Here is a 288,358-nt window from a genome sequence, read left to right on the forward strand (position 1 = left end):
TTGCCTCTCCTGCCCTAGTGTCCACTCCAGGGTCACTGGGTTAGTACATGCACTGCAGGGAGCCTTCTGTAGGCTTTATCCTGGAGCACACGCTGAAGTAAGTTTCCCCGAGAATGGAATGCTGGCTCAATTGTTTTGCCCTTTATTTAATTGATCACCTAGTCTATCGCTTCTATCATATTGCACTGTCTTTATTTTGTTGTCTCCCTTATTCTGGATATGTTTATTGTCACCTATATCAGTTTAACATTTCTTAAAACTCCTTTAAGTTTCGCAGTTAATCTCTTCCTCTCTATTGTCTATATTCCAGTAAATCTTCACTGTTTGTATCCTGTTGGTAGAATCCCTCTTTATTTTTTGATGATGCAATGGAATTATTTTTATATTTATTTTCACTGAAATTCTGAGGGAAGAGATAGAAACTATATAGAATGTCAGGCATTGTGACCCATCCATTACACTTTCTTTTTGTTAAGTACTGACAAATAGGAAAGTCATTTCCTTATATTGATTTTGTATCCAATCACTTTAATAAACTTTGACATTAGGGCTAGTGGTTTTTCAGTTATCCAAGTAGACAGTCATTTCACCTGCAAATAATGGCAGTTTTGTCTCTTCTACTTCAATATTTATAAATGTTTCATGTTTATTGCTTCCAATAATAACAACAGTATTGAAATATGGCATCCTTGGTTTTATTCCAGACTCCAGTAGGTTTGGCTCTAGTGTTTCAGCGTTGTATGTGGTGTTTACTATTGGTTTCTACCCTTTATCAGGTTAATGATATTTGTTCTTTCCTTAGATTGTTCATTTTTTAAGAATTAGGAATTGGCATTCAGCTCATATCAAATGCCTTTTCCATATCTTATGGTATAGTTATACAGATTCTCTTATTTAATCTATTATTTTAAATAATTAAAGATTTTAATATACTGAATTACATTAATAGATATCCTAATGTTGAACACCCCCGTATTTCTGAAATGGTCCCCACTTAATCATGATATGTTATTCTTTTACTATATTGTAGTTTATGACATATGGTTTGCTAATATTTTATTTAGGGTCATTGCATGTATATTAATAATCAGATTAATTAATAATTATTATTAAGATTAGCTTATATATTTCTTTCAGAGGCTCACTCAGTTTTAGATAAGTGTATCAGATTATTGCTAATAAGTTGGAGAGCTTTTTATCTTTTTCTGTATTCTGGAAAAGTTTAAATAACTGAGGAATGATCTTTCTTAAAACAGTAAAACTTAGTATCTTTGGAAGTTTAAAATCTAACTTTTCTATTTCTTCTTAGCTATTAATTTATTTGAACTTTCTCTTTCTCTCTGAGTCCTGATAATTCTGTTTTCCTTGAAATTTTCTTCTAGCTCTTCAGATTATTTGATAAATTGCACATGATACTATCATTTAAGGTTCTAAGTGACAAGCCATGAAACCTACTCTAGCTAACTTTAGTAAAAGAAAATTAATTTGGAAATTATTAGATGTTCACAGTACAGAAGGAGGCTAAGCATCTAGGCTTAAGAATTAACGGCACTTAACAAAGCCAAAAGGAATCAAAGGAAGCTTATCTTATAGCTGAAAATGTCTGACTGATAAATTGCTACTGCTGCAATAAATAATTCACAACTGTTTCTTTTGACTGAAACACCAGAGAGGGAGACTCTTTGATCAGTCCCTGGGCTATAAAAGGGAATGGAAAGAGGCTAGATATAGATTTCTCAACTGCCACTTGGAAAGCAGATGGTTCTCCCACCAAAACAACTCACAGAAGAAAGATAATTCCACACAGAAAATTGGGAACCTATTATAAAGATCATGGATGTTGGCAGCCCCTAAGAATGTCCGTTTCAATAGCTTTCCTCTAAAATTGTTTTACTCTCTCTTTTTAAAATTATTTCTCAAAATGACTCATTTTTTTAATCAAATCTACTATTTGACTTTCTGATTTATTTACTATTGCTTATGTCTTTACTATTTTCTTTATATCATTTTGATTTTTAATTGTTTTTAATAGTATCCTGAGTTACATGTATGTTCATTTTTTTCAGTGCTTTTTTTGTTATAAAAATTTTAATATAATTTGGATATATAAATTCTTTTCTTTTTGTTTTTTTCTATTTTTTCTAAGCTTAGAAATTCCACCACCTACCTAAAGTTTAATATTTGTTTCAATTAAATTCCTTTTAGAGATAAGAACCTTGATTCTAGTTTTAGCAGTACTATAAAGTATATCAATAATAATTTGATCAGAAAAACCAAAACCACTAAGTATTTTAAGCAGAAAAGAATATCAGAAACAGTTTCCATTCACATGGGATGAACAACAGTATACATTTATAGTTTTTTCACAGGTCTTTTCTCCCAACTTCTGTCGTAATAAAGTCTGAAGAGATCTGGCTATCATCTGGACTTCCTGTAAAACTACACTGTTTTATTACACTGATAGCATTACCTCAATCAGAGCAGATAAGCAAGTGGCAGCTAGTATGCTGAATAAGACACAGAGAGCAGGAAAGAAATCCTAGCACATAGTAAAATTGTAGGAAACCAGTTCTCAAACCTTCCAGAACACCTTCTGTGAAGTAAAAACCAAATTATTTTGTATTGTATTTCATTTCACAAGGAAGCATGAAACTTAGTGAGCCTTTTGGGGATACTCCCTTGGGGGAATAGTTGATTTGGGAGCAAATATTTCATACAGAAGAATACTGCTCTGGCTACCAGAGCAGGAAAGAGTTCTGCAGTAATCCAGCAAACCCTACGGTATTAGGGGTATTGGTGGTGGGAAATAACATTGCAGAGTATTTGAGGAAGACCCAGTGGGAGAACTACAATTCAGGACACTGGGGTTCTGGAACAAGGCCATGCCATCTGCAGCAGAGAATTATTTTCTTTTTGAGAAACAACCTATGCACTCCTGGACCCTGGTAAACGTAGACTAACTGAACATGATACTGTGTTACCATGTGGCAGAAATGGCCATTATGAGCTGGGTCCTATTAGCACAAGTTTGAGTAGGTCTAGCAAAAACATAAGATCAAAGTGTTACATCTGAAACCAAATACAAACAGGACCAAAGGACACAAGCAAAGTACATGATCAGGTGGCCCAAATTCCCCCTTTCCCCCGAATCCAAACTGTTGCACCTCTGTCCCTCCATTAGCTCACACCTATGGCTCTATGGGAAATCTGGTATGACCAGATGAAGGAGAAGGGAAAAGTTTGTGTTTGGTTTACAGTTGGGTTGGCTCAGTGTGTAGTTGCAACCCCAAAATAGCAGCTGCATTACAACCACACTTAGTAATGGTTTTTGAAAGACAGTGGTGAAGGAAAGTCCTCCCAATGGGCATAGCTTCAGGTAGTACACCTGGCCATCCGCTTTTTTGTGTGAAAAAATAAGTGGCCCGAGGTTAGACTATCTATGGAATCACAGCAATAGTGATTGCCTGATCATCTTTTTTCCTAGAATGAAAAATATTCAAACATTATGATCAGGAAGGTCTGGTGTAGGGATATGTGGATGTACATATAGAAGGGGGTGAAGTGTAAAAATCTTTGTATCCCCTGTTAACACCCACCAGCAAATAGCCACCAGAGAAAAGTCACTAAGTAACCAACAAAATGACTCAGCCAGTTAATATCAGCCAACCTCAGTCATCAGCCACCACAGTACTAGCATGATGGCCACCAGCATAAAGTGGCCGTGGTAGCAGGGATGGAAGCTACCCATGAAGCCAACAACACAGACCCCAAAGGTTTATTTAGCTACTAACATCAACAAATATCCAGTCTAACAGCAACAGAGACCAATGCAGAGCCCCCAAGATGGTACAACTCGTCAAGGATACCAACTAGCCACTTGGTAAATTATCACAGTCGGTTTTTTCAATCTTAAAAGACCCAGTGGTACATTCTCACAGGAATAGACATATATTACAGGTGAGGGTGTCCCTTTCCAGCCTGCAGGGCCTCAGGATCATAAGCCAAAGGATTACAGAGTATTTAATCCTCCAACAAAGGATTCCATATAACATCTTGCCAGACAAGGGGACCCACTTTATAGCAGAGGAGATGGGAGAGTGGGCCTATGACCATGCAGTCCACTGGTCATATCACATACTGCACCACTCAGAAGCTGGCAGCCTCATAAAGCATTGGAGCAACTTGCTGATTACTGAGCTGGGGTGCTACTTAAGGCAATACTCTGTGAAGACAGTGCTGTCCTCCAGGAAGCAGTATATGCACTGACTCAAAGGACCTTCATAAAGCACTGTATCCCCAGTGGAGAGAAGACACAGCTCTGGGAGCAAAGGAACAGAAGCAGGAATGACCACACTTACCATCACTTCCAATGACCAACTGGAGGCCTTGTGCTCCCTGTCCCCACAACTGCATACTCTGCAAGGCTAGAGGTCTGTTCTCCAAAGGAAGCACCCTTTTGTCCTGGGGCACAGCAGGAATCCCACTGAATTGTAAGCTCAGCCTTCTGCCTCCTGCATTGTCGTGCTGAGCTGCTTGTGTCTAGGGACCAGTAGGGAAGAAGAGGAGTGCCCCCTACCTTGATAGGAATAACTGACTCGGATCATTCAGAGGAAGTAGGGCTGCTATTATACAATGAGGGCAGGGAGGAATGTGTGTGGAGCCATGTGAGCTAGTCTGGTGCCTCTTGTGATGGTAAAGGGATAGAAATAGCAACTGTGGTAACCTGGGGCTCAGACCACTCCTGGAAGAGTCATGCCACCAGGTCAGCCACCAAGGCCAGCAGAGGTGGAAGCTCAGGATGAAGGGAATCTAGAACGGACAGGAAGGAGGCAGAGGATGAATATCAACTGCAGCCCCAAGCTCCATAGCAAGGGCGAGGCCACAGTCCCCCACCCACCCACCGCCTGCAACCACTCTCTCCTAAATTACCTCTCAGGAAGAGAGGCCTACTGCGGTTGTGAAGGAGCCACCTTGAAGCCTATACGGAAAGTCGATCTAAAAGGTACTGAAAGACATGGAGATGAATTTCCCAGAGCCCCCTCCAAGGAAGGTCTGGCAGCCTGGCTGTGACGAATATGGTCAGCAGACGCTTCCTTCTGTCAGATCCTTCGGGGTCTGCCTCAGCTACAGAGACCCACCTCACCTAAGGGCATGCCTTTCCTGGGCCACCCTCACCAGGTGACTAAGCAAGGTGGGCAGAATCCAGCCATTTCTGCCTGCCCAGGGATACTGTGACAGGCCACACTCACTGCAGAGCACCCCACGAGCTGGCCAAGGCTTCGGACCTGCACTGCAGTCTGATTTCTCTTTCTGCTCATTCCTGCTGCTTCTCCCCTCCTTTCCCAGGAGTTGATTCCTGATAAAACTATCTCCCACCCCAAGCTCTGTCTTACATGTGCTTCAGGAGAATCCAAACTGACACTGTTTCTGGGTTTTTTGGGGGTTTGGGGTTTTTTTTCTTTTTTTTTTAAATTGAAGTACAGTCAGTTACAATGTGGTCAATTTCTGCTGTAAAGCACAATGTCCCAGTCATGCATATATATACATATATTCATTTTCATATTCTTAGTGTTTCTGTTTAAAGAAAATAATTTGATCACAGCAAAATCTATGAATGATAAAGCAACCGATTTGTTGAAGATTGTTAATGGATTTAGCTCAACCTTCAATTTGATAGACTTTTCTTACCATCTCCTAGTCTTCATCATTAAAGAAAAATGAAATTCTTTTTTACCAAAACATAAGAAACTTCCAGTGGGCTCTGTCTTCTCCAGAAAACAAATGAGGCATTGTTCAGTACAACGTAGGGCATCAGCTTCCTCTTCAGGAAACGCAGTCTCTGTTGCTTGCCTCCCTCAGCTATTTACTGAGGCCGTTTTTGGTTTCAGTTACGGTAAAACTCTGGATTTCAGCCAAATTCTCCATGAGTTCAAAAGTACAAAGCTCTTGAGGAAGCTTGCTGTTTTTAAATATTTTTTCAGAGGTTAAAAATTAAATTTCAAAAGAATATCTGGATTGCAGAAGAGTTCACAGTAGAGACACAGACCCTGACTGTCTCCAACATGAAGCTGGCTCATATTACTCTGTTACTTGTGTGCTTCTCCTTAAGTTTTGGCAAGGTAAGTAATTCAATACTTGTGCAAACTATTTTAAGGTATTTTAAATAAATAAAAATACAGAAAAAAATCTTAAGGATATCATTTTGACTTAAAGATTACATAGTTCAGTTGCCGACAATGGCAGTATCTAGTGTAACAAAGATTTTATGTTAATATCTTGATGAAAGAGCTTTAAGGAACTGCTTTTTTCATATGCTCTTATCTGTGCATAGCAATCGAGCTGAATGAGAATTTTATTAATATAGATCCATAATTTACAGTAAATGTTAAATCAATAAACATTTATCAAGCTCTGTCAATGTGCAAGGTACAGTGCTGGGCAAATAGCAAGACTGATCCCTTCCCTCAGTAGCCTTTTGGTACAGTTGTAGAAGGATGATAGAAATATGCCAATGAGGAACTACTAAGCAAGATTTAAATAACATTTGAAAACACAAGAGAAAGAACTGTTACCAGACAGTATATATTTAATTACCCCAGAAATGGTACAAATATCATCTGCCAAGAGACTTTAATGAGAGGAAAAATCCCTTCCTGCTAGGAGGTCAGGAGAGTTTATGGACCGGGTGAGATCTGAGCTAGACCTACGGTTCTGGATTAAATTTGATCAGTGGAGAGAGAGAGGAAGTGATTTTCAGCCTGGAAAAGCAACAAGTGCTATGGCAGAAAGATCCCAAAGCACTAGGCTCCTCCAGATGAATGAATCCATTTGATCAGAGTGGAGACTGTAGGCAACTCAAGGAGTTAAAACCTTGACAGACTGACAGATTGTAGCCAGTCTGGAAGGTGGTCTGTGAAGTTTAGCAATGTTTAAGACATTTTAGATACTTATTGATTGCCTACTTTTGTGGTCATAACATTTTGAAACAATTCCAAAAATTGTTTTGTTTTAGTGCCTGTTTATGGCAACAAATATTTAAAGAAAACTATCTAAGAAATCAGAATTACATACTTTGTTTCTTATAACTTATAAAATATATATGCAATGTTGATAGTATAGAACAAATAGAAATAAAGTAAGTGCTCATTGATAGAAAACTGATTGAATTATTGTATGTCCATAAATGAAATATCATGTAGCTATTAAAATGGTACTTTTATATTTATTGAAATAAAGAAGCCCTCACTAAAATCTTATTTTTGTTAAAGAGAAAAATACACACACACACACACACACACACTCACACATACGACTCCTTACGTAAATGGCAGTTTAAAAGTTCTTAAAGAGTATATATCAAATAGATAATAGTTGGTATCTCTGAGTAATGGGATTACTGGTTATTTTTATTTTGTTTTATGTATTAATGAATTTTCAGATTTCAGAAATTTTGCTTTATTCATTCTTCATTTTTCTTCTATAAATACCAAATAAATGTGTGTTACATTATAATAAGAAACATTTGGTTTTTCGGGAAAAAAGGTATTTCGGTCACATTTTGGATTCCTGGAAAAAATAAAAAACAAAATTGAAAATAGTAGTTTCTACTTACACTAAAGAAAAGAGCTTTCTTTTACTGACCAATCATCTAACAATAAGTTGTCTTCATTCCTTTAAGAAAGAGCATTTTGAGAAGAGTTAATATCATATTTGTGAAAATTTCAGAACTTCCTAAAATATTAGTTTATAAAAGATAATGGAGTGGTTTTTTATCCCACCTGCTGAGAAGTAATCATTTTTAAATGGAGGTACCATAGAGAAAACATAAATGTGTTCAAAGAAGTTTTATAATGTATCTACATTTTCAATATGAAATAAAACATGTACAGCTGGGAGAAATTTTTGTTCTTTTGAAATAAGGGAGCAGATTTTCTTGTAGAGAATAAAAAGCCCAGCTCCTTTTTTATATCAAAACATTCTGATGGACTAATCTGGAGATGGATTATGTCAATCATGGGGTGGGCTGCAGGGGATAGACCTTAAAGTTGTTCTCAATATTGAAATGAGAATTTTGGTTTTACTGAACCTGCCTGGAGAAAGAGGTAAGGAGACTCAGGAAAGGATGGGAGAGAAACTCAGACCACAGAGGGGCTGGCTGCTGTATCAATAACCAAGGGACATTAAAGAACAGGAAAGCCAAGTATTTCAGTCAATATGGTTACCTACTGTGATAGTACTGTGCTGTGACATAATCACTGAAACCTTAAATTTTTATTTTACCCTAAAAGCATATTACAAACCTTGGTTTATATGGGTAGTATTTTGGAGAGAAAGAACGGGGGTGATGTTCAGCGCAGTGATCAGATGCTGGAAAGAGAAGATGCACAGGAGGCAATACACAATGCAGACACAGCAAACACGGCAAACACAGCAAATACGGCAGAGCAGGCAAATCCAAATACTCGTCCCTCCCACACAAAAAAAGAAAAATCAAGCAAACTATCAGAACGACTTTGTCGCAACTCCAGTTATCTGTCAAAGGCCTACAGCACCCAAGTGGATGCTAAATGAAGGAAAAGGCAACTTAAACCTGGTAGGAAACTGGCATTTCTACTTGCCCTTGTCCCGCCCTGTTCCCAAATTAGTGGCAGTCTTGAAGATGGCAGTCCACGTCCTAGTGTGGAGTCCCTAGCTCAAGAAAGAGTGGAGCAGACTTCATAAAACAACAATTGTGTTTGTTCTAACCTGCCTGGGGACTACTTCAAAGACTGGCGCAATGTACTTATCTTTGTTTCATCTAACTGGGAACTCACTCAGAGTGGAAAGCCAGCAGGTGTTCCTCAAAAACACTGTAAGGCAAGCAAACAACCCACAGCCACCTGGGACAAAAGATTACAGTTGAGACATGAAACAGAGTGCCAAACCTTGGGAGGAAAAGTTAGGGAGAGAGTTTCAGTGGGAAATTAGGACATTCAAAACCCCTATATATACTGGGGAATTTAAAAAGTAACAAACTTGCCCTGGGAGGATACTCAGAAAAGACTTAAGGAGACACTAGGCCTACACCTCCAGGCTTAGTACAAGCATGAAGTAAAGGCTAAGAAGGCAGAATTGTAAATGGCCTAGTTAAACATTGAAGGAGTACCCCAGAACAGAGCCAATTTGCAAAGCTGTGAAAGGTTTTTCTGTTGTTTTCAATTTGAGGGGTTTCTTCTTTTCTTTTTTCTTTTTTTTTCTCTTCTTTCTTTCTTTCTTTTTCTTCCCTCCTTCTTCCCGCCCTCCCTCCTTTCTTTCTTTCTTTTTTTGGTTCATTCTTTCTTTTTCACCTCTCTTTCCCTTCCCCTTTCTCTTTCTCTCACTCTCTCTCTCTCTCTGGTTCCTTATGTTTAAGGAAATCTTTGTCTAAACACTAGCTGAATACAAGGTAAAGAAACAAGACTTCAGAGTCCACACATGACAAAAAAAAAACAAATTTTACAAAAAGCAGTTTAGAAAAGTTATAAACAAACAGCTACAGTCTATAGAAAGTATGAAAAGCAAACTGAGAAGGAAGAATTTGATTTCAAGAGTTACTACATTATAATATTCAAAATGTCCAGTCTTCAACAAAAAGGTGTGAAGCATGCAATGAAACAAGAAAATGTGGCCCATTCACAGGAGAAATTAACAGAATTGATCCCTGAGGAAGAACAGACTTCGAACTTAACCGAAGACTTTAAGTCAACCATCTTAAATATGTTCAAAGAACTAAATGAAACCAGGAGGATGATGTACGAAAACATAGTATCATTAAAGATATAGAAATTATAAAAGGAATTAGACTGAAAAGTATAACGACCTCACTAGAGGGTTTTAACAGCAGATTTGAGTGGGCAGAAGAGTAAGTGAACTTGAAGATTGGTCAATTAAATTATCCAATCCGAGGAGCAGGAAGAGAATAAACATTTACAGAGCCTAAGAGACCTATATGACACCATCAAGCATACCAATATACAGAAAATGGAAATCTCAGAAGGAGAAGAGAGAGAGGATCAGAGAGAATGTTTAAAGGAATAATAGCCAAAAACTTCTTTAATTTGATAAAAGATAATAAATCTACAGACTAAGGAAGCTTACTGGTCCCCAAGAAGATAATGCAAAGAAATCCACACCAAGGCACATTACAATGAAATTGTTAAAAGCCGAGGAACAAAACAGAATATCTTGAAAGCAGCAACAGAAAACCAACTTATCATGGATAAGAGATCCTCAATAAAATTATTAGCATTTTTCTCATCTGTAACTGTGGAGGTCAGAAGAGAATGGAATGACATTTTTTACGTGCTGAAAGAAAAGAACTGTCAGCAAAGAATTTTATATCCAGCAAAGCCACCTTTTAAAAATGAGAGAAATTAAGACATTCTCAGATAAATAAAAGCATATAGAGTTAGTTGCTGGTATATCTGGTATATAAGAAATATACTACAAGAAAGGGAGTTCTTTCCAGACTGAACAAAAGGATGCTGGACAGTAACTTGAAGCCATATGAAGAAATAAAGAACTCCAGTAAAGATAACTACATAGATAAATACAAAAGCCAATGTTATTTTATTATTTAGTTTGTAACTCCTCTTTTCATTTCCTACATGATTTAAAAGATAAATATATAAAAATAATTATAAATTAACAGGCACACAATGTATAGAGATGTAATGTGTGACAATAACAACATAAAAGGCAATGGAACTGTACAGGAGCAGAGTTTTTATATGCTCTTGAAGCTAGGTTGGTATCAATTCAAACTAGATTGCTATAAATTTAAGATGTTAAGTATAATCCGCATTGTACCCACAAAGAAAATATTTTTTAAATATTCAAAAAACAAAGCTGTATATTTTTTTGTATTCCTATGAATACTCTTGAGCTTTGTTCTGAGATGTAGTTAAGTTACTTGAAACAGTTTTATCCTTTCAGGTCTTACTTTTAAGCATTCTTAGGTAGGACCAGAACAGTGCTAGGTCTAAGACTAATTATTCCACACTTCTGAGGCAAGATTCTTCTTTGTACTCCACCCAGTGCCCCATAAATCATACAATTTTCCAGTCTGAATGTCCATCAAAAAATGGGCAAAATATAGAAAACAATGAACAGTGACAACAAGCACTATTCATGGCCCCATTTGATCCTGGGCTTTGTTACCTTAAATTCTTTTGAATTGTTCTTTCCCCATCCTCTGGTAGTTTCATCACACTAAGGTGCTGATAAATACTCAGACGAACACTTACTAAGGGATCTTCTGCAGAGCTCCGAAGTTCTCTCTCTATGCCACTCACTTGTTTCCATCACTTTATTCTGTGAACTATAGCTGCCTTGGTCTTCCTAGACTCTCAGCTCTGTCTCCTCAATTCAGGGAGTCCCTTGAGCTCAGCTCAAGTTCCCTGTCTCTGCACCACAGTCTGGAAACTCTCCAAAGGAAATCAAATGGAACAATTGGAGGGCTCACTACCTCATTTGTTTCTCTAGTATCAGGGATCACTACCCTTCATTGCCTGATAACCAGTGTCTTGAAAATCATTGTTTTCTATATTTTGTCCATTTCTTGATTGTTTTAGGCTGAACAGTAGATCTGGTCCCTATTACTCTATCTTGACTGGAAACAAGAATTCCCATTTGATTTTAATTAATTTAATTTAAATAGCCACATTTGGTTCTTGGCTATTTATAACACAGTTAACCATTGCTAAGGTTGCTGAGGTTGAGTTTTTAAAATACAAATGTAAACTTCAAATGGGTACTTTTATTTTTTACTTATCCATTATAGACTTTGTCTTAAAAATGGAAGTTAATTCAGCCAGGTCTCAGTTTTACCCTGACAGTCTGCCTAGTAGTCTCATGCATTATGCATTAAAATTGTTCAAGTTCACTTCAAGTACAGTTCCTGTCTTCAGATTCTGTGTTCTTACATTTTCCCAAATGTAAATAGATTCAAAATAAACAATCTTGTCACAGTGATTATAAGGATGAGGAAACAAAAACAGCTGGGTTTTCAGTTTTGTCATTCTAATGGCCATTTGGAATTTTTGTTTTTAAAATATAAAATAGTAAAATAGTGCAGACTGAAAGGTGTAATATCTTTGTTTGCTAAGTACAAATAGTAGTTCATACAGGAAACATTTTACCAAATTTGAATAGTATCTTTAAAGTGAAATTTATCTTTTTCTTAAGCTGTAATATTATTATTCATTACTACAACAGACCTCTATACAGATTTAATTTTTTCCTTTTTCATTAAATACAGTAATATAATTTAAAATATTTATCTAGTACTTTTTCCCTTATTTATATTGTAGTATGAATTTTAGTTTTTTATTCTTATAAGCATGATTTTGTATATATTTCTATATGAAATGTCAATATAAGAAAATATTTGCTGTTTATAGTTTTCTCCATAATTTAGTAATTTATTTCATAATTTTTACTGAAAATAATTTTATTGTGTTGGGAATTGTTTAAAAAGTATCTGCTCTGTGTGAAAAATATACAAGGCTTGCCATTTGTCAATAGGCAATTTTTGCAGCTCATATTCCAGACAAAGTGCTGGTTTCCTTAATATGTAGAGTTCCTACCCAAAACAAGAAAAAAAATCCAGTCTACAGCAAAAGATATGGTTAGTATGAGGAGAAAGAAATACAAATCTCTCAAAGTTTAAGCAAATTGAATGATATTCAACCTCACTGATCAGGGAAAAAATGCAAATAAAACTTCTCTGATAACACTTGTATATATCAAATTGATGAAGATAAAAAAGTTTAATAAGAAATATGTTCTGTGGTCAAGAGTTTGGAAAATAGGCCCTGTCATATATTGATAATGGAATTCAAATTAAAACAGCCTCTATTGAGAGAAATTAGCCAATATCTTTCAAAATGAAAGCTGTTCATTCCTTTGATTCAGCAGTTTCACTCCCAGGAAAGTACTGACAAAAATACTTAGCTTATGGGGGAAATGATGTTTTCTATAAGGAGATTCATTACAACACTGTTTATAATAACAAAATTTTGGAAACAATCTAAATGCCCTTTGAGGGGGCTAGTTACAGGGCCATTGGTTGCAAATTGTCTTGGTGTTGTGGGGCAGAGTTAGAAAGTAAAATATGGGCTCACATATACAATGATGGTCTCTGGCAAGACTCACTAAGAACTATCAAGTGGTTGACTCTGAGGTAGGGCTTGGCTGGGTTAAATGTATAACAGAAAGAAGGAAATGTAATTTTTATAGCCACCCATCTGAACCTGTTTGTAATATTTCTATGTGTTTTCTATTTTTTTAATCAATTAAAAATGAAAAAAAAACAACATTTCATCCATCTTACATTCATTATAAAAAAACAAGACCAAGAAACTAGGCCGATGATTTTCTTAAAATCTCTGAGACAAAAATAATGGAATTGACCCTAAAACAATATTTCCAATTTTTAAAAGGGAACAAGATACAAGAGTCCATTCTACCTACACATACCATGCAACCACTTTCCCACCATTTCCAACAAAAACATACTAGTCCTAGAAAAAATACAATATTTATTTTAAAAATAAAAACAAATAACAAACACAGCAAAAGGCCTTACCAAGTTTTGTATGTGAATTGGAACAATTCATCATTCAGTATTAATAGGGAAACATTCTCTTTTTTTCATCTGAATAGAATGGCTGCTGGTTAAGGAGTTGATTGTTGGGATGCTGAGGCATGGCTTTATGTCAGAAACAGGAATAATACAGGATGGTTGGATCCAAGGAGAAGAAAAAATTGGAGAAAAAAATTGCTAGTGAAGACCATGATGAGAAGGAACTGAGGGCATAAAGGACCTAAAACTCTTTCAATGGAAAAGTTTCTGATACAATTGTTAACCATCAGGATATGAGTTGTTTATTCACTTCTGAAAGAAAGGCAAATTTTTATATTGTTTACTCTTATTGAAACTTCCACTTTTTTCCTCAATGTTTTCTGGGGAAATCATGATTGTACCAGTTGGATAATGCCATAATAATACAATCACCACAAAATTTCAGTGGCATACAACTTAATTTAGTATACTAGTCTACAGGTGAGCTGGGAATAATCTGATCTAAACTGGGCTCAGCTGGAGTGGTCTTTCTTTGCTAGCCTGGCCACATTCTTCTCACAGCTATGGCAGAGAAGCAAAAGGACAAATCCAGTTGCACGAGTACTTTCCAAGCATCTCTATGTCACATCTGCTGACTTCCTATTGACCAAAGAAAGTCACTGGCCAGTCCAGGGAAGATACACCCTACCCCAAGTAAGAGGCACAGAAAAGAATGTGTTGAAGGGTAGAAGAATGGGGCCAGATGCAAACTACCACAGGCAGCATCATATTAGCATTTGTATAGGATCTTAAGTTTTTATTTGTGCTTTCCTGTGTATTTTGCATTTGATGCTCTGTGAAGATATTATTTTGATTCTCCACAATTCGTAGAAGAAACAGAATCAAAAAGGTAGAGTCATTTACCCAAGATCACACAGCTAGTTAGCAGTAGAAGGGAAACTGTACTTTTTTACAAAAAGTAGTAGAAGGAGAAAGTGGTTGACTTTTGCTCTCTATAGTGATAGTTGATCATTCTTTTGTTGTTGTTGTTTATAGGTTAATTATAGAAGAGTAAAAAAAATGAAGATAGCAAAGAATCCAGAGGTAAAACTATATGCTGTATACTGGGATGGAATAGGAAATTGTTATATTTCTTATTGATTTTGTATAGTCAGTCCATCTAAAATGTCTTCATTGTAGTCCTGTCTAGAATAAAAAAACAAAGTTTACATCAAAATAATTGCTACAACATCACAAATACCAAGGAAAGGATTTCTTTTTTTTAAAAAAGCCTGTCTACACAAAGAAACAGCAACTAAAGGAGTTGAATTATGTTTTGTAGATGACTAGGCTATAGTAGTAATTGTTAAAAATTTTTGCCCATGTGCCCCAGTATATGTGAATATATTTATTTATAAATAACATATACACTGCTGTACAAATAAATATACCTTAAAAAACAAAATTTTAAGCAAATAATATTTTAATAATTTTCACCATTAATCTTTAATGAAATAATGTTACTACTTTTCAAATTTTTCATTTGATTTGAATGTCATATTAGCTGGAAAAGACACTTCACAAAGAGCAACATACACAATAAACATATGGGGAGAGGTTCAATTCAATAACGAAATGAGATGGAAATCTATATTTCAATTAGTCTTTTTAATATTACTGATTGGAGACAGGGCTGACTTCTTGTCATACTGATTAGCTTTCCATTGTTTTTAACCCCATGATGTGGCCTATGAACAGCTTCTACTGTGGCTAGAAGTGTGGACTCTGCCATTTTTTTGGTCATTGGTGTTACATTTTGGCATTATTTTCAATCCAGCATCATTTCAGTATATGTATATCTAAACCATTTGTCCATTTGCAAAGATTATTTCCACTAAAACTGGATCATATAATCCATAATATCCCTTAGTCAAGCACACGTACATGATTGTCTATCTTAAAACAAAAACCTTCTCTTGACCACATATTTCCCTCCCATTTTTGTATCCCTTTACATCTAAATTCTTTTTTTTTTTAAACTGCTTTGCTCTATTTCTCTTTTTCCATTCTTTCTTGAGCCCAGTCAGGCTTGAGTTCCCACCATTCTACCAAAATAACATTTGTCAAGATCACCATTTTACTGGAGAAGTATCACACAGCTGCTAATCACTCCTTCCTTCTCTCTGCCTCTGTGCCACCAGTTTCTATTTGTCTTTTACTGACCCCATCTCATCTCCTTGACTAGTTCTTCATCATCTGCCCCACCTCTAAATGTTGGAGGGCTCACACCCTCTAGTGGCTTTATACTGCATTCAGAGAATAAGCTGAAGTCTTTCCAGTAGCCTACAAGGTCCTACCTGCTGATCACACATCCCTCCAATTCTCTGGCCTCATCTCCTCCTGTTCTCCCTTCAGCCATTAACTCCCCTCCAACCACACCAACCCCCTGGACCAAGAGCATACCACATGTGCTTCTACCCCACAGCTTTTGCCCTGGCTGTTACCTCTGACCATGACACTTCTCCTCTAGAGACCTACATGGCTTTCTCACTCCCCTTCAGTTCCCCGCTCCAAGGGAACCTTTCCCCAGAGTCTTTCCTGACAACCCTATGCAAAATAGCAATCATCCCCCTCACTCTCCACAACCTCCACCTCTCTTACCCTGTAGAGCACTAGTCATTTTATGTCATACTATGTATTTATTCATTTTTGTCTGTCTTTCCTCTACTAAAAATGTAAGCTCTATGACTTCATGCTGTTCACTAGTGTATCCCAGGACCTAGAACAGTGCCTGGCACATTGTAGGCTCTCAATAAATATTGAATGAATATTCTGTGAGTGTAGGCACAACTGCCAATCCATATTTAAATATTAGTAAGATTAATTTCTTCTTACTTTTTCAATAAAACATACAAATGAACATAATTTCTATTATTTTACCCATTGGATTATCTTCACACCCCTGGGGTTTATGTAATCCACTTTGAAAATTACTGGTCAATAGGAGTGGTTCTCAGTCTTTGGGGAGCATAAGAATCTTTGTGGTGCTTATTTAAAGTACAGATGCCAGGGTTTTCCCTCAGAGATTCTGATTCAGAGGTTCTGTTGCGTGGGTCCAAGAGTCTGCATTTGTAACATGCTGCACCTCAGATGGGTCATGCAGATGGTCTAGGGCACAGTTGGAAATACTTATCCAGGTATTTGATAGTCTTCTTTTCCAGCTTGTAATTACAAGCTCAATAAAAATGAAAAAAAAAAAAAAGAAAAACTTAAGCATGCCTCCATCAGCTGATGCATAGCTTACACACGGAATGATTCAGGTTCCATTCCTCCTAGACAAGTGGTTCTCAAGGCTTTGGGTTTTAAAGACTGTATCTAGACAACTACTTGTATCAGTCAGTATTGGCTATGCAGCAGTAAGAACCAATCCCAAAATCTCAGTGGCTTGACACAAGAAAAGTTAATTTTTGCTTATGCAAAGTCCACTGTGGATCTGGGTGACTCTCCAGTGAACACATCCTCCCTGTGTTGGCCCAGCATGCTAGGCTGCTTTGATTCTATGATCTCTCTGCAACGCTTGCTCCCATGATCATCATGGCAGGGCAAGAGCAAGTTGCATTGTTGAGCACTGGCAATTAAATGTTTCTACCTGAAACCAATATATGTTACTTCAGCTCACATTTCATTGGTCAAATTAATTCATCACCATGTCCAACCACAAGAAGGAAAGCAGTCTTCCCATTTGCTTGGAAGTAGAGTTAAATAAGACTTTAGTAAATGGTATTAACATTTACCACAAAGATAAACATTAAAAAAAAATGCTTAGATCCACCACCCCACCTTATACCATCAACAACACACATAATAGTAGTTATGTCTACTGTTAGTAGACTCTGTAATTGTAGGAAGGAAGGACGGAACAAAGTCAATATAATTTCAGTGATGATTTAAATAATTTTGCTTCTGATTAATCTTAACAGCCTCCCTATAGGTTTACGTAAATGTATGAGGCAGAGTTCATATTCTCTCCATGGTGAAGACTGGTGTACAGATGCATTTACCAACCCATTTAATAACTTCCTGAAGGATCATCAGCCGAGGGCTCTAGATGTTGAGAATCCATGGACAAATGTGACTTACCCAGTCCTTTACAGTTAAAGCCTATTGCCATCATGTTTCACACAGTGGATAAACCTTACTTTGACTGTTTCTAGCTTTTGCCCCTTGGTAATTTTCTAACTTCCCTTTGGCTATTGTCATCAGCAGCAGCCACTGTGTTGGTATTAGCCAGTACCATCAACCTGAAACTTTAAATGGTAGTAGTATCATAAAGTTGATTCCAACTTACAGTAAGAAATTATAGAAATAGAAAACTGCTGAATTTCTAAGAGAATTGTTTCCACCATGCTCTGATTACACCTTCTCCTAGCCCCTCCTCAACCTTGTTTCAACAATTTGCTCCTTCTTTCTTAAAGTTTCAGTCTTTCCCATTCTGTTAGATTCCTGGCCTTAGCCTCCAATCATGATGAAATCTCTCCTATCCTAACAGCAAAAATCTCTCTTTACTATGTCCCTTTATGATACTATCCTATCCACTTTTTCTCCTTCAAAGCCTAACACAATCTTTTCTGTACTGAAAGTATGATGACATTCTTTTCCATTTAATTTTTTTTTATTAAATTAATTCACGTGTAGCTCAGTGGTAGAGCATGTGCTTTGCATGCACAAGACCCTGGGTTCAATCCCCTGTATATCCATTAAAATAAATAAGTAAATAAACCTAATTACCTCCCTTCCTCAAAAAAAAATAAAATAAAAATAAAATATTTTAAAATTAATTCTTGTATATATTTTACAAAGGCAAATAATACCATAAGGCTTAAAACCATGGTGGTATTAAAAATATTTAACAATTGGTTGGGCATAGATATTGGTCACAGTTAGATAAGATCACTAGCCAATTATCCTTGCCTGTAATGTAAAATACACCATCTCACTCTTGCTTCTATCTATTTTTTTAGCCACTCCATCTTCTTCAGAAGTAGTAGATGCCCCAATTCCTAAGCTTTTATGGGGTTCTCTGGGGGTGAATTTGCTTTATTCTTCTGGACTTCCCTCATTTGGCTTGGGTTACCATTCTCTCTAGTCTGCTAAATCTATTACCATCAGAATGTCTGCTTTCCAGCTTCCAACATTTTGATAACATCTCTAGTCTGTAATCCTTTCCACATTCTCTTTGGCCTTATTGGCCATGCCTTTTTAAAAAATTCTTTTATTCTTATCTTAATGGGGCTTGGAGAGGAAGCAGAAATTTTTTTAAAGCCTGTGTTTAGTCTCCATGTCTAAGCACAAGACCAGTCAAAAGAGTTAACTATACTTCTGTTTCCATTTTTTCACTTCCATTCTGGCCTCAACTCACCAAAGTCTGGTTTCTGCCTCTGACATTCATCTAAAACTACTTCTTCAAAGGATCCCAGTGACCTTTGTTCATCAAATTCAGTGACCTTTTTTTTAGCCTTCATCCTCTGAAGCTCTTTGCAGCATTAGACACATGAGCAACACCACTCTGGCTGAAAAGCTAAGTCTCTCTTGCTTGTTCCACATCTTCAGCTCCTAAAATGTAAAATTCTCCTCTGTTCTGCCTTGTTGGGTTTTTTTTTGGGGGGGGGGGGTTCACCATTCATTCAATGAATAACACCAGGCCCACCAGACCCCTGAAGTGAGTCCGAGCTGGGAGGAAGCTGTCACCTGGAGTGAAGGTCAGAATCTAAGTGATTGAACAGGACTGGACACTGTAATTGCTGTTACATGACTGTTCCTGGGACCAAAAGTCTTAATTTTTTGTTTTTGCTTTAATCTAAGTGTGCCTGAAAAGTTAATGACATTTCCCCAGTTTTTATCTAAAGATCAAGGAAAAATGACACCTCAGAAAGGGATCAAGGTGGGAAAGAATCAAGTTGTTTTCTGCTTGCACCCAATTAGAATATCACTCTTTCAAGAGAAAGGTGGTATGTAAAAGGGTGACAATCCAAGATGTCAGGGCACTTTAACTTTGTCAGTGGAAGATACAGGAGCTAAGAAGTTACAAAATTTTCGGCTCTAATAAGTGCTACAAAAGAGGCACATGAAACTATGAAAAGTATGTAACTGGTGTATTTCATTCTAGATTAGTGTGTAGCTAGTGTAGTTAATGACGAATGTGTCAAATTTCCTTGTTTCTATGGCTATTTAATAAAGTTTACTGAAAAGCATGTTGGATAGAATGAATTTCACAGCTTTCACAGATTTGTATGTGGTTTTTTATTGACTGATTTTTATTTGTCTTCATCACAGCACTTAGAGATTGTTCAATTCATTTCTGCCCTAGCTTACTGTTACTACAGCTAGAGGTCCCTGAGAAGAGATAGGGGTTCTTATTGCTGGGGGGGGTCTAGGGAAACTGGAAGAAAGGACGCCCATCCTCCAAAGGGAGTGTCTAGGGGATAGAGAGAGAGCATTGGCTTTCCACAACTGGCTTTTCACCCAACTGGCCTGTTCCCAGCCCTCATTGTATTTCCTCTGGATTCCTGCAGGTCTAATTGGCCTCCTGCCTGCCTAACGGTCTGATCTGATCTCTAGAAAGATCTTCCTTAAATGCAAATTTGCTTCCCTGCTTACAGTCTCTCAGTGGCTCCCTTCAGACCTTCTCCCTTACCCCCACCACCACCTTCTTACTCTGTTCTCCAGCCTCAAACGTACTCTTCTTGCTGTTCTCCTTCCCGCGGTCCTACCTGGAGTGCCCACCCCCCAACCCCTGCCAGCTGACGACTCCTCAGTGGTCTCAGAAAAGCCATCAGCTCTACCCAGACTCCTCTTCATGGAGATGTTCCCAAGCATCCTAGGCAGGCCAGGGACCCAGAACACTGTCCTAAAGGCATCCCTGGCCCATTTGTACCAGTGAAGTCATCAGGCTTGGCTGTCTCTCTTCTGGTCGTTGTGCTCCTTAGGCAGGGACTTTTCTTCCTCTGATCCTAGCCTTAGGCTATTCCCTGGCACACAATGGTGCTTACTAACTCATTCACTGAATTAACTGATAACTGGGCTAATGATCTGTCTTCCAAGCTTCAGTCACACGTTTCCTTCTACAGAATATCTCCAGAGGCACATCCTTCAGTTGCCTCAGAATCAACGGGTCCGAAACCAAACTCCTAATGCTCTACCTTACCTTAATATCTGTATTGATTAATGGCATTGTGCACCCTTACAGTCATGCAGCCTCAAAACCTAAAACCACTGTCAACTCCTACGTGTGTTAAATTGTCCAATCCTAATTGCTTTTTCTCCTAACTACTTTTTCTTGGTCCTTCCAAATCGTTCTCTTGCTCCACTCCTGCTGCCTTTCTCCCGTTTCCTGATCAGTGACCACCCCATTGGAAGCACACACAAGCCTGTATGACCATCGGTTGGGACTGCTCACGTTCCTCTGCTAGCACCTTCCTTGACTTGCTCAAATGCTCCATCCTCCATGAAGCCTTTTAAAATGCCCCTGGAAAGACTTACTGTCTCACACTCTGGTTCCCCAAGGGCACTGTGTCTTATTTGTATGATTGTTTTATCACTTGCCACCGTCTGCCTTGTGCTCCAGTTATTATGTGTGTTTCTGTCTTATTGTCTAGATATCAGGCCCTTGGAAGGTAGAGCCCATGTCATGTTCATCTTAGCAGGATTTTTCACAGAGTAGGAATTTAGCAAATAGTTTTGCATTTTAATAGAATTAATCAATTTCATGCATCAGTTCATTCCATGAGACTGTAATTACCACCAAATTTGCAACCCCCTAACATGATTGATGAGATTCTTTGATTTCCTCAAAGGCAGAATTTTATGTTGGCTTTAGGATAACAGCTGCCACTGATTTCATCCCTAGTACCTGCCAACCATTATACACGTTTTATTTCTGATCTTGCAATAACCTTGCAAAACAGAAGATAATATCCCCATTTACAGATGAGGAAACTCAGGTTTCGTGAAGGTAAGTAACTTGCTCAAGGCCATATAACTGTAAGTGCCCAAGTTGGGACTAGAAGCCAGGTTTGTTTGATTCTAAAAATCACCAGACCACATCACCCTCATCTATGCAGATTAGGTGAGTCTGTTTTGTTCCTTTTCTTCACGTATTCGTCTTCAAAAAGAAGATTTTATTTTTTTGCTAAGTTAATGTTTATCTTGTGCTTTATAGCCCTCTTCGACATCAGGCACATCTCAAGAGGATCTTGTGGACAAAAAGTGCTTAACTGAAAAATACACGCATCTCTCCTGTGATAAAGTCTTCTGCCAACCATGGCAGAAATGCATCGAGGGGACCTGTACCTGTAAAATTCCTTATCAGTGCCCAAAGAATGGTACTAGGGTGTGTTCAACCAACGGGAAAAGCTACCCAACTTACTGTCACCAAAAGAGTTTAGAATGTCTTCGTCCAGAGGCAAAGTTTTTAAAAAGTGGACCATGCACAGGTGAAGGTAGGAAAAGCCTAGTTTACTCTATGACAGAAAGTAATTGTGTGTGATATTTCCTATTAGAAGATACTTTTCCTGTGAAATGTTATGATAACTCAAAATTCTTCCCTAGACCCTCAGGAGTAATTGGGTGATAACTAGAGGAATTTGGGATCACCAGAATTTAGCCAGCCCTTGAGTCCAGAGCATGAGGCCCTGAGGCTGGTCTTTCCCTCAATGCCAGTGTCACTCTCTGCTGCCCAGTCCTGCAGAATTATACCCATTCTCACTTCTGCTTGGCTAAAGGGATTATTCACAAGCTATTGAGCTGGTTCAGAATCCAGCGAAAAAGGCTTTATATGAGATTGGTACTGATGTGGAATCCCTTTGGACCCCCGGTCTCCATGATTTCTTCCAGCATCCATCCCACCAGCTGCTACCCCTCTCCCGAGCCCCAGCCCCACTGGCCCTGATCCAAGGTTTGGCTCAGGCCACTGCTGACCTAGGACATATCCTAACCTAGCAAACTCAGCACATCAGATCAGAGCTTCTCAACACTCCATCCAGGTACCTAACATAGGGAGGAGGCTGGGACCCTCATATGTGGGTTAGTGGAGTGGTTAAGATTAAGGGTCTCACTGTCAGTCAGATTCGCTTACAAGCCCCTCCAAGCCCCACCTGGATTATTGACTAGCTATGTGACCTCTCTGGAACACAGTTTCCACATCTGTAAAACGTGAGTAATAATAGTTCCTAGCTCATAAGACTTTTGTGAAAATTAACTAAAATGATGTATATAAAGTGCTGTAAACAGGATACAGAAAGTGCTCATGAAATTTTAGCTATGACAGCACACCTCAAGCTCATCATCTTCCACTACCAGTGGTCACAGATACTTTGTGAATTTACAGAAGAATGCTTAAAACATTCTTTGTAAGTGTACCATGACATACACCAGCACACAGTAGCCTAAATATTTTTGTGTTGCTGAGTTAAGATGTTCAGGTACTATGAACAGCAGGAAGAAAGACATCTGAGCCCATCTCTCTTACCTGTTGGAGAAGAGGAAAGCAATAGTGAAGATTATTTTGTCAACGTCAGGCTTTTGTTCTCTTGAGGCATTAAACGCCTTAAATCTATGAGAATACATAAGCCTTTCTTACATTTTCATTATTTGTTTTGCTGACTTATCCAGACTTTGGGTAAGTTCCAAATATAATAGGTTCAGATTCCTGGCTTCACCACTTGAGTGAGTGAGTAACTTCTCATGTGTAACAAATGGACAAATTTAGATTCCTCGTGTGTAAAAATGGGGATAAATACTAGCCTAATCTTCAGAGGGTTGACTTGAGGGTTTATGTTATCTTACACAGCTGAGTAGCACAGCTATTGACACATAATAAGCCCTCATAAAATGATTGCTTACCATTATTTTTCAAAATCTTCATGGTGTTCAAAGTTAATTTGAAATTATGTATTCTATTCTTTAAACGCTTTTAATCAAGAGGAGAAAATGCCTGAACATTGCTCATTCTTTGTTTTTTTATTTTAGGACAATTTAGTGTTTCCTTGAAGTATGGAAAAAGAGATTCAGAGGGAGCCATTGAAGTAAAACTTGCAGACCAAGATGAGAAAATGTTTGTATGTGGAACAAGCTGGAGCATTACGGAGGCCAACGTGGCCTGCTTCTATCTTGGATTTCAACAGTGAGTGCTTGTGTCACTGACTTTTCCCAGGGTTGATTTTATTGTTACAACTATTTGTTTTTTTGATGACCCCATCTTTCGGTGCTTCAACTTCCTCAACTGTAAGGTGAGAATGTTAACAACCTGCCTTGTGTCGTTGTCATGAGGGTGAAATGTGTTCATGACTAGCACTTAGAGCTCTGCTGAGCACAGAGCACCTGGAGGTTTGCTCAGATATCTGGATGCCAGTGCTTTGCTGATCCGGACAGTTGCAAATATGTTCATTACTCTCTAGTTCTACTCATCTATGATTAGGTCCATTTCTTCATACCTAATATTGTTTATATATGCCTTCTCCCTTTTTTTTTGATTGATCTTGCAGAGATTTGTCTATTTGATTAGTGTTTTTGATTTTTATATTTATAAATTGTCTCTTGTTTCTTTATTTTCAACTTTTGCTCTTATCTTTGGCCCTTTCTCTTTTCTCTATTGTTTTTTTCTAATTCCTTGAGTTAAATGCCTAACTTATCAATTTTCCATTTTCCTTATTTTCAAATATAAGCATTTAAGGTACAGATTTTCCTCTAGGTAATGCTTCATCTGCATGCCATAACCCTCCATAAGTGGGTATTTTATTTGTTTCTCAGTTCAAAATATTTTATAATTTTCAGTGTAATTTCTTCTTTGACCGATGGATAATGTAGAAGTTTTTTTTTTTTTTTTTTTTTCCTAATGAACTTGTTAGTTTGCATTTGGTTAGCTCCTTGTTATAATTTCCTATTTAATTGCATTGTGGTGAGAGAATGTGTCCAAATGATGATAACTGTTTAAATGTTTGTTAAGATTTGCTTTGTGCTGAATATATTTTAAATGTTTCATGTGCAGGGTTCTGTATAATAAATATGTTATCCATTAGAATAAGCAAGCTTGTTAACTTCTTTGTTCAAATATTTTCCCATTTATTTACTTACAAGCTTTCTGTGTCTATCTTTTAAGTGTGTCCTTTATTAACAGCATATATCTATTTTTTTTAAATCCAATATGACAATAACTCTCTGAAGAGTTTAGTCCATTTATATTGTTGTGATTATTTACACTGTTGAATTTATTTTTCCTATCTTATTTTGGGCTTATGATTTACCCTGCTTTTTCTGTGCTCCTGTTTCTTCCTTGTCCAATTTCTATTAGGTTAATAAAGCTGCTGTTGTTTTTTTAAATTATCTCCCTTTTCTTCTTCCACTTGTTTGAAAATCATATACATTCTATTTCTATTCTTTTAATGGCTATCTTCACATTTATACCATGAATTCTTGACTTAGGCAGTCCTTGCCCTCTTCAGGAATAATTCAAAGAAAGTCATTACACTATCAAGTTTTCAGTATTTTGTTCCACCTTATATTATCCCTGAAGTTAAGTGATATCATTATGTAATAAGCCATTACCATTACTGCTGTTCGGTCAGTGCTTACCCAGATGTACCTCATTTTTACCAACTTCTTGGTTTGTTGTTTCTTCTTACGTCTCACTCCTTCATTCTGGATTCAATTTTCTTCTTCCTAAACCACATCTGCTAGTAGTTCATCAGTGAGTCTTTTATCATTAAGTTGAGCCATAGGATATTTCTGATTTTCCACCATTTCTGACCTACCTACCATGATTCAACCTAATGGCAAACTCTCTCACTCTTTGATTTTGCTCTGATGATATTTTCTATAAACTCATGGACAGAATTCTCTGATTTTAGCCAGTGGGTATTTCCCTTAATTCCATAAAAGCTCACTGAGGGCATTTATCTAGTACTTTTAGATAGTTGTAGGTTAAGAAGTCTTTCAGATTATTCACCTCTCAGATTTCCCCAAATAGCTCTCATTTGTTCTCATATTTTGATGCGGTCTGGCAGTTTCATGACTACTGTATCCGCATTATGGATCTGAAACTCTTTGTTCCCTTTAATTGCTCTCTTGTTTCCTTTCATTGTAATTTATCTGATATTTATATTGCCATTACTGCTTTATTTTTGCTTACTTTTGCCTGATGCATCTTTGCTCAACTTTTTATTTTTAAGCCATTTTCCTCATTAACTTCTAGAGAAAAACAAGAAAGAATTGAATGTTCTGGAAGAATAGCTCAGTGTAACTCACTGTCTCTAGGATATTGGGTCATTGCGGTAGCTAGCCTCTTACCTACACAAATTCTGAACAAACTAAGAAGTCCAAGCAATGACATATAGATGTCAAAATAGCACCTTTGTACTGTCAAGACTGAATTGAGGATGTAGCTTAGTGTAAAAGCAGAATGGACGTGCTAAAATTAAACCAACTTAATCTCCCAGATCCCAGGTAATGATGGGGCCAACCAGATAAGACTTATAGCGTGGGGCAGGTGGAAAAGACCCCAAAAGGAAAAAATGGAAGTGCTGGGCTGACCTTGACTGATTTATATTTCCAAAATTCCCTGATCAAATTAATCCACCCCCTTTCCTAGAGAAGAGAAGTTGAGGCCAAGAATGACACATCTCTGGTTGGAAAGGAATCAGGAGTCTGGAAGAAGCATTCCTCCTTAACGGGAAACAGAGGAGAGGAAACCAATATTTGTGGGTGCTTGCCATGCCTTGAACTTTGGCCAGTCCATTTAAATGGATTGTTTTAGTTAGTCGTTACAAAACGCGGTGAGATTGTTACATTCCCTTTGTAGATATTGAAGATATTGAAGCTCAGATAATTTAATCATCTTGCCCAATCTATCACTCAAATATAGAAAATGAGAGGAAATTACTCTAGTCCCTTACTTCCCACAGTAAGGTTATAAATGCAAAGTACTAATTTTTCTACCCTAATGTTTCATATATTTGATTGCAGAGGTGCTCTTTATACTCAAAGAAGAGATCTTGCTATAAATTCCACTGAATGTCTACACGTGCGCTGTCGGGGATTAGAGACCAGTTTGGCTGAATGTACTTTTACTAAGAGAGAAACCAGCAGTTCTGAGGGTTTGGCTGGTGTGGTGTGTTACACAGAGGATGCTGGTTAGTGGAGTACTTGCCTGATATTTTCCCTTCCTTCAAGGTTGTTTATTTCACCCCAAACCTATAGTAAACAAACAAATGACAGATATCCTGTTGCCAGTTGCACATGAAGGCAAAATCCTATTTTGGGTTTTAGAGCCAAAATTGGTGCTTTCCCCCTACTGTACCCTTTTGCCATTCAAATATTACTTCTATGCAGGTTCCTATTTGGGTAGTAAAGTTGCTTGACTCCCCATTGCTTCCTTGAACATCTGAATCAAAGTTGATACAGCAAACACAAATTAAACATTAGAAGAAACTCTGCATCTCCTTTGAGAGGTCCAGTCAACACACCTTCCTTTAACAAGTTGAAGTGACCACACCTGTGCCTCAGTTGCCAGGTGGTCACTGTCACTTTTCTCCTCCATCCTGACATTGGAGTATTTTAGCCATACACATAGTGTTAAAGGCCAAAGCCTATTTTGGTGCTAAAAATAAGTACTATCAATATGTAAATGGCACTGCCCAAGTAAGTCATGGGTGGGGGGTGAGACTAGTGCAGTAGCATGAAAGGAATGGGTGAACACCAAGGGCTCCTGATTCCTGAATCCCCTCCCCCAATCTCAGCCAGTCCTCCACAATAAGTGCTGGTCTTCAGAGATTATAAAAAGGCCTGCATAAGTCAGCTTTGGCATTTCTTTTCCTTATTAACCATATATACTATGTTAATGTTACCACCAATGCATTTTATGTCATCTTTCATTTCTGCCTGACTTTTTTTTAATGTCCCCTTTATTCCAAACATGATAAAGATGTCACCCACAATTCCACAAATAAATTTCACCAAGATAATTCCTCCTTTACAGTTTCTCCAACAGACTCCTTTCAATGTGTGAATGGGAAATACATTCCTCAGAAGAAGGCCTGTAATGGTGTCAATGACTGTGGAGACCAGAGTGATGAGCTGTGCTGTAAAGGTAGAGATGAATCCAGCCTTTAAACCCACAAATGCATTCTTCTGACTAAGAAAGTAGAAACAACTTTACCATTGAAATAAGATGCCATCTCATTCAATTTTTTTTAACTTTTTAAAATTTTATTTAAAAATTTGGGGGGCAGGGATAATTAGGTTTATCTATTTATTTATTACTTTTGGTGGAGGTACTGGGGATTGAACCCATGACCTCATGCATCCTAGGCACACACTCTACCACTGAACTATACCCTCCCCCCTCATTCAATTTTAAGGATGAAAAAAGAGGGAGGATAAAGTTTAATGGTAGCGTGTGTTCCTAGCATGCACAAGGCCCTGAGTTCAATCCCCAGGACCTCCATTAAAAAAAATAGTAATAAAAACTTAATTACTTCCACCCCAAAGTAAATTAATGAATTTTTTTTAAGTACTGGAAAAAAAAAAAACAAACCTCTCTTCTGTTTATGTTTTCATAGGGTGCCGAGGTGAAGGTTTTTTCTGTAAATCAGGTGTTTGTATTCCAAAGCAGTATAAGTGCAATGGTGAGGTGGACTGCATTACAGGAGAAGACGAAATTGGTTGTGAAGGTAATTTAAAGTTTTGTGGTTACTTTTTTCCATTATTTGATCCAGGGGTTTTAGGAGGCTTTGTAATTGTTGCCTGGATCCAGTTTGTCAATAGAGACTGTAAAATGGCAATTTTTAATTCAACATTTCTTCTGCATTTATTAACTGAATTCTATAGAGAAGAAGTATTTTGTTTCCATGAAACGCAGCTCATCATAGAAAGGCAGAATGATATTTAATTATTTCCTAAGTGAGTTGGTGCTTTTTGCTTTTTGGTGCTCATTGGAAAACCTCCAAAGGTGAAAAATATTTACTAAGTACCTACTGTGTTCCACACAGACTGACTTCCTATCAATGCTTTCTGAAGGAAAAAAATCTCCCTAATTTATTACATTCATTCATCTACTCAATAAGTATTTATTAAGTTCTTACTATTTGTGCCAGGTCCTGCTCTAGGTGCTGGGGTTACAATAGTGAATAACATTTCAAACCCTGCCCCTTCATAGATCTTACATTCTAGTAGGGGAAGAGAGAGAATAAATAAGAGAAATAAGTAAAATATCCAGTAAAATAATAAGTACTAAGAAAAAAAAAAAAAAAACAAGAAAGGAAGGTATAAATTACCCCTCTGGAGGAGGGTAAGTTCTGAAATTTGAGATGAGGTGGCCTGGGAAGGCTCACTGGCTGAGGTTACTTTTGGGTAAAGAGCTGAAGGGAATGGTGGAACCTGCCACATGAATGTCTGCGCAAGAGTGTTCTAGGCAGAGGCAACAACCAGGGTACTGTTCCTCAGGCAGGAGCATCCCAGTGTGTTTGCAGAATAAGCAGCCAGGAGGCTAGTGTGGCTGGGGTTAGAGGTGGGGGTAGTGAAAGATAAACGACAAGCAGTAGGAGAGGCTGGAGAGGAGGTTGGGTGGGGGAGATGAGGGCAGATCAAACGAGGCCTGTTAGTGAGTGAAATGAGGACTTTGAGCAGAGGATTGACTGATCTGACTTTCATTTTAAATCAAGATAACTCTGGCTGCTGGGGAGGGAACAAGCTGTACGTGGGCGAGGGGAGAAGTAGGCGACCAGCCAGGAAGCTACTGCAATAAGATATCCAGGGAAGAGATGATAGTGACTAGGATAAGCTGGGAGGAATGGAAATGACAAGAAGCAGTCAGATCCTGGCTGTATTTGGAAACTAGAGCCAAAAAAATTTGCTGATAGACTGGATGCGCGTATGAGAACAAACGAGCAGTCAAAGATGACTCTGGGGGTTTTGGCCTGAGAATTGAAAGGATGTTGCTGCTTTCTTCAGAGATGGGGAAGGCTGCCAGAGGAGTGGGTGTATTCATACCCACCTCACTGGTGCACCCTATCCAGTGCTGGGCTGATAAGTGTTTAACAATTGGCTTTGAAGAGGGACAAGGAATCCCTGATTTGTATGTAGCTTTGGATAATTTCTGTGGTGTGAATTACTCCCACCATGGGTGATTTTAAGCATTGACACAGAGCACAGGTTGGTAGTGACACCACAGCCTCTTGTGTAGTGCTAAAGTCCCATGTCAGGACACTACTGAATGACTGATAACAGTTTACGGTGAATTTTTGTGCTTGTCTCACCTTCCATTCTCAAAAGTAAACATCTTGAAAACAGAATCTATTTTTATATTCCAAATGTCCTTGGTAAAGTGCCTTCCACACAGGTGTTAAATAAATGTTGAAGATATGTATAGATAAGTTCACTGATATTAATTATACACGTATAATTGCTTAGTATACCAAGTATTTGACTTTAAAGAAATTTTGTTTAATTTTCCATTGATACCACTTCTTAAAAAACACACTTTTTAGGATTTCAAATTACATCATTTCTTTTGAAGAGTATAAAGAAGTTGAGCAAAATCCTTTTATGTTCGTTAAATGTAGTGAACAGAGGAGAGAAAGAAATTTCGATAAATATTTCAGGGAGGAGGACAGTAAACCATGACTTTTGCCTATGAAACTTGACAGCTTCCTTCACTCCCACTTTCATTGAGATGTAATTGACATACAACACTGTACAGGTTTAAGATGTAAGCATGGACTTGACACATATACCTCAAGGTTATTACCACAATAAGTTTAGTTAATATTTGTCACCTCATATAGTTACAAAATATTTTTTCTCTGTGATGAGAACCTTCAGGATTTGCTCTCTAAGCAACTTTCAGATATACCTCAGAGCAGCGTTAACCATAGTCCCCATGCTGTGCATTCCATCCTCGGTACTTGTTTATCTTACAACTGCAAGTTTGTGCCTTTTGACTGCCATCACCCAATTCCCCACCCAATTCCCCACTCCCCGGTCCCTGTCTCTGGTAACCACAAATCTGACCTTTTTTTTCCTATGAGTTTGGGTTTTTTAGATTCCATATATAAGTGAGATCATACAGTATTTGTCTTTCTCAGAAGCTCTACAGTTTGATGTCACTTCTTCAGTATAATAATACTTGGGGTTTCTTCTCTTCTTTCTCCTCCTCTTCCTTCCTCTCTCCCTCCTTCTCCTCCTCGTGATTTAAAACTCTGAAGTTTAAGATCAAAGAAGTTGTTAGTTTATCAGAAAAAAAAATCCTACTGCAAGGGAGTAACTGTAACATAAAGATTACTTTTATTATTAATTTCTCAAATGCATATCAAAAATGCGTTTAGTCAACTGTCATTGTTACTTCACTTTATCTATCTTTAGATTGAGCTCTGCCTTGTATTTTAGTAATGATTCTAATATTCCCCTCTCTAAGAAACAGCAAGTGAGAGCAGAGATGTAAAATAAATATATTAATATATTCATTGATCTCTCCTTTTCGGTGGACAGATCAGAATCACTAAACCAAGGGAAGTTTGGAGTATATCTTAATTTCATTTATTCCTTATTAGCTCACTTTTTATTATTATAAGTTAAAAGAGTAAATAAATTTTGTGTTATGGTATAGTAATAGTAAATTTGCCGTTGGGTATATGTTCAAATATATCTAAAATGTGAATCTCTTTTTAAAACCCAAGTTAAAATGAGTTCCTTGCTGTGGTGAAATTGTTGTGTGTTTAAATATAAGATGAAACATTTGTTAATCAGTATTAAAAATCAAAGTAAGATGGCATGCTATGGCTCCCTTTTATCTTTTTGTAAGTACTAATTTAAGTCATTATACTATCCAAAATATTATTGATTGATTTATATTTTATTTGAGTGAAAATGATCTCTTTGCTACAGTGAGTTTTTCATTTTCTTTTTAGGAACTGAACATCCTGAAATTAAAGGTAAATCTATTTTTATAACATAAAATTTATATTATAGAATTGAAAACAAGAATAAGGCATTACAGCTTTTATGATAAATGTATAATATGTTGCTATGATAGGTATTTTTCTCAAATAAAAATTATCCTTTGCTGTGGTAAATATTTTGTTTTGGGTTTTGTTTTTTCAGGCCTTCTATATGCAGATCAAGGTAAACATTTTGTTAAGTTCTTGGGATATTGCAGAGTTGAAACAAAACACAGGTACTGCTGTCACCTTATAGTCTGAGGTAACTAATAACTGAGGATGATGTGGCCAGTTTTCACATTCATTTAGGCGCAGAGGCCTCTCTGCCTGGTGTGGTAAACTTTCATTCTCACTCTCGCAACCCACAGCCGGCTAACCAAAAAGCCACGAAAGGTACATTCCCTGCACCTCTGCCATACACCCTTCTCTCCCTTTACTTTGTCCTCAAAACCTAGGCGACTCCTGAAGAAACTGCCACCAGAGGAAAGATGACATCTTTTCATGATAGCTGCCTTCTTATTTACTTTTGTAAGCCAAATGTCCCCAAACCTTCCAGCTCTTTGGGGTCATCCTTTTCTTCGTTATTCATATAAAATGACCACCAGAAGTTCATGGTCTCCCTCAGGATGTCTTAGGATTCTGAGGGAGATTTTTATATGTTCAAGCTCACCCACGTTCCAAGTGGCTAATTTCAACTGTATCTTTGTATTCCTGCCCTTCATTTTGCCTTCCGAGGCTGCTGGGGATTTTTGTTTCTTTGTTTTCTCTTGTTTGTTTCCTCTTCTTTATTCCTTTTCCCCTTCCCTCCCTTTTGCCCTTACTTCCTTCCTAGCTTGGGACATCAGGTGCAAAGAGTTGAGGTAATGATATGCCTGATTATCTCTGGTCCAGGCAAGGGCCCTCTCTTGCTTTATTCATGTTCCTTTAGCCCTATACCTTACTCCCATTTCCCACAGGCAACCATTTTAATGTGAGTTGATGTGTATGTCTTTTTGTTTCTATGCATTCTTATTCAGTGTGTATTGTCTTGTGAGAGTACACTTTTAATTCACTTAGTATTGTATTGGAGATCTTATATTTCCTTTTGATCTTTTAAAAAAGCATTATGTTTTGAAGATCTGCCCATGTTGCTCTGTGTCCATCTAATCTGCTGCTTCTCACTGCAGCATAATAAAACACACTGTGGTGTTCATCTTTCACAGTTTACTCTCTACCTTCTCAGTAATGGACCCTCACCCCACAGTCACGCTGTAATGAATATCCTCTTCTTAAGGCTGTGTGGAAGGATTTCTTTGAGATATCCATCTGGGCAAGGAATTGTTGGGTCTTGGGGTGTGCATCTCCTTAATTTGACAAGCTAGTGCCTGTCTGTCCTTCTGCTGAGCTGTACCATCCTCACCTCCACCAACACTACCTGAGGGCTCTCCTCAATCCTACCAACATTTAGTACTCGCCAGCCTTCTAATTTTGCTAGTCTCTTACTTTCAAGTGATATGGTACTGTTTATTTATTTGAATTGTTGGTATAAACAGTGATTTTGAATTTCTCTTCATATGCATACTAGCTTTCTTAGTTTCCTCTTCCTTTCCTTTCTTCTGTTTTTTGCCAGTTCACAGCTTTTGCCTCATTTCATATGGAGGCTGCAGTCTTCTTGATGCATTCTAGATATCAATCCATTTTCAGTTTTAAACATACAAATACCTTCTTCCATTCTGTCACCCATCTATTAACTTTAGCCATAGTGAGCTTTGTTGAATATAAATCTTTCATCTTTATTTAATCAAAGACATTGATTGTTTTTCTTATGGTCTGGGCTTTTGGAGCTTTGTGCTGCTCTTCTAATAGTCGGTACCTCTCAGCTACACTGGACTTTCCCTGTCTTCCTTTGTTAATATGAAGTCTTCTCTTTGGTTCCTGTGGGTGCTTTTGTGAAAGCTCTGAGTAGAGCCTCTCTCCGCCCCAGAAAATAACCTAGACATGTGGCATAACAGACATATGTATGTCTCTCCCAAAAAGAACTTGGGAAATCGAGGGATAAGACACAGGATTGCTGCAGCAAAGTAACATTGCCCCTCTGGGCTGTATGCTCCTCCAGACAGAAAAACATGTGGGAATTCACGTTTGGATCCCCAGGTCAAAGTAATTATGATCCTGTCCGTGACTGAAATGTTCCAGGACAGCAGAGTGAAGATGGAATTGTCCCATATAAATTCAAACAGAAGTCTAAGGAAGAAAAGAAAAGGAACCTTTTTGTTTTTGTTTAACTTTTGACTTCTGCATCCCAAATGCCTAAAACTAACCTTGCCTAATACTGAAATCAATGAAATATCTTTGTTTGCATGACCCCTGTTAAGAGGTGCCTTATTATGCACAAAATGAAAGGATTCTTTTCAATGTCAGCTCAGGACTCTTTTGGTCAGTGTCGATGACAGCTTCCAACCTTATGTGAAGTTGTAAGTGCTTTTCTTCTCTGACCCGGGCGTTTTGCCTGCTCTAAATGCAGAAAGCTGCAGCACCATGAGTCTCACCATTCACTTCTACCAACAGACACCTCTAGTTTGTGCCTGAAAAATTTCTCCCTAGTTCCTCTTGAGCCTTCATGGTTACCTAGCTATGGAAAAGAAATAAGATGATGTGCTTTGGGATTTTGTACTGACCTTTTTAGAGGTAGAGCAAGTTCTTTATTTATTTTTTTGTTTTAGTTTTTTTTTGTTTTTTTTAATCAAAACATAGTTGATTTATAATACTGTGTTAGTTTCAGGTGTACAGCAAAGTGATTCAGTTATATATTATTTTCCATTATAGGTTTTTACAAGATATTGAATATTGTTCCCTATTATACAGTAAATCCTTGTTGTTTATCTATTTTATATATAGTAGTTTGTATCTGTTAATCCCAAACTCCTAATTTATCCCTCCCCTCCTTTCCTCTTTTGAAACCATAAGTTTGTTTTCTATGTCTGTAGGTGGTAGGACAAGTTTTGAGACAGAAAATTATTATCAAAATTTAAATGATTTTAGTGATTTAATTTTTACTATAAACATAACTTTAAACGTTTGACTGTTTTTTCCTAGAAGAAACAGAAATTTTGACTGCTGATATGGATGCAGGTAAGTTAACACTATTCTTTTTAACTGGTGCTTCACTGGTTAAATTTGCATTTTAATGTCATGTGCACATGTGTGAACATGTATGCATATGGGTGATATAATTGATTCAGGTAACAATTACCTTCCATATCAATTTTTTTTCTCTTAAGTAAATTGTTATTTTTCTTGGCTTTCTTTTTTTTATTATTGAGTTATAGTCAGGTTACAATGTTGTGTCAATTTCTGGTGTACAGCACAATTTTTCAGTCATACATGAATGTACATGTATTCAACCTTCCATATTAATTTAAATTTTAAAAAATTTCTTCTTTCCTTACCACTTGTAAGAAAAATAAACATGAATGCTTCTTGAGAACTGCTTTTAAAATGGGTTCATACATATGGCTAATTTTGAAATGAAAACAATACTCTAGTCCCACATATGGTTCTTCAACTTGTTATGAACTTTGTCAGGTCGGTTTTGTCAAAAAACAATCAGATTTCACATGGGATCCAGGACATACGTTTTGAAATAGATACATATAATTGAATTAACCTGTTTTTTTTGCAACGTTTTAAACCATGATAACAGAAAGTCTCTGAAGACCTGTATCCAGGCCAGTTGGGTACTTACAGCCAAATTTAATTAAAGTACCCTGTTCCTGGGTAGACAGGGATCAGTAAGAGCTTTGAGTCAGACTGGATTGTCTCAGTTGTTTGTTAGCAGTGTGACCTTAGGTGAGTAACAAGCTCAAATGCAAACTGGGAATGAAATATCTCCCTATTTTAGGGGGATTTAAAACTGAAATTCATGTAAGACTCCCTTCTAATTGTCAGGCCCCAAAATCAATCAACGGTTTAAAAAAAAATCAGGCAATGAGTGAAAGATTTAGAGCTCAAAGTTACAGATATCAGTCAGAGGGATTTCCAACAAAGGCCTTTTATTTTCTATTCAAGGTAATATTGATTTTCAGATACTACCCAAGCTGGTTTCACAGTCCTCAGTAGATAAGGTCTCTCCTCTTTCAAAAGTCCAATCAGAAATTTAAAATTTATCATCACATTCTTCACCCAACCCAGTTCTTAGGATGGGTGGGACTCCCTCCAAAAAATATTCTATCAACATTTGTTCACAACATCTCTCCCTTGAGGACCTACCTCCTTCTTATATGTTCATAGTAATTGAGAATGATATTATTTTTTTCTTTCTCATTTGAGGCTAAGAAGCAAGTTTGCAAAAATGTTCAAGCCATGATAGAATAAGGAGAGCATCTTATATGTTTACTTTCTTCCTTTGTCATGAATTCTCGTGCAAATTCATGTCTTAAGTCTTGCTCTACCATGTTTCCCAGTGACAAATGTGCCACGCCTGAGGGCTCACAGAGGAAGGAGACATCATCACATGTCAAGTGGCTAAAAACACAGCCCCCCTCCCCGCTGACTGATCCTGGATTGTCCAGGGGTTCATGGCACATCACCTCTCAGAGTTAATATGATCACTAAATGAGATAAACTATATACAAGGTACTTAGCCTGGAGCCTGACACATAGAGCTTACTCAGTAGTAACCTCATCAATGTTAATATTAACATTATTGAAAAGAGCCCCATATAAACAGCCTCTAGAAAGTAAAAGCCGTGAAAGTGAGAAGCTGGAGTTCTCCCTGTGACCACCATCCCGAGGTGTCACCCCCATCCTGAATTGTCACAGCAGCAATGCCTAAGCATGTGCATCTCTCACCTGCCAGAGGCTGGTACACATTTAACTCCCCAGGCAGCCTCTTTCTGCTGCTACTCCACCTTTAGGCAGAACTTCAGAGAATCAAGCCAATTTTCATATTAAGCCCGTGTTTTTGAACAAGGTGAATAGCACAGTTTAGCATCCAAAATAACTTACTAATGAATCTGGTCTGCTTCATACTAACTGTGACTTTACTGTTTTTGCAGCAGATAATCAGGAAGTTTGCCCACTTATGGTTTCAAAATCATAACGATACAATCTCTTCCTTCCTTAAAGAAAGAAAATGGATAAAGTCACTTTTCCCTAAATTATCCTGTGGAGTTAAAAAGAACATGCCCATTCGAAGAAAACGAGTCATAGGAGGAAAGCCGGCAAAACTGGTAAACCTGCATGAGAAGTTACCATGTCACTTCCCAGGAGCAGCCCAAGTTTGAAAAGGGGGAGGGGATGGATATGTAATTATAAGAGACTGAGAGTCTTGAAATGGAAATATCTTTCAGCCACCTGTTTGTATTGCTGTCTAGTAGGATGGCAGTGACCACATAAATGTCTTTTCAGGGGGAGTTCCCATGGCAGGTGGCAATTAAGGAAGGAAATAAAATCAACTGTGGAGGAATTTATATCGGTGGCTGTTGGATTCTGACTGCTGCACATTGTGTCAGGTAAAAAACCTCTCCAGTAGGTTTGGGGTCCTAAAATGAAGAAATTGGGTAATAGAGGTTGTGGCAGGTGATAAATGAAAATGTATATAGCCATTGACAAGTCCCACTCTATTATCTGCTTAATACTCTCTGATATTCATGATCGGGATCCCAGAGGCCAGTTCCCCAGAACCCAGTGGGTTCCAGCTGGCAAGGACAGATCAAGCCTGTAGGTGCCAAGTTATTTCACTTGGCTCGTTTGCATGGCGCAAGATCAGCTGGGAGGACACAGTTTAGGAATCTGGCCTCAGTTCTGACCTTTAGAATGAACAGAATATCATTTATTGAGCACCTCTTACAGACCAGATACTATGCCTAGCACATTCATATATGTTATTTTATTTTAATATTCTCAACAGTACTAAAAGGTAAATATTATTTCTCTCATTTACTTAATAAGCAGACTGAGACTGGAGGTTACATGACTTGGCTAAAGCTACCCTACCAGTCAGTATCAGAGCTGGAGTAAAATCAAGTTCAACATACTTGACAGTAACTTAGATGAAGGCCTGCTTGGAAAATCTGCAGGGGGCCCAAAATTGAGAGGGATAGGAAATCTGTTGAATGACACCCATAAAGATTCTCATAGATTGGAGCAATGCACCAAATTTCATCTCTTCCTTCTGAATGACCCTATTCTCTTGGCTGCTGTGAGACAACATTTTCTTGGTTTGCTACCTACCTCTCTGACCATGCCTCCTCATCTTTCTTTGCAGTTTCCTCCTCCTGTGACTGAGCACTGATGCTCAGGTGAAATCCTGGAGTTCCTCAGTGTGTATCCTGGCTTCCTCTTCTCTTCTTACTTCTTCTCTCTAAAATTATCTGTACTTTAAAACAGCGCTGTATGCTGACACAATGGTATCTCCAGCCTAGACCTCTTCTCCAATCACTGATCCTATAGTCAGCTGACTATCAGCACCTCTTGGCTCTATCAGAAGTACATCAAATTCAAAACATCTAAGATGGAGCTCATGATACGTCCTTTCTCCTCAAATATGGTCCTGACCCAGTGTTCATTTTCTTAGCAAATGACCAATGCTGTTCATCTAGTTTCACAAGGTAGAAATCTAAAAATCACTGCATTTATTCCATCAGTCTTACCACAGCCCAGCCAGGATATCACCAACTCCAGATGGCATTTTTAATTTCTAATTATTTAATTCTCAAAGCTTCTTTCCATCCCCACTGTTATCCTGCTTTCACCTCTCTTCTGGATTTCACTAACACCCACCACCCCCTGGTTGGCTCTCCAATGTTCACTCTGCCCAGCCCTGCCCCCACCTCTCCATTGCCTACTGTGCAGTGAGAGTAGTAGTTCTAGAGCTGGTTTTGACCACTTACCACTTAAAATTCAATGGCTTTGCATTCCTCTTGGGATAAAAAAAAAAAAAAAAAAAAACTCAACAGAATGTTTAACACGGCTCATCTGGCCCCAAGTGATCTACTTACCTTTGCCAATCTCATCTTGCCTCACAGCGTCACCTCTTGCTCCCTGCTCCATCTGTTCTGGGCTTCTTTCAGCCGCTCAAGTGTACCTTGTTCCCTGCTGCAAAGAGACCTTCATGTATGGTTTCCCATCCCTGAAATCACCTTTCCTACCATGTTTCCCTAGTTAGTGCTACTCTTGATTCAGATCTCAGCTCAACCTTCACTTCCTCAGAGAACCTTCCCTGATTCCCTGAAGTCAAAGCCTTCCTGATAAATTCTCAGAAGCCCATGTGCTATGAGCTCCTCTCACTTTTCCCAGTAGAATACATATCTTCTTTGGTGGGATTATCCATTTAATGCTGCTTCTTTCTCTAGACCCTGTGCTCCACAAAGGCAGGAACTCTTTCTGATCTTGTTCATTCCTGCATCCCAGTGGCTAGCCCAGTGCCTGATGTAACAGTGGGTGCGCACCAAATATCTATTGAGTAAATTGAATGGATAAGCAGACTTAACCTGTAAACAATATTCAGAGCCTCTGATCCTGAAAAACAACCCAAATTAATATGAAGCACAGCATTCTTGGAATACTAAGTATAAATAAAAGCATCCTGAACGCCCCATTAGCTCCTAGGACATCGCTGCTTAACTGTAAGGTGATTCCCTGAGAAAATGGTGGTAGATGCTCGATTTGCCGGAAACCACAAGGTGAAAATTGGTATGAAAATGGAGTGAGGCATGAGGACAGACAATATTTAGCTCATTCACCATTTCCACCAAGTTTTCAAGCGGCTACTGTGTTCCAGATCCACTACTAGGCACAGGCATCTACCCATAGATGAATAAGACCCTCTCTTTGACTTCAAGTAGCACAAACAGGAGGAAAAGCTTGTGTGCAAATAAACACAATGCAAAGTTAAGATGAAGTCAGTCTTAAAGGTCAAGATGATGATTGCTGTGGTCTTCGCCCTGGGAACCTCTGGGGTTAGTAGTGTAATGAGAGTCTGTGCTCTGCCCTCCCAGTTCCTCAAGCACATTTCTGGCTTGATGCCATCTGGTCTCTGCTTGAGCACCTTCAGTGCCATTGCTGTCACTCAGAGGCAGCCAACTCATTCTACTTCTGGCATCTCGGGTTGTTAGTGACATCTTTCTGTCCCTGACATTGAGCAATTAGATGAACTATTCCTCTCTTCATTTACCTATTGACTTTCTTTAATTCTGCCCTAAGAAGATTTAGTTGCACTGCATCATGACAGCAAGGATGAAAAAAAATTTTTAAAAACCTGGGAAAATAAAAAAGCTCCTTAAAAAGGAAAGTTATAAAGCTGAAGCATCAAAAGTCCAATTTTTAGTTTTTTTTTTTTCCCAGTGTATTTATTTCCTTTTTCCTTCTGTTACAGAGCCAGCAAAACTCATCATTACCAAATATGGGCATCATTTACAGACTGGTTAAAGCCCAACTCTGAGATAACCGTTCAGTCGGTAAATGAAGTTATTATCCATGAGAAGTACAATGGGAGCACTTACCAAAATGACATAGCTTTGATTGAAATGAAAAAACACCCGAGCCGAAAAGAATGTATGCTGTTTAATTCAGTCCCTGCCTGTGTCCCCTGGTCTCCATATCTATTTCAGCCTAACGATAAATGCATCATTTCCGGCTGGGGTCGAGAGAGAGGTATATGTTTTATAACTTGTTAATCAGAATTCAGAGGTTGAAAAGGAATGGGACTAGAAATGCATTGGAGCTAATTTCTGAGTGCTCAGAGATAAACATGGTGTCAAATCCAGGAAAGTGAGTGTCAGCCAGGGCTGGCTTCATGGGCTTAGGACCTGAGTAGGTGTCCAGCACCCCAGCTCTGGGCACCATAGGGCCTTGTTTACTGCTCTGCTGTCACTATCATTAACTTTTTAATCATTTTTTCAAGGGCCCAATCTCACATTTTCAATTTTCCCTGGGTTCTGCCAATTATGTAATAGATCCTGATGCAGAGTCTCAAAGGATACCTGTACTCTGTGCTACTAAAACATACATTGAGGGTTAGCCATTCATCAAGAAAAAAGTAGAGTGACAGGGGGACATCCAGCATGGACTTTTTGGGTTCACTAGAAAGGTACTGATGGAGGATTAAAAAGGTTTTCAAAGGGATAGTCCTAGTATAGGCTGAGTCACCGATCCTACAACCCTGCTGCTCTCTCCTCTCTGCTCCCTGTTCTCCATTTTTACACCCCCACATCCCACAAAGAGAAAGGGAACATAAAGAATACATTCCTTGAGCTTCTAAGAAGACTGGAAGTGAACATTCATATGAGCAAGAGATGTAGACACTTAAGGACGACTTACTTAAAAGATCTCCTAAATTAGAGATAGATTAGAATTAAATTAGCCAGTGCTTTTTCCTTCATCTTGAAGAGTTAGCCTAGAAATTTAGCTTCCTTTTGATCTCAAACTCTCTGTATAAATAACTTGAACTTATAAACTCCTATTCCAAAACATTCTTTATAAATTCCATATTGAAAAGTATAAAATATGCATATAAATTAACTTGCATTTGTGGTATGTTTGAATACTCAAGACTTACGAAATACTGAATTGTATTAGTAATTAATTCATCCAGAAAGTATTATGTCCTTATATTTGTTCTGTTTTTAAAAAACTTTCATATGCACATTAACATGTAAACACAAAAGCAGAGATAAAGTATGACAAGCCTACTTTTCATCATGCAGTTTTCACAGTTATCAACATTCTACTATTCTTGTTTTATCTCCCTGAATTGATCACAATCACAGTAGGATAATTAGGAAAGTTTACCTATAAAGGGGTTAGTAACAAAGTTGTGGGTGGCAGGTTAGGGAACCACAAGGGCTATGCATGGACCCAGGACTAACAGGACCAGAGCTGAGTCCTTTCCGAGATCTGAAGGCATAAGGCAAAGGAGAAGTTACCAGAAGGAGAAAGAGCCTCAGAGCAGGCTACCTTGAGAGAAGTAATGATCTTGGGTTGAAGGTTAGAGCCAGCCCCACTCCTGCTATCCTCACGCCTTCCCTCCTTCCCTTCTGCCAGAGTCCCCTGTTGGAAAGAAGTGAAGACATTCCTATTGAGGCAGTCCCTCCCACTCAGGCTCTCTGGGCAGCGGAGGGCACAGAAGGGTGGAGAATGGATCCAAAGGACAATCAGGAGCTTTTCAATATATTCCCCCCAACACTTATTTTTCCTGGAGCATATTAAATCAAATCCCAGATATCATGTAATTTCACCCATGAATACTCCACTATACATTTTTACTAGGTAAGGACTTAATAAAACAAAAACAAAAACTCAATACCATTCAGACCCAACAAAATGAAAATGATTCCATTCATTTTCTAATTCATTTTCTGTTATCATCTAATAACCATCTGTGTTTAATATTCGTCCATTATTTACAAAATATTTTTACAGCCAGATTATTTCCACTGGAATCCAAACAAAGTTCAAACATTGCATTTAGTGGTTGTTTTTCTTAAATCTCTTTAAATTTAGAACTGTTACCTCTTTCTTTTATTTAAAATGTATTTATTTTAAATGAGGGTGGCGGGATATAGCTCAGTGGTAAAGTGTGTGCTTAGCATGCACAAGGTCCTGGGTTCAATCCCCGGTACCTCCATTAAAAAATAATAATAATAACAAATAAATAAACCTAATTACCTGCTCTCCCCCAAAAAACTGCTGTCAAAAAAAATGTTTTTAAATTAAGTATTTTAAATGAAACTAGGTCATTCTTATTTAGAATTTCCACGCCTTGAATTTGTCTGAGTGTATCCTTATGTGGCATTTAATATGTGCTTCTATTCTATGTATTTTCTGTAAACTAGTAGATATGTTCTTATGCATTGATTTGTTTATTAATCAAATGTGGTTTTACACATTTGTTGAGCCCTTACTGTGAGTGCAAGATATTAATGCCAAAGTGTTAGTATTTCACTGATGAAAAATATGGACCCAGTCAACAAACTTAGGTGCTGAGGCTACAAAGTAGAATGACAAAAGCCAGCTCTCACGGGACTTACAGTTCAGAAGTGCCATCAGACATGAATGCCACTGTCAGCCAGCAGAATGTGACAGATGCCTCGAGAAATATACAAAACAAGAGTTCAGGGGAGGAAGTAATCTCCTGAGTCATTAAAAATTACTCACACTGTCCAAGAGCTAGTTTTTGAAGTCTTCTCCTGAGTTAGGGGAAATAATAAATTACTAATTTTTGGAACGCTCTTATCCTGAAGAAGGTAGTCATCTTAAGACTAACTTGAAGTAGGACTTGAAAGAGAAAAAAGAAAACTCTTTCCTGATTTGCCATATATGTTGGTGGATTTATTTTTCTCCCTCTGCTTCCCAGAAGAGAAGAATTTTTGTCCTACAGTTAACAACTATGTGCTCACTACAGAGCTGGGGTCTGTGGGGGTGTCCTCTCAGGATAAGCCAGAGGTCTCTGTCCCCAGGTAGTTTACAGATTAATTAAGGAGGCAAGTCATTTGGCATAAAGTGTTTAGTGTATCATTGAATTACTGAGTTTATGCATTACTTAATTACATAACTATTTATTAAGCAAGTACTTTGTGCTAGCGTGAAACTGGTGCTGGTGCAGCAGTGAATGAATCAGGCTTCGCCCCTGCCCTCCTAGAGCAGGTAGAAATTGCTGCAAGCTGGGAGAAAGATGAGGGGAGATGGGACAAAGATTCATTCCCTAAACCTGAGACAACTCATGCTGTGTTCTTAGGTTTTTCCCTGCACTGTTAGTCAATAACAGTACCTGGCCCTTCTCTTTCCTTGGACCAAAAATGTTCAAATCCCAAATCTGTAACTTAAGTGGAAAGGAAATCCTAAGTCCTCTTTCAATCACTTTCAAATCATTTAGGAGATGGAGTTCCTCACAGACACACAAAAACACATAGATACTGATAACTTCATATGTGTTTTCTTCATTTTAAATTCTTTTATTAAAAAGTTGTTTTCACTCTAACAAGCACTTTCAAGAAAATAAGAGGCTGTAAGAAGACAGGAGCTATTTATGTGAGAAGACCCTGATCCCAGATTTTGATAGATATCCCCCCGAACTCAGTGGTCAGAGCAGAAGGAGTCTATCTCGTTCACCTCAGAGCACCCAGCTCGTTATTAAATGAGCATGACTTTGGGCCCTGGGTTCAATAATGCCCCTTGACTATTTTTAGAAAGACAATTATACAAACTGGGGATATGAGCAGTGTGTGATTAAATACGTTAATGAATTATCCTCAAAGGTTTACAAATACATTAAAGAATATACATATTTTTTAATGGTCCTGATGGTCTACTAAATTATGAGAGTAAATATTTATTTCAATTTCTCATTTGTAACTTCTAAATGTCTGTTTGTTTTCTCACTTTGTTTAGATGACAAAAAAGTCTATTCACTTAAGTGGGGTGAAGTTCATCTAATAGACAACTGCTCTAAGTTTTATTCAAATCGCTACTTTGAAAAAGAAATGGTGTGTGCAGGTAAGTACTGAGGGGCTTCTCGGAGATGTCGCCATACCCACTACCAAACTCCTCTCCCTCCCCACCTTGTCACCCCCTGCTCAGGGCCTCAAACCCTTTCCTTTGGCCTTCTAGCTGTTGCATCATCAAACTCTTTCAGTCCCTTCCCCTCAGCTCAAGTTCCCACAACTTACTACCCAGAGGAAGAATCTTCGTTAAGCTATTGCATAGCAGTATAGCCAGGTGACTAAGAGCACAGACTCTGGAACCAGACTGCCTGGGTTTATATTCTGGTTTTTACCGGTTGCAATTGGTGTGACTTTGAGCAAGTTTCCTCATCTGCAAAATTGGTGATCTTCACAGATGAGGAAAGTGACACACAGAGCAGCTACATCAGCTGCCCACGCCTCACAGACAAGAAGTGGTATATCCAGGACCCAACCCAAACCTCTTGTAAATAAAAATCCAAATAACCTCATTTCAAATTCATCCATTTGGAAGTAAATTCTCCCTCCTTGGAAATCCCATTGCACTTCTTACAATACCTGCCACTCTCTCCTTTAATATCATAGAGAAGCCACTGCCCCTGGCTAACACAACTACAGCAGTCGGTACTCCGGGTGCTGACTCAAAGGCAGGGTCCCCGCCAGCATAGAGCATTTCAGATGCTCTACTGAAACCACTTATACATTGTGGATTACAGAACAAGGCAGAGTTACTGGCATCCTATAACTTCTTGGATACAGTGATTTAAAAATCTTAGGAAGTCATTAGAGTGAAAAGAAAGTTAGCAGACCATTCCCTGTGCCCCCACATCTTAAAACGGAGTTCAGGATTACAGAGGACAAAAAGGGAGAATAGCGCAAAATCTACCAGGGGGCAGAATCACAGTTAAGAGGACAAACTCTGAGGTCTGGCTGCCTGGGTTCAAGTCCAGGCTCTGCCACTTATTAGCTAGATGACCTTGGACAAGTTAGTTAACCCCTCTGTGCCTTATTTGTCTCATCTTAAAATAAGAGATGATAATGATACTTACCTCATAGGGTTGTGGTGAGGATTAAAACAATGAATACATATTAAGCACTAGGTACTCCTATTATTTTCCCACCCAGTCTTTGATGCTACTTTCAGATTGCTAACTCATCATAGTAAATACTTCCACAAAGGAGAGAAAGCATAGAGAGCACTTGCTAAATTTGGATAATGAGTAGAACAGACAGTACTTCCCACCCGGCATCTCTACGGCTCTGTGGGCCCAGCCAGGGTCTGTGAGGGACAGCGCGTCTTACTTCTTGTCAGGAGAGGGTAAAAAAGTCGAAGTTGGTACAGACGTTGGTGGAAGAGGCAGGTAGTCAGCATGGCAGCCTTGACAAGTGGAAGTAAGTGTGTGACTTTCTTTCTCCGTTGTCTTTCTCAGGTACAGATGACGGTTCCACTGATGCTTGTAAAGGGGACTCTGGAGGCCCCTTAGTCTGTCAGGATGCCAACAATGTGTCTTATGTTTGGGGTGTTGTGAGTTGGGGTGAAAACTGTGGAAAATCAGAGTTCCCAGGCATTTACACCAAAGTGGCCAATTATTTTGACTGGATTAGCGTTCACGTAGGAAGATCTCTTGTTTCTCAGTACAATGTTTGAAGCTATGATCTCTCTCTTCTTTCTGCTCTTTTCCTCTCAAGAATTCCATTTTAATTGAAATGATACTGCACAATTAGTACTTCGAGAAAAAAAAAAGACAATTTTATTGGATATTTTTTAAAAGTCTCTATGAAGTTTATGCTGTATTGGAATTTTGCTGTATAATTCTCAAATAAATATTTTAGTCAATCATACATATTTTATTTATTAGAAAATGACGTTAAATTATCTATTTATTTAGGAGTGCTATATTGACTGGACTAAAGGGTTAGGTAGTTGAAGGACAGTGGATTCACAAAAGCATGATTCAAATCCCAGCTTTACTGCCTACTCATTGCTTGGCCTTGGGCAATTTACTGTCTTTTTTTGTGTCTCATTTTCTACCTTTAAAATGGAAACTGGAATTTTGAGAAAATGAAGCTGCATCCTGAAGTAAAATGTTTAGCATAATACCTGTCATAATGACTGACCTCACAGCTCTTGAAAGTTCTTGAAAAACTGGTCTTCAGTTCCTCATTTCAGAAGTTCTCCTTGACCCTTTCTTTAGACCTCTCCACAGATACTACAGCACAATCACTGACCCTCCTTGGTGTCAAACCTCACAGTCACTTAACCATTCTCACCCTCCTCTGCCCCCAGGCAGCAGTAGTCAGCCCCTCAGGGCATCACATTCTGTGCCTGGCCTGCTGGTCTTAGCCTTCTTCTCAGCCTCTTCCTTCTGGTCATTTCTCTCACTTTGTGCTGGTGAACTCACCTAGATTCAGCTTTAAATCCCACCACGGTCAAACTGTTACCGAACCAAACTTGGGTCTGCTCCCCCAAGTGCAGTAAAGCCAATCTACTGACACCGGGTTGTGGTGAAGGAAAGTGCAGCATTTATTGTAAGGCGCCAGACAAGGAAGGAGTCCAGGGCAGCTAATGCCCAAATCACCTGAACTCCCCGATGGGTTTCAGGGAGGCATTTTTAAAGGTCAGGTGAGGGAGGGCCATCCCAGGGTCTATGATCAGCTCATGTACTACGATTCTCTGGTTGGTTGATGATGTAACAGTTGATGTCACAAGGCGTTAACATCAATCCTCAGGCTCCAGGAGGCCTGGGGGCTTCGAGCTCGTGCTCGTGGTCACCACGTAGTTAACTTCTCCCATTTGGTGGGGGTTTTAACACCTATAAAACAACTCAGGAAGTGTACTTCTGAGAGGAGCTAAAGCAGAGGATATGGGGGAGGGGTCTGTCCTGGGAAGGCCCTATAGGGTTCTGCTCAGTTATACAATGACTCACAAATTCGCATCTCCAACCCTAGCCTTTCCTGGAACTCCAGGCTGTGTATCTCACTGAGTACGTAACACCTCCTTCTGGGTATCTAATCGCATTTCCAAAGAAACAAGGCCAACCCAAAGCTCTGCCACTTCTTAAACCTGTTCCTCCCTCCTTAATCTCCTATGGCCCCAAAGTGCAGTGGACACCATCCCTCTATCTCATGAGCCTGCTTTAATCTCAGCGTAGCGCTTGTCATCACCCAACATACTCTGTTTTCATTTGCCCACCTCTCCCCCTCGATGCTCACCCAGCTAGCGCCCCCTGCCCCCACTCCACTGTAAGACACTTGAGAGATTTTGTCTTCCTTCTGTTGGCACCCATAGCACTTTGTTCATAAAAGGTGCTCAGTGAATAAACATTAGCTGCTTTTATCTTTTTTTTTAAACCACAGCTATCATCATCCTGAAGGCAAAGGTATATTTTTCACATAAATATTACCATCGAAACCTGGGGTCCAGTCCTGGATAGAGTCCTTAATAATAATATGAATGTTTTAATAATATAAATTTTAATAATATGATGCCCATTTCTACACATATTCCAAAATCAGTTACTGCCCAGATTTTTTGCTTTTAAAAATTTTGATAAAATATACATAACAAAAATTTTACCATTTTAACCATTTTGAAGTGTGCAGGTCAGTGGCATGAAGCATATTCATATTCTTATGCAACCATCCCCAGAAATTTTTTATCTTCCCAGACTGAAACTCTGTGCCCAATAAGCAGCAACTCCTTCTCCCCTCCCATACTGCCCAGATTTTTAATTCCTTTTGTTACTGAGTTCAGGAGAGTATTTGGTTCTCTATGGCTGTGCAGTGATTTACATAGCACTTGTTTATGATTTTGCTCTTGCGCCCGGGGACTGACTGGGCTGGTGGGGCAGTCCTCCACCCTCTCATCCAGCTGCCATCAGACGAGGCTAGGACAGGCATCATCTCCAAGGCTTCTCCACTCACATGTCTCTTGCCTAGGTGGGAGGACTCAACAGCTGGAGTTCTCAGTCATCTCTCTCTATGCTCTATGTGGTGTTTCCACATGGGCTGTCAACATGGTGACTCGGGGGCACCAGACTTCTTACACAGCAGCTGACAGCTGTCCCAGGGATACCTGCAGAACCTGCACTGACTATTTTACCCCAGCCTGGGAAGTCACTTAGCCTCACTTTCATCACAAAGACCTGACCAGGTTCTAGGGGAGGAACTATAATCCATCTCTTTTTGGGAAGGGTGTCAAAGAATTTGTGGCATGTTTTAAAACCATCACCTTGTCCTGACCCAGCAAACTTGAAGCATGTGGCACCTTAGCAGATATCTGTGTATGAGACAAAAAAAAAAGAGTACTAAGGGTTGCAAGCTGAGAAACCCAGCACATGGGCACATTCAGCTAATCTAGGAGGGTGTGGCATCGTGGGCTTTGGAAGGACCAGTTCGCACAGTGACCTAAGATCTGGAGGCCTCACAACAGCGTGGACCAGGATGGGGCATGAAGAATGAAGAGCCAGCTTCTCTACAGCGAACCCGTGTGGCAGAGACCTGGAACAGCAGGAGAGGATAATGTGACTCCGGGGCTCTCCCACAGGTCTGTGTGAGGGCTCCTGCTCACACACCACAGAAGCCAATGGAATTGGGTTAATGAAAAAATAGATTTATTCAAGAATATCATGCAGTTCAGAGAGTCTCCTGAAAAGCTAGAGAGTTGGAGGCTGCAGAGACCACCATAGACCTGCTCATCAGAGACTCCCACAGCTACCAGCTTGGGCCCCAGGCTCCATGTACAGCTTGTAATGCAGAGGGGGCACTGGGCACTGCTGCTTGACCCCTTGCCATTGCTGCTTCACCCTTTGCCATCGCTGCTTCACCCTTTGCCATTTATGCTTCTGAGAATTAGCATGGTCTTCCCTGAAGGTGGTCAACAAATGGAGCTCACAAGACGTCAGAGCTCTGCCATCACCGTATTTAAGCTTGGCCTCAGAACTCACCATCTTATGAGGGAGATGGAAAAATAAATTATAAATCTGTATTTTGCTAGATACAATGGTAAGGAAACCTCATGGAAGACTCATAAATCAGCCTTTAGAGTACAAGAAGTCTTCCCCAAAGGTGAGCCTAATCTGAATTAAGGAAGAACTTTCCGGGCAGATGCAAATGCAAAGCCCTGTGGCTTGAGGAACTAACTTCAGCCTCAGGAGGACAGAGAGCAGTTCCACATGACTGGAGCCCAGGGCACAGCTGAGGAGCTGGAGAGGGAGGAAAAGCCAAATTACGGAGGGCCTCATGCCAGAGTTAGCACCACTGAAGGACTTTGGAAAGTTCATGCTAGAGGCATCGAGGAAGACGTATTGGAGGGGGTGAGATGAGGTAGGGAAGAGAATTAAGAGATTACTGGAGTAATACAAATGAAAAATGATGAAGGTAGAAACCAAAGCAGGGCACTTTTAAAGGTGATAGCACTGGTTCTAGATATGCTAAGGAGTGAAATAGATGACATCTGGGGACAGAAGAGATGACAGAGCGGGATGGGGTCTAGAATAATTCCCAGGTTTTATCTTGGATAATGGGGTGATTGATGTTGCCATTGATTGCAGAAATAAAGGGAAGAGAGGAAAAGAAGTAGGTTTAGTTAGTTAAGGATGTCTTGAAGCTGTGCTGTCTCTGGGAGCCCAGGGAAGATATATAGTATGCGGTAGAAAATAAGAAGTTAAAAATCAACCAGAGATGTGAAAGTAGCCAGAAACTCTACGTAGAAAAACCACACACCTAAATTGATTCTGATGGTCTAAAAATGCAATCTTACCTAAGCAGTTTCCTTTCCATCTTCTCCAAGTGCTCATTCTGAGTGCCGAGTAATCATACATCTATCTACAAAGATCACTTGAAAATCTCTCTCCCTGATTGTTATAGTCTGAATGTTTGTGTCCACCCTGTGAAAATTAAAAAAGGGAAATCTCACTAAAGTGGGAAGTCAGAAGGGCAAGCTCTCACACACATACCACTCCATATATCAATCAATAGTACAGATCCCAACAGGAAAAGACTACTTTACATTTCCAGCAGGAAATGACACTACTTTACTACTGCCAGCAGGAGGGAAAAGATTTTTTTCTTGCGGTGCAACAGCTGAGCCAATGAGAGACTGTCACAACTCAGCCAATGAAAAGCTACTATACTTCAAACCCTTAGTTTCCTCCAATGGACTTTTTGTTTATAACAGCTCCTCCCAACCTCCCCTTCTCTCCTATAAAAGAGTTTCCTTTCCTTTGCTTGCATGTGGACTTGCATATGGTTGGCCATAGAAGCATGTCCTGAATTGAAATTCTTTGCTTTTTCTGAATAAACCTGTTTTGCTGGTCACATAACTGGCTGTTTTCTTGTTTTAGGTTAACTTCTCAAAATTTATATGTTGAAACCCTAATGCCCAGTGTGATGGTTTTAGGAATCTGGGGTCTTTGGGAGGTGTTTAGGTCACAAGGTTGGAACCTTCATGAATGGGACTTGTATTCTTATAAAAGAGACCCTAGAGATCCCACACCTCTTCCACCATATGAGAATATAGCAAAAAGTTAGCAGTCTACAACCCCGAAGAGGGCTTTCTCCATAATCCCACCATGCTGGCTTGAACTTCCAGCCTCCAGCACTGTGAGAAATAAGCTTCTATTGTTTATAAGCCACCCAGTCTATGGTATTTTGTTATAGCAGCCCAAACAGACTAAGACACTGATCAAATTTGTGTGATAATAGACCTCTCCAAGCAAAGAGTCATTACCTTCAACAAATCATGGAACCAGCCCTTGTTCATAGTTTATGCAGCCATTTCTTGTCATTCACTTCATCCCCAGCTGGAAAGCTATTCAGCCATTGATTTTTTTTTTTTAAAGGCAGAGGCTGGAACTTAGCACTTATTTCCCCTTAATATGAGCCCCTTTTAGAAACTAACTTTCCAGCCTTAGCACTAGGCAGAGATTGATCATTATGGTTGGGATTATTTCACCACGTGGCATTTATTTTCAGCACAATAACACTGCTGAGACCATTTAGTGAGACACTGGAAAAGACTGAAAATTAGAAACTGCCCTTGATCATCTGTATTTTGTTGATTCTGTGTTATTTCACACAACCCAAAGGATTGCATAATATCTTCATTTCCAAGCATTCTGAGTTAATGTGTTTCATTAAACCCAATAAATTGTTCTTCCTTACTTCATTAGTACCATTACATACCATGATGTCCATGTACAGTGAAGGAACCACTGGGGTTTTAGAAGGTGTATCTAAGTGATTATGCTTATAAGTGTACTGGGAAGCTCTCTATAGAAAACGCAGCCTGGGTTCAGCCACCCAGAAGTTCCCCTTCCAGGAGCGTTTATATCACTTAGACAAGAATCAGCACAGAAACAACATATTTTATATTTTTGTAATTTATTTTGATAATTTTGACAATAATTTCTTTCCCCAGTTCCTCTTCCTATTTTTTCTTCCTCGGAATACAATTGTGTTTTGTCCCCAGTATTCCACAGAAATGTCTCTTGTGAAGTTATTAAATACACTGATCAATATCCTGTCCTCATCTTCTCCCACCCCGCTGAATTGATGGTTCTTTCTTAGACACTCGGAAATATAACACTTGCCTGCTGCACATGGTTGCTCCTTCATAGTCTTTTACTGATTCTTAGTTACCTGACCTCCTACAACTTACACCTTGTTTCTACTTCTCTTTACACACTCACTTTTCAGAGGCCCTCCTCTAGTCCCATGGCTTTACAAGCGATTTCTGTGCTGGTGACTTCCAAATTTATTTCTAGCTCTTATCCCACTTCTGAACTACACATTCAGAATAACTTCTCAAACATGGTGTGTCTGAAATTAATCTTCTAAATTTTCCCTGAAATCTGCTCCTTTTGGAATCCTCCCCATTTTAGTTAGTAAGGACTCTTTATCCTTCCAATTGCTTAAGCCAAAACCTCTACGTCATGCTTGATTCTTTGCTTTCCCTTATACACCATAGTCAATCCACTGATAAATCCTGTTGGCTCTGGCATCAAGTTATAGCTAGAATATGACCACTTTCCACATCTCCACTGCTTCCTTCAGAGAGTTTCCTTGAAGAATTGAAAGAATCTGAAGATTTGAAAGAACCAAGCCTGGTTTAAGGGTTCCGGTGGTGGATGTAGGTGGAATCTCAGAGGTACTCTAATCCAACATCCACGCTTTAAAGATGAGAAAACCAAAGTTTCAGAAAGCTTAAAAAAATAGATATTATATTTTCTTTTCTGAATGTGTTGAAATTTGCAGCCCAAAAATTAAGAAGAAAATCTCTGGCATCTTGTGAGAGCAGAAAGAAGCCTTGATTTGACTGGATACTGTCACATGGCTTCTCTGCTGGCACCTCAACTCCTTTACTGTAAAAACGATAATACCTCCCAAGCATGTTTCTCCTCTTCCTCCACTGTGGTGTGACTTGATTACAGCCCAAGGGTGCCTGCCTGAGCACCTGAGGGCAAACTAAAGCCATTTCATTCTCCACTAACCCAGCCTGTGGTTAGGCTACATCTGTCTGGGGAGAGAGAGACACCTTTTTTCTGTTTTTAACTCATCCAAAGGCTGTATTACTGAAAAGCAGTGTTTGAATGTGAGATATCCAGTACTTGAAATGCCTGGCACAGAGTAACCTCTTAATAAAGAAGGATATAATTCTAATGAGATCTGCACTGCACATTTTGTGGGGGCAGGGATCAAATCATTTTATTGAGGGGCTTCCAGGTAGGGTCGAGAGGGGCTGGAAGGACAATTAGACCCCGTGTCCTCATTCTGGCAGGGATCTCTCCAGCTTCACAGTTGCTGGAAAAAGGGGGGGGGGGGGGTTTACTGCAAATTTTTTCTAAACCCATGAAGCTCACTGCAAACACAAAACGCCAAACTAAAATTTACCAGTAATTCTTATAGAAAAGACATATCTATTCTCAACACTTGCAATATTGCCCTGGATCATACAGTAAAATTCTTGGTGACTGCCGGGATATTATGATTACCAGATATTTATAGCGCTGGTAAAAATTACTGCAGTTATTTTTTAAGGATTCTGCTCAGCACTGGGAAAAAATACAGAGAAATGTCACTGTAGCTATCAAGTTACAAAATATCTTGAGTAGGAAAACGGATTTCCTCCCCCGCCCAAACTGCATTCAAGTGCAGAGTACTACTTCTCCCTTACCAGGGAAGAACTCATGATTTTTATTGTCAAACCATTTTCTTCTTCAAAATTTCTAAATCAGCATCTAGCTCATCCTTCTCAGCCAGGCACCGCCATGGCCTTGGGTTGACATGTTCCAGCTCCCTGATTCTCCAACCGCGGCCACCTCAGTTGAAGAGGACCAGGCGAGGAGGTGAGATGTGGATTCAGCTCACATATCAGGCAGAATCACGATTCCAAACCAGCAATTCAGGGGACCCCTCGCAGCGCTCTCTGTAAGGGGCTGCGGGAGCTCATTTCTCTCAGACATTGTCTGCATCCAGAAAAGCTTGTCCCTGTAAGTGGCTGGGCTGCACCCGACAGGTCAGATGAGGTCACGGGGTGTCGCCACCTGGCGGCACGCTGTAACTACCCAGGGAGATTTAAAAAATACCCCTGCCCACTGACACCAGGACGAACTTAATTAGCCTCCCTGGGGTATTGGGCTGGGCAAGGGTATTCAGTTAGTACAATCATCTCCTCAGGTAGTACTAACGCGGGCCAGGTGGGACAGCCTCTGCGGCACGCCGAGACTACCACGTGGGCGCGGTGGTCGCCGCGGCCGCTCCGCGTTCCCGCCTCCCGCGCGCCTCTGACGCACCACGCTCCGGCGCAGGCGCACAGGGGAGCGGCCGGCTCAGGTGAGCGCGTGCGCCGCGCGGAGCATCGCGGCGACTGCACAGTCGGCTCCCGGAGCTCACTGCAGGCGGCGAGGGCCCGCCTCCCAGCGGGGCAGGAGGCGTGGGCATGGAACCGGCCGCCGCCTCCGAGTCCCGGGCCCGCGCCGCTGCCTAGGGCGTCCCGAGGGCTCCGTGGGGGTGCGGCCGTCACGCGGCTCCGGGGACCCGTGAGGCCCGGCGCGGCCGGGCGCTGCTCGGATGGCCGCGCTCCCGCGGCCTGCGCTCACCCTCCTCCTCCTCCTCCTCCTGACCGCCGCTTTCACGTGCCAGGAGCAGGCCCAGACCACCGACTGGAGGGCCACCCTGAAGACCATCCGGAACGGCGTCCACAAGATAGACACGTACCTAAACGCCGCCTTGGACCTCCTGGGAGGCGAGGACGGGCTCTGCCAGCACAAGTGCAGTGACGGTAAGAGGGAACCCAGGCCCTGCGAGGCCCGTGCTTTCAGCGCTGTTGGGGGGACCGAGGGTCATGGAGGCGTAGGTGCCGGGCAGACCTTGGCCGTGTCCTCTGGCCGTGGGAAAACTTAACCACTGCCAGAATCTTGCTTACAGGTTCTCACCACTATTGTTAGAACGTGGCAGATCACCTGAGAGTGTACTCTCCGTTGTTGTTCATTGCTTCTGAATTACGGTTTGGTTTTTTTTTTTTTTTGCAATTGCAGGAAAGTTGCCCAAGAACTTAGTGACATACGTGTATTATGGGGATGAAGTGAAACAGATTGGTTTTAACTCTGTGTTTTAGCTCCTTTAAATTACTCAGCTGAACATGCAAAACATACCGAGAATTTTAAAGTCATGCTCTTTTAACTTAAGAATTGGTTTAAACATTCTTTTTTTCCTGCAAAGCTACAGAAAATAAATTGCGACCTTTGTATAGACTTTTGGTGTACTCTGTTGTTGAGAAAGAGTTCTGATAACTCTTCAAGAAAATGATTCTATCAATACTTGATAGGAATTGTTTTCTCCCAGATACCAGTGATGCTGCCTCCTTATGGTTAGTTGCTATTAATATTATTATTTTGATTTAGTTTTTTTTATAGTTTTTGACTTTGATTCTGTTTGAATCTGAGAACTTGTTCAGTGGCATTGTTGGTAATAATCACTCAGTATTTCAGGCAGAGATCTTTCTTTTGAAACAGTTGACTTTTTTGAATGCTTAAATGTAATAATTCAGATAAAGTACTTGGACTTCTTGAAATTCAAAATAGTACTTGGGAGGTCATGTTTCCAATAAAAGTGGACAAAGCCTGGGCCTAGTTAATTTAATACTTGGCAGCTCAAAATAATAGGGAACTTAATGACTTTAATGGTAAAACCAGATTGTATGTAGGTGAATTTAAAAGGAACCTATGTCATGTAAAACTGTGATGCAGCCTGCTGCCTGTAATTCTTATAATAATTTCTAGTTTTCTGTTATTGGAAGGAAAAAATGAGCTATATGTTGTATGCAATGAAGTGCTAAATATCATTCCTTCTTAAAATTGTGCCTAAATGTTACCACCGGTATTCAATCAGGAAGGATGTTTTTGTCCTTGTGGAACTTATTAGGAGGCATAAGTGAATAACTTGAAGATGAAATGGTTGCCTTTCCTGAGGCAGATGCCATAGTTTTACTTAGTCATCCCCATTCATTAAACAAATATTTGAGTGCCTGTTATGTGTCAGGTGTTCCTACCAACTGGAGACTTGGCAGTGAACAAAACAGACAAAATTCCTGTCCATGGAGCTTACATTCTGGTGGGGAGAGACAGCAAATTGAAGAACAAGTAAAATTAGCCACGTCTGCAGTGTGTGTGGGTCTGAAGTGTGCCAGTGGCTTCTCAGTAAAGCAGGGGAAACAGCCGTGGCAGTGTTGGGAGGCAGGTTACTCTTTTAAATAGGTTGTTCAGGGAAGGCCTCACGGATAAGATAATACCTTAGAAGAAATCTGAAATGGTGAAGGTGATACTGTGATGATCTAGGGGAAGAACAGTCCAGGCCGAGGGAACGGTGAGTGTAAAGGTCCCGAGGAGAAAGGCCAGTTGAGGATGACTCTGAAGGGTTTGGCCTGAGCCAAAAGAAGAATGTAGTTGCCATTTACCAAGACAGGAAAGACTTGGATAATAAATTCATTATGAGCTAAGGGTTCTAGAGTTTATTTAGATTTAACATATCTCTGAATTATCTCTAAATGAATGGATACTATTTTTGTTAGAAAGGCCATTTTAATCTTTCCTTTTGCTTAATCCTCTTCTCTTCCACAAGCCTTACTAAATTTACTGTTTGGAGTTTTGAGCAAGGTCTCCAGCATAAAACACAAATGAACTTGAGAATTTAGGAGATGATGTGCTTCGGTGAAAATGTTGCTGTGGCTTAGTACGTACTGTCTGCTCATAGGACTGTGGTTTAAGTCACCATGGTTGATCATTCCAACATACAGAAAATTGTTCTTTAATTACCATTGCTTGAGAAGTGTCCCTGGAACACTGTTTCAGCCTTTCCTAGATTTTGAAATGTAAGTGACCAAATCAGAACCAAACAGAAACAGACAAATCCCCAAACTAGAGGAGCATAGTGATTAAAGGGTGTTTAATAGTTGCAGTAAAGAGGTCAAAGGAGTCTTAAAAAAGAAAAAAAGACTTAATGGTAAAGAGAGGTGTTGGATTAAAGGACACAGACATGTTGCATTCAGTTATCTTTGCTCTATCGAGGGATCAGCATTATGGAGACTTGCTCTCTCTGACCATCCTCCCTAGGGCAGGAACAAGGCTTTATTGAGAGTGACATAAAGTTATTTAGGGGAACAAATTTGATGGTCACTACTTTCTTCTTAGCTTTTTTCTCCCTGACAGAGAAAGTTTGAGGAAGAAAACTTTCTGATTTCTTTTGAAAAATAGAAGACAAAATTGACTTGTAAAATGTTTTTGGAATTAAGAAGAAGTCAATTCATTCAATGATGGAAGTCTTAACAGGATCCCTTTGGCTGCTGTGCTGAGAATAAAAAGAGTCATGGGAGGTGGGGGAGCAAGAATGGAGGGAGAGTGACAGGTGCAGGAATTCACACAAAAAATGGTGGTGGTTTTGTCCAAGTTGGTAGCGATAAAAGTGGTGAGAAGTGTTTGGATTTGGGATATATTTAGGAGGAAGAGCCTAAAGGATTTGCTGATGGCTTAGAAGGAGGGTGTGCATTAGAGTAAAAAATGATTCCAAAGTTTTTAACCTAAATAATTGGAAGGATGGAGCTGCCATTAACTGAAATGAGGGAGATCATGGAAAAAACAGCTTTTGACTTGTTAGGAAAAGTAATAGCATATTTGTATGCTTTTGAAAATGATTCAGTGGCTAGTAAAAACACTGATGAGGGAGAAAGGAAGGAGAATTATTTTAGTTATATCCTTAGGTAAGTGAGAGGAGTGTCCTTAGGTAAGTTCCAGTAATAAATAGAGAGGTTGGCCAAGAGCACAGATAACATATCCCTGTTAAGAGGAACAAAGGTAGAGGATATGGGCACAGAGGCCATTAGGTGGGTAATGTTCAAGTTCTCTTCTGATTGCCGTGGTTTTCTCAGTAAAGTAGGAATCAAGGTTATCACCTGAGAGGGAAGACAGGAGTTGAAGACTGGAGGAAAATGGGAACGTGAATGTACTAAAAAAAAAAACAAAAAAAACCAAAAAAACGAAGTAGCATAAGGGCCCTTTGGCGATCAATAATCAGGAATTTAAAGCCTCATGGGAAAGCAGGTTGGAATTCTATACTGCGTCTCCTACAGAACTCAGTGCTAAGATCTTTCTGTGACTCAGCAGCCTTCCCCTTTTGCTTCTCATCTGTTTCAGTGTCTTTCAGGTGAAAGAAATTGCTGTTTGGAAGTATTTACATCAAATTAAGACAGATATGTAGAAAAGAGCTGTCATTGTCTCAGTCCAGGTGACTCTTTAGATTTTGACTGCCCATACAGATAATAACACATAAAGCATCAAGAGAAGAGCAGTTGCTTAAATCAAAAAGTGAAATCAGTAATATTTCCATGTAGTCATGCATAGTGGATTTGGTTTGTTTTTAAAATTCTTTTTCCCAATCTCATTTTTTTCTTAGCTTTCTGTATATCTGTTTACAAATTTTAGGAGACAGTGGCCCGGACACATGGATTTTGGGTTTGACTCTGATGTTGTTTCTTCTATTACTGAGTTTTTGCTTGCTTGTGTATTAGTCTGCTCAGGCTGCTATAACAAAATACCATACACTAGGTTATTTAAACAACAAGAATTTATTTCTTACAGTTCTGAAGGCTGGAAAGCCCAAGATCAAGGTTTGACCAACACTTTCCTATAGTGAGGGCTCTCTTCCTGGCCTGCAGACAGCTGTCTTCTTACATGGTGAGGGGAGGGGAATTCGGGGAGAACAAGTTCTCTGGTACCTCTTCTTATAAAGGTACTGATCCCATCATGAGGGCCCTACCCTTGTGACCTCACCTAAGCCTAATTACTGGCCTCATCACCAAATACATCGAGACTTAGGGCTTCAGTGTATGAATTTTGGGGGGACATGGTTCAATTCATAGCACTTTGTAAAAACTTGCACCAATAGAAGTGCTAATTTTTCAATGTTCTGCAGCTTATAACACCATTTACAATGACATTTAAAATGATATTAATACATTTGTAATCTTGTATCCATATCAACTTAATCTTTAACAAAAAACTTTCTATTTAACTTGTTCAGAAATAATTATTTCAAAATACAGGTGAATTTGAAACACATTATTTTATTCTTTTTATTTATTTATTTACTTTAGAGAACCTATCTTTTTTTTAACTGGAATACAGTCAGTTACAATGTGTCAACTTCTGGTGTACAGCACAATGTCCCAGTCATGCATGTACATACATATATTCTTTTTCATTAAAGGTTACTGCAAGATACTGAATATAGTTCCCTGTGCTATAGAGAAGAAACCTTTTTTAAAATCTATTTTTGTATATAGTGGTATAGTTCCCTGTGCTATAGGAAAGAAACCTTTTTTAAAATCTATTTTTATATATAGTGGCTAACATTTGCAAATCTCAAACTCCCAAATTTATCCCTTCCCACCTCTTTCCCCAGTAACCATAAGATTGTTCACTGTGTCTGTGAGTTTGTTTTGCAGATGAGTTCAGTGTCCTTTTTTTCTTTTCTTAAATTCCACATATAAGTGATATCATATGGTATTTTTCTTTCTATTTCTGGCTTACTTCACTTAGAATGACGATCTCTGAGTCTATCCATGTTGCTGCAAATGGCATTGTTTTATTCTTTTTTATGACTGAGCAGTATTCCATTGTATAAATATACCACAACTTCTTTATCCAGTCATCTGTCGATGGACATTTAGGTTGCTTCCATGTCTTGGCTAGTGTAACTAGTGCTGATGTGAACATGGGGTGCAACATCTTTTTGAATTAGAGTTCCTTCCCAGATATATGCCCAGGAGTGGGATTGTTGGATCATATGGTAAGCCTATTTTTTAGTTTTTTGAGGAATCTCCATACTGTTTTCATAATGGCTCAACTAAAACAGTTTAAAATATTTCAGGAAACTACTCCATTTTCTGTGTTCCTCCCTCAACTCCCCCATGGGTAGAGAATATTTTAATCTCAGCAAGGAATGTTTCTCATCCTGTAAGTTCCTGGAAGGTGCCTGCTTTGTGCCAGGCATCTTCTAAGTGAGCAAGACAAAATTCCTGTCTTCATAGAAACTGACTAATTATGTTAGTTTGGTTAATAAATGTTAGAAGAATAAAACCAGCCAAGGGTGTATGGACTGGATATGGAAGGGAAGGGGCACTATATTAGATGGAGTGAGCAGGGAAGGCCTCTGGGGAACTGATATTAGTAGGTTCCTTCAAAAGAAACAGAAAACAAACACGTGGCCCTTTTGCCACTTACACTAGGGAGCCAGTTTTACCAGCATTTATTTCATGGTGTTATTAACCCAGTATTTCAAGTACAGTTGATCTTGGTTTTTTGTTACTTCATTTTATCAGCTTCTGTCTTAGGACAGCTATAAGCACTGGCCCTGTTTGAGACTAGTGCTTCTTCCATCCTCGTGCCTCCATTTTCGCTTTTGCCAGCTGATTTTCTCTGTGCTATCTCTGTTCCTCCTTATTCTCCTGCAGTGGGCATGTTTTGTATTTCCTGTCTTCATTTGCTTCATATCATTCTCATTCAAAGATAATTATCTTCCACAAAATGAGAAAATATATAGATATATTAATACATGCACACACACACCACTATCATTACACACATCAAAATGTTCAAAAGTGTTTTTATAGACTCGAAATCAAAGAAACTCCGTGGATTTGTATAAAGTACAGAGGGAAGGGAAATAGAAGTGCTACTATGTATGAAATACAGCATTGAGAGAAATCGCTTTCTTATTAGAAAGAAAAAATGCAGACACTTGAGAAGAGGAGATTAGAAATCCACATACCTTTAAAACTCAATGTCTGTATGAATTGTCTGAGAGTGATAATCTTTGATCTTCTTGGAAAACGGATGGGTGGCAGCAATGGAGACTGGCAGGGGGAAGGTACAGGGTATCCAAAAAGTTCAAAACAGGGTGAACAGTTTGTTAGTTACATTTTAAATATGTGTTGCTTCAACCTCCAGACACCTTTTAAGGTGATATACTTCTAAGTTTAAAGCAAAAAGTCTGATTGTTAACCTAAAAAAAATGTACAGTAAATACACTACTTTTCCTGTGTCCAGACCTTTTGAACACTCTTTGACATATTTATTGTACTTTTTTCAGATTATAAATTTGACCTTCTTAATATCTCATGCTAGATGAGTTTCTGAACGTATTAGGCAGTTGATTGTTAAAACTCTTGACAAGAGAGAGTTTTGTGATGAAGCTTCAAGGAACTTGAATGGCTTCCCTGAGGATATAATGTTGATCCAGCCTCCCTACCTTTCAGTGAAGAGGTTTCTAGTGTGGTAGGGCAAAGAAAACTGAAGATCAAATGCCCGGTTTCTCTTTGCTACTGGGAAAAGGAAAATAAGAATTGCCGCAGTTCTTAGTCACCTGAAAAAAAGATTTTTGACGAGAGACAAAAAACATGATATAAACAAGATTTTTGTTAGTGAAGTAAAAAAAGTAGTGAAAGATTGTACACTCCTGAGAGTTGGGAGTGAGCCAATCCAAGAGAGGAAAAATGGTGCTGCTTCCTCCTTCCTCCTGTTTTTATATCCTGGTTTTGTGATTGATTGATTGATCGGTTGACAACTCAAGTTCCCTGTGTTCTGGTTGATTAACAGCTCAGGTTCCTTGTGTTCTGGATTGTTCTTTCCTCTTCTTCTCCCCCTGCCCAGTACTCACTTCTATCTAAACTACGTGACATTTTGATACTCCCATCAGAAGTGTAAGCTGGATAAAACTTGATGTAGATGGGGAGAGAGTATAGCTTGATGGTAGAGCACGTGCTTAGCGTGCACAAGGTCCTGGGTTCAATCCCCAGCACTGCCATTAAAATAAATAAATAAACCTAATTACCTTCCCCTTCACTCCCACCCCCCCAAAAAAAACAATAAATGAAACTTGATGTAGATGAAGTCACAGCTGGCTAAGTAGTCTACCCAAAGATTTGGACTAATGATGTTATGGCTGCTTGTAGAGAGGACATCCTTAGCAGGGTGTTGCCGACCTCTGTCCTGGTTAGTATCAATGTCTCAAGTTTGTGAATATCTGGGCATAACTAGTAACACTGGGTGAATACCTCTAGGTTTAAAATGTGTTGAACAATCCTGACAGATGAACTAAAACTAATGAGATAGAATTTTATAATCTAGTATTTAGACTTAAAAACTAAATGGCAGAAGTGCTGAGTAGATGTTAAAAAGTTCATTTTAGAAAGGACTGATGGTTTTTTCCTACTGTCTAATGTATCTTAGCGCTGAGACATAGCTGAAACCTATACTGACTATCTTGGGCTGTATTAGTACCAGTACTTTACCCAGACCAAAGTAGGCCCATTGTTCCTAATGGTGTTCACTTTGGGGTGCCATGTTCTGGATGTGACAGACTGGAAGTGATCAGTCTTTGGAAGCTAATAAATGCTCACCAAACTCAGAAGAGACTGAAGGGTAAACAGCAGTACCACTTTATTTATCATGAGTATTATAACTGCCATGGAGATTAGCCTTCCAATTTTCTTTTCATTCATTCAGCAGCAAATATTTATTGAAAACCTAACCATATGCCAGACACTGTCCTATGCATTGGGGGTACAAAACAGACAAAAATTACTGCCCTTAAAGAATTTATATTTTAGTATGGAGAGACAGATAAAAAAATAAGTAGGTTGGGATGTAATATGTTAGAAGGTCATGTGTGCTATAAATGATGTGGTCAGAAAAGGCATTGCTAGAAGATGAAGGAGTGAGTATGTAGATGTCAGGACGAAGAGTGTCTACCTAGAGGAAGAGCAGGTTCTGTGGCACTGAGGCAAGAGCAGACCTGTAGTGTCTGTGGAATGGCAGAGAGGTCAGATGGAATGGAGTGAGGAAGGAAGAAGAGGAGACAGAGTAGTAAGATGAGGTCAGAGAAGTCCTGGGATTGGGGGCAGATTATATAGGGCTTATAGGCACTAAACGGACTTTGACTTTTATTCTGAATAAAATGAGAAGCCATTGGAGGGGTTTTTGCAGAGGAAGGATTTGATCCAACATGTATTTTGATAGGCTTACTCAAGTTCAGTGTTGAGCTTGGACTGTAACTGGAGGTGGCGTTGGGTGGGGAAACCAAAGCAGGGAGACTGCTTAGGTTATGGCAATAATCTGTGGAGGCTTAGAGCAGGATGGCAGCACTGGAGGTGGTGAGAAGTGGTTAGAGTCTGAATATTTTGAAGGTAGAGTCAGCGGGACATGCTGTTGAGTTGGATGTGGGGTATAAGGGAATGGGAGAGCTAAAGATGGCTGAGGTTTTTTTCCCTGAGCACCTGGAAGGATGGAGTTGCTGTTGCCTAGGAAGAGGGAACTGTGGATGGAGCAGCTTTGGGGGTGAACGGAGGGACATCTTAAGTTTGAGATGCCCGTTAGATACTAAAGTATCTATATATCATATCTATATGACTATCCTCTCTCTGTAGCCCTTTGAAGTGGAAAGCCAACTCATGAAGAGTTTTCCTAAGAGTGAAGGACTGAAAGCAGGAGTTGAAGGATCACAGTGACTTATCTGTGATCTTCATCTTCCAGCGGCCCAGAAACAACCCTCCTTTTGGGCAGTGCTAGAGAAACTTGTCATTGGCACCTCTTTTCTAGATCCATCATAACCATTCCCTTTTGTACAGTCGTTCTTCAGACTGGGTAGAGCAGGTTATAGCTTTGTGTCTCCACGGGGTTGTGCTCTCTTGAGGCTGTACTGGGTCACCTCAGTTGAGCATGTGAGTCTTAGCAACTTAAATCATTTTTAGGTCATTACTTTGAGTGGGTTACTTATTTTGATGGCTGATTTCTGGAAGGGTTGCTTTTTTTCTCCTCATTTTATGGTTGGAGGGTAAACTTACCTTTATGTTTCCTAGTAATGCTAATTGAATGAAAGCTGGTAGAATACTTTGTGTCTCTCCTAAGGATCCGACTCCGGGTGATATTTGGAATAATTGGGGATATTCTATTGGTAGAAGTAAAGATAGATGGTAGTCCCAGACGTTGGAAAGGATCATCATGTAAAATAAAGAATTGGCTTGTTCTGTATTCCCCAGGGGTGCAGAGGATTACTTACAGGTAGAATTTACAAGAAAAAGAGAAGAACTTAAACGGTTAGTGCCATTCCATAATGGAACAGGCTATTTCTTAACACTGTAGGAGGATTGTGGGGAAATTCAGACTGTTTGGTATATTGAGGTGATTTCTATATTACATGAGGAGAGAGATTTCTGAGATACCTTCCAGCATTTAAGATTGCTTTAATAATGTCATCTTTCTCCTTGTTTTTGAACCATTGGTGCTGTTAAGGAGAGTATAACTGGAGTAATAAAGTTTACCAAGCTATCTTTATTCCTTGCCTTTTCCCTTGGCTGGCAGAGGAGTATGTTTGTGCAGTGGTTGGTTGGATCTGGGTAGAATGTGTGGTCCTGTAATGTCTTACAATGGTATTAAGGTAATTAAATGATCAGATGACTTTGTTTTCCTTAGCGTTAGGCTCTAGTTAATGGTTATTGAGGCTTGTGTGCAGTGGAACATTGTGAGATTAGGAAGATACAGTTCTTGCCCTATAGGTTTTAATCTAAAAATGTAAGTGTTAGAATGTACAGGAAAATAGGGTAGATTTATCTTTCATACTGTGGACCCAGTTTGGCATGTAAACTCTGAAATCAACAGAAGTCCAGAGTAAGCTTTTATATGTTTGTATGGTGTAGGCTTACGGATATAATGACATTTTATGAACCACCATAGCATTTTAGGAACTGCCATATACGTATATACATTTGTATGTTTTATTATAGAAGTAAAAATGATTTAGTAGACAAATTAGCATTCTTAATGCTTATTCTAATAAACATATATTTACTTTTGTCAGCATAGAAATAGTAAATATTTTCAAGGCTAGTCTAGCACATTGTAGACCTTTTTGTGCATGTATTTTCTATCATATTTGAAAATTAATTATACCATTTATATTTTTATAGGATCTAAGCCTTTCCCACGTTACGGATATAAACCTTCCCCGCCAAATGGATGTGGCTCCCCACTATTTGGTGTTCATGTAAATATTATTTTCTGTTTGATAAATTTTATGATTGGTACGTAATACTCTTGATAATGCAAGACATCAATGTGTTCTCAGGGTCACAAATAATTGTGCTTGTTGTAATAGTTATCAGGCTTATTATATTCTTTAATAGCTAAAACACATTTAATGAGTTCTAATGAAACTAAATGGAGTAAAAGTCATTTTTTTTAATATTGTAGTTGTTAATACCACTTAAATGACATTTCCTCACGTCACAAACATGATTGAAAAGTTTGGGGTATAGAAGTTAATACTACTTAGGATGAAAATGTATAGATAAAGTGTAATATTTTCTGTATTAAAACTGGGTTCAATTGGATAGCTGTGTGTTTGTTGTGGGGGAGGCTGAATCTGAGCCAGTAGTTTGGGGAAAAAAATATTTTATGAAAGTGATTCCTACACAATGTTGTAAAATGATTATAAATCAATAAAAAATGTTAAAAAAAGTGATTCCTAGACACAAGGGTTTTGCATATAAAGTTACTTAAAATAATTAAAGATAAGTTACAGATTCGAAGGAATAGTATCTTTATGGAATGGATGAACTTGTAAAGATTAAACCACAAAAAAAAATTGAGTTGTAGAAGTGTAAAAGTTGTCAGTGACATTTCATATATAGTACATTTTGTGGGGGGAGGAGGCATAAAATACTTAGGAATATCCCAAAATTGTACTTGCCTAGTCCCTGGAGAAATCTTTTAAAGGTCTTAGCTTTATCTTTCTGTTTTTAAAACTATGTTTTAGACACTTGGAAGCTGTGTTTCTTTACCAGCCAAAGACTGAATATTCTAACATTGCAAAATAGGGAGCTTTGAGGCATGGCTAAGAGGGAGACGATGGAGTGACATGGGTGGGTGCAGGTGAGAGTAATGGAGAGATGTTTAACCTGGAAAACATTTGTAGGCAGAAACTAACTTTGAAAATTATCTGTACAACAATCATTGTCTTTGATTTCTAAGTCTCTTTGAATTCACTACTTCAGAGAAGGTTTGAATTTCATCAACAATCATCCATCCAAATGCCTCTTTCAGCTGAACATTGGCATCCCTTCCCTGACAAAGTGCTGCAACCAACACGACAGGTGCTATGAGACCTGCGGCAAAAGCAAAAACGACTGTGATGAGGAGTTCCAGTCTTGCCTCTCCAAGATCTGCCGAGATGTGCAGAAAACACTAGGACTAGCTCAGCATGTTCAGGGTAAGGCTGATTCGGTGGGATGGGGATGAGTGCGATTTGTAAAATTTCAGTGGATGCTTTCTGTGCTAGTACAGGATTTACCAACAGAAATCTTTCTCTGTGTATTACCTTATCTCTTGTGACACAGCCCCTTCACTTTTCTGAGATGAGGAGTCGGTGATTTTGTCATATAAAATGATTTACAGTTATGGAAATAAGTGTTAGGAAACCTTGGGGGAGGGTGTGTGAGGCAGGGAAGAATTCATCTAAGATCTATGCCCTGCCTAAAGTGTGAGACTCTAGATCCAGTGAGTTCTGGAGTGTAGCACATTGGATCTGGAGGAGGAAGTTCTAGAAGATCTGAGTCTTAACTCTGTCTCTTCATATGTATCAGTGTCGGGAAGGTCCCCCAGAACTACCCCCAGGCTCAGTGATTTGCTAAGAGGACTCGCAGGACTCAGCATGTAGTCATACTCACCGTGATGATTGTGGCAGTGAAGGGGTACAGAGCCAAGTCAGCAAAGGGAAAACATGTCTCAGTGTCCTCATTTACAAAATGAGAACGATAATAACCGTCTCATAGAGCTGTCATAAGGGTAAAGTGAAGTATTTGTCGAAATATGAACTGCTGTACAAATACTAGTTGTTAACAAGATTTCTTTACTGACAAACCAAACAATGAACTGAAATTGGAAGAGGAAGGGCAATGAGAAAGGGGTAGGAAAGGAAACTACCATTTTTAAGCACTTCCAATAAGATACTGTGCTAGATGCTTGAGACTTGTTTTCATGGATCTTCACAAAATACCCTAATAGTAGTAGTTGGCATTATACCCATTTTTCAAGGAAGGAAACTGAGGTTCAGAAAGAAGTAACTTGTCCCAAATTACACTCTTTTGACTCTAAAACTTGTATTCTATCTACTTCCTCAAATAGTCTCATAGGTTTTATTCTGAAGTCCTAGTAATAACTAGGAAGTAATAACAAGAAAGAAATCTCTGCTCCAGATGAGGCTTGAACTCACAGCCTCTGAATCCCTTTGAATGCTTGGCTGAAGCATAGATAGATGGATTTCCTCTCTAAGGACATACTAGTGTTGCCAAATGGTGAAACCAGTTTCCTTCAGTCTCCTGTTTAATAATCATAACCTCTGCACTTCTGTGGTTGACTATATTCCTTAATGGCACAGTCTTTTGGAAACCTTTGAAAATGCCAAGCTTTTGTAATGAAAAGTTTCTTTTTTAACATGAATATTAGAAACTATAGTAAGTATTTGGATGTCTAAAAGCCACTCTACGCTATGTCTCTAAGTATAACATATTAAGATAATCTTACCTGGGTATTCCAGGTCTCTTAGAGTTAGAAAAATAATCTGTTATCTTTTTTATAGCCTTTCAAAAAATTTTAAAAACCCTACGAGAAGAAAAACACCTTTGATTCCTTTGTCTCCCCTCCAAAGCTAAATTTGGATATTGATCAAAGAAAGAGACCGGGGTTCATTTACTTTAAGCATCTTAAATGATGTGTTTAAAGTAAAAGCACAAATAAAAAATTGGCCTTAATATTTTGAGGTTTTTCTGTTTTTAACCGTTATTTCTTCTGCACCTAAAAATCATTCCTTAAAATGCAAACTTAAGAGTGCTGTCAGGCATCTCTATTGGTGATAATTTTCAGATAAAAGGAAAATTAACCATGATGAACTGATCAATGCTTTTGAGACTCATTTGTCTAGTACGAAAAGTTGGGTTAACCAGTTGCATGCAAACAAAAGGTAGGGACAGGTAGAGATGCTGAAGCTGAAAGGCTTTGTGTATATAGGCTACTAGTTTGTGAAGGTTTGGGAAGACTTCCACCTAAGATAGATTTAAGTGCCCACCAAGGCTGTGCTTGAGACTCTGCTGAAACATGTGGTATGTGTGAGAGAGAGTGATGCTCTGCAGTTGCCCGGCAGTGATGTCACTCTCTTACCTTGCAGCGTGTGAAACCACAGTGGAGCTCTTGTTTGACAGTGTTATACATTTGGGCTGTAAGCCGTACCTGGACAGCCAACGAGCTGCATGTAGGTGTCGCTACGAAGAAAAGACTGATCTTTAAAGAAGATGCTGACAGGTGGTGACAGCAGATGAGGACAGAAGAACATAACTTTTGACAAGAACTGTTTTTACAGCATAAAGCTGCCTTATTTTTGTGAAGGGATTATTTTAAGACCTTGACACTAAAGCTTCAAACTAAAGAAACAAATGGAGGTTGTCTTCTTGGATGTTGCTGCCTTGGTGTGCCAAATTGTCTTTACCAATCTGAGAAAAGGGTGCATGTTAAGGGGAGAATTTTTTAAAAGAAGGAGTCTGTAACTCAGTTTTCACAACTATATTTACCAAAAAATAAGGTCAAATGTAAAATTTATTATAAGGTATGTTCAACATTATCTTATCTGGAAATACGGGGAAATCTTCACTTATAAGTATGTTTGTTTACTGTAAAATTTAAAATATACGTTTGTTCCTGGAAGGATGTGACTTTATTTTTACTCTGTTTTAATTAACACATAATAGACTTTTTCCATAGCCCGTGAATAAGTCACCCTTCTGTTAATGACAGTAGTTACAAGGACAAGGTTTCCATGTCTGTTTCTCTTTTAAAGTTGGAACCATCTGCTGGGACCTCTTAGGAAGCAAAACTGGGATATCTAGGTATTAATGTAATGTGCCTAGAAGGTGACATGAGCAAAATTCAGAAGCACAGCCATTCCCATTTTATGAGCCACTCACGACAAATTGCCTAATTGGAGAAAAGATGGGTTTAATGAGACAAATGAAAAGTTGTTTAACACACACATCAGAGCATTATATGCTGTTATGCTTTGGTATTTATTCCCTAGTACTTGCTCTTTATAGGGGATTCTGGGATATTTTTAAGACTGTAGACCTTTTACTAGTAGTGGCCTTAATAAAAATTGTTCTTGATATTGTTGGGTTTTTAAAGTCTTTAACTGTGGAGTGAAAAGAGATGGAAAAGCAAGATACAAAACTCTTTTATAGAGCTCTCATTCACTTGAAAATTATTAACAGATGTTTAAGGACAAATTCTGGAACTTCCAGCTGCCTCTGAAAATGTGAGTGTTGAAAGCTTTTCAGTCCCTTGGAAAGCTCAGCTGTGTTCCTCTGTCACTCTTTGCTTGCCACTGGCTTTCCCTACCCCAGGGTCCCAAGCCTTCACATTTGCGTAACCTGCTGCCAAAGTTACTAAGATGAAACTGCTTGGAAAGTCAGAGAAAGACAGCACCAGGAGAAGTGGTTCTTTTTAAATCATTACGGGCAGAACTGGGAGAACGAGAAATATTTTCTGGGAAAAGGGCCACTTTGAAAATATGTCATTGCTGAGAACCCGATAGCTTCGTAAATGGAGATGGTGGCTGCTGTCCTGGTAATAGATGTGTCCTCTGTTAGACAAAGCAACATATCCCTCATAGCTAAGTGAGCAAACTGGGCTCCAGCTGAAATACTTGATCAGGTAACTTGAAACTTATAATAGATTCATGGATTTTCTTGGCAGCGTTGGCTTTCTCAAGAAGACAAAGTCAGAATGTCTTTATAAAATATCTAATTGACGGTCATACATTATGTACAATTATCAGTAAAAGCTGTTTTTTTTTTTAATGTTCCGATTTTAAAAAACTTATCTAGGAATAATTTTAGATTTATAGAAAAGTTGCAAAAATAGTATAGAGGCTTCTTGTATACTCCTTACCCCTAATGTTAGCATTTTACATGGCCATGAAACATTTGTTAAGGCACCAACATTAGTAATTACTATTAACGGAACTCCGGACTTTATTTGGATTGCACTGCTTTTCCCACTAATGGCATTTTTCTTTTCCAGGATCCACTCCAGGATTCCACACTGTAGTTATTGTAGGCCTCTGGTCTGTGGCAATTCCTCCGTCTTCACTTGTTTTTCATAACCTTGACAGGTCTGAGGAGTACTGGTCAGGTGTTTTCCTAGAATGACCCTCACTTTGGGTTAGTCTGATGTTTTCCTCATTTTTGGACTAGAGTTGTGGATTTTTAGGAAGAAAACCACGTAAGTAAAGAGTTCTTCTCATCAAATCATATCAGTAGTTGAATGCTGTCAACTTGATGTTGTGTTAACTCTGGACACTTGGGTAAGGTAGTGTCTTAGTTTTCTCCACTGTGAAGTTACCATTTTTCCCTTTCTGTGCTCCTGTTCCTTGGAAGCTAGTCACCAAGTCCTGTCTCTGGGAAGTGAGGGGTGGGCAAGATTATGTTGTACCTCCTGGAAGGGGGAGTATGTCTAAATGTAGTACTTGAAATTCTTGTCTCCCCCATTTATTATTCAATTATTTGTATCAGTATGGACCAATGTATATTTTATACTGTGGGTAATATTCACACATTTCAGCTTGGCTGTTGGGAGTTACGTCAGGTTTTGCTCCTTTGTCTCTTTGACCCACACCATCCTTTTGACATTTGAGCACCTCTATACTTTCTGAGAAGAAAGCAGGAAAATTGCTTCAGGCTCACCTTGTATTTTCCCAGTAGCAGCTCTAGAATCAGCCTCTTCTCAAAGGTTCCTTTTGTTGTAGAATGGTTTGTAATGGAACTTGGGAGCTAAGATCTGGACATTGCATATGCCTGTTGCTACTTTGATGTCACTGCTTCTAGACCCTCCCAGCAAACAAAGCTAGGAAATATCTGTCTATTAACACATGTACATATCTGTAATTTTTCTGTGTGTGTATATATATATTAAGCTGAATGAGTTCATACTGTCTTTACTTGAATTATATATAACAAGGCATATACTTTTCATTTAAAGATGTGTATACTATAATGTATATACTATACATTTAAGGATGGTGTTTTCCCTATCCGCAGAATACATTAATAAAAAGCAAAAACAAAACAAAACTAGCTTTTAGTAGCTCTTTGCAAGACATATATTGATATTTAAAAATAATAAAACTATATTGCCTTCAAATGGTGCTTGTCTCTTTAAAGTCTTTTGACACACTTCTTCCAGGGACAGGTGTGGCTGTATTCATTTCGTAGGTAGAGAAAGTGAGGCACAAAAAAGCTGTAATGAAGACAGAATTGAAATATGAGAGCAAAAGCAAATTAAACACATCTTGAGCAGGGTTTCCTTCAGTGACCTCCTAGACTAATCTAGACTGGCAAAACTAATTAAAAAGTTGTTTTGTTAGTTTATAACTACCTCTCCCTAAAATGAAAAGGTTGGATTTCTGTCAGTATTTACAGAAACACAAGATTATCAGAAGGTCAAAATGGTCATTATTTTATCCTGGTACAAAACTAGAATAACATCTAACAAAATGAAAACAAGGGAGTCTCTATAAAAACAACTCTTTAGAAGACTGACTTCAGTAACTTTGGGGAGTAGAGTGAAACCTACTTGGTAAGATCCTTCCACATGTACTATGTTGTACTGTTCAAAACTAACAGGTATTGCCTGCAATCTTTTCATTCAAGTCTTATATAACACCTGGCTATAATAATTGGAATAGCCCCTTTAGTTTGCTGTTTTTCCTCACTGAATTGGTACAACCAGTATATGAAAAATAGTTATCAATGAAAATAACTAAAACCGGATCAGCAGTGTCATCTTTGCATACAGGCCACAGTGATGGTACGCTTTCTTGTCTTGGACTTGTTAGATTTCCAGAACATCCTTCGAAGTCTTGCTGACAACTTTACAAACATTTCTTTGTTGGCTGTCAGGTTTTCTTAAGTGTAGGAATTAGAATTATAGAAATTTGGTATTTCTGTGATTCATATAGAAAAAAAACAAGGTTTGGTGGGATAAACACTGAAAAAAAGGCTAAAGTTTAAGTGTTAAAAGAGTTATCTCTGAATTTTATTCCATAAATTTCATTCCTTGGATAGGTAACAGTTGGCTAAGATCTTCAGTTTCAGTAAATTCCATAAAAGTGACTATTCATAATGGCAAGAATCAAGCCATCCTATCAGTTAACTTTTGGTCTTTAGTATATCTTAATTATTTTAATAATATGGATTTGCTTTGGGTTTTTTTTTTTCTTTGAAAAGGAAGAGATTGCTTGGTAGGAGTCTAAGTAGTCTGTGTCTCAGACAGAAGCATGCAGCACAGTCACTGGAGGGCTTGTTAAAATATGCTGCTGGACCCCACCCCCAGTTTCTCATTCAGTAGGTCTGACTCTGCAGGTCTCAAGAGTTTGCATTTCTAGTGTGTTCCCAGATGATGTTCAATCTGCTGCTTCAGAGACCACACTTTGAGAACTGGTCTAGGTAATCTTCAGCTAAAAATAATGTGCTGAAAACTTCCTGTTGGCAGTTACTGTCTCAAAAACGATTGAGTAAATTTGGTCCCCGTTTTACAGAGAAGAATTTGAAGCTGGGAGAGGTTAAATTGCCTTACTTACCAATGTCTCCCAGCTGATAAAATGGTGGAGTCAGGATTAGAACCTCGGCAGCCTGTTTCCCAATCCCAGGTACTTCCCCTCTTTACTGGGATCACCTCAGCTATTGCTTTAAAAGGCAAAAACTAAACATTCATAACTGAAATAAGTATCCTAATGCTTTGCATTTGTCTTAAGGTAGACAAAATCTTACTTTGAAATTACATATTTTGTTGCTATAAAAGCAATACAGTATTCTGAGATAACAAGATACTCAGGGGAAAAAAAAAATTCCTTCCATCAGCTCCTTTTAGATAAATGGTGTTCCGCTTCTATAGAGGGAGTGTTTTCAGGACTCCAGCAGAGAAGAGCCTGAAAACTAGGCGAAAGGCCAGAAAGCGCTGGTGGTCAGATAACGCATTCAAACTGGATGAAGGTCAGAGTACAAAGGCTGAGACCCTGAATCTCATTCAATGAATAAATATTTATTGAGCACCTACTATACACTAAGCAACTGCTCAGAAAGGGGAAACCAAAAGAAGGCAAAGGTCTGCTTTCAGTTAGCCTAAGATGGTGGCAATAAAATAATTTATTGAGCTCTTCATAAGCCAGATAATGTTCTGAGTACAGTAATTTAACTCAATCATCACAACCACCGTATGAGGGAGATTTTTTTTTCCAAGCTGGTGTGATTTTTTTTTTAAACATTTTTTTTATTGAGTTATAGTCATTTTACAATGTTGTGTCAAATTCCAGCGTAGAGTACAATTTTTCAGTTATACATGAACATACATACATTCATTGTCACATTCTCTTTTGCTGTGAGCCCCCATAAGATCCTGTATATATTCCCCTATGCTACACAGTACAATCTTGTTGGTGTGACTATTTTTTTTACTGAATTGTTTTTGAAGCATAGCTGATGTACAGCGTTATATTTTAACAGGTATACAGTATAGTGATTCACAATTTTTGAAGGTTATACTTCATTTATAGTTATTATAAAGTATCAGCTATATTCCCTGTGTTATACAATATATCCTTATAGCTTACTTTTTACGTAATAGTTTCTAGCTTTTAATCCTTTACCCCTATATTGCCCCTCCTCCCTTCCCTCTCCCCACTGGTAACCACTAGTTTGTTCTCTATACCTGCGTGTGAGTCTGCTTCTTTTTTTGTTTTGTTCATTAGTTTGTTGTATTTTTTAAATTCCACATATATCACATAGCATTTGTCCTTCTTTGACTTACTTCACTTAACATAATACCCTCCAAGTCCATCTATGTTGCTGCAAGTAGTAAAGTTTCATTTTTATGGCTAAGTAGTATTCCAGTGTGTGTGTGTGTGTGTGTGTGTGTGTATCACATCATCTTTATCTATTCATCTGTTGATGGATACTTAGGTTGCTTGAATACCTTGGCTATTGTAAATGATGCTGCTTATGAACATTGGGGTGCATGTATCTTTTTGAATTAGTATTTTTGTTTCTTTCAGATATATACCCAGGAGTGGAATTGCTGGGTCACGTTGTAGTTCTATTTTTAGTTTTTTGAGAAACTTCCATACTATTTTCCATAGTGGCTACACCAATTTACATTCCCACCAACAGTGTACAAGGGTCCCTTTTCTCCACATCCTTGCCAACATTTATCATTTGTGGTCTTTTAATGAAAGCCATTTTGACAGGTGTGAGGTGACATTGTGATTTTGATGTGTATTTCCCTGATAATTAGTGATATTGAGCATCTTTTCATATGCCTGTTGACCATCTCCATTTCCTCTTTGGAAAAATTGTGGGAGCCCGTGATTGGGTTAATAAATTGTAACAGACCCCAGCTGCTTGTGACCTTTAGGAAAAACAAATGTGCTTTGCTATCAGGCACTGGTGCATCTGCACTCCTGTCTCCTTGCTGTAAAAAGCAGAGACAATGCCTTGCTTGCATAGTTGAGGTTCTAGCTTAGAGCTGCTTCCAATGGCAAAGCCATTTTGTGTCCCTTGCTATAAACGCAGGACATGGCTTGTTTTAAGCATAGGTCCATAGTTTAGGGTTTACTCTTCTCATTGCAAAGACCTATGCCCTCAGCTATAAACACTGGGCATGATTTCTGCTGTTTAGATAGTCTGTAACCCCCAAGGCAAGGAACTGGCTGGTCTGGTTGTCTGTTTTGTAATCAACATCTTATGTCTGAAGAGTGTACCTTGTTCCCCTCTCCCCATGTCTGTCCTGAAGATTAGTTAAGCCTTTGTACTCATTGTGGATTCTATAATCTCTACCGGGTTCTGTCTTTCCTTAAGCTTCTACATCCCATGACACAACTATTGATGATTTTTCCTTTGATTGTGCATAATAAATGTGGGAGCATTTGAGAGGCTCGTGAAGCTGATCCCTGACTCCCTCTCGCTCTCTTGACTTTCCACAGAGTCTCAATTAATTCATTCTGTCTTAGTGGGACTTCTGCCAGACAGAACCCACAAAAAAATGAGTATTCAGTTCTCCGCATTTTTTAATTGGGTTGTTTGATTTTTGATGTTGACCTGTTTATGCATGTTGGCTATTAACCCCTTATGGGTCATATCATTTGCAAATATCTTCTCCCATTCAGTAGATTGTTTTTTCATTTTGTCAATGGTTTCCTTTGCTGTGCAAAAACTTTTCAGTTTAATTAGGTTCCATTTATTTATTTTTACTTTTGTTTCCTTAGCTTTAGGAGACGAATCAGAAAAAAATATTGGCTGTGATTTATGTCAAAGAGTGTTTGGTGTAACAAGAATGTCCTAATTTCATTCTTTTACAAGTAGCTGTCCAGTTTTCCCAGCACCACTTATTGAAGACTCTTCTCTCCATTGTATATTCTTGCCTCTTTTTTCGTAGATTAATTGACCATAAGTGTGTAGGTTTATTTCTGGACTTTCTATCCTGTTCCATTGATCTATGTGTCTGTTTTTGTGCCAGTACCACACTGTTTTGACTACCGTTGCATCGTAGTATAGTCTGAAGTCAGGACATGTGATTCAGCTCTGTTCTTTGTCAAGACTGTTTTGGCCCTTCAGGGTCTTTTGTGTTTCTGTACAAATTTTAAGATTATTTGTTCTAGTTCTGGGAAAAAAGGCATTTTTATACAGATTGTATTGAATCTGTAGATTGTCTTGGGTTGTATCGCCATTTTAACAATATTAATTCTTCCAGTCCAAGAACATGGTATATCTTTCCATCTGTTTTTGTCATCTTCAGTTTCTTTCATCAGTGTCTTATAGTTTCCCAAATGCAGGTCTTTTTACCTCCTTCGGTAGGTTTACTCCTAAGTAGCTTATTTTTGCTGCAGTGCAAAATGAGGGAGATGTTGATATTCCATGTCTTCACTGCAGAATAAATTACTAAGACAGTGATTCTTGAAATAGTTTGTGTACAGTGAGATGAACAGTAATTGCTATGGTGTGAGTAAAATTCTCCTTTGATTCCACATTTTTTTTAGGGGGGAGGTAATTAGGTTTTTTAATTTAGTCTTAAAGGAGGTGCTGGGGATTAAACCCAGGACCTAGTGTATGCTAAGCATGCGCTCCACTACTTGAGCTATATCCTCCCCGCTGATTCCACTTTCTATTCAATGAACAAGCAAGACTTTTGAACCACAAGCACACGTAGGGAAAGATATCAAGTTAGATTATATTTCCTCTCCCAAATAATAGAGCAATATTTATATTTATAGAAGACTGATCCCTTGTACTTATTGTAATGTATTAGAAACTGTGCCAAAAGAGAGAGAGGAAAGAGAGAAACAAACAAACGGTGCCTTAACACATTTTTTCCCCTAGTCCGATGTTGGTTACTTTTTAAATGCTGGCCCAGAGGAGTTACAAAAGAGGAAGACGCCTTTTCTTCCAATCTCAGACTTGTTCATTGAAGTAAATTTACACAATACCCGATCACCCAAAGAGGAACAATCCAATGGAACAAACATGCTCTGGCTCAATAAAAGCCATTATCTGTAGACCCCAAAATCCGCTGAGTTTCTGTATGATTCCTTCCCCGAATTAACTCTCCCTGTGAAAGCCAGACTTGAAAATCCCGTTGTTCTAGTTTACTTTGGCTCGAATCCGCTATACAAAGAGCGTTTTAAAATACTGTAAACTATTATAAACTATTACAAGTCCTATGAAATAACTCGCACCGGGAAAAGGACTACGCAGAAACAGGAAAGCACTCAAAAGCCCCTGTACCTTGGAGGGAGTCGGGAAGAGCAAACGTTTGGGGCGGGGCTTGAGCGGGCCCTCCCTCGCTCCCGCAGGTGATCTGAAATTGCCTACCGCCTCCTACCCCGGGGCCGTTTGTTCTTGGGATAGGAACTGGCACCTCTCCAGGCGGCAAGCGGTCGTCCGCTTCCCCTGCCTCCCCGGAGGCCCTGACCCCGCGAGCCCCGAGTGAGGGACAGCGGCCTTAACTCGGCTTCAGGCACCCGCCCGGGGCGCGGCCACACCCAAACCCCCAGCCCACTGGGCGGCGGGCAGGGAGCACGGGCGCGGGGGCGGAGTGGGAGGAGGAAGGGGCGGGGGCTGCGGCCGGGGCTGCAGGAAGCTGGGGCCGGTCCGGGAGTCCGTGCTGCGCCCTCGGCCGACATGAGTTCGGCGCTGGAGCTCCGAGGGACTGGCTGTGCAGGTAGGCGGCGGGTACTGAGGGGGCGCGCGGGCAAGAGTGGGGACGCGGGCTCCTCTGGCTTTGCTGGGCGGCCGGAAGAAGTTGAGAGTCTTGGAGGGAAGCGCCCAGCTTCCCTGGGGACAGCTTAGCTTTGGAGCTCAGAAAAACAGCTCGGGGACCTTGCCGCCGCCTCCCTGCAGTCCTGGTTGGCGGCGCCCGGCGCTGGGGCGTGCCCCGGCCGTCTTTGTCTCTGGGCGCTGATCTCTTTCCCGGCGTCGGGATATTTAAACTATAAAAGGCCGGCCTGGTGGGTCCTGGCGTCTCCTGCACCTGGTCATAGTAAAAGCTGATTTGGAGCGGTTGTATCTCGTTTCGTTTTCCCACTTCTAAGTAAAAAGTGGTTGCATGCGGTAACAGTGGAGCGTGACGGGCCTGCGGGAGTGCCGGGGCAGAGGCTTGCCGGCACCGGACCCGGAGACAGAAGCCGGGCCCTCCGCCGCTGCACAGCCCGCGTGGCTCGTGTGCATCCAGGAAACCTGCAGCTATTCGTGAATTTGAGTTAAAGCCGCAACAACTTTTCTCTACAAAATAATCAACTCCTAAACGCTTGCTTTAGCACGTTCTTCCCTCTCACTTGCTAATTATATTACTGATAAGGTTTAGAAACTCTGAGGCCGGCCATGGGGCGGGGGGAGGGAAAGCGGCGGCGGGGGAGGGGGTTTCGAAGCGCTGGGAGAATGCGTTCATTTCAGAGCTTTTTATACTTTGCTGCAGAAAACAAGCCTTGCTCCCCGGGCAAGTTGTAGAAGTCTCCATGGGTCGTTCAGGAAATGGCTTTGCCCTGGACAACAGGCAGCGTACTGTCTGTCTAGTGGCCGTTTCCCTTTCGGAACCCGTGTGAGAGGGGGAAAGCCTTGCAGGGACTACGAGTCACCGCATATCCCCCTCCGTTGTTTTCATCACAGTCCTTTTCCTGCTTGCTCCCTTCCTTTTCTTTCTCCAACCCACCCCTTTTCCAGGGTATTCCAGGCCTGATATGAGTCACTTAATACAGGATTATTAAACAAATTGTTGATAGTGTAGCTAGATTTTCATAGATACTGCAATGAGTGAAGACAATGACAGTAGATACAGAAGTTTGGAGAGATGAACACTTAGTTTAAAAAGGTTTCTGGTCTCTGGTGGGAGCGGTTTTAGCATGGTGACCCGGAGTCCAGAGACTTTGGAGTCTACGGGCAGAATCTCTTTCAGCCCCAATTCCATGACACAGACCTTGGACAAGCCTCTGGCACTTTCCCTGCCTCAGGAGTGTGGAGTAGAGTGAGATAAATTTTCTGAAGTACCACGCCATCCACAGATGGTAGCCTGGGGCATTATTATTATCATTTCCTCCATTATGTGGAGGAAAAGGGAGTGATTGATTGGTTTTGTAAAAATTAACTGGTTTAAGGAGCAAAGGTGGTGGTTGCATTATGGTGGAAAGATTGCTTAAATCCGAGGCCAGAAGTGAGAAGAAGTCAAGAGATTTAATAACGGAGTCATTTTTGATAAGTAGATTACAAATGAACAGGAGTTTATAAATCCTTATATAAGGATCAGATATTATATATGTTATATAGGGTATCTCCCTCATTAAGATTTTTTTTAATGGAGATACTAGGGAACCAGGACCTCAGGCATGCATGCGCTCCACCACTTAGCTATTAACCACCCCTACCCTGTCAATTAAATGTTGTTTTCTTCATGTCAACAAAGCTATGTAACCTCTTAGCTAGTTTCTTTGTATTCATGCAGTATAATGATACTCCTTAAAGCACACCCTTCCTGAAAGCTTATCGGCTGGGTGCATACAGTTTAAAGTGACCACGACAGAGTCACAGGTTATTTTCTCTGAAAGTTGGGGAAAATCTGTCAGCTCCAGAAAAGTATTGGAACTGCAGTTTCTGTCCGTCTCCATAGCTTTCTCTTCCGATTCAGCAAATTGCTTAGAACAGAATGGTCAGTAATTGGTATTACAGGATACAGCCTGCCTTATTTGTATTAAGTGAAGGTTAGAAGCTGCGAGGACCAGAGCCCAGTTTCTTTCTGCATCCATCATATTAACAGTAACAGCAAAAAAAAAAAAAAAAAAAAAAAAAACTTTAAAAAAAATGCCTCACTGAGATTGTCGTATCTGTTAACTTTGAAACTGAATGTCGTTTAAAACAGATTAATCTTGAGCTACTTAAAATTAGCTGTCTTTCCAAAATCTATAAGCTGGGGGCAATATTTGAGACAACCCAAATGCACTACTTAAATTCCACCCAGCTGGGAGAACTGTGAGGCTCCTTCCTCAGACTATGAGAAAGGAACTGTGAAGACCCAATTAAGTGTGCATCTCCAGTGCTTCCACCATCAAGAACTTGAGTTAGTTTGGTGAAAGGCTATTGGGCACAGCTTCTGCCGGGTACGCTTGAAGCTGCCTCAAGCTCACTAGCCAGTATGGTGCAAAGGCTGCAAAAAGTGAACTGCTGGGTCTCCTGCTACTTTGGGCATTGCAAAAGAGACGTGCTTTCCAACCCTTGCGGGTTCTTGAGAGGTGAAGGTGATTGGCTTTCAGATATGGATTTAATGTGTCTAGTTTGAGTGATTCTGTTTCTTTATTGCATAGTTGGTTTAATGATAAGGAGGAATGTTATTAAAAGGAGGTAGATCTTGGAATGCTTTTGTCAATGGAAGGAGAGAAATCCCTGCACTGCCGCAGTGGAGCAGCGTGGGGAGTTGGAAGTAACCTCTGTAGGCAAGTTCTGCGATGAGTATTCAGGGAAGAGCAGTTTGTGGAGTAGGAAGAATCCCAGTTAGAACAGCGTGTGTGTAGGAAGTAACCCCAGGAGGAACAGTGAACAGTGTGTGGAATAAGAAGTATCCTCAGTGGAGCATCGTGAGTAGGAAGTATCCTGGGAGAGCAGTGTGTGGACTAGGTTACCCTGGTGTGTCGGTGTGTGTTGTAGTGCTACCGGTGAATGTAACTGGTGTTCCAGGTTCTTGTCCCATCCCAGAAAGAATTCAGAAATGATGTGGTGGTTAAAAAAGTAAAGTGGGAATTTATTGAAGGATGGATAGTACACTCAAGGGGAGAATGGGCAGGCTCAGGTGAGTGGCTGCCCTGGGTTTCTTTGGCAAGTTGGTTAGATAGGGTGTAAAAATTAGTGGGCGGAATATTCAGTAGGGAGGGAAGGGTCTGGGGTCATATTCCCTGATTTTCATCCCAACTCCACCTTCCCAAAGGGAGAAGGGATTTTTGTCCTTATTTAGTCTGGATCAGAAGTGTCAAGGTGCATCAGTGCATGATGGGTACTTCTAATCTGCAAAGCTAATTTTATTGAAATGAGGGCATAATGAGCAAAAGGTTAACATTTGGACACTGGAGATTCCTGCCTTTTCCCACCTTTCTTTGTTGTCCTTGAGCCACTTAGCACCCCCAAAGGTGTGACCACTTATCAGCCCAGAGGTTCCTGCTTTTCTTTCTCTGCCAGGGACCCCTGGTGCTTACATAATGTCTAGTTTCCTGCATTTGGCCTGTGGCCCTCCTTTCTGCCCATTGACTGCCCTTTGGTCTGTGTCCCCTTTCTCTGCTCATATCTAGCTCTCCTCCTGCTCTAACAGTAGGAAGTGTTCCGGGTAGAGGGGTTAATGGGATAGGAGGCATCTGGGGTAGAGCAGTATGTAGAGTAGGAAGTAAACCTGGGAGAGCTGTGTGCTCAGTAGGACAGTGTCCCTGAGTAGAGGGGAGTCTTCCTAGGAAGTGTCCTCCACTGAGCGGTGTAGGAAGTGTCCCAGGGGACCGTGTGCGGAGTGGGACGGATCCCCGTGGAGCAGCATGTGGGGCGGGAAGTATCCTTGGTGAGCATCGTGTATGATAGGGAGGTGTCCCCGGGCACAGCGCTGTCTAGTAGGAGGTGTCCAGGTAAAGGGGTGTCCTTGGGTAGAGCGCTGTCTTAGTAGGACGTACTTCACATAGAGCAGTGTGGGGTAGAATTACCCACGTAGGACACTGGAGGAGGGAGGGCCCGGGGAGAGCAGAGGGTGCAGTAGGAAGCATCTCGGGTAGAGCGGTGTGTGGAGTAGGAAGGAGAGGATGTATCCGTCGGGGAGCAGTGAGGAAAGAAGAAGTGTCACTGGTAGAACAGGTGTGGAGAAGGACGTGTCCTCCGTGGAGCAGTGTGTGGAACAGAAAGAATTCCGGGGAAGGCAATGTGTAGGGTCGGGAGAGGGAGATGAACCCCTGGTAGAGCGCTGTGTGGAGTAGGAAGGAACCGTGTAGAACGGGGCGAGGAGGAGGAGGTGTTCTGGGCGTGACAGTGTGGAACAGGAAGTATCCCCAGTAGAGTGGTGTGTTCACCAGGTCAGTATCCCGAGTAGGGGTGTGTCTTACTAGGAAGCATGACCTGTGCAGCAGTGTGTGAGTAGGAAGGACCTCTGGTATCAAGTGTGGAGTAAGTGCTGTCCCTGGTAGGACAGTGTGTGCAGCAGGGAGTCTCTGGGTAGAGCAGAGCTTGGTAGGACGTACCCCCTCGTAAAGCAGGGTGTGGAGGAGGAAGCGTCTCTGGTAGAGCAGCGTGTGGAGTAGCACAGAAACCTGGGAGAGTGTGGAAGATGCATTAGAGATGCTGTCTTTGACTCTTCGTCTTGGGTGTGAGTAAAAATCACCTAGTTAAAAATGCAGATTGCCACCTCTCCCAGGATTCTGGTTCTGTAAGTCTGGGTTAGGATCGAGGAATCTGCATTTTATTGTCCAGTCCAGGAATTGATGCAAAAGGTTAAGAAAAACTGATGGGGGCCCATTGGACAGGAGGAGCGGAATGCCTTTGTGGGGTCTTGGCTGGGTCTGAATGCTGGGTGGATTTCAGGGGGAACAGGCTGAGAGTGACTGGTAAAGGGCACTTGGTTGAACTCCCCATCTCATCTCACCCTCCCTCCCTGGGTGGATTTTTGCCAGTGAGGAGACGTGAGGTTCAAACAATCAGGTGTGAGGAAGACTCCAAGAAGAGAGAACACGGCCCCTTGGCTCAGAGACGATGGGTAGGAGTCCACCCTTGGGGTCCTTCGTGCTCCCTTCAAAGACCTCAAGTGAGAGGTGCATCTTGCTGTACTCTGAATATTTCTGTTTATTCATTATCTTCTCTCCCCTCCCCTCTAAGCTGTGAAGTTTATCAGGTAAAACCATATTCAAGAGCATATGGGCCCTCATTGTAGAAGATGCTAGATTCATTGTGGTGTCCAGTACTGAAGCCAATAGCCACATGTGGTTATTTATTTATTATTTTTTTATTGAGTTATAGTCAGTTTACAATGTTGTGACACATGTGGTTATTTAAATTGAAATAGAAATAAATTAAAAATTCAGTTCCCAAGTTGTACTAGCCACATTTCAAGTGCTCAAGACCACATGTGGCCAGTGGCTCTGGTATAGGGAATTCTGTCATTCCAGAAAGTTCTGTTGCACAGTATTGTTCCAGGAAGTAGAGAGGGATTCAATTCAGTGAGAGGCTGACTTGGGGGTGAGGAAATCTGATTGCAGGTTGGGAGCAGAGGGTCCCCTTAAAGGGTCATGAGTGCACATGTCATTCATGAGATGAAAATCTGAAACTTTGCCCCTTCCCTTCCTCCATCAAATGTCCACCTCTGCCAGGCAGCTGCGTATTCCAGTAATAACTACATACTGTGTTCAGTTCTCCTCTTTAATTCCTTCTCTCAATATTTGCAAAAGCGTTTTCTACAAAATAAAGCAATTTCATATTTCATTTGCCCTCTGTGATCACACAGCTATGTTTGTTACTCTAGGTGTATTTTGTAATGAATGTATTTCAATAATTTCTCCATTTCTCTTTATAATGTACTTTGCTATTTTGCAGGTAAGAATTAGGAATGAGAAAGAATTGAGCTGTTAATTTATGGTTAATTAATTTATTAATATTCCTTCTTCCTTACCTCTTCTCACAAACTTTGACCTTTAAACTAACCAAAACAGAAAGGGTATGCGAGTCAAGGTGGCTGGGAATTCCTAACATGTTTTAAAACCATGAGTCAAAAACTAAGTTAATTAATAAACACCAACTTTTTTTTTTTTAAACAGGTGAAGAACAAAACATGACAGAAACAGATGCCTTCCCTAAGAGGTAAAAATATGCTCTTTTCCAATAAAGGTCTTTTCCTTTGGTGGTCATGATCAGCCTACAGCAGTTAAAGCAAGAAAGGGACCTGGGAGCTAGATCAGGTGTTCGGAATGGGAGAATCGCTTTGTAGATGTGCTGCCCTGGTTGTGAAGGGAACTAGACTGATAATCAGCCAGGCCTGGGCCCGGGAGCTAGGGCTGGGGCCTGGGTGGGGCTGACGTCCTTGGTTGCTGGATCCTGTAGACCTGGAGGAAAGACACCAGGCAGAGGGACTGGAGAGGAGCGCCCAGCACTGCCGCTGCTCACCAGCTGGTACCGAGGTATTTCCGGACTTTCCTTACTGGTTGGCAGTGAGGCTTTCCCGGGCCCTGCCGGTGGTGTGTCCGCCTGGCAGAGGAGGCGGAAGCAGCGGACCTCTCTCCACTCCACACCTTGACCTTGGGTTTGGAGGAGCTCATTATTTAGTGACTTAGAGTGATCGTTTTTTTTTTTAATTTTCATAAACAGAGAAATGTTTGATCCAGCAGAAAAGTACAAAATGGACCACAAGAGGAGAGGAGTTGCTTTAATCTTCAATCATGAGAGGTTCTTCTGGCACCTGACGCTGCCGGACAGGAGGGGCACTAGCGCCGACAGAGACAATCTTCAGCGCAGGTAGCGCAGCTTTCTCTGCACATCAAGCTGGGGAGATTTATTAAGTGATAACTACTTATCAAAACTTGTCCGCACCGATGAAATAACAGCAGGAGCATTTGAGGATGGACCTCACTTGGGCCTCCCTCAAGAACTTGCCTGAATTTTCTGCCTAATCTTGTTCTATTAAATGTTAAGTCTTTTCATTGTTATAAATGTGTCTATAGAGTAGATGACAGTATTCTAACTTAAATCAGTTATCATGAATAAATCCCTTCCTACTGTGGGTGATCAAGGAAAACTGTTGGCATATTTGATTTCTTTCTTTTCCCCTAAAGGTCAATTTATATATCATAAAAAAAGTGTAGGTTCCTCAAATTAAGTAGGGGTATTGTGATAGCTCTGAATAGCTCATAAGCTAATATCCAGTTTGTCACCAGGTTTTCAGATCTAGGATTTGAAGTGAAATGCTTTAACGATCTTAAAGCAGAAGAACTACTGCTCAAAATTCATGAGGGTAAGTATGTTTCCTATTTATCTTCCTATGATGGGATTGAGTAGTTTTTAATTATCCTATGTGTAAAGACAGGTCCAAATAATTAATTGTGTTGTAAGAAAGTCTTGTCAGTTAATTTAGCATGGGTTATAGGTTTTGATTGTGCTTCTCTGATTATGTTACCCACATGTTTATAGGCCAGGCTGTTTATTAAGCACTTGGAAACAAAAACCACCAAGACATGGTCCTTGACACAAAGAACACTAAGTTCCATAAGGAGGAATGAGGGGAGTTGAATGAGTATAAGAGTAGGGTCAATTAGAACAGAGTCCAAATGTGTGTGTGTGTGTGTGTGTGTGTGTGTGTGTATATATATAATGAAAATGTCTGCATTTGACATGTTAAAATTTCCAAGACAGCTGAGCCCTTCCTCTGTGCCTCTCAGAGATCCTTGCAAAGTATTATGCCTCCAAAGTTAGTCTGTATGCCACTAGTTACAGACTGCTGCTCTAGAAATGAATGAAATGATCTTTTCATGTAACAATAGTTTCAGATGTACAACATAATGATTGGTATTAGTATACATTGGGAAATGATCACCACAGTAAGTCTAGTTAACACTTATCACCATACATAATTGCAGAAACTTTTCTTGTGATGAGGACTTTGAAGATTTACTTTCTTAGCAACTTTCGAATATGCAGTATAGTACTTACTAACTGCAGTCATCGTGCTGTGTACATTATGTCCCCATGACTTATTTTATAACTGGAGGTTTATACCTTTCAACCCCCTTCTCTTGCCCCAGCAGCCACCAATCTGTTCTCTGCGTTTTTGAGCTTGCTTTTGTTTGCCGGTTTTTAGATTCCACATATAATGAGATCATATAGTGTTTGTCTTTCTCTGACTTATTTCACTTAGCTTAATGCCCTCAGGGTCTATCCATGTTGTCGTAAATGGCAAGGTTTATTTATGGCTGAATGGTAATCCATTATATATGTACACACCACATTTTCTTTATCCATTCATCTATCAATGGACATTTAGGTTGTTTCCATATCTTGCCTGTTGTAATAATGCTGTAGTGAATAGATGGGTGCCTGTATCTTTTAAAATTAGTGTTTCAAATAAATGGGCGCCTGTATCTTTTCAAATTAGTTGTCCTCAGATAAACACCCGAAGGGGAACTGCTGGATGTAGTAGCTCTATTTTTAGTTTTTTGACGAACCTCATATCAGTTTTTCTTTAATCTCTAGATCATTTCAACTGGTTGCTTAGCAGGTTTTTACTTCCCTTGCTCCTAAGCTTTGGAGGACATGTCTCCTGTCTCAACACTCTTTTGGACACTCTAAGCGCTGAGGACACACAGTGAAGGTGCTGCGCTCCTTGGAGGTGCAGCGACACATAGGGAGGCATTAGTAGTAGTTTCTGGGTCTTCCCAGACTGCTTTAAGACACTCTCTGCTGATTTAGAGGAACTTGTATTGCCAAAATGATGTGGATCTTGAAGGGGGTTCCCCATTATAATCCGTTTAGGTTTTTCATATCATTGTTCTGTGTTTTGGAAAAGCTAACAAAATCTGTTCACTCTGTTACTTTGAACTTTAATCATTTAGATTTTTAAAAAATCAGATACAGTATGGTATAGATTATTGCTTGATCAAATACTAAAATAAGTTATATTTCATTTCATTTTATATTTATAACAAAATTTCCCCCTCCTTCAGTCATATATATGCAACTTTAGTATTAGTAAACTGAATTTTTATGTGTAGATAATAAGCACCTTATTATCATTTCTAAATAACTTTTGGGCGCCTTTATAGCATCAACTACTAGCCATGTAGATGCCGATTGCTTTTTGTGTGTTTTCCTGAGTCACGGTGAAGGCAACCACATCTACGCATATGATGCCAAAATTGAAATTCAGACGTTGACTGGCTTGTTCAAAGGAGACAGGTGTCAGAGCCTGGTTGGAAAACCCAAGATATTTATCATTCAGGTAAGACTGATTATGTTATAGTCTTAACTATAAAGTTCATGGTTGTGTGTGTGATTAGAAAGAACTAAAGCCAATTTCAGAAGTAATTGTCTCCAGTAAGTGGAAAGGCCCTTTTTGAATCCAGAACAATCAGAGTTGCAATTTGAGCTGTTAGTAGTAATTCTTTCTTTACATAAAAAGGTTCCCAGTATCTTTATTACTTGGATTGACATTGGAAATGACTCACAGTTCTGAATGTGCTACTCCCTGGCCCAGCCCAGTCAGGGCAGAGCCGCGAAAGGAGGTATCTGCTGATGGAGGAGTGAATGCAAGGGCGCCTGTTGGGACCAGGTTTGGTTCTGGGGGCTGGAGAGCATGGCAGTCAGTGGGAAGAATGCAGGTGTAAAGACTTCCAGTCCTAGCTTGTTTCATCCTTTCATATTTTCCCTTAAACCAAGATGCTGCCCCCCCCCCCACCAAACTGCTGTTAAGGATAAAAATATTTGGGGGCCTGAATAACATCATCTGGTACCTCAATAAGGATTTTGAACAAAAAAGAGAATTCTCGATGCTCCAGTGCTGCAGTCCTATATTTCCATGAACAGCACGGAGGACACAACCCCATGCCACACCCTGCCAGACCTTGAGGGGGATGGGGTAGGGGGCGCTTTAAGAAAAGAGGTTAAGGGTGATTTCCAGCTTTTGTGTTTGGACAGCTGCATTGGGGTCTGTGGGACATGTCGTTGGAGATACAGGCCTAGACCTAAGAGAGGCAGCCAGGGTTGGAGAAACAAATTTGGTAGTAATGAGACAGATGGATGGTACTGGCAACCACAGGAGTAGATGAGTTTCCCCTTGTCAAGTATAGCCTGAAAAATGAGTGTAAAATGGAGCTGAGGGCCACCAGTGCAGAATGAGCAGAGGAAAGATACTGAGGAGGGTGGCCCCTCAGAGAAGTAGGAGAAAAATCACCAAGAATGACAGGTGACTGCTTCATGGAAATGGGAGTGGCCAGCACTGTCACGCAAGATAACTGGAAATAACCAGTGGGCCACAAAGGAGCGAAATGTTTTGCTGAGTTATTTTATTTCTCTGTGGCTCAGATTCTTCATCTGTGAAACGGGTAAAATAGCACTGCCTGACAGGGTGGTTGTGAGGATAAATAGACCTGCCTGACAAATGAAGAGCACTCCCAGCAGTGCCTGGCCCGTGGCACGCCCCCAGGAAAGGCTGGCTCTTACTGTCACTGCTGTTGATGTGTCAGATGACGGCATCGCAGTCCAAGCGTCCCACATGTTGCTGAAGATAGTAGAAAATAAGGTCTGAAAATGAGCCTGATAATAAGATAAAAATCTCCCTGTAAAAATAAGTTATTAGGGATCTTCTATTTATCTGATAACTGAAATCCATCAGAGCTTTCTTTTACAGCATACGATTCCTTAACCATTTCAGAATTGCTGGATGCACTTACAGTAAATACGACAGCAGAACCTCGTTAGGTCGCTATATTACGTGTACTAAGGCTGCCAGAACAAAGTACAGGCATACGTCACTTCATTGCACTTTGCAGATAATTGCATTTTTTTCCGCAAGGTTTGTGGCAACCATGCATCAAGCAAGTCTGTCAGCACCACTTTTCCAACAGCATTTGCTCACTTCGTGTCTCTCACATGTTGGTAATTTTCATGATATTTCAAACTTTCTCGTTATTATATTTGTTATGATGATCTGTGATCAGTGATTTTCACATTACTATTGCAAAAATTATATGACTAGCTTAAGGCTTAGGTGATGGTTAGCATTTTTTAGCAGTAAAGTCTTTAATTTTTTAATTAAAGTCTGTACTGTTTTTAGACATAATGATATTGCACACTTAACAGACTACACTGTAGTGGAAACATAACTTCTATAGGCACTGGGAAACCAAAAAATTCATGAGACTTGCTTTATTTCGATATTCACTTTGTTGCGGTGGTCTGGAACCATACCTGCAGTATCTCTGAGGTCTGTGTACAGACTAGGTGGCTTAAACAACAGAAATTAATTTTCTTGCAGTTTTGGAGGTTAGAAGTCTGAGATCAAGGTGTCAGCAGGGTTGAAGTCTTCTGAGGCCTCTCTCCTTGGCTGGGAGGTGGCTGGTGGCTTCTTGTCCATTGTGTCTTCATATGGTCTTTCCTCTGTGAGTGTCAGTGTCCTGGTCTCCTTTTATAAGGACACCAGTCATACTGGTTTGGGGTCCACCAATATGACCTCATTTTGCCTTAATTACCTTTTTAAAGGCCGTATCTCCAAATATAGTCACATTTGAGATACTAGGGGTTAGGACTTAAATATATAAATTGGAGCCCGGTGGGGAGGAGAAAAAATTCAGCCCATAATAGTAATTTAAGAGTCGAAATTAATGTCAGCCTTGTGTGAGTCAGAATAGTGGGTAAAGATTTGAGCCCTCACTTTAAAATAGGAACAAAAGGCAGAAGGCACATCACGTGGTATCATTTTCACCCTTAACAATTTATGGCAGCAGCCTGGCAAGCAAAACCCAGTCTGGGAATATATTACCTGATTAAATAGAAACAAACAAATACTATATATAAGCCTTTAAAAGAAAGGGCGACTCTTGGTGCTAGGGTGTGGGTAATCCGTAAGGAATTTTAAAACCACAGATGCTTTGCCCTCTACAGTGTTCCTTTCAATCAACACAGTTTGGTGTATAGTTGAGAATGCTAATTTTTTAAGCATTAACTATAAAAAAAAACATAAGTAGGAAAAAAAAACCTGTCAGCTTTGGTCTGCTCTCAGCCTGAATGGATTGCTTTAGAAGTGCCTGTGGAACAGCTTGTTGACGTAGCTCTGACGGCGCACCAGCGTGAAGCACTGGGAGGAGCAGATACGTGAAGGAGGGGATTGTGCTCCTGTCTCGCAGGCGTGTCGGGGAAACCAGCACGATGTGCCCGTCATTCCTTTGGACGTCGTGGATCATCAGACAGACGTGCCGGATGCCAACGTAACCCAGGTGGATGCGGCCTCGGTGTACACGCTGCCTGCCGGAGCTGACTTCCTCATGTGCTACTCGGTGGCAGAAGGTGTGTGGGTGTTTAATACAAACCTACAGTTGGCTTTCTTGGCTCAGTTCCTGTAAGTTTCACCTTGGCTTGATTTAGGTGAGGTCTTTCCTTTGGGACATGTGATTTTGTCGTGAAGCTCTCAGGCTTAAAATGGATTTCCTTGTACCAGGTGATCAGAGTGATATTTAAAAGTACAACACCTTGTAGAAAAATCCTTCCTGAGAACTATGTTAAATAAAGCTACAAAGCGAATTACATTGAATAGTATCCACAGAAGATATTCATGACTGATGGTGATACTGTTATTGTGGTAACAGTCATGGAAAACGCTGTTGAAAAATATTTTAACAGTTGTTCTCTGCTCTTGCATTAAATAATTTTATGTTTTTCTTTTTTCTAGTCTCAAAAATCATTGCCTAGCTAATATTATCTTGGGAATTTTTAGGAAATTACATAGCATTAGCCCCATTTTCATAGAACCATATGGAATTAATCTTTTTCCCAATTGAGAACAGTCAACAGAAAAAATTTTAAACTATGTCTTGGATACATCTTAGTCTTCTCCAAGGATTTTTGAGAACTTAGACATTTTAAAGGTGTTTTTCAGTCCCAGTAACTGAAAACCAGAAAACTTCAGTGGCCTCTCCTATCTTTTTTAGGTTATTATTCTCATCGGGAAACTGTGAACGGCTCATGGTACATTCAAGATTTGTGTGAGATGCTGGGAAAATTTGGCTCCTCCTTAGAGTTCACAGAACTCCTCACACTGGTGAATAGGAAAGTTTCTCAGCGCCGAGTAGACTTTTGTAAAGACCCAAATGCAATTGGAAAGAAGCAGGTTCCCTGCTTTGCCTCAATGCTAACTAAGAAGCTGCATTTCTTTCCAAAATCTAAATAATAGGTGCTGTTTTGTTTTATGTATCTGTATTCAAAGTAGATTTTCCCTTCTTTTTATAAAAAAGAAGTATCCCCAGGTTGAAGTTTATGGTATAGCAATTTAAAATGTTTTAAGCTTTAATGAGAGAACTTTAAAAAAAATAGTTCATATTGGACATGGTGAAGGGGTTTGATATGTAGTAATGAAATCCTCAGGGAATTTCTGTAAGTTAAAAATACATTAGCATTTCTAATACTTGACTTTTATAGTAAATTGGAAGGTTACTCATAATATCTGGCTGATTTAACTTTTATTTTGTGACTTTTTTACATGAAACTTTTTAATCTTTTTAAGGGTTTTTGAATCCTAAGTATTAGTTTTTCTTTAATATTTGAAATTCATGTTTTATTAAATTTTTCTAATTCACATTCTTATTTGCGTAATTTATAGATGACTTGTTTTACTTGGTCATGTAAATCTACATATGAGTTACCACTTTTTGTATAGGACTTGAACACTCACATTTAAAAAAAAACAACAGTTCATTTTTTTCAAAGTGAGCATTATAGTCTTGTACAAAAAGTGGTATTTCATGCATAGATACGGCATTCTGAGAAGGAAATAGAAAACATAAAACATAGTGACTTCTTAGTAGAGGCTACACTTGCAGAGTGATTCTGTCAGTACCTTCTGTGTTAAGTTACTATACACTGTCCAGCAGTCTCACATGCGGACTGTTATGTTAATGGAATAATAGATATTACTTTTAAGATTCAATTCTTACTAATATGATATATAAAATTTGAGTAGCCCGTTAATAACCTACTGGAGACTGAAGATGGTTATGTTCAGGCTCTTATAGCAAACTTGAGGGTTGCTAGCTCAGAAGCAGTTTGCCTATGTCGTTTCAGTTGCAGTTCAAAACATGTGCCAACTCTATGCTAAGGTCAGTGGGACATTTATGCCTCTTTTTGTGTCATAACAGGGACTTCACGTCAGTTGAACATTTTACCTGTCCTTTAACCCCCTACTCACAGGCGTTGCCATCTCCATGGTTCTACCTATAAGAGCAAATGACTACAAATGATTTCAAGTGACAATTTATAATAATCTTAGCTATATTTAATGATAAAAATTTTCAACTACGAATTTAAAAAGTAATGGCAAGATGATTTTAAATGAAGCCTAAGAATCAAAGTGAAGCCAGGCACACTGACCACTTCACCTCTGCATGGGAATGAACGAACACAGGACACTTACGAGGAACCTTAACTCACGTGCTGAACTGCAGCAGCAGATGCTTCAATTTTGATGGACGCGTCCAAGCTCCTTCTGGCAGCAACCTCAACGAGCCATGAAAATCCACAAACCAAAAATCTCAAATGAGAACATTAAAGAATACCTGTGTTTTGCAGGCATTTTTTTTTATTAACAAAAGAGACTGAAATAGTCAAATTCACATGAACTACAGGACTCAGAAAGTTCCAGTTTCTAAGTTGCAAATGAACACAATGCAAAAATTCACTGACATTTAAAAATGGAAGATCACTTCTTTTCATTGAGTTCCTCTACTGGCATCTGCAAATAGAGAGAGTGGCGCACCCGTCTCAGGGCTTCTGTAGCCTGTCCACAGGAAGAAAAAGAGGCAGTGATCAGAAAGGACTGCAAGCCTTTGAGCATTACTGCTCACGAGGAACTCTATACCTTCAACATCTCCTTAGGTCAATACATAGATCTAAACTATGAGTGGCAACTGCCTACTATTAATATTACAATTTATGTGGATCCTTTTGTAAAACATGAGTTCGAGGTTTCTATTATGTCCTTAGAGTTCTTGTTACGTTAGTTTTCGCCTTTACAGTGGTTTTCCCAGTTCATATTCAAAAACAAAAAACAAAAACCTACTCTGATTTATCAGTTTCCTGTTTTTCCTCAACTTTATTACTTAAAAAAAAAAAAAACTTCACAGGGTGCTCCTCTGAACCTTCAATGCCCAGGGCTATAAACTAGTTGGAAGAACATTCCTTTAGCCTTCTACTTAAATGTAGGAGTATCCACTAAATTTTTTTAAAAAGCATCTTATTTTTCCTAAGTAATTATATGGAATTTAACAATATTTTTTAAAGGCTCTTTATCTCCAATTTTTCGACTACAAAGGAAATATCTTTCCTTATTTAAATTTGAGGGATAGGTCATTTAGAAGGTACAGGTAACAAAAGACATGATGATTACTGGCTATTGAATGATCATGCATTGAGCAATGGAGGATATTTTTACCAAAACTTTTGTAATTAAAAAAAAATTGGGGGGTAATTAGGTTATTAATTAATCAATTACTTTTATTTTTTTAATGGAGGTACTAGGTTTTGAACCCAGAATCTCCTGCATGCTAAGCATATGCTCTACCCTCCCCTCCAAAAAACTTTTTTCTAATAAAATTGAGAATTCACCATCTGAACAAAGCTAATGAGACCACTGGGAGGCCAGAGATAAAATTTGCCTAAGAGACATGTTGTATGGAGGTTCTTAAGAGCACAGGCTGCAGAGTCCAACTTCTGGCTTCCTACCCTGGTTTCCCCACTCTAGCAGTGTGCACCTCTGTGTTCGCATCTGGAAGATGGAAAAGATGAATGGAGGAATAACATACTGATTCTATTTTTAAGGAGGAGAAACTTGTAAATGCCTTTAGAGAGCTTAAAATTGTTTATCAATGTGTCCACCTTCTGAAAGTTCTACTTCTATATTCTTAACAGTTACAAAATCTGCATTTGAGTTTGACACTGGACTTTTTTCTTTAAAAACCTGTATTCAGTTAGAAAAAGCTTTCTCCTAAAAACTTTAAGACAATTTCCATACACACTTAAAGCTACCCACATGTAGAATACAGAAGACAAGAACAAAGCTGGAGGAAATTAGTATCAGACATGTCAGCTGTTTCACTGAACAAACCACAGTCCAGAGAAGCTATCGAGGACAAGATTAACCAGTGAGGGATGAGCCACGGATTGTGTTTCCCCGACATTAAGTTCTGGCTCCCAAACAAGACCAGTTATAAAATGTCATATTTGCAGTAAGGTACCTTAGCAAGGTCTTCTTTTAACTGGTTGTACTGCACTACATCGAAGTGCTGTTGCTTTGATTTCTTATGGAAGAAGTGAAGAAACTGCCTACTCTTAACAGCTGAGTAAGTATAATCCTGAAAAAAAAAAAAAGCGACAGAGCATGTTTTAAATGAACATATTGCCTTAGCAACAACAACGCAAAGGCAGGCAGTAAAGGAAGGTAAAATATTTGCAGTGGCCATCAGAGCGAGCATAAGGCAACACAAGTAAAACATTTAGTCTCATTTGAGATCAGCTGCTCCTTTCAAAAGCAAGCAAGCTGGGAAGAGAAATCACACATACTGGGATAGAAAAGAGAAAAAGGAAGATGGAGATTTTTGGCAAAATAATCATGTGATAGAACTGAAGTTACTGGGTGGTTTGCAATACAGATTCAATTTTATTTACGCACAGGGTATGTAAGTTTGATGGGTTTATCTCAATGGAGGAATTTGGTAACTTGTACTATGTACTTCTCCACAGAGGTTAAGTATAGTTTCTCTGTGCTATATATAAAAATCTCCATGCTCTGGGAAACAACGAAATTTAACAGCTGATAAAACCCCAGACAGCAGTAATTCAGTAAGTAAAAAGGTTTTAATGCTCATTACTTGACTTGGATCAGGAATTATTTACAGAAGATGTTATAACTTACCATTTCCTTAACAAAACTACTCACCTGTCGAGTGACTATAAAGTATGCAAAGAAGACCATAGAATTTGCAAATGTGATGAAGTAGGTGACTGGTTCCATGATATCCCAGGAGTACACCCACCAGGTGAGCCAGGCCATTGCCCCGCCCTGGACGGACAGCACTGCTAACCCAGCCCACAGGAGTCCACTGGTTTTGGCTTCTGAACGATCTTCTATTTTGGCTTTCATCTGAGGGGGAAAAATGACTGTTCAGTTTACAGTGCACTGACTTAAGGGAAAAAAGCAAGAAAAAGAGGGGAGGGTATAGCTCAGTGGTAGAGTGTGTGTTTAGCATGCACGAAGTCCTAGGTTCAATCCCCAGTACCTCCATTTAAATAAGTAAGTAAATAAATCTAATTACTCCACCCCCCAAAAAAACTCCAAAAAAATGTAATAAAATTTTTTTTAAAAAAAGAAAAGGAACAAAAGTGCATTAAATAGGTCTGAAAAAAACAAGAATTTATAAAACATATACATTAATGAGTGATCACATTGCCAAAATAGTTCATTGATAAACCATTGTTTAAATTATAAAGGTAATAATTGCTCATGGAAAAAATTGAAATAGTATAGAAGGATATACATTTTTCCATCAAGCTATCATACAGCTATAATGGAGATCTTTCCAGGATATACTGTTAGTGAAAAAAGGTGAGAATAGTGTATAATAGCAGGTACCTTTAGGGAACAAAACAATAATTTGTTTTTGTTTGTACATAGATGAAGAAAATCTGAAGCAATTCATAGTTGTAGGGATATGGTACTGGGAGGACTGTAGGAGGAAAACTCCATTGGCCACCTTTTTAGATTTTTTAAACTTTAATGCAAGTAAATATATCACCAACTTTCTAAAAAGTAAAGAAAAAATTAAAATGTGGGCTCACAATCCAAATAGAAAGGCCCCTCTCTCTGGTGTTCCCTAAGTACCCTTAGAGGTAATCACATCAAAACTTTCTTTTCTCCAGAAACCTTCTGTTTGTACACAAAGATACATATACCTATCCATTTTGAAAAGTCACAATGGGATCAGTTTTCAAAAATGCATTTTCTCCCTTAAATCAAAACACTTTTTTTCCTTCCTCCACCACTGATTAACTTCAGAGCTTAGGAAGCCACTGCTAACTTTCCATTTGTGATTCTATTGGGCAGAGTGGGACTGTGGGTGCTCCAGCTGGTGCATCCCAGCTCACCCTCCCCTCAGGTCAGGGACACAATGGCCGATCTGTGGAGAGGAGGCAAAGGTGGCAGCCAGGACTCAGACCTCCAGGGCTCAAGTTCACGCTGAGCTACCATCCTCTGAATGAGGAAGGTAACAATACCAAGCTCCCAGGCTCACTGTGAGGACTAAAGGAGAACATGAGCATAATTAAAGCATTCAGAAAAATGCTCACGTGGCGCATGCTCAAACATTGGGTGTTATTTGCAAGCAGACTCAACTGCGACGCTTCCAAACCTGTTCGAGGGGCTGCAGCTGTCCCTTCAGGTAGTCGATTTTCTCCAGTAGATGGTGCTCTCTCTTTTTCTGAAACTCTTCTAAATGCAAGGCTGTGAACAGTCTGTGAACCAAGGATTTCATGTTTTCCATCTCAGTAGTTTGCTCACGACTCAGCTTTTCTGAGAAAAGACACAGGGGAAACATAAGGCAGTGGCCACATTTTTTTCCTCCAGGGTTTGTAAGTCCAGGGAACCACATCTGAATCTCCACGGCTGGATGCCTGGGTGTGCCCAACTCCTGGGGTGGGGCAGGGTGGGGGGGACACATTTGGTGTTGGCCTTTATTCCTGTCTCAGGTGACTATATTCATCTCTCTGGAATAACAAATAACCAGACAATAGGTTTAAAATTCATGTTTTTGTCTGTTCTCTTTTATAATATAACTAGTACTGTTTCTTTAAAAGAAAAAGTAATACAGGAAAAGGGAGTATCCATCTGCCAGAATCCAACCTTACAACCTTAGTTGGTAACACATTAGTTTACAGGTTCACTTTTATACCTGACTTAACCTAAGATCCCTCCCCCTTCACCCCAGCTATCTATCCAAAAGTCATTTTAAGGTCCACTGGGGAGGGAAGCTGGTGTCCAAACAGGTAAATGAAAGTATCACACCCGTTGGAAAAGCAATTCAAGTGTAAGTTCTTTTCAGCAAGGTGTAGATCTGGAAGGAGGTTCACATGGACCAGAGTCAGTTTCTGAGTTTTTAACACAAGAGTTGAGTTCTTTTGACTACAGGTTTCTTTCATCCTTCCACCTCCGTGGATCTATAAATCCACATAAAATTGGGCTGTACTGACACCTTTCCAGGGGTTATAACTGTCCCCCACCACTGTAAGAGAACTTGGGGTGGGGGGACAAGGTGAGAGGAAGGAAAGAGGGTCCTTCCCCCAGGCAGCAGCACACAATGGCAGACACGGGGGTTTATGATCCCAGAGTCAGTGTTAGCCCAGTGGTTTTCCAGCCTGTGTCAGCGGTCCTGAAGTTACTCTTCCTTCCGTCTCCACCCGCTTCTTCAAGACTTCATTATGACCTTCAATCCCTTCTACGTTCTAGGCTAAAACTGACACAAAGAGGTAAAAACGAGAAGTTTCCTTCCAGGCTTTTGAGATTTGCAGAACAGTTAGAGCCTTTTTGTTTTGATAAAAACTGTATTGATATTTAAAAGGTGCACACACAGAAAAAAGGTATAGATGGGGCAGGATTCTAAGGCTGTGGAGCATAAGCCAGACACTGGTCAAAGTGGTAAGGGTAGACTTTATTCAGCAACTGCTGCACAAGGGAAGAGGATTCAGCATGAACTCAACTTCTATTTGTGCAGAGGTGGCTGGGCATTTTAAGGGAGGGACAGAGGCCATCAGGGGCTTAAGCAGAGTCAGGGACGTGGAAAAATCCACAAAAAGTGAGAATGGAAGTTGCTTAATGTGACTAGGCCATTTAGATTAGTTAACTGGCGCTTATCTGGAAGAGGAAGGTCAAGTAGAACAATGAGATGCCCTGAAAATGTTTTATTTCCACTTGCTCCCTCAAAAGCTAAGCCCAGAGAACAGGAAGTGGAAGACCTTCCAGAGTGCTGGGAACTCACTGGATATGAAATTTCTATTTTAACATGGGTATTCATTTTCATATTTCTCAACTTCTTCCATCCTTCTCTCTTTGGGTTTAAATACTGTCCTGATTTTAAAAAAGAATCAAGAATAGAAGAATATTCATAATTGTTGAGATGGATTTATTTTAATTTCTCTATGTCTGTCTTTGACAATTCCATAAAATGTTCAAACATACAATTAAAATTTTTAAAAATATTTTTCTTCCAAGGATCTTCAGAGAAGTGGCTGATATCAATGCTGGAGTACAAGGTCACTCTGGCCCATCTAGTTATACCAGAAAGAAAATGCTCAAAATAAAAACGGGGGCAGGTCACAAGGACATGGGAGCTGATGGTGTTCAAACTGTACCAGATATGGTTAGTAGGAGCCCCCTTAAGCTGGCTCCTATGTCCTTGTAATTGACTCCCATTTTTCTGTTAGCATTTCCATATTTTTTTTAAATTGAATTATATTGATTTACAGTATTATATTAGTTTCAGATGTATAGCATATTGATTCAGTATTTTAACATATACTCCATTAAAAGTTATTACAAAATAATGGCTATAGTTTCCTATGCTGTATAATACAGCCTTGTTATTATTTTATAAACCGAAGTTTGTATCTCTTAACCCCCTATGCCTATCTTGCCCCTCCTACCTTCTTTCTCCCCACTGGTAACCACTGGTTTGTTTTCTATATCTGTTTTCTATTCTGCTATATACATTCATTTGTTTTATTTTTTTAGATTCCACATATAAATAATATCATACAGTATTTGTCTTTCTCTGTCTAAGCATAATCTCCAGGTCCATCCATGTTGCTGCAAATAGCAGATTCATTCTTTTTTATGGCTGAGTAGTATTCCACTGTGTATGTGTGTATCTTATATTTTCTTAAGCCAATCATCTGTTGATGGACACTTGGGTTGCCTCCATATCTTGACTACCATAAACAGTGCTATGAACATTAGGGTGCATATATCTTTTCAAATTAGTGTTTTCATTTTTTTCCAGATATATACAAGGAATGTGACCAACAAGTAGTTAATATCCAAAATATACAAACAGCTTATACAACTCAACATTAAAAAAAAAAAAAAACAATCAAAAAATTGGCAGATCTAAACAGATATTTCTCCAAAGAAGACATACAGATGGCTATCAGACACATGAAAAGATGCTCAACATCACTATTAGAGAAATGCAAATCAAAACAATGACTTATCACCTCACACCTGTCAGACTGGCTGTCATTAAAAAGTTTACAAATAACAAATGTTGGCAAGGATGTAGAGAAAAGGGAAACCTTTTACACTATTCATAGGAATGTAAATCAGTGCAGCCACTATAGAAAACAGTATGGAGGTTCCTCAAAAAACTAGAAATTGGACTACTGTATGATCCAGCAATCCCAACTCCTGGTATTGATGACTCCTGCCTGAATTTGGCTGCCAAATAATGATTTTTTTCAACTATAGCAGCCCTCCCATATGTACCAGTCAGTACTTGGCTTTCTAACTATACACATGGACCTTCCCTTATTTACTGATTTATTGATCTCATCATCTATTTATTAAGGCATAGACTCAAGTATTACTTCCTCTCACCCCCAGTAGTCTATGATCACAGCTTACTGGGAGGAGAAACCTCTGGAGCCAATCCTGGCAGGAACACTTAAACTATAATTGATGAATTGTTGAAGGCTCAGTGCTGACTAGCTTGAGAAATAAAAACTCCCACACATTCATGAGTTTTACCTCCAGGAATCCCATCTGGTTCTCACAGTGAAGGTCAGAGAATCAGAAAAATACCTCCCTGTTTCCAGCAGAGAGAGGAGGAATATAACCATTTTTAAATAGCCCTGAGCATTACTTAATCCATACCAAGGAAATGCCAGTTGACCCCTGAACAATGTGGGTGTTATGGGCACCAACCCACCACACACTTGAAAATCCACATATAACCTTCTAGTTGGCCCTCTATCCACGGTTCCAACAACTCAACCAACCGTGGATCATGTAGTGCTGCAGTGTTTATTGAAAAAAAAAATCAGCATGTTAAGTGGACCCATGCAGTTCAAACCTATGTTCAAGGGCCAACTGTACTTTACCAGAGCTTAATTTGGCCTGGAGGAAGGACAATTAGCCAACTTCAGACCCCTCTAGCCTTCCCGGCTCATATAGGGGAGGGAGAATAAGGCTAAGAAGCTTTTCTGAAGGTTAAATTATAGGAATCCTGGCCCAATAAAAGCCATGAGATTTAACCATAAGATTACAGAATGCTTTTCCTCCCTAATACCTTAACACCACATCCATAGGGCTCCAGTTCTGTGCAAGACACAGACACTATTTAAGAAAGGATTTCTAGGGAAACTCAAACACAGCAGGGAAGAGAAAAACAGGGACATTAGAAGAAACTGAAGCCTCTGATACCTACAGCTACAGCACACAGTAAACAGCCAGACTCCTGGCCAGATACACATAAAACCTCACAATGAAGATCTACTTGCTTCAGTTTCTATTTTTAATACATCATGTCCACCTTTCAACAAAAAATGACAAGGCAGGTAAAAGGCAAGAAAAAACAGTCTGACCAGACAAAGCAAGCATCAGAACCAGAATCTGACATGGCAGAGATTTTAGAATTCAGACCAAAAAATTAAGACAAATATGATTAACACGGTAAAGGCTGTGATGGAAAAAGTAGATAATATGGATGAACAGATGAGTAATGTAAACAGAGAGATGGAAATTCTAGAAAAGAATCAAGAAGAATTGCCAGAAACCAAAAACATTGTAATAGAAATGAAGAATGCCTTTGATGGGCTCATTTGATGGGCTCATCAGTAAACAACACACAGGGGAGGAAAGAATCAGTGAGTTTAAGGATACGTCTATAGAAATCTGCCAAACTGGAAGGCAAAGAGAAAGGAAAAAAGAAACTGAACATCCAAGAACTATACAACAGTTACAAAAGGTATAAAATGCCTAATGGGAATACCAGATGGAGAAGAGAGAGGAACAGAAGAGACACCTGAAGTAATGATGGCTGAGAACTTTCCAAAAGTATATTGCAACCGGTGAAATGATAGCTTGAGACGAAAAGGAAAACTCTCTCTAAAAAAGAAAAGACTTCTGGTTTCTGGTCTGACATATAAGGAGCTTGGAAGTCATCACTCCATCCTAACAACAGGTAAAAAGCTGAACAAACTGAAAATCAATACTCTTCTTAGATACGTGAGAAAACCAAGGTCACAGGGCAAATGGCTGCACACAAAACTGAAGAGACTGATGTACAGAGAATTACATCTTACCAGAGCAGGAACCCTTGAGCAGAAACCTTCACAGAACCAGTGAACTGTAACTGACAAGCTACTGGAGGTTTGGTGTGGACAACTCTGAGTTAAAAAATCCAGTGGGACACAGCTTTAGGGGCACATGCCCATTCTTTTGGGAGTTTTACCCCCAAGAGTTCTACCAGGTTCTCCTAACAAAGATGAGAGAAAAATACCCTGTCCTTCTAGTACAGGGAGGAGAAAACTACCATTTTTAAATACACCAGAGCATTTCGTTCTTAACAAGGCTGCCCTCAAGAGAAACGATTTTATAAAGATCTAATCTGTTCTTAGAAACAATAATTAGTACATATATGTAAACTTACAAATGTATACTGTATACATGTATTTACATGCAATATAATGTGTATGTGCAGTCATACTGTAGTAATTGTACATAATAAAACTGAAAAAGGAAAAAAAAGAGAGAGAGAAATGATTTTACCAGAGCCTACCTTAATAGATTCTAAAGGAATCTAATCTTGTCAGTTAGGCATATATTAAGCAATATATAATCTAACAACAAGTGTCAAAATATAAAAGGCAACTGTAGAGAGAAAGAAATGAATCCAGTAAAGCTGGAAGCTTCAAAACCTCTCTATCGGAGAGATTCAGCCAGCAAAAAAAATCAGTAAGGACATAGCTGAACTCAACAGTACCATCAATCAACTGGGTAGAACTGATGTCTATAGACAGCTCAATCCAAGAACAGCAGGACACACATTCTTCTCAAGCTCACATGGAATATTCACCAGGATAGACCTCATTTAGGCCATAAGGCCCACCCAAATAAATGCCAAAGAACAGAAATCATACAATGTATGCTCTCAGACCACAACAAAATTAAAAGTGGAAATAACAAAAGATAGCTGGAAAATCCAAAGTATTTGCAGAGATTAAACAATACACCTCTAAATAACACATGGTTCAAGGAAGAAATCAAGATTAATTAAACACTATTTTGAATTAAATGAAAATGAAAACATAACTTATCAAAATTTGTGGGATGCAACAAAGACAGCATTTGAAGAGAAATTTATAGCATTGAATGCATACATTAGAAAAGAAGAAACATCTAAAATCAAAAATCTGACTTTCCACCTTAGGAAACTGGAAAAAGAAAAGCAAATTAAATTCCAAGTAAACAGACAAAAAGAAATAATAAAAATTAGAACAGAAATCAATGGAATTGATTAATTCCTAGCCAGGCTTACTAAGAAAAAAAAGATAAATTACTAATATGAAATGAAAGACAGACCCCACGGACATTAAAGGAATACTATGAATAACTCTATGCCTGCAAATTTGATGACCTAGATTAAATGGACCAATTCTTTGAAAGGTACACTTTGTCAAAACACATGCAAGAAAAAACAATCTGAATAGGCTTATATCTATTTTAAAAATTGAATCAATAATTAATAACCTTCTAAAATGGAAACCACCAGGCCCAGATGGGTTCACTGGTGAATCCTACTCAAAATTTAAGGAAGAAATTATACCAATTCTCCACAGTCTCTTCCAGAATATTAGAAGCAGAGGAAATATTTCCTAAGTCACTCATGAGAAAAGAATTACCCGAACACCAACGCCAGAGAAAAACATTACAAGAAAAAAAAAATTACAGACCACTATCTCTCGAGTATGAATACAAAAATCCTTAACAAAATATTAGCAAACTGAACCCAATAATGTATAAAAAGAATTATACATCATGACCAAGTAGGATTTACACAGGATGGCTGGCTCAACATTTGAAAATCAGTTAATGCCATCCATCACATCAACAGGCTAGAGAAGAAGAATCATATGATCTTATCAATAGATGCATAAAAACATTTGATGAAGTCCAGTACCCACAAATGATGAAAACCATCAGCAAACCAGGAATAGAGGAACTTCCTCAACTTGGTAAAAACATCTAACATAATATTTAATAAGAAACTTGAAGCTTTCCTGCTAAGACCATGAAAAGGGAAAGGAGCATCCTCTCACCACTCTTCAAAACCATGCTGCAAGTCCTAGCTAATGCAGTAAGAAAAGGAAATAAAAGATAATATATTGTGAAGGAAGAAATAAAATTGTCTTTGCTCGCAGATGACATAATCATCTATATAGAAAATCAGAAAGAAATGACCAAAAAAAAAAAAAAAAAAAACCAACCAACTCTCGGAACTAATAAGCAATTATAGCAAGGTTGCAAGATACAAGGTTAATATATAAAAGTTAATAGCTTTATTGTATACCAGCTATGAACAAATGGAATTTGAAATTAAAAACACATTACTATTTACATTAGCACCTAAAAAATTTAAACACTTAGGCATAAATCTAACAAAATATGTACACAATCTCTATGAGGAAAACTACAAAACTCTAATAAAAGATATCAAAGAACTAAATAGAGCTTTCCTTGTTCATGGATAAAAAGACTCAATATTGTCAAGACATCTTTTCTTCCCAACTTTATCTATAGATTCAACACAATCTCAATCAAGATCCCGGCAATACTTTGTGGATGTCAACAAACTGAGTCTAAAGTTTATATGGACAATCAAAAGACTCAGAATAGCTAACTCAGTATTGAAGAGTGAAGTCAGAAGACTGACACCACTCAACTTCAATGCTTACTATAAAGCTACAGTGTCAAGACAGTGTGGTAAAGAACAGACAGATCAATGGAACAGAAGAGAGAGCCCAGAAATAGATCCATATAAATACAGTTGACAGAGCAAAGGCATATAGTGCAGCAAAGACAGTCTTTTCAACAAATGGTGTTGGAAGAACTGAACATTCAAATGCAAAAACAGGAATCTAGACTCAGACTTTACACCCTTCACAAAAATTAACTCAAAATGGATCGACTTAAATGTAAAATGCAAAACTATAAAACTGTTTATAACAGGAGTAAACACAAAACAGAAACAGACTCATAGACATAGAATACAGACTTGTGGTTGCCAAGGGGGCGGGGGGTGGGAAGGGACAGACTGGGATTTCAAAATGTAGAATAGATAAACAAGATTATACTGTATAGCACAGGGAAATATATACAAGATCTTGCGGTAGCTCACAGCAAAAGAGAATGTGACAATGAATATATGTATGTTCATGTATAACTGAAAAATTGTGCTCTACACTGGAATTTGACACAACATTGTAAAATGACTATAACTCAATAAAAAAATGGTAAAAAAAAAAAAAAAGATAGCATAGGAGAAATGACTTTAGACATGGCGATGACTTTTTAGATACAACACCAAAAGCACAATCCATGAAAGAAATAATTGATAAGCTAGACTTCATTAAAATTAAAAACCTCTGCTCTGCAAAAGATAATGCCAACCAAATAAGAAAACAAGCCACGGACTGGGAGAGGTTAGGGGTAGGTAGGAATGAGGCAGCAGAGCAGAGAGGATTTTGGGGCCGTGGAAGTACTCTTTATGAAACTACAATGGTAACAATATGTCATTATATGTTTATCAAAACCCATAAAAAGTACGACACCAAGAGCGAAACCTAATGTAAACTGTGGACTTTGAGTGATGATGATCTGTCAATGTAGGGTCATGGATTATAGCAAATGTTCCACCCCGGTGCTTGACAGTGGGGGAGGCTTTGGGAGAGCGGCAGGCGTATGGGAACTCTGTACTCTGCTCAGTCTTGCTGTGAACCTAAAACTGCCCTGAAAGCAGTCTACTTAAAAAAAAAGAAGAAAAAAGAAACAAAAGAGTTAACAGCCATACGAGAGTACACACTTGAGTTCATGATTTTCAGGTCCACTTCTTCTTAACCCAGTAATGTCAGATTAAGCATTCAAGATGCTAAAATGAAGTCTTAAAATTTGTCTAAAAAGGATACACGAGACTAAAATCCCTGATGAGGGGAGGGCATAGCTCAAGTGGGAGAGTGCATGCTTAGCATGCATGAGGTCCTGGCTTCAAGCCCCAGCACCTCCTCTGAAAATAAACAAACAAACCTAATTCCCTACCCCCTCAACAAGAAATTAAAAAAAAACCCTAAAGATTAAAAAAAAAAAAAATCCCTGATAGACAACTTCTACTGATTATTTACACCCTTGCCGGAAAAGTTTAACCTCTGGTTCTTCACAGCCCTCTTGGTCATTTGGCTAGCTAAAAAGATTCTCAAGATAAGCTGGCTGCCTGAAAAAGGCCCAGGTTTAGCTAAAGGGAGGTATTAAGATAGTTGCTGCGTCTCTTACCTTTCTTGGGGCACTGCACATCATATGTTATTTTATTAATGACAAGTTTAAAATCATTCATTAGCAAAACTTCCATCAAGGTTGAAGCTGCAATTTCACTGCCATCTGAAAATGAAAAAAATATGTCCTTGTTTTAGAACAGTAAGAACCTTTTCCCAGCGTATAGAAACGTACTTGCTAATCCAGGTCTTTACAGTACAGTAGTGGACACTGGCCTTTGGGAGGGGGTCCCCAATACTGCTCCCACTGGGAGGCATCTTTCCTTGTTGCTCCACTGCTCACGACACTAGACCAAGGAGAACAGGCATGTGCTCTCTCTCCCACTCTGTCAGCTGGGCTGGGATCCAGACTGATGCCTCTGGCGAGACCCTAACTGCAGACAGTTATGCACAAATTCCGGGGAGGTGGGAACTCTTCACAGCAAGGCCAGAGCAGTGGAGGTGGCAGCTGGTGGTGGGAGGGGGTCAGCAGCAAAGCCCATCAGGCCATCCCAGGCTAACCTCTTTACTCCACTCCTCCTTCAGCTCCTGCCCTCTTCTGAGTACCAGACCCTTCTGTCAGTTCCAACCAGAGAGCCTGCTGACATCCCCCTGCTTAGCCAGAGTCCATGTCTGATTGGTATGTGAAGGCATACAGGCAGGAGTAACATTTTTAAAAACCTACCTTTCTCTTATTTTTAATTACCAGAGGTGACTGATGTGTGTTAGCTAAAACCTGGAAGCCAAACAGCACCACAAACCACCACCACACAGGGCTCCCTCCTTTTCCAGCTCAGGAAAGATAAAAAGGCAAAACTGTGAGGGGGGTAGGTGGCTGGGATAGTAACGAACATAATTAAACCTACGGAGTGAATATGCCTTTGTGTGCTGTATTTTATGGAGGTGGAGAGAGGTAGGAGAGATTCTACTAATAATTACAAATACCTTAGGAACATTTCAGGAAAAAAAAAAACTAGGAAAATTTCAAAGTCAGTGTGCACTTTGCACAGCTTCTGATATAGCCTAGTTTTTGTTGCTGTATTTTTGAGCTTTAATATAACCCAGGTGTTAAGAAAGCAAACTCACTGAATAAGCAACAAACTGGCATTGGTAGGGGTTTCTCCATAATTGTTCTTTCAGAACAGACTACATATACACACACTATGTATACTATACAACTATGTGATATAAAGCCCAGGGTGGGTATTTTCGCCTGGCCTGGCACAAGCTTGGCTACATGTAACCAGAGCTGTTTCAGCTACATTAATATGCATGACAGCAGGCACACTGCTAGTAAAGTCAGGAAGAACCTGGTTGCCGGCCTCCTGTCTGGCGCTTGGCAGTTCTTTTGTTCCAAAAGGCAGCAAGTCAAGTCTGCACCTGGGTCTGTTCCTAGAATTTCGCTGTTTGGGTTCCCGTTCATCAGCTGGGGTGAGATCATCTTCCCAGGAACTGCCAAATAATTCAGCCCACACTATGGGCAAAACTGTGATAAGCTTAGAACACTCTTTTCAAGCCCCAATTACATGCAGGCAAATTCCACCCACAGAGCCTCTTTTTAAGACAATCAGCAAAACACCAATCGTTTTTATCTGACTTTGCAAGTGTCATTTAAAAATTTACATTTAAATGACTTCAAATCTGCTCCTTAAAATAGTACTATGAAAAGAAATCACCTGAGTATGATTTGTCAGTTGAAGTACTACATTATCCTTCACACTGTATGGGAACAGCAAGAGATTGATATGAAACACTTTTCAAGAGCTAATGATAGTGATGAATTTTTCACCTATTCTTGGGCAGATACTGATATAAACTCCAATAAAGTGTTTTCACTCAGTCTGAAGAGCCCCTTTTCTCTAAGATTTCTAGTGTTTTCCTTTGTGTTTTATGTTTCTAAGCTACTCAAATTATTTATTAGAAATAAACAGGGTACACGTCAATTTTTAACCTCTCTGATTTCATTCACTTAACCAACAGGCGGTGAGCGCATTCTCCAGGCAAGCACTGTGCTTCAGTGCCCTTCTGATTCTGGGTGTGCATCCGCCTGCTCTCAGAAGTTGAGGAAGGCAGGCCCTGCCCTGTAGGGAAGGTCCAGGGGACGTCCAGTGTTCCTGACGTCATGGATGAAGTTTTAGGACATCATGGCCATACAACTTATTGCCAAAAAATTAATCAGTCGATCTTAGAAAGAAAAGGAAAATTTTACTTGAGCCAGATTTGAGGATTATAACCCAGGAAGAGCATCTCAGGAAGCTCTGAGAACTAATTAGCCTGTTAGAAGCCAAGGCACAGTTAGCTAAGTTTGAGACAGAGGGCTGTACATTACATGACGTCTACAGAATTCAGATCTACGCCTCATTACAAGATCTTTTAGGGAGCTGTCTTGTTGATGCTCTTATGGCCGAGCAGGTTTTCCTGCCGCTGGGAGAGGTTTGTTGGGTGAATAAGGCAGATACACAATGCACAGTGGGGACAGAGGAGGCCAAAGGGCAGACAAATTTTTTAATGTTCAAATTTTCCTTGTCTTGATATAAAATGTATTTTTTATTTCATAAACTAAAACTTTATTCTCTGATCAGGGTTTTACCAGGAAGAAACATCCCTTCCAGTTAAATCCAGAATCCTTACAATAACCTACTTTACAAAACCTAGGGCTTTCCCTGATGTCCCTCCCTTCCTACTTGCTCCCACCTCAGGGCCTCTGCCTGGAGAGCTCTTCTCCCACTCACCTCTTTTCTCATCTCTCCCAGGTCTGTATTCAGATGCGACCTTAGTGAGCATCTCCCTCCAACACACACACTCCCATGCAGCCCTCCCCTACTGCTCTGCTTTATTCTTCTCTGCGACACTTATCATCTAACATAGTATATATGTCATTTCTTTCCCTTGTTTCTTTCTCCTCTTAAACATAAAAACTCCTGCTCTTATGGAGCTTGTAACTTTACTGTGCTTTGTTCTACTTCTAGTATCCAGAACAGTGCCCAGCATGTGTTAATGTAAAAGATTACACACAAACTCGATTAAACACAGTCAGGAGGCCAGAGGGGGCGCCCTCACAGCCCGGGAGGATAGCAAAGCCCAATAGAAGGAGGAGGGCTCCTCTTCCCCAGCATGCTACCTACCGTCCTCCCAACTGCCTTCCCCTATATAAAAGCGGTCTCCTTCCCTTGCCCTGCGATCTTCACACGTGCTATGGTTGCAGATCCTGAATACAATTCTCCACTGATCTGGAATAAACCCATCTTTGCTGGAGAAATACCCAGCAGTCCATTTATTTCAAGTCAACATTTGTTAGGTGTTCAATAAATATCTGTTGAGTTTTCTAACTTCTGTATCTATTCCTTAATTGGTCCTGCACTTGGACAGGGAAGAAGAATGTTTTATTTCCTTTTCAGAACTGTAATAGTAATCATTAACTTTTAAATAAGTTTATTCTAAGCATGTAATACTCCAATGAAGAGTGCAAACTTATTTATCTGTGTTTGTAGCCTCTGGATGCTGGGCTGGGGTAAAGAATTCTTTATTCTGTCTTAGGGGCAACAGGACCTGCTTTTATGTCCTCAGACCACAAGGACAAAAACAATATCCTAAATTTTATTGTACTTATTTATTTTTTTGTTTTTTAAATTTTTTAAAATTTAAGTGTAGTCAGTTTACAATGTGTCAATTTCTGGTGTACAGTATAATGTTTCAGTCATTCATATACATACGTTCCTTTTATTTTTCATTATAGGTTACTATAAGATATTGAATATAGTTCCCTGTGCTATACAGTATAAACTTGTTGTTTATCTATTTTATACGTAGTAGTTACTATCTGCAAATCTGAAACTCCCAATTTATCCCTTCCCTTTATCCTAAATATATCCTTCTCTATATCCTAAATATATCCTAAATTTTAAATGTCTATGTGATTAACCACCTCTGTTAGTATTAAAACTATATACATATTCTTCCTGAGAACTAATTCTGTCAAAAACCACACTAGACCATAATCACTTTATAACAAAGATTAATAAACTATTTGTGTATTTTATTCACTGGCTATCTAATCACTGAACTCATTTTTCATTTTCTAATTATCCAAATTTTGCTGAAAACTAGATGCTAATGACTGTGTCATTAAAATTTTCTCAGAGGAAAATTTTGGGGCTAAGTTTATGAAATAAGTAACTAAAACATGCATTAAACTTATTCCATTTATTTTTTATTCAATAGAGTTAATTCTTTTTGACAACTTTTTTGGGGAGGGGGTGGGGGAGGTAATTAGAATTATTTATCTATTTATTTTTAGAGGAGGTACTGGGGATTGAACCCAGGACCTTGTGCATGCTAAGCATTCACTTTACCACTTGAGCTATCCCCTACCCCTTATTTATTTATTTTTTTTGTTACATTACTGATGTAGAAAAATGAAGGACTCTGAAGGCCAACCATTTATCATACAGTGAATTAAAAATCAACTTTTGAGAAAAGTAAAGAATCAAAACAAAGTTTCAGAAGAAGAAAAAAGGGCAAAATTGAAAAAAAATATATATACCTGCTGTGAAGATGGCAGCAGTTTTGATACCTTTGTCTTCATTTTGTAGGTCCTGAAGAAATGAACCAACTGTTGATAACATTGGTTTCACTACAAACTGACAGCGCTCTTTTCTGGATGGCAAAGTAAGTGTTATCAAGGGAAGACCATGTCTATAATTAACTGTGATTTCTGTTAGAAAAAAAAAAAAAACGATGATAATAGAGTAATGGATAAAACTTACTTAAAAAAATTTTACAATATAGATTCTAGAAGGAATGCCTAAATATGGAATTTATAACCCTTTGAAATCCTGTAATAATTTACATTGCTCCTATTTAGTGCCTTCATTATACTAGTTCACATATTCCCCACCATACTATAACATTTTATTAACCACATACTACACTTTAATATTTTAATTATCTGCTTAGAGTCTTCCCAGGTTAAAATGGATGGATGGTAGAAACTGCTTCTAATTCATCTGTAACTCCTTTGATCTTTGGGGTAGGAGTTTGCCAAAAGACACTGGAGATCTTATGGGAGCAGAAAAGGAAGGAACTGAACTCTGAGGGCAGGGTGTGGGAAGAACAATGCAAGAAAAGTCTCTTTTGCACGAAATACCCCTCTCACTTTATTTGGAAGAACAGAAATAGCCGAGGAATCAAAGTGATAAGAAAGCTTACCATCAGGTGGCACCACTGTACTATACAGATTTGATTGATAGTATTTCAGATTTCCACACAGTTTCACACACAAAATCTGTAAGAAAAAAAAGATTATTTTTTTCTTTCAGAAAAAGTAGGGAGGCTGAATGAAATAAATGTCTTTACCGGAAGCTTCTTTTAATGTTGTATGAGGACGAAAACTTCAGCGTCCCACGCACTCCCAGGTGAGCCCTTAGAGACGCTCACTAAACCCTTCGGTGTTGCCCCGTATGGTAGCCACGAGCCACGTGTGGCCATTTAAAGTTAAATTAAAATTAAGTAACATGAAAAATTCCGTTTCTCACGGTCACCTTTGCCACATTTCAAGCGCTCAACAGCTCCGTGCCTAGTAGCTACCACACTGGACAGCACAGGAACAGAATCGTCCATCATCACAGAGAGCTCCACCCGGCAGCGCCGCTGGGTCTAGAACACGTGAATGGCTGCCTTACCATGGAACGTTATTTTTAGGGTTTGTAGTGGTGTTTGTGTTTACAATGATCTTGGTGTGTAAGGAAGACCAAATGACACCACGGTGAGATACTGTGTGAAGAGACTGTGGTGGTAGAGAGAAAGGGAACTGAAGAACCGGTTCAGAGGCATTCAGAACTCAGAAAGAACTTGTCCCAGAGGAATTCCTACCACACTCACAACACGGTAGCTGTTTCACATTGATCCATTTTTTTCACGTCTCACCTTGCAAAAAGTTTATTAACAGTAAGTTTGCCAGTAATTATGCAATGAAAAATTCTTTTATAAATTGTATTTTTCAAGCTTTCATTTATGTAAGGGTGCCCTATTAAAATAATAAATCAGTAGTTACAAATGTGTTCACTGATATGAAAAATAAAACAAAGACACTGATTCTCATATGATGTTCCAGTATGCTCAAAATCAAAACAAGCTCATCATTCAAATGTGTATTTCTGGTATTAAACACAATAGAGGCAACTGGTTTCAACAAAATATCGCCTGTGACATCAATATAAAGTTGGTCATTTGAATTTTATTTCTAAAAATATAACTCATTACTAAAATGAGAAGGAAAAAAAGCTCATTATTTCTTAAAATAGATGATGCAACTCTCAATGAGTGAAAACACGCAGGCGTTCCAGGTGCGGATGAGGGCTCTTACAGCGCTGTGTATTACTTTTAGTGAAACTGAGAAAAACGTATCCACGTGAAAATACATCAGAACTGATTCTCTACCAAAATACTTTAAAAAAATGTAATGATATAAATTGTTCTCCGTGTATAAAAGTATAATTTAAACATGTAGAGGGTAACAGTTAAAGCCCCTCCCTTTTCTTCTCCACAATCGCACAACTTTCCCAGAGATAATCACCGTAGTGGTGACTCTCCTTGACCAAACTTTAGTCGGGCTCCTCTGAGCCTGACTAAACCCCGTCCCTGTGCATGCCCTCCAGGAGCCCAGTTTTAGCAAGAATGTGGTCACATTGGTTTAGCTAGAATCCCCCATCCTCAATATCTGATCAAGTTCCTTACCCTCCGCCATTCCCCAGGTATTATCTGATCATCCCAGCCTGCCTTCAACAAGAATCCTGCTAGGTCAGCTTGGCAAAGAATCACCCCATCCTTAGTCATTTCCCATCCACTGATACCCACCCTAACTACTGCTCTTGGATATAAATCCCCACTGTTCTGTTGTCTTCAGAGGTGAGCCCAATCTCTCTCCCCTACTGCAAACTCCCACTGTAGCAGCGCCCTTGAAAAAAGCCTACCTTAAATTCCTTAATAAGTGTCAGGAGTAGTTTTTCCTGAACGGTGTGTATCCTTCCAGACTTTTCCCTATGTATTACGACCTTTACATGTGAGTTACATTTTATGCTTGAATCTGCTAAAGACAGTTTATATAAGTCAAGTTCCTAGGTACCAATGATGGTAATTCCTGATCATAAAGTACGTATTGTTTAATGTGCTGATGAAGTCTCTGCACTACTATTGAGGAAATCATTTTAGAGGCAACCACTTGACAACTAGGACATGTTGAAAGAGGGCAGAGTGGCCGGAGAGAAATACCAGAGCTCCTCACGCTCCTGCACCTAAGAGTCACCGGGAAATGACAATACTGTCCACTGGACAGACAGGGCTTGGTAAAACAGATTTCTTTTGCTGTACACCTGAAACTAACATTGTAAATCAACTACCCTTTTATGAAAATAAGAATTAAAAAAAAACCCCACAGATTCCTGGACTCCACACCCAGAGATTTTTGATCTAATAAGTCAAAGGAAGAGGTGTGAGAATCTGCATTTTTAATAAGCCCCAGGGTTACACTGAAGTTACAGGTGTAAGGACCACTTTTGAGCAGCTGGGTTCTAGCAGACCCTCATGGCCTTCAGGACACTATTTCTAAATTTCTGCATAGAATCATTTTGAATTCCGAATTTTAGACCTGGGACAAGGGTTACTGCCTTCAAATGATACTTGGTATCAGGTCAAAAGATGACCTAGGCTTTCCTTTTATCACGTATTTTTCCTAAATACAATTCTAATCACTCCACACCCTTAAAACCCTTGAGACTTCACCAGCTTACATAAAGTAGAGAGAATAGTGAGCCCCGAGTTGAAAAGACTGGGATTCTAAACTCAGTTCAGCCATTCAATAGCAGGAGGCCACAGATAAGTCACAGGACTGTGCCTTCGTTCTCTCAGGAGTTAGGTGGGGGTAACAACATCCATCTTGCGGAGCTGCTACAAGGTTAAACAAAACAAAGCACTAAGGAAGCCTAAAGATACCATCTGTGAGCCCAGCATGCGCAGTGTGAGCCGACCCATCCTACAGCTCTATCACTTACTATTCCCTTACAGCGGGAACTCGGGCCCCAGCCCAACCAGCTGAGTGCCATTGACCAACTAAAGTGCCTTCTTCACCCACTTCTGCCTAACACCAAGCCCAGCTCAAATGCCACTTCCTCTTGAGGTTTTCCTGTGGGGCCAGGATCGTCCAGTGGGAAGAGCACAGGCTTTGCTGTCAGAACCAACACGGAAGCCCAGCTTCAAGATATACCAGCTACTGTACTCTTTGACAGGCAGAGGAGGGTTCGGGAAGAAATGGGTTGTGAGAAAAAGAAGGGGACAAGTTTGACAGTTAAAAAAAAAAAAAAAGGAAGCAGGGCTATAGTTAGAAGAGGGGAAACATTAATACAGGAGAGATCTGTTTGAGCATCAAAGGAAAAGGGAGTCAAGTGTTAGTAGAAAGGAGACGTATCATAGTCACGTTTTGGGGCCAACTGACGAGATCTGATTGCTTCTAGAGCTTTGTCACATTATAGATTAAAAATATTAATAAAACAAAGATGTAATTTCCATTTAAGACGGTGTAAATGAACACCTAATGGGCACCTCTGCTCCATGTTCAAAACCAACACATGGGTCTCCCTGTACCAAAAACAAGAGAGAAACAATGTGATCAGCAAGGCTCAAGTAAGTGGAGAGTTGGCCAGGGTCCAGTTCTGGGTCTGGCAGAAAAAGCATTCAATAGAAAGTGGTGCATCGTCTACAGCACACTTTTTCAAGTTATCACTTTCTAGCCCTGTTCACTGGTTTGGAGCCATTCTGGAACTGTCTGTAAATTGAAGGTAACTGACAGGTATATAGGCTTTGTCTAATCTGGTAGTAATCTAATTGACCCCCCCGACCCCAAACACCATGTTTTATCTCTATCTGCAATTCAGTTTAAATTATTTTCTCCATATAAATTTGTGCTGTTTTGATTTTCCTTTTAACTGGGATATAGTATCTGCCTAGTTCCTTCATATCATGAGAGTAAAATAAGTTCTTTAATGCATGTTTATTCGTATAACTGTATGAGAATCATATTTTTACCATTTCCCCCAAATTACCTTTAAATAGTCCAGAGCAGAAGTAACAGAGTTTATTGTAAGAAATTTTAAACCATTTTTTTGTGTGTGTGTTAAAATGAGTGAAAAGCTAAACAAGATTTGGTATGTTATACTCAGTGAATTCTTAGAACATGTGAAGATCCTTGTCATGTTCAGAAGGAAGACAATGATAATGAGAAACTTAAGAGTTTGTCAAACACTTAAAGGAAACCATTCAATCTACAGTTTTTAAAGTGGTAGAAAAAAAATAGAACTTTTTCAAGGAGAGTAGAAGAATAAGCAAAAGCCCTATAGAAACCAGAAAACTTAAAAAAAATATATATATATATATTAAGAGCCATTGTGGAAAACTTGTTAAACAGGGAAAACAAGCATCCACAATCTCAACCTCTGACTTATTTTATGCTGGTCTTTTCGTAGATATATACACTCATATAATCATAGAGTTGAGAGCTGATCATTAATGTTTTATAAGCATTGACCTAACTCATTAAAAACTTCTCATAAACAAAATAATTTAAATAGTTCCACAGCCACTTATCCTACAGATAAAGATAAAACAGAATTTATTATTTACCTATTGCTGGACATTTCCATTATATACACTACTTTACAAAGTTTTTCCTTGCACGCTCATTTTAGAAAATCTATCACAGACTCTCAAAAAGAAGATAAGTCACCAGTAGTGCCATCACCTAGAATCATCACAGTGAACACTGACGTACACCTTCCAGTTTATTTTCTATGCATATCATATTTAGTTTTTCACCATTACAACTAAATTGATTCTACACATCTTTGCACATGAATCTTTGCATTTTCTTTTCTTTAGGGTAGACTGGATCATAAAGCAGTAATAGTTTTAGGATCCTAATAATGTATTATCAAACTTCTTTGGGGAACATTTTTTTTTCATATTGTTTAACAGAACCCCAAATTATTAGGAGTTTGAACCCAAATAAGCAAATCTTAAGGTTCAGAATCGAAGGATAACAGATACAGTTGGGCATCCTTGGAGCAACCAGGCTCACCACCCCCAGACAGGCTGACCAGATGTCTTCAGTGGGACAGCCCACAGGTACCTCCTGAGCTAAACTGTCTTGGTCTTCCAGGAACCTGATCTTCTCCTTCAGTCCTTGTCTTGATGGACTCACACCACTAATTACCAGTCATTCGAACTAGAGGCCTAAGAGTTATCCTAAACAACTAATATTCCATAAAACAACTGGTAGACCATTAGTTACAAGTGAACTGTCACTGAGGCCTACTAGTTCTAATTCTTACAGAGCCCCCAACTCCATCCTCTCCCCTCTGTCTCCACCTCTGCTGCCCTAGTTCAGATCCTTACCATCTCATCTAGATCACTGTAACTGCTTCCGAACTAGCCTCTCCCACCAATCCATTCCAGGTTAAGATCCAACTTTCTAAAATCACATAAAGTCAAACTATTTCTAGATTTAAAAACCTCCATTTGTTCTCCATTGCAATGAGAAACAATACCAAAGACAACTTTCCATGAGCTGATTCTTGCCACTTCTCCAGCCTCACCTTATCATCACTAGCACTGCCCACCACCCAACCCTCTATTTCAGATTGGCGGGGTGTAGTGCAGTGTCTTGACTGTGGCCCACTGCTGCCTGCTTCCATGTCTTTGCACTTATTCCTGTCTCTGCCTGCAAAGCCCTGCCCAGTGTACCCACCTTGCATGGCCAACTCGACTCTCTCATCTTCCCACCATAAAACCTACAGAACTCCATCTGTCCTCACCATCACCTCCTTCCATCCTACTGAAATCAAGTGACCTTCCTTTTCAAAGGCCAACCCCTCCTCAGGTGCTCGCCGTCTTATATACCTCAAAGCTTTCTCAAAATCTTAGCTTCCTCTTAATCACTGCCTCTCACACTCTACACATTCAATATATCAGCAGGCAAATATGCCCTAATCATTCTCATCTTTAAGAAGTGCAAAACTTCCATTAACCACATATCCCTTCAGTTACTGTCCTGTTCATATGTTCTCCTGAAAAGTTTGTCTACACTGGTTCAACCTCAACTCCCATTCGTGCTTTGTTTTTTAAATACTTTTTTCCTTCCAGTTTCACTGAGATACAACTGACATACAGTGCTGTGTAAGTTTAAGGTCCCGATTCACTCTTCAACACACTACCAATGAGGGGGGAGGGGCAAGACAGGGGTAACAACCTATTTTAAGAGGTACAAACTACAATGTATAAATAAGCTGTAAGGATACATTGTACAGCATAGGGAATATAGCCAGTATTTCTTAGTAACTATAAGCAGATACTATAACCTTTAAAAAATTGTGAATCACTGTGTTGTACACCTGAAACCCATGTAATATTGTACATCAACTATACCTCAATAAAAAAAAAAAAAACCAATATACTACCCAACAGGCTTCTATCGCTAGCCCCTCAATTCTGCAGCCAAACTGCTCCTGAGGTCCAGACCAGGACATCCAAATACTTGACTAACATCTCCCCTTACATAATCACACACGTCTGAAAGTGAGTTTATCCAGAACAAAACTCTTGATTTCCCCCTGAAACCTCCTCCTCTTCTTTCTCTGCAATAACTGATCCACCATCTCCTTGGCTGCTTAAGTCAAACCCAGGGGTCATCTTGAGCCTGTCAATTCCATCAAGCCATCCATTCTACCTACAGTTTATCCATTTTCCTTTTTTTTGTTTTTTTTGTTTTTTTTTGTTAACGGGGGTACTGGGGATTGAACCCAGGATCTCATGCATGCTAAGCATTTTTGTTAATGCTCTGGCTCAGGCCACCATCATCTACTGTACCAGTTTCCAAACTCAATTTGCTTCTACCTTTGGTCTGCTCCATGCTACCCTCCTCAAAGCAGCAAAGGTGATCTTAAGATGTAAACAGCATCACCACAGCCTCTGCTTAAAATTCTTCGATGGATTCCCTTCACATTTCAACAAAATAAAAGCTTATCATGACAGATGAGATGCTACATGACTTAGACACTGTTTGTCTCTTCAATCTCATCTCACTCTCCCCTTTTCCTTGCTTACCTTACTCTGGTCATCCCTCAGTTCCCAGAACATGACAAGTTTTTTTGGTCTCAGGGGCGTAACACATGTTATTCTGTCTAGAATGGTCCCTCCCACCATTTTGTATTAACTAAATGTTTTACATGCAGTATCTTATTTAATCTTCATAGCAAACATTTGAGGTACACACTATTGCTTCCTATCCTTTTTTCCATTCAAATGTATTTATCACTTAACTTATCATGAAAATTAACTCTGCACTGACAATACGAAGTCACTAGAGAGCTGGAGTTGGTAAACAAGCTGTGGGGCTAACCCAGCATGCCTCTTCCCCATTTCTTTTTTTATGTAGACTTTATTTTTTTTAATGGGTTCGAGTTGATTTACAATGTTGTGTTAATTTCTGGTGAACAGCACAGTGATTCATTTATCCATATATGTACATTCCTTTCCGTATTATATCATGTAATTTTCATTTCTTTTTTGTGGTGGGAATAATTAAGATCTAGTCTCTCAGCAAGTTCAATGATTCTAATACTATTGTCTATATTGCTCATTTCTTTTTAGTGTAAATAATATTCCTCTGCCTGGATGTACCATAATTTATCGACTAACTTACTTGGATGCTTCCAAGTTTTGGCAGTTATGAATAAAGCTGCTACAAACATCCATGTGCAGGTTATTTCTCATATTTTAATTATCAGAATACTGGAACACAGGGAGACTAAGTAGTCTGTCTACAGTCACACAGCTAATAAGTGACACAGTCAAGCTGTTAGAAGCCCCGACTCTTTAAATTGCTTTGCTGGACTGTCACCCTGGTGGCAAAAGGAATGGGGAACTGCACCTGGCTCAGGTTACCGTGTGCTGTGCCCACACCTGCAGGGAGCAGTGGGCTCTGTTTCCAAATGAAGAGTAAGGCAGGGGTCCTAGGAAGACAGAAACAGCTGTTAAAACCAGCTCCACACTATTGAAACCCAAGTAAACAAGGCTCCCAGGTACCAGTGATCTGAATCAGAGGGAAAAGATATTAGGTGCTTCTATTACAAACAAATATTAAGCAATTGCATTCATACAGTAATGCTGAAACTAATTTATTAGTTGCAAATAATTTGTTTTTGGCCAATACACTCTAATATTTCAATGTTTTGTAACAGACTAGAGCAGGGAAAGCAAATTAGCCTAACATTTTCTCTCTGGGTTGTAATCCTTTACAATTTTGCTTTCAAAAGCATTTCCTTGTTGGATGAAGAGAAGGGACAGAGGGGGAGGGAGAGAGAGATGGAGGGAGAGATGGAGGGAGGGAGGGACCGAGGGGAGGAAGGAACGAAGGAACGAAGGAACCAAGGAAGGGACACACACACACACACACAAGAATATAATTTCAGGGGTCCTGCTGAGGTCAGTCGAGAGAACTGGCTTATATGCCAAGTGCTTATCAGAAGGGATACAAATGTGGCCTGGCTGAGACAGTGCAAGTCAACAGGTGAAAGTTATTGCTGGTTACCAGCCAAGTGCTGTAGGTATTACTCCTGTTTCTTTTCTGTTTCAGTCTTGTGTATTAACTACTCTTCTTGGTCTGCCCAGATCAAAAAGAAAAATTTATTTTAACAGCGATGACTCATGCAGTACCTGAAAGAGACTGGAGTATTAATTAAGAGAACTGCCTACTGTGTGCTACAAATGCCATTTTTGCTAGGCAGATTTAAAATATAAATCTCGAGACAAGTCAGAAGAGTTCATCAAAAGAGAGCTGCTGTATAGCCATTTGATTTTTGTTTTGTCCAGGGAAGCAAAAAGAAATCATGAAAGCTGGGAGCTCAGTGTGAGGTTCTACAGAAAATCATGATGCACCACAGGGTGGAAAACTAATGAACCCAAGGAGAAGCTTCAAAGCAAAACAGTTATGTAACTAAGGAGTTTGTGTGCTTGCTTCACACATTCCACAGAACTCCACAGTAGGTGGGGTACATCAAATACGGTTTAAAATGATTGAGATTTCTTCTTTTTTGAAGCTCATATTTTACCCATTTCCTTGTTCAATATTTCTTCTGCATTCTTATTCCATCCATGTTAAATTCTGAGCAGTGCTTTCACTGAGAGCCTGTGTGTGAGTAGTAAACCCCGTCTGTTATAAATTCGATTTCTGTCCTTTTTACTGTTGAGTTTAATCTGTTTACATTTATTGTTATCTTGAATAAATTTGGATATCTGTCTTCTTATTTTGTGTTTTCTATTTATCCTGATTTTCTTTTGCTTCCTTCTTCTTTCTTGTCTTCTAATAATTTAACTCTTTCTTTATATTACTTTCTCTCTACTGGTTTGGAAGTACACATGGTGTACTTTTTTTTTTTTTTTTCCTTCTATCCTTTCAGTGTTTGCCCTTTACATTCTGAGACATTCTTACTTAGTTTCGAGAGTAAAGTTTATTTTTCTACCCTACTGCTGAACAGGAACAAGGATCTTAGACAGTATCAATCACAATCACAATACCTTACTTTTTACAACTCCCAAATTGACATCTTGACTGTTTTACATAGTAATTGTCTCTTAGATTCATCTGTAAGTTTTCCAACTATTTTGCTCTCCATTTCTTCTTACATCCTGTTTTCTTATATGTTCACTTTCCTGCTTCCTGAGAAAAACTTTCAGTAAGAATCTTTTAATCGCTCAGACTTAATTTTATTGAAAATGATAGTTTACTAGATATAAACTTCCAGGTTGTTATTTCCCCTCAGAACTTTGAAGATATTCTTTTGCCTTCTGGCCTCCATTAACACATCTTGTGTAAAATTAAGATTTTCTGAAAGTTTTTTTTCTCCCTTTCTGCTTCTGGGGTTCTACAGTTTCACTATCGTGTGTCAGGTAAAGATCTAACTTCATTTTCCTACTTGGGATGCATCACATTTCTTTAAGGATTTATTCTGAGAAGGGTATGTGTGGGAAGAGGAGTGGCCCGAGGTGGGGAGTCTGCACCCGAGAGTGGCGGGAGGGCATCCCCGCAGCGGGGCAGCCGGCACCAGGGTGTCCGAGCCTCAGCCCGGCAAAGAGGGCGTCCACGTAGTGCAAGCGGGGTTCGTGTTGGGTAGCAGAGCCTGAATGGGGTGAGGAGGGCATCCCCATGGAAGGTCGGCTCAGAACCAGGTGAGGAACGTATCCGTGCAGGGGAAGGTGTGGTGGCAGAGGTGAGAGGCTGTCACACACCAGAAAACTGACCCAACAAGCAACTAGATCAAGAATAACCATATCTATTCCGTCAAAGAAGGGAGCTACACTACGGAAAGAGAGAGCACTAGAATGAACCCTGTAGTACTGGAATGAAATTGGAAGTATTGGTATGAATTCATGGTTTTTAATATGGAAAAACATAAATAAAACTAACAACATGAACACAGAACTTCTAAAAAAGATGCAAATATTTAATGTATGTGTATATAAATATAAAAGATTTAAATTTATATATTTATATTTTCATATAAATAAACAAATAAAAAATAACTTTTGAGGGGACTATGGGGAATAACACTCTCAATAATGAGCGTACTGAGCAGCCAGGTCTGGGCTTCTAAATACCATTCTTATCCAAAAGGAACCAGAGCCCCCTGGAGACATGACTAATTCCAGGGCTGGGGCATGGAGAGGACAAGATGAGCTTAGAAAGCAAGGAAGTGCTCAATGAACAATGGGAGACATGTCAAAAGGGGGCACCAGCCAGCTTGCAGGGAGTCCCAGTGATCAAATCCAGGACCATCTGAGCATTAAAATCAATAATGATAGTAACAGATTATAATCCATTGAAGAAAACAGGAAACCATGAGTCCACTCTGATATAATTAAGTAAATAAATAAGATTAAGGTGTGATAAGGAACAAGACATTTATGTTTAATATGCCTCCACACAAGATACCAAGGGAAAGACAGCAAGTGCAAAGGGAGGAAGTCTGGCAGACACCACCTTAATCAAGTGATCAAAGTGCACACTGTCAGTCATGGGGCAAACTGCCATTGCGCAGCATGAGGGACACACGCAGCACTTTCGTGGGACTCCTGACAAGGATGTTTAGTCTGAATCAAACTCCAGGGAAACACGGGACAGGCCTAAACAGAAACAGTCTACAAAATAACTGTAATCTTCTAAGGAGTCAAAATCGTTGAAAGTCAAGGAAATAATGTGATAATATTCCAGATTGGAGACAAGACAGCTAAATTCAACTGTAATTCTGAATTTTTTGCAACAGGGAATATTACTGGGAAAATTGACAAAATGTGAACAGGGTCTAAGAATTAGATAGTGGTAATGTTAGTTTTCTGATTCTGCTGGTTGTTTATGGTTAAGCTGGAGAATGTTCTTGTGTTTGAGAGGGAATGGCACCATGTCAACAACTTACTCTCAAACAGTTCAGAAACAAAACCTTACAACTTTTCTATAAATCTGCAATTATTTCAAAATAAAACAGTGCTAAAAACAGTAAGTGCAGGCAAATCTCAAAACTATCATTTATAGAGAGAATTGACAAGTTCCCCTTAACAAGGGATCAAACATTAAATAAAACTTTTTTGCATGCCAGTGGAGAACTATGGTTACTTAGGGAATTGAAATTTTTTTTTAATTAAAAATTTTATGTACCCTTTACAAGTTCGTATTCAGAAACTCTAAGACTATTGGCATTCTTGTGACATGTCAATAAAGCTTAAAAAAGAAACTATCATATTCATCCTATGACAACCCTTTCTTAGAAGAGTATTATTAAAAGACCATTGTGAAAACGTACACAAACTACTACACATGCAGAAGTCAATTATTTCAAGATCGACTCACCCAAACTCAGCACCTTCTTTCAATTTACATCCCACCCATGACCCATCTTGAAAAGTCGATCACTTACTAATCCAGTCAGGGGGCTCACATTTCCAGGACAGCATCAGTTATCTGTTAAACAAACTTACCTATACAGTCAAATTTGAATAATACTGCTTCTCCTGAATGTTAACAAATGATCAATTACTTTCAGTATTAAAGTCTAGTAGAGAATATATCACAACAACTCCACTACACTGCCTTTTAACTAAAAACACGTCACTGAGTGTGACTGAAGGAAAAAAAATCAGTTTAAAAAAATTCACTATTTTCATCCTTTCAGAGTGGCAACAGCAGCTTTTTGTGCTCCAACCTGACATTCTACATGCATTTGGAAAATGTCAAGTATCGAGAAATAGAACGTATGACCCCAAAAGAAGCCCAGCTCATTTGAAAATAAAAAGATGCAGCAGCATGACTTCGAAAAGGAAACAACTATTTGACGTGGGGTGAAGGGAGACACTGACCTGCCAAGGACAACAGCAGGAACTAGCATAACTTACATAATGAATATAAATCAGAGAGAAGTGTTCATATTTAAATTTCTTAGCTGAAAGGCAACAGTGATACACTGATACAGAAAAATAAAATGAAAACAGAATACTGCTAAATAAAAGCCTCTTGAGGAGGACTTTAATTACTCTGCTCCAAAAGCACCCCACGTGACGCTCGTCTCAGTATGAGGCTTTCGACAATAATATGGTGCTGCGATTTGCCCTTTCCACATCCTCAAGTGAAAACTCCGTTATTACTGCTTTTTTTCAGGGATCGCTCAGTTGTATCCCACAGATATCATTAGATCATGTAATTTACTTTAAAAAGATTTAAGACACAAGCTGGAAACTGAATAAGAAAAAGCACCAGGCTTGGTTCCTAACAACATCTGGCTATTCAGAACTATCAAATTGTAAGTGCTTATCACTATTAAAGATACTCAAAATAACATGGCTCAAGGTCTAAAAACAACTCCAAGATGCAGTCATAATATTTTGCAAAGTCAATATAATTATTATCTGTTTTCCCAAACTAAAGGTATTTATTTAGCTATGTATGGTCTAATATGTATACATTTATACATATGTGTACTTACGCATTATGTATACATTTACGTATATTTGTGTATTTTCACATGTATATACATAATATGTATATATTTATATACATGTTAGAACGAATATATACACATATTTATTTAAATCAGTGTCTATGTTTATAGTCACAACTTTATATACTGCAGAAGTACCTGAAGAGCTTTGTATGACAAAGGTAGTGGTTCCATAATGGGAAACCGATGGGCACCTGATAAAGGGAACATACCCGGATTTCTTTAGCAAGCACATAATTCCAGGCTATTGCACACTCTGTTGTGGTGGACGTGGAAGTGACTGCTCCCCTGAGTGACAGAAGCTCTGCAGCAGATCCCTTTTCACGGGAGATCTGGATGTGCAGGGACCTGATCAATGCAACTGCGGTATATAACACATAAAAATACAAAGTTGTTCAGTCAACAGTTAATTTAACAAATACCTCCTGAGCAGCTGTCGTGTGCTGAGCCACCCAGCTCCTTCAAAGTTCTGCACCAATCCAGCCATCCTTCCCTGCTTTCTCATTGTTACCGGGATAAAGTCTTTCTGTGTCTCCCTCAGGCTAACACACTTCTCCTGAGCTTGGGAGCCCAACCCTTCCTGCTACACTAGAGACCTCACTTTGCTGAGTATCTTCTCCATCAGATCTCTCCCCACCAGCAGGTAAGCTTGCTCCTGCCTCTCCTACCTTCTTACCATCTTCTCTACATCCCCACCCGCTTCTCGCTTCTTAGCTAAGTGATATGAAAGGGCTGGTCACGTTTGCTGTCTTACTTAGCTTTCACTCATTCTTTACCTATTACAACCTGGCTTCTGTTCCATCATTCCCTGAAATTAATCTCAGAAGGCCTCTGCTCTCCTTGTTTCCAGAGCAACTGAAAACTTTTTAGTCACTGACTTCACAGAAGCAAATGGCCACTTTTGATCACTCTCTCCTTGAAACATTCTCTGTTTTGGCCTCCATGATACCACGTTCCCGAGATCTCTGATTGTATCTTCTCAGCCTCCTTCAGAGAGTCCTCTTCTTGTCATCCTTTAAATGTTGGTGTTTTCCAGAGTTCCAGCCTAGGCTATCTGCTCCCACCTCACTCTGTGTATTCTCTTTGGGGAATCTCACCTAGTCACATGGCTTCAACTTCGTTATTTTTGCTGATGACTCAAAGTTGTATGTATCTCCAATTCAGAGCCTCCTTTGTCCATCTAATTTGTACATATGTTGAAGCTTTTTGGGATATCTACCTAGCTCACACAATCCTCCATTTTCTAAAAACTGCCTCTAATTCCACCTAGAGTGTAGCAATGGTGGGGTCCCCCAAACCATGTCTGTATTATGTGATATCCCCAGTCCCTTCATCACAACTGACCAGACATCTGCTCCACGTTGGGCCAGATCCCCAGGCTAGGAATCTAAGACTAAATCTATGTTCAAACTGGAACTCTCATACACTGCTGGTGAGTGTGCCAGCTACCACTCTAAAAGCTGGCAGTTATCTCCAAATACACACGTTACCTAATGACCCAGAAATTCCACTCCCAGATATAAACCAGGAGAAGAAATTGCGTATGTGCTCAAAAGACAAACATAAGAACATTCCTAGAAGCACTCTCTATAATAAGCAAACATTGGAAGCTACAGAAATCTTCATCATCAATACAATAAATAAACTGAGGTATATTCATCAGATGCAAGACTTTAGCAATGCAACAGCATGGATGAATCTCACAAATACGTTAAGCGACACAGTACAAAGAGTATATGTTCTAAGATTCCATTTATGTAAGTTGCAAAAAATAGGCAAAAGTAAACCATGCTGTTAGAAGGCAGGATGGTGGTTATACTTCAGGGTTTAGGCAGCGACTAACAGGCAACATGAGGGGGCTTCTAGGGTGCTGGTAATATTGTTTCTTGAACTGGGCTCTAACAGCATAGCAATGTTCACTCTGAAAATTCATTAGACTTATGGACAATGCACTTCCTACATGACTATTATTCAAGATGCTCAGCTAAATTTGAACTGGACTCCTGAAATGACATTTAAATTCTCATTTGTGAGAATTCTTTACAACAGACTTAGTACAGGAATAATGAAAGCACAGATAACAATGGAGAGAATACAGTAAAATAGAGCCCCAGAGAGAGAAATCACTTAGGAAGGAAAACTTTACATGGGAGGTACATAACCAATTATTTGCTCCTTATCTAAACTAATTATTGTCAAGAATTATCTGAAAGGAAGAGAATCAAGAATGAAGAGTTCTGGCCAGATGGAGCTAATCAAGTCGGCTTCCTCGCTTTGATGCCTGGGTGTTGGAGAGGATAGGAGGCTGAGGCTGTGGGTCAGCACAGCGGGAACTCTACTCATGGATCTGCAAAACCAATACACAGAACGCTTTCAATCTATACCACTGCGGGCCTATTTAATGACATAGTCAGGGTTTCTTTTAAAAATTCTTTGTAAAATATTGTGCCCTATTCAAATAAATGCAAAACAAAAGAGTTTGACTGAAAGCCAACATGATTTAAACTTTAACAGATATTTCTTTGCTTCTGTCAATTCTAATGTTATGAATTTATAATTATATATATTTCATTTTGGACTCCTTCCAAAATACAATGTATGCACTTCTATCTTCCATCTGCCCCTTACATCTCTACTTTCTAACCTCACCCCTTTCTGCCTCCATCATAGTTTCATAGTCATCAGTTGGGAGTATGAGCCTCAGAGCCCGACATTCACTTGGTCACCATGCCCTGATATCTATCAAGATGGCACTGCAACAGAACCTGGCAATGACAGACAACTCCAAGGGGAGAAAAACTAAAAACCAACTAAAAATGTCATCAGTCACTCCTGAAAATAACTATAAAGCAGAACACATCTTATGGCAAGATGCTCTTTTAGGTCTACTGGCATCCAATAATTTCTTTTAGGAAAAAAAACAAAAACAAAAAGGAAACTGACAAGGATCTAAGCACAGAAAAGATTATTTTTTTAAGGTGGTCCTGTGAAACCATAATATGCAAACCAAGGACAATTTAACCCAACACAGGATGGAAGAGTGACTTTTAGTCTAGGACTGTACGGGGAGCCACAACAGAGACAGAATGCTGCCCTCAAGAAGCCAGCCCTCTGGCTGTGAAAACATAGCCTCAGAAGAAAAAAAAAGGGGGTTGCTTAGAAGCATGGGGCATATTACATGTGCAATGGTCATTTGGAGCAGAAAAACATTCTTTAAACATGCCTTGACGAAAAGGAGGAAAGGTCTAGGGGGGTGGAATCTGAGAGGAGGCTCAGCAGAGTCAAGAGAAGGGAAGGAGGCAGGCACTCACACAAGGAGGGAATGGAGAACGGAGACTTGATGGGCTTGATGCAGGAAAAGATGAAATAAAGTATTTAATAAAATATAACTGAGTTTAATTTAATCTGTCAAAACAGCAGTTTTTGACAACAGAAATTCACTATTTCAGTAATGTAAATTCCCATTAGATTTCTTTCACTTCAAATTTAGCCAAGATTCAGTTAAAGTTTATTTCAATGCAATATAAGGTTAAAGGGCTTGTAAAGGAAAGAATGTCAAAACAAAGAATGCTCTCAGAAACTACTGTATCTATCAAGGAGACTGAGCGCCACGAAGAAGCAAAGCACCGCAGGGCATCAGCTCACTGGGGCTTTTATCCTGGTGCTTCTCTCACTGACTCACTCTAGCCACGTTCGCAAGGGCAAATCCCACAACTTCTTTCAGGACTTGTTCAGGGATATAATTAATAAGTTGAATAAGGTAAGTGGCTTCAAATATTTTTTTAAATGTGAAACCCTTGAATGTCCAAATGTACTCCTACCCAGGAGGAATGTATAAAATAGATAGATGAGAAACTGCTCTGAAAGACCACAGCCCCAGTGAGCTGACCACCCTGTAACTCTCCCTACCCATCCCACCAATTTACCTCCCCCTAAGATGAATCCCAGAGAAATTTTCCAAACCCCTAGGCTCCTCTGGAACACAAGCTATAAGTCCTCAGACCACGTTTCCAAAGTCCTTTCTAGTTTAAGATGTGGGAGTTCCTCTTATCAAATGCAATTATGACCAGTAGTTAGCTGGTAATAAGAGGAAATATGCTGAATAGTGCAAACATATCTTAAACACTTTAACACCCAAAACAAATAAATTTTCATTCATTTGCCAATATTTTGTTGTACAGTTAAAGTCTTTCCTTTGAGAGGGAACCCATTGATTGATATTCTACAAAAACCATTATCCATAAGGCACCATCTGACATCTCCAGTTTCCATTTCTTTAAAGAAAGACCTTTAGGACTCCTGAGAAGCAATCTCAGTTCAGAATTTTTCTAGATTTTCATGATTTTTGTCCCTGGGATTTCACTGTTGGCTTGTCCACATCTAATTCAACAATAAATTTGAATAACTCATATTTATTAAATTGTCCAGAGTATTTCAATTAATTTTCATAAAGGTACACTTACAGTCATATTTCTTTGGTTTATACACCATTTATAAAGTACATAATTACAATAACAAATACAATATAAACATGCTTGGGAATGAACAGTTGATTCTTGGTAAGTCAACAATTCAACTGATGGGAAGAGCCTCAAGAACTCAGCATGCCTGCATGTTTTACAGATGGAAGAAGTGGAATGCGGTTAAGAGGAACTTGACTAAATGGATAGTAGAGAGCTGTGCATTATACTGTGCATAATTTTACCTAAATTGAGCACTTTAGAAGCTGCTGTTTATATGTAATTGTGTGTTAATTATACATTATTTCATTAATCGGATTTCTAAATAAAGAGCTGGGTTTCTAAGATTCTGTTCTTGTCAACACTACTAACTTAGTAAGCATCACTGCATACACTTCCAAACAAGTACATGTAAAAGTCTTGTGGTAGCCAGCTTCCAAAATGGTCCCCAATAATCCACACATCCCAGTATTCACACCCTTCCGTAATGCCCTCCTACACTGAATTAGGGCTGAATTGTGCGGCCAACGTAATACCGTAGAAGTGATGACAGGTGAATTCCGAGGCTATGTCATGAAAGGCACTGTGGCTGCTGCTTGGTCTCTTGGATCACTGTTTCTGGGCAGCACATTATGAAAATGCTCAAGAAAACCAATGGAGAGGTCAACATGACTAGGAACTGAGGCCACCAGCTGACAGCCAGCCACGTGGCGGCAGCTCCAGCAGCAGCTCCAGCAGGAGACACTGAGCTAGAACCGCCCAGCCAAGCTGCTCCCCGATCCTGCCACACCAAACTGTGAAAGTAACAAATCATTATTGCTGTTTTAAGACACTTAGCTTTGCGGTGATTTGCTATGCAAAAGTCCATGCTAAATCTAAAATTCCCACTGTTTTAGGTCTGGTTCAGGTTAAACTTCTCTAGTTTAAAAAAGTGAGAATTTATTCATACTAAAAAATTAGGGGTAAGCAAACTATGGCCCATGAACTTTTTTTTTTTTTTAATTTGAAGGGTTTTTTGTTTGTTTTTAAATGAAGAGTGAGTATGCAACAGATACCATATGTGGCTCACAAAGTCTGAACGATTTACTATATGGTACTTTACCAAAAAAGTCTGCTGCTCTCTGCTCCAAACGCCAGTGACAGAGGGAGGCCCTGCTTCAGGTCTGTGCTCTACACTCTGGGCTTTAATAACACATCTAGGCTGAGGCAGAGTGGGGTCTCGGGGGAGTTTTCTCTCCCCAAGGCTGAGGTTCAGACCCCTTCGAAGAGGGTGTAGCTACCCCGTAGTGAGAAACACGCCGCTGCTGGTGGCACAGAAACTTCCAGGAGAGCACCAGCCGGCGCTGCGCTGTGCAAGGCGCCTGCTGTTTGTCAAGACAGCTCTCTCGGAGGGAAGGCGGCCCAGGATACAGCTGGAGCGCCTTAAGAAACAGCTGGCAGGTGGGGAGAGGAAGGTTCCAGGGTGTTGCTTAAACTGGTCTGTGAGGACCCCTGAATTCTTGGCCTGAAGAACCGAGAATCAGACCCGGGAACGGAAGCGCAGCTGACTCTTGAACAACGAGTGCAGGTTGGGGCGCCGACCCCTTGCGCAGTGCAAACCCACACACAACTGACAGGCAGCTCTCCGCGGCGTCCGCGGACCGGGCAGAACTGCTTACTACTGAAGAGCATCGGCGTGTAAGCGAACCCGCACAGCTGAAGGGCCACCTGTACTTCCCGCTGCTCGCGTCCCGCGGTCTCTCTCCAGTCCCTCTACTGACGCAGCCTAACGCCGCATCGGCGGGCAAAAGGGAAAAGTTTACAGGGTCCAGTGCCAATATCACAAAGCAAAGAAGGGTAAATTTGGAGCAGAGGGATAATAAACTGATAAGTGACACTGTACCTCCTCTTTTTCCTCATCCACTTAGTCCTGCATTTTTTAAATAGAAAAACATGTAAGCATGTGTTGTGAGACTCAATATTTATCACTATATTTACTAAACAAGCCACAGGCACTCAACTTCATTCTATTAGTAACTCATTTTCAGAGTTAAAAAGACCTCTAGTGAGATGAAGGCGTTTCACATTCCTATCCAGCTATCCAATGTTGGGGGGAAAAAACAGAAAAGGGAGTGTGATAGCTTGTTACGGAAAAGACAGGCCAGCCAAGAAACAAGCACCACTCGGAGGGTTGGAGTACTCAGATGTATTACGCCGGCGGGCTCAGAGGGGCTTCTGCTCCGAAGCTCTGAGCACCTCCAAGTCGTGCGCATGAGGTTTTATAGGGTAAAGTACAAGCTTGGGGTATTCAGCCAATAGGCATGGAACAGCTTTAGCAGCATCATCATCACAAAAGTGGAGGCAGAGAGGCAGCAAAACAACATTTCAAAGCCAGATATGTATCTTTGAAAATCCAGCTGGCTAGCAAAAAAAAAAAAAACATGAACAGCAAACCAACACTAATTAACTTAGATTTACAAGTTAGTCCAGAACTCAGATCAGTATTTCGATACTTAGATTTGTGAGTTATCTTGTTAGCCCAGCCCAGCTTTTCTTTCACATTCTTAGACTTGTGAGTTATCTCGTTAGTCCAGCCCGGCTTTTCCTTCACAAGCTGAAAAACAAAATTCCTAATTCCCAAAGCATGAGACTGGGTAATACTCATAAACTAGAAATATGTTATTCATCATCAAAAGCCACAAGTCAACTGCCTAACTGTGTAGAGTGTGGTGTTAAATACTACACTAAGCAGAAGACAAGATGGGCACTGAGCAGAAATTATTTACACAACTTGCTTCCTCTGAAAGAAGGAAAATTACCTCTATGGCAAATTACCCTCGCTTGGTCTCATCTGTGCTGCCACTGATCTCTACCTGGAGGTTGAATATCCAGACAGAAAAGATGAAGAGAACAAACTCTTACATAAAGAATTAAAAGGAATTCTAAATGCTCTGAGTTCTGTGAAACAGGGAAGCTCAGTAACTCTTGAAATAACAAGTCTGCTCACATAATGGGAGAGTCCAGGGAAGGCAGTTCATACAATTCAGGGGAAAAGAGGGCAAATTTGCAGCTAAAAATAAGGCTTCAGAAGAAAAATTGTAGAGGATTCTTTTTCAGTATGATAAAAGAAAAAAAGAAAAAGAAAAAGCAGCCATGTTCCTCAAATCAAATTTTGAGTAAGCTGTCTAGCCTGGAGAAATGCTCTAGCTTTAAAACTTCTAAAGATGACAGACTAAATTTTAACTTAGGGAGATTGAGAAGGAAACTAGATCTAGGTTTCTCTGAGACCCTCCCTAACAAGGACCCAGAAATAATTCTCCAGCAGTAAGTCCCGAACTGCTGCTCCAAGGCTGCCCACTTTGTCACTCATAATTTCCTCTGCCTTGAATGCCCTCCTCCTGGACTTGATCCATAAAATTTTAGCCATGAAGCCAGACAAGGGTGCAAAGGTCAGAGTCAGACTGAATCCAAGTCCTGGTTCCATCTGCAGGACCAGGCCCAGGCCCTTCACCTCTCCAAACCTCACTTTCCTCTCCCTCAAGAAAACCCCAGTTTATCAGAAGGGTTTTCTCCCACATCAGCCCCTCCTGACTCTTCCTCATCTCAGTAAATGCTCCCACCATCCACTCAGCTGCTCAACTCAAAACCAAGGGGCCCTTCTTCATTCCTTTCTTTTCACACATACAGCCCCTCAGCAAGTGCTGTCCACTCTACTTTCAAAAGCAAACTCCAAATCAATCAAATTCCTCCTACTTCCACTGTTGCCACCCTCTCCAAGCCACCAGCACCTCTCCATGGCTCCTCGAAGTACCTCTGACCTGGTTTCCTGGCATCTATTCTCACCCTCTTCAATCTATCCTCCATACAATCGCCAAAATGATCTTCTAAGAGCATAAATCACATCTTGTTACTCCCTCGCTGAATGCTCAGTAGCCCACACTGCACTTAGGATAAAATTTCAATTCCTCCCCTGTCTGGCCTCTGCCTACCTCTCTGATTTCCTCTGTTTCTCCTTCCTTTGCTCTGTTCTTTCTGTAGTGGCCTCCTCTCTGTTCCTGAAATTCTTCAATTTCCTTCTTGCTCGAGGACTTTGCACTTGCTGGTCCTCTGCCTGGAATCCCCTTCCGTCCAGTCTTTGCACCACTGACCCGATCATCCAGGGCTGGCTCACGTGCTGCCTCCTCAGCTGGACCCCCCATCACCCCATCCCAGGCTGCTCTGCTGCAGGACTCCTTGCCCCTTACCTCTCCCTGTTTCAAATTCTTCCTAGTTCTTATCTCGAGCTGCAATTAAATCAGTTATGTGTTCACTTCCACTGGCCTCTCCCCACTAACTTCAAGTGAACAGGGAGGGATCTTGACTCTTACGTCCTGTTGTCAATGAGTCATATTTGGGGGTCGCGTGTCCTGAACTCCATCAAAAGCTATTCACTTCCTAAAGTACTTCATGGATTCCATTTGATGAGGCAAAGCCCAGACCCTTTAATTCCCCGAAATCACACAACACATTGCCTTGTCCTCAAATAATTACTGAGATGAATTTAATTCTTCCCCAATACCTTTTAGGCTTTGTTGGTTACTCTCAATATTTCAACAAAACATTAAACTTTCATCATTACTTCCAAAATGCTCCCAGATACGTGCCAGTAAGCACTAGTCATCTCCTACTGGTCATAGAAAAACTTGAAGAATTATGATTTACTTGGGGATAAACTTAGTATCTTTTGAGAAAATTTTTTTTAAATCTCAGAAAACTAAATTTAGAAACAATGATAATGGTCAGAAGATTAGAACTGAAAGCTGTGGTGCATCTTGAGCTATGTTAATTTTATTAGAAATTTAAAAAAAAACTAATCTTCCTAGCAAAAGTGCATAGTGGAATCATTATCCATTACTCTAATATGTAATGTTAGTATTGTTTTCCACATGTTAATCTCCACGATTCTTCCTTTTCTCATCTTTACCCTTTAATGTTTAATAAATATCCACAAACTTAAAAAACTGCTGTGTGAGGAGAAAAAAAGGAACCTGATGTAATCATGATATAACAAAACACAGCAAATGTGCCTCAGTTTAATCTTGCAAAGATGTTACCCAGGCTTCCTCAAAATAGAATTCTTCTTAAAAACACAATTAACAGCAAATTCTTCTAACACTTCTGCCAGCTCCCATTTATCTTTATCTTAAAACCTAGCTTTAACTTCCAAAAGCTGGAGACAATAGCATCTGCCCTTTTTAAGCTTTAGCTGTTTCTTTGAAACTCAAACTGGAGCTTACAAAATGGAAACACCCGAGGCAACGTACCCAGGCACCACCCTGAGAGCGTCAGTCAGTCTACACAGCTGAGCTGGTAACCGTGCATTTGTTTGGAAAAATAACAATGTCACTTATGTATTATGGTCATGATTTCTTAAAGAAAATAGCGGGTATTATGATGAAAGTTCATACTAGTTAAAAAAAAAAGGGGGGGGGAGACTATTTAATATTAATAGGTAGGTATGGGGGGAAGATATAGCTCAAATGGTAGAGTGCATGTCTGGCATGCATGAGGTCCTGGGTTCAATTCCCAGTACCTCCACTGAAAAAGTAAATAAATAAATAAATAAACCTAATTACCTTCCACCCTGCAAAAAAAAAAAAAAAAAAAAAAAAAGAATTGGTAGGTATGGTATAAACATTTTCCCAGAGAAATTTAGTATCTGCTATAACTTCCTGTTTCAGAGGTTTCTCATTTCTGCTCCATGTATCTTTACCCCAGATTACCTGAAAATTTTCTTATGTGAAGAAGGAAAGACCAGATTTCTGAAACAGACCGGATTGAAATAAGTAACAGCTGAAGCACCAGTCCTGATTCTGGGACAAAATGCGTGACTGACAAGCCACCTAACCACTCCAGCCTCGGTTTATTCATCTGAAAAAGGTGGAATGGGACAAGGTGATTTCTACATTACTATCATCTTTGAAATTCTGTCCTTGTGAAAAATCATAAACAATTACAAAAACTAACATTACACATAGATGTAGAAAACACAGATGTCAATAAATAAAACTATCATTTCCTAAAAAGAGATGTAGGGTTCTCACAGGAAGACTGGGATGATGGGGGGGAGTGAAGGACGGACTACGCCAGGCACCTACTGGCAATCACACTTCAGAGTTACTCTGATTTTGTCTCTGAAGTAAAACTGCAGAAAAATCAGACTGCCTTTAACTGCATGTCCTAGGCTAGTCATAAATAATATAAAACCTTACTCATTTGTGAAATCAGGCACAGGGACTGGCACATAGTAAGTGCTCAAAAAAAACCTGTTAAATGAGTAAATGAGTGACCAAAATACACACATGCTTTTGCTCCCTACCTCAAGAGGCTACGTTCTATGAATTAAAATTAAAAAATAATTCAAAAAAACTTCAAGTGTTACACAGAGGAGACAAAATTGGGCAGCTGGGTTGTCTAGAGTGACTTCCCAATGGCCAGACTCTCTGGCCTTTTGAGCTGACCAGGGCTACAGACCCGAGCCAGGCCAATCACCTTCTCCTAGGAATCTGGAAACCTGAACACACAGGAAGTGACCGAGGGTGCTGAAGCATCGTACAGGGCTGCCCTGGAGACAGGTGAATCCCCGCTGCAAAGTTCATGGACTTGCCCTGGTTCCAGTCCTCCCCGAAGACGGGCATCCAGCTATTCCTTGTAGAAGCTACTAAAATGTCCTTCCAATAGCTTTCTTGTTAAGATGGTCAGAGTTGGATTTTGTTGTTTTCAATAAAATTCATCTCATTAAATAGGAAAGATATGGGATATTACAAATATTCTATATCGCTTTAACTGTAATGTTACTGTTGAGAAAGGAGCTACCATCTATTGAAAATCAGTATAGCAGTACTTTGTGTCACATGATTTAGTTCTCAAGTAAATCCCATGAGGTAGGTGTTTTTCGTCCTGTTTCCCTAATGGGACTGCAAGGGTTAAACAGCTTGCTTGCAGGGCCCAAGTTCACATTCAGGCTGCTCTGACTTCAAAGTCACCAGGCCAAATTGCCTCTAATATTATTATTTTTATTTTCAAAAACTCCTGGCTTTCAAAGGACTTTTCATAAATCTGAGCATTCAGAATTATAATTACTTATCTGTGTAGCAATTGATATACCACTTATGTACAAGAGCCATGATTCTGAATAATAAAATTTTGAATATTAAATTTACTAAATCTCTTCTTTAAAGCCTTTGTACTCTTAAAAGTAGCTTCTTTTTCATAGTGGAAAGACTGTAGTGGAAAGGGTATAGGTAATTGTACAAAATGGTGGCACGAGAGGTGGGAGGACTGAGAAAGTAAAAATGAAACATTTCTGATTTTTTAAAAAGTAGCTTTTTTAAGGAAAAGAAAATTGTGATAAGAATTTTTTCTTGTAAATTTTCTTTGCTAGAAAAATCTTCAAATGTTGCATATTTTCTGTAAGAAATTTCTAGAAGGAATTTGGGATAGCTGAGAACTGTAGAATTAGCCAGGAAGGAGGTGACGGAGGGAGAATCCAGTGCTGAGAGCACACAGCACTGACAAGTCCGGACTGGCGCAGTCTCGGACATCTGCATTTCACGTGGGGCGCTGCCTCAGAAGGTAGGACACTGGCTAGTAGGAACCCTAATCTAGGACACTCATTTGTAACTGAAAGAACAACAAAAAAGATTAAAACTCAATCCCTCCTAAACTGTAGCACTGAGAACCAGTACATTCTGTAGAGATCATGAAGGAAATAACTAGGGCAGATAACGTAAAGCAAGATTCTTCCAACCCAATGGAAACTGTGTTCCATTCAGTCTGATGAGTCTCATCTCATCCCACATCCTCTTTCCCTTTCACCCAAGACCATTTATGGAGCACTTATTATATTTGCTATGTAATGTACCAGACCGTGGAAATATACTGGTAAACAAGATATAACCCCTACACTGTGAGACGGATGAGTAAACAGAGTTGTACTGCTGTATGGTAGGGTCTATGATGGATGGAGTTTAGGGTGCTCTGAGTCCATCCACAGAGCCATGATTTAATCTTGAAGTGATTAGAGCATATTTTAACAAAATTAAATAACTTCAAAAAATGCCTCAGATGATCCTCAAGTTTAAATCATACTGACATTTCTATTAAAAAAAAAAATCCTTGAAGTCATACAATTGCTTTTCAAAGTCCTAAAGTTCCTTTAAGATCTTTCCTAGCAGGTTTTAACTTTTTAGCTTCCATCCATTCAAAACTCTTTGCTAATAAATAATTTGGTTATTTTACATATTTCATCCCAAATTTCAGAAATATTAGCTTTTTCTTCCTTATTACATTTTTTGTTGTTGTTGAAAAGAAACAAACATGTTACCACTGGGTGTGGGAAGGGAGAGAGGATATGGAGAATGGACTCCTGTCTTCCAGTCCTGTAAGTTGTTTACAATAAGCATAGATTCCTTTCATAACTGAGAAAAGTAAGTATTTATTAATAATGCCATAAAATCCACACATTGTTTTATGTTCATGTTTTCTACAGATGAACTACAGAGATGCAAGTACACTGAAGTCATTTCATTGTGATTTAATTATTGCTCGGTAATAACTCTGGTAGTGACATTATAATTTGTGACTTGGCATTAAGCAGGAACAAGTATAAAATAATAATGTGCTGTTTTATGTACTCTGTCCCTTGTTTTATTATGGTTTTTCTGTAAAATCTTGGGGGATAAAAATTTGCTTTATTTCTTCTGTATGCAGCTACTATAGAACATTATGTTCATTTCTCTCAGGGCTTTATAATTCAGTGCTGCCAACCCAAATTCTCGCACTTTTTCTTCTAAGCATTTCAAAATGTTACACAGCCTTCATTCTATCGATCATGCAACATTTCTGCATGGTGCGTTAGAAACAACTAGGGTAATCACTATCTTCTCTCAAATGTACGTATTTGAGATAAAGATGGAGAATGAGTATATAAACTCTTGAACCACCAAGACTCTGAACCTTCAGCTGTATAATTCAGAATTAAAAACACTCTCTAGTTTCTTAATCTTTCCTCTTTAACCCATTCTTTCTTTCCAACCAATTCGGTCTATTAATAGTCATGGAAAATCAAAGAAAAAAATTCAATCAAACTGGTGACGTTTACTACAGCTCATAGCTAGACGATGTTGATGCTGTGGTTTCTTCTTTTTTTTTTTTCAATTGAAGGATAGTTTGTTATAAATGTTGCATTAGTTTTGCTGTGGCTTTTTGAGCAAATTATTTAGTCCCTCTGAGCTTCAGTCTCGTCATCTGTAAGTGGGGATCAAACTGCCCCTTTTCCACTTGGAAGTGCTTAAAGGCACAGAGGAAGAGGGTTTGTAAATTATTAAGCATCATAAAGACAAAGTGTTATTAATATAATAAATGCTCTTTATTCTTTTTGCTGGAGTAAAAATATTTACTTCATCAACATGGCTAGCGAACAATTTTAAATATGGTATCCTATACACATGAAAGCTATTCCATAGTAAGGCCAGATTTTGAAACCAACTCTAAAAATATATTTAGCACAAAATGGCCAGAAATGTTCTGATGAACATCGTTATTACAACCAAACACAAGAAATAAGCTAAACTCATTAGGCCACGCACCCTTATGAGGGCTTGGTTTTTGGTTAGCTGCTTTTTAGTCTTCTCGCAATCTCTTTATATCAATAACAAAGAGAAAAAAACATACAATTACTGCCATCAAATCACTGGTGCACAGACTCAGTTATGTTAAAAACTGAACATTAATTTACGCCTGTGTGAGATTACAACATCTGGCATTTGGGAGGCTCTCGACAAACATTTCTCGCCTTACCTCATTCTCTTGTCACGTATGTAAGTCACTTGGAGTTCATAAATAGCTCTTTAGAGCACGTGAACAATAAGTTATAGTAGTGAACGGGACCAACTAAAATCTGTGTGTGATATAACTGAATAAAAAGGATAGAAAAATAACGTCAGATCAGTCCTGTCCAGTGATGACCTGTTTCCTGCCCACAATGTGCAATAAAGAAAGAAATCAGTAGGAGGGGAGGACAGGCCTCACTCGTGACCTGTTACTGGGGTTCTGGTTGGTGAGCCGCAAAGAGTCGCTGTGAACCTCTGCTGCGGGGTTCCAAAATTTAAGCTGATCCTTGTGGTGGAGATTATCAAGGCATCTGCCTGGCGTCTGCAGGGCCGTGAGCACACAGTGAAGGAACAGAAGGCTTGGAAGTTGACCGTGAATTCACTGGCAGTGCCCCTAACACTGTCCTCAGGGCCATCAGGTCAATCCCTAAAGGCCTCAGAATGAGCTGATGAGAGAGCATGAAGTATTCAAAAGCAGAGCTAAGTTAGGCAGGCAGGGCCGGCATCCACACTGTCACTCAACAGCTATGTGACCAGGTACCTGACCTTCTCTAAGTCTCCAGGTGCTCACCTACACCATGGGGCTGTCGGCACCGCCTCGCAGGGCTGGCATAAGCATTAGAGCCGAGTGGGTGTGTAAGGCACCTCGGCACTCAGGGAGCGCAGCCTCACCACTCTCACTCTCTGATTACGGCCATTGTAATTTCTCAGACATGAGCCCAAAACACAATTACAGACTAACTCCACTGAAAACCTAAGAGCTTTGTTCATTTCAAGAGCAACAGCACAACACAGAAAAAGATTCAATATTCAGTAATGGACTTGAAACCAACTGGGACGGCTGGTATAGCAGACATCAGTTTGGGGAGGGTAGTAAGTGCATCCTCTAGGAAGCTTATTATTAAGTCGACAATTTTCTTTGCTGTATGTTAAGTCATAAGCAAGAAAGAGTGTATGGGAAAAGGCCATTACTATGAGTAATGCAACTATTTAAAGATTAATGATATTTACTAGAAAAACCATATCCTCAGTCAGGTCATATTTTATTTCTCCTACAGTTCCTACTTTGGCCCAGGGGTTATAAATCTTTGCTAATGATAATTCGCTTTTTTAAGTTTATACATATATATTTTAAAGTGTAGTCAGTTTACAATGTGTCAGTTTCTGGTGTACAGCATAATGTTTCAGTCACACGTGAACATACATATATTCATTTCCATATTCTTTTTTACCATAAGTCACTTCAAGATATTGAATATAGTTCCCTGTGCTATACAGCATAAACTTGTTGTTCATCTATTTTATACTTACTAGTATCTGCAAAAAATTTTTTTCCTTCCAGTTTTACTGAGATATACTTGATATACAGCACTGTATACTTTTGGGGGGGGAATGTAGTTAGATTTTATTTAGTTATTTATTTTTTAAATGGAGGCACTGGGGATTGAACCCAGGACCTTGTGCATGCTCAGCAAGTGCTCTACCACTGAGCTATACCCTCCCCCTCCATTACTGGGCTGTTTCTTCACCTGCCATTTAATTAGGTAAAAGTGCAATATATTAATTTAATAAGAAACACAGTAACCAAAAGAAGTTATTATATGAGTCTTAGTTTGGGTTTCTCCGAAAGTAGAGCCTGAGACAAGGATGTGGGTGAAGTAACTGATTTTAGAGGTGATCTGACGAAGTGAGAGAGAGAGAGAATGGGAGGCGTGAGACAGGGAAGGAAGAAAAGCCAATCAATCTATAAGCATTACTGAGGATGCTGCTGTAGACAATAGGCGACAAATCCCACCAGTACTCAAGAGAAGCATTCTGAATATCTCCCAGAATTGTCCATTTGGAAGACAGGAGGCTGGAGCATTTACTTAGCATGGTGGAGGGTGGTCCCCAGGTCGGGGTTGGGGGGGAGTGGGCGGAGAGGGGAAGGGGCACTAACTCCACTGCCCTTCCAGGCTGCACTTGCAGAACACAGGAAGACTGGGTGTATGTGAGTTTGAGGTGAACACAGGCAGTGGAAGATGAGTCTGGATTTGCAAGACACCACCCATCAAAGCTACAATTGAAATTAGAAGTGGGCAAAGGGGATGTGTGCAAAGACTGGGGACATCTGCTACACATAAAATACCAAGAAGTTACATGTGAAAACAAGACTGCCCAGTCTTTCCCAAGGAATATAGGAAATTGCTCTTATTTTGATCTTCCCCAAATAGTTTTGAGAGCATCTTTACCTATAGGAGATATAAAACTAGGTCAAAAGTAGGCAAATAAAATGTTTGCATATTGCTTATTGTGGGCTTAATAAATATCTAATTAGATTTTATCACTACAAAGAGGTTAACTGCAATATTATTTACAACAGCAAAAAAAAAAAAAAAAACTGGAAGCAACTCAACTATCCAATAACGACAAAAGGGTTAAATAAATTATGAATCTGTAAAATACATTATGCATCCATTAAAATTGATTTCAAGAAAGCATTGATGACACGAGGGAAGTCTCATGATAATGATAATCTGAAAGAAGTTAGATCCAAAACTACACAGTGTTAATGCACTTGTGTAAAAGTATTTACAGGTGGTCTTCAAATTTCTTGTATTTCAAAACCAGTACTTTCACAACTATACTTTTTCACTTCTGTTACACCAAATTTGGATCCCAGTGCATCAGCTAACCAAATGTGGTTTGCTGCCTCCCACCCTCTCAAGCATATGTGGAAATGCAAGGGGAGCCTTTCTTGGTTGCCATCTTGACTGGCAGGTGTTACAAACATGATGGACAGAGATGCTAAACATTCTGCAGTAAACCAAAGAGAACAGACACCTGTCCTGCCAAAACACTCACTGTAAAAGTAATGAGCTAAGGAATTAACACTCAGGATGCCCCTGTGCCAGACCATAGCTCAGTTTTGCAAGCATCGGCGCCAAAAAGGTGAGGCAAACATGGACTATAATTTGCATATATCACTATTATTTTATAAAACTGGGCAAAGATGGGTACCTCAAGAAGCTAATACTGATATTACAGAGCAGAGAGATTACAATAGGGGTGGGACAAAGAAGGAAATTAAGAGAGGTGCAAGAGTGGAGACTTTTCAATATGAAATTGTATATTTAGACTTTTGTCAACTGCATATGCATTCATGCAGTTATAATGCAAAAGAACAAAATTAAAGCCCATGTTCCAATTATGGAAATTCATAATCACAAACTGTCTAAAAGTGAGGTATCATTTGCAATTTTACAATACGTTCTTTCTTGGGGAGAGAACAAATCCACATAAAGTACACTGTACACATTTGTACCTTGGCACGTGTTTTTAAAAACATGTGCAGACATGATTGTGAACAGAGAAAAGGCTGGAAGGAAAATATCAAAATATTAGTATGGTTATTCCTTTGTGGTGAAATTATCAGAGGTTTTCATTTTCTTCTTTACTGGTATTTTAAATGAAAGACTAAGTCTGCAACGCTCTCAAGAAAATCCAAAAGTCAGCAAAACAGACTAAGTCACGTGTGTTTAAGGTGCGTGTCAGGTCCACGTGAGAGCAAAACAGAGCTGGGCTGGGTGGAAGAAAAGACGACAAGATCTGAATCTGGGCTATGTCCACAGAGTTGGTTCTCTGTTGAGTAATAAATGGCTCAGATGATGGACAATACAGCCCCTCTGTATAGAGTCTACCAGAGGTGAAAACCACTGGCAAGACTTTCAAGATCCATACAAGCCAAAGGGACATGAGTCAGGACAGCACACATAATCAAGACCTAAAAGTCTGTCCTACTACTAAGATAAAGCAGTAAGAAGTAACACGTAAAATTCTCTAGCAGGAGGTAGTTACAATTTAAGCAAAGCTGATCAGTGGGAAAGGAAGTAAGTTAACTAGAAAGGTAATTTAGAAACAGGAGAATATAAATAATATGGGGAAAAGCAGGTCTCACGACATTCATTCATTAATTCATTTCACCAATGTTTGTTGAGTGAGAACTCCGAAGCTCAATGGCCTCAACACACGTTCATTTTACACGCATTCTCTTTGAACTTAAGTCTTTGGTTTAGGCCCTCTCTGTGGTCATCAGTTTCCTAAGCTACTGCTCACCACGTTGGAGGTACTTCCTTTTCTTGTCCTAAGTGGACATGATGGTGCACAAATGCTGACACTCATCATTCACTGATCTTTGGAAATGATGTGAATGACAAGTGTCACTAGGCAAGAATGTCCTCTCCTTCAGCACTACATGTAGTGACCCTTCTCAGATGTGCCCTTGGGAGAAAGTTTTTCACAGATAAAGGATGATTCTTCTTCATTGAGGAGTATATGCATCCTAAAACCATCTTCTTTAAATTACATCTTTAACACATGGAGACCTAGCAAATAAATTCATGTCTATGAAAATTATATTACCCAGGATTTTATACACTGCCAGCACCCTCAAGTCTTTTCTTTCGGGTTGGCCAGAAGGCCAGAATCCACACAAGAGGCTCTTCTAATCTGCTTGGAGTAGGTAATCCTGGGGGCCAGCTTTCTGCAATATGGTTAAAGAAAGATGGCTGGAGTCTCAACCTCAGTCAGTGAACTTTCAATCCATCCTCCTGTTTTCCAGAGTAGGCCTGTTCTCCACTGTGCCTCATGTCCCCAGCCCAAGGAAATACAACTCTGGGATGGGTTCCTTCCACGTAGGAGAGAGGGCGCCCGCCCAGCTGTACAGAGTAGAAAGAGAGCCTGGGGTCTAATAGCTTCTTAATCAGATTTTCAATCAATCCTCAGCTTACAGCCCACCATAGTTTGGGAAGTACTTGTTCCATCAAATCCCAAAGTTAAATGGTGTGAACTGGCTGTTTCTTGGCTTTGCCCATCGCTGCCTAATGATAAGCCTTCTGGACTGCCTTATCAGTTGGGATTCAACTGAAGAAGCGAATCTCTGGTGAGTGTGTGTGTGACCAGAGAGATCTGTTCCCGAGATCTGGCCTCATGCAACTGTGGGAACTGGATAAGCGGTTTCTATGAGGCTGTCTGATTCTGAAGCTGAAGTCCACAGGGCAGGCAGGTGGGAAAGGAAGATGGATGTAAAGCAGAGGAGAGAAAAGCTTAAAAACCACAGCACAACCTGGAGCCCATGAAGACAGACTGCAATTTGTGTCAGTTTGTCAGTTCCTGCTGCTCCTGACCTTGGTGACAAGGATACTCTGCAGAAGCTGGAGCCCTCCCTCACAGACAGAAACACACACGTCTGGCCCAGGAGTCTGAGACACCGAGGAGGATGGAGGGGAAGGCGGAGCAGGTGCAGCCCAGCTGCTGCTTCACACCCACGAAGTGTCATCAGAGCAGCTGATGCGGGGGGCGGGGGACAGATAACCTGTCTCTTTAGTTTCACAGGTCTGCACAAGGAGAGGCACTGGCCTCAAAGTGCTGCTCTCAAAGGCCTGGACCTGATCCAGATGACACAGTTCTGGACTTCGAGCTCATGCTGTGACGGGATGAGGCTTCTGGGGCCTTGGGTGGAGGTGAACGTATCTCTGCGCTGGAGGGACATGAATCATCAGGCGGGCAGCTGTATGTGGTTTTCAAACACCATCCTTCAACACAAGGTGGCGGATGCACAAACCCACACATGAGACCAAACTGAACAAACTCGTACAGAACTGAACACACAAATGAGTACAGGGAAAACTGGGATATGTGACTAAGGCTGGTGGATTACATCACTGTTAATATTGACATCCTGGCTGTGCTATTACACTACTTGTGCAAAATAACACCTTTGGGGAAAATGGGTAAAGTGTACACCGTATCTCTCTGTATTATTTCTTACAATTGCCTGTGAATCTGCAATTATCTCAATAAATATTTCAATAATGAAAAACAGATGGCTCTCTGAGGTCCCATTCCTGGCACTCCACACCCCACCCCCGCATAATCCCTTCCTCTTGAGTGTTAGTGGGACCCAGTGACGTGCTTCGAGCAAATGCAATACAGCAAAAGTGATGGGATGTTACTTCCATGATTAGGTTTCGAAAGACTCTGACTTCTGTCTGCTGGACTAGCCCTGCTGCCTCTCAGCCTGCACACTGTGATGAAGCAAGCTGCTGTGTTGGAGAGGCCCGGGGGCAAGGAACTGCAGATAAGCTCTGCCCAAAAGCCAGCGAGAAGGGAAGCCTGCAGCCCATCCCTGGTGAGGAACCGAACTCTGCCAGCAACCACTGGGTGAGCCTGGAAGCCCTGAGGTGACTTCTGCCTGAGAGAGACCCTGCAGCATGCCTGGATTCCAGACCCCGGAGACAGGACCAGCAACGTGCACAGTCGTTAAGCTACTAACTTTCGACATATTTTGTTATGTAACAATACATAACTAATCCAGGCTTTTTATTTTTGTCCCTCTGCTTTCTAACGCCAATATTTTGTTGCTGCTGTTTGTTTCCCAATTCCTTTATTCTTGTGGGTTTATATCTCTTTTTTTTTTCCTGTGTTCTTTTTTCTTAGGAAACCATTATGTATTTGTTGAAGCTGCCACTTTTTCCTGGAAGTCACTCTCAAATCTTGTTATGGATGAACTGTGTCTCCCCCCCAACCTCATTCATATGTTGAAGCCTTAATTCCCAATGTGATGGCATCTGGAGGTGGGTCTTGGGAGGCAATTAGGTTTAGATGAGATCAGGAGGGTGGGGCCCCATGATGGGATCAGTGCCCTTAGAGGAAAAGGAGGAGACACGGGAGCTTTCTCTCTCCACCAGGTGAGGACAAGGAGAGAAGACAGGAACAGGGTTCTTGCCAGGAATCAAATCTACCAGCACCTTGATCTCAGACTTCCAGCCTCCAGGACTGTGATAAATGTCTCTTATTTAGACCACCCAGTCAGTGCTGCTTTGTCACAGCAGCCTGAAATGAATGATCTATCGTAAGACCAACAGAATGAATGAAACAAATTAATGAATAGTCTCTTTTAAATGACAGTCCTTTTATTCTAGAATTTTCATGTCACGGGTCTAGTCAAGATGAGGAGAAATTCTGTTACAAAATGATCCTTCTCATTTTAATCACTTGATCAATGTAGCATAATCAGAGGGCTTTATTTTCTTATAGTTTTAGCCAGCAGTGGAATTTAAAATGCCCCAGTTTGCCATCTGCTTCATTTTCACCAGCATGAGCAATACCAATAAAAAGAATGAACCTTCAAACCATCAGCTTTTTTTTTTTTTTTAAAGAGAGAGAAAAAAAATACAGGCTTAGACTATGGCTTCTATTTGGATCACAGTGAGATTTGGCCCTAATTCCCAGAAACCTTCACTCTCATGATATAGAAGCAACTGAATTACTCCTTTTACCTCTTTATTAAGTTGCTATTAATTTTTTTAAAGGAATATCAGAATTGTGTAAGCATCCTTGGTGGATGTGGGGACATAAAACTTCCCTGGATTTCTCAATACTTCTGTAAAAAGCCCTAATCTCCTGAGACATGGAAATATATACGATATAAAGATAAAGAATGTTTGCTTTCACTTCACTTAGATGCATTTTGCTTTTCACATACCCTGAGGATTAGATCTACAGCCATCTGTCTAGTGACTCTCTGACTGCTCTGAGAAAGGAATGATAAAACTTATCTCCACAAAAGGCCAAATGGTGGCAGCCCAGACTAGGCCCGGAGGCTGAGTTCCCAAAGAGCTATCTCCAGATAGCTATGGCTAGCTCTCTAGGTATTTACCGAAGCCCACACCTTGGAGACATCGCCCGGTCATAACAGCCTGAAGAGAAGAATGCTTAATCTGCCCTCACAAAGATTCATTTACATTCTAAAAGGTTAGGGTCAGAACCCAGGACCCTTTCCATCCTATCTCAAAGGAACAAAGGTTTTTTCTCCCTCCTTTTAGGAGAGAAGGGAGCTACTGCCTCTAAATGAAGAAAACACACTGTTCTGTCTCATCGGTGGGGTGAAACCTGCATAGAGAAATTCCACAGGCCCCCACGCGCTGCCTGTGGGCCCAGGGACGGGGACCAGCTCTAGCTGTTGATCTGGCTGCAGCAGCACTCCTTCCGCTCGCCCAGATGCCATCTTCCTACAGCGCTCGCTCACTCACACACGTGTAAACATCCACCACATGGCTGCACCAGTAGCTTAACATCTCAAACCCTTCATGCTTCCCGACGGACCAGTGCGGACTAGCAGACCTAAGAGCAAACAAGCAAGTCAGAAAAGGAACATCCACTAGGAAGCGAACGAGACTCCTCAATATATTTTAAATTAAGTCTTCAGAAAAAGCCTCCTTAGAACTGAGGTTCATACGGGGTCATGGAATTAAAAGATAATAAAAACATGTCTCAAAACTCCCCAAATTCCCCCATGGAGGGGCTGTGGGCCTCTCAATTCTAGTCTATCCCAACTAGATCCTGCTCTCCAAGCTAAGTTCAGGAATCGGGTTTTTCTAGCCCCCTTGCAGACCTCTGACTACCACCAGCCGGTAGGGACCCAGGGATGTCTAAGTACCTAACGCAACGTCTCGGCCCCAAAGAGCTGATCACTTTTAAGTCAGTGTGGGCTCCCCAAAGCATGAGATGGATGATTGTGTTGGAGTGATCTTTAAAATAGCTTTTAATCTATGAATTGACCATTTCACTTCAAAAGCCAAAAAAGGAGAAAGTGGAAAATGCAGGCTACTCCTGGCATCTGGAGGACAGCTGGAATTTATCACAGGCACGGAGCACAGTAAGGAAAGGAAAACGCCGTGTCCGAGCTGCCAAGGCTCAGACTCCAGGTCACCTGGTTCTATCCCTTCTTTTTCAGACAAGGGCACCAGGGCCCTGAAAGGTAAAAGGACTGCTCAGGTTGCACAGGTAGAGGCAGAACTAGAACTAGAACCCAGGTCTCCTGAGTCACCATGAAGTACTTTGCTATTTAATCACTAAGAATTTGCATTTCCTGTAGGAGAAATGGGTTGTTCATCGCAGTCTGGACAATACATCTCTTGAGTCCTTGTTCAGTGAGCAACCTTCTGATTTACTGGCGTCTCCAAAATATCTCGATACAAGGAAAACACTGTCCTGTAGCTAACATACAACATTGCTGACTGCAAATTAATAACATGGTTTTAAGAAGAGGTCTAAGTTGGGCCCGCACAGCTCTGTTCTGACTGGGGCTGGACCAGCCCACTGAACTGACAGACCCAGGATTCCGAGTCCTCTGGGCCACCCGGAGGGCCCAGCAACGAAGACCGCCCTACGGCAGAGCCGCCTCCAAGACCTTCTAGACAGCTTTCCCCCAACACGACTGCAGCACAAAAACCACAGAATATTCTAAACACACGTGCTTGGGAGCTAAAAATACCTGACTTCGGAAAAAAGAGTAAAGACTGCCAAGTCGTTTCCAGTCGTTCTGGTGTTTTCCATAGCTTCCCTAGACTTCTTCTATCATATGAGACGTGCGGCCAAAAGAGGTCCAAGAGGACCAAATAAAGCTGGGAGGGGTGGAATGGGGTTTGGATTGGAAACGATGTATAACAAGTTTCACCTGATTGGACAGTCAATCCCCAGCAAAGCTCAGCACTTAATAAATAAGGCTTCAAATTCCACTGTAAGGTGTGTTACTCAGTTCTGTTTTTGGACAACAAGGCTTACTTAAATATCCATCGTTAAGAATACCTTCTACCTTCTCCATTTTCTCCAAATGAAGTGATAGCTGGGTTTTTTTAAACATGGTAAATGTCAAGGACATCCAATGCTTTTTTCCTCTAAATATTAAATTTAAGCATTCTGCAGAGATGATAAATGTCCAGCCTGTTTATTCTGACACAACATTTGGCTGATGCTGAACAGAGAGCAGTCTGCTGAAACACTCTCACAAGGTATTCCTTTGATGCCAAATCACAGAACAAAACTAGCCACTTGACTACGGAAAGACAACTGCATGTATGTATTTTAAAAGTAAAAGGAATTCAGTGAGAGAAGTCTCAGCTTTAAGGTCTCAGACAAATCCTTTTTCATCAGGCCTCAGTGGCAATGTGAAACATCAAGGGCCCAGATCGTAAGTAAAGGATAATTTTGACTCAGTGTTCCTGAGATTTAAACTCAACTCCAGAAGACCCTCGTTCATATTTACTGTAGTACCAGTCCTCCCCACTGTCCCCATCTGTGTCCTAATTGGGGACGTATGTCATTCTGGTCACCCCTCCTTCCATCTGCATCTCAGGCTGAGCCACCCTGTCTGTGAGGCGCTCTCTCCAGGGGCTGGTCAAGAGGCTGCTTGTCCTCCTTTAGTGCCGGAGTCTGGTAACCTGCCCAAAAGGCCCACGCTGGCCCTCCTGCGCTCACAGAAAGCTGCAGAATCTCAGGCAGAGAGGCCACCAGGTAGACCGCTGAGACATTCCTGAAGAACACAGGCAAACCAGACCCGCTGGACCCCTCACAGCAGAACCACACTTCCCAACAACCTGAACAGAATCTGTGAAGTGATTTCTTTAGTCATATATTTATTGAGCATTCAAAAGCATGCCACAGTAAACACCCGGTTTTACAAAGTCTGAGATCTGAATTTTTAGAAGAGAAGTGGCAGCCTGCCAGGCGGCAGGTGTCATTAAATGTACATGGAAGAAGTAAGGCTACACCTCTCCCCTCAGGCTTTCCTCCTCTAGTGAGACCAGGAGACACTTGGCCGATCACTGTGTCTGGGAACAAGTCAAGTTGACAAGTACTTTCAGAGTGTTAACACCACCCTGGACTGACTACACCATTCAAAAGGCAGAGAGGCAGCACCAGGGAAATTTACAGACTTAAATTCTGCCTCCCTGACTGCATATTGCTGGTAAAATGCCAGGGAGCAAATGAGCAAAATGATCTAGAAAAAAATTTACTATATTATATTATAGAAGTTAACAAATTATAGAAAAATTCAAAATGGCTAAAACATCTAATGTGGCCCCATTAGCTCACTTTATGACTAGATCCAAAGTAGGAGATACAGGTGACTATTGCAGTGACAATCAGGATGATCAAGTTCTCTCAGTCATAGAGCCAGTTGACAAATAAGTCTTTTCCATCATTCTGAGTAAGACCATTCACTTTGGTGTTCTAAATAAATTCTACTAAAAACAATCATACTTTGGGTGCTTTACCTGATCAGTGTTAGATGCGGACACAGAAGGGAATGGGACACCCTTACTTTACTTCTCCAAAGGCCCGGCAGTGACCTCAATCATTCAGCCCCTCAGTCTTACACAAACCTGAGAGGCAAGAGGGCCGCAGCAAGTGGGTCTGCAAGTTCCAACAGCTGCTCTACCCAGCTTCGTGAGGAAATTAGAAATAAAGGGTGTTTGCTGTCTTTCCCCAAGTTCGCTTTTCAACCAAAGACTGGACTACAGTGTTTCTTATTACTCTAGTGATTCTCTGCACATTGGCCCCAGTCTTTAGGGAAAGTGCCCCCTTTTTCTTAATTATGTAGTTAAATGCTGACTGACGTGAAGTGAGATGTGTTTGTGTTTGCACATGCACCCAGAGCCACTTGTTCCAGCCTTGAAGTCACCATTGGCACTTCCAGCATTGAAAGAAACATTAGTCTACTGTCTAGAAATAACAAAGAAAACATTAAACCATGAGTGGAGTCTCCCAAGTCAATGCCTAAAAAAGCACTGAATTTATAACACAGAACATACTTTAAAAATGTTTTTTCTTGGCTTTCTTACCTTCAGTATCTCCACGAGTACATCACTGCTTTTAAGTTTTTCCCATGACTGATGGAGAAAAGCAAGAGGGAACTTTCTGGTGTGATGAAAATGTTCTTCATCTTTATCGGGATGTAGGTTACACAGGTCTAAGTAAACACTATCAAAACTCATAGGTGCACACACTAGAAGTGTGTATTTCATTATATGTAATTTTGACCTAAAAAAGAACTATAAACAAACACTGAACTCTAGGGAGTAGGTTTTCTAAGCAGTGGCACAGAATGCTTATTTTAAAATTTCTATTTTCTATGCATTCAAGGCTGGAACAAATTATTAAATAAATTGAGAAAATGCAGACAGGTTCCTCACTGTTAGATACTAACCCTTGATGTTAGATGGGAATCTTGGGATCACATATGAACTCATGGTATATATATATGTGTTACATAAAATATGTATAGTGTGTTACAAAATACACAGGGATAATACATATATTTATTACTTTTTTCTCACTAGCTGGGTCTTCAACTGGTAGCAAGGAGCACACGCAGCCACCATATCTTGGTTCTTAAATTACCAATAGCCACTAAAGGAAACCTAGGTTCTTTGGAGAAAAAGGTAAGTCCAAGGTTATGGCAGCAAAAATATAAAATGAGCTAGAATATCTTGTGGCACCACAAAGTGAGGAAGCACTCAGAGAACATCAGAACTCATCAATTAAAAAAAATTCCCAGTACTAAAGAACGTAAGATTCCAGATTCAAAGGTCCCACCAACAGCCAGCACAATGATGAAGGTATCTGCCCCAGGCCCATCGTTATGACGTTTCTGAGCACCACATTTCTTTGTAGGGCAGGGCAAAGAAAAGGCCCCACAAATTCCTCCCCCCAGAAAAAGCAAAAACATAAAAACAAAAAACAGGCCACACACCAAGAACCCAGAAGCAGAATGCCCTTGGATTTAACACTGGAATTTAAATATAATGGAGAAAAAACCAGGGAACTATATTCAATATCTTATAATAACCTATAATGGAAAATAATCTGAAAAAGTATATATGTGTGTGTGTATAACTGAATCACTTTGCTGTACACCTGAAACTAACATTGTAAATCAACCAAACTTCAATAAAAATAGTAATTCTAACAGTCTTACAGTAGAAAATATTTTAAGAATATTCCCTCACAAAATAGTAAAAACAAAACAGGTAACTGATACGAATTTGTCTTTTGAGGGTACTTCTCCCTATTTAAAAAAAGAAACAATGTGGGGAACCTACCACCAGATGAAATGTCAATGGTAATTTTTTTGGATCTGTATCAACTAGAGGGGAAGAAACAAAAATGTTCCTAGCATTCTTATCTAAGATATGAAAAAGCAGCTCTGAATACAGGCCATGTCTAAGAAAGAAATATGAGGTCTCCCACATGGTCAGGCAGACGGACAAAATTCAGACAGTAAGTAACATGTATGTGCCGGGTACCAGACCAGGCCCTACGGACGCAGAAGGGACATGATCCCCGCTCTCATAAAACCGACTGGTCAGCAGCAGAAAAACATCATCAGCAATGTGATTAAAGCTCACCCAGGAATTAATCTTAAGCAACACTCATGAAAAGACTCAATTCAATAAAAGAAAGTCTGTCTCTCTTAGTTTCCATATCCCAGACGAACAGGAGATGGTGACGGAGGTGAAGGTTATTTGCAGCTCTCTGCCCAAGGGCTGGACCCAAGGGCTTTCTCTACTGCTTTAAACTAAAGCAAGTGGGGTGAAAGCTGAGGTACCCAGCGTGGCATCCATGTCTGTAGAAGAGAGAAAACACTGAAGCTCTGAGCACCTCCTGGGTGAGGGGGTGACAAGTGTTCTTTTGCAGACATACTGCTTACAAAATTATTCCTACAGAAGAGATAAACGCCAGCACACAGTTAGTTACTGCCTTGAACTAGGGAGTCAGACCACGCTACCCTGCCTTCTGACCAGCGGGGTTCTCTGCAGCGTCAGCCCAACTCATTCACATAAGGCGGGACTTGTTGGGTCAGGCGTGGACCTCACCTTGAGGTAAAAGAAGCAGCTGAAGACCTTATACTTTAGGCTCCAATTCAAAGAAATTTACGAGGGCATCAGTAGTCTTAGGACTGTTAGAAGAATGACAAGACGGTGACACAAAAATACCTTCCAAAAGCACAATACGTTCACTTTCAAGAAGACTGGCACTTAAATCCTGGGAACTCACTAGTCTACTCACTGATTCACTACCCCTCTCTGCTTTATTCACCCAGGCACCGTTACTGTCAATCAATGGTTTTCAAAGCATGTTTCAAGAAATCTGCAGAGGTGCCCCTATAAACCTAAAGGGATGGCCAGATGGAAAGCACAGACAGACCAGTCTGCAACCCCAGCACCACTTGCCACAGGTGTCTATTTCATCTGTTTTACCCAAGCACAGCCCTTGAAAACAAGATTCCAGTACTTAAATTTGAAAATCTTTTAATTCTAGATTGTTTATACCTTGTTAGATTCCTGATGGTTTACCAGGTAGTCACATATAAAATAGGGGAACAAATAAATTAGTAACAATAAAATACTTACTAAAAATGAACTAACTTTAAGAGCAATATTAATATGCAATTTTACAAAGTCACTTTTTAAAAAGAACAAATGTGAAAGGGTACTTCTTAAGCTAATCAGAAAATCAAACGTGAAATGCTAAGAAAGGATCTGGATCAAGAGGGTCTTCTAGTTCATGCTTTTCCTGGATTTTCTGAACCAGTGCAGAGCATCGTCTTTCAGAAAACAAATTCATTCGAGAGTGTAAGGAATTTTATGTGAGAATCTGAAATGCAACTGAGAATTGTTATGTGAACAATGGTACAGCTGCATTATGAAATAGTATGCTGCCATTAAAAGTATGAGTTGGTTTATTAAGAGTTTTACCAATATGCTAATAATGGGACAAGTCTTTTTACAAATTTGATGACTTGGGTGTAAATAGTTTAAAATGAAATTGATCAATATTTTCACGTATAGCTCATATCTAAGATTGTAAATATTCTCCTATAATTTCTTCTAGTACTTCCAAAGTTTCTCATATTGAGTTCTTAAAATCATATGAAATCTGTTTTATGAATGTATGAAGTACAAGCATACACTTCTTTATTTCCACAAATAGATAATCAATTATCCCCAAATCATTAACCGAATAACTTACCCTTCTCTCACTGGTCTGAAATGCACCTTTAATAATACTAAATTCCCGCTAATATATAGTCTGTTTCTCTACTCAGTTTTTTAGATATTCATCCATTTAGATATTCCTGAATCAATACTACAGTCTTAGTTATGCTAATCTTAGGTGACACCTGTTAGAACAGGTCCCTCTCATTGTTCTTTTTCAAAATTTTGACTATTCTATTTTTTTCAAATGAATTTCAAAATTAGTTTATCAGGTTCTATGAAAAGCTTTCCTTTTTTTTTTTAATGGAGGTACTGGGGATTGAACTCAGGACCTCATGTGTGCTAAGCACACGCTCTACCACTGAGCTGTGCTCATCCTCCTCCATGAAAATCTTACTGCGTTGACATTACAGATTGATTTATCAATCATTATTTATGATCCCATTCAGTTCCCACAGAATATGGAGTTACCAAAAATTTAAAACAGGTGTTAAAAAATAAAAGCTAAGAACTGTTGATGTTTGGCCAAGGAAAGCTATCATAGTGAGGCATAAAGCTTGGCTCTTGCCTTCAAAAGGTCTGGCAGGAAGGTCAGGCTGTCTTACTTCCCTCTTATCACCTAACAGGAAGGAACTAGTTTGTCAAAAGAATTTTTGCTGGGTCCTAAACTAGGAAATGTAACCCTTCATAAGAGATAAAAATAGCTAACAGAATCTTCAATTTGGGGTCGGGGGTGGAAAACAAAATTTTATTTCACTTGGCTATTTCCAATATCAAGCTTTGCTAAAAGCTGATGATTTTAGCATCAGAATGTAAACATCAAAAACTCAACAGAAAACACAGAACTGTAAGTTTAGTTGACGTGGAGTAAAACAACAACCGAGTTCAGTGACTCAAACACCGTGCCACTACAGTCACACTCAACTTCTAGACTGCTGCCCAAGGAAACAGAATGAGCCACCTGACGATTTGCATCAGCACAGCCAGATGAGACACATCCACCGGCTCCAAAATTTCACTCTCCCTTTGATGTGTCATCCGTTAGCATGAATATTTTTAAAGATGAGAAATAGGTGATAACATTTTTCAAGATGTATTCTTATCAGGTCAGGCACAATTCCACACTGCCCTTCAGTTAGGACGTGAAGGTGAAGAGGCCATCACAGAGTTGGCATCTGGCTTCTATGACCAGAAGATGAAGGGGACCATTAAACGAAGTGGTTTTTAAAAAAACTAACTTCTTACATGACAAACAAATGAACCTTTTTAGACCTGTCCCTTACATACTGGATGTAGGTCTTTAAAGTTTCTGTATTTTAGATACTACAGTCATTGACTACTCAGGATTTTGCTTCTGATTTTGACAGATATGTCAACTGAAATAGTATGTTTTCAGTTCTACTGTGAGTTTTTTCAGTACAAAGGCAGCAAAGTTACTACTTATAACGTCTGAGAAAAGAAAATACTTTTGGGTTTAATTCATTTACAAAGCTTCTAGCTTAGGCTTAGATGTGTGGGTGTTGTTGTGCAGGGGAGAGGTACTTAGGTTTTTGCTTGTTTATTTATTTAATGGAAGTACTGGAGATTGAACCCAGGACCCCAAGCACGCTAGGCGTGCACTCTAGCACTGAGCTATACCCTCTCCCAACTTAGATGTGTCTTCATACGTGCCCAGGTCTTAGAAAAAGTTAAGAGTGTGAACTCAATCATGGTGTAACACTTAAAACACAGCTTTACAAATTCGTCATTTAGTCACTGTTTCTTATTGAAACCTAGAACTATCTTTCAAGAGAATACTCTTATTTCCAATAAACTTTTTTTTCAAGGTTGTTGTGAAAGTAATTTTCGAAAAGTTTTATGCTCCATTACAGGGATTTGGTTATTTCTCCTCCCATCCAATTGTCATTTTCAGTCAGACTTCAAATATTTTTGTTTTGACTCAATCTCTGGGTAAACTTAAAGTTGACTGTAATACACGTATCTCCTCTATGTGGCAGTGGTCAGGATTTTCGCACTGACCCACAGTGGTCTTTGAGTGAATATAAAAGTCAGTTCTCTTTCCACTGATACATTTACGGTCATTTAAGAGAAAAGCATCATAAACTGACCTGTCTACAATGTCCACGATACAAATGCCACCTCTTAGATGTGCGCCCCTGAGTAAGCACAAAGCCTGGAAACTTTGTGTGCTCACTCCACACAGTGGTCCTGCTTTTCTTTAAATGTGAGGTTCAGTCAGAGTTCCAACAAATAAAGTATGCTGTGGAGGAAAAACAGAAATCAATCCCCACACTTGGAGTTTCTAATCCGGAATTATGCACTTCAAAGTACAAAAGTTATCACACATGGTCCCTGACCTCAGAGAATGTCTAGTTTAACTGAATTAACAAGTACAAAACACAGCAGGAAATCTACATTCTATATCCCATAATCATTGACGATAGAAACAGTGGAATCAAGTGTTAGTGGCATTGTACCAATGAAAGCTCAGACAAGTGAGAGAGCACAGAGCTGTTAAGGAATGCTGAAGGCAGGGCTCCAATGGGCAGGGTCTGGATACGCAAATAGAAGGAAACGGACATGAAAATCCGGGTACCTTCAAACATCAAGCTGTTTCTTGCTACTTGTCTTGTTCATTTTTATCACCTGGGAATTAAGAGAATTTCCTCTGTAAGATTAATCCTGGGTTTGCCCAAGTCTAGTTTATTATTTGTGCACTCCAAAAGAGAGAGGAAAAAACTGGGGCAGTATAGTTTACTGAAAGCACATATGGGATTCATCACCAGAGGACCTGGATTTAAGTCCTGGCTCCATAAGTTACTGTGTGAATAATTTAATTAACATTTTTGGGCCTCAGTGTTCCCATTTAGAAAAGAGTAATAACCATATGACAAGGTTGTACAGAAGTTACGTGAGGTCATGTGTACAGAAAGTACCTTTTAAACATTTAGATAATAAGTTATTCTCAGTGAGTTATCAAATTTTCATCACCCATCTTGAAATTCAGATTTCAACAACTATACTACTATGTATTATTTTATGAGCACTTAAGAGAATAACTTTAAAATTTAAGACAGTGGACTACTTTCTTTGTGGGGGAGAGGGAGATTGAATGACTGATTTTAGGTGACAGGAGCCAGCTACATATTAGATTAACTATAATTTTGCTATAATCTTGCTACAAAAAAATATGATGCTGACCCCAAACTGTCTTTTGAAGTTCCTTGCCCAGTATTCTCAGGTTGCCTTAAGTCACACTTGACACTATGACTTCGCAAAGAATTAGTCAGATTAATTAAAGTTAGATTAATTGACATTAACTTAATTTTCTCTTTTGAAAGCCAACTACTTCTTTCAGAGAAGAAGTTTACTTGAAACTTTATTCAACAGTTTATTTACAGGGGAGGGTATAGCTCAAGTGGCAGAGAGTATGCTTAGCATGCATAAGGTGCTGGGTTTAATCCCCAGTACCTCCTCTAAAAATAAAGAGATAAATCAAATTACCCACCCCCTAAAAAATTAATATGTAAATCACTCTTCAAAAAAGATATATTATAAAAACAAGGGAAAAAATTTTAAAGTTTATTTACTTGCTTAGAAATCTTTTAAAAAGGCTATAGGCAACTTTATACGTTTAGATCATAAACGAGTTTCCACATGTAATTGGTACAGCTAGGTCATCTTTGTGGTACATTTTAAAATTTAATCTCATAGCTCTTATAGAACTCAAGTACACATTTCAGACTATGAAACCATCAAGTTTTAGTAGACTTGAAAGCTCTTTTTCAATTGAATCAGCACAATCGAAGCCTGAAGATATACCATTTTATAATTTTTTTTCAAAGAGAGAGAAGATTCTGTGACTATAAAACAGAAGAGATTTTGGGAGTGGAGGTCTGAGAGGGGACAGGCCGGGTTTACACCTCAGTGTTCCATGAGATGCTCAGTAAGTGGGGGATGATGTGGGCACTGCCTCCCAGGACTTCAGGGAGGGGGACTGTGCAGTATGCACGGCAGGAGCTGATGGCGGTGTCCAGACTCTGTTGCATCTTAGCCATCATCATGTGAACTATGAGTCCAGCAAAAGGAGTGCTGACATCAATTTCCACCAGTGAAAAAGAGGGAAAACAATACCTAGGGGCTTGACTGAAAAAACTAGCTTTTTCTTAAAAAATAATTTAATAAAGCACCTGAGGGTGGGTAAGTATAGCTCAGTGGTAGAGTGCATGCTTAGCATGCACGGGGTCCCAGGTTCAATCCCCAGTACCTCCATTTAAAAAAAAAAAAAAAAAAAAAGCACCTGAAGGCTTAAGCTGGACCAGGAAGACTGAGAATTCTGCAATGCCAGTTTTAATGAATGATAATACTTAAAGGAATAATCAGGAGATAATTTCTGAGTGACTGTCCGGCCGGGTCCCTCAACTCAGGGCTCCTACTCCCCTCGAAGTGGCCTTGGGTCCACCTGACTCCAATCCCCACTACCAGCCCAGGGTTACTGCACCATCCCTGGCAGCTCCCCTGCACCCACAGCTCTGTGAATAGTCCTTTGTATATAAAGGCTCCTCTAATTACCCTTATCTGACTGAGCCATCTGTTTCCTGTTGGGACTCTGAATTATACAATCACTTTACACTCTCACTAGCAGTCCAGAAGAGCTCCCGCATCATGACATGCATTATGCTTTGAGTATTATCTTTGTTTTTCTTTGCTATTTGATAGGTTAAAAAAAGGGAAATGGGGTCTACTGCACTGTTGTTTTTGCATTTCTGTGACTATCAGTGAGTGATGCTTACTATTTTTCGTATGTTTATTAGGCATTTTAAATTTACTTTTCCAAGAATCACTTATGCCTTTTGCCTGTTTCCCATTGAGATCTTAGTGGGTTTTTTTTTTTAATAAGTTTGAAAGATCTTCATATATTTGTTATTTCAGTGAAAGGAATAAACATGAACTTGACTTCACTTTAGCAAGAATCAGAGTTTACTCTAAGGACATAGGAGTGTCTTGCATGGAGCCTAAATGAAGGATTCAACTGAGCTTTGGGAATGGACTAGAACTAGGGACTGGAGGGTCATATTAAGACTGGGAAGTCCTGGGGGGTGGATGGTGGGTATAGCTCAATGGCAGACTATGTGTTTAGCATGCTCAAGGCCCTGGGTTCAATCCCTAGTACCTCCTTAAAGATAAACAAACAAACCTAATTACCTCCCCAACCAAAAGAAAAAGAAAAAAAAGAAGACTCGGAAGTCCTCTTGATCCATATTTCTTTTCTCTTTTTTTCTGTACATCAGTGTCATTCTGCTTTACTGCCACAAAATGATGTGCACTGCTTCCTGGTCCTCATGGTAGAAAATGATCATTACCCGATAGCTCCAAGCGTACAACTCCACTATTCAAAAAAGCAGCCAGCAGAGACAGCAATCCTACTCCCAGTTCCAAATTCCTCAGTCAGGTGACCAGCTGAATGACAGTCATGCCTACTAAGATGGCCAACTCTGCTGTAACCATGTATTTAAGAGTAAGGAGAAAGCGAGAGGACTAGCAGAGACCACAAAGGTGTTTTCTAAAGTTTCAAAACCAAGAGCGTTACTATGCTAAAATATAACAGTAATAGTTTAAATTGTCACTGTTCTACCCATAAAAGACTTTTTCTGAGATCTAATATCTCTAAATAAGCAGAATAATTATAACTATCAAGATATTTCATCCTAATTCAGTTTCAAAGATAATATAATTTCTCTGCAAGAGAGGTTAGGCTTGGACGTTTCCACATAATTGCAGACATCACAACGGCTGATTACAAAGCTTAGTCGCTGGCACAAACTCAGACTTCACTAATTAAATGGCGGCACAATCCCACTAAGTAGAATAAACTAATTAAACAAAACTGCCTGGATTTATTACAAAGCGAATTTTATATGCGAAGAAGGGCTACGGCCTGTCAGCAGCACATCCACGCTGAGGCTCTAACCGACAAGCTACGAGCAGCACGCCTGGGTGGCCTCCAGGCGACACCTCCCAGCAAACATTCTAAACCCAAACCTTCACAGAAAGATTAAAGATATCATGTAAACAAAAGGCCAAAACACAAACCACCCCAACTAAATGGTTAATACACTACCAACAACCCAAAGCCTTTTCTTGGTGGGACGACAGACGGTAAGGGGCGGGCAGTGAGGGATGTACAGCAAGCAGTTGATCAGTTTTTAGCTGTTTGGGTTGATCAGTCCTCAGACTGCAGCAGTCCCTGGCTTTGTGATGGGTGTCAAGACTGTGCACCTGAGGGGCCGCACAGAACACCAGAGATGAAAGGAACCTCAGAGGTCACCTCAGCCGACCTCACATTTTGACCTGGACCCAACCCAGGCTCCAACCACCCCTACTTAAGCCTACTTCTTGGCTTCTCCATCATCCTCTCTACTCAGTCTAGCTTCCTCATACACTTAAAAATCTCATACTTTTTTTTTTTTTTTTTTTTTTTTTTTTTTTTGCTGTCTCTCTGCCATATCTGTTCCCGTTTGGGTTGGATTCTCTGTTTCTAGAACAGTCAAGTTCCCCGATTTCTGGTCTAGACTATAGCACTGTATTCAAAATTACCACTCCTTTACCAGTGCCCCAGCCAGTCTGGTCTGCCTCCCATCTCACCTTGGCCTGACCCAGGAGTGCAGCTGCCACTTCCAAGCCTCACTCCTCCTGTGATGGTTATCAATTTACTGCCCGTAAGCTCCAAATCCACCCTTTTCCACTGCTTGGTGAAAATGGATCTGGGTTCTCTAAGTATTTTTCCTTTGCTGCTTGGCACTAAAATTTTGTCGGTAGGGGGCACTGAAGAGACACTGAAGAAAAGGGGTTTTGCTTCCTGTTTCTGGTGTCTTCACCAAGCAGGCTCCTGGAGCAGAGAAGGCATCTCCAGCACCAGAGGATTCTCCGGTGCTGCTCTAGCTTCTGCCTGAGTTTGTCTAGTAACCTAAGAGTCTTGCATTTAAGGAGAAGTCTCTCCAGGCTCTTCAGTAAATGTTGCTGGGAAAACTAGAACATGTTAAACAGTGAAATTAGAACACTTTCTCACAGCATAAAAAAAAAAAACTCAAAATTGGTAAAAGACCTAAATGTAAGGCTGGAAAACATAAAACTCCTAGAAGAAAACACAGGCGGTACATTCTTTGACAAAGTGTTAGCAGTATTTTTTTGGATCTGTCTCCTCAGGCAAGGAAAACAAAAGCAAAAATAAACAAATGAGACCTAATCAAACATAAAAGCTTCTGCATAGTGAAGGAAACTATCACCGAAATGAAAGACAACCTACTGACTGGGAGAAGATATTTGAAAATATGACCAGTAAGAGGTCAATATCCAAAATATACAAAGAACTCATACAACTCAATTATCAAAAAAAACCAAACAATCTGATTTTAAAGTGCGCAGAAGACCTGAATAGACATTTTTCCAAAGAAGACATACAAATGGGCAACAGGCACATGAAAAGATGCTCACCACCACGAATCATCAAAGAAATGAAAATCAAAACCAGAATGAGATATCACCTCACACACCTGTCAGAATGGCCATCATTAGAAAGACAACAAATAATAAATGTTGGCAAGGATGTGAAGAAAAGGGAGCTCTAGCCCACTGTTGGTGGGAATGTAAATTGGTGCCAGCCACTATGGAAAACAGTTTGGACATTCTTTAAAAAATTTAAAATAGACCTATCATATGATCCAGCAATTCTACTCCTGGATATATATCTGAAGAAAACAAAAACACTAATTTGAAAACATATATGCACTCTAATGTTCACAGCAGCATTATTTATAACAGCTGAGACGTGGAAGCAGCCTAAGTGTCCATCAACAGATGACCAGATAAAAGATGTGGTATGTATATACAATGGAATACTACTCAGTCATAAAGAATGAAATTTTGCCACTTGCCACAACATGGATGGACCTGGAGGGCATTATGTTTAGTGAAGTTAAGTCAGAGGAAAAACAAATACTGTATGTTTTCACTTACACGTGGAATCTAAAAAATAAAACAAATGAATACAACACAGAAACAGACTTGCAGATACAGAGAACTAGTGGTTACTACTGGAGAGAAGGGTTGTGGGGAGACACAAGACAAGGAAAGGGGATTAAGAGGTATAAACTACTAGGTATAAAATAAGATACAAAGATGTAAAGTACAGCACAGGGGATACAGCCAATATTTTATAATACCTTTAAATGGAGTATTATCTATAAAAATATCAAATCGCTATGTTGTACACTTGAAACTAATATTGTAAATCAACTATACTTCAATTTTTTAAAAAGCAGTCTATGCACTGGCAAACAGGCAGAATATACATATAGTTTCTTAAACTGAGCTGAACTCTGCCTACCAATGCTGCCCAATCTTAGGAGTGATTTCCTTGCTCTGAAGCAACACAGAATGATAACTTTCTTTCACATGGTACCTTCTCAGATGTTTGAAAATATTTTGCTTCTTTATCTTTTCACAGGATTAAAAATGTCCAGCCCCTTTAATCATCTTCAATGTAAATTATTAACATCTTAATCGCCCTCTAAATGCACCTCTGTCCCAGCAGTTTGTCAGCATCCCTTCTAAAGCACTGTCCCAATGACAAGACACAAGGCCCTGATGCAGTCTGACAAGCGTGGTGCAATGTAACAGGAGTATCACTTGCTGTGATTTTTTTTTTTTCATGGCGGTGCTGGGGATTGAACCCAGGACCTCATGCATGCTAAACAATGAACTATACCTCCCCCAATCACTTGTTGTGATTAAGATTCTGCAAACTCCCTCCAATGAGTTAGGAGCCGTACTAGCGTTCTGGAAAGTCGGTGTTCAGAGGTGGCTTGTGGGTCAACTGCAACGCCCAGATCCCTTGCACACAACTGCCTACCAGGCGGGATTTGCTCGTCTTCCACTTTTCTGTCCCCACCAGGAGAGACTGCCTTCTCGCACTGCTGAATTGTTTTTTTTTCCTACTACATTTAAAGCAATGGTTGATACATGCTTACGAAGCCCAGATTAATCTGCTGCAGTAGAGATTGAGAAAAAAGCCTCCAGAAAGACACTTCCACAGGACCTAGGCTGATCTTTTATGTTTGGACATAGCCAGGCCCAGGCCCAGGCCCAGTTCATAGTATCATAATATGTTCATACTGGTGACATTATATATTCCCAACTACACACACATTTAACATATGTTTTTTTATATGTTACCTAATATATATATATATAATAGCCCTTTGGTCATCTCTTTCACTGGAGCCTGATTTAATGTTGCATGGACAACACAGTGTACAAGTTCAAGGAATATAGAGGTATCTACGGCAATCCAGCCACTTCATTATATAAAACAACAACTATATTGAAGTGCATGAAAAACAAGAAGAAAGGAAAACACTTCTAATATTTCAAAGTCAATCAAAATTATGCACTTAAGACTGATCAACAGTGATATCCAAGCCTCATCAATTAAAATTAAAAACCTTGTGTATAAGCCAAAAAGATGTGACTAATAATGTGGTAAGGAGACATTATACAAGGTCACAAGGTCATGCTAGTAAATCTCTTTCTGAATATGCTCTGAACTATAGCAGATCAGTCTTGGTATTACGTTATATAGTAAGACACATTTTATTCAAAGACATACAGTTAGCATCTTTCAACCATCCTAAGTATCTGTTTAAGATTTCTCTGTTTTTAGACCATACTTACAATAGGCTAGCCTACAAAATGCCACTAAATTCATATGCTAGCTATGATACCTTTATAACTTTTACTACCGCTCCTTTACTATTAATCACCACAATTCCTCTAAAGGAAGTCCTTCCGCAAGACCACATCGTCAGCATCTTCTCTCAAAAATACTTTTTTTCCTCCTTATGTCATTGCATAAACTTGAATTCTGGCTTCAAATCCTAACTGAATCATTAGAATTTATTTCTCTTCCTTAGCTTGGAGTGAACAAGTGAGACCACACCCTTTCCTATTAAGTTACAGCCCCGAGGGCAGCTTATAATGAACCCAGTGAGGTGTCAGATGTTCCTGTTCTAGCCCAAATTAAAAATGCTGAATTTCCACCATTTTCTTTTTAAGTTTTCCAGGGAGAAATAAAGTTTCCCTGTCAATCTCTCCTGCTGAGGAGCACATGCAAACGAAGCACAACAGAGCCGTGGAAATTGAGTGGCCACAAAAAGCAAAACTGTTCTGTTTCCGGCCAAGGGGGCTGCAATAGAACAGCTAAATGTCCACTAAAATCCTTTCTCCCTTCTTCCACGGTTGTCAAGTTTTCACTGGAATGTGGCCCCCAGCCAGGACTACATCTCTCAGCCCCTGTTCAGCTCAACGTGGTCCCCTGACCCAGTCAATGAAATATTCACTGGAACGTGAGCACAAGTGTTGTGTGACATTGCCAAGCCTAGCCCATAACACTTTGCAAGCCTTAAAAAACCCTTCCATGCTCTTGTGAATTTGAAAGCCCTGTGTTGAAGATGATGGCGGCACCGGCCAGCTTAGGGTCCCTGGGTGACTGTGTGGAGCAGAGCTACAGCTCACCTGAAAAGCTGACCTCAGAACCATTTCCTGAGAGACGGAAAACTGACTTAAAGAATACAGATGTTTAATTACTGCTGGGTCTTTTGTTTCAGCAGCACAGTTCTAATCAACAGATATAATAGAAAATTCATTTTTAAAAAGGTTTGGGGAAGGAAAAGGGAAGAAAAACATGCACTGACTGTAAGCTATAAAGCTGGGTTCCAATGAAAGAGAAATGATGTCCGTGGTTTAATAATTCCAGAGAGAAATAACCTAGAAGAATAAACGCCTGGCCAACACACTGCCTCTTGAACATCACTCACCAAGTCCTCAACTTTTCACCCATCATGTCACCTCCCCCACAGGAATGAGGATGAACCACAGGACTCTGACTTGTCCCCTGATTTCAGGCAGCAGCTCCTTATCTCAGTCCCAGCTGTCCATGCTCCTCCTGCTCTCACCTGCCAGGCACCGTGGCCTCACAGTTAGGTACAAGTCTAAACATGGAAAACTGCTGACGTTCCTAGACGTCTTCCCATTCTTCCCCTTGTCTTTCCCTTGGACCAGTTCCTGTTATTCCAGCTCCAGGTAAGGTGACCATGACTTTGTGATCGGCCCTTATTTATGTATTCACTTCTCATCCCACTGTAAATCCAGATGCATCTTCTATCGCTATTGCCAAAATCTTCATATAGAGTCTACAGACCACAGGTTGGCAAACTATGGCCTATGGGCCAAATCTGGCCTATCGCCATTTTTGTAAATAAAATTTACTAGAACATAGCCATGCCCATTGATTAATGTATTGTCTATAACTGCTTCTGCACTACAGTGGCAGCACTGAGTAGTTGTAACAGAAACCACAGGTCACAAAGCTTAAAATGTTTACCATCTGGACCTTTACAGAAGTTTACCAACACCACTACAGACCAACACCAGTTCTTATATCTTCTTATACCTCATGATTTAGCACCACTACAAGCACCTGTACTAGCAGAATAGGGAATACCAAAGAAATATATATATACACATATATATGCCCAAAGATAAAATACATGCTCTTAAGGAGTTATAAGTGTACAGAGAAAAAATATATTCATATATTCACGCGGGAAGGCAGGCATGCTGATAATATACACAAAAAGCCCTAATAAAAGGGAGTCTACAAGTGCCAAACAAGTAGTAAAATGAGCAAAGTATAGGCAGACAGGAAGGACAGATAGGGAAAAAAATGGGGAGAGGACCTGACCATACATTTCTCCAAAGAAGACATATAGATGGCCAACAGGTATGTGAGAAGGTACTCAACATCACTAATCAGAGAAATGAAAATCAAAACCACAATGATGCATCACCTCATATTTGTTTGAGGTTTGGCTATATTCAAAAAGGCAAGAAATAACAAGTATTAGTAAGGACGGAGTGAAAAGGGAACCCTTGTGCACTGTTGGTGGGAATGTAAATTGGTTCAGCTACTATGGAAAACAGTAGGGAGATTCCTCAAGAAATTAAAAATAGAACTACCATATGGTCTAGCAATTCCATTTCTGGGAAGTAGAAATGAAAACACTATCTGTTATGACATCTGCACCCCCATGTTGACTACAGCACTACTTACAAGAGCCAAGACAGGAAAACCACATTAGTGTCCAGCAATGGATGAACGGATAAGGGCAATACGGTGTATACATACACAATGGAATATTATTCGGCCATAAAAAGAAGGAAATCCTGCCATTTGAGGGGTGGGTGAAACACATGAAGGAGGTCAAAAGGTACAAACTTCTAGTTATAAAGTAAGTGAATCTTGGGGATGTAATTTATAGCATGGTGGCTATAGCTAATAATACTGCATTGTATAGCCAAGACATGGAAGCAACCTAAGTGTCCATCAAAAAATGACTGAATAAAGAAGATGTGGTATATATATATACAAGGGAATACTACTCAGCTATAAAGAATGAAATATTGCCATTTGCAACAACATGGGTTGACCTAGAGATTATTATACTAAGTGAAGTAAGTCAAAAAGAGAAAGATGATTATATGGTATCATTTATATGTGGAATCAACTAATACAAATGAATTTATTTACAAAATAGAAACAGACTCACAGACATAGAAAACAAACCAAAGGGGAAAGGTGGAGCATAAATTAGGAGCACAGGATTAACAGACACACTATTATATATGAAATACATAAACAAGGATTTACTGTCTAGCACAGGAAACTAAATTCACTATCTTCTATTACCCTATAAAGAATCAGAAAAATATATATATAACTGAATTACTTTGCTGTATACCTGAAACTAACACAATATTGTAAATCAACTATACTTCAATAAAAAAATACTGCACTGTATTTGAGAACTGCTAAGAGTAAGTCCTAAAAGTTCTCATCACATGAAACGAAATTATAACTATGTGTGGTGATGGTTTGTGATGATCTTTTCATAACATACGAAAACCAAACAATTATGCTGTGTACCTGAAACTAATATAATGTATTATGGCAATTATATCTCAGTGTAAAGAAAAAAAGAAGATGGTTCTCATCTAGTAACCAAGACAGGTTTTATTTATGAAGCCATGAAGTCAAAGATGGACTTTTAACCAGGAATAAAACACATGCATAGCAGGTGGAGATGGCTCTATAAAACACATTCTATCCATGCATTGGTCATTTTTCAGTTTCAGGTTTCAACCATGGGTAACCATGCTTGGGGCTTCTGCAGCAGTGCTTTCTGAGAGCCTCCAATAGCATCGGTCTCATCATCTCTCTGGTTCTTCTACTTCTTTTCTGGCTCCTCTGCTTGACTCTCTCCTCTCAGACTTCTGGTTGGGCTGCTCTTTCCTTGGACAGGATAAGGCACAAGCTAAGCTGCTGTAACAAAGAGACCCCAAAACACATGGGACTGGAGAGAGATGTTTGCTTTTCTAGTAGGTAGGCAGTTGAGGGTGAGTAAGAGGACATTACTGCCATCCAGGGGTCCAGGTCCCCTCTATCTGGTTGTTCCACCATCACCGACAGGGTTGTATGCTTCCACAGGGTCCAGGCTAGCTCACCCCTTCCACGTCTATATTCTAGCCCAATGGGAGGGAGAAAATGGTAGAAGAGAGAAGTCAGTTTCTTAATTAAAGATGTGAACCCGAAGTTACACTTCTATGCCATGTGGGATTATCCAGAACTTGGTCACATACTGGCTCAGAGGAGGCTGAAGAATGCAGCATTAGGAATGGTCCAATACACTTGCCAGAGTGGCATGATTAGTTAGGCCTGAGGAAACAGGCGAGGAAGTAAGAGGATTTCATGTGTTTTTCAACATAATCCATCCCCAACCTAATTTTTTAATGCAGTGTTCTCCAAAATTGCATCCTGTGCACCACTTTTCTGGGAGAAGTTATTAGGACTGTTGTGGAATAACAGAGGTCCGTGATCAGCCTTCCCACTCTGAGACTGTGCTGATGCCCATGAGCAGAGGTGTGTAGTGAAGGAACCATTTAACGTGGTATGGCTTAGCCCAGAATTCTTCAAACTTGTAAGGACAGAGAATTTGTTTTTCTGTAACATCACAGGAATCAATGTTCTGCAGGATATCAGTCTGAGATACAGAGTTTAATAAACACAATTACTGTAAGGTTTTAAAATGAAGTCTAAAATTCTAATCCAAGTCAAATCAAGGACCACCTTTCACAGAGAATACTCCCTGCAGCCCGATCAGAGTGCCTACTGGACCTCCAACCCCCTTCAGATTCCACTCTCTGTGCTTATACCCTTTCTTCCTTCTCCAAACGTGCCTGCTAAACCCTTCCCTATCCTGCTCTCAGAGCTCAGAAATCTCACCTCTTTTCATCTTTTCAATTTCTAATGATGTTTTTTCTCTGAATTCTTTTAGTATCATCTCTGATGTTTGACTTACCAGCCAACTAGTGAATGAACACATCTCTCTTTTACACGTAGGTACCTAGTCTTCCATGTAACATATAAGGATCTTCTCTGCGAGGTTTCAGACCTAGCATAAACCACCACAACTCCTCCGCTGAGATCTCAGGACTTAGATAAGAGTGAAAACCCACTTTAGGGACAAGGGAAGAATGGGCAACAAAAATGGGACAGACCAGGACTCAGCTATGAAAGACCAAAAGTGAGAGAAGTGGCATCTACATACATCTCAGAGTAAACTAACCTAACCCCAGGATGGGGAAAACAGAGGCCAAACTTTCAGCTAAAACACTTTTAGGAATCAAGCCAGAAGCAGCTCTTGGAGCTGGGGAGGGTGATGGCAGCACAAGCAGCAACAGCAGGAACCGTGGGGCCGTTCTGTTCATCCACTCGGCCCCCGAAGTCCAGGAGTATGGGGACAATGGCATGAACCTTCTAGAGTCATAAAAAGTCTATTCAAAGACTCAGATTCTAGGCTGTATAAGTAAAACAGATGAATGGCAACCACTGTCCAGGGTTATCTATCCAGCACTTGAACATTTAACAGCACTTAACAAATTCTGCTACATATCCTGAAGGGACTCCCTAAACTGCCCCCAGGCACGAAGACCAATGGATGATAATCTTACTCACAGCAACTCCAAGCTCCAAAGGAGTATGCCCCACTTCTGAATGGTAATGGGGGCCTTGTAATAGGAAAGGGTCTGCATGTTTCTTAATGTCAAAAATTATATTCCTTTTTTTTTTTTGAGGGGGCAGGGTTTTCAAAAAGGTTAATCTTCTATTTTGCCCAGGAATTGTATTTTACAAATAAACATGTTTATAATTGATTTTTTCAAACTTTTTTTTCTTATTTAAAAAAAGTTTAATTTTATTTCTTTTTTTTCCTCCTTAATGGAGGCACTGTGGATTGAACCCAGGACATCATACACACTAATAAGCACATGCTCTACCAATGAGCTATACCGCCTACTCCTATAATTGATTTTTAAATTACTGTTCTAAATTATGTAAGTTTTAATGATTAAGCTTTTAGTATCAACACTAGTAATTTTTGGCAGTCACAAAACAGCACTTCACAAAACTAAAACCAACATGATCTAATACTTTGAGAATTCCATTTAGGAAAGTCTTGGTAGAGGGAGAAAAGTGTTCCCTTCCCCACAGTCATCCTAAATCACCACCGCACTTTCAGAATAGCCAAGAATACATTTCTATGCCAAGTGGTCCTTACAGAATTTATGTTTCATTAAATTATGTTGATCATGTCCTTTAAAGATCCTGATGTGAAAGCATATCTGAAATAAAACAAAGAACCAAAATACAATGAAGACTACTGCTTTCCTTTAATAGAAAACATGATACATATAAACATTATCTGGATTAACTTTTTAATAATCTTCAGTGATCAAGGCTCATATCATGAGAGATAGATAAGAACGCCTCAGGTGTTCCCCCGGCTAGATGGAGTGGAGAGGAGGAAACTGAGAATGTAAGACCTAAAGCGAACACATCATTAAGGCAGGCTATATAATATTTAGTTCTTTACCATCCATTCTTCCATTCTTTTACCCAACAAGCATTATTATGCACCTACTGTGGAAGGGCAGAGGCCATAAGAGATGAGGAGAAACAGTTCTGATCACAAAAAGCTGAGAAAATCCAGGTGGGAAAATCACATGAACCCAGTCAACTACAATTCACAGTAGAATGAGATGCTGCAGATACTGTGGGCGTGAAAAGGACAGTGTAATTAATCCCGCGGGTAGAGGCCAATAGGGACCTCAAACACTGGGGTGGGGTGGGTACTGGGACTCAGACTTGGAGGAAGAGTAGAATTCAGGAGGGTGAAGAAGGGAGGATGGGGGGTGGGCAATGCTGCCTGTGAAACATTATAAACACTCACAGGGACATGCAACAAGAGGAGTTAGCACATGGCGACAGGATCGTGGGACTGGTAGGGCACGGAGTAGAAAGCCGAACTGGAGGGGTGAGGCCAAAGGATTTCTGGATCAGCTGAAGGTTGTGTTTTAAAGCTTTCTTACCTTAGTTTCACTAATAACAAACCCATAAAAGCATATTTACAAGATCAAAAGAAACCGTACTTTCTCCTGAAAAATGAAAACTGCTTTATGATACACTGTCTGAGACATTCCCAAAGCAGGGTTGCAGAGATGAGTTATCAAATTACAAAATGTGACAACAAATATCCTCTAGCAAGGGCTTAGGGATCCAATGCTAGGCTGATCTGTTTGCACTTACCTTCTGAAACAAATTTTTTTTTCAAGGTTTACAGTCACATTACTGTCAGTCTAATAAAAATGCGTGCTTGTATTCCAGCTGCATTACTGGCAGAAAAAGCAGTTATTCACCAACATCTTTTAAAATCCCCTCTTCAGATATCCCACTCATCTACCAGAGAAACTCATATACCAAAACTAAACAAAATATTTAACAGAAGAGACAACCACACACGGACATACACATACACATAGAGTCAGAAAAACAACAGTGATTCGTCAAGAAGAATGATAACTCCTTCCTTCCTCCAAACAGAGTTCAGGACATTTATTATTTACTGCTATGCCTAAGAGGTTGAAAATAAGCAAATTCATCTTTAGGTCCCAGAAATGCAATTTGAGCAAGGCACTCATTATAAAGAACGCCCCTATTACAACAAAATAATTGGGAGTTCTCAGTGGAGTTAAATATATTAGGATTACCACCTGGGTCCACAGCAGTTTTATAAACCAAACCATCTATTCAATCTGGTAAGCATCCTAAGACCTTCAGGTGGAACTCATACTCACCATGTGACCCTTGCCAATCTTAGAGACTTTTTCCTCCCTTAATTTTGCCACAATAAAGCTTTGTGCAGCTGTCAGTTTTTTGTCAATGTTTTATGTCACTTCTCGTTTCTGCTCACAGGCCATGAAAATTTCAGCTCCTGCTCCATCTCTTGCCTCTCTTTTCACTGCTCCCTATTTCTTGCCCTCAGATCTACTCAGAGAAATTCTCTTCAAGGGACTTGGTTTACAGTGGAGATTTCACACATCTCTTCTCACAATATTGTGAATCCTAGATAGAGTCCCAATCATCCCCTAAAGAGCTGCCAAAAAAAAGCTGGACTCATGCTTTCTACTCTCTTTATGATGCACCTGTAAGCTAAGGGGAAAATGATGTAAAATAAAAGAACACCAATTTATGAGTTAATTTAAACAGGGAAACTCAGAATAAAGAGATTTAACGGGCCTTAGTAGTTGACCCAAACTCTACTTTTACTCAGCTGAGGACAGCGGAGGTAGCAAGGAAATAGTAACATTTAGGACAGGTGAGGGTAGGAGGAATGAAAATGTGAGAGAAGAGCAAACAACTTCAGGACCACCATCTTTAAGAGACAACCGTGTTTGTCAAGCATATCTCAGTAGTAGATTCTTACAGCAACTCAATTCAACGCAGTCAGTATATGTGGCGAACTTTCTACAGGTGAAGCCCCAAGGAGGCTGTGTCAATGTGGAGGCTGCTTTGCCCCACTTCCACCGTTAACTACTCAGATTGGATTTGTTCCAACACCAAAGAGCTGATTTTTGAAATTTAACAAACCCTTACCTATGCACCACTCTTTCCAATTGAAAGATGATTACAGAAAAATGGGTGATGATATGAATGGAGGGAGAAACAAAGGCGGAGATGAAACCACGTGCATGGTAAACACAGAAAATGCACGTCATAAGGTCTTTCACATCTGTTACCAGGTGGGTTGAAAATCTGACCCTAAGCTTTCCGGCAGCCAGTGCATAAGAGACCACCACTGGCTGTTAACCTCAGTCTGAACAGTAAACCCAGCACCTGCCGGAGAAACCCAATGATTCTAAGACTAAAGCTAGACAGCAGTTTCTCCCATGGGTCCTCATTAAGGGCACCTCTTAACTGACTACCACCTCTCATTGGCCTGTTTCTTAAAAGGTACACCAATGAACAGTTCAGTAAAACATTTGGGTGGGGGTCCCAAGCCACGCAGTCTACATACGGAGCTCAGAGAACAGAGAGCTAGTATTTGTCTTAAAAAACCAGGAAAATACTGTGTCAAATGGGATCAAAAATTAGATATTTTTAGAATACGGTTGAGATAATGCTATTTTGTTTATCTATTGGTTACAGCCTGCAGGTTAGTTTAAGTTGCCTAGTATATAATGGTTTTAGGGTTCTAATACTAGATACTCTTAAATAAGCACTATTTCACAGATGAAATCACAGGCAATGACAGAATGAAGTATTAGAGCAAGACAATTCATAACAGAATACCATTATGACATGCTCACCCCATCAAATTCCAATTTCTTTTCAAGGCGGAAAACAGTTACTACAATCACTAGTTAAAACTGCCGCTCTACTGACTGCCTAAGATCACACAAAAGAGGATTCTCCACCATTGAGATAAACATTCTGACACTGACAGTATTTTATTCAATAGTATACTTACAACCCTCAATAAAATAAATGGCAATTTTAGGATGGAAAGGGCTTTGGAGACCAATTAGACAAATCTTGTTTTGAAAAGGGAGTAAAATAGGCTCAGACTGAACGGCTTGGCTAAGCTCAGGAGCTCAGTGGGGCGGGGCCAGCTCGGCCCTCAGATGTTTTAACTGCCCATCATCAACTCAATTAGCTGCTTATTTCCACTGTACGAAGTAAACACATTTGGTTTATACAGCTATTAGATAGACCAATACTTAGCCTCTGATTGTCTCCCTTAGTTTCACAGGGACCTCATTCAGCAAATATTTATCTGCCAAGCTACAAAATGATTTCCTAGCTTAGAGTTAGCTGTAAAACAGAATATTGTTAAATTGCAATAAACAGTAAAGTTTAAAAATAAAAAAAAAACCCAAACAAAAACTCCAGCACTAATATCTAAGTGCTGGGAAAGTGGTAATGTTTAACATTTAATAGACAAAGTGGTCTACAATTAGTGAGAGCAAAGCATCTGTGTCTTTTCTACACTGTAAGTACAATCACCAATGTAAAAGCAATCACTGCCCTTGGGAGAGAGCTCTGAAATTGGTATTACAGAACGCAATGCGCCAAGTAGAAACACAAGATGTAGAATGGTAGGAAAGTGTCAAGCAAGAATAACATGTTTATTTAATTCAAAAGATAGAAGACAAATTCTAAATTAACATTTGATGGTGGAATTAAAACATGGATATGCTTTGTTTCTAGTTTTCAAAAAAGCAAACTCAATACTTAAATTTCTCTGCAAAGTACACCTGATTTTTAAAAAATTTTAAACATAGCTTATGTAGGGACTCAAATGCTGTACTGGAAGCCTGAAATCATATCAGGGAGTCTCTCCAACCAAGACCCAAATTAAGAAAGGCAAGATTAGGCAAAAGCTTTGTGTTTAGTGATAATTCACCAGGTACCATAATCACTCAAGGCTGCGCCCTCCACAACAGAACGGCCAGCAGGAGCCGTGGATTGCCGTGACAACCACTCAGCCGGAGTGCTGCTGACAAGCAGAGATGCTGACCCTGGAACGTGACCATGGACAGCCAGCCATACCTTGACCAAAGGTAATACAACATGCTCCCGCTCTCTCATGCTTCAGACGAAATGTGTTCTTTCAAAAGCAATTCTGCTATCCTAAACACATTCGTGTTGACAAACTTTTTTTTACCCACAAAACAATGGCAATTACTCACCTACCATGTGAAGCATAAATGGCTATTATTCAAAATTACTAAATGTTCCTATAAAGTACACTCAGACTTTCAGAAAAAGCCAAATATAATCGGGAATGCTTATTTGAGATACTATTAATGACAAGTCCTTTCAAGCAAGGATTTTATGAGCTGTCAGGTCACATATATCACCTTTTCTCTTTTTCCCCCCTGCTGCTTTCAGAGGCTCTGAATGTTGATAAGCAAAAATATATAGAAATAATACTTGTTTTTAGCCATAAGACTTCTCATATCAAATAGGGCAATCAAAAAACAGTGAGACCTTAGAATGAAAAATGTCCCTACAACGAGTTAGTGTGATTTGCAGAAAATGGTTCAGTAGCCCTAGCTAAATCTCCTAGGTGGCCAGGATGTTTCTGTCAGTTTCTTTACGGTACAATTTCAGAGAGCATATAAAGAAGCAAACTCAAAGGCTTCTCTTTATTCTTTGGGGGTCTTCAACCAGACAAGTGAAATGATGGAAGGCAGCTATTTCTAAAGTTCCGCAAACTGACTTAATAGCATGGACGGCCAAGACTTAAAAAACAAAAATCTGCAAATTAGAAACAGTAAGACTTCTTAAGATGATTACCTAAAGACAAAGTACTGACCACTGTTCCCCTATGATTAAGCCCTATTAAGCCCCACCGTGTCATTTTCTACCTCTTTTAAGGAGTGTCCAATTCCTGCCGGGGCATGCATTGGCACCACCCTGGACAGCATCAGGTGGGGAACATGGAGAAAGGAGCTTAGAGTTGACAATTACTTGAGAAAGGGCAGCCAGTCTTGGGAGCCATAAACATCTTACTCAAAGTGTTATATGGATTTAAGAAGAAACTGAATCAATCATTAAAGTTTAAATGGCACAGAGTGAAGGGGGTTCCTTGTGTTGGGCTGTTTTACTGTTTGGTATATCTTTAACTGTAAAGTGCAATGCTTATAATTAAAGAGCAAATTTCACAAAGTGGAAAAAGCCTCTCTCCAATTACTCTATTAGGTCTACCCTTTCACATTTTAAGAAGTTTGCCCCTTTCCTAGTTCAAAGGAACAAAATGCCCTCCCTCTTTCAGACATTCAGGGAAGGCATTTTTCAAACGCCTTTAAATGTTTCCTCCATCATTCCAAACTCTGAGGACCTGTGAGAATTGAAGGAAAAAAAAAAAACCAGGAAGTGAAAGAGACAAGATAATGGTAACCGGCATCGTTTACTTTCTGCTTTTCTTTCAAACTGCACAACTGAGAAGAAAAAATAAATCTTTTTCTCGTTAACAATCTGAAACTGATTTATGAGGGTGGGGAGGCGGTGTTCAGAACTAAAACTCAAACAACGCCCTCCCCAACCGCACACACCTGGAAGGCTTTATTTAAAAGGCTGTCTTTCCTCGTTAGGCTCAAAGTGAGGGCTCCTGGTCTCCTTCCAGGCTCCATCACAAGCCCAGTTACAATCAGTACTTTCCCCCCGTCTTCCTGTGTCTTTTAAAGTTCACATCCACTCTCCTCCCTCCCTCAAGCAACGGTTCTACAAACTGCACTACAACTGTGTCAGGCCAACTGTTACTCACCAGCACACACTCATGATTCACCCGTCTCTCGGGTCTCGGAACAAAACGCGAGTTTTTCTTCCCTCTCTGAAAGGGAAGTGCTCCCAGTTTTCAGTATGGAAATTTCACTCGCCTACGACAGTGCATGCTCAGGGCAGTCACTCCGCTCGGTTCTACCGTTTTCTTAACCCGTCTGGGCCACTTCGGCACCAACGACCCAGCCGACAGTAAAGCGGCTCTGAAAACTTACTCCAGACCGCGGTTTGGACGTGGAGAAGGCGCCTCCCGGGGTAACTGTGCTGCTCCCCGGGCCACCGCCCAGTGGTCCCCGCACCCCAACTTAACTGAGGTGATGCGCCGGCGCACGTCCCCGCAGTCTTGGTCTTTCCTCCCTTCCATCCCTGGGGGTGACACCGACTCGGCCCCGGCGCCCACCTCGTGGTTGGGAACAAGACAGCAAAACGCAGTGAACGTCCCAGCCGCTCGGCTTTGGCTCCCGCGAAGTTGCCCCACGCAAACTTTTCCAGCCGACTCCCCCGACGCCGAGCTTGGGCTTACCTGGGGCATCGGCGGCCGCGGATACGCTCGGCCTAGGGTCCTGGGGGTCGGCAGCAGCCTCACGCGCCACGGCCAGGGGCCCCTCCGGAGCATCATCCTGCGCGGCGCGGCGCGGCGCGGCGCTCCCGCCCGAGTCAGCGAGCCATGGTCGGCGCCTGGCGGCCGGCAACTGGCGTCCTCCGCGGGCGCAGCCTCGCCCGGCCCCCGCCTCCCGCCTCCCGCCTCCCGAACCGCGCAGCGCGGGGCGGGACGGGCTAAAGGGAGGGTGTGTCCCTTTCCCTTCTTAGCTCACACCCGGGCGCGAGGCTGTTTTCTTTCCTCCGACCAAAATTTAAAAAGGGAGGGGTTAGAGAAAGAGGGCACGAGGGACCCGCCCCCTGCATCTCGCGTTTCGAGGGGGCAGCGCGGATGCTTGGCCCGCCTCTCCCCGTGGAAGCGCCTTCTGAAATGAACGAGAGCCGGCAACTCGCACCTGCGAGCTGTTGGTTTCAAAACTCGCTATTAATCCTGGTGCCCTAGGGGCAGTCTTCCCCATTCCCCACCACAGGGCAAGGACGCGTGGGGGCGAGCGGAAAAGAGCGTCAGGGATCTGGAGAGAGGCACGGTCTCTCTGGAAGTTTCCCTCCCGGGCCGAGAGGAAAGGAAGGAAAGAAAGCAGGTTCGCTATGGCTCCGCCTCTCAGTTGGCTCGAGGAGTGGGCCGTGGGCTGCGATGGCTGGATCCTCTGCTCACTGGTGAGCGCGGTGACGGTCGCCCAGGCCTACCTCAGCCAGAGGTTTGCGGTTCACTAGGTGGCGTCCCTCCCAGAGCTCTTTGGGACACTCTCTCCCACAGCCAAATTGGTTTCTCCTTTGAAGCACGTTTTTAACTGAAGGAGCTAGGGAACCGAAAGAACTTAGTCTTCCCAACAATTGGAAAATCTAATGTTTTTTCTTGGAGACTTTTTGTTCGTAAAAACAAACATGAACTGTTTAAGAGCAACCTAATCCAAGCTTTCACATAGCTTACTTACAACAGAGTCGCTAGATAAAATATGGGCTGCTCAGTTAAATTTGACTTTCAGATAAACAACAAATACCTTTGTTTTTTTAGTAAAAGTATATCCCAAATATTGCATGGGTCACACTTATTTTTTTTTTTAAAAAGAAATATTTGTGATACACTGTTATTTGTTCTTAATATGTAGTTCAAATTTAGCTGGGCATTCGGTATTTTCATTTGCTCAATCTGCAAGAGGCTTGAGTGAATCAAGCTGGCCAACAATGCAACAAGTGGCAAATCTCTCCTAATAATGAGATCCTTTATTGAAAGAAGATGCCGGTTTCTATGATAGCAAACATTCTGTCACCATTAAAGACTGATTCATATCTGTTAACTAGCACCCGTGTTTCTAAACACCATTGCCCTGCACAGTTAGTGACACATTAAACGCAGAGTCCACGTGGGAAGTAATTTACTTTAACCCGAGTTCTTTCCTTCTGTTAGCTAGTGCTCCCAATAAATAAATTTATCTTGGCTATTGTGAGTAATGCTGCAATAAACACGGAAGTGCAGCTATCTTTTTGAGATACTTGTTTCATTTCCTTTGGATAAATATCCAGTAGTGGAATTACTGGATCTATGGTAGTTCTATTTTAATTTTTTTGAAGAACCTCCGTACTGCTTTCCATAATGGCTGCACCAATTTACATTCCCACCAACAGTGCACAAGGGTTCCCTTTGCTCCACTGGCCATGATATGGGAATAACTCGAGTCCATCAAGGAATGAATGTAATATATATAAAATATATAAAAATTACTCAGCCATAAAAATAGAAGGAAATCCTGCCAATGGTGACAATATAGATACACAATGATTTACTACTCAGCCATACAAAGAATGAAATTTTGCCACTTGCAACAACATGGACAGACTCGCAGCACATTATACTAAGTGAAATAAGTCTAACAGAGGAGGACAAAAACTATATGATCTCACTTATATGTGGAATCTAAAAGTCAAACTCATAGAACCAGAGAGCAGAACAGTGGTTTCCAGGGCTGGGAGGTGGGGAAGTAGGAAGATATTGGTCAAAAAGTACAAACTTTCGATTATGAGTAACTTCTGATGATCTAATGTACAGTATGGTGACTATAATTAATAATACTGTATTATATACTTCAAATTTGCTAAGAGAGTAGATCTTAACTGTACTAACCACCTCAAGAAAAGAAAGGTAACTATGAGGTGATGGATGTGTTAATTAACTTGATTGTGGTTATCATTCACAATGTATACATAAATCAAACCATCATGTTGTATAATTTAAATATATACACTTTTTATTTGTCAATTATACCTCAGTAGAGCTGAGGGAAAAAAGAAAAAAAAAGATGAGTTTCATTTGGAGAGAAATGGAGAAGAGGAGAAAGTGTCCATTTCTGAGCACAGAACCTGCCTCTATACGTCACTGTAATACTTTTTTTCCAACAGTTGCTTTTTATGGACTACATTCCCTACAATTGCCTTTTCATAGGACAACAATTTTGTAATACTATCTAAAGCGAGGATAGAAAAGATAATTGTCTTTTCTCTAGCATGTTGATTTGTTTTTACATATCATTGACAGTTTAGAAAAGTGTCTCTAAGCTTTACAACTCACTATTAGTAATGTCATGTCAGTTCTTACAATTGTTCTTAAATTTGGGCAAACTTCTATCAAGTATTTTTCATACATGAGCTGTAGTATTTGGAAGAATATTCCACAGACTAGGTTCTGTATCCATTTATTTCAAGCATCATTTCTTTTTACCAGCCACACACTCTGGTCACTTGGCACCATAGGGCACATTCACACTGCAGTGCAATCTCTGGAGCCCTGCCCTTTTGTCACAACACTGGGTAAGTTGGCCCAGTAGGTGATAGGAGTATTCTTGGAAGGCATTCCTGCATGGGCATGGCTAGCAATACTTCATAATACATGGAAATGACTGTGAGCCACATAAAATTACCCTCCTAAACCCAAACTAAGTGTATCTCCAACTCACCTTACTTTTTGTTGGATCTTGAAAACGGCCATGGCTACTCAGCCATCTGACATGAGATGTGACAGAGGGGTGGTTGAAGAAGAACCAGACAGTGATCTTAAGTGATTCCAGTTACAATATCTTACTTTTAGAAATATCGCAAAAACTTATCACCGAATGACTGCATTGCTAGGGAACCTCCTTCCAACCAGGTGCCTTTGAAAGGCTTGTGCAAGGGAAGACCCTGAAGCTTAAGCTAAATCAAGTTTGCTGACACCCAAGTCCTCAGTAAATGCTATTATTGTTACTCCAATCCTTTCCATAGCACCTAGTACCTGCCTATTTTGTAGAACTTACCACATTGTTTATTTACATTTATGTCTGGCTCTCCAGATAGATTATAGCTGCAGCGGGACAGGTGCTGTGTCAGAGTGCTCGCACAATTCCTGCTTTCAATTAGAGACTCAGTCAACAAGGAATAAATGAAATTATGCTAATAGAGAGAAAGAGCAACTTAAAACAGATGCAATAGAGGAAAAGTCCGGAAGCTGTGGATACAGATGGAAAGGGTAACAATATGCAGAGAATGAAGTGCTGTGCAAGGGCTGGAGGGCAAAGATCAGAGACCTTGGGACCAAAGAGAAATGCAAAATAGGCAAATCTATAGAGACTGAAGGTAGATCAGTAGTTGCCTGGGGCTGGAGGTGGAATTGGGAGTGATGCAAATAAGTGTGAGGAATCCTCTTGGGGTGATGGAAATGTCCTGAATTGGATTGTGGTGATTGTTGCATAAGTCTATAAATTTGCTAAAAATCATTTGTACAGTTTAAATGAGTGAAATTTATTGTACGTAAATGATACAAATAAAGCTGTTTAAGAATTTTTTTTTCTGCAAAGTGAGAACAGAGATTCAAATATGAAGAGGCTGTAATATGTAAGTAGTACTAATGAACTAGTTCACCAAGAGTAAGTGTTCTGTCTCACCAAGATTCTCACACATTGTGGTGAAGTTCGTTGTGCTACAGTGTGGACATAGCAGCCCCAGGACGCCCTTCCATCTGCAGTGTCTAGAGTTCTCTTGCTTTGTTGACTCCCCAGGTTACCTGGGTGTGTGGCTAGTAAAAAGAAGCAACACGTGAAATGAATGCCCAGAAGCTAGTCTGTGGAATAGTCTTCCAAATGTTACAGCTCATATACGAAAAACACTTTTAAGAATTGACATGACATTACCAATAGTGAGTTGTAAAGCTTAGAGACACTTTTCTAAACTACAGTGCTAGAGAATATGATCTTTTCCATTCTCTCTATAGAAAGTATTACAAGGGGAGTAGGGTCCAGCTCAGTAGTAGAGTACATACTTAGCATGCATGAGGTCCTGGGTTCAATCCCCAGTACCTCCATTAAAAAAATAAACAAATAAATCTAATTATCCACCCCCATCTTAAAAAATTTAAAAAGTATTACAAAATTGTTGTCCTATGAAAAGATAGTTAAAGGGAATGTAGCCAAAAAGCTGGCAGGGAGAAAAAAGTATGACAGTGATGTATAGGGGCAACTAATTTTAAATATGTTTTATTGGGGGGAGTTTTATGCTTTTAAAAAATTTGCTACTTATGACTTATTTCCTCACTCTAAATATTCATTACCACACCAATTTTGTATTCCTAACTTTTTATTATATTTTTCTTAAAGTCTCCCAAATTATATAATCCCAGGCTCCACAAAATTTGGATCTGCCTCTTTGGATCCAAAGCATAGGCACTTTGTGTTGCCTTGTTTAGTCATTGCAAAAGCCTCGTTAGATTAGTGTTATTGGCTCCCTATTACAGATGAAGAAACGAACTTTAGTAGGTTAAGTAACTTATCTAAGGTCACGTAGTCAGAATTCAAGTCTGGAATTAGATAACTATCAACGCAAGATTTTTTGACTCCAAGACCCCAAGGTAGATTTGACCTTACACTGCCTGTCTCTTCTGACATCACTTAACCACCTGACCAACTCATAGACACGGCTGGGATTAGGGTGAGGTGATGTGAGGTGAATCGTTAATGTGTGGGGTCAAATCCTTTCTTTATTTAAAATTTTGATATTCTGTTCATCATGGATTTTTTGCATTAATTTTGAGTTTTTAATATATTAAAATATCTCATTGACTCAGTGTTTTGGTGCCCCTTTAAATTTTGTGCCCAAGGCAAGTGCCTCGCTTGCCTCATGCTAGTTTTAGCTGTGTGTCACATCCTTGATTAGGGCATGAACATTCAGACTTGTGCTTTAGCTTCTAATAAAGCCAATTTCTTCCACTGGCTTTCAGACAACCTGCCTTTGCAGACATTATTCACTTATGTCCTCAGACTATCATTTGAGAACTCGGTTTTTCACAGGTAAGTGAACCAATGATGATACTGGATTATCTACTGTTGGTATCACTTACCTACATCTAGCAAAGGCGCTAGCTTCAGTCAAGGTGGAAGGAAAATTCATTTACAAAAAAGAAGATTTATATTTATGTCACCTGGTCTTACTTGTAAAGCCATCTGAATTGAGCAACTTCTCATATATCCTCTGCAGATGCCAGCAGCACTGATCGAATTCTAGTGGTAACTGGAGAGGCATATTCCTTTTCCCTATTCTGCCTCCAGATCCTAGGCCTTTCTTTTTTAACAATTAAGAGTCATAAAGAATTTGTACCCCAATGAGAATATGTATTATTTTAGAACTCATATGGAAGATTCACAATATAGTTACCCTATATTAGGCCTCAGAGGAGATCTCAAAAATATTTTTTAACTTGTTAACACATAAGCTTTGTTCATGAAGTTAGAAATTAACAAAAAGATAAAACATCACTAGAAACGGAATTTGAATAACACATATATTATAAATATTCATGGACTAAATAGGAAATAAGTGGAAATTGAGAACTATTTCAAAATTGCAAGGGCGAAAGGTATGGCTTAGTGGTAGAGTGTGTGCTTAGCATGCACAAGGGCCTGGGTTCAATCCCCAGTACATTCATTAAAATAAATAAATAAACCTCCCCTTAAAAAAAAAAACTGCATAGCAATGAAAGCACTTAATATTAAAACTGGAAAAATGTATAGTCTTAAATGCATTTATTAGAAAAATAGGAAAACCTGCAAGTAAACTAAGCTTACAATCTAAGAAGCTATAAAAAGAGCAGCAAGAAATAAACCTAAAGGCTGTAGTGGGAAGAAAATGATAAAAGGAAAAGCAGAAATTAAATCAAATTTCCTCTACACTTTTCCTAAAGCAACCCCTCCTCAAAATAGTGAGTCAATAAAACCAAAAGTGTTTTTTTTTTTTCTTCTCAAAGTCACCAAGACTAGAAATGAGTTACTTGATTGGAAAAAATGTGGAAGTCCTATGGTAATGAAGGCATTCTGTAAGCCCACAGAATGGTGGTGGTGGCAGAAATGCTACAGGCAGGGCAGGCAAATTCATACCCAGACTGTGTGTTTATTTCACTGAGGACAGACTGCTCCATGATGAACGGGTCCAGTGTAATTAACCTGCTATCAAGCGGTGCCTTGTTTCCCCGAGGAATAATGCCACATTGAGAAATCATAGTAGGTCCCAGCTGAGGACCGGTTAGGAATTCAGTCATGTAGCCATTTCAGCCTTGGTGAGGGCATGTCCACGGTAATTCAGCCCAAGCATCGCTTCTGTCCTCTCAGGTATAGCAACCTTGTACGTAGGCCACTGAGCAAATACTGGGGTGGCTAGGGAAGGAGGCTGACATCCACAGATGGCTCACTTTGTCCTCCTGATTAAGGTAGACATTTTTTGCTGCAGATGCCCTGTGGTGTATTCATATGGAATACAAATATCTTCACACTGTGTCCACTTCATGAAATCCATCCAAATACCTGTTTGCTAAACCTCTTTGTCACCAACTTCCTTCCAATCCTGTTCCATCCAAGTCCCTGACCATTTAACTAGGTTATAAAGCTGTATAGGTCTACATCTCTTGGCTGTCTCACAGTCTAGACAAATGTTCGGCTTGAAATTCTGCCCACAAAGATTTCCCTTCAACACAGGAGTCCAGCTGGTGCTATAATTTTGTTTTAAAATCAGTTTCTGTTTTTCCCTTCCTTCGTTAAGTTATCGTAGAGAAATACCTCATGAGTCCATAGATGTGGACTGAGGGGTAAGTGGCAGTGTAGCAGGAGGAGGTGATCTTTGGGCTGAATTCTGGACAAGTGGGGTTCAGTGAGTGAAGACAGGAAGGGGTCAAAAGGGTTTCCAGATCTGGGGAGCAACAGCTGCAAAGCCTCATGTGAAGGAAGGGCAGCTCCTATAATGATGTACAGTCAGTCTTTTGTTTCAGAGTCACCCTTCTTGTTCCTACCTGTTCTCCATCCCATTTTGGTTCCCATTCCTTCCCAAATTATCATCCAAAAGACTGCCAGAGTTTCTATGAAGACAATTTAGGTTTACTTCATTTGGGGGAAAAAACACCCTTTCAGACTCTTATTGCTTGGGGACACAGTACTCAGGGTCCCAATTAAATAACTCAGATCTAAACTTTGATCTTTCTTGCATAAACATCTTTTTCCTCCATCTCTCCATTTCTCCCTGTTATTCTTGACTCTGCAAACAATTACTTACCAGTTTCTGGTAACAGGAGACAGTCTAGAGGCACAGTATCTTTCAGACTAGTTAAATCACTCAGGTTTCAATAGGAAACACATAGTAATGGGCCTTTCCTATTGTTACTATGCAAGTCATAAGGCATAAGTTCCAATGGAGCAAGATATGAAAGAAATTGGAATACAGAAAATAAAAAATCCACAAAAATTGCATTAAAAAATGGGACAGACTTTCCAAACTGGTACAATGTTTTATAGTTTTCCCAAGGGTCATTCTGAAAGGATTGTAAGAAAGGCTAATAAGTTCTCAATTATATTATATTATATTAAATTAAATTAAATTAAATTAAATTAAATTAAATTAAATTAAATTACTGTGTTCCTGTCCTGGGACAGGAGCCTCAAGATATGTGAGGTACTAAATAAGGTAAGTACTAAAAAGACAAGATACAATCCCTGACTTAAAGCAACTTTCTATGTAATAAAGAATTGAGAGGAACATATAGAATTTGCTTATTATATAATTCTAAAGAGAATAAGCTCAAACACATGAACTTAAAGCCATAGTCTATTAACTTTAAAAGAACCTAATTATTATTTTGCACTTACATTAATTCTATTTACTTAAATTAGCAATATGTACTAGCCAAATCATCAGTAAGTGTTACAAGCAAGGTAGAAGTGTAGGTTGTACATATTTCTGTTTTAGCAATGAGTATAATCATTTTGTTCTAATAAAAAAATATATAAAATCTAATTATAGAAAATTATAGTGTAAAAATAAGCATATACATTACCACACACTAATCAAATTATCAACAAGAAATTGTCTATTGAGCTAACATAATACATACCTGAAAAGCGAAAATAGCAAAAACCGCAAATATATCCCAGCAGTGATGATGCACTTATAAGAAAACGGCTGGTCACTGACGCGGTCATCTCCGTCAGTTACCTGACAGACTACCTGAGGCAGAGTGTCTGTGTTGGAGGAGGCCATCAAACCCATGTGACCGCCAGTTGACCCAAGGGCTGGACACGGGCCTTTGGAGCCCCCACCACCTGCTCCTCTGTGCTTGGATTGTATATTCTGCGTGGCTCCCCTGCTCCCAGAAGCTGCTCCACGGATCCAGCCTCGAAACAGAAATGTGTTGTTGAGGCCACCTGGACTGGTTATGTGACTGAACCCAGTTAAGGCCTCTAAACTTTTAAGATCCCGGCAGGTGTTGCGGAGATCTACTGGTCTTGCGGCCACCACCCGAGACAAACCTGGTAAGTGAGTCCCCTTGCTTATTAAACCTGCCACCTGCCAATCTGGGGTGGCTGCCTCTTTCTTCGGCCTCTGCCTGCCCTCTGCCTATGTCGGGGCACATTTCAGATTACACCCAGGATGCTCTTGAGGAGGCTGCAACCCAACATCTGTACATATGCACGTTGGGGAGTTTTTGCAGAATTACAAACTTGCGCAGGAACAGGGTACTTAGGAGAATAGAACTGGAGTATCAAGTAATCTCTAATAAAACACAGGCTTTGTATTTGTGACTACCAATTTTAGAAATCTTTTAACAACTCATTCAATGGGTTTCTAGTAGTAAGCAAAGTTTTTTGGCCCCAAAACCGAAATGAAAATCTGTAAAACTGTGCATTGTTTACTAAAGGAACTAAAGAAGGGGCTTTCATTTTTGCATCAGCTTATGACCTATCATAAGGCAATGCGTTAACAGCTGCTGTGTCCCCTAATGACCGCTAACTTTCCCCTCAAGCCATGTACACGTACACTCCCTGCCCACCTGTTTTATGTCAAGTTTCTCACAGGTATTATAATAAGGCAGGGAGGAGGAGGACACCCAATGTTCCGGTTGATACAGGTTCTACTCTTAATTCAGTGATAAAAGATGAGTAATCCATAGAATATCTACCTATCATTTTTATTTTTCAGGAGGTTTCTGTTTCATGTGCCAAAGACTGTTGTTTTTTTTTTTAAATCTTAAACTCTGTCTTCTTTCAGTAATTAGAAATTCCATCACAGTGCAAAGACAAATGTGAAAAGCAATGGAGTAAATATCTGTTAGTGTCCAATAAAGAAAAACATATCAACTTAAAAAAAAAGAATTCCAGCTAGATAGTATCTGCAGTATTGTTTTCAGCTTTGTTAGTTTCCATCTTTTTTTTTTTTGCCTTAAAAGTATTTTTAACATCTTCAAAAGTTACTTTGAATAGAGGACTCTTGGTTTTCTTAACAACACTTTGCTAATATGTACATTTTGTAGCCTCATGAATTCACTGCAACAGATTCATATCTATAAATAGCTTTCAAATAGTTTTTAGCACACAAATATATGTTGATTTATGAATAAAAGACAGAATTCTTTTTCCATCAGTGCACCTGATTTGTGCTATGGATGTACTCCTTAAGAGTAGTATGTAAATTACACAAAAATAAACTCAAAATGGCTTAAAGACTTAAATATAAAACAATACATGATAAATCTCCTAGAAGAAAACAAAGGCAAAACATTCTCTGACATAAATCTTAGCAATGTTCTCCTAGGGCAGTCTACCCAGGCAATAGAAATAGGAGCAAAAATAAACAAATGGGACCTAATCAAACTTACAAGCTTTTGTACGGCAAAGGAAACCATAAGCCAAACAAAATGACAATTTATGGAATGGGAGAAAATATTTGCAAATGATGCGACTGACAAAAGCTTAATTTCCAGAATATATAAACAGCTCATACAACTTAATAAGAAAAAAAACAAACTTAATAAGAAAAAAACAACAACCCAATCCAAAAATGGGCAGAACTAAACAAGCAATAAAGACATACAAATGGCCAATAGGCACATGAAAAAATGCTCATTATCACTAATTATCAGAGAAATGAAAATCAAAACTACAATGAAGTATCACTTCACACCAGTCAGAATGGCCATCATTCAAAAGTCCACAAACGATAAATGCTGGAGAGGGTACAGAGAAAAAGGAACCCCCCTACACTGCTGGTGGAATGTAGTTTGGTGCAGCCATTATGGAACACAGTATGGTGATTCCTCAAAAAACTAAAAATAGACTTACCATGTGATCCAGCAATCCCACTTCTGGGCATATATCCAGAGGGAACTCTAATTCGAAAAGATACATACACCCCAATGTTCATAACAGCACTGTATACAATAGCCAAGACACGGAAGCAACCTAAATGTCCATCAACAGATGACTGGATAAAGAAGTTGTGCCACATTTATACAATGGAACACTACTCAGCCATAAAAAGAATAAAGTAATGCCATTTGCAGCATCATGGATGGACCTAGAGATTGTTATTCTAAGTGAAGCCAGGAAGAGCAAGAAAAATATCATATGATATCACTCATATGTGGAATCTTAAAAAAAAAAATGGAGAGGAAAGGACACTATGAACTCATCTACAAAGCAGAAACAGACTTGCAGACATAGTAAATAATCTTATGGTTACCATGCAAAGGGGGTGGGAAGGGATAAATTCGGGAGTTTGAGATTTGCAAATGTTAGCCACTATATATAAAAATAGATTTTAAAAAAAGTTTCTTTTGTATTGCACAGGGAACTATCTTCAATATCTTGTAATAACCTTTAATGAAAAAGAATATATGTATGTGTATGCATGATTGGGACACTGTGCTGTACACCAGAAGTTGACACACTGTAACTACCTGTACTTCAATTAAAAAAAATAGTATGTAAATGACATTTTAAAAAATTAATTAATTAAAAAAAATTGGGGGGGGTAATTAGGTTTACTTACTTTATTTTTAGAAGAGGTGCTGGGGATTGAATCCAGGACCTGGTGTATGCTAAGCATGCACTCTATCACTGGAGCTATACTCACCCCCTGTAAATGACTTTTCTATAAATCAAATTGTATGTTCCTATTAAACAATGGTTCTAATAGGGAGTTAGGGGATTTTTCACATTACCTGGGATATTCTCTTAAACTGCTGACTTAAATGATGGTTTCAAATAGTTGAAAAGGGGCTCAAAGAACTCCTAGTAAGCACACCCCCTCCTCTCATCACTCCCTGCCCCACAAAACAAATGGCCAGAGACTTGTCCCATAAGGAGGCTATGAGGATTGATTATCTATCTACCCCTCCATGAGGACCAATCTCATCATGCCTGTGTTTGGGCTGATGTCAGTCTCCACATTCTGGCTGTCTTCAGAGGACAAACCTTTCAAAAGGTGACTCTTTTTGGTCTCAAACCCCAGGTGGGCATCCCTCTGCTCCTCATTTGTAGACATCCAGGTTATTCTAAACTTCTTCCAAATCTCAATTTCAAGCATCCCATATCCTGACCACCACTTTCTGTCTTTCCAGCTCATTCCTTCTGTGAAAGTGGAGATTTTATGTTTTGGGCCTGGAACAATTATCTAGCAAGTATTTAAGTGTTTATAAATATCTATTAAATGAAGAACAAAATATCCAAAGACAAAATATTTTCTTTTCTTAAAGCAGAAACAGGAAACTCTGCATTGTAAAATTACAGTATTTAGTTGCCCTTAGAGTACTGCAGTTTTTCCTAATGTTCAGTGAGATTCTCTCTTGCTGGAGGGAGCAGGGTATGGGGACACGCACAGTCCTGGGGGTGGGCTCGGGTGGGAGTAGGTGGTGGGTGGGGAGAGCACTTGACTTTTACTATTAGCTCTGTCACTAATTAGTAATTCACTTAGGGTGAGTCATTAAACCTCTCGTTTCCACCAGGGAATGTGAGAGTACTTTTATTTTTATTCAAAGCAAAGAGATCTACCAAGCACAAAACCAGTAGAAATCACTCACCACACACATCAAGAGCCTTTTTCCTTCCAAAGTTCATCTATGGGACTTTCATACTGTATACGATAAGACTTTGTTCCAAAATCTAAGGATCATTCATAGTTTTTATAGTAAATAAGCTTTTAGTAAATGAGAAATATTTTTCATCAGTATAAAACCACTCTCAAAGTTCAAGATGATAATCTTAAAGTCAATTAAACAGAATAGTCACTTATGTTATGAAAATTTTCTTGCTATCAATGTGCAGGAGAAAATGCCTAATTGAACTGAGAAAGATAAATTAAGGTTATGATTAAGTCAGTAATCATATATATTTTGAAAGTAGCATTTATCTTCAGAATACAAATAGAGTTAAGTACTTGGTAATGTCCACAAATTAATGACAACTTATTCACATGTATTACTGACTGAAATGTAGTATCATTGCATTTCCCTGAGCAGTAAATTCAGTACATCCTATACGTAAAAGTATCACCAACTCCCCCTACCACAAACACACAAACATCAAACCATATTTTGTCAAGCAAAATATTTTTAATTAGTAGGCTGATCATAAATAAATCCACATAAAAGATTTAACAGAATTACAAAGAGTTTTGCATTTCTTTTGTGGACTCAATTCATAGTATGCCTTAGTCAACCTCTCACTCTCTAACTGGGACAAAAAGAGTTGTCATCCAACAACGCAGCACAGTTTAAGCGATTCATATTCTGTAAGTTACATTTTTACATTTCTTTACAAATGTAACATTTATGTACATTATATATATTTTTTTCTATAGTTCATGTACTGAAACTATTGTTTTTACAGGGAAAATATTGAATTCATTTAATGAATATGAATCATTCCTTGTTAAAAAGTAATTCATATAAACAAGTAACACAGTACCACTGCCTTTTGGCATCTCTTTGTCAGAGTTCAAGTCCAAAAATGTTATATTACTTATAAGAAAAAGGATTTTATCTAATTTTACATTATGACATATCATTCCACATAGCTACCTAAGTTTGCTGGCTTGCAATGAACAGAGCACTGTACTGCTGCACTACTGGAAATGTGTAGAAACCAATTCGAAATATACTTGGTGCGACAGCATCATCATTATCATTAATTTAGGGTGAAGAAAATCTGCCACATTCTTTCTTCCTCTTTACCTCTTGCCAAAGCCTCAGACAGGGTGCTGTGCTATGCTATGTATTGTCTCTCGTAACAACAGATGCCTTCATTTCAAATTTCCTATGTGCTTCTCTGACAGATTATGCTTTACCTAGGTTATAGATCCTCTTCTTGTTCAATTTTACCCCACTTCACTTACAAATCTGCTGCTGAACATGAAGCAAAAATTCATAGTAAGAGAATGCAGCTTCTGTCCGGTCTTCAATCAAATGTTGAAAAAATTCTGTTTTAGCAGGACTCTCATCTCTGAAAAAGAAGAAAGGGTATTTATCTTAAAATGCACATTATTAAAAAGAATAGTTATACATTTTAAAAATTACTAATCATGAGGACTTTATGAAAATGCATAGGGGATATTAATCAAGTAACAGCATTCTACCACTAGAATTTTGATAATATTTAAATATAAATATAAATATTTTGATAATATTTAAAATTTGCTTTGTGGGGGAGGGTGTAGCTCAAGCAGTAGAGCGCATGCTTAGTATGCATGAGGTCCTGGGTTCAACCCTCAGTACCTCCTCTAAAAATAAACAAATAAATAAACCTAATTACTTCCCCCCACCAAAAAAAAGAAAGAAAGAAAAAACAATTTTTTAAAAAAATCTGCTTTGAAGACAATTTCACATAGATTGGACAGGATAAGACAGTTTTAGTAAGTTACACAAGTACTTACTTTACCACGTGAAGAACTGGGCTTAATGGTCTGTTGTCTCTAAGCCAAGTTATAAAGGATCTGGCTCTTTCTGATGAAAGTGTGTCTAGCTCTGGAAGATGTGTCTGATAAAAAAATGTAATTAGGAAATTATTACCTTTCTCATAGACTCTGGCAGTATTAGAACTAAATCATGATTGCCACTTCCACCAACCAGCTGCCAGCACTCTATTCCCAGCCCCAACAGCACAAGCAAACACATTAAATTTACATTGTTGACAAATATGTTTATGTTTTCTTGACTAAGCCAATAAGACATGTTTAATGATATACATGTCACTGATATTTTACCTGAATATTATATTTTTTCTGGATAAGTCAATAAAACATACACATGTCACTGGTAGTGTGTTGCACTTTTATATTTCTTCTAAAGAAGTATCAAATGAAGGGGCTATCACTAAGTTCCAAATTCACTTAACAATTATACCCTATTCTAATAATAGCCATTTTTAGAGAATTTTGTTTCCTTTAGTCCTTAAAATTTAAGGGCAAGGAATTTTAAAGAATAGTGTGAGTGTGTAAATATATTTAAAAACTATATGCAAGACTATTGTAAAAAGACCTAAATAGTCTATTTACATATACATACATACATATATATGTGTGTATGTACATATACATACATAAAGTTCTTTTTTAAGACAACGTAATAGTAAACTAAATAACTCAAAGAATATGGTATGTAAAAATTTTAAATAGAAAAGTTTGGGTTAATTATATTTATAATTTATATCAATGTTTAAAAAGTAAAAGAATAGAACAATTTCTATTTGATATAAATTTTTCTAAGATTTTTGTAAGTATATACTGCTACTATTATATATACACAAACATTTTTGAAAATATAAATGGATCATTTTATGTATACTATTCTCTTCAGGCTTGTATTCTTTTTAATAAATGCATAGCTATTACTACATATAAAGACTTCCACGAATATCTATAGGGTGTATTCTTAGGAGTAAGTAATTTACTTTGTGATACATACTATGTGATTTTAATTTTAACAGATACTGCCAAATGGCCTTCCAAAAGACTGTATAAATGTACGGTCCAATCAATTGTATTTAACAGGCCTGTTGACCTATTCCCTCTGCATTATTGCCTATTATCAAATTTTAAAATCTTTACCATCTGACAAAAATCTGAAAAGAAATGACAAAAAGTGAAAAGAAATGCTATGCTGTTATTTTATTTTTATTTTCTTAATTATGAATGAGGCTCAGCGTTGTTTCATATAGCCGCTACTATGTTTTCCCCAATGAACTGTCTGTTCAAATCCTTTTCCCATTTTTCTTTTCTTATTTTTGAGGCGGGGGGGGGGTGTCTTTTCCTTAAAGATTTGTAAGAGAACTTCTTATCCTAGAGAGATAAGCTCCTTTCCAGTCATATGACTTAGATAATCTTCCAATTTTGTTGTTTATCTTTTGGCTTTACTTATTTTACCAGATAGAAATGTTTCAAATTTTTTAATCTTTTCCACCACTTACAAAGGCCTTACCCATTTTAATATAACAAAGACTTTTTTTAACATTCCATTTTTTCACAGTGATTTGAGATGATTTACCACATTCTATTTTTCGTGAATTAGATCCATTTCTGAATTCAATTCTGTTTCACTCATATGTTTATTGTGTCAGTATCACAGTGCTTAAATAACCACAGCTTTAAAATAAAGTTTCCTGCTTTATTTAGTAGGACTTATTTTTCACATGATTTCCCCTTTGCTGACATTATTGTCTCTTTTCAAACTTTTCCTTACTATCCTCATTTGTTGAGTTTTAGAAATGAACGCTAGGATTAATGTGTCCAATTTAAAAAATTCAATCAAACTGTGAATGTGGTAAGAATTACATTGACTTTGTATTAATTTTGGGAAAAAGGACATATTTACAATGGACTATCATTTTAGTCATAAAACAATGAAGTACTGATACATGCTACAACATGGATAAACCCTGAAAACACTGAGAAGTAAAAGAAGCCAAACACAAAAGGCCACGTGTTGTGTGATTCCATACATATGAATTGTCCAGAACAGGCAAATCCATAGAGATACAAAGAAGATTAGTGGTTGCCACGGGAAAGCAGGAGGGGAGAACTGGGGGATATAGGTTTCTTTCTGAGATGATAGAAATGCTCTGAAATTAGATACTGGAAATGGTTGTACAACATTGTGAAAATATACTAAAAACTAATGCATAATATACTTTAAAATGGTTAAAATGGTGACTCGTGAATTCTATCTCATAAAAATATTTAAAACAAGGAAGTAAAAGTTAAAGCTGTATAAAATGCACTGACCATTTTCTGTGGTATTGATGCAAAATTAGGATACCCAAGCACATCCTCTATAAAGTTATTGTCACAGCTTTTTCCAATCCAAATGTAAAAAGCCTAAAAATAAAAAAACAACAAAATATTAATACTCCCTTTTCTCAAAATTATCAAGCATAAAAGAGGTAAAGTATACTAATCCAAAACTCAAATCAAGTAGGAACAGACATTAAAGTAAAAAGGAAACCTGTGATTGGCACATTTGGCATCTACATCCAGGAATCTACAGTGCGTCTAGATTTTTTTTTTTTTTAACCATCTTCCTTACTTTTTCCCCAATAGGAATGTAATGCTTCGACCAGGGCAACTGATTCACTATACTTCCTGTCCACTAATTCCATTATTTCAACTACTATCTGTACTTTAACTAATGCCCCCCGCCCCTTGCCCCATCCCGTTCTGTGGCTGTCAGGATCCTTTTCCTGATCATGAGGTATCATTTATGAAGCCATCTTGACCATTCTGACACCCTTCACCCCCACCCTGTCTGATGACTTCTCCTGAACTCCTAATCATTAATGGCATTTCAGACAATGGATAAAGTTGAACTAGATAGACTTTTGAGGTTCCTTTAAATTTTATGAGTCTGTACGATAAAATCCTTGAAGACAGGAATTTATCTCTTTATCAAGTATGTATCATCCATGACACCCTCTGAGCTTCTAATCCATGTTTCACTGCCTGATCTGTGATAATAGAGCTGGACCCTGTAAGTGTTTCTTCTTTTACCAGCCAAAATGTTAAGCTTTGTCATCAGACGGTGCTTACAGAGCCACAGTCCATGAGGAAAGCACCTTCTCTCGTCAGTTTCTCGGCAGACAATTTTTGAAGAGGTGGCTGAGGCACAACTCTGTCGTTAACATGTATCGCACCCTGAAAAGAAAAAGATGGAATGTCAATGAGCTTACGCTAGTATTATCACAGTTTGGAAGTTAATGGCCACTAGCTCTTTATGAAATGACATTTGAGAATTTTGGAGGATGCAAAAAATTACAGATGACCTTTGAACAACATGGATTTGAACTACATGAGTCCACATATATGCAGCTTTTTTCAAGAAATACTACAGTACTACATGATCTGCAGCTGGTTGAATCTGTGTGTACAGGACAGAGGATATGGAAGGCTGACTATCAAGGGTCACTATATTGGTAACATATTTCCACCTTGGCTGTAGAATCAAGACACTTAAATGTATTTAAATTAAAAGACACTCAAGTATATTCAAATTTAAAAGATAAAAACATGAATATGTAAAATGATCTGGCCATTTCCTCCCCTGCTGGGATCAGGATATGTTAGAAGTATGACTAACATATCTCAGTAACAAAACACACAGAAGATTCCAAAGAGTGGAGTTTTAACACAATGAAGAAAAAGAGACTACATAATTCCATTTTAAAAATACTATTGGATACCAGATTTGGTTTATAACACTATAATCAAAGTTGTGCTCTGATCATATCAGAAACAGTCAATATCTCCAAAATTTAAGTGGACGTGCTCACTCTACAACTTAGCTTTGTAATAAGTATTGTAACCAAACCCACAAGGTGAATTGCTTTTGTATGAAACTCTTTTTGAAAACTCCATAATCATAATTGTATCCGATAGTCCTATTGTCCAACTAAACCGATGGCTAGTGTTCTTATTTAATGTATTAGTACTACAGGGGAAAAACAGAAGAAACTGTTACTCATACATCATCTTAGCTGTAGAATCAAGACACTCAAATATATTTAAATTAAAAAATTTCAAACACACTAAAAGAAACCATACCTCATCTGTCAATCTGTCTATCCTGTATAAGTTGGGGTGAATCATTTTCATTAGATGAACAAGCGGCTGACACTTTATCTGACACATGGCATATACACGGTCATCCAGGCGTGTGCTTGTACCAGTTCTAAAGGCTTTCTACATGGAAAAACGATACACATCACTCAGTAAAACACAAATATAGTGAACAAATATTCACATCAGAGAGACCTGGATTCAAATCTCAGCCCTAACATTTAATAGGTAGGTACGTGAGCAAGTTAATTAGCTTCTCAAAGTTATGTTGTCATCATATGTACGTACACCATTATTTAAGTTGCCCCCACATGTTAGAGTGAGAGTGTATGGTTCCATGAGAGTCATCTGTATTTATACACCTTCATTTTCCACTGATCTTTTCCTGTTCTTCAAAGTCTTCCAATGCTAAGCTGTATAACCATCAATTAAATATTTAAAATCCCACAGAAAACTGAGATTTCATTTCTTCACCTATGTATCGAGAATTTCAAAAGACTTTATTAAAGTTAACAGTGTATAGAAAACTACCTGTTTGAGAAGGGCCAGTACATAGAGAGGAAACAACTTGAGGGAGCTGGGTGCTATCAATGCAGAGTGCTGTAAGTTTGAGACAGTTGAGCCATATGCAGATAATGAATCCACCACAGCGTTCACTAGGGCATCTCTTGCATCTGATAGGCTTGATGAAATTGATCGATCCACAGCTATAAAGCAAACAAAATGGAAAGGTATTTAACCAACAGATGCCAATGAATACTACAACATAAAATTTACATGCATTATTTAAGAAACCAACAAAAATTTCATTTTTAGGTTAGAAAAATACATTTTACTTGCTCCCTCATTACACAATTTTTTGGAACTAAATCTGAATAAACCTGACAATCAAAACAAATCTAGATTGCTTTCGACCTTTTTGTTTTAATCTTTTTTAAATTTGAAAACATAACCACTATTGATATTAGAGAATGTGTATCATCCATCTACTTCTGAGAAAGCTCTTGGGGATATTTCCATTACGCAAACAGAAGTCACATGATTAAGTATCACTCTTTACTGCGTAAACAATATAAGTTCTGTGAAGTGAAATATCCCTTATTACCCTCTAATATGTCCTTTGTCAAAGCCTTCCTAGGTCAACAAAAATAGAGGGCAAACTAAACACAGGTTCTCATACAGACACTGAAGAGCCAGCTATCAGTGTGGAACTTATTTTCCTCTATGTATATAAGATTTGGGAGTTGGATGGACTAGAGGTCCAGCCTGAGCTCTTGGATTTACTAGCTGTGCAAGTCTAGGCAAACTGATTGACCTCTCTGAGCCTCCATTTTTTTGTCTCTGAAATAAGACCTATTAAAATAAAAATGACCTACATATATGCCCAAGTACTAAAAATAAGATTATATTGAAAAATAATTATGGTTAGCTATAATTAATTTGAAATACAGACACAAAGTGATAGTTAAAATATTGGAATCCTTTAGTAAAAATACTATTATCCTTTTTCCTAAAATGAGTAATAATGATTATTTTTCTCCAGGATTACACGGAAAATAACATGGTTCATTTTACATATACATTTATCTAAAAGGTAGATTTGTTAAAAACAAAACACTCAGTGTTATATTAATTCCCTAACAAATTGTTTTTAAACTCACATACAGTAAAATTTACTTTTTTGAATATAGTTCCATGGTGGTTATACATCAAATGCACAGCCATGTAATCACTGCCACACTCAAGATATACAACAGTTCCATCACCCCAAAGGTATTCCCTGGTGCTGCCCCTTTGTGGTAAAACTGTCTCTGCCCCCAACCCTGATAATCACTGATCTATTCTTCATCCCTATAATTTTCACTTTTCCAGAATGTAATATAAATGGAACCACAAGTATGTAGCCTCTTTGAGTCTAGCTTCTGGCACTTAATATAATGCCTTTGAGTCATCCATGTCCATTCGCATACTAACAGTTCATTCATCGCGAAGTTGTATTCCATCGCATGGAAGTACCATAGTTTGTCCATGCATTCACCAGTTGAAAGACATTTGAGTTGTTACCAGTTATTAGTGATTATGAATCCCACAAAAGATTTTTAAATTAAAGAATTAGTGAGAAATATAAGAACAGTCCAATTCACACTGCTGCAAATGAAAATGTAAACCATACATACCTTTTTAAAAAACATTTTTGTTTATTTTAACTTTTTTGTGTGGGGGAGGAAGGTAATTAGGTTTATTTTTAGAGGAGGTACTGGGGATTGAATCCAGGACCCTGCACACGCCAAGCATACTCTCTACCACTTGAGCTGTATCCTCCCCCAGATATGTACTTTATAAACAAGGGATTTCCAGGGTAAAAAAAAATGCCCAGGCTTCAGTTTTGAGGACAGAAAAATATATTTCACCTATTCCTTCACTTTTTTACTCACCCATGTTTGCCAGAAGGCAGATGGCAGCTTGTACATCCACTCCTGCATATACGTCTGCTAGTGAACTTACCACTGGCAAGCAAAGCGTATGCACTCTAATTCTCCGCTCACCTAATGAAAGGATAAGTCCATGTCATTGCAACATACATCAGACCAACACAGAAATAAATCAAACATATCAAAGTATTACTCAAGTTATTGTTTTGATTAGATTAAACCACCAACAGGATTCTGAAAGTTTTACAATGAACATGTCTTAAAGAAAATTAAATACCTTCTAAATCTGAACACAGAATATGAACATATACTGTATTTTGTATACAGCTGAACATTAGATTTTGGTTTTTATTTTATTATCACTCATTCTAAATTACATGCAACATAGTAAAACGTCAGAAAACTTAAGACTATGAAATAACAAATGTAGGCTTCAAACGCCATGCAGAATTCATGTTACGGGGAAAGAAATAATGCTCAGGATGACACAGGTGGATTCGGTATGAGACATTCTGGTAGTGTGATCCTGGGAATACAAGTCTTCCACAAGTCAAAAAAGGTATTATTTAAAGAATCAAAAATAAGTTGAAAAAAAAGACTGGAACTTATATTCAATTAACTAATACAGATTCCATTACCTCCCATCGTGTGTTCATTCATTCTCCCCATTCTCCCAGCCTGTGAAAGGAGGAGAGAATCACTGCCACAGGTTATATTTCATTTCTGTTAACCTTACCTTTGCTTGACGTATACAGTAGGGCTGTCTGAAAGCACACTAAGGAAGTATCTGTCAAACTTTCTTCAATTGACAGCTGTACTGCAAACCCAGCATCAGGATTGATGTTGGCAAGGGATAACAGATCAGTGGAACGGACGAAGAAGTTTCCATGAAAAGTATGCATTGAAAGACCTAGGTAAGAGGAAACTTGTCATAAAAGATGAAGTAAGAGCAGTATCTTAGGCTAAAGCTACTTTTTAAAATAAAAAACATCTCTGATTTTGAATCAAAAGGATAACTGGGGAGTAGTACTGGAGTGTCAGTGGAGGTTCTAAAATACTAATTCAAAAAAAAGCCCAGTGCAGGTTATGCAAAAGGAGACTACACATTTAACTTGTATTGACAACTAATCTTTTAATATTTCCTCCTTTGTGATCTAAAGTCAAAGACCTAACATATAAAATTAAACCAATGAAGCTTTTACTGTACAACTTACTTAAGAATTAAAATAAAGGATGAGAATCCTTCCAACATTCACATAAAATGAAGACAATACAAAACTGAAGACCATCTGAGATGATTAGGAAGGCAGACTATTAATTTGACAATTTTCACTTAAAATTGTCCCTATTCCTCAAATTCTTCTGAAATCACCTCCAATATGGGCTTTCTCTTAGATTCTTCCTAATAAAGCAAAACACTACCTTTTCCCACTTACTCAAATTACTTAAAAAATTGGGCAATGGCTATTCAATAACTATATATATATATATTTAGAACAGGATACGGCTAACTGAATCAAGCAGAAAATCCTTTATAATTATTATATGTAGTCATAGTCAATATATGAATGTTTATTAATTTTGACAAAAGTATATAGTACAAAGCATAATTTGTATTATTTCATACCTTTAGTACACCTTATTCTCATAACAGCTTCAAACCCAATTTTTCTTGTGAGATATCGTTTTAGGTCTTTTTGTAACTTCTCTGCTTGTGAAGGATTGTGCATATAGTGGAAAGACGGATAATAATAGATGCAGCCTGCAGAATACCTGGAAATGCAAGCTTTAGAGAGAAATATAAAAAGAATTACCTGCAGAAACAATAATATCCTACTTGTCCATATTCTATATTACAAAGTGCAGATTCTATATTACAAAGAAATCTAAGTTATAATGAAAAAAAACCTAAGCTGTTAAAAAAAATGAGGATAATATATAACTCTGAGAAACACAAACATCTGTAAAATGTAACATACGGTAAGGTTTACTGTTGAGCAGAATGATAAGGGAACTATGTTTTAAAAACATAGCATTTTATATTTGTATAGCGCTTTGAAGTTTACCAGTAATTTTCATAGACATTATCTAATTCACGTATCTCTCCCCTGAAACTATTGAGAACTTAAAAGTTTAGATTTAACTATATGCTAGAAATATTTATGTAAACAGATAAATACAGTAGTATCTCCTTACCTAGAGAAGCGAGATCAGAATACTGTGAACTTAAAAGGAACAGGTCCACTGCAGTCTGCTGCCCTGAGCAATCTAAGGCGAGTTTCTTATAAAAATCAGTTGCAGGGCCAAGATGCTGTACAACCTAAGTCAACAGGTCATAAAGTAAGAGCTAGAAACCCTGGGAATAATTGCTAACATCTATAAAGAAAGCACTTATGTGCCAGCACAGATGTTTCATATAAATTACATTATTTAATCCTCATAGTAATATGTATCTCATAGAGTTATCCACATTTACAGATGAGGAAACAGACAAAAAAATGATAAAGTAACTTGATCAGTTCCATAGTTGTAACATAAAGTCAGGAAGTCTGGCTCCAGCGTGACTGCTGTTAGCCATTATTATATGTATACTGCTAAGCAAAAACACGAGAGAGTAACAGATTAAGGAAGGCTTTTCCTGTTGGTGTGAGGACACTTGAGCTGAGGAGATGGCACTGGAGAAGAGTTAAGAATGCAAAAGCCAGGCTCCAAGTTCTTAATTACTACACTATACAACAATATGTTTCAATCTTCTTAATTACAGTGCGTGATTATCGTATTAGAGTTTCCTCAAATATAGAGGAATATGCAATACAGAACAGATACTTACGCTGTTGAGTGCCAGGCAGAAAGAGAGCATTTCTGGAAGTTAAATGAGGGGACAAAACCCACAAAACTGTATTGAAGAATCAGTAAACACTTTCCTGTGCTCAAAACACCTCAGTATTCTCAGTGGATTTCAATGGGTCAGTGAACTGAATGCTAGCTGTACTTGTTGATGAATTAAAATATACTTGCTCCAATTTATTTTGAAATTAGCTCCTTTCTCAAAAGCAATTTAAAAACACAATGTCTATAAAAAGTAAAATATGGTGCTGCTCTTCTCTAGCAATGTGGTGAAGAATAAAAAAGCAACAATACTTAATGGTGGCTAGAAGATGAGAGTCCTTAAGAGTACAGGACGGTAACAACCCCAATAAATAAAGCACAATAAAAGTGTAAATACAGTTTACACTCCCTAACCCAATAATCCACTTCTAGGAATTTATCTTAAGGAAAAACTGAATATGTGGCTAAAAATTTTATGACACTATTAAAACTGTTAATTCATACTCATAACTGACATTATTAAAAATGTTTAATTCACACTCATAACTATTTGCAATGGCATTTTCTTATCTGTAAGTTGAAGTCAGACAAAACTTACGTACAGAACAAAAATGATTGTTCTAGTAAAATTTTTATTTGAAATAAGGGATTACAATACCCTGACCAAATCTCCATGTAAAACTTAAGTAATATTCAGTCTCATTTTCTTTTTTTAAATAATGAAAACACTGGCAACAACTATTCAACACTAGGAGGCAATTAATTAAATCAAGTTTTCACGTTTACTAAAAAATATTTTTAAAGAGAATTTTTAGGGACCTCAGAAAATGTTCACTATATACTCTTCAGTGAAAAATGTCAATTAATAAACATGGTATACACATGTAAGGCCCAATTATGCTTACTTGTATGTATTTGTGTAACTAAATGCTATTATCTTAACAGTGAGATAATTGATCATTTATATTAGTTTCCATTTTCCAAGTTTTATATAGTGATTTGTATCACCTTCATAATGAAAAAATGTATTAGTATGTGCATGTTAAATTATAACCTCAGATCGTGAGTATTATCACTTGTGAAACAGAAAAGAGCACTGAAGCCAGAAATTCAAGTCACATCTTTACCATTAAACAGCTACTTAACCTTTGGTAAGACTGTTTAATCTGTTTCCTCATCTGTAAAATAAAAGGGTTGGGGTAGATAATGTATAAATTTCTATAACTTGTAAACAAAGTTATAAAAAGAACACAAGGCAACACAATAACAAAGAAAGATTAATTTGAGTTAAACTGTCTCACCAGTTTTTTTCCTTACTATCAATGAAGTGGAAAAACAGAACAGACACAGTCTTAGAGGCAGAGACACGATCCTGAGCATGACAGAGAAACCAATGTAAAATACCTTTGTGCTGGATCTCTGATTAGGGTCCTCTCTGGACTGCAGAAGGCCTGCCCCCAAGGAAGGCAACTGTGTCTGAAACACAGACACGCGGCCGCCTGTTGGAGACATTAATTTAAAGGCAGCCTGAAGTGCAGGACCCAGGGCGCTGTGTGTCTCTCTTGTGTTGGTGAACATATTTGGTAATGCATTCAGTAAGTCTTTTATAAGCTGGAGAAACAAGGATTAAAAGTTGAATTACTGGGAAAGCAAGGCAATATTCTTCTTTAAAACATCCCAGAGTATAGTATGTGCCACTACATTTTAGGGGATGGTAAACTGAGTAGTCAACAATGTGCTACCTACATTGTTTACTGCAATGTTGATATAGTCCACGTATAACAGATGTTCAGCATTTTAGTTATCAGTTGAAGTAACAGAAATATTTTAATACTTTAAGGAAAAAAAATCATTCTCACCTCCTTACTTTCATGTAGATTCACAAGCAAGCTATCCGGTGTGGGCAGAAAAACATCTATAGGAAAAACATGTATTTTAACCAAAAGATAAATCAGGTCAAAAGAATTTCACATTTAAAAATCTTAGTTTTTTAAAGGCCATACATGTAATGGGTACAGTGATAGTGCTTTATTAACTACATACACTCTGTATTACACACGTGTGTGTGCTTGAGCGTGTGTAGGTATACACACACAGGTGTAAAGAACTTATAATCACGTATTTTCCAGGAAAACAATGATTTTAAAACAAATATCAAAGTGCGCCAAATTATCCTTACAGCATTATGACATGAGGTATTGTAAAATACAGTAGCCTGAATTCCAAACTTCTATAGTGAAAAAGACTGTTATTTTATTCACTGCTTACCATCTATATCAGACACAATCAACATTTGAGGCTGTGATAATCCTTCTTGTAAGTTGTAGAAATGAATAGTGCTATCAAAGGTCATGAATCCTATTCTTGTTCGTGAATCGCCAGGAAGCCTAAAGATACAAATGACAATTTAAAATTCAAAGTGCTAAGTAAACAAATTTTATTAAAAACAAAGGATAGTAAACTAAGTCTAAGAATAAACACATATGCTTTTTAAAGAAAATAGAAAAGTTATCCCTATCTACACCAATGTATATCAGCGGACAGCAAACATGGAACTTTCCATTTTCAGATGAAACCACTGACATGTTTAATAGAGTTCATGCTTCAGAAAATTGAACTATATTCAAATAATAAACCAATACTAAAACTGATAATGATTAAAACCAAAGATTTCTTGCTAACTTTCCTGTGAAACACATTCCGTTAAGTGAAAAAGTACTCATATTTTCAGTAATATTATAAAAATGATGTATCTTGTTTAAGCATTTTAAGGAGAACTAATGCAAATCAGATTTTAACATGTAAAATTTTAAATAAAAACCACATTTAGGAACATTGAGACATTTCATCTATCATCAATCGTTTAAAATTTCCTGTTAGAACTCAGTATTCAAAAGCCAATGATACAAAAAAAAAAAAAAAAAGATACAGCAAAGAAGAACAAATTACCATTTAAAAGCCTGTCAAGCTTTCTTCATTAATAAGATAGATGCTTTATCTTGCCAAAGTATATTTCTAAGTACCACCAAGTATGTTAACTGTTATTATGTAATCTGTTGTTTTAGCAATGTCTTTAAAATATTTTTGAATGTTACAGGATGCCGAAATAGTGTGCATCAAAAGCAAAAAGCATTATTACTATTATGAGTGGTCAATCAGGCTACTCAGATAGAGTCTGCAAGCTCGGTCAAAAAGCCTGTCAGAGAACAGAATACAACAAGCCATGTGGGTATTTAGTTTACAACACTGGTCAAGATTTATGTTGTTTACACAGACTAATTTCTTCACTTCTTTGAGATTTCTAAGGTCACTGAGTATTAGGGCTATTTGTTACCAATCAGATTGGAGGCAGCAAATTCCTTTTTCGCAAAGCCGCAGCCACAGCCCTTTCCAAAACTATCATACTACCTTGCTGCTATCCTATCACCGTTTCCTTTTTTTTTTTTTAACTTTCCTAATACTTTTATTTTCCACTGTAATATTATATATATATGTTTTTTCTATTTTCCATTCCCAATTTTATCCTTTTGGTTTTGCATAGTCTATTTAATTCACAAATAGTCACTCACCTTCGTTGGACTGGCTCCTATTTCTAGGGCTATATCCTCATACTTTCCCAGCAAGTTAACGCTGCAGTTTTAAAAACTATTTCTTTGCAGGGGGTCTCCCATTCCCACCCACTGCTATAGGTATAACTGAATTAAGTAATTGTGACTAAAAAAAGGACAAATGCTTTAATCAAGGGTAAAGATATGAAAAATTTAGGTTACTAACAGAAACAAAAAGCAGACCATTGAATATCCTTGGAGGTTTTTAATCTTGAATGTCTCGATGTTACTGGTTTATTCACAGGCCAAACCCAGTGATGTGGAGGTTATGGTGACTAGAGCTAGCACGCAGTAGAGCAAGAACCCTCAAACTCGAATGGAAGATGAGGGCGAAGAACCTTTTGGAATCACTAAGAGTACTTCAGACAAAATATTCACACGTGACCACCCCCACACTGCTGCACATGGCAAGAACCACCGCAGCAGTGGTTCTTACTGACAATCTTAAGTTACACTTCTTACGGGTGTTGGAGAAGAAAAAGAAATGTACAGAAACAACTTTGTTTTCCAGAGATTTGGAAGATTTATCTTTTAACACGGTTAAGGGTCTCCTTTATGACTAATACTGGTAGACACAAGGCAGGAATTAGAGTCAGGTATAAGCAACCTATCCTATACTCTGTTTCCACTTTCAAAATAAAGCTCATTACTAATGTGCCAGCTCAGTTCCTGGCTTCCTGAAATATTCAGCACAAAATCAATTCCCTCTTTCCCTTTATCTGTCTCATTCTATCATTAGCTTATTGAAAACTCTCTTATAAAAATCTCCTTGCACAGGCATGATTTACAGCTAGATTTCTCTCTCTATCCAGATCCTTGCTATCCTGGCCAACTCAAAATTTCTGGGTCCCTGTGCTCAGAGCTGCTAAGTCAGAGGGGTGGCTAGATGAGACCTAAATTCCTTACTAAGTATTAAAACTTTTATGACTTTAAGATTCAGATACCAAATCATAAATCATAATAATCTAAGTAGCAGGAGCTTTATTCTAAGGTAGACAGGAGGCATTCTTTTCATGATAAATTAAATTAATCAAAACCAGCTCCATAAATTGCTAATAAACACTTCATATTTAAATACATTTATGTATATACAATCATACACACACACACACACACACATATTATGAGTAAAAAAAAAAACCTCTTACTTGTCTAGATTTTCTAACAGTGACTGGCACAAAACTGTCAAATATCCAGCCTCCACTGCATTATGAGACACATCTAAAACAAACAAGTAAACTGCGGGCTGAGGAGGACGAAGCTGAAAGGAATAGAAATAATGCAATTTATTCAGTAAGTACAATTTATTCTCTTTATATCACAATTACTACTAGATACGATTCTGGATTAAGCATTATTAGGCAGTGATTACATATAACGGTTAAATAAATAGGCTAAATTTCTTCCTGATAGAGTGTTAAGTTTATTATTTAATACTAACCTCTGTATCCCTTCCCTACTCTTAAAACATTTTTTTTTCAACCTGACAACCATCAGGACTATTGAGTCACCTGGTAGCAGCCGAATCCCAAGGGTTAAGTGCCAGGTGCAAACAAAGTCCCTGTGATGGCACTCTAAGTACATGAAATCCTATCTGCTAGAGATACATAAGAAGTATATATATATTTAATATGTTTATTAAATATTTATATTTATATGATGAAGCATTTATGGGCTAAATGCTATGGTGCTGGGGTTAGTATTTAATAAACTCCAGAGCTGGGGAGGGATGGGGCGACTGGGGTAGACTGGGGACACATGAAATACATTTAGCAAAATGTTGATAATTATTGAAGCCTGGTGATGGGTTAATGATGGTCATTAAACTATCTTCTCTTCTTTCAAGCATACTTGAAAATTACTATTATGAAAGTTAAAAAGGGAGGAGATATATATATAAACTTCAAAAAAATATGCCAACGAAGAATGGTAAAAATTAAAGATTACTTCTTGCTTCACCACTTCAATTAGATAAAGATTCCTAAGGAGCCAGGGCAGAGCTGGCAACATAATAAGATGTACAGAAAGCAAGAAGTTGAGAGTAAAAGTGACCAAGAGAAAGTTTACTACAGTTAATATGGAAACAGACAAGAAAATAGTAGTTCAGTGGGCAGATGCTAAATTGGACACAAAGGACCATAAAAATCACAAGAATAAGTTAAGAAATGGGCCAAGCACCAGGAATTCCATACATATTAGTTGTCCCTGTTCACATTTTCCCACTAGCAACACTTTACATTTATACGGACAACAAAGATTAGAAATGAAGATACAGAAGAAATGCAAGTTATTAAAAAGATACTTGAAATGAGTAGAAACAAAAAGATGATGAGCAGAACTAAGGCCAAGAATTTGTTTTTGTAAGTGGAAAAGAAGAATGAGATCTGAAGAATCAGTGTAATTAAAGAACAGGGGAAATTTTATGATTAACTGGGAAGAGCAGAATCAGAGTGAAGCTAACATCCATTCATCTTCACATCTGCACTGGGTGTACCAGTAAAATGGTGTTATCTTTAAGGGCCTGAAAAGTGCAGATGTGTTTTTTGGCAAAAACACGAGTTTCTCTGTTTGAGTATCTTAAATATTAAATACTAAATGATAATTAGATTATTTATATTTATCCATACAAGCAATCAAATCAAAATGGCAACAAACTGCAGATGTTGGTGCCCTTCATGAAACGTTACCAATGTTTCTTAGTGATATAATTGCATTCTTCCAGGAGATCTATAATATTTACAAAGAATTTTCTATTTGTTAAGTATAAACTTCCAGCATTATTTCAAAAAATTCATATCACAATTTTAAAATTTAGACAAGAATTCACTTAACAGCAAACTATAAATGACCAGTACAATTGTGTCCCACAACTAATTTCAACACCGAATAGTTACCATGTAATCTGAAGAGGCAATGAACTCCACTGTTGAATTCTGAACTTCTGGCCGTTTATGAGGCTCTCCATAAGACCGGGTGATGGGGTTATACATAAACTCTTCAGGAACTAGGTAAGATTAGGAATCCAGCGTAAATTTAGTAACACAATTTGTAACTAAAAACATTTATATGCCTAGAAATAAACACCTCTATCATCAGTATTTATGAGGTTTACAACAGTTCTGTGAACACCTAATGATAAAAACCAACCTCTTACACCCGCTTGAAAAAAATAAATCAGAAGGATAAAAAAAATTTATTTTCTGAAATCAGGTGAGAAAACCTGGACCCAGGTAACTCTGCTTCCTAGGCTTGTGTCCCATTTACTATACCCCACGACATGGAAAAGAAATCAGACAAACACAAATTTGAAAGCAATTATACCAAGAGGACCTAAGAAATGACTGAAGAGGACAAACGGATACACACGCACGCTTGTGTCCACATGCACTGGCAAAGATCTACACTGAGCTGAATGGACCAAAGGTACAAACAGAAGACAATCTCAACTTGTCAGGGTCAAGCATACTTAGTCTGCATGACCTTCGCTGCCAATTTCATGAATTCCTTTTACTTTGCCCTCCCTGTCACTCTCCTCATTATCAGTTATACCCCTGGCCAGATAAAATGAAGCGTCCCTAGACTGTATTCTTTCCATTAAAAGTGACATGAAAGTTTTTAAAGCAATGAGGATAATGGCAAAAAATGTCAAAATGTTTTAAATAAATTATACACACTTTTTTAAGAATCTGAAACTCACCATCATTAATTCTGTAGCACAAATTGCATTTCCATCTACGTTGATCAATGAAGGATACAAAAGGGTTGATATATGTTCGACAAGATCGGCACCTCACAATGGTATTGGATGTTATTACTGGTAATTGCTAGGAAGTAAAATAAAGATGTTGTAGCAGACAAAGCACCCGAGGGAAAAATGGACCACAGACTGCTCTTCTCCACATACAGAACAGAAACCACACTTGTTTTTTGAAATTGAAGCATTTTAATAAAACACACGAGTATGCTGAGGAACGCAAGCAGCAATCTAGCTTTCTCCCTCTTCTGTCACAAACTATCAAATAATACCAAAGTCAAGTCAAACTGAACGTAATAAAAGTTACTGGCTGACAAGAAAAGTCTTGTTGGCCAAGAAAATACAACAACTCAGAGCTTAGAGCTTATCAGCTAAACTCAAGAAACAACAGTGAGAAACATATACCATATAAAAATGCCTTTGTCTCTGCTGCCTGACTGCCCCTCGCACTAGACCCTAAGGCATTGCGCAGTAGACAACCACACAGTCCTGGTGGGGACTGCGGCCACAAGAAGCCAAATACAAAATGCCTTAAAGAAATACATCTCTTTATGCTTAGCTTGGAAAAGGAACTTTATATTCAACATAAGAAATTCAGAAAATATGAAATATTATTCTGTCTCCCTGAACTAACCCCTGATTGGAAACTTAAAAAAGTTAACGTTTTCATCCAATAAACTTGACATGTTTAGACTTTATTATTACAAAGGTTATTTAGTTAATATAGTTAAGAACAATCATGCAGTCCCCCCCACCTCAACTGGAGAGCGTGGCTGGTGCTTCCTTTACGTTTAATAAAGAACCCCTAAAGTTTATATATCATCTATGGCCTTTTCAACTTCCAAAACTAATTTTTCAAAATCCAACTCAGTTCTCACCACTTGTAGAAAAATTCTGCTACTGTACCCAGAAGGAATCTCTTCCCATACTGTGCTTACTACCTAAGTAACTCACAGAATTTGATTATGTTACACATATTAGTTATCCGGAACAGTAATTACTTGTTTTCACATCTTTGTCCCTTGTTAAATAAGAATTTCTTGGGGGCAAGGCCAATGACTTAATCATCTTGCTGTTTACCAGTGCTTAGTTTAGGGACTGTCACAAAACACGTGGCAGAAAATGTCTGCTGAATTGAATCTGACAGAAATGAATAAATCTAACTTCAAATAAAAGAAGATGAAAAAAATCTAAGAAAATACACAATCTGAATACCTTGCACATGAGCACAAACATTTCTGAGGATGTTACTTTACCGTTAGGTCTCTGAAGGGATGTAACAACAATCCTAAAGGAAGCTTAGCTTTATTCAGTAAAGCCTGTGTCTGTGGAATATTTGTCAAAGTACACCGAAATGAACTGCAAAAATATAAACGACATGGACTATGTTAGCTATCAGAAAACAAAACAAAACAAAAAAACTGAAGTAGCTAGTTGTAAACAACTAAACATTTAAGGGCAAACTCGTAAAAATCATCTGGGTATGTTACATAACCATAACTAGGAGAATTCTGATTACTTTAAACAGGCATGTATGTTATTTATGTCAAAAGACCTAAATTAAGGAGTCAACATTTTCATGGTGGAGAAGTGCAACACATTAAAAAAAAAAAAAACAACAGTAACTCTACTATGACTAGCAGGGCACGAGCAGGAGGCGGTAGAAAATACGAGTGAAAAGATACACCTCTGCACCTTTAATGATGCTGTTCCTGCTTTACTGCCCATTTTTCACATGTTGAACTCTGACTCTTACTGTGAGACTCAAAGTTATAGCTTCACATGAAACCATCCGCGCCCCGATCACAAGTCAGAAGTAAAGACTTCTTCCTCTGTGCACTGAGATCTGTTTATGCTTCTATGGTATCAATTAGTCGGATCTGCTAGCTGGCTGTGCACTTTGTTTATATCCTCCACTGGAGATCAGAGATATTTTGTCCCTGTGTCACCCTGGTACTATTCCTCTCACAGAATAAGTGCTTAAAACTTATTAAGTTACAAATTAAGGTCAGCAGACGTAGAGTCAATAAAGGAACAATCCAAGAGATAAGAGGCTGAGGTACTGGAAACCAGGACAGGAGTTCCTAAGAAGAGTGTTGAACAGTATGTAGAGATATCCAGATACGTGTTGACTCTAGGCTGGTGGTGTTCCTTGAACACGCCAAGCTGGCTCCTGCTTTGGGACTTCAGCATTTGGTGTTCACGTAGCTTGGCACACTCTTTTTCCAGAGTCACATCTTGCTCTCTTGTTTCATTCAAATTTCTATTCAAGTGTTAACTCCTTGCAAAAAACGTATCCTGACTCAATTAAAAATAGTCACCCTCCACCCTCACTACTCCCTACTTCATAGTAATCTCTGAAAATACATTACATACTCACTGGTTTGACTATTCACAGTATGTCTTCCCTAATATGATATTGGCTGCATGAGATCGGGAACTTTGTTTCTTTCATTTACTGCTTCATTCCCAGCACCTAGCGACAGTGCCTGGCACTTAACTTGGAAGGCATTCAGTATATATTTATTGAATGAATTATCTTAACAATAGCAGACACAGTTACTATTCCTGTTTTACAGCTGACAATACTGAGAACTTAAGAGGTTGAATAACTGGGACAGTTTCATGGCTACTTATCAGTGGAACCAAGGTAAGAACCTAGGTTTTTCAAACTCTGAAGCATACACTCTAAAGCCTATTACTCTGCTTTGCTATTTTGGTAAGAGATTTTTTCATAGAAAACACATAACTGAGTAGAAGCATACACACCATCCCCTACCTGTGTGACCCCTTACACATGTACATATACTGCATTCACCTACTTGGGGATGCCTAACCCATCACACACAGGCCGTGATCCACACACCTACTGCCCTGACAGCAGTTTACATTAAGGATGGGCAGCTCTTCTCAATCTAGAATCATTGATTATACATTTTTATAGATATGATCTTGGCACTCACTGATGGGGGGCTGGCAATAGACTGTGGCAGAAGAGGTGGAACCCTCAAAGCATCTCCATTTCCTGTTTCCTGTATTGGAAATCCATATAAGGCAGTGGCTGAAAAACGCTAGAAAACTATCGCCTTAAAAAAAAAAGCCTTTAAAGAACACTAATTTTCCTAATGCAAGGAAGAAGATAATGTTGTCTGTGAATCAGAGTTTACTTTCTGAGGAGAGATTCCAGAAGCAGGAGGTCTTCTAAAAAGCATCCTAGTCTTAGGAGACAGAAGGACCGAAAGCAGACAAGAACGGAGAACTTTTAGTTTTGGGGGCACTGGGAGGTGAGAAACAGAGCTCACCCACCTAAAGGATACACCAGGGGCTGTGGCCACCAGAAGGAGGCTGCCTGCTAAACTGTTCCACGAGGCAAGGAAACACTCAAAGAAAATCTAAATCTAAATTCAGGCTGGATAAATAAGCCTGGGGTCAATGGTCTTCACACTCTATACTGAGTGGGAAAAGAAAATTCAGAGGAAAACGTATCTGAACCTGGGGTCTACATAAGTGAAGTCTGTATCCTTTTCAAGCAAAGATTGACGGGCATAAAATTTTAAAGATTTCGCTTAATTTAAAAGACATCAGAAGTTACTACTGGTGAAAAGTGAGGAAAAAAGAAATTTAAGAAAAGAAAAATATAGTTAGATTTGGGTTCCTAAGACCCTTCACTAAAATAGAAAAAAAAAATTCTGAAGCATTAGGTGATAGGGAATGAGACTGAATGGCAACAGAGATGGGGACAGGGACAGGTGATCTGAATTGAATTTTACATCTGGAACTTCTTTACAGACTAAATTAGAAGAGTTTACGTTAACAAAACTTCCAATCAAGGAATTAATATCATATTACTTTTACTATTTTTGAAAGTCATACAGTGTTTTTGACAAGGTATCTTACTTACTTAAGATTTTAAATTAAATACTTACTCTGGGCTACAATTCAATTTTCTGAGGTCTAAATTCAAGTTAGGTACAGGAGCCCAAACAGGAGTCATGGGTAAAATATTCCTCTCTTGAGTAAGGTTTACAGGTCTCAAGCTCTCTGGCTGTGAGGAACTCTGAAGACTCAATCCTCCCAGACTGGATGACAGTTGGTTCATACCAGGATACTGCTGAAAAGAGCAACTCAGAATGAAACAGAAGAACAATATAACAAGCATAAATAAAACTTATAGTATACATAGGTTTTAAGCATACAGAAAAGGCAAGAAGATAAGAAAATTTAAATCTGGCTTTGTAATAGCAGGATGACTTAATAGAGCAGCTCACAGCTTAAAGCATTCTTGAAAAAAAAAAAAAACTCAAAGCAAAATACTGAATAATTTTAAAACTTATTTGCACCATTAAATTTCACAGCAAAACTTCAACAACAATGCTTTCAATGTCAAAGAAGTTAGTTTCTCTGAATACACTTCATACTAGAAAGGCAGGATAAATGCTTGTTTTCAAGTTTTTTCAATTATCAATTTTCAGAATGAGTTGATGCCAGAGAAATGTACTATGACGTTCAATGAGTTTTGCTTTGCTCATTTTTTTGTTTCCTCTGTTATATATTTAGTATTATTATGAACTCACGGCTCTTCATCAACTCAAAGTGACTTGGCAAATTAGGGTTATTATTCACTTTGATGCCCAAACTACCCAATCTTTGGCCAGTGAGAGCCCCTTCAAGCTGGCCTGAGTGTCCTTTTGACATGAACTCATTAGTCTTTGTTAGCTTCCTTGCTTTCTGGCATAACATTTTGTATTATTCCTCCTTCAGACCTAAAGTTAGTCGTTTATCCAAAAAAGAATCTTGGTTCCTTTTAAGTAGGGTTGGAATCTAGAGACCATAATCTGGATAACAAGGGTGTTCATTGCTAGTGTGCTGTTATTACTTCCCGCTTCTATAATAGGTAGAAATAGAAAACATACATTTTTAAATAGATGGAAAAAAATAATGAGTTTACAAAGACATTTCCAATCCAAATTTTAGAAAATGGCATTCTAACTTCTTTGGTTTTATGTCTGTATCTCTTCACTTTCACTGAAAATCTTGACTCCTATGGTAACATCTTTATTTTATCCTATGATATACCAAAATAGTTGCAAAATAACAATACCAATACTGTTATAAATGTGAGGTTATTAAATTAAATGTAAGATTTCTTTGTAGCTCTTTTTGTCCTTAGATTATTCCCCACTGAAAACATACCAAATACTGTTTTAAGATTAGCTAGAACAGTGCTTTTTTCCTGTATCAGAATGTATCCAACTTGATAAACTGGTTTATTTGTTTCTGTTTGCTTTTAATTTTTAAGGATTGCTGTCTACCTTTTTAACTTCAAAAAATTTTTGAGTAAACATAAAATTTACATAATTTACAAATATAAACTAATACATACACTGCTCTAAATATGACCCTTTTTTTAACCTAAAAAAATGTCCTGGCAATAACTCTATGTCTATATATAGAGATTTTCCACATTCTTTTTTACAGTTACTGAGCACTCTATTATGTGAATGTACTGCAGAATTCTAGCTAATAAATGCAGAATGATAAATTCAGGAAAATCACTATTTTACAATCCATCCTGAAATAAATGATGCACGTAATGGTCATCTGGAATAGATGATAAACAAGTATCAATAGATGATAAAGTCACTAAGTGAAAGCTTCATGAGGAACTTCACAATGAAGAGATCAGGCTGTCACCATATAAACCAACTAATCAATCCCAGCACCACTAAAAGTGAGACAACCAGATATTATGATGTACACAGAACCAAAACGTATCATATTTTGGCTTAGGGAAATAAACAAATGAAGCAATAAACCCAAATATAATCAAGCCATTAGATCTAATTTCTAGTCCATAGGAAGTATAACAGAGGAACAAGTTAAATGACACCACAAGAGGCAATCAGCAAAATTCAGAATATGGGACATTCTACAGGACAACAGACCCAGTTTTTTCAGAAGATCAAAGGCATGAAAAATGGGCAAGGATGATTGTTTTAAAATTAAAGAGAATTGAGAGGCATAAGCAAATACAATTAGTAAACCTTGTTTAGATTCTGATTTGAACAAACCAACTGCAAAAAAGCAATTCTGAAATGAGGCAAATCTGAATATGGACTGAACTTTAAATGACATTTAGAAATTACTATTAATTTTGCTGGATATGGCAGTGGTATTGTGATCTGCAAGAAATGATCTTTTCTATCTCCCCGCCTCCTCTTGCCCAGGATTAGCTTTAAAATCCTCTGCAATAAAAGGTGTGTGTGTGTGTGTGTGTGTGTGTGTAGGGGGCAGATGAAACAAATACAGCAAAATATTGACAGTAATTGAAGTGAGTGATGTTAAGGGGGAAAAAAAAACCTAGATAATGAAAAGGATTCTGAGTTTTTGGTAGAGCTCTAAAGGATGAAAGAAAACATCATTATATGGATCCAATAATAGTGTATAATAGAAAACCCCAAACAAATCCAAGTTTAGGGTAAGAACTTAAAATTCTTTAAGAATTTAGGATATAAAATAAGGGTAGGATATTTAATCAATGAGAAAAAGACTATTTAATAAATATCATTGAAATTAGAGCCAAATATTTTGGGGGTAAATGAGATTTATTATTTACATTATATATCAAAATAAAACCTTAAGTGGATTAAAGATACAAAAAGGTAATCACCAAAAAACTAAAAAAAATTTTCCTAATCTTAAGGTTGAAAAGAGCTTTTAAAGGATACAAACAAAGGTGAAAACAAAAAAAGCAATAACATGATCATATAAAACTAAACATTTTTCCAATGTAAAATAAAATGCCATTAAAATTAAAAACAAATTTTAAGCTCAGGGAAAAAATTCCAACATATATTAGACAAAAGATTAATGTACTTATTACAGATAGCTTTTACAAACCAGAAGGACCTGGATACAATAATGGTGAAAGAATATAAACAGTGATTTCAATTAAGAAACACAAATGTACAGACTTGTGGTTGCCTAAGGGGAAGGGGTGTGGGAAGGGATAAACTGGGAGTATGAGATTTGCAGATAGTGACTGGTATATATAAAACAGATAAAAAAAAGTTTATACTGCATAGCATAGGGAAATACATTCAATATCTTATAGTAGCTCATGGTGAAAAAGAATATGAAAATGAATATTTGTATATTCATGTATGACTGAAGAATTGTGCTGTACACCAGAAACTGACACAACACTGTAAACTGACTATACCTCAGTAAAATAAATCAAAAAAGAAACACAAATGACTGAGAATTATGAAAAAAATTTTGCTTATAAAAATAATTCTTGGCATACTTAGTAATAGAGAAATGGACAGTCACAGACACTCTTGCTGGGAATATTGGCACATTATCTCTCTATACCTGACCACCAAATATTGATCAACTACTGTCTGCCAGACATCTCCACTTGGATGTCTATTTTAACTTAATATGATCAACTCACTTCCCATTCCCTGAATCATTGCTCTGTCTTCACCATCTAAGCTAATACACTACCCTCTACCCAGTTGCCCTGCCAAAAACCTAAGAGTTATCCCTGATGCCTTCCTTTCCTTCACCCACCACATCCAGTCATTCATCAACAAGTCCAAAGATATCCCTTATCCATCCACTTTTTACTACCTCTTTTTCTGGGTTGATGGCAAAGCTTTCATTTATCTCCCTGTTTCCATTTTTGTCTTTTCAAATACTCCCATCCCTAATCCGTTCTTCACATGGTAGCTAAATGATTCTCTAAATACATAGATCAGATTTCATTCTATTCCATAAAATCTCCAATGTCTCCCCTTTGGACTTGGCGTAAAATTCAAGCTTCTGACTATGGTCCTTCCCTAGCTTTCTGATCTCATTCCTATTACTCTTCCCATTGTTAACTGAGTTCCAGCCACACTGGGACTTTGTTCTTGGAACACGTTAAAGTTGCTCCTGCTCAAGTCTCTGTATATACGTATTCTCAGCCTGAAATGCTCTACCCCCAAATTGTCCTAGGGTCTGGCTTTTCGTGTCATTCAAATATTAACTTAAACGTAACTTCTACCATGAGGGCTTTCCTGACTGTTTACTCCATATCCCCCAAACCCAGCAATTTCCTGAACTTGTCTTGCTTCATAGCACTTGTAACTATTTGAAATTAGGTTATTAATTTATTGATTTATTTATTTATTGTCCCATTGGCCCCGCACTCCCACCAAGTTTACAGGGAGAAGGAACTGTTTTGCTCACTTAACTTCCTCTTGTATCCTCAGTGCCTAGAGTAGGGCTGCCACATGGTAGGAACTCAGTTTTCACCGAATGAATAAATAGAGAGAAATTCTCAAGTCTGGTAAATAGGTCCTATGATTCACTAATTCACACTCAGCTATGCCCAGTGATAGGCTGGATGACTATAAAACGTTATGCAGCTTTCAGATGAAGGATAGGCAGTGATATAAAAGTTTCCTCTTATGCTGTTAAAGGAATAGAAAATTTATAAAACAACATCCGTATTTATCAACTTTTTTTATTTGTTTGTTTAAAGAGGTCATTTGGATGACCAGCTTTACTAGCTTCCCCCCACAAATGCACAGCAAGAAACCTAAAAGGATAGACTCCAAGTGTTTATATCTTGATGATGGGAGGATTGGTTGATATTTATCTTCCACTTTTATTTATTTCTGCATCTTATTCTAATTGATCATGAACCTTTTTAAAGTTAAAAAAAAAAAAAAGAAGCCATACAGTATCTATATCTGGGTTTTCACATGTACACTAAAATATTTTTCTAATTTTTATTTTCATTTTTAAACATCAACTTTTTTCCTGTTTTTCAACATTGAAAAACAAATTTTAAGTTTTTTTTCTTCCTCAAAGGATAACCGCTGGAGTTTCCCACTAGTTAATAAAATTTATCTCTAATAAATGAATACAAAGAAAGCCCTTAGATTTCAGAACCCTCCCACTGAGTTGCACTAAATGCAACATTTAAAAGCATTTCAATTTTATTATAGAAAGCTGCTTAAAACTAAAGTAAAATATTCTTATCCTAACTAGGACTTCAAAAATAAATGGCTTCTTTTAAAATTAGTTTGTTCATATTAGATAAAAACCTGTAATCTTGCCAGTAGACAGGTAAGAATTTAAATGTAGATCCTAGCTATGCGCTTTAATTATCATTGCTCACTTACTCTGAAATAGTAGTGTCCCATCTGGACCAATAAAGAAAATCTAACAAAATGGAAGGCAGGTAAGTACTAACCAATCATTTTTCTCCAGTGTGTCTCCCAGTTTCCTCTTTCCTTCTGTGCCTTAATTCTAAGATTAAATTCCAGAAACACATGGTTTTCTTATTTCCACTCTAATTTTCATTGCTTCACCACAGGAGGAAATTTCTGCTAGACTACTAAGAGCAGTTTTTTTTTTAATTATAAGTAGAATGCTTTTGCCATTTCAATCATTTCCTTAAATTCTATTTTTTCTCAATAAATATAAATATAAAATAATTATTATCCTATTACTAAACTGATATGGTATTTAAGAGGTGACTCCCAGAAAGGTCACGTCAAAACGAGTCACAGCAGTAACTATGAACAAATGTACTCATAAGAATTTGTGTGTGGAGGCTTTTTACCAATTTCAGTTACATGTCATGGAGATTTCTTCAACTTAAGAGTTGGAACCAAAATCCCCACCATATTAACACCATGTCATTTTTTTAAGGAGAAAGTCAGCTTAGTAATATAAAATTTTAACTAATAATTAATTTCCTGATATAAAATTAATACCTGTATATTGCAGAGACTCTGAAAAATAAAAGTACAATGCAGAAAAAAAATCATAGCTAACACCTTTTATCTTTTTCTATGTACGAACATACACAAAAAACTGGAACCAAATTCTACGTACATTTGATCTAGGCTTATCTGTGTTCGTACTTATGATCCATTTGAATCACCAAGGGTTTGTCAGAATTGATAACAGTTTCACAATTTTTAGAAATGCAGTCTTTAAATGACTAAATACATACTTGAGCATACTGCTGGAATCCAGAATAGCCTGGGCTACTGGGCGGTACTCCAGAATTGAGTGGTGTTGTGGCATTCTGATATCCAGGCTGAAGAGCTGGGTAACCATATCCAAACGGCTTAGCCAGTTTTGAAGGCTGAGGAACAGTGGGGACTGGAGCTGGAGCCGGGTCAGGTTCAGGAGCGGGCTCAGGAGCAGGACTGCTTGCTGATGAGGAGAGCATATCTAACAAAAGGAAAATAATGGTGTTAACAACAGAAAATCAGGACTCCATAAAGGCTCCTGGGTGGTCCATAACTTTTGGCATTCCCCAATGCCATTTTTAAGTTTTTATTATGAGAAATTTTGAACATAAAAGTAGAGAAAATAGAAAAATTAACCCCATATACACATCACTCAGGTTTAATAATCATTAATATTTTGCTCATCTTGTTTCACATGTTCCCACTTTATCTTTTTTTAACAAAAGTATTTACAAGAAAACCCCATTTTGTATTATTTCACAACAAATACTTCAACTGGTATTTCTAATAGATAAGCCCTTCATATTTATACATATTAAATACATATATAAGAAATATAGTATATATTATAATATATTTATGTATATAAAAATTTATTTTTCTTTTTATTCTCTCAGCAGAAATGGGGACAAGAAGCAGAAGACAAAGCAAAGCAATAAAAAGGGTGCTAACTACTCTTTTCTCTAACTTGCTTTTTTTCTGACCCTGACATCTATTTTTAAAAAGTCCATGGCAAGAGTGGCTTATTTCCACAGTCCCCTAGAAGTCTGCTTTATTTGCAAAGGCAAAACTGTGAAAATATGAAAGACAGTTGCTGGAATAGTGTTCAGCTCCTAGAACAACGTCTGGTATGTAGTAGAGAACAAGTAAAATTTAATGAATGAATGTTCTTCCTTTATTTAAATTTATAACAAAAACTAAAACTTGATAAAAACTGTGAAAAAACTATAGAAAATTTAATCATCACATGTAAGAATAACAACAAAAAGAAAGTCTATTACTCTACTGCACACAATGATTAGTAACATTTTGTTATACTAAGTCTTATTTTTAAGTCAAATCTAAAATAAATGTGTATTTTAGTCTAGTTTTCATTTAAAACTATACTCCTCACCAGCAATCAGACTCTGCGAAGAATACATTCCTAAAAGCATCTGACTTAATAAATTTACTTTTTTTAGAAGGTGGTTGAGGAGTCGTATCTTTCTACTGACTCTGTGGACTCTCATTTTGAAGACACGTTCCTAGGCACTGGGCTATCATCTTGTGCTAATTAGGCAAGCGCTAGCTTCCTGGTCACCCCCCAGGCTTCTTAAAAGGACAAGAGCTTCAATGCAGCTTCTTCAAAGGACAAGCTTAGATCTCCTGCTTGTCTCTCCTCCCAGTGATGGGAATAAAAGTGACAACAGTCATCAGCATAAGAAATAAAGAACTCGGGTCCTAAACATGGGGGTCTAAAACTTCTCTCCTTTTTTGGGAAAGGAATACTGTTTCATACATTTCTACAGTCCTAAGACCTACCTAGTACCTGACATACTTTCAATTCATTTAATCTGACTGTGACAGATATTCACATCTTTCCTTAATTTTGGTGCAGTACAAATAGCTGGAATACTTGCCCAAGGTCATTCACTTACGGTCAAAGCACAGTTCATAACAAGATTAAGATTTGTTGATTAAATGAATACAGACAAACAAAGCAAGGCCATAATCTTTTAAATACATTGCATGGGGCATTTTACCTCAGGTTAATTTGAAGACCATGAAATACTACAGTCACAGTATTCATCCTTTAGTGAATGAAGTAACTTCTAACTTCTATTTGATAATGGCAATTGCTTTTAGAATGGTCCACAACCTCCAACACAACACACACACACACACACACACACACACACAGATTCCCTAGGGAAAAAAAACCTTACCCACAAAAGATTGAGTAGCTTATTTAAGTATTCTTGAAATATTAAAAGGGAACTCTATACTAAGCTGAGAAGATTAGTTTTCTGATTCATAGAATAATGATAGCAAGATAGTGTGTTAAGTCCAGCGTTCTCCAACTTCAATTAAGCTTCATCCTGGATAATTAACAATGTTATAAGAAAAACAAGGGCAAAATTCCTTGTTCTGTTAGTCTTAAAGTTTGGAATCACAAGGGAAGAGAAAGAGGGAGGTCAGGTGTGGCTGCCTGGTTGCCGGTGATAGCAAACAGGCAAATTACGAAGATACCAGTACATGACATTATAATGAAATGACTATTCATTATGAAAGTTAAGTTTGTAATTTTTTTAACACTATCCACCACTCCTGCTCCTATGTAATGCAAAGTTATTTCAAGATACGATTAAAAGGAATGCCTCCAAAATCTACTCCCAAGTTGGGTAACCTATTTACCTGTTGGAGGCAGCAAGGAGCCAGGGGGGGAGTAAAGAGTCAAAAACTATTTATATTCAGAGGCTAGTTGGAAGAAATTCAAGGACCTAAGCATGAGAACAGAAATATAAAATTTATTTAAGGAGTTATCAGCATAAAAAAGAAGGGAAAAGAAGAGAAAAATTTCAGTATTATGTCTCTTAGAAAGAGGAAAAAGATAAGGAACATAATAATAAAAATGGAATAATATATTTCCTTAGGCCTTCCAGAAATAGCATTCATAGTCATTACAAGGCCATTAGCGCTATTAAGTTAAGGCTGAGAAATACCAGGAAAATGTCTTTTTTTTCTGTTAAAAATATAGTCTGATAACTATGTACAATATATGCTCATGTTTGAAAGCAACTGATGGTCAGTCACTTTTTGAGTAAACATCAAATAAGCAGGAAACAAATTACCTGGGTAACTGCCTCCTTCTAGGGCATCGTAACTGTTGGGCATCGGAGAAGCACTGCTTGTGGTAGAAGAGCTGTCAACACCTAAAAGGAAAACCAAAATATCTACTAAGTGTAAAATGATAATGTATCTTAAAGCGACCTTTGGCAATTTTGAGAAAGATGTTTTGCTGATCTAGGAAAATTCCTGGCTCTAGTAAAAATCAGAATGACTGATGTCTGATGACACTGTAAAAACCATATAAAAATTTCTGCTAATAAGAACAGGGGATGAGAGCGGGAAGAATATGCGACTGATGGGTGGAATAAAATTTACTCAGACACATGTGAAGGCATCTTAAACAAATATCAAACTTTAAAAGTAGTCAAACACAAATATCAATTTTAGATTGATAGAAATGTTAATATAATCACTCTCTGAAGATCGGCTCTACCAAGTCCCAGGCTATTAAATCCCTTTTATCAATATTAGGCTATTTTAAGATAATCAAATTCTAATGACTTTATAACTCAGCATAGCTGTATGAAACCTTCATATGAGAGGAGTCTATGGCTTGGGTTGCCCCCTAGCATATTACTTAGCATTTCTGTGAGTCAGTTTATTCATTTCCTCAGTAAAGCTCAAACAGTACCTGGTATATTTAATAAGGTACTCCAATAAATAAGTGTTAGACTATAAGACTTTTTATTATGTGTATTCATTCAAAACTTGTAAGATTAATAGGAATGTTCAGTGGCAATTTATAATAGAATTTAGTGGTAAGTCACACAGATAGTAGAACATACAATATACTTCTCCCACTCATTCAGAATCTCAACAAATATTTTGTTGAGAGCCCACAGTTATCCTAGGTGGGAACGCTAGAGTACATACTGATGAATAACACTGAAAATGCGCATGGCCCTTCTCTTCTGTTAGAGATCTTGGTCTTTTACACCATAAGACAAAATTCTGTGGTACAGAGGTGATCCTGGGCTCTTCACAGTGACATGATAACCAAGGTTTAAACTACATTTTAGGTTCATTTTCAATGGTGATAGAAAAAGAATAGGTAAGCATAATCTTTCATTGAATAATTTTGGTTAACTACAAGAATTTGGTATACTGACTCAGGGCATAACAGCCAAAGTTTTTTGTGTAGGAATTTTTTATTATCAGTAAAGAACATGAGTTGGAAGCAAAAGACTGTAGTTATATTGCACTTTATCATTTACTTGCTAAATAACTTTGGATAAATGACAATCATCAATAGTACTCTCCTCTGCAAAATGAGAACAATTTTTTAAATGCCCTATGTGTGATTTTTAATGTTCTTGTGATGCTTAAATGAGACAGTGGATAGGAAGCAACTTATAAAACATGAAGGCTATGAAATAAATAGTAGGTGAAAGACACTAATACATTCTAAGTGCTTTCTTTGTGGTAAACAGAAAATCATTGCATGTGTATGTCATTACTCTTAAAAATGGGAAGCAAAGGCTCTTCCTTTCTGTTCCTTGTATTTGTTGATTTATAACTAAAGAAGAATGCTGATATATAAGGTCAAAAATATTGAAGGGCTAGCATTAGAAAACAGTACACCAAAACCCAAATATTCATCAACAGATGTCTATCTATACAACATAATATTTTCAGCTATAAAAAGGAATGATATACTGATCCATGCAATAATATGAGTCACCCTTGAAAACATGCTAAGTGAAAGAAGCCAGACACAAAAGGTTACACATTGTATGGTTCTATTTATATGAAATATCCAGAATAGGTAAATCTATACAGAGATAGAAGGTAGACTGGTGGTTGCCAGGGCCTGGAAGGAGGGGGAAATCAGAGGTTACTGCTTCACGCGTATAGTTTTCTTTGGGGATGATGAAAGTGTTTCGTACCATCTAGTTCAGTACATTTACAAAGTCAGAACTAGATAGAAGTGGTGACTGCACAACAACCAAAGTGACAGAATTAGACAGAGGTGGTGGTTGCCCAACATTGCGAACATGCTAAACGCCACTGAACTGTACACTTTAAAATGGTTAATTTTATGTTACGCAGATTTCACCTCAAAACAGATCAATATGCAGACATTTCAATGGGGAAAGAATATTCTCTTCAACAAATGGTGCTGGAACAACTAGATATCCACATGCAGGTGAATGAAGTTAGACCCCTTCCTTACACCTTACGCTAGAATTAACTCAAAATAGATCACAGACCTAAATGTAAGCACTAAAACTCTTCAAATACAGGAGTAAATCTTCATGACCCCGGATTAGGCAATGGATTTTTAGATGTGACATCAAAGGCACAAGCAACAGAAGACAGAAAATAGATATACTGGACTTCATTAAAATAAAACATTAGTGTTCCAAACAATACCATCAAGAAAGTAAGGAGACAGACAACAGAATGAGAGAATATATTTGCATACAAAGTATTATACATAAAGTAGATAAGCAACAAGGTCCTACTGTATAGCACAGGGAATTATCTTCACTATCTTGCAACAATCTAAAACAGAGTGTAATCAGAAAACAATAACCGAATCACTATGCTGTACCCCCTGAAACTAACAAAATGCTATAAAGTGACTGTACTTCAATTAAAACAAAAAAGCAAAAGGGCAAAAATAAGAGCAGATTTTAAAAGGAAAAAATGTACATCGTTGATTTAAAAAATACCATAATATTCTCTCTCATCAAGAAAAACTTTAAAATGTAAATGTCTAGAAATAATGATTCTTGAAAAAAATTAAATCCAAAGGGAAAAACATTACTGACACATGTCAAATTATTTCACAGAACATAATACTGCTTAAGTATACTCCTTAGCTTCTTTCATGTCAAATCAAATATTAATGCTTAAAAATATTGCCCATTTTAATAATAATGCTATAGTAACAAACTTTAAAGTATTAATGTGATAGAAATATTCTTATTTTATTGGATAATTTGAAACCTGCTCGTTTAGAATTCACTTTTAGAAGAAAAGTACAAATGCAAATCTCTATTCGGAACTTGTTAAAACACCAAAGTGAACAATAAGTTATAAATCCACTAAACTAAATAGACTCAAATTTTGCTAGAACTTAATTGTCCAGATTAATTCTAATCAGGTTATGCCAACACTGCCAACACAAATCAAAATGGTATTTTCTTTAAAAGGTACATTATGAAACGTCAATATTCCAGACATGCTTAAAAATACCTTCACTAATTCCCCTACCATCTTACAGAATAAGGTCTAAATGCCTTTGTGTTGTCATAAAAGAAACTTCAAAATTAGGTTTCCACTTTCCTTTTCTCCTCCATCTCTCACCTGCTCCTGTACCATCTTCCCTCTTTTACCCTGTGACACAGTCACACCAATCTTCTCACTCTTCATCCCAGTACAACACTTTTTCCTGTGTTATATGCACTGTACCAACTGGTCTGTTAGCTTAGATTTCTTTTCTCCACATGGCAAATTCCCATTCATCAAGTTTCATTCTTTTTTTTAAGGTTTTTGTTTTTGTTTTTGTTTTTTAACTTTTCTTTTCTTTTTTTAAAATGGCAGTACTGAGAATTGAACCTAGGATCTCCTGCTAAGTACGGGCTCTACCAATGAGTTCTACCTTCCTCCCTCATCCTTCAGATTTCAAATCCTCCATGAAACTCTTCTGATATGCTCATGGAAAATCATTTCCTCTCCTACAGGACATTTTCTCAACCCTGAATTATTGTACTTTACAAGCTGCACTATAATCATATATGATACCTGCTTCCCTATTATATTACGAGTATATAGAGGCATTTATGCTACTGTATTGCTCTTTGGAACCATGATACCAAGAAAAATACTGCTTTCTGCATACAAGCTGATTTTAGTTGAATGAGAAACTTTGGTACTTGTCCCCACTCTTAAACCTTCGATAGGTCCAAGTCGGCCTTAGTCACTTCACACTACAATTAGTGATTATATATATTCCTGAGGTCATATGGAGGGTGAGTATAAATGTGCACTTGGGAAGCACTTCTGCTCATTCTTTTACTGGCTCTATGTCACTGGTCAAGAGAAGCAAAGAGGAAGGAGGGAAAGAAGGGGAGCTAAATCTGAGGAAAGAAGGAAGAGACTGGATCAGAAGAATAGCTCAGAACCTGTAAAGCTGGGAAAAAATATCAGGACGCACTGAAGCCTTCTAAAAGACTTAAGCTGCCCTCTCTCCATAGGTTAACACAGTCTAATGCTTTTACTAGCATTGCTCAACTTGAAATTAATAATTTGAGATTTTATTTCCTTATAACTTGCATAAAATATGGAAAAAGTGTAAGTCAAATTCCATCTCTACCACTTACCAGATGAGATAAAATGGACAAGACTCCTGAATCTGAGTCATTCCTTATTTTTAACAACAGATTTTACAACACATACTCCACAGGGCTAATGTTAAGATTATACAGATACAACACATATAAATTACACAGATACTAGCAGTGACTCAAAAAAAAACTTCTTCATTTTCTCTTTCCTTTCTCTATCCTAAAACAGAGCTACAAATGAGGAGGGAAAGAAAGAACAAGGCAAGAACCTCCTGATTAATAAAGCCAATGGTTTGTTCTCAACTTAAACCAAACTTTCCTTAACATTTATCACTGCCAACCCAGTTACTTTTGATTTGCAAAAATGGTTCCCTTCTTTCTGTATTACTATGCTAACACTCTCCCTGTCTCCAATCTTCCTGCTACCTTAGTCTAAGAACTCACTTTTCTCACTGGCTTATTCCAATAGCCTCTAGTTTCAAAAATTTTTTCTGTAAATGAAAATCAATTTGTACATCTAAAATGCAAATTCGGTTATGTTATTTTTCCTTGTAAACTCCTTCAGTGACTCTTCACTACCTTCAAGATAAAATACAAACTCCTAAATATGAAATTCAAGATTCTTAAAGATCTCACCCAGCCATCCTACCCAACCTCATTCAATTCTTGGCACTATCCTCTGCAGACCATAGGTCCCAGACTCACTAAACTTCCACAAATACGCCACCTTCTCTCAAGCTTCTTGCTTCTTTTAAAAAGTACCTCTGCCTCTCCCCAGGCCTCTCTCCTGCCCAATTCCAACTTCTCTTAGATTCAGTTCAGGTCCCTCTACCTTCCTCCAACCCCCAACCCTCCCTATCATCTCCAATCCATCCCATCCCATCCCAACATTTGGCTCCAGATTCTCCTGTGTATTCCAAAAAACACCATGATTAACACAGGACTTAAAATTTTGTTCTACATTCCAAAGTAGACTGTGAGCTTCTCGTTTTTAATCAAGCTCACAAATGGGGCATTATTAATTTGTTTACAAATTGGTTGTTCAGAACTTAGAACACACTTCTTCAGAGAAATAATGAAATAACTGGTACTTATTATCCCAAGTTAGTTCACGGGCACTTATAAAACCCATAATCCATATTATTGATTAAATACTATAAATTTACAACACGCTGTAAAAAATAAAGCATTTGCAAATGTTTAGTACTTAATTAGTTTTGGGACTAGCCTAGACATCCAATCACCATTTGAACACTATTTCTACTTGAAAGCACTTCTTGAATTCTAACTCTGGACACTGATACCAAGTCTCCCTCTTCTGTAGTCCTGTACAGAAAGTTGGAGTTTCCAACGATAGCAATTATATAAACAGGATGCTTGCAAGTTATATGTTCATCAGGTAACAGGTACCACCTACAAATATATTACCACATTTTCTTTTTAACCCTCAAACTAATACTTTTCATAATGGCATAGATATCTTTTTCTATCCTTCAGAGACCCAGGACATGCATTCAATTTCTAAAATTTTAAAAATATATTAAATATGCATTATATTTAGTTGAAAGATATTTATTTGTTAAAATAATCAAATAGTACATGAGTTAAAGAGAAAGATTTGAACCCTTTTAAAGACTTTTTTTAGGGATGAGGGTGGAAGAAAAGGGAAGATGTTGGTCAAAGAGGACAATGAGTAAGTTCTAGGGATCTAGGGTTCTAATGTATAGCATAATGATTACAGTTAATACTGTTTTACATACTTGAATTAAAAATAGACTTTTCTTTGGAAGTTAGAGCTAAGTGGCCAATACTGTCCAATCTACAGAGGTTGACTTAACACATTTTGTGTCAAAATACAATATTACCTCTTAAATTACCCAAGCAAACCATAAACATATTATGATCTCTGACGTAGTACCTGGCACTGAATAATTACTATTAGCTTGTGTGAAAGTCAAATAAAAACTGACTAGCACCTTAAACCTCATTATGAAAGAGCAAATTTTTTTCTAACATCATTTACAAAATATAGCATCAAGCTGTCACATCACCAGAGCCGTGGGGGAGAGCTTCCCGTTGTCCCCTGGAGTCGCCCCACTCTGAACACTTCCTAGAGGAAAGGGGACTGGGAGTACGTATAGCAGGTGACAGGGCATTAGCCGACCGGGCCTCCCAGGGCCTAGGGCCAGCCACAGCCTGGAGCCTGAACTAGTCCTTGTTTCCTTCCCCCTCTTTCACTTTATTTCACTTCTCAATTTTTATTTCACTCTTACTCCCTTTCACTCCATGTTCAAGTCAGTACTCCCTCCTGTTACAGGTACAACAGTACTTGTCTTCAGCACCGTATCTAAAACCCAGGACAGGTCCACGCTCTCTCTGGCACTAACAACTGAAGGAGTGAATCCCTGTGACTGAATAAACCTAGTGAAGAATTTCAGATATAACCACTATGGGAACCTGACAGCTTGCTATCTGCTCAAGCTTTCTTTAATTTTAAGTTTATTCTCCAACAATTCTGACTTTTAGAAACTCCAACAAAACATAAGACTGTCTCTAGTACAAAATACTATTTTAGTTTCCAAGTGTGCATTTAATGAGGAAACTTTAAAAAGGAAGCCTATTTGTAGCATGTGACTTAAAAAATATAATTAGATGGTTTATGTAAAATTAGAACTGAAATCAAAGTTTTCTTTGAAAACTGCAAGTTTTAAATAAATATCCCTGTACTTGGTTCCTGGTTAGACCTGCTGTCAAGGAAACCCTAACCTTTAATAAATGAAAAGCTAAAATAAGTGGATAGTTACTTTAACTACAACTGTAAAGAAAAATATTACTGATTTCCAAATCTGCTAGCTGATATTCACTGTTGTTCAATAAGCTTTTCTGAAATTGGTGAACAATTCCACATAAACCACACACACAAAAATCTCATGATTATAGGAAATGAATACCACTGAAATGCTTAAAAAGTAGAGCATTCCAGATCTCTACTTGGTAGAAATACTTGTGTGTAATCCCCATGCCAACTTAAGCCACTTTCTTTTACCTCTTTACATATGGAAAAAAGTACTGCAACGGAGCGGGGTCTCAAAAATAAAACTAAAATTCATTTTAAAGCTAGATTTTCTTTCCATTTTTTCTTTCCCCTCACGCAGAATGTTCTTTTAATCTGCAAACAACAGAAATATGATTTTTTTTTTTACAAACCATGAAGAGACAACAACAGGATCCTAGTAAAACTGTGCATAGTATAGTCTTATTATTTTGCTGCCTAATAAGAAAGGCACAGGAGAAAGCCCACATGTAAGTGATACCGCGGTGACCACTGCCACGTGCCCTTTAGTTCTGTCCTACCCCAGAGCTTCGTGTTTCTCACTAGGAGATGAAGACTCTTTCTTCTTCATACCTTTCTGCAGACAGAGAGCCCTCAGTCTGAATCCCTACTCTGTTCCTAGGAGTTGTGTGACCAGAGACAAATGTTACTCTACTTGTTCAGATCGCAGTCAACTCATCCGCAAAATGGAGCCAATTACCTCTGGCTAGAGATAAAGAATAAATTGAGATACGAACATGTTCTCAGTGCCAGTAATGACAGCTATTCTTTTACAGAGGATTTCACCATTTGTCAGACACCGCTCTAAGCTCTTTACAAAGAATACCTTCAATCTTGAAAACAACCATATATAACTGTAACTATTATTATTCCCATTTTACAGATGAGTAAATTGAAACTCATTTTAAAATTAATGAGTTTAAGAAACTTGCCTAAGTTCACAAGCTAGTTAAGTGACAAAGTCAAGATCTGAATCTAGAAGAAGTGACACAAAAACCTACAGCTTTTTAGCTCTTTAGTGCTGTCACCGGCACACAGTAAGTACTCAAAAATGTTAAGCATTATTAAAATCCAAATGCCATGCGTTAAGAACTTAGGAATTTTTAATCTAATATATTCAAGAAAAAAGTAGTTAAACAAGATAAGGTGACAGAAGAAAAGCCATAAAGGCTAAATCTTTTTGATTTCCCTTTTTTTTTTCCAATTTAAGGAAATGGGATTATCAACCACTGCACCTAATTGTAAGCAGAACAAAAATGGGAGCAATTCAGGTTGACAAATAACATTACACAAAATAACACATTTCCGAAATGTGCAAAATAAGGATCATGAGATAAAAAAGTGAGATGTATCTAGAATCTGAAAAATATATACAATAAATAGTAACAGTAACTCAGGGCCTGGGAGCAATGACCCATCAGTAGCAATGACCACACATTACAATCAGATCTTGGTTTCTAAAATACCCTTCTGCACTACAGGAATCAAGACTAAAGGAAATGGTTCATCCCAGGGTTGCAGCTGCCTAAATACAAGATGAGCCGGGCACATCTTATTGAGACCTTAAGGTATTTAAAATAAGTGTTTAAAGATTCATGGGAACATTTTAAAGCCAGTTTGAAAGAGCTGCTACTGGCCAGGTTAAGGGTAAGTTGCTACCAAATTAACTAATGATAGTAATGGATTATTACACACTGAATAAAATAAGAATCCATGAGTCAATATGAACCCAAAGAAATCAACAAAGAAGGGAAAGCTCTTTACAAGGAAACCTCAATTCATAAATACAGAAAGAATGTTAAAACTAGAAAACCACCAGTAAATGCTAAAACTAATGCGTGATAGTTTAATAAAAAACAGGACATTTACACAGTATCAAAGAATTTCACCACAAATTACCAATTAAATTCAAGGGAAGAACAGTAACTTCACAGCTGAGAAACCTGGCAGACACCATCTTACTCAAGTGACCAAAGTTAGCATCACCAACATGGGAACAAGTCAACATCACGTGCCTCGGACAGAACGTCCTGCAAACACAACAGGACTTCAGTGGTAGTCCTGCCAAAAATGCATGATTTTACCCAAATCATGAGTACACATCAGGTAAACATAAGTTGAGGGACATTCTACAAAATAACTGGCCTGTATTCCTAAAAAATGTCACGAGTCAAGAAAGAGAAAGAAAGGTTAGGGAACGGTTCTAGGTAGAGGGAGTCTAAATAGAAATAGTTGACAACTAAGTTCAATGCATGACCCTGCACTGGATCCTGCAACACTGAAACAGCTATAAAGGATCTTACTGAGACAACTGTTGAGACTTGACTAGGATTGTGTAGCGATACTATCACCTCAGTATTTGATTTCTTGATAACCGTATTGTGTTTGTGTTATGTAAGACATTGTCCTTACAGTCAGGAAATACATACTGAAGTATTTAGAAGTAAAGGTTCATGGAATCTCCACCTTACATTCAAATGATGTAGGAAAAAATGTATATAGAGAGAAGCAAATGGGGCAAAAATGGTTTATCTCGGTAAAGTCTATATGGGAGTTTCTTTTACTCTGCTTACAACTCTTTCATAAGATTGAAATTATATTAAGTAAAAAATTACACCAAATTCAAAAAGATAAATGGCTATTTACATGTTTAAGGTAAGAAAAATTACTCTCCATCTGGGACCCTCTATTCTCACCCCCGCCCCCCAAATCATGCATATGGATTTGAATACTTAAAAATGGCAAAGGGAATGGAAACTTTTAATTAAATGGACTATTTATAGCAAATCCTGCCACTCAGTTATAAAGCTAACAGAAGGAGAATCATGGTCATGTATAATAATTTGAGAGATCATTTATTGGTTCACTCTTAAAATATCAGAATTAATAGAGAAACTGAACTACTTAATATTCATCAGTGTTCCATTCATCAAAGGCAGAAAAAGATATTAAACAGGCTGCAACACATCATCCCATGCATGATCTCTTCAACTGGCAAGATGTGAACTACTTCTTCCTGAAGCAGGAAAATAGCTACAGATTTGGGGTCTTCTAAAAATATGACAAGAAGGGCCACAAGAACTTCAGAGAAACATTGCCCTATTTCTGTGTCACTTTTAGAAAATCCACATGGTTCATTTTGATTAGACTAAAGCAGCGTGCAAAGCAGAAAATAAAACTACTCCTATAAGGGTGCTAGAGCATTCATCAGCCAACAGCTTCAGTCAGGACTCATTCTTTTGCATGTGGCATGAGAGAAAGTGCATTTCTGAAAGAAGGCGCTCTATCATCATGACAGATGTATTACTTACAAAATGGCAAAGATGTCCAAAGGAGAAAAAAAAAAACAAAACAACAACAAGTAAACAAGCAAAACACCTCATTTCAAGTGACCCAACCTTCTATAACCCAAACCAAGCAAGTTTATTGAGCTGAATCTGCAAAGACACTTTTTTTAATCTAGTAGGACTGTGGACATAAAAAGAAAACTTGAGCAGGAAAAGATCAAGAACTGGTGTAAAGCTAAAGCAGACCTGCTTCCTCATCCTCCTCCTCCTCTTCCTCATCATCGGAAGTTGATGACAAGGGAGTTGGTGCGGAGCTAGCTTGATTATTAACATATTCACCATACTGCATGCCTGTAAAGTGGAAAGCACAAACACAAGAGTCAAACCAACAGGAAAGATGAGAAACAAAATTTTGACATTGCATCAAAAGTGAGAAAGAACTCTTGACATACCAAAGAACATCCCAGCATGCATATTAATATTAGCAAATGTATTATCAAAACTGGAACCGTTAGAAAATCTCTGCAAAGCAGTTTAGTAAAAGCAGCTTTAATACGAACTAACTGGTTTAAGTGTGAAAAAAGTACCATGTCTTACACTGATAATATTTAGGTAACTGCACTCATTCTCTCTGAACATTTTACTGAGCTCAATACATGTTTACCTTCTTTGACCTTGGGGCCATTGTGGTATACGTCCTTTGGGACTGTGCATTCTTGGTAAACAGTGATCATTTCTGCTGAAATGAGCTTATACAGCATACAACACACATACAGATCCTCGGTACCTTCCTTCTGCTAATGCCACCCTGATGGTAAAACAGTTCTCAACGGAAAAAGAATGACAGTTAAAGAACTGTATTCAGCATAGTTCTCTGCTCACAGTAGATGCTCAAAAGAAAAAAAAGAAGGGAGGCGGCGCTTATTAACTGTGGCCCTACAAGTGTGACGATTACAGAAAAGTGAATTTTCTGAGATGCTCAGTCATCTCAGTGTCAGCCTGCTGACTACATGAGAGTCTAACTAGGTGACTGAGACTGGTCCTCAGTGTGAGACTCTGCAAGAGAAGGCAGATTCTGTGGAAAAGGCACAACAACTGCTAAGTGTATAATACTTCCCTTTTTAAAAATAGGCTGATTGTGCATTTTTATTATCAAGACAAAAATTAACAACCACAAAATTTTTAAGAGGGAAAATAAAATAATCTTAATTAAAAATGTAAACACTTCATAAATAAGAATAAACATCCCTATAAATAAAAATCTTATAGCTCAACTTGGAAAAAAAAGAACAAAAGAAAAATTCAAAAATGCAGTGTGGATTTCCAAGAACATTTCACAGGATTGAAAGCACAATGAAGCCCTGCCTCACCAAAAAAAATCCCATGGGAGTCATGAGATGCTCTCTTCATTGTTTTTTTTCAGGTGACCTTTTTAATTAGCATGGATAAACATAACTCATGCCTACAGTAAGAAAAAAAGCTATTAAAGAGTAAAATTTGAGCTGAGAAGAGAGCGAAGGTTAAACAATCCTCACCATGAAAGAAGTCGGGGAAAAATCTGATAGCTTTGCTGAAACATGTTTTAAATACAGATAAAACAGCAGTTATCACAAATTCTTCTGGGAAAGTAAAAATCAACGTAAAATAAGTTCAGGCAACACAAAAATAAACTTGATACCTTGAAAGACCAAATTCAGGGTGGCATGTTCCTCTAACAAAAGCCTAGTTAAAATGAAAATTTGACTAATATTAGACCTTAGGTTAAACATACTAAGAAGTGCATAACTAAACATAATTAACTATAAAAAGATTTTATAGAAAAGAAATTCTTCAATTTAAGGATTTCTTTAAAAATGAAATACTTTCTCAAAATGCAATTAGCATTGCACTTTTAAAAGTACACATGTGTGTATATGTATATATATGTATTATGAAGAAACAAGAGAAAGAAGAAAACAAGGAATTCCATTTACTGTGCTAAGGGAGGTGAATAAGCAGGGGAAAAAAATCAGAAGAAAATCCATTCTTTTCATGACTAAATCAATCTGCAGGCTGTTGACTCTGTAACTAGTCAAAGGAGTCAAAGTAGAGGACAGACCTACATGTATTATAAGATAAATATTTTCTCTCCAGATTTACTGAATAAAAACAGATATCACTTATTATTGGAAAAATATCCAATGCTTAAAAATTGGAAGCAAATGAGATGGCTATCCAATAATTTAAAAAAATTTTTATAGAGCAACTACTTAATGCACTAAAACAAACGTATGAATAAGACAGAACAGAGAAACAGTATTATTTGCTACAATATTATTTTAGATTATACAACGGTTGCCAATATATTGTATCAACAGAATGTCACACAACATACTCAAATTTTTCTGTCCTAAAAAAAGACGTAATCCTTTTTGAGAAGTGTTGGAAATGAAAGCGTCAAGATTTAAGCTCTTCCCCAACTGTGACTCAATATGCTCAGAATTTAGCCTTCCTTTGCTTGTTTAAGCAAACTTTGTTAAAACTTGGGAATGCTAATGGCACAAGAATATGACATTTCAGTTAATCCACAGAAGAAAGGTTAAGAGCTCCAAAGTAACGATCAATCCATATTTAAATGGCCTGCTCTAGGCTGTACACAGTACACTGCAGACGTGTACATGGACTACCTCCCACCCCAACCACCACCACCACCACCACCACCACCACCAAACAGGAAAAGAGTGCTACTTCCTAACTTCCTCTGTCTTAGTCAGAGCTTCCAAGGTATGAATGCAGTAAACCAAGAAGCAGGACACGCTTTTGTCATAGACAAAATCTGACATGACGAAGAGCCTGTTACTAACAGGGGCCCAATATTTTAAAAAAGACATTCTGCTTAAACTACCTATCATTATAGTACCTTCAGGCCAAACACCAGGAGACCATATCCTTGGAGTTGCTTAATAAAAGGCATCTTTACTGTTCCCTAGATACTGTTACACTGGGAATAAACAAAACTAGTCTTAAAAGAAAACAATTCCCTTGTAAAGGTTGGCTTTTTTAAATTCAAGAGTTCAGACTTTTGAACTGTTATCTTTCCTAATCTAGTCTTCAAGCTAGGTACACACACTAGAAGACTTTGCAAAGGAATAGTTTTAAGGGATTCACTTTCTATAGTACTCTTCCTAAAACGTATCCACCTAAGAAAGTACCTGTGTTAACGACAGACTTTTTCTTACCTTACCAAGGAAACACATTCCCTTAACTTGTCCTAAATCTTACTACAATACTTTGCCCTGAGATATAAAAATCTCTCTGGCACTAAGGGAAAGCTCCCCTTTCCTTAAATGACTAATCAAGGCATCCTAAATCTATATACTTTCTTTTACCTTGCCATACATGTTTCGGTTAAAAATGAAACATATTAGAAATAGAGTTGACTCTCAATGGAATATTCTTAATTCAGAAATATTGAACAGTAGAATGGTGAGAATAATGATAAATTTACTTAATGCTTCTGCAGTCTCCAACCACTACTGTCAAAGTACCCACTGCTTCTGAAAGAGTACCATGAGAACAAAGCAAAAACAGTAAGAAATATTAAGCAGACAAGCAGCAGGACATTATGGATAAAGATAAGGTCTCTGGGTTCAATTCCAGGTAATACCACTTATTAGCTGTGTGCCCTTGGGCAAATTACTAACCTCTCTGTTCTTCATTTATATCATCTATCAAATGGGGTAATAACTACCTCAAATGGTTGTTGGGAGGATTAAATGAATTAACACATTTTAAAACTGTCTTAGTATGGTGTCTGAAATATAGTAAATGCTGTATAAGTATTAGCTACTATCACTACTGAACTTTAAAAACATGTTTTTGTGTATATTTAATTAAAAATAATTATTTTTAACTATTCTTAATACTTATCCCTAGGGCAAGTAATTAGAGAAAAGAACCTTTCACCAACCTCAGTAACATTCTTAGTAATGCTAATTCTTTTAAAAACAAGTAGAATATTTTCTAGGACTACCAATTTTTTTTCAAGATACACCTGCTACAACTCATAGGTAAAAATTCTACATGATTTCTTCCAGAGTCTATGAGACATTTAATAAAGTACTTTACAACCTATTTTATCATAAAATATTTATAATTAGTATAATCATTTCTCACTTCCTTATATTTATACAGTATTTAATTCTTTCCACCTATTTTTAACCAAAAATAAAAAAATTTACTAGCAGGTGAATCTATTAGTACTTAGTAGTATGTTTTTCTTTTCTTTAAATAAAATACATGGCAATATTTTTATCATAATGCCTGATGAAATTAAGTTATTTCCAATTCTTATACTTCATTCCTATTTAAGTACTAAAAAAAGTCAAATAATAGCGTTTGATACACATAATGCATGTATTTACCACAAGAATACAATGCTTTTTAAGATAATCAATGCTTCACAAATAGCCTAATATTAGGTACATATTATAATGCTTTATTTCAAATTTGGTAATGAGAAATAGCATAATGACTCACTGCCTAGTTTTTATAACCTACTATAAAAAAGAATAAATTAATTACATTAATCTTTGACATTTAATAATTTGACTGCTCTTAAGTAATTTGGCTTAGAAGATATAGGCTACAATTTATTTCTCAGTTGGGTTTATGATACCCCTTCAAACTCCAGGAACACATTTCCTTGGATTAAAACAATTTAATCAGACTTTCTGACAAAGAATAAAATTTATCTCAGTGGTCTGAAAATGAAGATTGCCTTTGCCAATTAGGTTATATGGAGATAGACATCCATAAGATAAATGACCTACATCATCATCACAGCTTGAAGTTTTTGATAAAAATGCATTAAAGGATGTGATATGATATTGGCAGTGGTATAATAAAATTAATAATATTTTGAATAATCACTATTCAGTCAAACAAGCACAGGGTTTGGAAGCAGATCTGCACCGGGTCTGGCACCCCAACTATGGAGAGTGTATGTCTTGGGGTAAAGCACCTGACCTCTCTAAACATCTCATCTATAAAAGGAAGGTGAAATGTGATGTATCTGTTCCACATGATGATCAAGTGAGATAATAAACATTACAGGTATTTAAAATTGTCAGCTGCTATATGAACGTAATAATAACTCTACTAACTATCTGCAGCCTGGAAAATAAAATCCAACAAACAACAATAAAAATTTCTGACATGTAACTCAGAAGGTTAAAAAAATTTAAAAAACTAAACGAACAATATTGCTTTAACAAAATCCTTCTAATACCATTCATGTCTACTTTACGTGAGCACTTATATGTAGGAAAATAAAAACTATGAAGTTTTCTAAAGTTTATCTTATTCTAATAATAAATCATATGCAACTCAGGTACACAAAGCTATGGTGGGGAGGGAGGAAGCCACTTTCTCAATGAAAGATATACTTCCAATAAAAATGTACTTTTCATTAAAAAATTCATAATATTTACATTGTTTTGACCAACTACACACTAATATTAATTATACTGACAGAATAATTCAGAAGAAAAAATGCTTAGATACTTATGGTTATAGACGATAAAATAAATTTTAAAATTTCAATTATATATACTATTATTGTAGCAGAGAAGTATGTTAGAGTGATAAAAGAGTTTTTAGCTTAAGAATGTTTATATCATTACTACATTCAAGAAAAGGACTATGACATTAAGAAGAAGAAGGAAAAATGTAAACTTTCTAAATGTTAAAGGGCTCATTTCACTATTTTTTAAAAGGATGATAGGTTTCATTCCAGTGGATACACAGAAAAACGTAATATCTTTGTTTTAAAAGTCAACAAATGCAGTATGTTGAAACTTACATAATTGCAAGTCAACTTTTGGTGAAAAATTTTAGATGTAAATCTAAAAAATGTTCAAGTAGTTTTAGTTTTCTCAAAAAATGTTTAGGAGATATGCAAGCAAAAATCTGAAACCTCTCCTCTAAAAACCAGTAAAAAATGCTGAAGCCTTGAGAATAATCAAGCATGGGTGCCTCTGAAGCTTTAAGAAAAAGACTAATCTCTTAAGAATCAATATTTCAGTAGTCACATCAGACCTACAGCATACCCTACACAGCTGTACACCGCACAACTACAGAAGGCATCAGTCACACAAGCCACAGCCTGCACAACATAGGTGGCAGCCTGAACTCACACAGATCTATCTGTGCACCCAGATCTGTCCAAAGGCAGAGACCACCGAGAAGCCAATCTCCTACTTCAGAAAATAGAATAATAAAAGCAGTGATTCCAATGTCTCCAGTATTACCCTTCCTGTTACTTACTCAAGGAGTTTATCTTAGGTAAATCAAGAGTTTAACAGACAACAAAAGCAATAATTCAGCCTCATTTACACAAAGAGCACCAGACAGAAAGGTTTGAGTTAAAAATCTTTTACGCTGCTACTTACTAATTTATAATCTTGGGCAAGTTACCTAATCTTTGTGAATCTCACTTTTCCACCTCATAGAATTGGTAAGAGTATTAAGTGAGATAATAATATAAAGTATCTGGCACATTAAGTCTTCAATAAATGATAGTTCTTTCTCTTTTCAAATCTATCTCATTAGTGAGAAAAAAAGAAACATAATTATGATTTTTTAGTGGGAAAGTGGTTTACAAAACGATACAGTAAGATGGTAGGATGGTATTTCGAGTAAAATGGTCAAAAAGAAAAAGAAATGAGCAGGGTCAATGTAAAGGGTCAAAACAAGCAAGACACGTAACATCTAGAAGGCAGTCATCAACGTAGAGGAAAGACACCGCTCATTTAGTTATGGTTCTACCTACCCTTAAGTTTCTTCCACTCATGGTAAGTAAAACTTTCCTACCAGCCCTTCACCTTTGAAGGTAAATGCCTGTAATAACTAGATCCTACTCCTAACATACCCACTGGTTTTTTGCAAATCAGTGGACACTCCTTCGTGATGTAGTTGGTTTTCTTATAAAATCAAGCAAGAAAATTTATAATGTATAATCTGGTCAAATGATAGGAAGGCCTCTGTTGACCATATGAACACTCAACAGATCTAAGCAGTGAGATCAGCCTAAGGATTTTTGTTGCTTTTTCTGAGTCTCAGAACCTGAGAGAGTTCTTCACATTCAAGGTCAGGGGCTGTCCTTACATAGTGAGTATAATCCCTAAAATGTTACTAACGGTTGCTCTGGAAACACAAACTACAGACTCCTAAAAATAGTTCAGTTACCTCATCAATGAAAATACAGTATGTTAACCTGAAACATCTAAGATTTGGAATTTTAGCCAGACAGAAAACAAGAATACTGCCAAAAGAAAAGGCAATGTGAGGAAACACAGTCAAAACAACACATTTTAGTCACCTGTCACTTATTTAGCACATGGAGAATATCAAACAAACAAATAAACTGTATTGTTGGTCAATGATGCAAGAATGTGGATTACAACTTCCTTTTCACCCTTCTCATTTCCAAAACTGGGTCAAAGTCACTTTCCATTCATATTAATGACAAGCAAAAAAACCACCAAATAGAATACAGAAATTCACTAATCAAGGAAATCTTGGGTGTTTTATCCTAAAAGAAACTATAAAACCTTAAAAAAAAAAAAAAAAGAAATGGTCCATAATAGAGGGATGGATTAGTAAATCATAAATACCTTGACACAATGAATTACTAGCCATGAAAATGATTATAAAGACTGTGAAGCTATATGAAGAACTGTGCATAATTTAATAAATGTAAAAGCAAAATACAAACCGGTATGTAAACTATGATTGCAGTTACATAAAATATGTAACAGATTTAACATAATTATGTAACACAATTATATAAAATCATAAATAGAGACTTGAAGTTAATATATTAAAAAAAAAAGTCATGTTCTAAATTGAGGTTCTTTTTTTCATAATTTCTATAAATTATGGTTATTCAGTTTGACTTTTTAAAATCCTCTATTTGAATCAGTGTGTGTACGTATGTGCTATGCGCACAGTATAACGAACTTTTCAAATACCTTTCTGCTGAGACAACTCTGGTGGCTGTGCAGCTGAGGCCGCGGGCTCAGCTGGGCGAGGTGCAGCAGGAGGCGGTCTTGTTGACGAGGCTCCTGACAAAACAGTGGATACTACTGGGCTGGACTTGGGAGGCTGAACATTTTGCATTACAGAACGGGACAAAGAATCTGCAACTGAAGACAAGAAACTATTTCATCCACAGCAATAAACCTGAAATATGTTAAAATACTAACAACATATAGTTTATCTGAAGTTCTTGTAGGAACTTCAGCAGCATCACATTTATCTAGCATACCTATAACTGGCAAATAAGGGGTCCAAAGAAATGGTTTTCAAAAAAACTAAGACCTTACTCACCAAATGTTTTAATAATCTTTAATGGTAATTTTCCTAAAACATTTCATGAGCCTCCATACCTTCTTAAACAAAATGAACCCCAAACAGTTTTTCTTTACTAATGATCACTATTAATAATATTGATTATTACATGATGCAGTGGTACCTCAGATAAGATGAACAGAGGTTATTTGCTTCTGCAGTAATGTGATTCATGAATTATACAGATGTTTCTAGTATTAGCTCAGATCCCATTCTGTATTGTAAACTGCCACTTCATTTGTTGTTTCTAATCAGATGCCCTATTTCACAGGTAACTAAGTAAGGGCCTGACAGTAACATTAGGTTGGACTTCTCGAATAAAGTATATGTGTGTCATAGTCGGCCTTTGTGAGTCAAATTGCTTGACCTACAGGATCATCTTCACCCAATCAAGAGATAACTGAAAAACTTATGGTAACAACCTGTGTCCATTGACAAATGAAGTTTTAAAATGTGGTATATATATATATATGTGTGTGTGTGTGTGTGTGTGTGTATGTATATATACATGTTTGTGTGTATGTGTATACATACATACATATGTTAATGGATAAAGAAAATATGGAAATAAATACACACACACAATGGAATATTATTCAGCCTTGAAAAATGAAGGAAATCTGGCCATTTGTGACAACATGAATGGACCATGAGGTTATTATGCTGCTAAATAAGTCAGACAAAGAGAAATAGTGGATGGTCTAATTTACATATGGAATCTAAAAAGGCCAAACTTACAGAAATAGGAAATGTTGGTTGCTAGAAGTTGCCAAATGTGAGAAATAGTGAGATACTGATCAAAGGGTACAAATGCTCAGTTCTGAGTAAGTTTTGGGCTGTACCAGTGACTATAATTAACAATATTGTATTGTATACTTTAAAGTTGTTAAAACAGTTAAATGTTCTCACCGCATACACAAAAAAGGTAATTATGTGAGGTGATAGATGTATTAACTACATTCTGTGGTAATTAGTTTTGTAATAATACGTGTATCAAGTCATCATTTTGTACATCCTAAACTTACACAATGTGTATATATTCATATACAGACACATGTGTATACATGTATGATGTGTGTGTATATTTATTAACATACTTAGGTCTAAGATGGAAACAAACATAAGAATATAGCGACAGAAAAAACGTGATATATTTCCCAATGGCGTACAAACGATATAAATACAGGGAATGAGGAAAGAAGGTGGAAGGTAGTTTAAATAAATATGCTGATTGCCACATCATTTTTAGGAAGGACAAACGTCATTGTGGGAGACTGAAAACACAGTCACAATTTTGCAGTTCCTCTCATTAAGAAGTGGAATCTCCTTTCCCACTCCTTGAACTGGGGCTAAACTTCTGACTGGCTTTAATCAATAAAACGCGGCAGAAGGACCAGTGTTCAAGCCCAAGACCTCAGGTTGCAAGAGGCCCTGCAGCTCACACTTCTCTGCTCTTGGAATGCTGCCCTGAGACTATCTCACAGGGAAGCTGGTCCAGCCACACGGAGAAAAACCTAGGTAACCCAGTGAACTGTGTGCACAACTGCTAGGTGTGTGAGTGAAGCCCTAGGAGCTTCCAGCCCAGCTAACTCTCCAACTAAATGAAGTCACAGGAGTCCAGGAAAACCAGCAGAGGAACTGCCCAACCAACCCACAGAACCATGAAAAATAATAAATCGTTTTTGTTTTAAACCAGAACTAGATAATTGATAAAATCATTAAAACTGCTACAGTAATAGAGTGATGAGTATATTTAACAGTACAAAGTGAAAATTAAGATGAAATCATCTAAAATTGAGTGACAGAGGAAAGGGGTGTGTAAGATAGAGTAAATATATTAATTTTACCTTTGCTCTTAATACGAAACTAAAAGACACTGTCTAAAAATATAGAGGGTATTTCTGCCTCTGGTAACAATTAGCTCGGTAAATAGAACCAAACCCTCTTACTAAAGACAACTTTAAGAAGGGACTAGGAGAGGTTTATTTCCCCTTGGCAACTAAACAAAAAAGAATGAGGAAAAAGAGCGGTGACATCAGTCGGCAGATTTAGGACCCACCCTCTACTAGGATGATCTCAGCTGGACATCCTCAACTTGATTATATCTGCGAAAACTTTCTAAAACAGGTTGCATTCAGAGGTACTAGGTTTTAGAATTTGGACACCACTTTGTGGGGGGAGAGGACAAACAAAAAAGAGAGAAAAAAGACAACTTTAAAAATTATATTTAAAAAGTTCTTAAAATCATCAAAGATCTAACATGACATTAACAAATTTCTGGGCCAAAATCTATACGAAATTGAAAATTCAGAGAAATAAGCCCAACACTCAGAGATACTTTCACCCTGTGGACAGCTGTTGCAAACCTGATCCACTGTTTCCTGTAGCCTTGCAGGGCATGGGAAACAGAAGACATATCATCCCAGGGCAGACCCAAGATGTGGTACCCGATAAGGCACCCCATACCTCCACTTGTAGGAGAGTGTCTAAAAGGTTATAACCTCAGGATAAGAATAAACCCGGAAACTAAGCCTTAACAAAAACCAGCAGCTTTGATTCAGAACATCTGCACAGTCCAGTTCATCTAGAGTGTTGGACTTGGATAAGTGTGATCAGCAGCTGGGAGCACCTGGAGGAAACTGGCAGAAGGAAATACAAAACCTCTCTGGAGAACAATTCTATCACCCTAGGCTTCAAATTATTCCCACAAGGAATTTTTCATGAACAATTCCAAGCACAGAGTCAAAAATAAGTAGTTCGGGCTTGAACAGGGCCCTCTGTTCTCCAGTCTCCAGCCTGATACATGGCATCATCCTGCTTCCATCCTGCCATGGCTTTAGGGTGAAGATAAAACATCTTACCCTAAACACTTGTTAACATGGTCAAGGCCCTGAACGTTCCTAACTAGGTCTCCAGCCTCCCCCTGGCCCAGGGCTCTCCTCCAGCTTCCCTGGCCCTCCTTCAGTCCCTGAACTTCCCATACTCTCTCCGGTTAAAGTCACTTAATCCCCCTTAGATGTAACAAGACTTTTTCTTTAATAAAATAATTGATACCAAAAAAGTTTATATGATACATATGCGTATGTACTTATAAAAGCATAATCAACGAAATGAAACCCAAGAACTAACCATCCAACTGTGAAAATAAAACATTTCCAATACTGAAGCTCTCAGTGTACTCCTTACAAAGGCATTCCCTTGTCTCCCTCCTGAAATGTGTTCATTACTCCCTTGCTTTTGTTATTAAATAGTTTTCCACACACATAAGTATCCCTAAACATTATTTTTGCTTGTTTTTAACTTTATAACAATAGCATACTGCATGTATTCTTCCATGACTGCCTATGTTACATTTCTGGGATTCATTTATGTTAACGGGTATAGCTCTACTTCATCACTTTCACTACTTGTTCAGTATCCACTGGAATGATATAATTTATTTATCCATTCTACTATAAATGGACTGTTGGGTTCTAATTGTCTCTTTTCACATACAGTACTACAGTACTAGGTAATTACGAACGTGCTCCTGGTACAGACGTGCAAGTTTCTCTGGGGTGGGGCTCTCAGTGTGTGTGCCACAGCTCACGAGTGTGTGGGGGTGCAGCGAGGGACGCAGACGCCTCACCCTGGGGCAGCCTGTGGGAAGCGAGCTCTTTGGCCTAGGGAGCAGAGCAGCCCCTGTGGCTCAGAACCCCCCCAAATGTCACCATTTCCTGCAGGTGCTACACATCTAAAGCAGGAAATGATGCTCCAGGGCCTCGGTATTCCAAGTGTCCTCTATGGGCTAGCAACACCCTATGCAGAAACGTGATAAAATCCTTACGCTAGTGAATCAGAACCTGCACTTTAGCAAGTTCTCAGGTGACTCACACACACAAAGTTTGAGAAGGACTTTTCTAAAGCGTACAGAAGTGGGAGAGCTGCATTTTAGGGTGTAGTTATCTTCAATTCCACTGATGCCAAACTTCCTTAAAATGCTGAACCAATAAATCCTCCTACCAACACTGTCCACAACTTTCCTGGAACTCCACATCTTTGCCATCCCTTGGTATAGTCAGTCTTTCAAAGTCTTCCAAAGTTCTATCATTCTGCCACTAGGCATAAGTAGATACTTCATTCTAGTTTTAATTTGCTTTTCCCTGATTATTAATAAGATTGAGTATGTTTTCAGTTCATCTGTGAAATGCCTTTTCGAGTATTTTTATCTTGGGTTGTTGGTCTTTTCCTTACTGGTTTTGTGTTATTAGTGTATTCTGGATAAAATACTGCAACTACTTTTTTTCCTCCCAGTTCATGGCTTGTCTTTTTGTTTTCTTTATGTTGCCTTTCAATGAAGAAAACTTCTTAATTAGAAATTAGTCAAGTTTATCACGCTTACTCCTTATGGCTAACTAGCACTGTGTGTGGTGTCCTTAAGAAATCCTTCCCGTGCTCGCTTCGGCAGCATGTACACTAAAATTGGAACAATACAGAGAAGATTAGCATGGCCCCTGTGCAAGGATGACACGCAAATTCATGAAGTGTTCCATACTTTGTGCCCCTCCCCAGGGTCTGCACACCCTTTAGAAGGGGAAAAAAAATCCTTCCCTTCTCCAAGGTTCTTTCATATTTTCTCCGAAAAGTTTTAAAGGTTTGCCTTTTTGCACTTAAGTATTTATTTCACCTGTAATTTATTTTATGCATGGATAATTCATCCTTCAGACTGCAGCTCACATATCTGTTATCAGGGAAAACATCCCTAAGCTCCATGACTAACAGGCCAGATATACCTAGATTACTCTCACCAAGCAGTATAAATCTCTGCTTCATGATAAATAATGAAGCAATTTTACATTCATTTGTGTTTATTTCGATAATGTTTGCTTCCCCAAGTAAACTGCAAACTTCATGAGGATAAGAGTCAAGTCTTTCTACTTGCTATTTTATCTCCCAGCACTAAAACACCTGGCTTTCAAATATTTATCAAATTAATGGAGACAAGTTCCACAAGTATTAAGGACCACAAAAGCATGCCAGTCAAAAAACAAACAAACAAAAAAAATTCAACAACACCAAAACTGCCCCCTTCACAAAGAGAATCCAACAGAAGAAATATGGGATATTTAGAGACAGAACCCACAATTCAAAAATAAATCACTTGTCTATTCATCCATCTATCTATCTATCTATCCATCTATCGGCATTAAGGTAGTTCCCTTGTTAGTTCTTAGTATCTCCTTAGTAACTGTACATGTAGTTCTTTTGAAACCAGGGAGATTATGTAAAGTCTTGGCTAATAGCACCACTATCCATCCAAGTTGTTCAAGCTAGAAAATTAAAGTCAAATTTTATTATTCCTTTTCCTTCATAAACCGTATCAATGAATCCTTAAAATCATCTTTCATCATCTGTCTTCTGTCTAAATGAATCCTAACCTATGTCATCATCCTTCATTTAGATAACTGTAGTAATTCCTTCCTAGTTGGTCTTCCTGACTCCAAGCCCTCCGGCCTATCTACCACACTGTCCACAGAAGAAAATTCTGAAACACAAATCTGATAGTCACAATCATGCTGAAAAACTTCTGATGGCTGCTGCTTACATACAGGACCACACTGACATTTTCCCTTCATCAGTTCCTCTCCTCTCACCTTTCCAACGTCACAGCCCAGCAGAAACTGAGACACCAGGAAAAGGATAACTGATAATGGCAAGTTTTGAAGGAAGTGATCACAAAGATGGACAGCTCATCTTCTGAGCTTGAAGGAGTAAATATAGAAAAATTTACAGGTGGACGGTACAAAGCTGAGAAAAGATGATAAGGTTCAAGAGTAGCTTTGGAAAAACTGAAGGAGTGTTTAAGTATGAAGGAGTAACACTGCGTTATTCCTATCTCACAACTCCGCAATCTCATCACAAGTTTTCAAAGCTGAAAATAATCTCTTTATTGTAGTATTTGTACCTCCAATGTGGGTTCTTAACTTACTTCTAACCCGTGTTTCTTTATCCAGATAGTCATCTCCTACAGGGTATTTATTTATTGTTTTCCCTCAGACACATCACCACCCTGAGATGATACATATGTTAACTTATCAGCAATTATATCTTAGTGTCATGTTATGTTGAGGATTTTTATACAAAGATTGTATAAACGTTATTATTATTTTTATGAATAGCTTTAAAAATACTGGTTTTATAAAATTATACGTAGTAAAACAGCATTAATCAGATAGTACTACTGCACAACATGCTATCAAGATGTGATCCTTATTAAAGCTGTACTCCTCAACTAACTTCATCTCAAACTAAGAGCTTCTGAACCTTGAGAAATGTACCTACAATGACAGTTCAAAAAATTTTTAATGGCCTCACAAAGTGACACCTTTTAAACATTAGCCAAAATTTCAGACTAAGTTAACAACTAAACATAGCACCCAAACATACATACTATGTTTTTAATAAAATAATCTGAAATTCTACTACTAAATTATACTAATGTGCTTTTCTAAAATAAAAAGGCAAACGAGTTAACATTTAAATGTCTCTTTTATTCCACATCTCTAAATATGAACTCACTGCTTAAGAATTTTTACTATACTACCTGAAAATGAAACTAATATAATCAAGTTATAAAAATGCAACAATTTTACCAATTATTCAAAGATTGATTTTCATACAAAACTATGTTTAATACCTAAGACTCTCATTTAAATGTGACAAAATAATTAAAGAGTGCCAAAAACAATTAAACTGCTTGTCTTTCTAGAAAATGAAGATCAATATACCCATGGTTCCCAAACCTTGTACTTAGGCACCCAAGTTGCCCTTGGAACAAACTCAGAGTTCCAAAGGATGTTTTAAATTTTCAAGAGAAACACAGCGACATCTGTCAAAAACCTTATGTACTACTAAGATGCGTGGGGCACCATGAAAAAAAAAAATCAAGAAACATGAACTGAGAAAGTTTAGGAACTTCTGTAATATTTAATTTTAAAGTAGGTTTTTAAAGTAATCTCTTTCTTTTGAGGCATCAGTCATATTAACCTGAGATGTATTTAATTTGTCCACTTCCGAACTACAACTAAAAAGTCATTTATCAATCTAAAGGCAAAAAAGAAAAAAAGTGCCACTTTTTAACACAAATTAACTTCTAAAATTATATAATCCTATATCTTTGCATAAATTCGTTCCATCTAGGGTCCCATTCCCATCTCAGAAATAAGATAGGAATTACCTGCGTTTCTTCTTTTTTTGTCACGAAAATCACAAAATCCTTAAGTCAGAGGGACCTTAGGAAAAGCTGATCTTTGAAAGGACTGCTGAAAGAAGAGAGAAAGAAAACAGAATTTCTAGGGGACAAAGCCCTGGTTCTGAGAAGGGGAGACAGAGTCAGAAGAAACTGAGCTCCCAGATGAGCTGTTTCTAACATTAATGACCACAGGAAACCCAATTAAGATTGCTTTCTTCATTTGTAAAACAAAAGGACTACAGTATACTTTGGATCTGTTGCTAGGCCTCACTTGAGATCAAGTCAGAAATACAGATTCCTAAGGCTGCCCCGGAGGTTCTGTTCTAGCTCAGTAGGTTGGGTTTAAAGGTCACAGTCTGTGCAAGGGAATCTGGTGCACAGCCAGATTTGGGAACCGTGACAGATGCTTCAAGCTGACTTACTCAAGACCCAGTCAATGCCAAACCCCTTCTTTCTTGCCTGCCTCTAACATGGAGGCTACAAAGCTAATTATTCATTTTCCAGCCTTCCCTAAAATTACGGACGGTCCTTTAAAAGAGCTATGGCAAATGATATGTAAAATGAAGTCTGTCAATGCCACGAGCCCATCTTCTTTCCTCTCCTTTCTTTCTGCTTTTAACTCTGAACTTGATGTCTACAGGTGCAGAAGTTATCTTATTTCTATGAAGCAACAAGGGAAGCACAGCAGAGTGGAAAGAGAGAAAAGATTCTGAGGACATATGGAGCCACTGCATCTGCCTAGACCTCTTGTTATGTGAGAAAAATGCCACTTTTTTTGTTTAAACCACTATAACTTGCTTGTAGCCCAAAGTGTTTCTAAACAGCATAGCAAAGAAAGAATAGATGATTTCAAATGTACAGTTGAGATCTAATAGTTTAAAGTTCTAATTTTAAATAATCTAATTGTCCAGGGAAAGATACTGTTCTACAAACCCTTGACACATGGCTATCTAGACTCTGATATACACCCAAAGACGTCATTCAGAAAGCGATCACAGCTTTACCAACTCCCATTCTGTGCATACATCTCATTCAGTTCAAGAGCAGATTTTGTTAAGTTCAAGTTCACAAGCTGAATTAAATTGAATATATCCTATGCAAATCCTCACACTAAAAAACTACATACCTTGCATACATAACTTTTAAACAAATAAATTTAACCAGATCTTGGTTTAAGAAGGTCAGAAAAACTAATTACAAGGGTATTTTTCATGTATCTTTCTCTACCTTCCCCATCCTACATCCTAACTTACCAATGTGGGACTGAGAAAACATCAGCTTTAATGTTTAGGAAATGTATCTTCTGTGAGAGTCACTAATAAGGGTTCACTTGGAGAAACCAGTGTGGCACCACAGGCCATTGTCTTTTCTACAGTGAATGGGGCTATGGCCGGAACAGTAAGTTCAACCTGCCCCAAGGTTGAACAAGTATAAAAAAGAAGGCAGTGACTAACAAAGCATATCTCCAAATGGACCCTTCCATTTTGCCCTATATCCAACTCACATTAAAGACAACTACTGCAGAGGCACGAAAACATATCAATAAATAAGTATCAACCGAATCCCAGTCATGGCAAGGAGCCATGCTATACAAGGCAGATGGCTGGGTGGCTAACTGTGACTGGGTAAAAGAGAAGGGTTCAGGGAGATGCTGCAAAATCCCATAATGAAAACAGCAAATAAACTGCAAGAGTGAGCTCATTTTCAATTTTTCAATCAGGCACTATTTTCTTTAACCTTTATGCAAATAAAAATCAGATTGGAAATGCAGTGATTTTCAACCATGCTTTGGTGAACTTTTCATTCAACTTACCAGTGTTTGTTGGGTTGTTGTTGGCCGCAACCTGGGAGGTGTGGTTTCGGATTAGATTGTCCTGGGTTGATGGAAGGCCTGGAGCTGACCATGAGAAAGTACTGTATCCTGAAAGACTCTGCTGCTGCTGGTACTGTTGTGACGGTGGAGGTGGAAGTGGTGATGGATGGCTGACAGCCGTGTTTTGACCAGAAAGTGAACTCTCTCGAATTGGCCTGACAGTCAGAGCACTCTGTGAGGTAAGCATCTGTTGCCTGTATGGATCACCAGCAGGTAGAGAGGGATATGGAACACTAGGATACGAAGCATTAGAAACAGCTGACAGAGCATAGTGACCACACGTAGAGGGAAGTCCCTGAGAAGCAACAGAGGAATTGACAGAGTACATGGCTGGACTATTGTAATGATTCACAAAAGAGGAGTACGGCTGGGAGGCACTCGTTTGCAAATGTGATGCTGATGACGTGGCACCTTGGAAAGATCCCAGAGCGGATCCCACAACGTGAGGAGCAGGAGGAACCCTGCCATACATCTGCTGTGCTCCTGGTTGTTGGCTTGCTGTGTTAGGAGTCACCACATTTTGAGTTGGTACCGTATAGGGACCAGGGTAGTAATCACCAGACTGGCTATCCAATGGCAATGAGGTCATTTTCCCAGGTCCTTGAGAGTAATGTCCTGAGGGAGCAACATAGTTTTGAGGATATAATCCATACCCAGATGGAACCTGCATTTGATTCTGTGCTGGACCTGAAAAAGAAAAGCAAATACTCACAGGGATTAGCAGGAAGGTGACTTCATTTTTAGGCATAGTTCCCATCTAAATATTGCCCTAATTTACTTACCTCTTCATAATCCCAAACTGTTACAAGAGACATATACTACGATAGACTCACTGTGGGAGCTAGCCTCCAAGATGCCCCACAATGATCCCACCTCCTGGTATCACATCCTTGTGTCTGAATTCACATCTTCCCACAATATACCAGGACTAGACTGTGTGATCAATAGCATAGAGCAGAGGTAATGATATATGATATATCACTTCCAAGATCTGTCCAGTTTCAGGTGCTGGCTCTCTCCTAGATCATTTCACTCATTGTGGAAGAACAAAGCTGCCAAGTTGTGAAAAGCCCTCTGGAGAAACCCAAGAGTAAGGAACTGAACTCTCTGACCAACAACCAAAGAGAAACTGAGGCCTGCCGACAAGCCCGTGGGTGAGCTTGGAAGCAGGCCCTTCACACCCAGTAGAGTCCTGAGGTAACGAGAGCCCCAGCTGCCAGCCTGACAACAGTCTCGTGAGACCCTAAGCCAGAACCCCCAGCTAGGCTGTTTCATGTCCCTCAGAAACCATGAGATTAAACATCTGTTGTTTTAGGTTGGTAAGTTTTGGGATATTTTGTCATGCAGCAACAGGTAACTAATATAACTAGCATGGAAGAAGTTCAAATCTTTCTTGTTGGCTTTTTTTTTTTTAAACTGTAAAAGTAACATCATACCCACTGTTTAAAAAAAAAAATTCAAACAATGAAGAATATAAAGTGAAAAGTACAAGTCCCCTTCACTCCTTGGTAGCTGATATCCTACTTCGCAAGTGTAGCCACAGTTAATGGTTTCTTGTGTATCCTTTGTACACCTATGTGTATACATGTAATGTACATAGAAGCATATATATTTAAACACACAAATAAGGATCATATTACAGTTTAGCAACTTGCTTTTTTTTTATCTAATATATCCTGGATATCCTTCTGTGTTAGCTACATAAATCTTCATTATTTTCCTAAAAAATCTATATAGTATTTCACTGTAGAGACATTATTTACCAAATTTCCATTGATGAGTATTTATTCCAGGGAGTGAACTAATTTATAAGATCAACTTCTGTGATGAATCTGCAGGATAAGTTCCTAGATGTGAAACTGGATGTTCAAAGGGTTTGTGCTTTTAAAATTGACCATTATTGCCAAATATCTCTCCAGAAAGGCCTATCAATTTATACTGCCCATCAGTAATGCTTAAGAATGCCTCATCTCAACAATGAGTACCATTTTAATCTTTGCCAATCTAATAAGTGAGAAACATTTTAGTTAGTAGTACTTAACTCTTAACTCTTTTGGGTGTCTGTCTCTGTTACTTGCCCTTTTCCACAGGATTGTACTTTCCTTAATAATTTATAAATGTTCTTGTATGTTAAGAAATTTAACCATATGTTATTATTATGTGCTGTCTGTATTTTCCTTCAGGTTACTGTTTGTCTTTTGACTTTGTTTATGTTGTCTTTTGCTGTAGTTCCTCAATTACTATGTAGTAAAATCCGTCATGCTTGATGAATTTTCATACTTGGTAGAGCCTTCCTCATACCAATATTAGAAAACAATATACCCATGTCTTTTCCTAGTGCCTTTAATACTTCCATTTTTATGTATTTACATCTTTGATCACTACAAAATGTACTTTTATCAATATAATTAAAGTTAACAATACTAATTTCATTAATAGTCTAAATATTATTAAACCTATTACAGTGTGTGCCACTCACTGTTCTAAATGCTTTACATATATGCACTCCTTGAATCCTCCTCACAGCCTCATGAAGTAAACAGGATCATTATAACCCCTATATAAATAAGATAAATGAAGCACAAAAGTTAAGTCATTTAATACAGTCACATACTTAGGAAGTAACAAGGCTCGGATCTGATTCAAATAACCTGGCTCAAGTCCATGCTTTTAAACAATGATCTGCTGGCCCTCACTACACTAAAATCCCACTAGCTTTCTTTAGCCCAGAAGATGGTCAATTGTCCCAAACAATGGAGCTCTAGTCTTAGTTCCAAGGGCAGACTTTAATTACCCTAGAATCTAATTTTCCTATCTTGTGGAAGGAAATAGATATCTGTGCTACACAGGAAATGAAAGGATAACAACAACAAAATTCATGAGCTGTTTTAAGTTCTCTGACACAAAGAAAGTACCACTGCATTCTGTGCCATAATAATGTATAAAAACAGAAAAATAGAAAAATATGTGTTTATAAAAGATATGTGAATAATTTCCTTAGTCTGTTTTCACCTCTGACTAAATAATGCAATGGAATCCTAATCTTTGGCTATTTAAATACATAGCCCATGGTAGACACAGACAATATACACAATCAAGCTGTGAAGAAAAAATAATACCCATACGTCTGTAATTCCAAGAGGTATACAGAGAGCCTAAACTCGGATAACACTGTTTTCCTAAGTATATAGTTTACTTTTCTTACAGGATATTTTACATGATCATAGTTCACCTATAATAATATATTTACTTAAAAGGAAATAAGTCAACAGGAATCTTTCATTAACATGCCAAAAAGAAAAAAAAGTAAATTGAATGTTCCCCTCCCTCTCTGAATTAAATGTATTTTTTAAAAACAGATTTACTACTCTTCATTACAGTCTCAGAAAATCCAACACTGGTACAAATTTATCAGTCAAGAGAAGAGCCAAGTCAGAGTTAGACAAATGTGTTTAAATATCTACCGCTTCATGATTGATTTGGCTCATCCATGCTACATGATCTGAAAAAAGGAAAATAATCATCATCATGTCCAAGCTACACAAATTCCATTTTTCTAAAAATAACAGGGATGTTGTATCTGCTGAAATTTATTGGAAGCCAATTACCCATCAAAAAAAGCCTATTTACTTTTCAATCCATCAAGGAAAGGAAGGTACTTACTTTGGGGGGGGGGGATGAAAAGGCAGGAATAGCTAATTATACATCAATGCTTACCATTCTTCACCTGATATCAAGATCTAAATATTCAAAAAAAATCTGAAAATAATCAAGATAATAAGTGAATCAAGACTCATTTGAAAGCAAAATTTTAAAAAATATTTTAAAACAATTTTTAAAATCCTGCACTTAAAAAGAAAAACAAACACAAGGATCATTTTAAATTGAAAGAAAATGATAACTAAGACAAGAAAATATTTTAAAATATTGTCTTACTGTGACCAAAAGGCATGCATTTTCTTTTCTTCAACTTTAAAACATATTAGATAACTCTTAATTTTCTCTTAAGGTCTACTAATATTAAAGTTTTATTTCTTCTGCATTTATTAAAAACTGAGCTTGGCAAATATTACAAACAAATAATTTATAACACCTGTACTTTTAAAAAACAAAACATGCTCTGTAAATTTGGGGGAATTTCATTAGTGTTAGGCATTTTCATTTGCTAATATTTCCTATAACTGCCTCAGCAACTTTGGCAGTTTTAAAACATGGCCCCCAAATTCTTTGATCCTCTGCTGGTTAAAGGGTTGGGGAGGCTCTATCTACTCCCCTTGAATTTTAGCAAGCTTAGAACAGCTTCTACTAGGAAAGAATGGCAGAGGCAAAGCTGTGTGACTTCCCAGGTTTGGTTACAGACCATTGCAAAAATGTGATTTGAAAATATTTTCTTCTCATCTGTGACTGTGGGATTAAAGGACAAGCCACAGACTAGAAGAAAATATTTGCAAATCACACGCCCAATAAAGGACTTGTTTCTAGAGTATATTAAGAACTCTTAAAACTCAACAGCAAGAAAACAGACAACCCAATCAACGTTAATTTCCTAGTTTTGATAAAGCTACCATAGTTTTATAAGACGTTAAAACATGAAAGGAAGACATAAAACTTTAGAGGAAGCTAAGTGAAGGGTACTGCATTTTCTGTACTTTGTATCCCTTCTGCAAATCTAAAATTATTGCAAAATAAGAAGTTTTTAAAACATCATTGAAATAAGTACTGGAAATGACCTACTAAATTGATTGTGTGACAAAATTTTTTAGACAAATGACTACACCAAACATAGCTACCAGAGTGATTTTCCTAAAAAGCAAATCTGATTGTTACTTCCTTGTTTAAATCTTTCTAACATCAAGGAAAAGCTTGTTTAAAGCTTGTTGCCGTCAGGGAAAAATTCAAATTCTTTAACATGGTCTGTCAGACAGTGGAAGATGGAGTAATCCCTCCCTCACCCCGTATGTCCATGTTCTAATCCCTGAAACCTGTTAATATGTTAGGTTACATGGCAAAGGGGAGTTAAGGTCATGGACAGTACTAAAATTGTTAAGCAGCTGACCTTAGAAGAGGGAGCATTTCCTTGGTTATCCAGGTAAGCTCAATGTAATCATGAGTCCTTAGAATTGGAAGGGGGAGGCAGAAGAGAGTGAGAGGGAGATGTGACCCAGAAGACTCCTCTGAAATACAATGTTGCTGTCTTTCAAGATGGAAAGAGTGGGCCATGAGCCAAGAGAGGTGGGCAGCCTCTAAGCCTTTAGAAGCTAGAGTAAATAATCATCAAACATTTCTGTATCAAGCATTTACCTCATCACAATTACCAACAAGGACTATGTGATATTTAAACAGAAAGAATATAAAACTTCAATAGCTTCCACTATGAAATTTATACCCTACTGCCAGAATATACAAGTCTGAAGTTTTTTTCACCTTGTCATTCCACTCTTTTTACTCTAGTAGTTCAAGTATAAAAACAGCATTCGAAACAAAAGGAATGTAAAAATCTACTGTATTTCATTATATCTAAAGGGTTTTGAAGCTGCCACTTTTTTTTTCTATCTTACCAGATGTATTAGTTTCCTACTGCAAGTGTAACAAATTATCACAAACTTAGTGGCTTAAATTTACACAAATTTATTCTTTTTCAGTTCTGGAAATCAGAAGTCCAAAATTAGTTTCACTGGGCTAATGTCAAAATGTCATGGGCAAAGCTGGTTCCTTCAGAGGCTCTCAGGATAGAATCCATCTCCTTGCCTTTTTCAGCTGCGAGTGGTCACCTGCATTCCTTGGCTAACAGCCCCCTCCTTCACCTTCAAAGCACATCATCTAACCTTTGCTCCTACAGTCACATTACTTTCTCTGCAGGCTGACTCCTCCAGTTGCTAATGAGGAAGGTTGTAATTGTATCAGGCCGACCCAGATCCAGGATAATCTCTCCAGCTCTTAATCACAGCTGCAAAGGTTTCAGAGATTACGACGGGTGACATATTTGGGAGAGGGGACATTATTCAGTCTACCACATCAGGTGTCAATGCCAGATTTTCACACAACAATATTATGACTTCCTCTTCAGTAAAACCAATTTTAAAATTCCACCAATTCTAAGATGCATCCCAATTTCAGAGGTAAAAATGTGAAAAAAAAAAAGTGTCTTAGAATCAACAAGGAATTTAATCATTGCATCCACCAAATAGCGAACAGTGTCTCATGAAAAAGCATCAACAAATGAATCACTGAAAAACAGAAAAATTCAGGTTTTATACAATGTCTGAAAGAGCTGTACATTTTTAACTTCAAGTAAGGTATGTCTGTATAAAAGAGGGAAATAGATTTATTCTGACACTCAATGTCACAATCTGATCTGAGAAGTAAACAAAAGATTTTTTAAAAAATAGTCTATAGACCTTTTCAGTGCAGCCTGACTGATATTAGCATATACAAGATAGATACAGCCTCTGAATTTCTATAAGCATCTACATCCTCCTTGGCCAGAGTAAATTATCACAACATGTACCCAAAGAATACATCTGCCTCAGTGACACAATCTCCTTCCAGAGATTAGATCCCACCAAAGGAAAATTGATTCTATTCCTGCTTTAAGCAAACCTGACATAAAAATCAAAACTTACAAAGCAAGTAGTTACATCTAGTCACTGTACAAATTTGCAGACACACATTACTATATATAAAATAGATAAACAAAAGGTAATACTGTACAGCACAGGGAACTATATTCAAGATCTTATAGTAACCTATAATGAAAGAATATGAAAACGAATATATGTATGTATATGTATGAATGAAACATTATGCTGTACACCAGAAACTGACACAACATTGTAAACTGACTATACTACAAATTAAAAAAAGTTTTCATTATCTTCAAAAGAACATCAAGGTCAGCAAAGTACAAGCTCCTCTATCCTAGGGAGATACAATTCATACTAATATAGAAACAGAATCAGATCTAAGAATGTAATTCATTCATTACTGAACTACCAAAAAGTAGGTCAATACTCAGGCAGTATGCACTTTTTAACAATCATTCTTATTAAAACATTAAAATACTCCTGAACCAGTTAGTAAACAGTCACAGCCCTGACCCTGCTTCCCTGTGACACCCCACCATGCTGGCCCCTTGCCCCAGACCTGTTCATGATCCAGCAACTAAAGGACTAATGCCTGGCACATTACAGTCTGACAAAATCTTGCTCTAATGTCAAGGTTGGTATCCATTCAGTGGTCAGTACACATAGTACTGATTACCAAATATTCTGAATATACAACCCCTACCAATAAAGCATCAATAGCATTGCTAAAATACATGTTTTAGTGAGCATAAAATGTACACACACACCCCTAAAAAAATCTGCAACTAGAAACCCGAGTGAATTAAAAAATGGGGAGTTCCAATCATCTGGATAGCCTGGATTATTCTTCCTAATGGAGGGCTAATAGCTACAAAGGTAATTGTTCAGTCACTGTTGGCAGACACAGCCTGTGCAACCATTTAGATGAAATCTCACTGCATTAAGCACAGATTATTCCGGCCACTACATCAGTCATTCTCTCTGGATGCCACGATAATGTGTGCTAAGAGTGAAAGAACAAAAGGAAAACCAGTGTTGGTTGAAAACCTACTACATGCCATGTACTCTGCCTTTCTATATATAACCTTATATAATTTTCCCAACAACCCTGTAAAGTATCAGTATGGTCATTTCACAAACAAACAGGGACATGAAAGTCACTAATTCATACAGGGTCACATAGCTGGGAAGTAGTGAAGAAGTCAGGCATCGCAGGTTCCAAAGCCCATTTCACAATACCTGTTTCTCAGAAATACTAGGAAAAACAAGCGAGTTAGGACTTGGCCACTGGCTAGGCAAGGCGTTTTACTACTCCCTCTCGCCTCCTTACTTCATCCTCCTTTCTCTCAGTTCCTCTTACAGGCAACTTTTGGCACACGATTTTAGAAAACATAAAACCCCTCTTCCCACAAACCAGCTAGCAGAGGTAGTGGCCTATCAGAAGAAACCTTCCAAGGCAGATTCGTGGGAGGGAGGGCTGGACAGTGTAAGAAAATAATAAAAAGACTAAAATAGGGATTGAGCCTTAAATACAAGAAAGGAGTAGGCAGATCTGGCCATACACAGATCCTTTCTGTGGCCAGTCTTCAAAAGCAACAACAAACATGAAGCCAAGTTCACTTACTCCGTTGAATGCCTACTGCACACTGCCACTCACGTGGTCTGTCCAACAGAAGAACGGACATCCTGCTGTTCTGAGGGAAACGAGATGAAGGGGACTCTCATTTGCTAAGCATCTCATTTTGCTAAACACCAGGTACTTTAAAACAGCACCTCATTTAATGTAATCCCCTCAACAACTCTATGAGGAAGGTATTATTATCCCCTGAAGCTCAGAGATGTTAAGCAATTTTCTCCACAAAACCCTGGGCTGTAACAGAGCCTGCAACCTTTTCACTAGCTCACACCTTCTGACAATTCTGAGTATGCTTAGCCTACTGGAAACAATAGTGGCTTCCCCAGGGCTGAATATAATGATCTGCTCTAACACGCAGTGCTGACTTCAAAGATGCTCTCATTTCTAGGAAAGTCCATTGAAGATTGGCTCAAAATCTGTTCTATTTCAACGTCGTTAGCACCTAATATTTCAGGGCTTACAGATTAATCAGAAAGATGGAAGTTAGCTGAAATACTAAGATCAGTGGCAATGAATGTGGTTTACAAAAATTATTACAGAAAAAATCTCAGAAAACTCAGAGGGAGGGAGGTGGGTAGAGGTGAAAAGACGCAAGTAACTGAAGCAATACATAGGGCAACAAAAAATAAAAATTGAGTCCAGATAAAAGATACTTGTTTATATAAGGAGGGAATGTTTAAAAAAAAATCTTGAGATATCTACTAATCAGCTTAGAAGGATATTATGTATGCAGAAAGTTATATTATACCATGGCAGTATCTTCATGAGAGGACCTGATGCTTCTGGTTAGCTATAAAGGAAGACTAGAAACTTGAGACACAGACACTGCTCCGATCAAAACTTACTGCAGACACTCTAGGGAGATTTATATCATTTTAAATTTTGCATGTGCTCTCAAAGTTGAAGGGTTTCCTGTAACCCACCAGATAGTATCGCTGAGTGAATGGTGTGTTTATTTGTAGCTTCCATAATGAATTCTAATAATTCCTATTACTATCTTGTCTTTCCTACATTGACAATTAAAAGGATAAAACTGTTGGTAGCATCATTCTTGGAAAAGGCATATGGAAGGAAGAAAACATATTTCCATTTGAAAATGAGCACCATTTACTTCCTAAAAGTAGAATTAAAAAGCAATCTGTAATTGGTAAATCTGGGTCTCCCTACCAAACAAACTTTTAAAAGACCCTTTTCAATTTTATCAATTGGGAGAAATTATGGGGTTATGCCATCATTATCAGGATATCATTTCACTCAGTCTTTCTTTGTTTGAGGACTTAGCTTTAGAAGGACTCTCAAAAGGCAGAATAAAAGTCGGAAAATATACAACAAATACTTCATGTAGAAATACAAATAATTCTGAACCGCCTATATGTTGCTCAGTGAATAACTGAAGTGTAGAAATATAACTCCAAGGAAGGACGTTTAAGAGATATATTTCACAGACTCAAAGAGTAAAACTGTATCTTCAAATAAATGGGGGAAAGCCTGTTAACATTTAAACATAGAAAACAAGGGAAAATGATAATGAAGTCTCGGTTTCTGCCTCCCTACCCTTTCCAATGTCAAAGTTTCTAATAAGAGACTTGCTGGGGTCTGTTAATTGAAAGAGACCTGGACTTGAAACTAGGAAGACTGAATCAGACTTCATTTAACAAGTGTTTAATGAGGCTACAACTTGTTCCAGGCCCTGAACATACAGCAATGAACAGGAGACAGGCTGCTACCCGCAAGGAGCTTATACAGGCATTGGTGAAAAACACCCACCTACACCTTTCTGGATCTTAAGTTTATCTATTAAATTACAGAAGTGAAGTAGGTGCTTTACAGACTGCATTCTGAACAGAAGCGCCTGGACCTCCACTTCTCTTTTAAACACAAATGCTCTGCTTTTTTTTCTGCTTGGTATGTCAGGGCTCTGTACAGTTTCCTGTGGGAAAACAAATCTGTTTTTTAAAATGTCTGATAACCACTGAAGTAAGTGACCTCTGGATACCATTCCAGTTTTACAATTCTGTCTTCTCTGATGTTTCATACTCATACTTCTGATCTGTTTCTTTTTTTACCATGTCTGGAATTCCACGGAGATGTATTAAAAAGCAAACTAATTCACGGAGGGCTAAAGAATCAATCACAAACCCAAATGACCGCTTAATCATTATCTATGGATGACAAACACTAGGAGTAAAAATCACTTTTCTCTAAGATTAAAACAAAAACAGATTTGACCTTGTTATTTATCTACTTAAACTACTTACTCCCACAAAAACAAACAAAAATTAACCCTAAGCCTTTATCTTAATTTCCAAATTCCTTAGCACTTAAGGTCTTTCTGCAATCTGGCCCTTTTTAAGTATTCTCTTCAGTTTCTATGCCTAGGATTTTCCCTCCCACCCAGCACTCTTTTTGCCTCTTAGTTTCTAAATTTTTAGACTTTTGTCATGGCCTCGAGACAGCCCTGCCCTCCTCCTACCCGTCAAATCCCTCAAGGTCAAAACCAACTTCAATGCCATCAAAATACAGGTCAATTTAGGAGAAAGGCAGGGATTCTGTCTTATCTACTAGGCTAATCTTAAGTCCTCAACTGGCAAGCATGCACAAATGCTGAAAAAAACTAATTATGTCAAAGAAAAGTGGTGATTATAAATAGTAGAAATCAAGCATCATCTATATTTGGCTTCTAAGTATATTAACTAATTTGTTTTTACAGATTTAATATCCTGATATCCTGGCATTCCCTGAGCATTCACAAAATTTCTAAGGCTTAGGAAAGTATTTGCCACTTTGAAAACTGTTCACTAAGACACTAATACATATCCAGAAAATCAAGACAAGATACAATCCTTGGATCACTGTTAAACATGGGTTTATTCTAAAAGATTTGGGATCTCTTCCTAAATTATCATGTTGTAGTCCCTCCACATACAAAGCTCTTCCAAAGCAAAACAAAATCAAGAATGTATACTAACATTATGAGAACAAAAACTGTTCACAAATAATATCATCATGCATGTTCAGGACAGAAGTACAAAACCTGTTACACTGTTCACATTCCAAATGTTCACATTCACAATGTTTGAATGTTCACATTCAAAACCCATACAGTAAACAAGGACTTCTGGAAATAAAGCACTTGATACTGACAAGCATGGCTGATCCAAAGGATATTAAGGTTAAGCCACCAATTTTGACTCGCAAAAAAAATTCAACTTCTGGTTCTCAGGATAAACGATAAACTGCATGTTTGAAAAGCAGCAGTTATAAAAAGTAGATGTTGGCTGAACTGATTTATCAAGTCCAGTAAATTTTCATTAACAATCTGGATAAAAAAAAAAACAATCTGGATAAAACAGGTCTGTTCAACAATCATTGCAAGAGTATCAGCTGACTTTGTTCTCTTACCAACACAGGACAGGCATTTTCTTCTAAAGTATTCAATTACTTTTGAGAGTTCTCATCTGAAACATTATCGTCTACAGACGTCCCCTCTCCCCTGGCCCTACGCACGAACATTCCAAATCTCAAGATTAGGGAACGGGTATCCTAGAGCCGATCGTTTTTCAGCTGAAACCCTGCACACCGAAAGCGTACGACCTTAGGACGAAAGCGGCTTTCACGTTGCATTGGCTGCTGCCTGTATGAGGCCTTGCCTCAAATAGGGCCAACTCTGGCACGTTTCTGTGTTTCTGAAAGTGAAGCTGGGGGTGTTGGTGGGAGGATGAAACCACCCAGATCTAAAAGTATTTGTTTAAACCCGCTTGACACCTGCTCCCTTTCGAACACGACAAGCAAACTCCAAACGCTGGAGCAGCAGCCGCAGCGGCAATGACAGATCTTGAGGCCAAACTGGGTCACGGTTACAGTTACACTTATGTTGCATATTTACACCCTTTTGTCTACAAACTTGAGCGCTAACTTAAGTTCCCTTCCAGGCAGCGTGCTCGCTGGGCCTCAGAAATCAGAGCAATCTTTCCCGAGACGGGAAGGGTACGATCCACCCAGCTCCATGGCTACACCAGCCTTCCCCGGACCACGCACTCTGCGGCCTCGGCTTTCTGCCGGGTGTCTCGGCTGAGGGGTCGCTCTTCGGAGCAAGTCGCCCGCGCCCAGGCTGGATAACAGGGATTTCACGTGGTATGTGGGCTCCCCCTTTTCTACGGCCCCTACTCGCTCCGGCGGCTTCGGGCCCGGGGTCACGCTACCTACACAGCCCTGCTCCCTATTCCCCAGGTCGGCCCCCGCGCCGGGGCGCCCCCCGCCCCAGCACCGCCCCTCCGCCCGGCCCCCGCCACGTGCCCCTCCGCCCCAACCCCGGCAGCCCCCACTCCCACCGCCCTGCCTCCCGCCCCGCCCGATCCGGCCGCGCAGGCTGCCCCGCCGACACTAGGCCCCGCGCTCGGCCCCGCGCTCCGCCCCGGCCGTCCGCCTCACCGTTCTGCTGGTGCGGCCCGGGGCCCGGGCCTGCGGGCGCGGCGGCTCCCGAGGCGGCGGCTCCGCCAAGCTTGGGCGGGATCCGGGCGCTGGCGGCCGGATGAGGAGACCCGGCAGGGGCCGACATGACGGCGCTGCTGGAGGAGGCGGCGGCGGCGGCGGCGGCTCCGGCTCCGCTTCTGGGAGGTGGGCGGAGGGAAGGGAAGGCGGGGCCGGAGAGGCGAGAGGAAGAGGAAGGAACGCGCCTGGCGTCACCGATGGAGTCACCCAGGACGCGGTTGGGGTGCCCGCGCTCCACCCCGGAGCCCAGCTCGGCCGCTGCGGGCGCCGGGACTCCGGCTCCCTCCGCCCGGCCCGCCTCTGCCGCTCGCCCCGAGCCCCGAGCCGCGGGACTCCCCCCCCGCGTCTTTCCCCGCACGCGCGGCTTCGCGCGCCGCAACGCCCCCTGCAGGCGGAGCCCGGCGCGCCTTTGCCGGAGGCGGGGCCCGGGGCGGCGGCCTCCCTGCCAGCCCTGCGAACTCCGGCCCGGGGCGGAGCTGCTGTCGCCTTGCGGCGAGAGGGATGGATCTGGATAGAGGGGCGCTGGGCCCGCTCCCACGCGGGGCGGAGGCAGCTGTGCCCGGCAGGCCGGGGCCGGCAGTGCTGGGAGGCGGATTCGAGAGCTGCTGGGTGACTTCCGGAGCCCCGGGCAACGCCAGGCCGGACTATGACCCCACCCACCCTTCCTCCGAAGAGGAACCCTGCGTTTGGCTTTGTTTTTTTTAATCCTGAGATTTTTTTTTTTCCCCTTAATATTAAATTCCAAAGGAAAAAGGCATTTAAGCTCCCTGTCTCCTGTCCCCTGTCCGTAGAGAATTATAATCCTGGCAAAGAAAGAGGAAACATTTCTCAGAGATAAACACAGAATCTCAGTAAGAATTGAGAACTTCTCCCACTGTCTAAATCTAGGGGAGGAGAAGGGGGAAATGAAGTAAGGGAAACTGAAAGACAAACTATCTTCCTCATGATTTTTGTCAAGGGTTGGCTCTTCCTGTTGGTGTTCAGAAGAGAAGCTGTAGCATCGAAATTGAGAATTCAGCTTGCTTTGTCTTTGAATCTCTGGCCTGTCCCAGCATGCTAACAGGCAAGCAAGCCCTGGACTACATTTCTCAAGTCGTTGTCACCTTGGAATCCTGAGTATGTCACAGTCATTCTGTATTAGAAATGAAATTGTTCAAAAACATCGAATTCCGAGTGGGATCTAGCAAGACGGCATTTCTGGTGTGCTAAATCTAATTACTGAATGATTATGCCAAGCATAAAGTGTGTTGTAGTCCTAGAGTAATGCAAAGCTTCCCGTTAGCTGTTGCCATGAATGAATCATACGTGATAATTTTAATGCACCAGATGAATTACAAATAGGATTTCAGTGGTGGGATTTGTACTTTCCTTTTAGAGTTTGTCTTTATTCTTATTTCCATAATTCTGATTAATTTGTCCTTTCCATTTTGTACACTAATAAATGACTCAAACAATACTTTTACATTATAATATCCAGAAGCTAAAATATACTACTTCCTGCATGTGAAAGATACAGTAAGCCCAATTATTAGGCTGTAAAAGCCAACAACTTTGTTAAACGTAAATTTTCAGAATCTTTAGAGAAAATTACACTAAACACATATTATAAGACAATCTTGTCCTGAAAAGCAATATACCATTAAAAAAAACTACTTGAATTTTTAATATTTTATGTAGATAATTTTGAAGAAATACAAAATAAGAGAAAGTAGTATAATGGACCATCATATACTCAACAACCAATGTCAACATTTGTCAGTTCAGGGCTAATCTTGCTTCATCTATACCAGCACCAACCTCCACCACCCTCCTGAGATTATTTTGAAAGAAATCTCAGGCATCATTTTATCTGTAAGTATTCAACATGTTTCTCTAAATGTATAACATAAACACAATGCCATTATTATATCTAAAATCATTTAAAAAATAATTCCTTAGTATCATCAAATATACAGTCTACAATTGTCTTTTGAAATAGTTTGTACTTCTGAGTTTTAGGACTTTCAACAATACATACTCCATCTACACAAAATGGGCAAGCGCTTTTCCACAGTGTTTCCAACTTTTCCACAAAAACATAAGTTCCTGCATGAGCAAAAGGTCACACTCTGCTTCATCAAGAAGATTACACAACCAAGGCAATAGTAATAAAAGCAAAAATAAACAAATGAGACCTAATTAAACTTATAAGCTTTCACACAGCAAAGGACATCATAAATAAAAAGAAAAACCCTACAGAATGGGAGAAAGTATTTGCAAATGATTCGATGGACAAGGGCTTAATTTCCAGAATATACAGACAGTTCATATAACTCAGTAACAAAAAAAAAAAAAAAAAAAAAAACAATCAAAAAATGGGCAGAAGACCGAAACAGACATTTCTCTAAAGAAGACATACACATGGCCAATAGGCACATGAAAAGATGCTCAATATCACTAGTTATTAGAGAAATGCAAATCAGAGCTACCATGAGATATCACCTCACACCAGTCAGAATGGCCATCATTAAAAAGGATGATGCTGGAGAGGGTGTGGAGAAAAAGGAACTCTCCTACAGTGTTGGTAGGAATGCAGTTTGAGTCAGCCATTATGAAAAACAGTATAGAGATTCCTTTAAAAAACTAAAATTAGACTTACCATATGATCCAGCAATCCCACTCCTGAGCATTTATCCAGAGAAAATTCTAACGCGAAAAGATACATGCACCCCAATGGTCATAGCAGCACTATTTACAATAGCCAAGATATGGAAGCAACTTCAATGCCCATCAACAGATGATTGGATAAAGAAGATGTGGTATATACACACAATGAAATACTGCTCATCCATAAAAAAGAATGAAATAATGCCATTTGCAGCAACTTGGATGGATCTAGAGATTATCATCTAAGTGAAGTAAGTCAGGAAAAGAAAGACAAATACCATATCACTTATATGTGGAATCTAAAAAAATGACACAAATGAACTTATTTACACAACAGTGATAGACTCACAGACGTAGAAAACAAACTACAGTTACCAAAGGGGAAGGGGGAGGGAAAATTAGGAGTTTGGGATTAGCAGATACAAACTAATATATATAAAATAGATAAACAACAAGGTCCCACTGTATAGCACAGGGAACTATATTTGATATCTTATAATAGCCTATTATTAAAAAGAAATACCAAAAAGAATATATATATAACTGAATCTGTATACCAGAAACTAACACAACATTGTAAATCAACAATACTTCAATAAAAAAAATTGCCAAGATATGGAAGCAGCCTGTGTCCATCAACAGATAAATAGATAAAGAAGATGTGGTTTATATAGACAATGTAATATTAAGTGGTATACACACACACACACACAATTAAATACTACTCAACCATAAAAAAGAATAAAATTTTGCCATTTGCAGCAACATGAATGAACTTGGAGGGCATTATGCTAAGTGAAATGTCAGACAGAGTAAGACAAATACTGTATATCACTTATATGTGGAATCTAAAAAATACAACAAGCTAGTGAATATAACAAAACAGAAGAAGACTCACAGGTATAGAGAACAAACTAGTGGTTACTAGTGCGGAAAGTGAAGGGGGAGGGGCAGTGTGGGATGGGGATTAAGAGGCATAAACAACTAGGCATAAAATAAGCTACAAGGATATATTGCACAACACAGGGAATATAGCTAATATTTTATAATAACTATAGGAGCATACCCTTTCAAAATTGTGAATCACAATTTGTATAACATTGTACATCAACTATACTTCAATTAAAAAATACCTGTCCTCGGCTTATGACCAGAAAAAAAAAGATTACACAATTATAGGTTCCAATACTTCCTGGGAGTCCTTTGAAAAATGACTCAGAAAAAAGCCCTGTATTAAGGGGCTACCATTATAGGAGTAAGGGAATAACTAGGCAGTTGGCTTTCTGCCCCTGGAATGTGTCATCTCAGCTGTAAGGAGCCCATTTTGATCACAGGTACATGGAATGAAGGTGCACCCTGTGTCTTTAGGGGAGACTACTAAAAAGGAGGACAGGGATTCTGTGTTTTAACTCGTCTTCCCCACAGTCTTTATCACCATTTCACCATAGCATTTTCTAGCATGTTTATAGGAATCTTTTGCATGACAGAGCCTACAACCTTCATGAAATTATGTTATTTCTCTCTATTGCTTTACGTTCCATGACTGCCGTCAGTGAAGAGGAGGAAAAGGAGGAAAGGTTGAATGAATGCTTACCATGTATCAGGCACTGTGTTAGTCACTTTATATATAGATAGATAGATAGATAGATTATATATTATAAATATATATTGCATATATATATTTCCCATTTAGTCATCAAAGTAATTCTGTGGGATATTTTTCTTATTCTCATTTTACCAGAAGAAACTAATGCCTATAAAGAGTTCAAGTGGTCTTAGTAAAATGTCATGAACCTGTAAATAGCAGAACCAAAGATCAAACCAAGGTCTATTTAGCTCCAAAATCTTTGCTCTGTTCACTACAAACGACACTTGGTTAAGCTACATTTTTCTTCTGAAAGCTATGCTAATTATGATGTACTATTTTGCTTGTCAAAGGATTTTCAGATTTACGTATTTAGAATTTGTTCCAGTATTCCTTAGAATGTTGAATCTCAAAGTGTTTGAAATGCAAATTCTCAGGTCCCACCCCAGCCCTACTGAACTCTGGAGACGGAACCCAACAGCAGCCTCTCCTGGTGACTCTCATGCACAGGAAAATTTGAGAACCACTGCTTTGAATAGCAAAGTTATGCTGAATTGGTTCATTCAATTTACTTTGGGAGATGGTGTTTCCTTCAGGACATTTCTCCAATCTTCTGCCAACTGTTAAAAGTGACATTTTGTAGATGTGTGATTACAGTGCCAGGAGTGCCAATTACGGTGGTGTTGATCTCAATTGCTTTGATGGGCACTGTGGAGGCTAATGCAGGGACCAAGTCTGTGTTCAGTGGGAAAGAAGGCTGTAATTGAAAGCAAGCCTGGCCACAGGTGCAGGAGGAACGTTTTACTGAATGTCAATTTCTGACACACATGCCACTATTTGTCACCCCCAATTTAGGACTCATATTCTCTATAACAGAAGTTGTGGGAGACTTGGATAACTGAACACCTATCTTTACCTCAAAAAATGCTACTCCAGTTCTTTCTCTATTGTATCTGGCTTCACATCTTCGTCTGCCAGTTTTTTTATTTTTTAATTCTCTAGTTTTAAAATCACATGTGACCTTTGTAGAACACCTTTCCTCTTTTAGAGACATTCCCTAATTGGTGTCCCTCTCGCAATATGAAAACATAATTTTCTTCTTTCTTCACCTTTTCTGATCTATTTACACATTTATTGCATTTTTAGTAGGCCAGGCATTGGGGATACAAAAGTTAATAGGATATCATCTGTCCCCAGAGATCCTATGCAGGATCTTTTACATTTGTTCCTACCGACTTTCTTACATTTGGATTTCTTGATTTTTTTTTTTTCTGTAAAATTGCTGCATTATTTTTTCTTATGTTCCTTGTGAATTTTTGTTTCTTCTTTTCATTATGGCATTCTAAATTGAGTTCCACGACCTATATTATGATGGGAAGAAACAATTTCACTGATGTTCCTATTATTTGATCACTTATGTTGATATCATTTAACTATCATTTAAATCTCAACTGTCTAAGTCCTAAAAGAAAAAAAAATTAGGCAAATGGTGACCACATAATCAGCCTATGTGCAAAAGTGCATGCACTTACCAGAAATTCTCTCAAGTTCTCACTTAGAATATTTGGCTATTATTTTCAATATACTGTAATTTCTATAGTTATCCACTTATCCAGCCCATAGCAGGTTAGTGAGTCACAAGGCAGCAGAAGGAATGCTGTTAATATAGGCACACTGAGAGCAGCAATCACTAGTATCTGGGAGGATTAATAGAGAAAAGACAAGAAAATTGAAAAAATGGAAGAACTGAAAATGCACAGCAGTCTGAAGCCGTTAGTTAAATTGAACAATATTATAAATTCCACTGGGGATATGATAAACATAGCCCATAGGTCTCTTGCCAGCTGAGAATGTCTAACTGGGTGTCCTGAAGGGAACTGAAAAGCAGGAACTCTCATTCACTGAGTACCTACTGTATAACCTGAAAGCTCTTTAGGATATTGCTATGTTTATATGTACAGATATTCATAGCTTTGCCTCTCAGTTACCAGGAAAAACTAAATCATGCTCTGTGCTCTGTTTCAGAGGAGGCCAGCAGGGATAGACAACCCATCTTGAGAACCTTAGAAACTCTTTTACAAATGAACAGGTTAGGGTCCCAAAGCTCTGCTGTTCATAAGTCCCAATATTCACAAGCCCAGAGTAAGTAGGCGCGTTGACCCGCCCAGGCCACATGTGCATTTCCATCAAACAGAAATGTGAGCTACTTTGAAGCTTTAGAACCAAACTGGCTTTTTCCTTTTTTGCTGATACAAGATGTGGAGTGGTGCCTCTGAAACTTGAATGTATATATGAATCACTAGACGATCTTGTTAAAATGCAAATTTTGATTAGGTAGGTTTGGGAAGGCCTGAGGTTCTGAATTTCTGTCACGCTCCCACGTGATGCTGATGTTTCTGGTCCGTGGACCACACTTTGAGCAGCAAGGTTCCAAACAGCATCTTTTCATTGACATGTGAAAGTCCATTGATAAAAGGAATGCCCCTCGTCATGTCCTCCCACCACTCAGGTTGATGTGGTACCCATTAAAATGGCTCCAGCATTTCCCCAGCTTTCTACACCAGCAGTACTTTCCTAGTCTTGAAGACACTGAACCACTTCCTAATGGGTTAATGGGTGCCTGATGGGGACACAATCGTCTTGCCACACATTCAACAATGTTTCCATTTTATCAATTACTTTTCCTCTTGCTGATTACTGTTCATTATAGAAAAACGGTGTATTAGCTCAGGCTCCCATAACAAAATACCATAGCCTGGGTGACTTACACAGCAGAAGTTTATTTTCTCACAGTTTTGGATTCTGGAAGTCTAAGATCAGGGTGCCAGCATGGTGGGGTTCTGATAAGGGCTCTCTTCCTGGCTCGTAGACCTCCCATTCTCACTGTGTCCTCACATGGAAAGGGGAGAGATATCTCTGGTGTCTCTTCTTAGAAGGGCACCAGTGCTATCAGATCAGGGGTCCACCCTTACGACCTCATTTAACCTTAATCACCTCCTGAAAGGCTCTATTTCCAACAGTCACAAGGTGGGGCGGTTAGGACTTCAACATGACTGTAGAAGGGACACAATTCAGACGCTGAGGGGCCTTCAGGTACTCCTAGTCTCCTTTGGCTGCAACACCCTTGTGTATTTCCCGCACAAATTATTCTTCTTTTCTAGTTGTGCTGTGACATGAAGGGACTCGGAGGCTCTACCCGAGACGAATTTTTGTACAATCTCCAGGGCCATCTGCTGGAAGCAGGCAAAGTTGCTATATTGTTGCTTCAGAAGGCAGATTTATTATTATTTTTTAATGAAACTATATAAGTTAAAATACCATAAGAAGAAATGCTTCTTACAGAAATATTTACTTAATTTTTTTTTTTACTACTTGAAAGGATAAATTTCCATTACCTGAAAAAAATCGGCTGTGTGAAACATAAATTCCCTATTCAAAAAATGTCAGATTAAAAACCATCAAACGTAACAACTCATTTAGAAAGGACATACTTTAAAAAAAAAGGTATGATGGCAAGCTGTTTAAAAAGCTTGCCATATAAAAAGAAATCCAGGAATTGGCGGCGGGGGAGGGGGGTTGAATTAGAGAAGACAAAACTAGGCAAAATGATACATTTCCTAAAATATTTGAAAATTTTGTTCCGAAGAGTGGTCTGTTGCTTCAGATATCAGAATAAAGACAAATAAGTTGGATTTTGTTACATGCATTATTTTCAAGCACAGGATGCTGGGAATCCTGGAAAGGTATTCCCACATCAGAAGGGAAGTTCAACTACATGTGCTTGACACTTTCTCTTAATTCCAGATTCCACAAACTGTCATTCTGTTTATCACTGGATTTCATTTAGTTTGATATTTTCAGTATTACAAAAACTTTAATTAATATCCTTAAAGTCTTCAAAGGCATATCCAACTTTAATTCCAGTGAAATTTAAATCCCTGTGATAGGCCGAATTGTGTCCCCTCAGAATTCATCTGTTGAAATCCTAACCCGTAATAACTCAGAATGTGACTGTACCTGGAGACAAGGCCTTTGAAGAGGTAATTAAGGTAAAATGAGGTCATACAGGTGGGTCCTAACCCAATACGGCTGGTGTCCTTACAAGAAGAAGAGATGAGAACACAGACACGCCATTCACAGAGGAAAGACGCTGTGCGGATGGTGAGAAGCCAACGATAGAGGCCTCAGAATAAACCAAATCTGCTGAAACCTTGATCATGGACTTTTAGCCTCAAGAACTATGAGAAAATAAATTTCTATTGTTTTAAGTTACCCAGTCTGTGGTGTTTTGTTAGGGCAGCCCTAGCAAACTAAATAAGGTCCTTCCTGGGGCTTCCTTCCTTTCCTCTATATTATATTCAAGTATTGCAGTAGCTTATCTTTATTTTCTTGGTTCATAATCTCTTTCAAAAAGGTTTTTTTCTTGTAACAGCTTTCTTCACGAATGAAAAGTAGAAATCAAGTAGATTCTTATGTACAGTTGCTGTGAATAGACTAAAACTAGTCCGTATCACACTCTGGCAAGCAAGCGTATAGAGGATTACAGGGCTTAAGCTACAGGAAACCTGGTGTGGGAGAGTGTTATTTTAAACGAGAATTTCTCCCATGAGATTGTCTCCTCTTAAACAAAGTTGAAGAGGGGTATTATTCCTCAGAAATTCTCTGTGAGAAAACTCTTGAGAAAAACATTCAGGAAAAGAGAAATACACACTCCAGGGGGCGCCACGTGCTCCTGACCAAGAAGAGAAGAAGAATGGGGAGGCCCCCACTGCCCTCTAGGTGTGGCTGGCGCACAGGGACACAGGACTCCAGGGCCCCTCACTTTTACACCACGTGGGAAGAAGGGAGTGAACAAAGTAGAAGCAAAACTCTGGGGGCTTGGGGGATTGAAAGAGCGGGAGGTTTTCGCTGTGGTGAGTAGGGAATTTTGGAGAGAGGGGAGATACATAGAGGAATTGTAGGAGGCTTTCCTTTCCGCTTTTTCAGTGAAAGACCTTTGAATTACATCTCTAAGGAAACTTACAGTTGTAAAGATCTTCGTTATTTATCACAATGCATCCCATTATCTGTGAATGAGACTCCGCACAGACACTAGATCACAGGGCGCCCCCTTGCACACTGCACATACTTAATCCAAAAGGGATCTCTAGGCCTGGCTGTTCTTATTTCCTGGATTCGGGAGATTTATGACATATGAGTAAGGTGGGGATTTCCTTTCTACTTTCCAAGATGAAAAGAGTTCTTACTTTGTTTTCCATGAAACTCCAATAGAGCTATAAGCTGCACAGCTGAAGCATATAATCCATGTACTTCCTCCATAATTGAGAGTGGGAAAGCCGCTCTGGTCCCCATTAGTTTCCATCCACTGAAGTTTGGAAAATATGTGCTTTGAGACACATTCTGGGCTGAGATAACATTTCTTCTGTGTGCATGTGTGTGTTTTATTCTGTTGTAATCAGCCTACAAGGCTAAAGCAATAAAAATTACAATGGCTGCAAAGACACAAGTTCTTTGTAGACACAGAATATGGACATTTGGATAATTAACCTGCACACATGTAAACCATAGGCACAGTCATAATTTTGTCACAAGATCATGAGGCACAGATGATAAGAACTGTATACAAATCACCATAATTAATGTCACATGCTCACTTTCAAAATAAGGTAGAACTTGGAGGTAAAAATAATAATATTTTGAGCACCTACCAAGACATTGTATTAGGTTTGTTAAACATATTACTTTCACAAAATAGTAGACATTAAAAAAATAATTCTATGGATGAGAAATCTGAAACTCAAAATGATGAAGAAACTCCCCCAACATCACCATTACTCCAATAATTCAGTGAGTGGGACGAGAAATGGGGGAAGTCATAGAGGAGGAAGGGATGGTTCCTGAAATATGCCGGGACCCAGGGGCAAAGGTGGCTGATCCAGTTTCCAGCAGCTGCTGATGACCATTAAGAGAATTTTCTCTCACGTTCCTTAGTTGGGTGAGAAGAAATATAAGGGATTTCAAGCATCTAGAGGAAATCTACTTTCTAGTCCTCCCCTAGTGAAGAAACTTCAATGATCAGATTACTGAAAACTTAAAAAATATATCTTAGCAAACTTTATCCTGGCAGCGGTTCATTTAAAAAATCACAGGAAAGTGTAACAGATTACTAAAAACATTCTGTCATTAACATACCTTTATAAAAGATTTTTAAAAATTGGGCTTTAAAAAAAGCCAAGTATCTGAGGCTTTAAAATGCAACAGTCCTCTCGCATTTAACAATTAGGTTTAAAAACATCAAAAAGCAAATGCCCCTTCTGTCTTCGACTAATTTTCTTCTCACCGTGGTATAAACTGCTGGTGGGCTTCTATCGCCACCTGGTGGACAAAATATAGATGTGCGCTGATTTGAGAAGATTGGGGCATGGAGAGGAACGAGATCAATGAGTTTTGTATTTGTGCAATTGATCTGAAAGGAGTGCATGGGAATATAAAAATAAATGGATAAGAATAGTTTATTTCTTGGTAGGAAGAGGAACAATTTTTAGGTGTTGGATTACAAACTAGGATGGTATGGAACCAAAGTAATATCATATTCTTTAACGAATTCTGCTAGAATCCTTCAACACCACATTCCATAGTGTAAAACTTTATTAACAATCTCGGCACCATGGACCAACTTAAAGAGATTTATCCAGTGATCTCATTTGAAAGGACAGGAAGTTCTGTATCTACATCCATCTCTATTTCTACAACCTCACTTCTCCTACACCTAAAATTTCTGATTGTTTTATTTATTTTCACTTTAAAATGCAGATAATCCTGACAGGTGTAATGTATCCTTAAAGTGTTAGGGCCGAGATGTGACTGGGGAGTCTGTGCAGCAGAGGAAAAGCAGTGCGTAGTACTGGTCACGGAGGAGTTCCAGCTCTGCCTTTCAGCACAGGGTTGGATTGCACTCGGTAGTCAGTTGGCTATAGTGCCCTTTCTGGTCAATGAATTATGAGTTAAGATTTTAAAAATCCATAAAAGAAACTAACACAACATTGTAAATCAATTGTGCTTCAATTTTAAAAAATCCATATGATTGTAGGAAAGTGGTTAACAGTTGACATTAGGCAGCAGAATAGATGATAAAATCTATAAAATTCAGTGGGTTTTGGGGGGAGTTAATTTCCTTTGTCATCTTTCCATTAGTGAAACAAGTGAGACATTAAATATACAGCTTGCTCAATGTATGATAAATATATGACAAGTGATATGAGATGTGATTAAAAATAATGAAAATAACTTTTTCATACTTATCAGAACATATTTAGCTACATAAATAAATGCTGCCTTTCAAAGCAGTTAATTTGGGTAATGATATACTGCTATATGCAGAGCACACTAGAAATTATAAGCCTCCATTTGTCCCTAGCCCCAGTGCCTTCACCTGTTGGCCAACCTTCACCAACTGGTCAGCCACTACTGAGCAAGAAGGGAGCTGCCCCGTAAGTGGTCGTATCTGATGTGACTGTGGATGAGGTCTAGGCCCTCCGTGTCCAAGTCACATGAAACCTGACCCTACCCTCACCTGAAAAGATGCTCAATATCACTAATTCTCAGAGGAAGGCAAATCGAAATTGCAATGAGATATCACCTCACACCAGTCAGAATGGCCAGCATCAAAAAATCCACAAACGATAAATGCTGGAGAGGGTCTGGAGAAAAGGGAACCCTCCTACACTGTTAGTGGGAATGTAAAATGGTGCAGCCATTATGGAGAACATATGCAGATTCCTTAAACAACTAAAAATAGACTTTCCATATGATCCAACAATCCAACTCCTGGGCATATATCTGGAGAAAACTCTACCTCGTAAAGATACATGCACCCCAATGTTCATAGCAGCACTGTTTATAATAGCCAAGACATGGAAGCAACCTAAATGTTCATCAACAAGTGATTGGATTAAAAAAATGTGGTATATATATATATATATATATATATATATATATATATATATATATATACAATGGAATACAATCATAAAAAAGAGTGAAATAATGCCATTTGCAACAACATGGATGGACCTAGAAATTATCATACCAACTAAAGTAAGTCAGAAAGAGAAAGACAAATATCATATCATGTATGTGGAATCTAAAAAAATGACACAAATGAACTTATTTACAAAACAGAAACAGACTCACAGACAGAAAACACTTATAGTTACCAAATGGGAAAGTAGAGGGGAGGGACGAATTAGAAGTTTGGGATTAGCAGATACAAACTACTATATATAAAATAGATAAACAACAAAGTCCTACTGTTTAGCACAGGGAACTAACTGTATTCAATATCTTGTAATAACCTATTATGAAAAAGAATATACATATATATAAATGAATCACTATGCTGTACACCAGAAACTAACACAATATTATAAATCAAATATACTTCAAAAACCAAAACCAAAACCAAAACCAAAACCAAAACCAAACAACCCCCACCCCAAAACCTGACCCTATCCTACCTACACTGAATTTCTGGACATTAAACCTAGGGCCAAACCTATAGTTGTATAGGATCTTCCCTTCCCCTCATAGTGTGGTTTCCTCCGCTTAAACACTGACCTGAGTGACTTGTGTGGTGGATGATGTATTAGGTTCTTTCTGTTTAGTTCTTTAGTTTCCTTTCCTTCCTAACCTCTATTCCCTGCTCATCCATCCCCATAGATACAGGGATAACTCTTAGCCACGCTTTTGCTGCAGGACCCTACAACTGAGTGGACTAGGAGTATGTGCTTGGCACAAACTGGGTAAATCAGAGTCCCTTCACTCTCAGTGTGGGACTGGATAAAATAATCCAATCTTAGTTTGGAATCCCTCTTGAATGGAGGAGCTGTAATTCGGGAGCTATAGGAGGCCAGCCTTAGGGAATGCTTATTAACAGCATGTCCCTCCTTTGCCTTACAATTGCATCTTTGGTATCAAAGAAGAAGAGAGAGGAGGAAAAGCATGAAGGAATGAATGAAAGACCCTGTGAGCAGGAGGATGGAAGCAGGGAACAAGCAGAGAGGAGGGATGGAGAAGCCTCCTGCCAGCAGTGAAGGGCCTGAGTCCAGCTTCTTCCAGGGTTTCAACAGCGGTGCTTCTCCTGATAGGAAGAAACTCCCCTCCTTTCTGTTTAAGCTAATTTGTTTCTTGTAGTCAAATGAGTTTAAACCAATACCCCTGAGGTTCTTGCATACCTCCTGATAAAGTTATAAAAGGACATGTCTTCAGACCCAGTTCAAAAGCCAATCCCCAAACCAGTCTTACTACATTTTAATCACCTTTTGAGTTTGGTGACATTTCATACAGGAGATATTCAGAAAATGCACACTCTGTGCAATGCATAGTGCTTGTCAATCATAGGAATGAAAAGATTAGTAGGAATTAATCGTTTCTTGGGGAGACAAAATAACACATAAAAATAATAATAGGTAATAAGTCCCATGACAGAAGTATAACTAAACGGATTTGGGACAGAGAAAAGAGCAATTTATTCAGATTAAAAAAAAAAACTTTATCAAAGGCTGAAATGCTAACAACATGCTGAGAAGTGTGTTATGATCTGGAGATACAGTGCAGAATAAAACATAATCTTATAGCTTAAGGAGCTTAAGTTTTATCTCAAGGATAAGTGCAAATGCATTTGGCGGCCAGAGGAGGACCTAACCATGTGTTTGGGGGGAGGATTTAAGAAGGCATCCAAGAAAAGGAGATATCTAACTTGATGTCGAAATGTATAAAGGTTAAATAGGGTTAGATGAAGATGGGTTAGAAGAAAAAAATCTCATAGAAAACTTGCAAATAAAAAAGGCTAGTACTGAGACAGTTGTCTCAGCGGCGTTAGACGTTAACTCTCTGGTTTCATTACTTTCCACTCTTCTGTTTTCCTTCTAACCGCTTTCTTTTTTTTTTTAAATTGTACTTTTTAAAAATTGATGTACAGCGTTATATAAGTTACAGGTGTACAACACAGTGATTCACAATTTTTAAAGGTTATACTCCCTTTAGAGTTACTATCAAATATTGGCTACATTCCCCGTGTTGTACTATATACCCTTGTTGCTTATTTATTTTTATACATAGTAGTTTGTACCTCTTCATCCCTTACCCCCTCTTGTCCCTCCCCTTCCTTCTCCCCACTGGTAACACCAGTTTGTTCTCTGTACTTGTGAGTCTGTTTCTTTTTTGTTATATTCACTAGTTCGTTGTATTTTTTAGATCCCACATAGAAGTGATATCACACAGTATGTGCTTCTCTGTCTGACATATCATTCAGCATAATACCCTCCTACTACCTTTTCCTCTTACCTGTCTGGCTCCTTCTCAGTCTTGTCCTGAATTCCCTTTCCTTCTCTTTCCTCACTCCCTTGCTAGGAGTGTGTTAACTGACAAATCCATGTCTTGAGACCTGAGCTGTGGCCAGCGAGTCCTGTCGACCAGCTGAGGTCTGGGCCCTGGAGTTTCTCTGTCACCTAGTGGTGGGGCTGCTGTAGGTAGCTCTGTCCTCCGGCAGTTCCACTGCCACAAGCCGGCTGAAGGCTCCTGCGGCAGCCATACCCGTCCTTGGAGGTTAGCCTTGGGGCTGGAGGCTTCTCTATTTTGAAGTTTCCTTCCCTGTTCTCATTCCATTGACTTTAAAGGTGGTCGCTGCTATCTGCAGTTACTATTTCTGTACCTCTTAGAATCCTCTTTTATCTTTTTGTAGCTCACCATATTTTACTACTTCACAATTGTTTATGTTCAACGCTTCTATTTAAATAACTGATACGGTTTTTGTCTCCTGGCTGGACCTTGGCTGAGAGAATGAGGCAGAGGCAGGAGCTGGGAGGGCTGCACACAGCACAAACCGTGACAGGAAAGAATGAAAGGTCTGACTTCACCAAAGTTAAAGGCTTCTGTTCTTTGATAGAGACCATTAAGAAACAGAGAGGCAATTCAATCAAGCAGCTAATATTTGTAATATGTATACCTAAGAAGGGATATAACAGAATATCTCAAAGGTAAGAAGATTGTGTTAATTTGCTAGGGCTGCTATGACAAAATGCCACAGTTCTGGTGGCTCAAACAACAGAAATCTCCCACAGTTTTAGAGGCGAGAAGTCCAAGATCAAGATGCTGGCAAGTTCCCTTTCTCCCGAGACCTCTCTCGGGAGACCGCGCATTCTCTCACTGTCCTCACAGGGTCCTTCTGCTGTGCGTGTACAGGTCTGTGTCCAAATCTCCTCTTTTTTAAATTTTGTTTTATTTTATTTTATTTTTGAATCAAAAAATGTTTAATTGAAGTATAGTCAGTTTACAATGTTGCATCAATTTCTAGTATACAGCACAAATCTCCTCTTCTGATAAAGACCATTGAGACCCTGGCAGATCTTAGAGTCAGAGCACTCTCTCTATTGCAATAGCCCTTCTCCTCCTGTTGCAATAATCCTTTTAAAGTCTCTCCCAACTTATGCCCAGATTTGTTTCTATTTGACGTTTCCTTCCTGACTACCATGTGTTCAGCAGTGGGGCAATCTAGTAGGAATGAAGCAAGTAAATAGCCAATTACAAGCAAGTCAGAAGTGTATCATGCAAGGTCTGCTACATAATTTGGGGGCCCTGGGGTGGAATGAAAATGCAGGATGCCTTGTTCAAAAGAGTAGGGAAAAAGTGCTATTAAAGGCATTAAAATATGTTTTCCTTTTCTTCCACGGTCTCGTTCAACATGTTATGGTGTCTTTTATTTTTTATTGTCATTCTAAAGAAACAATTTTAAAGTTAGTTATGAGCGTGAATTTTACCATTCCTCTTTACATTGTACAATACCAGTGTAAATGAAAGTATAAGAGCATTAAACTTGTGGAATCCTCAAAATTACACAATTCTTAACACATGCATTTTGTTCTTAATAGAAGAGTGAAAACGCTGCATAAGAATAACTCAACTTTGTTTTTCACTTATTTATACATTTACATCCTACCAATATGCTCTATCAACACTTTAGCTTCCTGATGAATAAGGAAGGACTAAAAGGAAAAGGAGCTAGGGCTTCCTCTGTACTTCCCTCTCCTTCACCATTTTCAGTGGAAGTGCTTGGCTAATATCAGGAAGACAGGTAAGTAAGAGAAGACGTGGTAAGGTGCTTTGGTTGTTGTTTTTTAGAACACCATTGCCTTCTGTCTGCATTCTGCATTCAAAGCAAACTCTTGTTTGAATGACCTGTGGCTTCTTGGGACTGTTAGCAACTCACTCCGCCCGATCATAGATCTGACATGCTTACCTTATACTGGCCTCGAGACTCCACCTCCTGCAGCATTACCACTACCCTAGAGCAAGCTACCTTCTATCACAGTCTGTCTGTATCCATTCTCGTTCCTGTAATCCCCTGTACACCCTGTGGCCAGAGTGATCTTCTCAACCCCAAATGTGATATACTCCCACCAAAACCCTTCACTGCTTTGAGAATAGAGACAAGTATGACCTATAGAGTCCTGCAGATTTTGCTCTGCCATTCTCTCCAGTTTGTTTGCAGCATGCTCCATGAGCACCCTCTGTCCCTGAACATGGGCTTTGCTGCTCTTTGATCAATCCATTTCTTCTGATCTTTTCCAAGGGAACTCTTCCCCAACGCTGTCCCAGCCTCACCTAATTAAACTCCACTCATCCTTCACACTGAAGTTCAAATATCCCTTCCTCAGGGAAGCTATCTCTCATCTCTGTCAAGTCATATCTTCCATTTATCCTCTTATAGAACCATATACCTTCCTTTGATGCACGCCTAAGAGTTGCAATTTTATATTTATTTTGGTGGTTGCTTGTTTGTTATCTATCTTTTATAGCATATAAATAAAGATACCCCTTTCCTACATATCTTTTTTGGTTTTTGTAACACTTATCGTACGTAGGTGGTGACTGATCATTTATTCATGAGGTGACCGGAATAATGCGTCTTCCAAATAGACTATGTCTGTTTTGTTTACTGCTTTCCCCTCATCCACACCTTGAAGCTTTTCTCATACATACTGATGAGCTTAACAGTTAATCATTCAATGACTGATAGCAAATGACTGGATCGGACTTACTTTAACTGCTCAATTCCAAAGAATTATTGATTTCAATGAGTTCCTAAGAAGCATTGCAAATAAACATTGTCCCACTGTCTGAACACTCCCTCCTTTTCCCTTTGTCTTGCGATTTTACTTTAGTCTCCTTCAAAATCTCAGTGGCAGGATGGATATGATCCTCTGGTCCTTGGAGGGGAGGGGTCTGAAGTATTCATATTATCTTGCTTTTGCCTGCTTCTCTCTCTCTTCATGTCCATCACCTCAAGGCCCCTCCCCTTTCTGTCTGTCACTGTATAGTCCTTGCGGATGTCCCCTCCTCTTTTTCTTTTTGACCAGTCTCATTGCGTTTCCAACATCTGTTATGGTTTAGAGGGAACTCTTGCTTGAAAAGAGAAGTTCTTTCCAGGCCATGCTATACATTTCTAGCAAAAGCACGTGAATGAACATTTCATAAGGAAGTTGCCCTGGAAATGGGCTGTTGTAGTGAAAAGAGGCCTTGGCCTGTTACTTGGTCCCCGTGGCCTGCTCACTCTTGCCCGGTCAGGACTTTCCATCGCGCTGAGTGGCTGGCTCTCCCATCCTCTGCAGACCGTGCGGATTACAGTATGTACATTGGCACTCGTTTCACAGCAAGTGCAAACAGCTGGGGTTCTTGTTGTTTGTCCAGTGCCAAGATGTTATTCCTCATAAGACCTTTTAACTGCTTTTGCAGTTAGGAACGTCGGTGACTGGGAAATCAAACGTTTTATCCGGTGGTTTGTTAACGCAGCGCTATTTTCCAGATGTTTTCTGGAGCTGTTCCTCAGATGCTGATTTGTGGTGGCGCTGATATTTTCTTTCTATAGCATTTATTATTTTTGAGCAGTGATATGTAATTTCGTTAGGGGAAATGTCTTTTCCAAACTCTTGGTTTCTGATGACACGGAGTTATTTTGTGCCTCGTGTTAATCCCACAAACCACAGGACTTGGCCCGATTATAGACAGGACTAGACAATAGAAGCTTTAGAAGAACGCTGCACCAGACTTTTCTCTCTCTAAGCTACCAGATACACCAACAGAGTAAAGGGCCAGCGAATTTCAGGGCCAGGGAGATTATTTACTCAGATCGTCTGTTTATTCACACAACATAGCTGGAACTCATAGATGCTAAATTATTTAACCCTGGGCCGCACAACTAGTTGTTAGTAAGATCCAAACTAGAACCCAGGTGTTCTAGAGGCAGAGGAGAGGAAACCTTTTTTCTATGCTTCTCACCTGGAGGCAGATGTGTGAATCTGCTCGTCCCCTTTAGTGGCCCAAGGATGCATTCCCTGGTAAAAAGTCTTTTGACAGCATTTTGAAAAGCAGGACAAAGTCTTGCTGCCAGTCCATAAAAACCATCACTCTTTCCCAGTGAGCAGCCCTGAGTGTGGCCCACTGCCAGCCCTCTCTTCATACAGGCTTGCACTGAGGTATCACACGGATGGAATGAGTCCCGTGCAAAGCCACTGTGCCAGGAATAGTTCCTATTTCTCTACTCTCCAACTCTTACTTTCTCCCTGCAAGCTCTCTCCAACCGCACAAACCTACCGAGGGCCTCTTAAAGCTTCGTGATCATCTGTTTCTCCATCCACAGTGAGAGGCCGAGGAGAAGGAATCAAGCTCAGGACGCTGAGGCAGGGAAGTTTTGAGAATTTGACAGCAATTTATAAATAACTCAGGGTAGATGCTGCCAACAATGGGAAGTATAAATGGGAAACACGGTGATATTAAAAAAAAAAACAACAAAACTCTTCTTTGAGCTGGGGGGAGGGTATAGCTCAATGGCTGAGCACATGCTTAGCATGTACCAGGTCCTGGGTTCAATCCCCAGCACCTCTATTAAATAGATAAATGAAAAATAAACCTAATTACCTTCCCCACCCAAACCCAAAGCAAAAGAAAAACAACCAAAATGTCTTCTTTGAAAATGAAGGATGACAGCAAGCAGTCCAAACCCCCAAAAGCTTAACAGAAAATCTCATAAAACTGTAGGTAGGCTTACACTGTATTACTTAAGTTCTAAACTGTGGCTCTGAGCAGAAAACTTCACATGCTTTATGTCTTCAAATAGATACTTGAGAGCTACAGAAAAATCCTGTTGACCAATGAAACACTTTAAGATTTGGTTGTAATCTATAGACTGTCAACTTGGGGGTAACCGGTAAAGTAATCTGCGGTCTTTTTTGGTCTGTTTTAATTCGTGACATTTCTCTGCAGCTAGCTTTACAGGAGAAATGGAAACGCAGCTGCCACACTGTAAACCCACAAAGTGAAGTAAGAGTGTCCAGTGAATATCAAGCAGGCCCCCGGAATCGTTCCTCCCACAGTCCCGCTGCTTCCTTTCCTGGGATCTGTCCTTGTGAGCTCAGCGACGATTTGTGCATCGCGGGAGTGGGACTCGGGATTCAAAGGCACAATTGAGTTAAAAAAAAGGAGGTGATCACTGGCTGTTGGGAATTGGACTAGATGAATCAACAATCACAAAGAAGGCCTGGAACATGAGCTTCCAAATCTGAGTCAAAGCTCATCCTGAAGAGAATACACTTGATGAATCTTATTTGATTACAGTGGCTCTTTGCTGTGTGTCATCCTTTCTGCATGTATGTACTTAGATTTGTTAGTACCATTGTCCTGGGATGTCCACTCATCCAGAACACATTTACAGTCAGTAGACTGTGGCTGTCCAGCCTGGCATCCCCTTTAAGGGGCTCCTCTGCCTGTGCGAACAGGCCAGACTTCTCTGCACCTCCGTGTGAGCACCTCCTGTCGGCTGGCCTGACTCACCAACTCCGTCCCCTCCACATTCCAATCTCTCACCTCCTGCCTTTCAGTGTTGAGGCCTCCCTGCGGTTTGAGTCCTCACCCTGCTCTTCAAGCTCAATGTTTGACAAAGCCTCTCTCGGGATTTGAGTTTGTTTTTCCTCCTGGCCATGTCTTCTTCTCTCCTCTTTGTGTCTTGATGCATTCACAATCTCAGGGTAATAGGGCCCTTCCATGTTCTGGTTCTCCCTCAAGAGAGAGGAGAGCATACCAAACCATATCCTGCCCTTTGAGACAGCCTCATTCCGGGGAGGTGCAGGCCCGCGTAAGAAGTGGTGGCAGTGCGTAGTAGGTTTTCAAAAACCTTGTCTATTCAAGACAGTTGAAGTGAGGAGAGTTTGGATTTGCAAAGGGAGGGAGAGAGGGTGGCTAAACTCACCTGTTTATATTATTCAGATATTAAAGAAATTCATTCCTTGAGCATTCCAAAAAAATGTAATTTCATGGCATTAATGCGTAGGCATATTAAAATATTCTGTGTTCCCTGGGGATGTTTATTTCATTTACCTGTTAAACTCCTACAGCTTCTTAAGGGCAGAGAGTGAATTTTCATTTCTCTTATTTCCTTTTGCTGAATAGCCACTCAATTTTTAAAGTGATTGAACTCACAGATCCACCAAACCACAGCCTACATTTCAGGAAATGTGACCTGTAGATCTGTGTACAGACATCACCACCTTTGGGAGAACGGTTCCTGTGGATTGTAGACCTGGTACCCCTCACTGCGTGGGTCTTACTCCCTCCAGCTCCTGGCTCACCTCCAACACGTTGACATTTTTATTCACGTGAAATTCTATTAAAATAAATATCCCATAATTACTTTATCAAGAGAATACAAACTGGGATCTTTAGTCTGTAAAACAGTAAAATGGGTGCGTGCGCGTGGGTGTGTGTGTGTGTGTTGCCATGAGACTGGGAAAAAATTAGACTGATTATGCCATGAAAAGGCAACATTTAGCCTGAGAGGCCTGCGGACGCACTTTGCTCTCCCTCTGGCGTTGCTGGGGGACTTGGGAAGGAATGCAGGTGAGGACTTGACAAGACTCTATATCTCTCCACCACTCTGTTCTCACTGCCTCCCCCCCCAGTTCAGTTGTTACCACCCCAGATCCAGATGCTTGTAAATAAATAGTCTCCTAACTCATGTTTCTGCCTCTATTCTCGTTCCTCTAGTCCATCCAGTGCACCCTCCTCAGGTTAATCTCCCCAGCACATCAGGTTGACTGTGTCAATTGTTTAGGCATAAATGTTGAGTCACATTTCCATTCCTTCTTTCCCCCTGAGTTCAGCATCAGTGCCGTCCAGGACCTCCCTCTGATCTAGGTTTCCCACTGGTCTCCCAGCCCTCCTCCATGCACATTCTCATCCTGTTAAGTGGGACTCCCTGTCCCCCCAGCACCCCCAGTGCCTCCAGGCTCTTCCATGGCTCCTGGCCCTTCACCACAGTGTCACATACTTAAGTCTTTCCCATCTCTCCAGACCCAATTCATTATTTATTTAGTTACATTTTAATTGAAGTATAGTTAATTCACAATGTTGTGTTGGTTTCAGGTGTACAGCAAAATGATTCATATGTGTATATTCCTTTCCAGATTCTTCTCCATTATAGGTTATTACAAGATATTGAATATAGTTCCCTGTGCAATACAGCAGGTCCTTATTGTTTGTATTTATATATAGTGGTGTGTATATATTAATCCCAAACTCCTAATTTATTCCTCCCCTACTTCCCCTTTGGTAACAATAATTTGTTTTCTATGTCGATGAGTCTATTTCTGGTTTGTAAATAAGTTCATTTGTATCTTTTTTTAGATTCTACACATAAGTGATAACATATGATATTTGTCTTTCTCTGTCTGACTTATTTCACTTAATATGATAACCTCTAGGTCCATCTATGTTGCTGCAAATGGCATTTTATTCTTTTTTATTGCTGAGTAGTATTCCAGTGTGTGTGTGTGTGTGTGTGTGTGTGTGTGCGTGCACGTGCGCACACAATATCTATCTATATCTCACATCTTCTTTATCTGGTTATCTTTTTGTGACAGTTAGGTTGCTTCCATGTCTTGGCTATTGTAAACAGTGCTGCTATGAACATTGGGGTACAGATATCTTTTCAAATTAGAGCTTTCTCTGGATGTATGCTCAGGAGTGAGATTGCTGGATCACATGGTAACTTAATTTTTATCCAGACTCAATTTAAAAGCTGCCTTGTCCATGAAATCTTCCCTGAACATCCCTTTGAGAAGTGTTACCTGCAATCTCGGTTTTCTCACAGCAAGCTGTGCTTTTCTGTTTCTTGAGATCCTTATCACTTCCTGCCTTTTGTCATTCTTATTTGTGTACCTGAACTGAGTGGTTATGCGCTCTGGGTCAGATAGCCTAGATTTTAATCCCAGGTCTAGTTATTCATGTGATCCTGGTTATTAACCTTTTTAAGTCTTGGCTTCTTCATTGGTAAATTGACAATAATCATAACTTTCTCATAGATTTGTTGATAAAGATTAAATAACACATGCAATATACTTAACTGTGTGCTTGACACAGAGTAAAAGGTCAAAAAATTGTGTTATCGTTATATTATTGTGTTCGTCATTCTTTTGTTGTTTTAATTTCCTCTCTAGACTCTAGCTCCATGAGAGTTAAATCTCCCATATAGCAGACATCAGCAAACTTTTTCCGTAAAAGGCCAGAAAGTCAATATTTTAGGCTTTGCAGGCAACATATCTCTGTCACATATTGTGAAATAGTAGTAAAAAATATACATATTGGTCTCTGTCCCCAGTTCCTGGCACAATCAACTAAAACTCTTGTAGAACAGTGATAAGAGCACTAGAAGCAAGTTTTGTTCTCATGTTTGGTCTTTGACCCCAGTTCCTGCCATAGGGCTCCTGAAACCCTTAAAATTCCCTGGGTGATGTGAGTCTTGTGTTCTAACGAGGTGATTCTAGGTGAGCTCCTGGATGGTTCCTGGGTGGCAGCCGGTCACCAAAAAGACCAAACTATGATAAGAAGCTTAGAATTTTTCAGCCCCTCCCCCTTTTTCAGAGAGAGGAGAGGGGCTGGAAATAGGTTAATAATTGATTGTGCCTCAATGAGAAGACCTCCATAAAATCCCAATAGTATGGGGTTAAGACTGCTTTCAGGTTGGTGAACACATCCATATCCTGGGAGAATGACACACCCCAACTACATGGGGACACAAGTTCCTGAGATTAGACCCTCCTGGACCCTACCCAGGTCTCTTTATCTGGCTATTTCTCTGTATCCATTATCAGATCCTTTAATAAACTAGTAAATGTAATTGTTTCCCTGAGTTCTGTGATCTGCTCTAGCAAAGTAATTAAACCAAGGTGGGGGGGGGGTTGAGAGAACCTCTGATTTGTAGCCAGCTTGGACAGAGGCTATGGGTGACTTGGGTGATTGGCGTCTGAAGTGAGGGACAGTCTCATGGGACTGAGCCCTTGGCCCATGGGATATGACTCATCTCCAGGTAGGCAGTGTCAAAATCAAGTTAAGTTGCAGGACACCTAGCTGGTGTCAAAGAATTGCTTGGTGGAGGAAATCCCACCCCCCATCTGGTGTCAGAAATTATTGTGAGCGTGGTAGTAATGTGTGAGTAGAGGAGACTCACAGGAGAAAAAATGAGTTTTTCCCAATATACATATTCTTTTCTTTTCCTTTTCTAAAATAACCTTTGACAGTGCAAAATTCATCCCTAGCTTTCAGACTGTGCAAACACAGGCCACAGGCTGCCTGTAGTTTGCCAACCCCACTACTATTGCACTTGGATGGCAGCTATCTGTGTCTCCATGAATGTGTAAAGTCCTCTCTCCCCCACTGATTTTAATTGAATTCTGACGAGTCCAACCTTACTGCAGCAAAAAGAAACAAGAACGTTGGCATTAGCGCAGCTTTTCCCCCACCCCCACCCTTGTTAAATGCATTTATGTATCAATTCCTGGCATGATTTTCTCTTTTGTGCCTTGGTTTTATCACAACAGCATCAATCAGTTCTATTAAGCATCTTTCCACAGATATCCATGAATGTGAGTGACAATGAATAGCTTAACTCTGAGAATTTTTTATTACCAGCAATTCAGGCAATGGTTCTGCTTCCCTTGTAAAGTCAATTTTAGAAAATAGTTAATATGACGTATGAAATTTGAGGCACAGACTACATGTGTATCTTCACACGTTTTAAATACTACTCTCTTAATACTAAACAATTGTGAGGCTGATTATCATTCTTTACATTAAAGGAACTCTATATCCACGTGTTTGTTCCCCAGAACAACGTTAAGAAATGGAGTCGTTAGTAACATACATAGAAACTGCATCCCTCAGCCAGTTTCATACTTTGACAGGTGGTGAAAAGATTCCTCCCTGAGAAGTACAAAAACGTCCAGCAGGTGTTGCTGTTGTACTCTGAATTAGCCAGGAGCCTGAAGAAACACCACGGAGTAATAACTCCACCCATAAGTTCGCTGTAATTGTTTAAGCAATTATTATTTGGAAGATAAGTAAGAGAATAAATGGTACATAACTTACTTACATATAATTTTGAAGACACCGTCATTTGCAACTTTTGTTTCTTTTTATATAAAAAAGAAAAATGTCTTAGGAGAAAAGCTAAAAAGTCAGTACTAATTATTATTTTTTTTCAATAAAACCACCAAAAAGAATATATAAAAGTAGAACATTTAGGGAATGCAAAGCAAGTCAGAAATAAAGTATATGCATAGACTTTTAACAATATTGAAACACTTTGGATTAATATAAACTGTTATTCTTCTGGAAATTTGGTGAAATTCTGTAGCAGTCAAGCTAAGTCTTGAAAGAAAGAGAAAACCTGAATTTTGATTCTGGCTCAAAATTCAAGCCTTACTCACTTTATTGCTAGGCTTATGGAGAAGCAGTCGTTGCCAAAACATTGAGCATAAACTGTACATTTTATGAACCACACTTTCATTTACCTTTTAGGATTGAAAGCTCTGTGGTGTTGCTGGTTGTGACAATACTTTGCTGTCTGTTAGTACAGTCACTACAGTTGTTATAGAAAGGTAAGGTAGACCCGACGCTGACTATTTTAACATTAGTTTCCATTCTATGCAACCAACGGGGAAGGAGAGTTATCCAAACTGCCGACGGTGCACCTTTTCCCGCCTGAGCAGGGAAGCCCACAATGACAGTATTACTGCCTGGCGCTTCCCTCTTATGGAACAAATTTGCAAGCTCTGTGGCAGTGATTCATAGTTCAGGAAAGACACACCTTCCAGAAGCAAAGATGAAGAAAGAAGGATATTATATGTTTAGTCTTTGCTATTTTTATCCTTCTGGTTTTCAGTTAAATTGTGACTTACAATCGTTTGGTTATGGTGACCATTAATTCACCAAACAGAAGCTCCATTGGAGTCAAAGAGTCCCTTTTTCAACTTTAATGGAAAATGTATCTCTATGTTCTGATGATCTCCCTGTAGTGTGTCCTGTCATTTTCCTGGTGTTCAAAGTCTATCTGCTAGGCCTGGACTCATCTTGAATACAAATTTATAGAGTCTCATATGAATAAATACACAGTGGTTAGTGTTTTCATTAAAAATGAACAAACATAAAGACCAAATTCATTTTTTTCTGACCCTGTTTATAATATGCATGAAAAATTACCATTGTCCTTAGGAAGTATTTTTAAGATTGAAGCTGACCTTACTGGTACTGAAATATTTGAACCTTCTGCTTGTGTCACATGGCAGGCACCTTGTGCCATATAAAAATACCATTTGTGTGTTTAATTGTGCATGATTTCTTTAGTATATGCCTCTCCCTCCAGACTACAAACACCCCGGAACTGTTTTTTTTTTCCCCTTTAGGAATTCTTTTTTGTTTGTTTGTGGGGAGGAAGTAATTAGGTTTATTTATTTATTTATTTATTTATTTATTTATTAATGGAGGTACTGGGGGATTGAACCCAGGGCCTCATGCATGCTAAGCATGTGCTCTGCCACTGAGCTATACCCTCTTTCCCCCTCAAGAACTGTTTTATAAGTAGTTATCTATACAAGTGGGTGCTTTAAAACTTTTGTAGAAGAAACTAGCAAAATAATAAATAAAGATAAACCTTGCTGAATTAAGAAAATGAAATATTAGTCAAGGCTAAATTTTATCTTAGTTTAAAAATAATTTTTGAACCGTTAGTCAACCAGAATATTCCTAAAATTAAGTGCTGCCGTCCTTCAGTAGGAGACGCATTTAAGATGCCAAGGAACTTACCATCTTGGTTGTTTCCTATTTTCTAGCTCTTTACTACCTCTTCCAGAATACAGTTTTCAGCATCTTCTTTCTTGACTCTGCTGTTTCATAATGATTGACCTAATACTTGGCTAACAGACAGCAGCAGAATACTTTCTGGTTTCATCTCTAGCCCCCAGTCATACCACATAGACCAAGTCAATTAAAATGCCAACTGATTTAATGATGCCGGTAACTATTCACTGCACACTTTTGACGCTGTGCTCTAGTCTATAACACCCTGACGTTTTATTCCTTTGTGCCTTTGTTAACAGCGATCTTTCTACCTCAAATGCTTTCCCCTTCCTTCTTCATCTGGGGAACTACTACTCAATCTTTAAGACTCATCTCAATCATCACCTACCCCATAAAGCCTTTCCTGAGCCTTAGGGCTGGGGTCCTGTGAGACTATGCGTAGCTCTATTACAGAACTTAGTCGTGTTATTTTAGTACATATCAACATCAGCTGTTTATGAATCCATATTCCTCACTAGACCACGAGCTTCTCAAAGTAAAGTGATCAGAAAAGAACCGATCTGTATATGCACCCAAATACTCTGTCTCCCTTCCTAGTAGGATGGGTGGATGGCCACTCATTCATTAAGGCCAATCTAATTACTTGGGCACTTCCCTTGTTCCTGATTTACAGTTTGTCTAGGTATAGGATTCTAGTTTGGAAACAATTTTCTTTTAGAATTTTGAAGGCCTTGCTCCCTTGTCTTGTTTCTGGTGTTGCCGAGGACTCCAAACCATTCCTACCATTCCTTTTTAAAAACTCCATATTACAGACCATTTTACTGTGTACAGTGAGCACGTATGATGCCATGAACCTCCACCTCCCATCACTGCGCTGCCACCATTACCAGTGCGTAGCCAGTCATGTCGGGGCTCGGTTTTCTCTCCTCCACAGTTGCCTTTGTTTCCTCTTCACTTCTTTTGGTTTCCGTTTTCTGTGGCAGAGGCTTTCTTCTTGGGGCTCATAATCCCTTGGCTCTCTGCTCATGATCAAGAAAGTGCGAGACTGAAAAACTGACTCACACACAGAGTCTGTGAGGAGGACTTTTCGACTCTGAGCTTCACTGAGTTGGAATCTGGGTGGGCCATTTATAGGGGAAAGTCTGAGGTCAGTGCTTCTAGGTCTTGCTCTTAGGCAGGTCAGAGCCTGTAGAAAACAGTATCAGTTTCTTTTCTGGAGGGTAAATGTCTGGCTGCCAGCATCTTGGGAGTGGTGTTGGGGAGGAAGGCTAGCGGTGTCTGAATTCAGCAATTCCCTAGCCATATGGTCACAGGGCACCCCTCCTCTGTTTTTTCTAGGTTGGAGTAAGTAAGGGACCTGGGATTTTACTGTTTCTCAAACAGCTTTTACCTACACTTCCTTATTTAGGAACTCTCCTTCACGATCTGTTTCAGATTTTTCTAGCATTGCCAATTTCTGATCTGTTTGAGACTGTGGTGCAAATTATGTTGATTTTGAACTTTCCTTGCTGCCAGCCTGGGATTTGAGTTTCTTGGGGCTGCTATATCCGTTATCACACATCCACCTGCTTTCCAACTTTCAAAATTTTGTTGCTGGTTTTTCCTCTACTGCTTTCCCCACACTTGCAGGTTTAGAACAAAACTCGTTTATTATACTTTCATGGGGTTTTCGGGAGGGAGAAAATAGATGTGTGTGCTTACATCCTCTTAACCTGGAAGAATCCCCTACTCCTTTCTTTTAAACATTAAAATCCCACAATCATTATTTAGTATAAAGGTGAACCCTGTTCCTTATGGTTGGCTTCTCCGTAAGATTTCTGGTAGCTACCACATCCACCAGGGCCTCTGACCTTCTTGAATTTCCAGTGATGGGGTCAGCTACTAGCAGGGAGTGTCTGGTCATGCTAGATGAGGATGTTTTGATTTCCTTCTTGAAGCTCCATCCACCTATTTCTGGTAATAGGCCACCATGGCTTTAGAGATGGACTAGTCAAAGGCACAAATGTGGACCACCCTTCATGCAGGCATGGATGTCCAAGCAGGGGAACTGCTCTTCACAAAGGAGCAGAATGGGTTCCAGGGGCATATATTGTAGTGCAAGCAGCTCAGTCATCTCCAGGGGCCAACAGTTCAGTGGGTAGATGCAGTTGGCCCTTTGTGCTGTGCCAAGGCTGTGGTCATCTTGCTTCTGAAGACCCGCACAGGCTGCAGTGGGCCCTTGGATGGTATGGCTGCCGGCACGGACAAGAGCTCCTCAAGGCACAGCTCCAAAATTGGAAAAGGAAGGATCCCTTCCTGAAAATACCTCCTTCACTGGAATTCTGGGATACCACACTTGCATGTTTATGTTTCTTCCTAATCTCATTGGCCACCCAATCAAAAACAATCATTTGCCAAATATTTTTTGAGTGTTTTCTAAATGCCAGGCACTGTTTAAGATAATGGCAAATGATTAATGAACAAAAGAGACAACTTTCTGTCCTCATGGAGCATATAGTTCCCTTTTTCCTTGCTGGGCTCTTATCCTTTTTCTGATCTCTAAATTATGTAGGGCTTCAAAGTTGGGTCCTTAGATCTTTTTTTGTTCTTCCTAAGTTATACCACTCAGTTCTATGGCTTTAAAAATATCTGCAAAATGGTAACTCCAAATCTCACGTACCACTGCCCACTCAATATTATTACTTGATGTCTGAAGTGGGCTGAATACTGGCCCCACAAAAGATATGTTTACTTTTAATCTTCAGAATCTATTCTGCCACCTTATTTGGAAAAAGAGTCTTTGTAGGTTTAATTAAAGATGTTGCAATGAGGAGATCATCTTGGATTATCCATACAGAACCTAAATCCAATGACAAGTGTCCTTACTTGAGACACACAAGGGAGAAGACAGACACAGAGGAAAAGGGAGCATGAAAATGGAGGGAGAGGCCAGAGTGATGTGATGACCAGTATGGATGGGAAGGCCAAGGAATGCCAACAGCAGGGGACATATTCTCCCCTAGAGACTTTGGAAGGTGTCCCTGCTGACATTTTGATTTTGAACTTTGGCCCCCAGAACTGTGAGAGAATAAACTTCTGTTGTCTTAGCCACCAAGCTTGTGCTGGCAGTCTCAGGAAACTAATGCAATGTCTAATAGACGTAACTAACTTAAATATCCAAAATAGACTTTTGATTTTGTGATGCCTCCCTGATCCTAGCTCTTTTCCCCTCTGGTTCCTCTCAAATGCTTCCCTATTCAAAAAATAGGACATTTTCTTGTTACTTTAAGAATTTTATTCCATTGATTTTTCACAAAAGAATTTTTACTTAATTTTAAATTTACAGAAGTCTTGCAAAAAAAAAAAAAACTACAAAGAGGCAAAGGCA

General features: G+C 38.8%; 5 protein-coding genes and 2 non-coding genes across 19 annotated transcripts; 4 read left to right on the forward strand and 3 right to left on the reverse strand.

Moving 5' to 3' along the window:
• The first annotated feature begins 5,940 nt into the window (after nucleotides 1-5,940).
• Nucleotides 5,941-45,851, forward strand: CFI (complement factor I). Of its 3 annotated transcripts, none has more exons than XM_031467745.2 (15): nucleotides 5,941-6,119; nucleotides 14,639-14,686; nucleotides 21,801-22,080; nucleotides 23,609-23,762; nucleotides 26,600-26,766; nucleotides 27,612-27,722; nucleotides 28,195-28,305; nucleotides 31,540-31,563; nucleotides 31,733-31,753; nucleotides 34,648-34,680; nucleotides 36,676-36,779; nucleotides 36,958-37,061; nucleotides 39,926-40,203; nucleotides 43,939-44,043; nucleotides 45,440-45,851. In XM_031467745.2, exons 1-15 carry the CDS (start codon nucleotides 6,063-6,065, stop codon nucleotides 45,655-45,657), a joined length of 1,815 nt encoding a protein of 604 aa, XP_031323605.1. In that variant the 5' UTR covers nucleotides 5,941-6,062; the 3' UTR covers nucleotides 45,658-45,851. The 3 variants fall into 3 exon arrangements, with proteins under 3 accessions (XP_031323605.1, XP_031323598.1, XP_010979381.1); XM_031467738.2 differs by having other exon boundaries at nucleotides 5,942-6,119; nucleotides 34,645-34,680; XM_010981079.3 differs by lacking the exon at nucleotides 14,639-14,686 and having other exon boundaries at nucleotides 5,944-6,119; nucleotides 34,645-34,680.
• Nucleotides 27,902-27,974, reverse strand: TRNAP-AGG (transfer RNA proline (anticodon AGG)). Its single transcript has one exon. It is a non-coding gene; the product is annotated as a tRNA-Pro (tRNA).
• Nucleotides 45,852-53,865: 8,014 nt separating the features above from the next.
• On the forward strand, nucleotides 53,866-70,734 carry PLA2G12A (phospholipase A2 group XIIA). The gene is made up of 4 exons (XM_010981078.3): nucleotides 53,866-54,291; nucleotides 64,528-64,604; nucleotides 65,663-65,828; nucleotides 67,782-70,734. The coding sequence occupies exons 1-4, from the start codon at nucleotides 54,081-54,083 to the stop codon at nucleotides 67,898-67,900; spliced, it is 573 nt and encodes a 190-aa protein (XP_010979380.1). The 5' UTR covers nucleotides 53,866-54,080; the 3' UTR covers nucleotides 67,901-70,734.
• A 6,046-nt stretch (nucleotides 70,735-76,780) lies between these two features.
• Nucleotides 76,781-91,968, forward strand: CASP6 (caspase 6). 3 transcript variants are annotated; one of them, XM_031467793.2, is made up of 8 exons: nucleotides 76,781-76,873; nucleotides 82,968-83,010; nucleotides 83,515-83,661; nucleotides 84,081-84,157; nucleotides 85,962-86,137; nucleotides 89,040-89,199; nucleotides 89,841-90,082; nucleotides 91,044-91,968. In XM_031467793.2, the coding sequence occupies exons 1-7, from the start codon at nucleotides 76,834-76,836 to the stop codon at nucleotides 90,077-90,079; spliced, it is 882 nt and encodes a 293-aa protein (XP_031323653.1). In that variant the 5' UTR covers nucleotides 76,781-76,833; the 3' UTR covers nucleotides 90,080-90,082; nucleotides 91,044-91,968. The 3 variants fall into 3 exon arrangements, with proteins under 3 accessions (XP_031323653.1, XP_064339479.1, XP_031323658.1); XM_064483409.1 differs by having other exon boundaries at nucleotides 91,096-91,968; XM_031467798.2 differs by having other exon boundaries at nucleotides 89,841-91,968.
• MCUB (mitochondrial calcium uniporter dominant negative subunit beta) lies at nucleotides 91,464-174,266 on the reverse strand. Of its 4 annotated transcripts, XM_010981077.3 has the most exons (10): nucleotides 174,014-174,089; nucleotides 122,774-122,922; nucleotides 117,446-117,527; nucleotides 109,678-109,753; nucleotides 109,013-109,183; nucleotides 104,492-104,596; nucleotides 95,307-95,467; nucleotides 93,839-94,042; nucleotides 93,138-93,254; nucleotides 91,464-91,681 (listed from the first exon to the last, which is right to left on the reverse strand). In XM_010981077.3, the coding sequence occupies exons 2-10, from the start codon at nucleotides 122,794-122,796 to the stop codon at nucleotides 91,604-91,606; spliced, it is 1,017 nt and encodes a 338-aa protein (XP_010979379.2). In that variant the 5' UTR covers nucleotides 122,797-122,922; nucleotides 174,014-174,089; the 3' UTR covers nucleotides 91,464-91,603. The 4 variants fall into 4 exon arrangements, with proteins under 4 accessions (XP_010979379.2, XP_064339384.1, XP_031323640.2 ...); XM_064483314.1 differs by lacking the exon at nucleotides 117,446-117,527 and having other exon boundaries at nucleotides 174,014-174,082; XM_031467780.2 differs by lacking the exons at nucleotides 117,446-117,527; nucleotides 122,774-122,922 and having other exon boundaries at nucleotides 174,014-174,266.
• Nucleotides 174,267-186,959: 12,693 nt separating this feature from the next.
• Nucleotides 186,960-258,870, reverse strand: SEC24B (SEC24 homolog B, COPII coat complex component). 6 transcript variants are annotated; one of them, XM_031467824.2, is made up of 24 exons: nucleotides 258,519-258,870; nucleotides 245,808-246,554; nucleotides 236,385-236,552; nucleotides 228,619-228,723; nucleotides 217,963-218,043; nucleotides 215,110-215,333; nucleotides 209,021-209,205; nucleotides 206,351-206,453; nucleotides 205,038-205,164; nucleotides 204,235-204,344; nucleotides 202,489-202,601; nucleotides 200,001-200,119; nucleotides 199,592-199,647; nucleotides 199,137-199,343; nucleotides 197,100-197,223; nucleotides 196,531-196,689; nucleotides 195,640-195,813; nucleotides 194,907-195,017; nucleotides 193,003-193,178; nucleotides 192,457-192,594; nucleotides 191,446-191,550; nucleotides 190,645-190,737; nucleotides 188,299-188,402; nucleotides 186,960-187,868 (listed from the first exon to the last, which is right to left on the reverse strand). In XM_031467824.2, exons 1-24 carry the CDS (start codon nucleotides 258,643-258,645, stop codon nucleotides 187,754-187,756), a joined length of 3,771 nt encoding a protein of 1,256 aa, XP_031323684.2. In that variant the 5' UTR covers nucleotides 258,646-258,870; the 3' UTR covers nucleotides 186,960-187,753. The 6 variants fall into 6 exon arrangements, with proteins under 6 accessions (XP_031323684.2, XP_031323673.2, XP_031323666.2 ...); XM_031467813.2 differs by having other exon boundaries at nucleotides 209,021-209,202; nucleotides 236,385-236,558; XM_031467806.2 differs by having other exon boundaries at nucleotides 236,385-236,558.
• Nucleotides 241,195-241,301, forward strand: LOC116149110 (U6 spliceosomal RNA). Its single transcript, XR_004132719.1, has one exon. It is a non-coding gene; the product is annotated as a U6 spliceosomal RNA (small nuclear RNA).
• Nucleotides 258,871-288,358: the final 29,488 nt, after the last annotated feature.

The sequence above is a fragment of the Camelus dromedarius genome, chromosome 1 (assembly GCF_036321535.1).
Source record: "Camelus dromedarius isolate mCamDro1 chromosome 1, mCamDro1.pat, whole genome shotgun sequence".
Taxonomy (NCBI): Eukaryota; Metazoa; Chordata; class Mammalia; order Artiodactyla; family Camelidae; genus Camelus; species Camelus dromedarius.

Coding starts and splice junctions, on each gene's coding strand:
- MCUB (XM_031467767.2), bottom strand. CDS start 131,199: ATGGGGGGTCCAGCTGAGGAGGCAGCACGTGAGCCAGCCCTGGATGAT. Junction 109,184..109,677: donor TACAGTGGTGCCACCTGATG/GTAAGCTTTCTT, acceptor TTTTTCTAACAG/AAATCACAGTTAATTATAGA. Junction 91,682..93,137: donor TAAAAGAAGACCTTGCTAAG/GTACCTTACTGC, acceptor TCCTGTGGACAG/GCTACAGAAGCCCTGAGACG.
- CASP6 (XM_031467798.2), top strand. CDS start 76,834: ATGAGTTCGGCGCTGGAGCTCCGAGGGACTGGCTGTGCAG. Junction 84,158..85,961: donor ACTGCTCAAAATTCATGAGG/GTAAGTATGTTT, acceptor GCGCCTTTATAG/CATCAACTACTAGCCATGTA. Junction 89,200..89,840: donor GTGCTACTCGGTGGCAGAAG/GTGTGTGGGTGT, acceptor TATCTTTTTTAG/GTTATTATTCTCATCGGGAA.
- PLA2G12A (XM_010981078.3), top strand. CDS start 54,081: ATGGCCGCGCTCCCGCGGCCTGCGCTCACCCTCCTCCTCCTCCTCCTC. Junction 64,605..65,662: donor CCCCACTATTTGGTGTTCAT/GTAAATATTATT, acceptor TGCCTCTTTCAG/CTGAACATTGGCATCCCTTC. Junction 65,829..67,781: donor ACTAGCTCAGCATGTTCAGG/GTAAGGCTGATT, acceptor CTTACCTTGCAG/CGTGTGAAACCACAGTGGAG.
- SEC24B (XM_031467806.2), bottom strand. CDS start 258,645: ATGTCGGCCCCTGCCGGGTCTCCTCATCCGGCCGCCAGCGCCCGGATC. Junction 246,555..258,518: donor CGGGCCGCACCAGCAGAACG/GTGAGGCGGACG, acceptor TTTCTTTTTCAG/GTCCAGCACAGAATCAAATG. Junction 187,869..188,298: donor CCAGTTCTTCACGTGGTAAA/GTAAGTACTTGT, acceptor CTTCTTTTTCAG/AGATGAGAGTCCTGCTAAAA.
- CFI (XM_031467738.2), top strand. CDS start 6,063: ATGAAGCTGGCTCATATTACTCTGTTACTTGTGTGCTTCTCCTTAAGT. Junction 23,763..26,599: donor TTCTATCTTGGATTTCAACA/GTGAGTGCTTGT, acceptor ATTTGATTGCAG/AGGTGCTCTTTATACTCAAA. Junction 31,564..31,732: donor TGAACATCCTGAAATTAAAG/GTAAATCTATTT, acceptor TTGTTTTTTCAG/GCCTTCTATATGCAGATCAA.